The 288358-nt window shown below is 42.8% G+C and overlaps 2 protein-coding genes across 2 annotated transcripts; one reads left to right on the top strand and one right to left on the bottom strand.

Annotated features, from left to right (window-relative positions):
- Positions 1-41542: 41542 nt before the first annotated feature.
- On the bottom strand, positions 41543-51122 carry LOC120025509 (endoplasmic reticulum mannosyl-oligosaccharide 1,2-alpha-mannosidase-like). The gene is made up of 8 exons (XM_038970077.1): positions 51066-51122; positions 50604-50750; positions 50136-50324; positions 49598-49788; positions 49253-49373; positions 45710-45904; positions 44990-45121; positions 41543-41752 (listed from the first exon to the last, which is right to left on the bottom strand). The coding sequence occupies exons 1-8, from the start codon at positions 51120-51122 to the stop codon at positions 41543-41545; spliced, it is 1242 nt and encodes a 413-aa protein (XP_038826005.1).
- A 39851-nt stretch (positions 51123-90973) lies between these two features.
- LOC120025508 (whirlin-like) lies at positions 90974-269576 on the top strand. Its single transcript, XM_038970076.1, has 13 exons — positions 90974-91330; positions 91493-91711; positions 175706-175924; positions 176370-176495; positions 212396-212604; positions 215992-216031; positions 238028-238240; positions 238826-239047; positions 256504-256575; positions 257423-257966; positions 258163-258320; positions 258853-258975; positions 269394-269576. The coding sequence occupies exons 1-13, from the start codon at positions 90974-90976 to the stop codon at positions 269574-269576; spliced, it is 2685 nt and encodes an 894-aa protein (XP_038826004.1).
- The last annotated feature ends 18782 nt before the right edge of the window (positions 269577-288358 follow it).

Raw genomic sequence — 288358 nt, 5'->3', positions numbered from 1 at the left:
AAATAACCATTGAACGGCTCAAAGTATTCTTTGAGTCATTATGGTTCCACATAAAACCATCTCCCTTACCAAAGAACCCTTGAAGAACCCTCTTTTCTAAGTGTGTAGAACCTCTATAGAACCTCCTAAACTCCTAGACTATGGGACATTACGTCTCTGATGCCTGTTGGAAGCATTTTATGTCAGGGTTCAGTGGGTGAATTCAATCAATTTATTTGTAATTTATTACATGGCTTATGAATCGTAGCCCTTTGGATGCTTATTTGGCATGGCTTGGGATGCCAAGCACAGCCCTTTAGCTTGGACATTTATATTCATCATTGTCACAGTTGTAAACATGTATACAGTACCAGTTAAAAGTTTGGACACACCTACTCATTCCAGGGTTTTTCTTTATTTGTACTATTTTCTACATTGTAGAATAATAGTGAAGACATCAAAACCACAAAATAATACATATGGAATCATGTAATAACCAAAATATATATTTTATATTTGAGTGCAACTACATCTGCGACCCTGTGCATGTGGCTAAATAAAAATGTAATCTGTGTTCCATTGTGATGCTTTGTTGTCCTCCTTTTTAAACCTTATGTGGTCCATCCCCAGGGAATGACAGGTGCTGGTGGACTAATTGGACCAGCGGGGGAAAGAGGAGAAATGGTAAGTACAGCAATTGTAATAGATGATAATGATATGTCTAGGGTTGCAAAATTCTGGTAACTTTCCCAAAATGTTCCAGGTTTTCAAGAAATCCTGGTTAATCCTGGTTCCTGCTTATTCCCTACTGATTTGGGAATGTTACCACAATTTTGCACCCCTAAATACAGTTGAAGTCGGAAGTTTACATACACCTTAGCCAAATTTAATCCTAGTAAAAAGTCAATGTCTTAGGTCAGTTAGGATCACCACTTTATTTTAAGAATGTGAAATGTCAGAATAATAGTGGAGAGAATGATTTATTTCAACTTTAATTTATTTAATCACATTCCCAATGGGTCAGAAGTTTACATACACTCAATTAGTATTCGGTAGCATTGCCTTTAAATTGTTTAACTTGGGTCAAAAGTTTTGGGTAGCCTTCCACAAGCTTCCCACAATAAGTTGGGTGAATTTTGGCCCATTCCTCCTGACAGAGCTGGTGTAACTGAGTCAGGTTTGTAGGCCTCCTTGCTCGAACATGCTTTTTCAGTTCTGCCCACAAATTTTCTATAGGATCGAGGTCAGGGCTTTGTGATGGCCACTCCAGTACCTTGACTTTGTTGTCCTTAAGCCATTTTGCCACAACTTTGGAAGCATGCTTGGGGTCATTGTTCATTTAGAAGACCCATTTGCGACCAAGCTTTAACTTCCTGACTGATGTCTTGAGATGTTGCTTCAATATATCCACATAATTTTCCCACCTCATGATGCCATTTATTTTGTAAAGTGTACCAGTCCCTCCTGCAGCAAAGCACCCCCACAACATGATGCTGGCACCCTCGTGCTTCACGGTTGGGATGGTGTTCTTCGGCTTGAAAGCCTCCCTGTCACGCCCTGACCATAGAGAGCCTTTTTATTCTCTATTTTGGTTAGGTCGGGGTGTGACTAGGGTGGGTGATCTAGTGCATTTATTTTTATGTTGGCCTGGTATGGTTCCCAATCAGAGGCAGCTGTTTATCGTTGTCTCTAATTGGGGATCATATTTAGGCAGCCATTTCCCCACTGGTTTTTGTGGGATCTTGTTTCTGTGTAGTTGCCTGTGAGCACTGCCTAGCTTCACGTATTGTTTTTTTCTTCTTTGTTGTTTTTGTGAGTTTCATTTGATTAAACATGTGGAACTCTACGTACGCTGCGCCTTGGTCCGTTCATTCATTAGACGAGTGTGACACTCCCCCTTTTTCCTCCAAGCATAACGATGGTCATTATGGCCAAACAGTTCTATTTTTGTTTCATCAGACCAGAGGACATTTCTCCAAAAAGTACGATCTTTGTCCCCATGTGCAGTTGCAAACCGTAGTCTGGCTTTTTTATGGCGGTTTTGGAGCACTGGCTTCTTCCTTACTGAGCTGCCTTTCAGGTTATGTCGATATAGGACTCATTTTACTGTGGATATAGATACTTTTGTACCTGTTTCCTCCAGCATCTTCACAAGGTCCTTTGCTGTTGTTCTGGGATTGATTTGCACTTTTCGCACCAAAGTACGTTAATTTCTAGGAGACAGAACGCGTCTCCTTCATGAGCGGTATGACAGCTGCGTGGTCCCATGGTGTTTATACTTGCGTACTATTGTTTGTACAGATGAACGTGGTACCTTCAGGCATTAAGAAATTGCTCCCAAGGATGAACCAGACTTGTGGAGGTCTACAGTTTTCTTTCTGTCTTGGCTGATTTCTTTTGATTTTCCCATGATGACAAGCAAAGAGGCACTGAGTTTGAAGGTAGGCCTTGAAATACATCCACAGGTACACCTCCAATTGACTCAAATTTTGTCAATTACCCTATCAGAAGCTTCTAAAGCCATGACATCATTTTCTGGAATTTTCCAAGCTGTTTAAAGGCACAGTCGACTTAGTGTATGTAAACTTCTGACCCACTGGAGTTGTGATACAGTGAAATAATCTGTCTGTAAACAATTGTTGGAAAAATGACCGACTTGCCAAAACTATAGTTTGTTAACAAGAAACTTGTGGAGTGGTTGAAAAACTAGTTTTAATGACTCCAACCTAAGTGTATGTAAACTTCCTACTTCAACTGTATGTGTAATCTAGCAATTTGTGATGTGTGTTAAACCACACTTTTTTGGAAACTCACAGGGTATGCTGGGACCTTCTGGTGATCTAGGTCCTCCTGGACTGGATGGCGAACAGGTTTGTAGGACACACTCCGAACAGGAACTCTGTGGTCTCAGCCAGGTGAGTTTTCTGACAGTTCTCTTCCATTTCCTGTTTCCAGGGCACTCCTGGCCAATCGGGGTTGGAGGGGCAAACAGGAACGAATGGGGAAAAGGTTGGTGATAGTGACACTATGATGCCTAAACAAACACCTAGAGATATATTTCACCATCTTTCACTTCTCACTACTTCTTCTTCTTCATGTGTATTCCAGGGAGACCTAGGGCCTTGTGGGAAACTTGGTCCTCCAGGGCAGCCTGGAGCTCGAGGTCTACAAGGGCTCAAAGGGTTACAAGGCTCTCCTGGACCAATGGGAAAAGAGGTGAGCACCGTCACCTGCCTATGGCATTGGACATCTACTGTACATACCTGAACCATCACCTGTAGATTCTCACATGTGTACCTAGTACACATCCATTTACCCAGGCATCATACACACAACCAGACCATACACATACAGTATACTCAGCAGTGTACAGTAATTCAAGAGATGTCTCCTTTGGTTCTCAGGGTGATGTTGGACCTCTTGGCGATGCTGGTGGTCCAGGTTCCAAAGGGGAGAAGGTTAACAAACACTGACTTTTCAGCACCCAGTGATTTACATATTTAAGCCATCAATATAAATGTGCTGTGTGTACAGTATATTGCATATCTATTCATTGATTAACATTTGTGCGTTTGACACAAATTATTGACAGGGCCATATAAGTGGTGGTTGTGGTTACAAACAAGTTGAAATCTGGTTGAAATAAAGTAATTACAAACAGGTTAAAATCTTGTTGAAATAATGAAATTACAAATAGGTTGAGATCTGGTTGAAATAGTCATTACAAACAGGTTGAAATGTGGTTGAAATAGCATCATTACAAATAGGTTGAATTGTGGTTGAAATAACCTCATTACAAACAGTTTAAAATTTGGTTGAAATTACGTCATGGTGATGTCTGACTGACATTGCTGTTATTTGCAGGGTGATGTGGGGTCTCTGGGGCCCACAGGGTGGGAGGGTCCATGGGGGACCTTGGGGGAAAATGGGGAGAAGGGACCAAAAGGAGAGAAGGGCCACATCGGACTTATGGTGAGTGCCCAGATGCCAATACATAATGAGCTGCACATTCTAGTTTGTTTTGAAACCATGAAACGGAATCAACTGAAGTGATTTTCAATATGATTTTTGAGACATGGCTTTGGGTGATCAATTTGATGACTGGTACATCACCTCTGTTCTGTATCCACCAGAGTCAGTCAGGATTCATGGGAGAAATAGGACCTGCAGGCTTGTCAGGGCTACAGGTGAGTCAGGAAGTGACGTGTTTTTTTGACCAGCATCCGTTACTATATATGTCACTCAAAGTTTAAAAAAATTGTTGACATTAACTGGCATTGATCAATGTCCAGTTTTGCACATATTTTTTCCCAATAGGTTAGACTTCTCTGCTCTGTTAGGCCCTTTCTCGATTCATTTTTCCTCGACTCCTCACACCCACTTTTCTTGCTTCTTTCTCAAAACCCATTGGAGAAGAAGGCCTGAAGTGAGGGACCTTGAATCTTCTCCTCCAGAATGGTTGAGAAGGAAGCAAGGAGATAGGATGCAAGGAATCGGGGAAAGCAGGTTTGAGATGAGTGTTGTCAGGATGTACAGTGATCCGTTGGTCTCTTCTATTTCTTCCCAGGGTATTATGGGCCCTAGGGGGCCTCCAGGGCCAGATGGACCTCAAGGAGAGAAGGTAGTATCTTGATTCCCTGGCCTGCACACCAAATGGAGGAGCAATTCAGGATAGGGAAATTATAAATGCTTCCATCTATAATTCCAATTTGTTTTCTCTGTCTCTTTCTCCCCAGGGGGAGTCTGGGCCTAGCAGAGCCATCGGACCTCAAGGCAAAACAGGACCTCCGGTAAGAGTCGCTTCATAACCTAATTACTATAGTACTGATACTGTGTCCATGGTGAATGGCATTATCCATTTGTCCTTTTGGTCTGATTTCATGTTGTCTTGTTGTTGTATTCTAAGGGGGTGGCTGGAGTTCAAGGAGTCAGAGGTGAGACAGGGAAGCCAGGACCACAGGTCAGTGTCTCACTGTCTCTTAGACGGTCTAGTCAAGTCAGCCATGTTCCCAGTGATTCTCCTACGAATAACATTCCATGTACTGGTGTGGTATCTATTGCAGGGTCCAGTAGGGAAGGTTGGGCCTGAGGGAGACTTGGGCCATAAAGGTAAGCCAGGACTAGATGGAGAGAAAGGGGAGCCAGGGGGACCAGGCGAGCCAGGAGAACAGGTGAGCCCATTCAGTGTTGCAGTCAGTTTGGCCCCTAAAGCAAGTCCAATGTTCAGGGGAAATAGACAGTACCCCATTTCACCCCAATTTAATGTTTGGTTTTATTATGAATATCATTTTCAAAATATACTGTACCAAATTAAAAATAGTCTACAATGTATGTTTTGATTTTGTAATTGTCTCTCTAGGGGGTTGACGGTCTGCCAGGCATCAGAGGGCCCCCAGCGCTTCTTGGTTTGGAGGTAAAGAACAGCAACATCTTAGCTTGGTCCCAGATCTGCTTGTGTACTTGCCAACTCCATTGCTCATTATCAAGTCAAACATGTCCGGCACTCAGGCTAGCAAAATATTTCCTCATACACATATCTACCATTAACTCCGTATTATATTTTACTCTTTGCTTCTACTTCATTCTTCCTTGTTTGTTGTTGTCTCCTCTCCCACCACAGGGGCCACAGGGTGAGGTGGGAGCCCAGGGGCCAGAAGGTCCCCTAGGGGCATTGGTGAGTTCACAAACACAGGGGTGGGGCAAAGGGATGCCACAGATTATGTAAGTAGTTCATTATGCTCTTATAGCAACGGGTTTCCGTCTAAGTTTATTATTTAGCCGATATTGATGACCTCAAGCAGTGTCAAATGGGAATATTGTGATGTTGAAAAACTAGCAGCACTACCAGAAGGTCACTGATATTTTCTACCCTATTATCTTTCTCTGACATCTGGAAGTTTCTTTAAGTCATTCTACTGAGTTGAATGTTTCAGGGTGTCAGGGGAAGCCCAGGACCTGAGGGAAAACAGGGACTGAAAGGAGAGAAGGTGAGATCAGGATTCTCTATTGCTCTCTTCTCTTCTTTGTGCTGTGAAACCCAGTCTCAGGTCCTATATTCTCCTCGCCTCTCTGGGGACACTCATCATACAGAGAGGCTAGATTAGGTCCCCCTGTTTGTTGATGCTGTGTTTTCTCTACAGGGAGATGACGGCAGAGATGGATCACCTGGAAAGACAGGTTACATCGGAAGGAGTGTAAGAGCTCCCTCCTTCAATCAATTCAATGTAACAGTGTAAATAAAAGGGGTTTATTCTAGAAAAAGAACAAATATTATTCAGGTTCATGAATGGAAGATGAGGGATGCATCCCAAATGGCACCCTGTTCCATATATACATGACACCCTGTTCCCTTTATAGTGCATTACTTTTGAGTGCACTATAAAGGGAATAGGGTGTAATTTAGGACACGACTGAGATGTGTCAGTGTGTTTTACCCTGTGTGTATTGCCTCTGCCTCTCATCCACAGGGGAAAAGAGGCAAGGCTGGAATCAGGGGTACAAGAGGAGAGAGAGGACCAAAGGTCAGAGGTTGGGTGATGTGAAGGGTCACACACATACACAACAATCTCTTAACCATGCTATATACTGTACTATTTCATGGCGTGCACCAACGTTCCTGTCATTCCTACAGGGAGAGAGGGGAAATGTGGGATTGATTGGTGTTCCAGGATGGGTGGGGTCTATAGTAAGTCCAACAGATTTATACTCTCATCAATTAGGACTGTCGTCATCTATTTCACCATTTCATAATTCAATCCCAGGCAGGATAGTCTCTTACGTACTTCTCCTTTGTCAGAAGTATTATTTGATTAGAGAAAAGGATGTTGGAAGCAATGCATTGCTACATGATAATGCTTTAGATCAGCTGATGATTGATACACAACTGATGGATGTTTATTCTCTCTCAGGGAATCCCAGGCTTGCGAGGAGACAGGGGGGATCAGGGTGAAAAAGGGAGTGAGGTATGAATAGATCAGGCTGAATTATTGATACTAGTGAATTTAGAGAGAAATGCACTGTGAAGACTTCCCCCTCTGTGTTCCTCTCCCCACAGGGAGAAAAGGGGAACATAGGGCCGCTCGGTCCGCCAGGGCGTGATGGCCTCAAGGTACTTCTGGTTCTGACTTCTGTGTGAAAAACTTCTGCCGTTCATAAAACGTCTCTAGATCAGCACTCTTACTCTGAGACACTACAAACGAGCCCTGGTGTCAGTTTTAACACCATAGAAAAACAACATACTGACAGGTTTAGCAACATTCTAGAAATATGACGTTGCCTAAAATACTCTGCTGTAAATAGTAGATGGGCTGTGACAGACGTATGTTTTACAAGGTAATCAGGGTTCTTTTGGGGTGCCAGGACAGACAGACTGACTAACTTTATGTTTTACAGGGTAGCCTGGGTCCTGTTGGGGTGCCAGGACAGACAGACTAACTTTATGTTTTACAGGGTAGTCTGGGTCCTGTTGGGGTGCCAGGACAGACAGACTAACTTTATGTTTTACAGGGTAGTCTGGGTCCTGTTGGGGTGCCAGGACAGACAGACTAACTTTATGTTTTACAGGGTAGTCTGGGTCCTGTTGGGGTGCCAGGACAAACAGACTAACTTTATGTTTTACAGGATAGTCTGGGTCCTGTTGGGGTGCCAGGACAGACAGACTAACTTTATGTTTTACAGGATAGTCTGGGTCCTGTTGGGGTGCCAGGACAAACAGACTAACTTTATGTTTTACAGGGTAGTCTGGGTCCTGTTGGGGTGCCAGGACAAACAGACTAACTTTATGTTTTACAGGGTAGTCTGGGTCCTGTTGGGGTGCCAGGACAAACAGACTAACTTTATGTTTTACAGGGTAGTCTGGGTCCTGTTGGGGTGCCAGGACAAACAGACTAACTTTATGTTTTACAGGATAGTCTGGGTCCTGTTGGGGTGCCAGGACAGACAGACTAACTTTATGTTTTACAGGGTAGTCTGGGTCCTGTTGGGGTGCCAGGACAGACTGACTAACTTTATGTTTTACAGGGTAGTCTGGGTCCTGTTGGGGTGCCAGGACAAACAGACTAACTTTATGTTTTACAGGATAGTCTGGGTCCTGTTGGGGTGCCAGGACAAACAGACTAACTTTATGTTTTACAGGATAGTCTGGGTCCTGTTGGGGTGCCAGGACAAACAGACTAACTTTATGTTTTACAGGATAGTCTGGGTCCTGTTGGGGTGCCAGGACAAACAGACTAACTTTATGTTTTACAGGATAGTCTGGGTCCTGTTGGGGTGCCAGGACAAACAGACTAACTTTATGTTTTACAGGGTAGTCTGGGTCCTGTTGGGGTGCTAGGACAGACAGACTAACTTTATGTTTTACAGGGTAGTCTGGGTCCTGTTGGGGTGCCAGGACAAACAGACTAACTTTATGTTTTACAGGGTAGTCTGGGTTCTGTTGGGGTGCCAGGACAAACAGACTAACTTTATGTTTTACAGGATAGTCTGGGTCCTGTTGGGGTGCCAGGACAGACAGACTAACTTTATGTTTTACAGGGTAGTCTGGGTCCTGTTGGGGTGCCAGGACAAACAGACTAACTTTATGTTTTACAGGATAGTCTGGGTCCTGTTGGGGTGCCAGGACAGGCGGGCCCAAAGGGAGATCAGGTAAAACAACACTATCTGAATACACTGTTCCTCTCAAAACATCTATAGCAAGAACTCTCTATGATAACAGCATATCCAATTGTAACAATTGCCAAAAGCCATGGTGAGGCTCATTCAATCTAAAGCGATCTATCAGAGTTTTGGTTCCTTTTACTTTCTGAAAAGATTGATTGATAACTTTTCATTGACGTTTCATTATCTATTATTTCCCACCAGGGGAATATTGGACCGTCTGGGCCAAGAGGAACACCTGGGATGCCAGGACTACCTGTAAGTCCCCTTTCTGGATCATCTCAGAAATATTTTCTCAAGCCCTTTTAAATCTTCCCACATTTAACATTTCAGTCATTTAGCAGACACACTTATCCAGAGCGACTTACAGGAGCAAATAGGGTTAAGTGCCTTGCTCAAGGGCACATCAACAGATTTTTCACCTAGTTGGCTCGGGGATTCGAACCGGTGACATTTCGATTACTAGCACAGCGCTCACTGCCGCCCAAATGGCCCTCTATTCCTTATGTAATGCAGTATGGAATAGGGTGCCATTTGGGGCACAGACAACGGGAAATGGTAGTTCTTGAGAGGAAAACGAGCACTAGACCACTAAGTCCATCTTTCAGCCACGTAGCTTAACAACCCCCCTGTCTTTTAACCATCAAGACGAAGACTATGAATGCTTCATCGAGGCGTTATTATGATGATTAGGATAATGTCTCGAATTCCTTTTTAATTGCAGACTGTCTTAAGCAAGACTCTGTGATCTCAAGTCCATTTCCTTATTATCACCAGACTGCCATTCTCTCCGGGTTTAGCTGTAGAATATTACTCTCTTCAACTCGTGGCCATTGAAGACGCCATTGCCTCTAAAAGCAGTGAAGCTGTAGCTAATGTGATCGTAATGCAGTGAATAAGAGAGCATTGAAAGATTGAAACAGCTGTTAGTGCAGAGCAGTGCGCTTCAGAACTGATATTCAAACTCATCTCCTTTTATTGTCTCTTCATTTGTAGGGTTTGTTTGGAGAGAAGGTATGATATAACATCTTATTTTCTCGTCTTTTCAAATCATACACACATTATCTTCTTTCAAAACCAAACCCCATGTAGAGCTTTGTCTCACAGTGTCTAGATTAAAAGCAAACATTCACAACCACATCATGTCATCACACTGGAATATACAAAGGAAAGTAATAGGATAGTGCTTCAGTGTGCATTTCCTTATCAAATTACATTTGAATATGCCATTGCAAGTATGGAATCGTATAAATCCACTCATCGCACTATGGCCTGTATTTCCATAGGGTTTGAAAGGCTTTGAGGGATTTCCTGGGCAACCTGGGACAAGGGGCCTGCCGGTAAGTGACACTGATTTCATACGCATCGGTCCATTGACCACAGAGACTCAATACCATTTCATCCATTACACAGCACTTAAGGTTGCAAAATTCCGGTTACTTTCCCAAAATTGCCAGGTTTTCCAGAAGTCCTGCTTGGAAGATTCCCCGATTTCCTGCATATTACCACCTGATTGTTGCATTATTCCAACCAGGATATCTGGAAAACCTGGGAATTTTGGGAAAGTTACTGGAATCTTCCAACCCTAGTCCCACTCTTTTGTTGCGTTTGTTTCAGGGGGCACCTGGACTCCCAGGACTTCCAGGTCCCTCAGTAAACATGACCCTTACTCAACTCAAGGCAAGTCATTTATGATCAGCAAGTAGGTCTGTGTCCCAAATTGTATTCCCTACCTAGTGCAATACTTTTGGGATGCAGATGTAATAGGCCATTAGATGAACTGATGGAAGGAATAACTCCATAATGATCATATCATTCTCATCACCATTGTAGGACCTTCAGTACCTGTCAGATAAGCCCAACTACCCCCTGATCCAGACCCTGCTGGACTCTCTGCACCAGGACCTGAGGCTGCTGGTAGACCCCCCTGATGGCAGCAAGGAGCACCCTGCCACCACCTGCATGGAGCTGTGGCTCTGCCACCCCGACTACGCCAGCGGTCAGAAACCCTTTGTCTATACCTGTACTGTATATCTATAACCCAAAGCCGTTTGTGCTAATTTAAAGGCACATAAGAATGGCCACAGCATCCTAATCTCAGGACTCTCACGTTTTCAATGCAAATTAGAAGCTCCGTTCTCAAATAGCCCATATTGTGAAGTAGATAAAGACAATGTTATGGCTAGTTCTCAGCGAAAGATCTCGTAGCTCTTAACACTAGATATATATAATGGCGCAGAAGGGAATGGCTGCCGTTTTACGGGCTCCTAACCAATTGTGCTATTTTGTGTGTTTTTTTGCATTGTTTGTTACTTGTTCTGTACATAATGTTGCTGCTACGGTCTCTTATGACTGAAAACAGCTTCTGGATATCAGAACACCGATTACTCACCTTGAACTGGACAAATATATTTTCTTTAATGAGTCTGATGCAAAGAATAAACTGTTTCTCCCAGACCAGGCCCAAATCCTCGTCATTCGCATGAAGAAAAGACGGAGATACAGGGGGCGCAGATCCGGGTGACTTGTGAAACTTCGTCGGCGAGTGTGTAACCTGCCTCTACTATCCGTTCTATTGGCCAACGTGCAATCACTAGAGAATAAACTGGATGAGCTCCCTTGGAGACTATCCTACCAACGGAACATTAAAAACTGTAATATATTGTGTTGAGTCGTGGCTGAACAACAACACAGATAATATACAGTTGGCTGCGTTTTCCGTGCATCGGCAGGACAGAACTGCTACATCCGGTAAGACGAGGGGTGGTGGTGTGTGTCTATTTGTCAATAACAGCTGGTGTGCGATGTCTAATATTAAGGAAGTCTCGAGGTATTGCTCGCCGACGTATTGCTCGCCTCATGATAAGCTGTAGATCACACTATCTACCACAAGATTTTTCGGTCTATTTACCACCACAAACCAGTGCTAGCACTAAGACCGCACTCAACGAGCTGTATAAGGCCATAAGCAAACAAGAAAATGTTCATCCAGAAGCGACGCTCCTAGTGGCCGCGGACTTTAATGCATGCAACTTAAATCCATTTCACCTCATTTCTACCAGCATGTCACATGTGCAACCAGAGGAAAAAACACTCTAGACCGCCTTTACTCCACACACAGAGATGCATAGAAAGCTCTCCCTTGCCCTCCATTTGGCAAATTTGACCATAATTCTATCCTGCTGATTCCTGCTAAAACGAAAGCAGAATGTACCGGTGACTCGCTCAATACGGAAGTGGTCAGTTGACGCGGATGCTACGCTACAGGACTGTTTTGCTAGCACAGACTGGAATATGTTTCCGGGATTCATCCAATGGCATTGAGGTGTATACCACCTCAGTCACCGGCTTCATCAATAAGTGCATCGAAGACGTCGTCCCCACAGTGACCAAACGTACATATCCCAACCAGAAGCCATGGATTCCAGGCAACGTCCGCACCGAGCTAAATGCTAGAGCTGCCGCTTTCAAGGAGCACGACACTAATCCGGACGCTGATAAGAAATCCCGTTATACCCTCAGACGAACCATCAAACAGGCAAAGCGTCAATACAGGACTAAGATTGAATCATACTACACTGGCTCTGACGCTCGTCGGATGTGGCAGGGCTTGCAAACTATTATGGACTACAAAGAGAAACCTAGCCGTGAGCTAACCAGTAATGCAAGCCTACCAGACTGGCTAAATTAATTTTATGCTCGCTTCGAGGCAAGCAACACTGAAGCATGCATGAGAGCACCAGCTGTTAGCGTCGCTAGCGTCCCACCTCGCCAACAGCCAGTGAAATTGCAGGGCGCCAAATTCAAAACAACAGAAATCTCATAATTAAAATTCCTCAAACATACAAGTATTATACACCATTTTAAAGATAAACGTCTTGTTAATCCAGCCACAGTGTCTGATTTCAAAAAGGCTTTACGGCGAAAGCACACCTTGCGATTATGTTAGGTCAGCGCCTAGCCATAGAAAACCATACAGCCATTTTCCAAAGAAGGAGAGGTGTCACAAAAGACAGAAATAGCGTTAAAATTAATCACTTACCTTTGATGATCTTCATCTGATGGCACTCCCAGGTCTCCATGTTAGACAATAAATGTTTGTTTTGTTCGATAAAGTTCATATTTATGTCCAAATACCTCCTTTTTGTTTGCGTTTAGTCCAGTAATCCAAAATACACAAGGCGCGGGCACTAAGTCCAGACGAAAAGTCAAAAAACTTTCCATTACAGTTCGTAGTAACATGTCAAACGATGTATATAATCAATCTTTAGGATGTTTTTATCATAAATCTTCAATAATATTCCAACCGGACACGTCCTTTGTCTTTAGAAATGAAAAGGAACGGAGCTCGCGTGACTAAACTAAAGGCTTTCAGCCAGACCCCTGATTCAAACAGCTCTTATTCTCTTCCCCTTCACAGTAGAAGCCTGAAATAACGTTCCAAAGACTGTTGACATCTAGTGGAAGCCTTAGGAAGTGCAATCTGACCCCATAGACACAGTATATTGGATAGGCAATCACTTGAAAAACTACAAACCTTAGATTTCCCACTTCCTGGTTGGATGTTTCTCAGGTTTTTGCCTGCCATATGAGTTATGTTATACTCACAGACATCATTCAAACAGTTAGAAACTTCAGAGTGTTTTCTATCCAAATCTACTAATACTATGCATATCCTAGCCTCTGGGCCTGAGTAGCAGGCAGTTTACTCAGGGCACGCTTTTCATCCAGATGTGAAAATACTGCCCCCTACACCAGTGAGGTTAAACAGGTCAACATTCACAAGACCGCAAGGCCAGACGGATTACCAGGACGTGTACTCAGAGCATGCGCGGACCAACTGGCAAGTGTCTTCACTGACATTTTCAACCTCTCCCTGACCGAGTCTGTAATACCTACATGTTTCAAGCAGACCGCCATAGTCTCTGTGCCCAAGAAAGTGAAGTTAACCTGCCTAAATGACTCACGTCGGTAGCCATGAAGTGCTTTGAAAGGCTGGTCATGGCTCACATCAACACCAATCATCCCGGAAACGCTAGACCCACTCCAATTGCTTACCGCCCCAACAGATCCACAGATGACACAATCTCAATCGCACTCCACACTTCCCTTTCCCACCTGGACAAAAGGAACACCTATGAGAATGCTGTTCAATGACTACAGCTCGTCATTCAACACCATAGTGCCCACAAAGCTCATCACTAAGCTAAGGACCCTGGGACTAAACACCTTTCTCTGCAACTGGATCTTGCGTGCTTAGTTCCCTCCTGTACTCCCTGTTCACCCACGACTGCGTGGCCAAGCATGACTCCAGCACCATCATTAAGTTTGCTGACGACACAACAGTGGTAGGCCTGATCACCGACAATGATGAGATAGTCTACAGGGAGGAGGTCAGAGACCTGGCAGTGTGGTGCCAGTACAACAACCTCTCCCTCAACGTGAGAAAAACAAAGGAGCTGGTGGACTACAGGAAAACGAGGGTCGAGCGTGCCCCCATTCACATCGACGGGTTTGTAGTGGAGCAGATCGAGAGTTTCAATTTCCTTGGTGTCCACATTCCCAACAAACTATCATGGTCCAAACACACCAAGACAGTCTTGAAGAGGGTACGACAACGCCTTTTCCCCCTCAGGAGACTGAAAAGATTTGGCATGGGTCCCCACTTCCTCCAAGTTCTACAGCTGCACCATCGAGAGCATCCTGGCGGGTTGCATCACCTGGTAAGGCAACTGCTCGGCATCCGACCATAAGGTGCTACAGAGGGTAGTGCGTACGGCCCATGTACATCGCTGGGGCCAAGCTTCCTGCCATCCAGGACCTATATAATAGGCGGTGTCAGAGAAAGGCCCAAAAAATTGTCAAAGACTCCAGTCACCCAGGTCATAGACTGTTCTCTCTGCTACCGCACAGCAAGCTGTACCGGAGTGCCAAGTCTAGGTCCAAAAGGCTCCTTACCCGCATCTACCCCCAAGCCATAAGAACGCTGAACAATTAATTAAATGGCCACCCGGGCTTTTTGCATTAACCCCCCCCCCCCCCCCTTTGTTTTTTACACTGCTGCTACTCAGTAACTTTACCCCTGCTTACATGTGCAAATTACCTTGACTAACCTGTACCCCCTGTATATAGCCTCGTTATTGTTATTGTATTGTGTTACTTTTTTATTTTATTTTTTATTTAGTTTATTTAATAAAATGTTTCTTAACTATATTTTCTTAACTGCATTGTTGGTTAAGGGCTTGTAAGTAAGCATTTCACAGTACGTTCTATCTATACCTGTTGTATTCGGTGCATATGACAAATACAATTTGATTTGATTTAGAACCGCTGGGCCTTTCAACCTATAAGTAATCACTAGAGAATGTGTCCCTAAAGAATGTGTCCCTAGAGAAGTACCTGCTAGAGAATGTGTCCCTTGAGAATATGTCCCTAGAGAAGTACCCGCTAGAGAATGTATCCCTATTCACAAATTTTCATATGAAAACTAGCGAATATACAGGAGTGTTTCAGGTCAGGATGAGGGTACACTAACTCTGAGGTTATGGTTGTTGTCTGTCTGTACAGGGATGTATTACATTGACCCCAACCAGGGCAGCCCCAACGATGCTCTCCTAGTCTACTGCAACTTCTCTGGCACAGCCGCACAGACCTGCCTTCACCCCCGAGATGAACAGGTAGACAACAACATCATCAGTACCCCACACACCTCACCTCTCACCCTCACACCTCTCTATTTATCCCTCAGTGGGGATGCTCCTACAATACCAAATGCAGCAGGTGGCTACAGAATATTGAGATACTGTCTGGACTAGCGGAGAACAAATCCATTTATGACAGGAATCCAATAGATTTTTTTGCCTTTGAGCTAAATGCTAATATCAAGGACTGTGAACAGACACATTTTTAAGTGATTTGCCTCCAGATATCAGTGTCAACTTTTTAGAATTCAAGACATCAAGCATTGTGTGTCTGACAATTGAAACCTAATGTCCACATTCATATTCATACTTAATACCCATACTCATACATAATCATAATTGTTTATACCTGTAGATGACCATGAAGGCCTGGCTAAAGGATTCCGAGACAAACAGCTCGTTCCAATGGCTCAGCAAGCAGGAACAAGGATTTCAGGTTTACTGTTTTCTCTTTCAGGATTCATTCTCGATCACTCTCTCATTCTCCTCTTTGATGCGCGCTCTTCCTTAGCCTGTCATGCTCTCTGTCCTCTGTCAACTATTCTCTGAACATCCCAATTCATAGTTCCTTCAATTCAATAAAAAATGCATCAATTGGTTGTTTTCAATTTGTACTGGTGTCTCTCAGACTGTCATAGCAGAGGTATAAAGCATAATTGTTCACAAACAACCCCTCCGTCTCCCCTGGCCACTGGCAGTTCTATTACCTAGGGGCCAATGTGGTTCAGATGCGTTTCCTGAGGTTGCAGAGTTGGAAAGCCGTGCAAAGGATCATCTACTCATGCCACCCGGGACACAGGCTGGGCCACACAGACAGAGAGGTCAAGTTCCTGGCAGACACAAGGAGGCAGAGTTTCTTGGGAGCACTTAAAGACTGCATGGTACATTGATTTTGATGCAATAGACAAACATTTATTTAAATATTTAACCCATTGTTAAAAGTAACTGTATCATCAAAGAGATACAATATCTGCATATCAAGCATGAAAGACACCTGTTTGCAGGATTGCTCATGCTTATCCCAGGCCAACTGTGTTACTGATTCAACTGTGTTACTGATTCAACTGTGTTACTGATTCAACTGTGTTACTGATTCACTGTGTTTCTGTGTTTATGCTGGGACAGCCTGGAGAAGAGGTGGCTTCGCTGGAGCCGCGGGAGTCTGTGTTTGAGTTTGAGGACATCAACCTGCTTCCTGTGAGAGATGTGGCTGTCTTCGGGGGTGGAAACGTCACACATGAATTTGGCTTCACCATCGGGCCCATCTGTTTCAGCTAGAGAGGGAGAGAGGGGGCCCTTATGCTCCTTTTCCACTTGCTTGGACTCACAGAGCCAGGATAAGAGCCTGTGTTCAGGACCCCAATACAACTAGAGAACAAGAGGACAAAGGGAATCGCTCCACCATTTTGTGAGGGCATCACTCCTCTTTCCATGTGATATTTTTGTTGGAGAACATCGATCAATTCTCTTGTCGACTGGCTCCACATAAATTACTCTTTGAGAGGGCATCAACTTCCACAGGCTCAAATTCTTTCGGACAATTGTATATTTGTTGTGTAATGAATAATTTATATAATGTTGTTTTGACTTCTATATGTAATGGTTATTTAGAATATTTTTCAAAAACATTTTAGAACAGCAGTTTATGATGCTGTAAAGCCTTCCATTATAGCCAACAACTTATTTTGTATACAGATATTTGATCACTCTTTTGCTACTGATAATTTTCCTGCACTGCCGGACATGCAAACTTGTAGTGTATTCAATGTTAAAGGTTTCTAAAGTTTGTAATTTCCATTTGAAAATGTCAGACTTTATTTGCTGTAACAAAAAAAATGTATTCACATTTCCTGTTGATGCAGGATTATTTTCCTGCTCTAGCAAACTGGCTCAAATTAGATCCTACATCTGTACGAACAGTCCTATGCCAGAATGGTCTGTTTTTTATCTGATGCAGTGGATTCAAGCTGTCAACAATGTGTTCCATTTGGACACGACTAATGTTGTCTTATGGGTCATCACTGACCCTTCAAAAGGTGCTTACTGAGAAACCACTGCTTGTACTTGAGGAGGCCAAAAGACTTGCTGTTGATCTTGTTTCTTTAGATGAGATAAGAACCAATAGGTTCTAAAACCCTGATCTCTTGTAATTAACCTATTCCCTCCCTTTTGGCAGTGATCGGGGCAAGAAACCTTATTTCATTCATGCTTGACATTTGTTCTGTTACTGGCCTATTTCTTATTTGTAAAGAATTATGTACCGCATACTGTCAGTGCTTGTTTCAGCTCATTCTTATGGTACAGTCTCAGGTACAGTCTTGATATTCAACACAGACACTGATGTGCACACTACGTGATGTGTATTATTAAAAACATAACTCATTTGATGTGTTTTAAATCTGTTTCAGGTGTTCTAATAAAGGGGCATTATGTTGGGCTGCTGGCTCTCCTGCTTTAGCACTGAGGAATCGCTTTCCGAGTCCTCTCTTTGTTCAATAAATTAAGTGCTGAGGCTCAAAGAAAAGCAGCATACACTGTAGCTGCTTAGCAAAGCTAGGATTGCTGAAGAGGTGGTTTCATTGGCCTGTGTTCACAAAACATTTCAGAGTAGGAGTGCTGATCAAGGATCAGTTTTGCCTATTCGATCATAATTACGTATATGGATTTGGGGACCTGATCCTCGATCATCCCTCCTACTCTGAGACTGTGAATATGGGCCATTGAGAGCAGTGCATTTATTTTTTTCAGTCACAACAATTCAGTACTGTAGTGGTCTGTCTCTATGCGTAACGGCCAACCAACGAACAGGGAATTCAGGAAGGTCTCAGGGAGCGTTCAGTCTTAGCACGCAGTAGCTTGCATAAAGGAATATGTATTATGTTAAGTCTTATAAGTACTCAACCCCCAATCAGAAGCCACCTCCCATTACCAGCTCCAGAAAGAACTTTCCAAGCATTGCTGATATAAATGTTTGGTAAACGGGTAGACAGTGTCCTTTGTAGTAGAAGGCTTATTCTCTAAATGTTGTCACCGAACACACTTGGATCACTGATAGGTAGGGGGGATAGGTAGGTGTAAATATTTCACCGTAAGGTTGTATTCGATGCATGTGACATAACATTTTATTTGATTTCTCAGGAACAATGTTCAGTTTTTTTTTAGAAAGTCAATGTATTATTCATTTATCCAATTTTTTTGGTATCCTAAACACATGCAATTAGTAGCCTAACATCAACATGATTGCCTTAGCTGGTTGAGACTGATCATTGGTGCTTTTTTAGTTCTTTTTTTGTACAAATTCTCATCATTTGATATTCTGTTATTATTGTCAGGAAATTATATATTGGACATGTTTATACCTGTGTATAATTCAGCATCTCATTCAGAGAAATGTATTAGCTAAATAAAAAAATCACAACAGTATTCTGTACTTTCATATTGTATCAACTATAGCCCAACAGACCATGGGTTTATTTAAAAGCAACGGTTTCTTGATGTAAAAAGGTTAATGATGCTTAATCTCCATAGGTAGACCGGTTGCCTCCCACAATGTAAACAATGTTTCAGTTGCTCTAGGTCTAGGATTTCCAAGACTAGCTTGTCCTTTGTTCAATCTCAGAATGTATGGGCATATGTTAGTATGGGTTAACGCATGCGTAACCAATGATGACGCGGCCTATAGTCATGTGACCCGCACTGAACTGTCACTGGTGAGTTGTGTTTATGAGGATGCAACTGCTGCTAAACTACCATTTTCAACAGTTGAGGTTTGTAAAAATCTATTACACTGGGCACCCGAATGTAGCTAAACGTTGGTCTTCGCAAAACCGTCCACTGTTTGGAAGCAAATGAAAAGGAAAAAAGAGAACGTTAGCTAACAAGCTAGCTTGCCATGTTACTTGGGAAAATGAAAGGTATTCTCTCTTCACTTGCGAGAAATGTGGATAAATTCTCAACAGTAACGTAACAAGTCAACAATTGGATAGTGTGGTGGAAAATCGTCTTACAAATATAACACTTACAAGAACTTGTGAATTCAATAAAGGCTTTTAATACAAGATATCTGTCACGTCCTGACCATAGTTCTTATGTGTTTTGCTTGTTTAGTGTTGGTCAGGACGTGAGCTGGGTGGGAATTCTATGTTGTGTGTCTAGTTTACGGGAGTACGGGCAGACACCGTGTTATGCGGAAGAGCGCACGGTGTCTCCTGTACGTGTGCATAGCCCGGTGCGGGTTATTCCACCTCCCCGCACTGGCCGGGCTAGATTGAGCGTTGAGCCAAGTGCCATGAAGCCGGCTCAACATATCTGGCCTCCAGTACGTCTCCTCGGGCCGGTGTACATGGCACCAACCTTACGCATGGTGTCCCCGGTTCGCCTACACAGCCCAGTGCGGGTTATTCCACCTCCCCGCATTGGTCGGGCTACGGGGAGCATGCAACCAGGTAAGGTTGGGCAGGCTCAGTGCTCAAGGGAGCCAGTACGCCTGCACGGTCCGGTATATCCGGCGCCACCTTCCCGCCCCAGCCCAGTACCTCCAGTTCCAGCACCCCGCACTCACATTATGGTGCGTGGCCCCAGCCCAGTACCACCAGTGCCTACACCACGCACCAGGCTTCCAGTGCGTCTCCAGAGCCCTGTTCCTCCTCCACGCACTCTCCCTATGGTGCGTGTCTCCAGCCCAGTACCTCCAGTTCCGGCACCACGCACCAAGCCTCCTGTGCGTCTCCAGAGCCCTGTACGCACTGTTCCTTCTCCCCGCACTCGCCCTGAGGTGCGTGCCCTCAGCCCGGTACCTCCAGTTCCGGTACCACGCACCAGGCCTATAGTGCGCCTCGAGAGTCCAGTGTGCCCTGTTCCTGTTCCCCGCACTAGCCTTGAGGTGCGTGTCTCCAGTCCGGTACCACCAGTTCTGGCACCACGCACTAGGCCTACAGTGCGCCTCAGCAGGTCAGAGTCGGCCGTCTGCCCAACGCCGCCTGCACTGCTCGTCTGCCCAGCGCCGTCTGAGCCATCTGCCTGCCCAGCGCCGTCTGAGCCATCTGCCTGCCCAGCGCCGTCTGAGCCATCTGCCTGCCCAGCGCCGTCTGAGCCATCTGCCTGCCCAACGCCGTCTGAGCCATCCGTCTGCCCAGCGCCGTCAGAGCCGCCCGTCTGCCCAGCGCCGTTAGAGCCGCCCGTCTGTCCCGAGCCGCTAGAGCCGTCCGTCAGTCAGGAGCCGCTAGAGCCGTCCGTCAGTCAGAAGCCGCCAGAGCCGTCCGTCAGTCAGGAGCCGCCAGAGCCGTCCGTCAGTCAGGAGCCGCCAGAGCCGCCAGCCAGTCAGGAGCCGCCAGAGCCGCCAGCCAGTCAGGAGCCGCCAGAGCCGCCAGCCAGTCAGGAGCCGCCAGAGCCGCCTGCCAGTCATGAGCTGCCTGCCAGTCATGAGCTGCCTGCCAGTCATGAGCTGCCCTCCAGTCATGAGCTGCCCTCCAGTCATGAGCTGCCTGCCAGTCATGAGCTGCCTGCCAGTCATGAGCTGCCTGCCAGTCATGAGCTGCCCTACAGTCATGAGCTGCCCTACAGCCAGTTAGGTCAGCCAGTTAGGAGCCGCCAGAGCCGCCAGCCAGTCAGGAGCCGCCAGAGCCGCCAGCCAGTCAGGAGCCGCCAGAGCCGCCAGCCAGTCAGGAGCCGCCAGAGCCGCCAGCCAGTCAGGAGCCGCCAGAGCCGCCAGCCAGTCAGGAGCCGCCAGAGCCGCCAGCCAGTCAGGAGCCGCCAGAGCCGCCTGCCAGTCATGAGCTGCCTGCCAGTCATGAGCTGCCTGCCAGTCATGAGCTGCCCTCCAGTCATGAGCTGCCTGCCAGTCATGAGCTGCCCTCCAGTCATGAGCTGCCTGCCAGTCATGAGCTGCCTGCCAGTCATGAGCTGCCTGCCAGTCATGAGCTGCCCTACAGTCATGAGCTGCCCTACAGTCATGAGCTGCCCTACAGTCATGAGCTGCCCTACAGTCATGAGCTGCCCTCCAGTCATGAGCTGCCACTCAGTCCGGAGCTGCCCTTCAGTCCGGAGCTGCCTCTCTGTCCGGAGCTACCTCTCTGTCGTGAGCTACCTCTCTGTCGTGAGCTACCTCTCTGTCGTGAGCTACCTCTCTGTCTTGAGCTACCTCTCTGTCTTGAGCTACCTCTCTGTCTTGAGCTACCTCTCTGTCTTGAGCTACCTCTCTGTCTTGAGCTACCTCTCTGTCTTGAGCTACCTCTCTGTCTTGAGCTACCTCCCTGTCTTGAGCTAACTCCCTGTCTTGAGCTACCTCCCTGTCTTGAGCTACCTCTCTGTCCTGAGCTACCTCTCTGTCCTGAGCTATCTCCTCTATCTAGGGGGGGCCTTGGTGAAGGTTCCTAGACCAAGGTTGGGGGCGAGGGTCGCCACTCAAAGGACGCTAAGGAGGGGGACAAAGACAGTGGTAGAGTGGTGTCCTCGTCCTGCGCCGGAGCCGCCACCGCGGACAGATGCCCACCCAGACCCTCCTCTTGAGTTTTAGGGGTGCGTTCGGAGTCCGCACCTCAGGAGGGGGGTACTGTAACGTCCTGACCAGAGTTCTTATGTGTTTTGCTTGTTTAGTGTTGGTCAGGACGTGAGCTGGATGGGAATTCTATGTTGTGTGTCTAGTTTGTCTGTTTCTGTGTCCAGCCTAATATGGTTCTCAATCAGAGGCAGCTGTCAATCGTTGTCCCTGATTGAGAATCATATATAGGAGGCTTGTTTTGTGTTGGGATTTTGTGGGTGATTGTTTCCTGTCTCTGTGTTTGTGTTCTGCACCAGATAGGTCTGTCTCGGTTTTCACATTTATTGTTTTGTTGTTTGTAGTGTTCACATATTCTTTATTAAATTATGTTGAACACTAGCCGCGCTGCGTTTTGGTCCTCTCCTTCATCCCAGGAAGAAAACCGTTACAATATCAGAAGCCGTGCTTGTCCGCGGAACAACCCACTTCCCTAAGCACTGGCTCTGTTCTTATACACATACAGCATATGAGTCCACCCTATATGCAAATGAAGTTACTTCCCTCAGTCCATCTGCCACCATTATCTTTTAGTTTACGCTTCCTGCTTGTTCACGCCCAATAACGCCCATATCTGCTTTCAGTTAGGTTATAATGGTGGCAGGACCCCTTCATGTCCTAAAAATAATATATGTCCATCTATCCTATGGGCCTATGTCTTTGGCCTTCGTACTTATGTTTAGCTTGGTGTGATCTTCGGTATGTTTGCCCTTATTAGGACTAGTAGACTTTGTGTCCCTCTAACATTAGTATGTCCAGCTGTCCTATGCACTTAAGTGTCGCCTTCTCCTCCTGTGGTCGGATGTACACATGTTTTTGCTCTATAGTATTAGATCTGTCCCTATATGTGACAATAACTACCACAATAGCTAGCAAGGAGCAAATATATTATGTTGTAGGTAGGCTTGCCAACTTTCTCACTACCAAATAAGGGACAAAAGGTCACGTGCCAGTGCACGGTGCCACCGGGGTATGGTGTTGTGTAATCTTATTCAATTGGAAAGGCAAAACATTTGTATATTCCATTTAGCCTATAGCTTTACTTAAACTGTGTCATTATGTAAACGTATGTAAATAAACCTCAAAATAAATGATCAAAGAAATCACAATTTTGACCTTTTACAGCAAAACTTTTCAAATGCTAAAGAGGAAAAGAGGGGCATGAGTCACTCACCAAGTCTACATATTTTTTGCTGCTCCTGACTGATTCAAGCAGTCCTTTCCTTTCTCCTCTTGCATAGCCAGAGAGTCACAGTTCCCAGATATTTGAAGTTAATATTTGATCAGCTCTGTGCTACATCGGTTTCTTGAGTCTGACCATTTAATGGTCATCAGACAGAAAATCCTCTACAAAGGCATTTGAGTCTGGCACACTGAGGATAAATGAGACAATCCTGAACATGTTGATCAACTTGGCTTTCCCTAGGTTTTGGAAAACTGCCACCTACTTCTCACTGGTGGAATTTGTGGTATCCTGCCTGGCTTTTTGTATGTCCTCCTGGCTAGCACAAAACTCTTCATGGAGTTGGTCCATACTGACTGTCTCTGTCATTTTGAGGGCAACCACCACCTGCTCCAGGTCAGTGAAGGAGAGCTCCTCATAGAGGCCGATCAGTTTCAGCATTACATTTTCTGGTGAGAAATCAAACCACTTGTCAATGCATGTAATGACAGTGTCATAGAACTTCAAAGTCCTGTTGCTGCTTGGACCTTTGTGCTGACAATTGTTTGTCAATCAGCTGCTTGGTCTGGTATCAGAAAAAACTGTCCTGTTTCAGCTGAAGCATCTTAAGTGTTGGACTTCCTCGTAAACATCTGTGATGCAGAGCGTTGTTCGTCCAGCTGTTTTACAAGTTGGTCAAAAACACACCCACTTTGTGGGAAAAGCACAGATAAATCTCAGCAGCTTCTGTTTTTTTCTTCAAACTCAAAAATACTTTTCAGTGCCACAGGACAGGTGGCACTGAATAGGGACCTGAAGTATGATGTAAGAGCTGGCCAGATTTGCTGGAGACGATCGACAGCTGGATGAAGAGAGAGCCATCGTGTGCAATGTCGCAGAATTTCACGCCACTCAATGTCGCAGAATTTCACGCCACTCAATGTCAACAAAGGCAAAAAAATGCACGCAGTTCCTCTCTTTGGGAAGCAGATACTGATAAGTGGCTGCAGATCTGTAAAACAATTGTCTCAATATCCACTGACAGCTGATCGCAGGCGTGCTTGCAGGCATTATGAGCAATGTGAGCTGTGCAATTAGCTTTCAGAATGCGATTGTTGGCACTGCTGAGTTAGGTCATTCTCCCCTTCATGGCCAATTGAGAATTCCCGACGCATAAAGTACAGAAAGCTTTCGTCGAGTCACCACTGACGGGCTTAACCCACATCTGTTTTGCTTCACATTGTTTGTTGTAGCTGCAGAGTCTTTTTTTGCATGTTTATCCATATTTCCTTGATATGCCAAACCGACCAAACAATAACAGAAATTACTTTTCAGGAAATGGCGTGTTTACACTATAATGTGATTGGATGAATATACGGGACAAATCAATTTAGCACAATATAAGGGACATCCCGGCTAATACTGGACAGTTGGCAACCCTAGTTGTAGGTTATAGCATTGCCAGATAGTTATTAGTGACAAGGATGGAGACTATCTACTAGCTACAACGGGAAAGGGTAAGCTTATGGGGGACTTTGAGGGACGTACTGTACAGTGCTTTCAGAAAGTATTCATACCCCTTTACTAATTCCACATTTTTGGTTCCAACCTGAATTCAAAAGGGATTCAGATGATTGTCTCTCACACATCTACACACAATATCCCATAATGACAAAGTGAAAACATGTTTTTAGAAATGTTAGCACATTTATTGAAAATGAAATACAGAAATATCGCATTTACATAAGTATTCACACCCCTAAGTCAATACTTTGTCTTTGTAGAGGCACCTTTGTCAGTGATTACAGCTGTTAGAGACTTACTGTATAGTACCCAGAAAGACTAAGAGCTTTCCACACCTGTATTGTGCAACATTTGCCCATTTATTATTTTCAAAATTCTTCAAGCTTTGTCAAATTGGTTGTTGATCATTGCTAGACAACCATTGTCAGGTCTTGCCATAGATTGTTAAGTAGATTTTAGGTATAAACTGTAACACGGCCACTCAGGAACATTCACTGTCTTCGTGGTAAGCAACTCCAGTGTAGATTTGGACTTGTGTTTTAGGTTATTTCCCTGCTTAAAAGTGAGTACATCTACCAGATTTTCCTCTAGGATTTTGCCTGTGCTTAGCTCCATTCCATTTTTTTTATCCTGAAAAACTCCCCAGTCCATAACGAGCATACCCATAACATGATGCAACCAGCACTATGCTTGAACATATGGAGAGTGGTACTCAGTAATGTGTTGTATTGGATTTGTCCCAAACAAAACACTTTGTATTCAAGACAAAAAGTTAATTGCTTTGCCACATTTTTTAATGTTACTTTAGTGCCTTGTTGCAAACAGGATGCATTTTTTGTAATATTTTTATTCTGTACAAGCTTCCTTCTTTTCACTCTGTCAATTAGGTTAGTATTGTGGAGTAATTACAATGTACGAACATCCTCAGTTTTCTCCTATCGCAGCCATTAAACTTTTTTAAAGTCACCATTGGCCTCATTGTGAAATCCCTGAGCGGTTTCCTTCCTATCCTGCAACTGAGTTAGGAAGGACGCCTGTACCTTTGTAGTGACTGGGTTTATTGATACACCGTCCAAAGTTTGGATGCAGGCCCATAGAGAAAATCTAGTGCACCAAAAAAGTATTCCGCTGGACAATCAGATAGCTTAGATCACCGTGTCTGCACAGTTTCCTCAAGCCATAGTATAAGGGCACAAGGCGAGACCCAAATGCAGACACAGGAGGCAGATGGTGGAGCTCCAATATTTATTATGACAAAAGGGGTAGGCAAAAGGCAGTCCGGGTACAGGCGAGAGTTCATAAACCAGGTCAGAGTCCAAAGAGTACCAGGCGATAGGTAGGCTCGAGGTCAGGACAGACAGGGGTTCAGTAACCAGGTCAGAGTCCAAACGGTACTAGACGATAGGCAGGCTCAAGGTCAGGGGCAGGCAGAGAGGTCAGGCAGGCGGGCTCAGAGTCAGGACAGGCAAGGTTCAAAACCAGGAGGACGAGAAAAGAGAGACTGGAAAAGCAGGAGCTGAGAAACAAAAACACTGGTGGACTTTACAAAGAAGACGAACTGGCACAGAGAGACAGGAAACACGGGTAAATACACTGGGGAAAATAAGCGACACCTGGAGGGGGTGGAGACAAGCACAAGGACAGGTGAAACAGATCAGGGCGTGACAAATAGACTGTAAAAAGAAGCCTCAGACTGTAAAATGCACAGAAAGTTGATACTGTGAGATGTAAAAACGTTTAAAACCATGACAACACTTTTATAAGCCATAAAATGTTCGTTCTCCCTACTTCCACACGCTACAACCAGCGCTGCAGCTGCAATGAATGAGTATAGAGAAGTGTTACAATAAGCTTGTGTTGTTGTTATTCGTGGCTTGTGGCTTTTTTCATATCGAGGAATATTTCACTTTCTCTGGTCATAAGAGTAACAAGAGGGAAGGAGGGAAGGTGAGTTGGGTGAGAGGCAGCCTCACTGCTGCTACCTCCCTCCCCTCAGATTGACCATCAAATGCAGGTCATCAGTCCAGTAAACAAAAATAATGATTATGCTCACTCAACTATGCCTCACAAGTAATACAACACATGATCATATACCTAAAATATATTTTTTAAATAATTTCTAAATGGTCTGAGAACAACATTGGCAGGGCAATTCAAGCATAGCCAATATGCAGTGATAAGGTATTGGGCCTATAGCCTACTGCACAAACCTCATTGCTACAGAATTGTTTTTAATTGTTGAATGTTGCAAAGACTTAATTTTTTACTTCTTGGTGCACAATCTCTCCCGATTAAGGGATCATTTTCGTAAACAACCGCTGAATTGGCAGCGCGCCAAACTCAAAAATAATACTAAAAATATTTATAATCATGGAACCACAAGTGAAATATACCAAAACACAGCGTAGCTTGTTGTTAATCCACCTATCGTGTCAGATTTTGAAAATATGCTTTACAGCGAAAGCAATCCAAGCGTTTGTGAGTTTATCAATCACTAGACAAAACAATAAGAACAGCTAGCCCCAAATTGGCATGGTCACGAAAGTCAGAAAAGCAATAAAATTAATCGCTTACCTTTGATAATCTTCGGATGTTTGCACTCACGAGACTCCCAGTTACACAATAAATGTTATTTTTGCTCGATAAATATTATTTTTATAACCAAAATCCGCCATTTTGTTTGAGCGTTATGTTCAGAAAACCATATGCTCGTTCCGGCCCTGAAAGACAGACACAAATTCCAAAAAGTATCAAGTTCAAAAATAATACTAAAAATATTTATAATCATGAAATCACAAGTGAAATATACCAAAACACAGCTTAGCTAGTTGTTAATCCACCTATGGTGTGAGATTTTGAAAATATGCTTTACAGCGAAAGCAATCCAAGCGTTTGTGAGTTTATCATTCACTAGACAAAGAACAAAGAATAGCTAGAACAGTTAGCCTTAAATTAGCTTGGTCACGAAAGTCAGAAAAGCAATACAATTAATCGCTTACCTTTGATAATCTTCGGATGTTTGTACTCACGAGACTCCCAGTTACACAATAAATGTTCTTTTTGTTCGATAAAGATTAGCTTTATGACCAAAAATCGCTATTTGGTTTGCGCGTTATGTTCAGAAAACCACAAGCTCGTTATGGTACTGAAGGGCAGACGAAAATTCCAAAAAGTATCCGTAATGTTCGTAGAAACATGTCAAAGGTTTTTTATAATCAATCCTCAGGTTGTTTTTAACATACATAATCGATCATATTTCAACCAGACGGTAAACTGTTCAATTCTACAGAGATAGAAAATGTCGAGCAAAATCCCTCTTGCGCAGGAACCAATCAAAGGACACCTGGTCATCCACTGACGAGTTTTGATAAATCTCGCTCATTTTTCAAAATAAAAGCCTGAAACTATGTCTAAAGCCTGGTCACAGCCTGAGGAACCCATTGGAAAAGAAATCTGGTTGATACACCTTTAAATGGAGGACGGGCAAGCAATGTAACAAGGATTTTTTTTAAAAAGCACTTCCGGGTTGGAGTTCCTCAGGTTATCGCCTGCAAATTCAGTTCTGTTATACTCACAGACAATATTTTGACAGTTTTCGAAACTTTAGAGTGTTTTCTATCCTAATCTGTCAATTATATGCATATTCTAATATCTGAGCCTGAGAAATAGTCAGTTTACCTTGGGAACATTATATTTCCAAATATAAAAATTCTGCCCCCTAGCTTCAAGAGGTTTAAGTCGTGTAAAAATAAAATATTAGTGGTAGAGAGAAAAAGACAAAAAACTGAGCGGTATATCTCAGAAAAAAAGGACATGTTTAATAACTTCAAACCACCCTTTATGCGACTAAAACTGGAGAAAGAACGATCCATCTGTTACGTTCTGTGCCTATGTTATGCTGGCCTCCGTGCCCTCTCCTTCATTTTCATCCTGGGGTGTTATCGCAAAACATAGATTATGAGCTTTGTGTGCAATTAATTGTACACTATCATCCAGCCATCTCTATGTATCAGTGCGATTTAACATTACATTTCTGATGACATGGTAAAACAAAATAGAACAAAAACCTTCATGGTTGACCCAAGCTATCATCCAGTGAGTTCTCTAACAACCTCCCTGTCGGAGGATACTTAGATAAGGTTTCTAGAGCCTCCCTAGGCCTAATAGATTTAAGCAGTAGCCTCACCCCTCCAGTTTGAGAGCAACTCTCTCTCGCTGTAGCCGAATCATACTAAAACATTTTCGAAATTATCCAACCCAAATTCAGAATGACAGTCCTTAGTGCTTCCTTTGAGTCTATGACTCGAATTCACCCTTCTCAACACATCATCCCGGTTGGAATGTACATTTATAAATGGAACCTTTTATTGCAGGTAATAACTCTTCTCATTACAGCCCCCCTTTGTCCCTGTTTTCCTGTTGCAGGTGGCCTGGTAATGAAAGATCAGTATCTCAATGCATTCTTAGTTCAAATTGTTCACAGTGTGTGTAGACCTTCCTCAATACCATCCCCCCCCCCCTCCTCCCGGCACTTCCTCCTTCCCAACAGCACATATGTAACTCTTGTCTGTCACATCTGATGGCCCTTGGTAATGTCCTGATTTCAATATAAAGTAATCCGTTTTTCACACGTACAGTACACTAGTCTCTCACCTGTGCTGTTCTCTTTCTCCACACTCACTCCACACGCGCTCTCAGCACTCTTGCCATCCATACCCCGGTTTATGGCTCAGATTCAGATAGAAGTGTTAAAAGTCACTGTCACATTGCACGTCTTTGTCGCTCTTTCTTCAGCCGGTTAGGGAGGGTTTTGAGGTTCACACACAGTTTGTGGTCAAATTATTCCTACCATGCATTAACTTCTTGAGAATACAGGGGGTGCTATTTTCCCATTAGCATAATTTGCTCAACAGATTAAACTGCCTCTTATTCAATTATTGCTCTTACTACATGCATATAAATAATACCATTGGAAAGAAAACAATCTCTAGTTTCTAAAACCGTTTCAATTTTGTCTCTGAGTGATACAGAAGTCATTTCACAGCACTTTCCATGACCAAGAACATAAAATCAAGATGTGTTATGCTGGCTTCAAAGCTCTGCCTATATATGGTCGTGCCCCCTATGACCCGAAACACACCTCATTCGCCTTCCTCTGGGTGTCAAGAAGACGTCAGAGGAGAAATTCTTTGTTTATCTGGTACTGACGTGAAATAAGACCTATTTCTTTGGCGTGACCGACAACTTCCGGTTTGCTGATTCGCACGAGTTGGAGCTGCGATTGTGTACTGTTTTGCTGGCGTTATGGATGAAAACTATCTCCGTGTCGAATTTTGTTTGATACATGTGACCATATCATCGTAATGTATGTTTTTTCAATATAGTTTAATCAGATTATTTGAATTTTTTTGGGAGTTTTGCGGTGTTCCGTTGTCACAATTTATTTACATTTGAGAGATCTGTGCCACTCGACCGGTACCTGTGCTAAATGGAGTGGGAAAGGAAGATTTCTGAACGGAACCAACGACTCATCTTGACAAAGGACACTTTGATCAACATTCTGATGAAAGATCAGCCATAGTAAGACCCAATTTACGATGTTATATCATATCTGTTGTGCATGTGAACTGACCGTGGGCGCCTAGCCGAATCTGCCTTGTATAGCTATGCTAATTTAGCGCTACATTTTGTTTTCGTTATAAAACATTTAATAAATCTGAAATATTGTTTGGATTCACCAGATGTTGGGCTTTCAATATCTGTACGCTGTGTATTTTTCTGAAATGTTTTAAGATGAGTAATTCGTTATATGACGTTGGTCTCTGTAATTGTTCTGGCTGGGTCAGCACTATTTCAGATTGCAGCTGCAATGTAGAACTGTGATTTATACCTGAAAAATGCACATTTTTCCCCAAAAAAACTATGCTATACCATAAATATGTTATCAGACTGTCATATTATGAAGTTGTTTCTTGGTTAGTGGCTATATATATTTTTATCTAGTCGAATTAGTGATAGCTACTGACGCAGGAAAAAGCTGTTGGGAGTAAAAAAATCGTGTCCTTTGCTAACGTGGTTAGCTAATAGATTTACATATTGTGTCTTCCCTGTAAAACATTTTAAAAATCTGAAATGGTGGCTTTATTCACAAGATCTGTATCTTTCATTAGGTGGCTTGGACTTGTGATTTAATGATATTTAGATGCTACTATTTAATTGTGACGCTATGCTAGCGATGCTAATCAGTGTGGGGGGGGTGGGGGGTGATCCCGGATCCGGGGTTGAGGCTCGTTAGAGGTTAAGATTATCCTACCAACAGGACATTAAAAACTGCAACATCTTATGTTTCACCGAGACGTGGCTGAATGAAGATACGGACAATATAGAGCTAGGGGATTTTCCATGCACCGGCAGAACAGAGACGCTACCTCAGGTAAGACGAGGGGTGGGGGTGTGTGTCTTTTTGTCAGTAACAGCTGGTGCGCAATGTCTAATATTAAAGAAGTCTCGAGGTATTGCTCACCTGAGGTAGAGTACCTTTTGATAAACTGCAGACCACTATATCTACCAAGAGAGTTCTCATCTGTATTATTCGTAGCCGTCTATTTACCACCACAAAACAAAGCTGGCACTAAGAGCGCTCTCAAACAACTCTATAAGGCCATAAGCAAAGAGGAAAATGCTCACCCAGAAGCGGCGCTCCTAGTGGCCATGGACTTTAATGCAGGCAAACTTAAATCAGTTTTACCCAATTTTTACCAGCATGTCACATGTGCAACCAAGGGGGAAAAAATCCTTGACCACCTTTACCCCACACACAGAGATGCATACAAAGCTCTCCCCCGCCCTTCATTTGACAAATCTGACCATAATTCTATCCTCCTGATTCCTACTTACAAGCAAAAACTAAGGCAAGAAGTACCAGTGACTCGCTCAAAATGGAAGTGGTCAGATGACGCGGATGTTACGCTACAGGACTGTTTTGCTAGCACAGACTGGAATATGTTCCGGGATTCATCCAATGGCATTGAGGAATACACCACCTCAGTCATCGGCTTCATCAATAAGTGCATCGATGACATCGTCCCCACAGTGACTGTACGTACATATCCCAACCAGAAGCCATGGATCACAGGCAACATCCGCATCGAGCTAAAGGCTGGAGCTGCCGCTTTCAGGGAGCGGGAGACTAATCCGGACGCTTATAAGAAATCCCGCTATGCCCTCAGACGAACCATCAAACAAGCAAAGCGTCAATACAAGGATTAAGATTGAATCCTACTACACCGACTCTGACGCTCGTCGGATGTGGCAGGGCTTGAAAACTATTACGGACTACAAAGGGAAATCCAGACGCGAGCTGCCCAGTGACACGAGCCTACCAGATGAGCTAAATGCATTTTATGCTTGCTTCTAGGCAAGCAACACTGAAGCATGCATGAGAGCACCAGCTGTTCTGGATGACTGTGTGATAACGCTGTTGGTAGCCGACGTGAACAAAACTTTTAAGAGGTCAACATTCACAAAGCCGCTGGGCCAGACGGATTACCAGGACGTGTACTCAAAGCATGCGCGGACCAACTGTCAAGTGTCTTCACTGACATTTTCAACTTCTCCATGACCAAGTCTGTAATACTTACATATTTCGCGCAGACCACCATAGTCCCTGTGCCCAAGGAAGTGAAGGAAACCTGCCTAAATGATTACCGCCGCGTAGCACTCACGTTTGTAGACATGAAGTGCTTTGAAAGGCTGGTCATGGCTCACATCAACAGCATCCTCCCGGACACCTTAGACCCACTCCAATTCGCATACCGCCCCAACAGATGATGCAATCTCAATCGCACTCCACACTGCCCTTTTTCACCTGGACAAAAGGAACACCTTTGTGAGAATGCTGTTCATTGACTACAGCTCAGCGTTCAACACCATAGTGCCCACGAAAATCATCACTAAGCTACGGACTCTGGGACTAAACCACCCCCTCTGCAACTGAATCCTGGACTTCCTGACGGGCCGCCCCTAGGTGGTAAGAGTAGGCAACAACGTCTGCCACGCTGATCCTCAACACTGGGACCCCTCAGGGGTGTGTACTTTGTCCCCTCCTGTATTCCCTGTTCATCCACAACTGCGTGGCCAAAAACAACTCCAACAGCATCATTAAGTTTGCTGACGACAGATCACCGACAACAATGAGACAGTCTATAGGGAGGAGGTCAGAGAACTGGCAGTGTGGTGCCAGGACAACAACTTCTCCCTCAATGTGAGCAAGACAAAGTAGCTGATCGTGGACTACAGGAAAAGGCGGCCCGAACAGGTCCCCATTAACATCGACTGGGCTGCAGTGGAGCGGGTCGAGAGTTTCAAGTTCCTTGGTGTCCACATCACCAACAACCTATCATGGTCCAAACATACCAAGACTTTTCCCCCTCAGGAGACTGAAAATATTTGGCATCGGTCCCCAGATCCTCAAAAGGTTCTACAGCTGCACCATCGAGAGCATCATGACCCGTTGCATCACCGCCTGGTATGGCAACTGCTCGGTATCCGACCGTAAGTCGCTACAGAGGGTAGTGCGAATGGCCCAGTACATCACTGGAGCCAAGCTTCCTGCCATCCAGGACCTATATAATAGGCGTGTATCAGAGGAAAGCCCATAAAATTGTCAGAGACTCCAGTCACCCAAGTTATAGACTGTTTTCGCTGCTACCGCACAGCAAGCGTTACCGGAGCGCCATGCCTAGGACCAAAAGGCTCCTCAACAGCTTCTACCCCCAAGCCATTAGACTGCTGAATAATTCATAAAAATCGCCACTGGACAATTTACATTGACCCCCCCCCCTTTTGTACACTGCTGCTACTCGCTGTTTGTTTGTTACCTATGCATAGTCACTTTTCCCCCACCTACATGTACAGATTACCTCAACTAGCCTGACTCGGTACCGGTGCTGCCTGTATATAGCCTCGTTATTGTTATTCTTTTTGTGTTACTTTTATTTTATAACTTTTTATTTTAGACTACTTGGCAAATATTTTCTTCTTCTTGAACTGCACTGTTGGTTAAGGGCTTGTAAGTAAGCATTTCACGGTAAAGTCTACACTTGTTTTCGGTGCATGTAGCAAATAAAGTTTGATTTGATTTGTTGGGGACAATAAAAGACCACTCAAACATGCAGTTTCGTCACACAACACAATGCCACAGATGTCTCAAGTTTTGAGGGAGCATGCAATTGGCATGCTGACTAAAGGAATGTCCACCAGAGCTGTTGCCAGATAATTTCATGTTAATTTTTACCATAAGCCACCTCCAACATCGTTTTAGAGAAATTGGCAGTACGTCCAACCGGCTTCACAACCGCAGACCACATGTATGGCATCGTGTGGGCAAGCGGTTTGCTGATGTCAATGTTGTGAACAGAATACCCCATGGTGGCATTGGGGTAATGGTATGGGCAAGCACAAGCTACGGACAATGAACACAATTGCATTTTATCTATGGCAATTTGAACGCACAGAGATACCGTGACGAGATCCTGAGGCCCATTGTCGTGCCATTCATCCGCCGCCATCACCTCATGTTTCAGCATGATAATGCACAGCCCCATGTCGCAAGGATCTGTTCACAATTACTGGAAGCTGAAAATGTCCCAGTTCTTCCATGGTCACCAGACATGTCACCCATTGAGCATGTTTGGGATGCTCTGGATCAACGTGTACGACAGCGTGTTCCAGTTCCCACCAATATCCAGCAACTAGGTACAGCCATTGAAGAGAAGCGGGACAACATTCCAAATGTCAACAGCCTGATCAACTTTATGTGAAGGAGATGTGTCGCGCTGCATGAGGCAAATGTCCACACCAGATACTGACTGGTTTTCTGTTCCACGCCCCTACCTTTTTTAAAAGATATCTGTGACCAACAGATGCATATCTGTATTCCCAGTCCTGTGAAATCCATAGATTAGGGCCAAATATGTACCGGTACCGAAACCACAGATGCTGGGAGACGGGAAGCCAGTACAGGGTGAGTATTTAATAATAAATAGACACGAAACTTAACAGGAACAGCGTCTGGACAAGAAAAACAAAACAATATCAATGCAGACACGGGAATGAAACTGAGGAGGTGACAGATATAGGGGAGGCAATCAATGACATGATGGAGTCCAGGTGAGTCCGATGAAGCGTGCGTAACGATGGTGACAGGTGTGCACAATGATGAGCAGCCTGGCGATCTCGGACGCCAGAGGGTAAGTGGGAGCAGACGTGACAGTACCCCCCTCTAGGGGCGGCACCTGGCGTCCTACCTGGGAGAGCCTGAAGGGCCGGCCGAGGCGCCAGAGCCCGACGAGCCGGCCGAGGTGCGGGAGCCCGACGAGCCAGCTGAGGCATGGCATGGGGGAGCCTGTCGAGCCAACCGAGGCTTGTGAACCTCTTAAGCCAGCTGATGCATGGGAGCCTGACGAGGCAGCTGAGGCATCCCCGGTTGCTTCGGCAGCGGCACCTGGACCCAAAGTCACCAACAAAAAAACACAAAAAAACGAATTGATGCTTCCAAATTGTGGTGTCTGCATTCTGTAACGGTTCCGTAACCAGACGCTGGGAGACGGGAAGCAAGTACAGGGTGAGGATTTAATAATAAATAGACATGAAACTAAACAAGAACAGCGCCTGGACAAGAGAAACAAAACAACATCAATGCAGACACGGGAATGAAACTGAGGAAGTGACAGACATATGGGAGGCAATCAATAACAAGTCCAGGTGAGTCCGATGAAGTGCTGGTGCACGTAACCAGTGGCGGATTTAGGTATAGGCGACATGGGCAGCCACCCAGGGCGGCATCTTGCCAAAATTGTTTGGAATGGTGACATTTGTGCGATCGGTTTTCTATCGCTCATTTGCACGTCACTGCAATGGTATCATGTCACATCATGTGGGACTGTGGATCAATTAACCTTGTCGGATAGGGTACCCTAATTCTAGTTTGTGAGCTAGGGAGGCTACTGCTGGGAAGGTCTCCCACTCAGAAGTACGAGATGGGGAGGGGGGCGGGGGTAGGTTGACCTCAGGTCTCCCCATTGGAAGCCCGAGGTAGGTGGAGCGGGGGAATCCACCAAATAGCGCAACTCTAACTTTGTACAGTACTAATGTAATTAGTAAAATCATCTAACTACGAAATGCTACCAAATAAACCACAATTCATTCATAATACTGTGAAAATATAGTTTCACAGACATACTGTTGCATTTTTTTCTGGTTTGTGTGAAATCGTTAAGAATAATATAAAACCAGTCTGCACACCAGCAAGGTGAATTGGTTTAGTCTTGACTCTTGGTTGACAGTGTTGGGGGATGGGTAATGTATTGATGCTCGAGTGCCAAATCAACACACATTTGTTTCTGTCTTTGTTACTTCTTTTTGATATTTATGAGCCTTATTTTTGTTTATATTTTAATATTTATAGAGTTTTAAATGTTATGATTATTTATTTGTGTTGTTCCAAATGTCTGAATAAAAATTACAGTTTGTGCAGGGATGAGCAGCCTGGCGACCTCGAGCGCCAGGGAGGGGGAGCAGACGTGACATAATTAATTTATTACAATTGACTGACTTCCTTATATGAACTGTAACAGAGTAAAATCTTTGAAATTGTTGCATGTTACATTTATATTTTTGTTCAGTATACTATAGCCCATAGAAACACATTGAATAACACATTCATAAATGGCAAAAAATACAGTCAAACATTAAATCATAGGAAATAAGGTTTTGAAGTGTCTGTCCTACATCTAGGAGATATAAGAAAGCTCAGGATATATTTTAGTTTTTTGGACACATATTTAACCCCATATTTCTGTTGGCATAAAACCGCTATCTTCATGGAGAAATTTCTGGGCTTAATAGTCTTTGGGGAAAATGGGCCCTTCTCTAATGACGCTATTCCTTAAACAGCTCAATCTATTGGTCTTGGATGCAACGGTCACATTTGCAATCTCCACGAACAGATTGCTACATGGAAGAGCAATGTTATCAATCTATAAATCAGTATTGAATGGATTACTTTTAAAACACACATCACTTCAGTGAGAGGGCTATTACCTAACTGTGAATAATTTCTTTAAATTTTTATATTTCATTTCCAATCCAATAAAAGTACTATTGGCAGATCTTAATACAATCTTTGGACACTTTTCATTATAGTCATGTAGCAGAATCAAAAGGAAAAATGATTATGTGTTAAATATTAAAGGACCTTTCTGAAACTTTCTGAATAGCGTAATGAAGTGTTTGCCATGGTGACAAATGACTCGGTTCCTTTTTCCATCTCTATGTCTTTAATCTCCTCCAATCTTTAAACCTCACACCAACTAAGCCTACATGGCGATCATGAATATTTGAGTTTAGAGCCCGGCTGGGGCCAAAGCTGAGAGAAGCAATTATAGGAACAGCACACTGAGTGCTTATCTGAGGAAGCTGCCACTCGCTAGTCACTATGGATTGGAAGGCACAACATTAGAGAGACATTAGAAAAACTCCCAACACACCACAAAGGTGGTAGGGAAGGTAAGCTGTGCAGTGGATGATGGAGGAGGATGCCGCCAAGCACTGGTGCAGGGCCAGTTCTGCCTGTTCAAGTCCTGATGGTTGAGGTCAGGATTGGGGCACAGAAAAATCTGATCCTAGTGCAGCGTTTAAAGGGATACTTCAGGACTTTGGCAATGAGGCACTTTATGTACTTCATCAGTCAGAAGAACTCGTGGACACCATTTTCATGTCTCGGCGTGCAGTTTGAAGGAAGTTGCTAACTAGCACTAGCATAATTGCTAACTAGCGGTAGCACAGTGAGATACCATAGACCTCCAGTTATTGTGCTAACGCTAGTTAGCATTAGCTCACGAAACTACCTCAAACTTCCTTCTTACTGGGCAAGGACATAAAAATGGTATCCACGAGTTCATCTGACTCTGGGGAAGTAGATAAAGGGCCTCCTTGCCAAAATCCTGAAGTGTCCCTTTAAGGACAATGTTTGCCTGGAGTATGAAAGAGAAGCCAATGCAATATAGCCTACTGTAGCTAGTTATCTTAGGTTGTGCTTGGCTAAATTATGTATTTTGAAATATACAGCAGTTGATCCACTAGAATAATTCTAGTGAAACACGAACAGAAGCACAATATGAGCCATGTCTTAGGCCAATTAAATTGAGCAATTAATGTCAGACAACTAGTGTGACTTCAGGGCAAACTATGCGTGCATCTGAAATGGAAACCTATTTCCTATATCGTGCACTACTTTTGACCAGGGCTCTGGTAATGTAGTGCACCATTTAGGGAATAGGATGCCATTTGGGACACACACCATCTCTCCACCTCACGGTTTACATATTGCATACTGGGAGAAGCACAAGGAAGCAGAAGTGACACCATTGCTTAACACATCAGTAGGGGAGCACAATCACAACATTCAGTAGACAATTGAAAAACAATGCCCACAAAATATTTACACATAATCCCACTCAATATTTTACTTGAATCCCCAAAATTGGGACCTATAAGGAGACATCTCCCTGGCCAAAGTGCTCTACAAAAATAACTAATGACTTAACATCGCTTCAGCAGGCACAGCATAAAATTGGGGGAAACAACCATTTCATGATTGGGCGTACTGTATGCCTAACTAACTATGTTCCCACCCATCCAGGACATATACATGAAAAGGTGGCTGAGGAAGTCCCGCAGCATCACCAAGGACCCCACACACCCCAGCCACGAACTGTTCACAATTTAAAACACTTTGTAACGTCTGCATCCAACTTACACTCCCAAACACTTAGATCCCCGGAACGCAGCCCACTTTCCAGCTCACTCTACAGATCCCAATCACTGGAATTCTAACCACCTGTTCACACACCTGCATGTCATCATCCCACACTATTTAGTTCAGTTCCTTGCACCCCATCACTGTGAGGAATTGTTTGTTTTGAGACACACTTTTACTGAGTTCTGTTTTTTCCCATCCTTCCTCTATTATACTTATGCTAAAATGTTTATTGTATTCTACTGAGCCATGAACTTTATGTGTATTATTTCATTATTTGTTATTGTTGTTGCATTCTCGAGAAGGAACCTGCAAGTAAGTGTTTTGTTGCCTTCAGAAACTATTCACACCCCTTTACTTTTTACACATTTTGTTGTTACAGCCTGAATTTAAAATAGATTAAATTTAGATTTTTTTTGTCACTGGCCTATACACAATAGCCCATATTGTCAAAGTGGAATTATGTTTTTTGACATTTTTACAAATTAATAAAAAATGTAAAGCTGAAATGTCTTGAGTCAATAAGTATTCAACAACTTTGTTATGGCAAGCCTAAATAAGTTCAGGCGTAAAAATGTGCTAAACAAGTCACATAAGTTGCATGGATAATAGTGTGCAATAATAGTGTAAGATTTTTTTATTAAAAAATATAGAAATAAAATGAATGACTACCTCATCTCTATATCCCACACATATAATTATCTGTAAAGTCCTTCAGTCAAGCAGTGCATTTCAAACACAGATTAAACCATAAAGACCAGGGAGGTTTTCCAATTCCTCGCAAAGAAGGGCATCTATTGGTAGATAAAAAACAAACAACATACATTGAATATCCCGTTGAGCATGGTGAAGTTATTAATTACACTTTAGATGGTGTATCAATATACCCAGTCACTACAAAGATACAGTTCTCCCTAACTCTGGAAGGAAACCGCTCTGGGATTTCACCACGAGGCCAATGGTGAATTTAAGTACAGAGTTTAATGACTGTGATAGGAAAAAAATGATGCACAAAATGTCCTGAATACAAAGTGCTATGTTTGCAGCAAATCTAATACAACACATTACTGAGTACCACTCTCCATATTTTCAAGCATAGTGGTGGCTTCGTGTTATGGGTATGTTTGTAATTGTTAAGGCCTGGGGAGTGTTGCAGGATAAAAAAAGAAAAGGAATGGAGCTAAGCTCAGGCAAAATCCTGGTTCAGTCTGCTTTCCAACAGACGCAGGGAGATAAATTCACCTTTCAGTAGGTCAATAACCAAAAACACAAGGCCAAATCTGTTGCTTACCAAGAAGACAGTGAATGTTCCTAAGTGGCCGAGTTATAGTATTGACTTAAATCTACTTGAACATCTATGGAAAGAACTGAAAATGGTTGTCTAGCAATGATCACCAATCAATTTGACAGAGCTTGAAGAATTTTCTTAATTTAATAAATGGGCAAATGTTGCACAATCCAGGTGTGGAAAGCTCTTCAAGACTTACCCAGAAAGACACGAAGCTCTAATCGCTGCCAAAGGCACTTCTAAAAAGTATTGACTCAGGGGTGTGAACTTATGTACATTTGATATTTCTGTATTTCAAACACAATAAATGTGAAAAAAATATATAAAACATGTTTTCACTTTGTCATTATGGGGTATTGTGTGTAGATGGGTGAGAAAAAACAAATATTTAATTCATTTTGAATTCAGGCTGTAATGTAGAATAAGTCAAGTGGTATGAATACTTTCTGAAGGCACTAATAAAACCTGAAACTTGTAAGGAAAACATTAACCATTATCACCCACACCTCAAGAAAATAAGTACCCTTCTCATAGGGACTGACTAGTCTATATTAATTCTGGTAGTTCATTAGCCTAATTCTGGTAATACTTCTGTCTGATGAGGAGTCTGGGTTTGTAGATTTAATTCAAGCAACAAGAAAACATTCTACCCAGAAGCGAAAAATCTAAAACATGAGAATGCTGTGTGGCAGCACATCACTTTAATTAGGCAGTGGCATGTCGATTCATCTCGGAACCCAGAACCCAAATCTCACAGTTCAGTCACGAGACACTAGCCTACAAGTCGATTGCATAAACTTGAACTCCCTCATGATGAGACGGATACAGACATATTGGCCCAAATAAAATATGCATTAAATTCTCATCACATAAAAATATTGAGTTATTTACCTACACAAATGTCTGCATTGGATAAATCACATTATCCAAACTGACCATTACTTCATTGCCTAGAAGACATTACACTCTCAATTACCCTTCATACAATCCCATGATACGGGACAGTTAGACTTCTCATGAGTGCTCACAAAAAACACATAAAAAAACAAATATCAATAAAAAGGACACATTCACCATAAGTACATAATAAACAGCTGTCATTGTGCGCTGTGGCCCCAAGTGTAACAATGATCAAGGACATTACATGTGCAGGCCATCAGTGTTAAATGGGCACAAGGTCCACCCATTACGGCATCATTGATTTGAATGGAGACCATTCTACTCATTCTATTTATGTGGTAATGCCTATCAAGGAGAGGGACTAGTGAAAGAGCCTTGAGATAGGAGCGTTCCCTCTCAACATGCCAACCGATGTATTCAGTATTCACTTCTTCAAGGTGACTCATGCTTGAACATAAATGTACAGGAACAATCTGTGCAAAACCATGACCAACTTTAGGTATTTCCACCATATTTCATATTCTTTGTCAGCCCGTCAGGGACGGGAAGGGAGAGGATGATATTACTGTCTGTCCAGTGTTAGAAAATAATCAAACAGACACCTGGGGAGGCTTAGTCTAATTTCTCTCCTAGTCATCCCACCTCTGCAATAAACCTACATGTAGTTCATTTTAAGTTAATTTCGTAGACCTGTCGTCTTGTTTCTTTTGAACTGAACAGCAAGCCACCCATCTTCTCAAATTACAAATCCTTAGTAGAACAGAGACCAGCTCTATGGCATCGCCCCGATCCCAGGATAAACCCAAAGTTCTCCACTTGAAAGCCTATTGAAGAGTCTTTGACTGTGCACCGGCACACCACAGTGAGTCAAGCCGGATCCCCTGAGAAGAAGGCAGCCGTTTGGCTTCTAAACCCTAGAAAGGAGGTTCAAACCAGGATCTTGGTGGTAAGCTACTCCTCTATGACATCACGTCCTGTCTCAGACCGGAGGAGATTGCCAGATGGGTAGTGGGTGGGCCTCGGTGTTGAACACATACTTGTCCAGGCTGAGCAGCTCCAGGTCGTCTGAGAACAACAGGTAGAAGTACTTGAGTGTCTCCCCCAGGAAGAAGCTCTCCATCTTGTCCCTGGGACCAGGGTTCACAGGGTCATGCACGTTACTGATGGAGGTATAGCCTCCACTTGGCACCTGAAGAGGAAGCAGAGCATGAGGAGACAGGAAACCCAAACTCCTCCACATGAAACCCAATCTACAAGTATTGGTCTTTGACTGTTCGCCACCACACCACAGGGTCGTTCCACCTTAAAAAGCACAAGAGGATTTCGACACCCACCATCTCAGACTGTTCTGAAATTGTTTCTGTTGTTACAAACAGATACTATTAGCATTCCTGCTAATTGATTGCACCCAAAATTGCCATTTTAATTGATAGGATTCATATACAGTATCAGTCAAAAGTTTGGACACACCTACTCATTCAAGGGTTTTTCTTTATTTTTTACTATTTTCTACATTGTAGAATAATAGCGAAGACATCAAAACTATGAAATAACAAATATGGAATCATGTAGTAACCAAACAAGTGTTAATCAAATGAAAATATATTTTATATTTCAGATTCTTAAAACTAGCCACCCTTTGCCTTGATGACAGCTTTACACACTCTTGGCATTCTCTCAACCAGATTCACCTGGAATGTTTTTCCAGCAGTCTTGAAGGAGTTCCCACATATACTGAGCACTTGTCTGCTGCTTTTCCTTCACTCTGTGGTCCAACTCATCCCAAACCATCTCAATTGGGTTGAGGTCGGGTGATTGTGGAGGCCAGGTCACCTGATGCAGCACTCCATCACTCTCCTCCTTGGTCAAATAGCCCTTACACAGCCTGGTGGTGTCCTGTTGAAAAACAAATTATAGTCCAACTAAGCGACAACCAGATGGGATGGCGTATCACTGCAGAATGCTGTGGTAGCCATGATGGTTAAGTGTGCCTTGAATTCTAAATAAATAACTGACAGTGTCACCAGCAAAGCACCCCCACACCATCACATCTCCTCCTCCATGCTTCATGGTGGGAACAAAACCTGCTCTGCGTCTCACAAAGACACGGCAGTTGGAAATAAAAATCTCAAATTTGGACTCATCAGACCAAAGGACAGATTTTCACTGGTCTAATGTCCATTGCTCGTGTTTCTTGGCCGAAGCAATTCTCTTCTTATTGGTGTCCTTTAGTAGTGGTTTCTTTGCAGCAATTAGTCCATGAAGGCCTGATTCACTCAGTCTCCTCTGAACAGTTGATGTTGAGATGTGTCTGTTACTTGAACTCTGTGAAGCATTTATTTGGGCTGCAATCTGAGGTGCAGTTACCTCTAATGAGCTTATCATCTGCAGCAGAGGTAACTCTGGGTCTTCCTTTACTGTGGCGGTCCTCATGAGAGCCAGTTTCATCATAGTGCTTGATGGTTTTTGCGACTGCACTTGAAGAAACGTTTTTCTAACGAATGAGTTAGACAGGAGGAAATCAAAGAAATGGTCAAAAGCCACATACGGACCCTCCACACCAATCCCACCCCAATAACTAGTATATAGTATCAGTTCTCTATGTCTGACAAGTATTATGAAGCTGCAGCTTTAAGTATTGTTTCTTCATCCTTTGTAATGTATTCCCAGAGGATTTTGGTGCTGTTTTTTTACCCTGTTCAGCTAAATGAATTATTGAAGTTGTTAAGTTGATGTCCCATCCTACCTCCTGATATTACCAGGTTCAGACCAATAGATAATGCTGTTCCAGGTGATTTTTTCTTTAAATGGATAGTTCACCCAAATTACAAAAATACATATTTGTTTGTTTATCCTGTAAGCAGTCTAAGGATAAGGCATGACAGCAATCCATGCGTTGGTTTTGGTGTCCTCTGTTTCCACTGTTTTTAGCATTTGAGGCACAAATCCCATGCAGGTCAATGGTACCTATATTAGCATGTTCACGCTTCATGTCCAAATCATCCTGAAGTTAAAAAAAATGGATGTATAACTCAATGAATTTATAGATTATTTGAATATAAAAATGTAGCATTTGAAACATGGTCCAGGTAAACAAAACCAAAGCATGGGTTGCCTTCATACCTTGTCCATAAACTGCTTACAGGGTAAGGAAACCAATCTGTCTTTCTGTAATTTGGGTGAACTATCCCTTTAATAATGAGACGTTCTTAAAATAAATATCACCTAAGTAGGAACAGCAGCATTCAGAACTTGGTAATATCAGGATGTAGGATGGGATATAAATCTAACCTTAATGACTAACGGGACATAGATAACGGATACTGTATACTCGTTTTTAGGGTGGGATTGGAGTGGGGTGGCTTTTGATTTTTTGGGGGAAATTCCTTGTTAGAAAAAAGTTTGGTCCAAATCGAATGTTAAGTACCCTATTTATTGAATGTTTTAGAATCCTATAAATTAAAATGGCCAATTTGGGTGCAATCAATTTGCTCAATTTCTCAGAGATCAAATTAGATTTCAAAAATAATAATGTTGCAGGAATGCTAATCTTATCTTTTCTTAAATATATAAATGATTTCAGAACAATCTGAAATGGTGGGTGTCATGGCTTGCTGAAATGACATGGAACAACTCCACAGTGAGTCATGCAGGATCCCTTGAGAAGGTGGCATTGGTATCACAGCTCAGATGATTATGTTCATTGTGAATTTCAAGTAGACTCACCCTATTGTCTTCCGACAGATGGCGTCTTTCTAACGAGACTGCATTGCCATGAGCCATCTATCATGCAAATCGTAGCGCTAATCTTTAACAATAAAGATTCCTCTGCATCCGCGTGAAAGTAGGATCTGGCTTTTAGAAATGACTGCATTCTCGCATCGACACGCTTTGAACCAGCTGGCAGATTCAATGGCTATCTGAAACCATGCACAAGTCTGTCAGCTGATCAAACTTGTTGTATTTAGCAGTACACAGCTTACTGACATAAATGTGCTAGCTTGTTTAAATGGCCCTTAAGGTAGCTAGTTAGCCAGCATGCTAATAAAGTTGACCTGCACAAAATTACGGGACTGTTCTCAGAATTTAGCTTCTTAATTCAGACAGTGAGACTAGCTCAGCTAACAAGCTAGCTAGCATTTCATATGTAATAAATACTGCTTCCTCAACTACAAAACTCGTTAGCTTGATGTAGAATTTGGTAGTTAAGAAAACGTCAAAATTGCCTACAGATTTATAGTTTTGTTAAGATTAATTCTGACTGTCGGGGTTTGTTAGACGAAGTCACTTTAGTAACATTTTCTAATGTTATGCAGCATATTGTTGCCAAATGACTTTTGATCTATCCAATAAAAGTTTGCAAGTTATCAGACAGATCAGTCCAGAGAGAACTGTTGCGCTATCTGGCGTAAGACATTGGACTCACCCTGGTGTATCTGTTGAAGCTCTCTAGAATGTCCCAGCCACAGTCTCTGTATTTAGTTTCCTGAGTGAATCTGTACAGGTAGAACAGACTATCCACTGTCTCTGGTCTCAGGAAATTGCGTCTGTCTGCAGGCTGCGCGAGAAAAGACATGCAAACACACATAGTGTCTCCCCGAAATTTCACCCTATTGTCTATATAGTGCACTACTTTTAAGCAATAGGGTGCCATTTAAGAATCAACAATACACATTGACAGTAAAGTGGATGCAAATATACATCTTTCTATGCTTTGACTGATGATGTTTGTATGCTGTAGCAGCTCTTCCTAAACCAAATATAACAAATAAAATAAAGATCTTGTGAACTGACGAGAAGTATTTGGGAAGCAAGTTTGAGAGGAATAATTCCAGCAGTGAGGGAGGGAAAAAAATCCAGTGTATCTGATATATTTTCAGCTTTATTACACCCTGGAGCCACACATGACTCCTTTTACTCTGCCACTCCAAATCTCTAGACAGGGATTAGTGCAAGACACAGAAATAAAATGAGCAGCAAAGTAAACAAAGATTGAAAGAAACACAGTAGAAACTAAATACCTCTCTATATCTCACAGATACATATTGTCTGCATCCCAAACTGCACCATATTCTCTATGTGGTGCACTAAATAAAGAATAGGGTGCCCATTTGGGATGCCCAAATATTCTCCCAGTAGAACCCACCTTGACGTCGATGTCTCGCCACTCGTAAGGCTGCAGGTTGAAATGGGTGATCTCGGGGCTCAGGCCCGTCTCCATCTGGACGTACATCTGGTGGCACGTCTCCATCAGCTGCAGGGATAGCTCCATGTGGTCCTCTGGCAGCCCATTGTGGGCACCCAGCGCCAGAGTGCCAGGCAGGAAGCACACCAGGTGGTCCTGAAAAGGAGGGTAGAGAGAGGGGAGGACATAGAAAGAGAGAGGGGGGTGAACACAGAGAAAGAGAGAGAAAGAGAGAGAGAGGGGAAGACAGAGAGTGAGAGACAGAGAGAGGGGGAGGACAAAGAGGGAGGTGGAGGAAGACAGAGAGAGGTGGTGAGTATTTATTGTACACACATAGTACATGCATGGTAAGGCTGTTTTGGGGGGACGGGGTACGAACTCAATATACTTTAACCCGGCTTAATATCTTTTTGCTGTATTGATCCCCCCAAAATTGTTATCATCTAATATTCCAGGAATTCCTTAAATAATGTGTCTTCAATGTTCTAACATCCTAGTTTGTTTTTTAATTTCTGATTTTTTAAGTAAAAATAGTTTTTCCATCACTACCCCAAGTTTTCATATGTGAGTCAAATTCTAATGGAATTCACTGCATTGCAGTCGTCAAACTGACCTTTCTTTTTGCTACAATAATAAAATCTAAGTATATCTTGTTTTTAATGTTCATTAATCACCGTTTTCATTTCTCCTTTTTAACTCATTGAGCAAAATGAGTTTCATAAGGAGGCTCATAAGAATGTTGCCAGATATACAACCAAAATGGTTTTACAGATGCTGGATGAGGAAGCCATTGGTGCCTCTGACTCAGAATCTGAGCTATCCAATTCAGATGACACAGACTATGTGCCGATGGGTCAAACTGGAGTTTTGGATGCACCTGGTAGTCCAGCTGTACTAGATGATTCTATAGATGGGGAGGACTCCTCTGAGGAGAGTGAAAACCAGTCAAATAGACTGAGTAAAAAGGGGTATTACTGGACAAACTCCAAGCGGGCTGTCATGTGGCCTCCGTCTGGCCACTCTACCATAAAGGCCTGATTGTTGGAGTGCTGCAGAGACGGTTGTCCTTCTGGAAGGTTCTCCCATCTCCACAGAAGAACTGAGGCAATGGAAAGATGTGGGGTGATGAAAAGGGAGCCATGCCACCACCACCATTTAGATCAGCCAGAAGAGGAAGAGGTGCCAGCTCTGCCCAAGCACAAAGGATAGAAAAGTCAGCTGCTGGTGTTCTCAGTACAACACACCCGTCTGCAAAGAGCACAGTCACATAACAAATGCATGGACTAAGACAGCACAAGTAAGTATCACACACACACACTCTGTTCCTTTTAGTGTTCATGTTTTCTAAATTCACAATCGTTAGTGTTGTCGTCTATATTGATGATGAACTTGTATTTTCAAATAAATATGTTGAAATATTATAAAACATGGTGGTTTTATTTTGTTCTTCACACTAAAAGGTTTAATGTGAAACATTGATTGTAAGAAAAATATGCTAATATTTTCAATAGCTGTTATGAATTTTCATAATATGTTATCATTGAACTTTTGAAGAGCGACTAAAAACATTTCAAACAATAAAATAATTATTGAAAGTCCAAATCATCAATCAAAATAATTATGTTCGACAAAATGCATGATATTTTAGACCCATATAAATAAAACACAGATATTACATTATCGGGTCATTTTGACCCGGTATATGCATTCTTGAGGCGCCATGTGTACTACAGTATGTATCCTAAGGTTAAGATGACTAAAACCAAATCAAAACTGTGTAGAAATAATAATTGACCAACATTCATACTGTTTCTTGACTGTGTCCAGCTCGCTAATAATCACCGAAATGAACGCTAGACAGTTGAGTAGCATCGCAAATTCCAAAAACAATCGATAGAGGACTATTTTTTGCACATTTTGACAGCAAGAAAATAATACATTTTCAGTGCGGCGCACCGCACCTCATTGAAGAACATTTGTGTTAAGTACTTAAGTAGTACTTTAAAGTATTTTTACCTAAGTCATTTTTGGGGGTATCTGTACTGTACAACTTTTACTTCACTACATTCCTAAAGAAAATAATGTACCTTTTGCTCCATACATTTTCCCTGACACTCAAAAGTACTTGTTACATTTTCAATCCCTAAATCAAGAACAGACTATGGGAGACGCACAGTACTGCATAGAGCCATGGCTCCCAAGTGGCACAGCGGTCTAAGGCACTTCATCTCAGTACTAGAAGTGTCACTACAGACCTGGTTCAATTCCAGGCTGTATCTCAACCAGCTGTGATTGGGAGTCCCATAGGCAGCGCACAATTGGTCCAGCATTGTCTGGGTAAGGCGTGGCCGGGGTAGGCCGTCATTGTAAATAAGATTTTGTTTTTAACCGACTTGCCTAGTTAAATAAAGGTAACTGATGCAAGCAGTAGAATCAGATTTAAAAAACTGATAAAAATACACCTTATGGAACAGCGGGGACTGTGAAGAAACACACAGACACACATACAAATGGATTTTATATTGTAACACACTTATTGTGTTGTGAAAAGTGTTATGAAATGTAATGTCATGTAATATTTTAAGTTGCATTTAATTGTCTTAATGTTGCTGGACCCCCAGGAAGAGTAGCTTCTGCCTTGGAAGCAGCTAATGAGGATCCTTAATAAATACAAATACAAATGCTTATCAGGAGGACAGACAAGCAGAAAAAGCAGCATACCACCCTGTATCCCACTGCTGGCTTGCTGCTGAAGCTAAGCAGGGCTGGTCCCTGGATGGGAGACCAGATGCTACTGGAAGGGGTGTTGTAGGGCCAGTAGGAGGCACCCTTTCCTCTGGTATAAAAAAATTATACCCCAGGGCAGTGATTGGGGCATTCATTTAAGGCACTGCATCTCAGTGCTAGAGGTGACTTTCGGGTGGGATGTTAAATGGGTGTCCTGACTCTCTGTGCTCCCATGGCACTTATTGTAAGAGCAGGGGTGTTAACCTCAGCGTCCTGGCTAAATTCCCAATCTGGCCCTCATACCATCACGGTCTCCTAATCATCCCCAGCTTACAATTGGCTCATTTATTCCCTGTGTCATTGCTGTAAATGACCATGTGTTTTCAGTCAACTTACCTGGTAAAATGGTCCAATTCACACTTATCAAGGGAACATCCCTGGTTATGCCTCTGATCTAGGAGACACACTTGCTTTGTTTGTAAATGGTATTGGAGTGTGCCCCTGGCTATCCGTACATAAAACATTTAATGGTACCGTCTGGTTTGCTTAATATAAGGAATTTGAAATGATTTATACTTTTTTAAATACTTTATGATTTATTAGATTTACTTTTGATACTTAAGTATATATAAAAACAAATACTTTTACTGGAAGACTTTCACTTGTATTAAGGTATCTTTACTTTTACTCAAGTACGACAATTGGGTACTTTTCCCACCACTGTTGAAGAACTCTTTGTTGAAGAGTTTGACACCCCTGATATAGTCTCTCACTCACCATTTTAGTGTTGAAGCGGTTGTGGTTGAGCTCCCCTATGAAGGTCAGCTTGCTGGGGCCCGTGGTTCTCAGGAGGTGCTTCTTTACCCCCTCCACTGCCTCTAGGTAGTCCTCCAACAGACTGAGTATAACACACCCATACATCTCTATTAGTTTATCTGTAATGCTGTAAGACAAGTCTCCTCAACGCGAATGTGATCATGTGATCTGATTGAACCAAATATACAGTAGAATGCAACATTTCTTTAACTCCCAGGTTCAAGAAATCAAGGGAATAAGCAAGAAATCTGGAATCCTCCAACCAGGATATCCAGGAATTTGCAAACAGTATAGAAAGGTGCTTACTCTGGTTCAGTCTTGCCTCTCTGTATCCACTGTTTGAGCAGGTACTCGTAGTAGCTGTCTGCCCAGGCCCCCAGGGTGAACACTCCTTTGTGGGTGAACTGGCCGCTGTTGGTGTTGATGACTATGGGCACCAGGCCGTCATGTTTCCCTGGCAGCTTATGGATCAGCCTCATCACCTCATTCACCACCTCCTAGGGAGGCATTTGCGGGTTGATAAAGACTTTATTTTTAGGGCACACGGTAGAATGACATTTTGCAAAAGAAAACCTTCTCAAGTTCAAAACTATGCAATAATGAGTTAAACTCCTCTAACTTCAATCTATGCGGTCAGACAGATATTTTGTGTCCAGAAATTACGGATTGAACCAAGGTTGGTTTTTCAATGGGGGTCATCCGTTGACAGATAATGGAGATCATTGTCTGTCAAAAAAACACAATATGTCTTCCTAGTTGACTTGAATTGTTGACAGACTTAGCCTACACCCAGACAACACAACATGACCCACAGGAGGCACAGAGCACCTCTCTCTGGCCTCACCTGGTACTGAGGGTCGTGGGTAAGACGCCTGAGCTCTCTGAACTCCAGCTGGACACTGGTGACCTCGGCCAGGGTGCTGTCGGACGTCCAGCGAGGTGTGTGGGCCGTGCCCTTCCCAATGTTCACCTCAGAGAAGGGGATCTTGGAGGGGGTTTTGAAGGCAGGGATTAACCTCAACCCAATATCTTTCTACAGGAGCAGAAGGGAAGAAAAGACGAGAAAATACGTATCAATCACCATCAACAGTCATTAGTAAATTAGCTAATTGAATTAAGTACTTGTCTGACTTATTCATTCTTAAAGGGAAGAGAAGAGAATTTTTCCTGCTTTGATAATAGTGTCAGTCCCAAGGAACAGGGGAATTAAAGTGTGAAACAAGAGACGGAGGTATAGTCAGAAGTAAAGACCGTACTCTTGTCTAGTTGCCCTGTGACAATCTGTCCTAGCCTTCCTTCCCATGTCACTCACAGCCTTCTCCAGGAACATCTCATCCCCAGTCAGGTGGTAGGTGCTCAGCATGACTCCCACAATCCGGATGGTGCTCTCAAACAGGTTCACGTCCATATTCTTAGAGATCAACAACTCAGTCTCCACCCACTTCCTCGCCTCCTTAAACTTTGCATATGAGAGAGAAACAGACATTTTCTATGGAATATATAGATATTACATAGAAAATCTGGCCTTTCCAGCTACAATGGTCATTTACAACATTAGCAATGTCTACACTGTATTTCTGATCAATTTGATGTTATTTTAATGGACGAAAAATGTGCTTTTCTTTCAAAAACAAGGACATTTCTAAGTGACCCCAAACTTTTGAACGGTAGTGCATATTTGTGAAGCCAAAAACACAACTGTTCAAGCTGTGGAGTGGGTAAGGATGTACATTATGGTTGAGGGTATGAGATGGTGCGTGTGGCAGAGACTTACCTCGTGCCAGTGGGGCAGCGTCCTCAGGGTTGATTGGTACAGCGGGCACAGCTGCATCCTTCTCATGTGCAGAGGGTGGGCGTTCTGTAGCCTGGTCAGCCTCGATCATGGCCCCTCGCCAGCTACATGCATGAAACAAACAACACACAAATTATAAAGGATATCAAACTGTAAACAAATAGTAAGAACAGTATTACAGCAGAATGACCCTGATTGGTCAATAGATATTAATTCAATATCAAATGTGGTTATCCATGACAATATGTGATGTAAACAGAGAGGTCTACTTTCTTGGGGACCAGAAACTGGTTTTTCATCAAGCTGTCCGCTCAAGAGGAAGCTTCTTACTGTAACCAGTGCCTGTAATCTGGTTCAGGTTACTAATCAACCTACCAGGGTGTTTACAAACACTACAGCAACAAGATCATCCACATGTATCGATCACATGTTTACTATTACTGTAGAACTTTGTTCTAAAGCTGTATTCGTACCCACTGGATGCAGTGATCACAATATAGTGGATATATCCAGGAAAGCCAAAGTTCCAACAGCTGGGCCTAAAATAGTATGTTAGAGATCATACAAAAGATCTTTTTTGGTCTGATGTCTTTAATAAGGAGCATGCAGACACTGCTTCTTCCAATTATTGATAAACATGCCTCTGTTAAGAAACTGACTGTTAGAACTGTTAAGGCTCCATGGATTGATGAGGAAATGAAAAACTGTATGGTTGAAAGAGATGGGGAAAAAGGAGTGGTTTATAAATCTGGCTGCACATCTGACTGGCTGATTCACTGCAAATTGAGAAATGATGTGACTAACCTCAACAACAACAAGAAGAAACTGTATTATGAAGGCAAGATCAATGATATAAAGAATGATGGAAAAAACACTTTGGATGAAATTATGGGCAGAAAGACAAATTCAACTCCTTTCATCGAATCAGATGGCTTATTCATCACAAAACCGTTTAATGTTAATGATTACTTAATGGGCAAAGGGGGCAAATTTAGGCAGAAAATGCCAACAATGAACATTGAGCCATCGTACTCAATCATAAAAAATCTAATAATGAAAGAAAAGCATTGCAAGTTTGAATTTTGTAAAGTTAGTGTGGGAGAGTTGGGGAAATTATTGTTATCGATCAATAATGACAAACCTCCTGACATTGACAACTTAAATTGAAAGCTCCTGAGGATGGTAGCTGACTCTATAGACACTCCTATCTGTCATATCTTTAATCTGAGCCTAGAGGAAAGTCTTTGTCCTCGAGCCTGGAGGAAAGCCAAAGTCATTCCGCTACCCAAGAGAGTGGTAAAGCGGCCTTTACTGGTTCTAACAGAAAACCTATCAGCTTGCTGCCAGCTCTTAGCAACCTGTTGGAAAACATTGTGTTTGACCAAATACAATGCTATTTCTCTGTACACAAATTAACAACAGACTGCTTACAGAGAAGGGCACTCAACATGTATTGCACTGACACAAATGACTGATGATTGGTTGAAATAAATTGATAATAAGAACATTGTGGGAGCTTTCAGTGCATCCTTTGATATTATTGACCATAACCTGTTGTTGAGAAAACTTATGTCTTATGGTTTTTAAACCTCTGGATTAAGAGCTATCTATCTAATAGAACTCAAAGAGTTTTCTTTAATGTGTTAGATTATGGGTTGAACTTGGAACATCGTTATACTTAGAAATATCATATCTAAGGATTGATAGAGACTGGTTTTTATATCAGAAGTTAATGGTTATCTCTAGGAGCCAGATGGCTTTGTAATGTGTTGGATGGACAAGAGGAAGTCACAGGATTGCTATAGGGGATACGGATGGACATCTGTGGATTAGGCAAATGAGGGGTTGAGGTCAGGTCAGATCCCCTTAAGGGAGAAATTATGATTTATTACCCTATTACCCTCGTCCTGTCGAACCATAATTGATGTAAAGATTGGAGAGGGGGAGTGCCTAAATTGGTGGTGGAAACATGTTTTGTCTGAATGCAGCTGTATTGACCCTCTGGGAAGAAATACACTTGGTTAAGCTTTCATAATGTCCGTTGAGTGTTTTACTCTGAGAATTATAACCTAACAGATGGCGCTGCGAGCAGGGTTCACCACGGTTTGCAGTCGAAGTAGAGATTCCGAATCAGTGAAACAGGAGCCGGCACCAGAAATAAGGTAGGGACAGTTCCTACACCTGTTATCACTAATTCTGACATCTTGGGGAGGCTGAACCAATTATAGGATACGGACCTCGAAAGCCTGAGTTTATTTAGTAGGCCCATTGTGTTACGACCGGTCGTAGCTTTGTGGTATATAGTAGGTTGGTTCCTGCTAGTACTATAAATATAGATTAAGTCCCGGAAGGCAAGCTCGAGCAGGCTGGTACCTATAGGGTAAGTCCCAGGGGGTAAATCCCTAGTAGGTTGGTTCCTGCTAGTACTATAAAGTCAATGGTAAATCCATAGTAGGTTGGTTCCTGCCAATACTATAAAGTCAATGGTAAATCCATAGTAGGTTGGTTCCTGCCAGTACTATAAGTATAGAGTAAGTCCCGGAAGGTAAACTCGAGCAGGCTGGTACCTATAGGGTAAGTCCTAGGGGGTAAATCCCAGGTGGGTTAGTTCCTGTGACTACTATAAGAATAGGGTGAGTCCTAGAAGGTAAGCCTGAGCAGTTTAGAATCTGCAAAAGGTAAGTCCTAGGGGGTAAATCCTGGGTGAGGTTGGTTCCCTGCTAAACCTGTAACGAGAGGGTGAAAGGCCCAGTCGCAGTGGCCGTGAGAGCACAGGGTGTGAGTGGGTGTGTATGAAGGTTTGAACAAGCTCTATTATAGGGGTTCGAGTCCGCTATTTAAAGGTTTGAGGCCTCTATTTTTGTGCTAGAAGAGGTTTGTCCTCAAAAGGGATTAGCAATAAAAAGAGGTTGGTTTTATGCCCTGTTGGGGTTAGAGGTCGACCGATTATGATTAATCGGCCGATTTTTATTTGTTTATTTGTAATAATGACAATTACAACAATACTGAATGAACACTTTTATTTTAACTTAATATAATACATCAATAAAATCAATTTAGCCTCAAATAAATAATGAAACATGTTCAATTTGGTTTAAATAATGCAAAAACAAAGTGTTGGAGAAGAAAGTAAAAGTGCAATATGTGCCATGTAAGAAAGCTAACGTTTAAGTTCCTTGCTCAGAACATGAGAACATATGAAAGCTGGTGGTTCCTTTTAACATGAATCTTCAATATTCCCAGGTAAGAAGTTTTAGGTTGTAGTTATTATAGGAATTATAGGACTATTTCTCTCTATACCATTTGTATTTCATATACCTTTGACTATTGGATGTTCTTATAGGCACTTTAGTATTGCCAGTGTAACAGTATAGCTTCCATTTCTCTCCTCACCTCTACCTGGGCTCGAACCAGGAACACATCGACAACAGCCACCCTCGAAGCAGTGTTACCCATGCAGAGCAAGGGGAACAGCTACTCCAAGTCTCAGAGCTAGCCATTTCACAGCCTAATCTCGGGAGTTGATAGGCTTGAAGTCATAAACAGCGCAATGCTTGAAGTACAACGAAGAGCTGCTGGCAAAACGGTTACGAATATGCGTTAGTGGTGTTGATACTGTGGGATTTATTTTGGATGGGGTCTTTTCAAATCAGTTTTAAAATTGGGTATGCAGAAAGATGGAAATGTTTGGAAGGTTTTGAAATGGTTTCTGAAGGACAGGGAAAGAAAAGGGAGAGGAAATATTTAATGGTGTCGAATGCCCTGTATCCTGACTTTCTGGTGAGGCCTGATCAATCTCACTAGAAATGATAGAAACAGGTGGGATTTAATTATAAAATGAATGAGAAACACCAGTTTGTGTTCTATTTTTCCATTACTTTGTGAGATATTATTATTTCCTTATGGAGTTATCAAGAATTCTAAGTTCATTGGTTATTTGAATTTGTATATTTTTGATTTAACATGTTGTTTTTTAATCACGATGTGAATCATGTGTTCAAAGGGAAAATTACCAATTCCCTGGGGTCTTGTTCTTTGGGTAAATATACAAATGCACTTTGTTCAGTCTGCATATAGAAGGAAAAATATATGTTAACTTCTCTAGGGTAGGGGGCAGCATTTTCACGTTTGGATGAAAAACATACCCAAATTCAACTGCCAGTTACTCATCGCCAGGAGATAAGATATGCATATTATTTGGATAGAAAACACTCTGAAGTTTCTAAAACTGTTTGAATCATGTCTGTGAGTATAACAGAACTTATTTAGCAGGCGAAACCCCGAGAACAAACCATTCAGATGTTTTTTTTTTTGAGGTCACTGTCTTTTCAATGAGGTTTCATTGGGAAACCAGATTTCTAAGCAACTTGCTTGCAGTTCCTACGGCTTCCAATGGATGTCAACAGTCGTGAGAAATAGGTTGAGGTTATTCCTTTGTGTAATGAAGAAATACGGCCATCTTGAAGTCGAGGCACTCCTGGTGTCCTAGACATGCGTTTCAATCAAACAGAAGGCATGCTACATATCGTTTTAATCCTGTATTGAACACATATCACCCCGTCTTCAATTTTATCGACTATTAACGTTAAAAAATACCTAAAGTTGTATTACATAAGTAGTTTGACATTTTTTGGCAAAGTTTACAGGTAACCTTTGACATATTTTTTTTCGTCATGTTTGAGCAAGTTGGAACCGGTGTTTTCTGGATCAAACGCGCCAAATGAATGGACATTTTGTACATATATCGACGGAATTAATCGAACAAAAGGACCATTTGTGATGTTTATGGGACATATTGGAGTGCCAACAACAGAAGCTCGTCTGTCACGTTCCTGACCTGTTTTCCTTTTTCTTGTATTTATTTACTTGGTCAGGGCGTGAGTTGGGTGGGTTTGTCTATGTTTGATTTTCTATGTTGGGATGTTTGTGTTCGGCCGGGTATGATTCTCAATCAGAGACAGCTGTCAATCGTTGTCCCTGATTGAGAATCATACTTAGGCAGCCTGGGTTTCACGTGTGTTTTGTGGGTGTTTGTCTTCCGTGTAGTCGTTGTGCCACACGGGACTGTTTGTCGGTTTGATTTTCTATTTGTTATCTTGCTTCATATAGTGTTCAGTTCGATGCTAATAAATTATGGACACTAACCACTCCGCGTATTGGTCCGATCCTTCTCGCCTCTCCTCGTCCGAGGAGGAGGAATATGAAAGCCGTAACATCGTCAAAGGTAAGGCATGAATTATATTTTTATTCTGAGTTTTGTGTCGCTCCTGCAGGGTTGAAATGTTTTCACTCTTTTGTTTACAATGGTGCTATGCTCAGATAATAGCATCGTATGCTTTCACTGAAAAGCCTATTTGAATTCTGACATGTTGGCTGGATTCACAACCAGTGTAGCTTTAATTTGATATCTTTCATGTGTGATTTAATGAAAGTTTGATTTTATAGTAATTTTCATAGTCATTAATTTTAATGTGGCGCTATGCATTTTCTCAGGCTTTTTGCCAAGTGATACAGTAGCGTCTTGCCTAAACTCAGATTTTTGGATATAAATATGAACTTTACCGAACATAAAATACATGTATTGTGTAACATGAAGTCCTATGAGTGTCATCTGATGAAGATTATCAAAGGTTAGTGATTAATTTTATCTCTATTTCTGCTTTTTGTTAATGCTCTCTTTAGCTGGAAAAATGGCTGTCTTTTTCTGTGACTTGGCTCATACCTTACATAATCGTTTGGTGTGCTTTCATCGTAAAACCTTTTTGAAATCGGACACTTTGGCTGGATTTACAACAAGTGTAGCTTTAAAATGGTGTAAAATACTTGTATGTTTGAGGAATTTAAATTATGGGATTTCTGTTGTTTTGAATATGGCGCCCTGCAGTATCACTGGCTGTTGATGAGGTGGGACGCTAACGTCCCACATACCCTAGAGAGGTTAAATAGGGATGACAGTTACTCCAAATGGATTGTGATGTGAATTGCTGATTTCCATTTGTGTTTTTGTTTCGATACAAATTTCACCAGATTGGGATACTGGAGTGTGGGATTCTGCGAGGGGTTAGGGTGCTAACTTCCTGATCTGGTAACTCTTCCGAGAGGTCGACAGTAAAATAAGGGAGTATGAATTAATTTTGAAAATGATTTTAGCAGTAACAGTACGTTGCTATGCTCTTTGACATTTGTCATAGAGATAATGGTATTAAGAAAAGGTTCATGTAATAATTTGTCAAATAGTCAATGCTTGTCTGGATTTCCTGAAACAGAAATTAATTAAACTAAACTGTTGTTCTGATCTGTGCTTTTTTGAGGTTATCATGGAAGGTGACGTCAGATCATGTCTTAATAGTAGGTCATCAATTTTTCAATGATTGCACTTTAGCAAGAAGAATGGAAGGCATTGGGAGTTTACTTGCTCGCCTCCGGATTCTCAGAAGGATCCCCGACCTGCGTCCCCTTTTCCAGCGTCTTTTCTTCACGCAAAAGGCGTGGATCTGGGCCTGTTCCAGTGAAAGCAGGATATCCTTCTCGTCGGACTTGTTAAAGGAAAAAGTTTCTTCCAGTCCGCGGTGAGTAATCGCTTTTCTGATGTCCAGAAGTTATTTTCGGTCATAAGAGACGGTTGCAACAACATTATGTACACAATAAGTTAAAAAATAAGTTAAAAACAAAACACAATAAAAATGAAAAAAAGATAGCACAATTGTTTGGGAGAATGTTAAACGTCAGCCATGTCCTTCGGCACCATCTTTTTTTTCAGAAGGTGCACCTGTGTAATGATCATGCTGTTTAATCAGCTTCTTGATATGTCACACTTGTCAGGTGGCTGGATTATATTGGCAAGAGTGAAATGCTCACAAACAGGGATGTAAACACATTTGTGCACAAAATTTGAGATAAGCTTTTAGTGCATATGTAACATTTCTGGGATCTTTTATTTCAGCTCATAAAACATGGGACCAACATTTAACATATTGCGTTTATATTTTTGTTCAGTGTAGTAAAGGCTAAAGGGATCCTAAAATTGTTTTCTTTGGGCTAGGTGTCCCGCTAGCGGGATAATTCCGACAACATCCCGTGAAATTGGAGAGTGCCAAATTCAAATGACAAAATCGTAATATTAAACATTCATGAACATACAAGTGTCTTACATCATTTAAAAGCTTAACTTTTTGTTAATCCAACTGCGTTGTCAGATTTCAAAAATACTTTATGGCGAAAGCATACCATGCAATTATCTGAGGACAGTGCCCCATATCAAAATACTTTTTCAACCAGCACCGGCTTCACAAAAACCACAAATAGCGATAAAATAAATCACTTACCTTTGACGATCTTCCTCTGTTTGCAATCCCAAGGGTCCCAGCTACACAATGAATGTTTGTTTTGTTCAATAAAGTCCTTCTTTATACGCAAAAAAAGTCTGTTTAGTTGGCGCCATTGATTTCAGTAATCCACTCCTTCAACATGCATACAAAGGAATCCAAAAAGCTACCGGTAAACTTTGTCCAAACAAGTGAAACAATGTTTCTATCCAATCCTCAGGTACCCTAATATGTAAATAAACGATAATAGTTCAGACTGAAAGAACGGTGTTCAATAGGAAAGGAAAATAACGAAGAGCGCGCCCTCATTCACGGGCGCCAAAAGCCTAACTTTCCTGATGACAACACCTTGGATAAACTACAACTACTCGTTAGTTTTTCAAGAAACAAGCCTGAAACCCTGTATAAAGACTGTTGACATCTAGTGAAAGCCATAGCTCCTGCAATCTGGGAGGAATTTTGATATATAGACCCATAGACTTCCATTGGAACGGCCTGTGACCTCCAAAGAAAATCAATTCTGGATGGATTCCTCAGGTTTTTGCCTGCCATATCAGTTCTGTTATACTCAGACATTATTTTAACAGTTTTAGAAACTTCAAGGTGTTTTCTATCTAATTCTACCAATTATATGCATATCCTAGCCTCTGGGCCTGAGTAACAGGCAGTTTACTTTGGGCATGTCAGTCAGGCAGAGATTCAGTATACTGCCCCCTAGCCTGAAGAAGTTTTATAACTATAATCTGGGTTTTATATCCATAAGTGTCTATTCGGTGTGCAAATTATGACTCAGTCCCGGCTTTTAAAGTAAACTTTTACTTTCAAATTGTTCCTGTTAAAAAAGCTAAGTATGGCTAACTGCAAACTTGAAGTGTGTCTGAAAGTGGGCGTGGGGAAAGATGTGGGTGGATCAACAGCGATGTGTCAGGATGTAACACCAGCGCTCCATTATTGGACGGTTTTGATTGAGCGGTGTTGTTTTTCATTACTTACCATGCAACTGCCGTACTGCGAGAGTTTGGACTTCTGTTTTGAAGACAGAGGATGAGTCTGAGTTGTATTTCCCTGTAACAAATAATTTTTCATTTTTAGTTATTAAAACTGATGATTGTTTATTTTCCATTAAAAGTACTGATGATGGGTGTATTGTTGCTTGTATGTGTTGTATGCGTGTGCTTACTGTAACTGTCACTCTGATATTGGCTGTCACTACTTTCCACGCCGTTGCGGGACAACAGTGCTTGCCAGGCGGCAGCGAAGCACACTGTCCCGGTGTTGTTGCCGTTTATGACCTCCCCATTGAGTACACAGGTGATCTACATGGTTATCAATATTAGTTATTACTTGTTTAGGAGATTCTTTGTTGACCAGGGGAGTGCTGAGGAGTATTTTTCTCCGCTCTGCTGACGAGAATTTTTGCTCAGCTGATACAGAAGAAATAAAGGCCTAGTGTACTAATTTGGTGGCAAACCTTTTTATTTATATATACAGTACCAGTCAAAAGTTTGGACACACCTACTCATTCTAGGATTTTTCTTTATTTTTTACTATTTTCTACATTGTAGAATAATAGTGAAGACATCAAAACTATGAAATAACACATATGGAATCATGTAGTAAACCAAAAAAAGTGTTAAACAAATCAAAATATATTTGAGTTTCTTCAAAGTAGCAACCCTTTGCCTTGGTGACAGCTTTGCAAACTCTTGGCATTCTCTCAACCAGCTTCATGAGGAATGCTTTTCCAACAGTCTTGAAGGAGTTCCCACATATGCTGGGCAGTTGTTGGCTGCTTTTCCTTCACGCTGCTGTCCAACTCATTCCAAATAAAGAAAAACCCTTAAATGAGTAGGTGTGTCCAAACTTTTGACTGGTCCTATATATAGTACCAGTCAAACATTTGGGCACACCTAATCATTCAAGGGTTTTTCTTTATATATATAATTATTTTTCCATTTATCAGGGGGTCCTGCATCATCCCTACTTCCTGCGGCTATGGGCAGCTAGCCTACTGTAAATAATATAATGGGAGGGGGATACAGCTGCCTAATGGGAGGCACTTCTGGTTGGCAGGCACCTCGATACAACACCGGTGCACTGGTCACCATGTTAGCTACCACCGGCGACACCGTGAAACAGATGCCCAGTGAGAAACACCTCAGGTCAGCAAGCACCTACATACAACACTGTTGCACTGTTGGCCACGATGGCTACCTGCGGTGACAGCATGATACAGCATCCCAGTGGGAAACACCTCAGGTCGACAGATACTGCCATACAACACCCAAGCCTGACCTATGTTAGCTAACGCAACCGCCACTAGTCTACGGTCATGGTTAGAAGGGATCCAGCTTTTGTCAAAAGTTTTAAAAAAATGAATTTTTAGTAAACCCTAACGCTTTTCCTAACCTTAACCTAATTCTCATGACCTGCTACGTTAACTTTTCGTAGCAGTTTAGAATAATTAAATCAAAGTAAAATCTGACGTTAATTTGACAAAAGCTGGATCCCTTCTTATAGACTTGTCGTGCAGCCCAATCAGTCATGCAAAACGGTTGAGTGGCAACATCTGCTCAATTTAGCTGTTTCGCTTTCCATACATGTATATGTATGTATGTATATATTTTTTACAGCTCTAGGGATATAATTATTGTTTGGACAACCTTATTTTACTGTTAGGTATAGATTTCTTTTTCACTCTTATGCAATGCGCATTGCAGAGAACACCGGAAGAAGAATGATCACTGAATTATCACAGTGAATTATTGTAATGTTTGTTTATGTGTCAATTAATCCCATAAGGGATGGGTTGCCAACTGGTGATTTGACACGAAAATGTTATGTAATTCATAACATTTAATTCATACACCCACGTGTTTATTTATACCGTACATAGTTGTAACACCAGGGAGCAGCAAAAACAGGATTAATGCTTACCGTTGGTGTGTTATCTTGAAGCTTGAAGTTTTGCTTGAAGGCTGAAGCTTAGATTTTATAACCAAAGCATGAGGCTTGTCAATGTCAAGCTTTTGATTGTGCATGTGTGTGTTCTAATTTAGATTGACACTTTTTTAGATCGGATCAGAAAGATGGTCTCATTAGGTCACCCTTTACTCTGTAATTGGCGTTTGTGAAATAACGATTCTGTGTATTTAAGTTTGGACACTGCTATCATCTGTCATTTGTGCTTCTGCCTTCAATTAAGTGTCAGTCAGCAAATTGGAATGGGGCTCATTTATATCAGTTGCTCACGATGACAAGGTAAGACTGCATCTGATCTGAGGACGAATGGAAAGATCTCACTGTTACTGTGTCCCAAATGTCATCTTACTCCCTATATAGTGCACTACTTTTAACCAGGGCCCAAGGCCAGCAGCATTACCACCCTCTATCCCACTGTTGGCTTGCTTCTGAAGCTAAGCAGGGTTGGTCCTGGTCAGTCACTAGATGGGAGACCAGATGCTGCTGGAAGTTGTGTTGGAGGGCCAGTAGGAGGCACTCTTTCCTCTGGTCTAAAATAAAATATCCCAATGCCTCAGGGCAGTGATTGGGGACATTGCCATGTGTAGGGTGGAATGTTATAACGGTGTCCTGACTCTCTGTGGTCACTAAAGATCTCATGGCACTTATTGTAAGAGTAGGGGTGTTAACCCTGATGTCCTGGCTAAATTCCCAATTTGTCCCTCACCATCATGGTCACCTAATCATCCCCAGCTTACATTTGGCTCATTCATCCCCTGTAACTATTCCCCGTGTCGTTGCTGTAAATGAGAATGTGTTCTTAGTCAGCTTACCTGGTAAAATAAGGGTTAAATAAATAGGGGGTGGATTGGTGTGTGTCTCCTGGGCACTCAGCTGTTTGTCTGTAAGTGCAGAGTTATGTTGTGTTGTGAGCAGGCTCTGTAGATATGATGCCATGTGGCACATCTCTCTGTCCCACTCCCTAGTCAATTCCTATAGGATTAGTGATTTTTCCAATAGGATTTTGTTTCACCTCTATTGGAATCCTATATTTTTTCCTATTGTAAATCAAAAGTAATCCTATTGGAATCCTATCGGACTACTTGTTTTGCTATTGTAAATCAAAAGTAATTTGATTGGATCCTATACATTTTTGATTTATTGCAGCATTTTGTCAACCCAATCAGAATTCTATTATAACTTTTTTCTTAATTGAATCCATTAAATTATATTTTGTTGTCATTAGTTCCAGCACAATACAACAACATTATTTACAACATTTTCAGTGATCGAAAACAACAGCTCTATATTCATTTCTGTTTTATTCACCTGTTAGAAAGCCTGTCCCTTTAAGAGTGACTGATGTCACAGCTAACGCGAGCTTGCAGTGTTAATAAGCCTAACTATATAGTTCAGCTTGCAACCTGTGGCTGTGCAGAGAGTCTCCGGTAAGTGTTTACAGTATTTGTTTCCTGACGAAGTTGTCAATGCTACCATACCCCGGTCAAAGGCATTTCAATCTTTTGTCTTGCCCATTCACCCTCTGAAAGGCACACACAATCCATGTCTCAATTGTCTCAAGGCTTACAAATCCTTTAACCTGTCTCCTCTCCATCTAAACCAGGGATGGGCAACTTTGATGGGGGTGGGGGCCCAAAAAATTGGAACTCATCATGAGGGGCCACAATGGTTTTGCGTACCCCTTTTGTTTACCTCTATAAACCTTTCCAATTCAACGTTATCACTTTGGCCTGTAAAAGTGACGTTATTTTTATCTGAGCACTGATACAGTACATTCCATGTCAAGTGTTTAGCATACAGTTGCAGTTGGAAGTTTACATACACCTTAGCCAAATGCATTTAAACTCAGTTTTTCAAAATCCCTGACATTTAATCCTAGTAAAAATGTCCCTGTCTTAGGTCAGTTAGGATCACCACTTTATTTTAAGAATGTGAAATGTCAGAATAATAGTAGAAAAAATGATTTATTTCAGCTTTTATTTCTTTCATCACATTCCCAGTGGGTCACAAGTTTACATACTCTCAATTAGTATTTGGTAGCATTGCCTTTAAATTGTTTAACTTGGGTCAAACGTTTTGGGCAGCCTTCCACAAGCTTCCCACAATAAGTTGGGTGAATTTTGGCCCATTCCTCCTGACAGAGCTGGTGTAACTGAGTCATGTTTGTAGGCCTCCATGCTCGGACACACTTTTTCAGTTCTGCCCACACATTTTCTATGGGATTGAGGTCAGGGCTTTGTGATGGCCACTCCAATACCTTGACTTGGTTGTCCTTAAGCCATTTTGCCACAACATTGGAATTATGCTTGGGGTCATTGTCCATTTGGAAGACCCATTTGCGACCAAGCTTTAACTTCCTGACTGATGTCTTGAGATGTTGCTTCAACATATCCACATAATGTTCCTTTCTCATGAAGCCATCTATTTTGTGAAGTGCACCAGTCCCTCATGCAGCAAAGCACCCCCACAACACGATGCTGCCACCTCCGTGCTTCACGGTTGGGATGGTGTTCTTCGGCTTGCAAGCATCCCCCTTTTTCCTCCAAATATAACGATGGTCATTATGGCCAGTTATATATTACAGTTATATTTTTGTTTCATCAGACCAGAGGACATTTCTCCAAAAAGTATGATCTTTGTCCCCATGTGCAGTTGCAAACCGTAGTCTGGCTTTTTTATTTCGGTTTTGGACCAGTAGCTTCTTCCTTGCTGAGCGGCCTTTCAGGTTATGTCGATATAGGACTCGTTTTACTATAGATATAGATACTTTTGTACCTGTTCCCTCCAGCATCTTCACAAGATCCTTTGCTGTTTTTCTGGGATTGATTTGCACTTTTCGCACCAAAGTACATTCATCTCTAGGAGACAGAACGCGTCTCCTTCCTGAGCGGTATGACGGCTGCGTGGACCCATGGTGTGTATACTTGATGAACGTGTTACCTTCAGGCATTTGGAAATTGCTCCCAAGGATGAACCGGACTTGTGGAGGTCTCCAATTTTTTTCTGACTTCTTGGCTGATTTCTTTTGATTTTCCCATGATGTCAAGCAAAGAGGCACTGAGTTTGAAGGTAGGCCTTGAAATACATCCACAGGTACACCTCCAATTGACTCAAATTATGTCAATTAGCTTATCAGAAGCTTCTAAAGCCATGACATAATTTTCTGGAATTTTCCAAGCTATTTAAAGGCACAGTCAACTTAGTGTATGTATACTTCTGACCCACTGGAATTGTGATACAGTGAGTTATAAGTTAAATAATCTGTCTGTAAACAATTGTTGGAAAAATGGCTTGTGTCATACACAAAGTAGATGTCCTAACCGACTTGCCAAAACTATAGTTTGTTAACAAGAAATTTGTGGAGTGGTTGAAAAACGAGTTTTAATGACTCCAAGCTAAGTGTATGTAAACTTTTGACTTCAACTGTATGTTGTATGTATTTGGATTGCATCAGAACAGAAGAGTAGGAATGTCAGTCAGATCACCCATGATACAAGTCAGTATTTGACGTTCATCCATGTCTGAGGACTTTGGGAGATGACGTGGAAACCGGCCACTAGGGTCAACAGTGATAGCTGTTACCTTCAAGTAGACTTTGGTTTTGCGATGCCGGTGTGGACGTAAGCATCTACCTCTGGTTCCAAAGGTTGCATGTTCAAATCCAGCAATACAAGTGTCTATTTGAATTAGATTATTTTTCTGCCTATCCCAAACGTTAACTCTTACCTTAAGAATTCTGAGTTAATGCCTAAACTTAACCATAACCTTAAAAATGTGTAGTTAATGACTAAACTTAACATTAAACACTTCTAAACTTGACATTTGTAACAACTTTGAAATTTGACGTTTAAGAAACATGGACGAACATCTCATTCCGACGTGAGACTGTGAGAGCTTGTAGGGAATGTAACATTAAGCATTAAGGCCTGGCAGCATTTCTGGAGTCACTAAACCCCCAGGTGTGGATTTAATCTGGTGTAAACACAGCCCCTCGTCTGTCTCAGCATTTCTTCATCTGCCAAAACAGAAACCTTCTGCCTGGAGGGTAATCTCATATCAGTTATTGATGGGATGGACAGCAGCACAGGGCAATGTGAGAACATACTGTACTGTACAACTCTACTAGCATTAACTTTCCTCATGGAGGTTTTCGGATTCCTATTTGTGTTATTATTAGCAGGAAAGATGATATCTGAGAGCCGAGGATTATGGGTACTAGGCCCAGGGGAGCCACCTCGGGGCTTGCTGCTGTATGTCTTGTTGTGCATCTCTCGGTGGTACTCTAGCAGGCAGAGGCTTCTAATTGTTGCCTGGAAGGGAATTTGGGAGTTTCCACAAGCTGTCAATAAGCCCCTTGCTAGGAAATTGGGCTCTGAAAGATCTATGAAGACACCCACAGAAATAAGTTACCCTCCAAGAATATCCAGCCCCTTTTCCACATACCCACTGAAATTCAAACGCTTCCCCTTGCTAAAAGTGGTGCTCTGAGTTTCAAAGTGCAAGTACAGTTGAGCTGAAATAAAATAAATATTCCCAGAAATATTCCATATGCACAAAAATATTATTTCTCTGAAATTTGGTGCACAAATGTGTTTACTTCCCTGTTAGTGAGCATTTTTCACTTGCCAAGATAATCCATCTACCTGACAGGTGTGGCATATCAAGAACCTGATTAAACAGCATGATCATTACTCGTGATGCACCGATATGACATTTTTGGCCGATACCGATATCTCAATATTTTCCTTGCCAAATAAAAAACGATACATATAACCGATATTTAAAATGTTAGCGGCCTTTTAAGCATTCTAGTACAGTTAAATAGTTACACACATGGACACAGCGGTCTATGGCACAGTTCATGAGGCGTCACTACAGTCCCTGGTTCGAATCCAGGCTGTATCACATCCGGCCGTGATTGGGAGTCCCATAGGGCGGCGCACAATTGGCCCAGCATCGTCCGGGTTTGGCCGGGGTAGGCCGTCATTGTAAGTAAGAATTTGTTCTTAACTGACTTGCCTAGTTAAATAAAGGTCACACACACACACACACACACACACACACACACACACACACACACACACACACACACACACACACACACACACACACACACACACACACACACACACACACACACACCACATCAAATCAAATGTATTTATATAGCCCTTCTTACATCAGCTGATATATCAAAGTGCTGTACAGAAACCCAGCCTAAAACCCAAACAGCAAGAAATGCAGGTGTAGAAGCACGGTGGCTAGGAAAAACTCCCTAGAAAGGCCAAAACCTAGGAAGAAACCTAGAGAGCAACCAGGCTATGAGGGGTGGCCAGTCCTCTTCTGGCTGTGCCGGGTGGAGATTATAACAGAACATGGCCAAGATGTTCAAATGTTCATAAATGACCAGCATGGTCAAATAATAATAATCACAATAGTTATCGAGGGTGCAACAAGTCAGCACCTCAGGAGTAAACGTCAGTTGGCTTATCATAGCCGATCATTGAGAGTATCTCTACCGCTCCTGCTGTCTCTAGAGAGTTGAAAACAGCAGGTCTGGGACAGGTAGCATGTCCGGTGAACAGTTCAGGGTTCCATAGCCGCAGGCAGAACAGTTGAAACTGGAGCATCAGCACGGCCAGGTGGACTGGGGACAGCAAGAAGTTATCATGCCAGGTAGTCCTGAGGCATGGTCCTAGGGCTCAAGTCCCCCGAGAGAGAGAAAGAGAGAATTAGAGAGAGCATACTTAAATTCACACAGGACACCGGATAAGACAGGAGAAATACTCCAGATATAACAGACTGACCCTAGCCCCCTACACATAAACTACTGCAGCATAAATACTGGAGGCTGAGACAGGAGGGGTCAGGAGACACTGTGGCCCCATCCGATGATACCCCCGGACAGGGCCAAACAGGCAGGATATGACCTCACACTACACTGACCAAAAAGTTATTTTGTTGGCATTTACGTATCAAATCAAAGTTTATTTGTCACGTGCGCCGAATACAACAGGTGTAGACCTTACAGTGAAATGCTTACTTACAGGCTCTAACCAATAGTGCGAAAAAAAGGTGTGTGTGTGTGTGTGTGTGTGTGTGGGGGGGGGGGGGGGGGTTAGTAAAGAAGTAAAAAGATATTTGAAATAACAGTAGCAAGGCTATATACAGACACCGGTTAGTCAGGCTTATTGAGGTAGTATGTACATGTAGGTATAGTTAAAGTGACTATGCATATATGATAAACAGAGAGTAGCAGCAGCGTAAAAGAGGGGTTGGGGGGGGGGGGGCGCACAATGCAAATAGTCCGGGTAACCATTTGGTTACCTGTTCAGGAGTCTTATGGCTTGGGGGTAAAAACTGTTGAGAAGCCTTTTTGTCCTAGACTTGGCACTCCGGTACCGCTTGCCATGCGGTAGTAGAGAGAACAGTCTAGGACTGGGGTGGCTGGGGTCTTTGACAATTATTAGGGCCTTCCTCTGACACCGCCTGGTGTAGAGGTCCTGGATGGCAGGCAGCTTAGCCCCAGTGATGTGCTGGGCCGTACGCACTACCATATGAAGTGCCTTGCGGTCGGAGGCCGAGCAATTGCCGTACCAGGCAGTGATGCAACCTGTCAGGATACTCTCGATGTTGCAGCTGTAGAAACTTTTGAGGATCTCAGGACCCATGCCAAATCTTTTTAGTTTCCTGAGGGGGAATAGGCTTTGTCGTGCACTCTTCACGACTGTCTTGGTGTGTTTGGATCATTCTAGTTTGTTGTTGATGTGGACACCAAGGAACTTGAAGCTCTCAACCTGCTCCACTACAGCCCCGTCGATGAGAATGGGGGCGTGCTCGGTGCTCCTTTTCCTGTAGTCTATAATCATCTCCTTAGTCTTGGTTACGTTGAGGGATAGGTTGTTATTCTGGCACCACCCGGCCAGGTCTCTGACCTCCTCCCTATAGGCTGTCTCGTCGCTGTTGGTGATCAGGCCTACCACTGTTGTGTCGTCTGCAAACTTAACTTCTTTTGGGCAAGTGCGAAATTCAAACTACAGAATTATAAATATTTAACTTTCATAAAATCACAAGTGTAATACATTAAAAAAAAGCGTATCTTCTTGTTAATCCAGCCGCTGTGTCAGATTGCAAAACGGCTTTACGACGAAAGCACACCATTCGATTATCTGAGGACAGCGCCCCGCATACAAAAGCATGAAAAACATATTTCAACCAGGCAGGTTCGACACGAAAATCAGAAATAGCAATATAATAAATGCCTTACCTTTGATGATCTTCTTCTGTTGGCACTCCAAAAGGTCCCAGATACATCACAAATGGTCCTTTTGTTCGATAATGTCCTTCTTTATATCCATAAAAACTCTGTTTAGCTGGCGCGCTTAAGTCAATAATCCACCCAGTTTCCCTCCATCAAATTGCATACAAAATGAATCCCAAACGTTACTAATAAACTTTTCCAAACAAGTCAAACAACGTTTATAATCAAACCTTAGTTACCCTAATACGTAAATAAACGATAAAATTAAAGACGGAGTATTGTTATTGTCTTTACCGGAGAAAAATACCAAAGAACACGCTCTCTTCGATGCGCTTGGAAACATTACAGCCAAAATGGGAGCCACCTAGAAAAACTTACATTTCTGGCTCATTTTTCCAAAAACCAGCATGAAACTCATTTTAAAGACTGTTGAAATCTAGTGGAAGCCTTAGGAATTGCAATCTAGGAGGATTTCGCCTTATAATAAAAGTGACAGCCATTGAAAACAGCTAATTATAAAATTAGCCACTAGGTTGAAAATGCCTTCAATGAAGCATGAAGATAAAAGATAAGCATGTCTCAGCCTCCAGTATTTATGCTGCAGTAGTTTATGTGTCGGGGGCTAGGGTCAGTCTGTCATATCTGGAGTACTTCTCCTGTCTTATCCGGTGTCCTGTGTGAATTTAAGTATGCTCTCTCTAATTCTCTCTCTAATCCTCTCTTTCTCTCTCTCGGAGGACCTGAGCCCTAGGACCATGCCTCAGGACTACCTGGCATGATGACTCCTTGCTGTCCCCAGTCCACCTGGCCGTGCTGCTGCTCCAGTTTCAACTGTTCTGCCTGCGGCTATGGAACCCTGACCTGTTCACCGGACGTGCTACCTGTTCCAGACCTGCTGTTTTCAACTCTCTAGAGACAGCAGGAGCGGTAGAGATACTCTCAATGATCGGCTATGAAAAGCCGATCACTCCTGAGGTGCTGACTTGTTGCACCCTCGACAACTACTGTGATTATTATTATTTGACCATGCTGGTCATTTATGAACATTTGAACATCTTGGCCATGTTCTGTTATAATCTCCACCCGGCACAGCCAGAAGAGGACTGGCCACCCCTCATAGCCTGGTTGCTCTCTAGGTTTCTTCCTAGGTTTTGGCCTTTCTAGGGAGTTTTTCCTTGCCACCGTGCTTCTACACCTGCATTGCTTGCTGTTTGGGGTTTTAGGCTGGGTTTCTGTACAGCACTTTGATATATCAGCTGATGTAAGAAGGGCTATATAAATACATTTGATTTGATTTGGTCTAGGGTTTCTGGGATAATGGTGTTGATGTGAGCCATTACCAGCCTTTCAAAGCACTTCATGGCTACGGACGTGAGTGCTACGGGTCTGTAGTCATTTAGGCAGGTTGCCTTTCTTGGGCACAGGGACTATGGGGGTCTGCTTGAAACATGTTGGTATTACAGACTCAATCAGGGACATGTTGAAAATGTCAGTGAAGACACCTGCCAGTTGGTCAGCACATGCCCGGAGCACACGTCCTGGTAATCCATCTGGCCCCGCAGCCTTGTGTATGTTGACCTGTTTAAAGGTCTTACTCACGTCTGCTACGGATGGCTATGTCCCCGTTACCAGTAAAACATAATCAAGACCTATTTCTTTCACTTACTTGCTGTGCTGTTTCGTTGTTCATTTGTTCAGTCGTTTCATTCTCAACCAGGATTTCATCATACATGTCAAGCAGTGAAGTTTCAGCTCTTTCTGTCCGTGGCCTCTCTTCCTCGGTGCGCACTGTCACTGTGTCCGTTTCCATCTTGTCCAGCTGTGTATGTAACATTTCACGTAAACCCTGTTTCTTGTCTGCATCAAAGTAGCGGTCCTTGTACATAGCATCGAGCATGGTAGCGACACAGTCAAGAGAGAATGCCACCCAATTGCTTGTTCACAGCCTGTGTCGGCAGTTCTGTTGAGCAGGCGTTTCAATGCCATGACAGAGGGTATCACGTCTGCTGCAGACGCAGTTGATGAGCTTATTTCTCGAGTCAGTTGTTCAAATTGAGCTAGGAGTGTATTCATGTTTCCAAGTGTTTCCACGCAATACGTCTTTCCTCGGTACAAAATCCTTGACGACCCACTGTGCTGTCAGACACAGCATACTCATGGGGCTGATATCGCTGGTCCAAATGTCAGTCGTGAAGCTGATAGCAGTGACGCAATTGTTATTTTTGTATTAATTTTTTTAGCAGTGAAGTTATTACTGTGTAACTCCGGTAGGGCAACATCTGAAAAATAGCGCGCTTGGTAGTGTGTACCGGTGCGTGCTCGACCAGTCGGCGAAAGCCAACATCACCCACGACAGAGAACGGTTGATTGTCAAGGGCAATGAATTCCATTATCTTGGTGTTTAATGGATTTTGCCTTTGAGTTGTCTAGCTGAAATGTTCTTACTTTTTCAAATGATTGCTTGACTTGTTGATTGTTCAATCCACACAGCAGACATTGTGGGCTAGGTTAGGAATGCTGTGTTGCACGTGTAGCGCAAAACTTTATGTGGCGTCATTACGTCATGTATTTACGTTATATAGGTATGCTCGTCAGGTTTGACATCAGTTTTGCACATCGGCGTTAAACTAGACATTGGGCAGATGCCGATGTTGACATTTTTAGCTAATATCTTCTGATTCCGATAAGTTCACCGATATATCGTGCATCCTTAATCATTACACAGCTGCACCTTGTGTTGGGGACAATAAAAAGCCATTCTAAAATGTGCAGTTTTGTCACACAACATAATGCCACAGACGTCTCAAGTTTTGAGGGAGTGTGCAATTGGCATGCTGACTGCAGGAATGTCCACCAGAGATGTTGCCAGAGAAATAAATGTTAATTTCTCTACCATAAGCCCCTCCAACGTCGTTTTAGAGAATTTGGCAGTACGTCCAACCAGTCTCACAACCGCAGACCACGTGTAACCACGCCAGACGAGGACATCCACATTAGAGGTCGACCGATTATGATTTTTCAATGCCAATACCGATACCGATTATTGGAGGACAAAAAAAGCCGATACCGATTAATCGGCCGATTTATTTTAAAAAAAATGTTTTTTTAAATATATATATATATCATACACACACACACATTTTTGTAATAATGACAATTGCAACAATACTGAATGAACAATGAACACTTTTATTTTAACTTAATATAATACATAAATACACACACACGCACACAGCTCTGAAGTGACAATGATACTGAAGAGTCTGCTTAGGAGACAAATACTCTCAACTGTTTGAATAAAAATAGAGTTAAGTTACCTGTGATGAATGTTGAAAACAAAAACTTTAATTTCTATATGCAGGAAATCCTATTTTAATAATGGGCATGGTAAGAATTGACAACCAAAGTGCGAGTCATAATTCCCATGACACCTTCTAGCAAAATCTGAAAAGCGGTTCCTTCATATATTCCATAGGATATTTTTTAGATTCACTTAAAATAAGGTCTGTGTTTCGTGTAGGCTTACATCACCGTGCCAATTTTATAACTGTGTAGATATCCATAGGACAAGGTAACTCTGATCAATATTGGCTAAATATAAGCGAAGATAAAAAAATTTGTAGAGTGGATTTATGAAAATATGTTGACAAACGTTACCTTATCCTAGTGAGATTTACACGGGTATCAAAACGTCGAGGCGGTTTAAGCCTGCACGAAACACAGACCTTATTTGAAGTAGATCAAGACATTCTCTATGGAAGACATGAACAGTAAAATAACGAAGGATCCCTTTCAAATTCAGCCGCAAGTTATTACAGGAATTATAACGCGTCGACTATTTCTCTCTAAACCATATACCTTTGACTAATCCGGAAACTATCACCTCGAAAACAAAACGTTTATTCCGTTCCGTATTTTATCTAACGGGTGGCATCCATGAGTCTAAATATTCCTGTTACATTGTACAACCTTCAATGTTGTCATAATTACGTAAAATTCTGGCAAATTAGTTCGCAAAGAGCCAGGCGGCCCAAACTGTTGCATATACCCTGACTCTGCGTGCAATGAACGCAAGAGAAATGACACAATTTCACCTGGTTAATATTGCCTGCTAACCTGGATTTCTTTTAGCTAAATATGCAGGTTTAAAATATATACTTATGTATTGATTTTAAGAAAGGCATTGATGTTTATGGTTAAGTACACATTGGAGCAATGACAGTCATTGATTGATTGTTTTTTTATAAGATAAGTTTAATGCTAGCTAGCAACTTACCTTAGCTTACTGCATTCGCTAACAGGCAGGCTCCTCGTGGAGTGCAATGTAATCAGGTGTTAGAGCATTGGACTAGTTAACTGTAAGGTTGCAAGATTGGATCCCCCGAGCTGACAAGGTTAAAAATCTGACGTTCTGCCCCTGAACGAGGCAGAACGTTCCTAGGCCGTCATTGAAAATAAGAATGTGTTCTTAACTGACTTGCTTAGTTAAATAAAGATTAAATAAAGGTGTAAAAAAAAAAAAAAAAAAAAATACCGATTTCCGATTATTATGAAAACTTGAAATCGGAATGAACGATTAATCGGTCGACCTCTAATCCACATCCACTTTCTTCACCTGCGGGATCATCTGAGACCAGCCACTCGGACAGCTGATGAAACTGTGGATTTGCACAACCAAAGAATTTCTGCCCAAACTGTTAGAAACAGTCTCAGGGAAGCTCATCTGCGTGCTCGTCGTCCTCACCAGGGTGACCTGACTGCAGTTCTGCGTAACCAACTTCAGTGGGCAAATGCTCACCTTCAATGGCCACGGGCATGCTGGAGAACTGTGCTCTTCACTGATGAATCCCACTTTCAAATGTATCAGGCAGATGGCAGATAACGTGTATGGCGTCATGTGGGCGAGTGGTTTGCTGATGTCAACGTTGTGAATGGAGTGCCCCATGGTGGCAGTGGGGTTATGGTATGGGCAGGCATAAGCTACAGACAACGAACACAATTGCATTTTATCGATGGCAATTTGATACCGTGCCGAAATCCTGAGGCCCATTGTCGTGCCATTCATCCGCCGCCATCACCTCATGTTTCAGCATGATAATTCACGACACCATGTCACATGGATTTGTACACAATTCCTGAAAGCTGAACATTTTCCAGTTCTTCCATGGCCTGCTTACTCACCAGACATGTCACCAATTGAGAATGTCTGGAATGATCTGGATCAACGTGTACAACAGGGTGTTCCTGTGTTTTTTCTCATATTTTGTATGTTTTTCGTATGTAACTTATTTTGTAAATAATGTTTCTGCTACCGTCTCTTATGACCAAAAATATCTTCTGGATATGAGAACAGCGATTACTCACCTCAAACTGAACAAAGATTTTTCTTTAATGAGTCTGATACGAAGGATATACTGTTGGTCCCGGACCAGGCCCAAATCCCTGTCATTCGCATAAAGAAAAGATGAGGTACAGGGGGCGCAGATCCGGGTGCCTTGTGAGAATTAGTGGGCGAGTCGGTAACCAGCCTCTACCATCCGTTCTATTGGCCAACGTGCAATCACTGGAGAATAAACTGAATGAGCTCCGTTCAAGACTATCCTACCAACGGGATATTATAAACTGTAATATCTTATGTTTCACTGAGTCGTGGCTGAACAATGACATGGATAATATACAGTTGGCTGGGTTTTCCGTGCATCGGCAAGACTACCTCCGGTAAGACGAGGGGTGGTGGTGTGTGTCTATTTGTCAATAACAGCTGGTGCACAATGTCTAATATTAAGGAAGTCTCGAGGTATTGCTCACCTGAGGTAGAGTACCTCATGACAAGCTGTAGACCACACTGCCTACCAAGAGAGTTTTCATCTATATTTTTCATAGCTGTCTATTTACCACCACAAACCGATGCGGGCACTAAGCCCACACTCAACGAGCTGTATAAGGACATAAGCAAACAAGTAAATGCTCATCCAGAGGCGGCGCTCCTAGTGGCTTTAATGCATGCAAACTTAAATTTGTTTAACCTGTTGTTTAATTTTTACCGGCATGTCACATGTGCAGCCAGAGGGAATAAAACTCTAGACCACCTTTACTCCACACACAGACACGTACAAAGCTCTCCCTCGCTCTCCATTTGGCAAATCTGACCATAATTCTATCCTTCTGATTCCTGCGTACAAGCAAAAACTAAAGCAGAAAGTACCAATGACTCGCTCAATACGAAGTGGTCAGATGATGCGGATGCTACGCTACTGGACTGTTTGCTAGCACAGACTGGAATATGTTCCAGGATTCTTTTTATTTTATTTTTTATTTCACCTTTATTTAACCAGGTAGGCTAGTTGAGAACAAGTTCTCATTTGCAACTGCGAACCTGGCCAAGATAAAGCATAGCAGTGTGAACAGACAACAACACAGAGTTACACATGGAGTAAACAATAAACAAGTCAATAACATGGTAGAAAAAAAGAGAATCTATATACAATGTGTGCAAAAGGCATGAGGAGGTAGGCAATAAATCGAATAATTACAATTTAGCAGATTAACACTGGAGTGATAAATCATCAGATGATCATGTGCAAGTAGAGATACTGGTGTGCAAAAGAGCAGAAAAGTAAATAAATAAAAGCAGTATGGGGGTGAGGTAGGTAAATTGGGTGGGCTATATACCGATAGACTATGTACAGCTGCAGCGATCGGTTAGCTGCTCAGATAGCAGATGTTTAAAGTTGTTGAGGGTGATAAAAGTCTCCAACTTCAGAGATTTTTGCAATTCGTTCCAGTCGCAGGCAGCAGAGAACTGGAAGAAAAGGCGGCCAAATTAGGTTTTGGCTTTAGGAATGATCAGTGAGATACACCTGCTGGAGCGCGTGCTACGGGTGGGTGTAGCCATCGTGACCAGTGAACTGAGATAAGGTGGCACTTTACCTAGCATAGTCTTGTAGATGACCTGGAGCCAGTGGGTCTGACGACGAACATGTAGCGAGGGCCAGCCGACTAGGGCATACAGGTCGCAGTGGTGGGTCGTATAAGGTGCTTTAGTAACAAAACGGATGGCACTGTGATAAACTGCATCCAGTTTGCTGAGTAGAGTATTGGAAGCTATTTTGTAGATGACATCGCCGAAGTCGAGGATCGGTAGGATAGTCAGTTTTACTAGGGTAAGTTTGGCGGCGTGAGTGAAGGAGGCTTTGTTGCGAAATAGAAAGCCGACTCTAGATTTGATTTTGGATTGGAGATGTTTGATATGAGTCTGGAAGGAGAGTTTGCAGTCTAGCCAGACACCTAGGTACTTATAGATGTCCACATATTCTAGGTCGGAACCGTCCAGGGGGGTGATGCTAGTCGGGCGTGCGGGTGCAGGCAGCGAACGGTTGAAAAGCATGCATTTGGTTTTACTAGCGTTTAAGAGCAGTTGGAGGCCACGGAAGGAGTGTTGTATGGCATTGAAGCTCATTTGGAGGTTAGATAGCACAGTGTCCAAGGAAGGGCCAGAAGTATACAGAATGGTGTCGTCTGCGTAGAGGTGGATCAGGGAATCGCCCGCAGCAAGAGCAACATCATTGATATATACAGAGAAAAGAGCCGGCCCGAGAATTGAACCCTGTGGTACCCCCATAGAGACTGCCAGAGGACCGGACAACATGCCCTCCAATTTGACACACTGAACTCTGTCTGCAAAGTAGTTGGTGAACCAGGCAAGGCAGTCATTAGAAAAACCGAGGCTACTGAGTCTGCCGATAAGAATATGGTGATTGACAGAGTCGAAAGCCTTGGCCAGGTCGATGAAGACGGCTGCACAGTACTGTCTTTTATCGATGGCGGTTATGATATCGTTTAGTACCTTGAGCGTGGCTGAGGTGCACCCGTGACCGGCTCGGAAACCGGATTGCACAGCGGAGAAGGTACGGTGGGATTCAAGATGGTCAGTGATCTGTTTGTTGACTTGGCTTTCGAAGACCTTAGATAGGCAGGGCAGGATGGATATAGGTCTGTAACAGTTTGGGTCCAGGGTGTCTCCCCCTTTGAAGAGGGGGATGACCGCGGCAGCTTTCCAATCCTTGGGGATCTCAGATGATACGAAGGAGAGGTTGAACAGGCTGGTAATAGGGGGTGCGACAATGGCGGCGGACAGTTTCAGAAATAGGGGGTCCAGATTGTCAAGCCCAGCTGATTTGTATGGGTCCAGGTTTTGCAGCTCTTTCAGAACATCTGCTATCTGGATTTGGGTAAAGGAGAAGCTGGGGAGGCTTGGGCGAGTAGCAGCGGCGGGGGGGGGGGCGGAGCTGTTGGCCAAGGTTGGAGTCGCCAGGAGGAAAGCATGGCCAGCCGTTGAGAAATGCTTGTTGAAGTTTTCGATTATCACGGATTTATCGGTGGTGACCGTGTTACCTAGCCTCAGTGCAGTGGGCAGCTGGGAGGAGGTGCTCTTGTTCTCCATGGACTTTACAGTATCCCAGAACTTTTTGGAGTTAGAGCTACAGGATGCAAATTTCTGCTTGAAAAAGCTGGCCTTTGCTTTCCTGACTGACTGCGTGTATTGGTTCCTGACTTCCCTGAACAGTTGCATATCGCGGGGACTCTTCGATGCTATTGCAGTTCGCCACAGGATGTTTTTGTGCTGGTCGAGGGCAGTCAGGTCTGGAGTGAACCAAGGGCTATATCTGTTCTTAGTTCTGCATTTTTTGAACGGAGCATGCTTGTCTAATATGGTGAGGAAGTAACTTTTAAAGAATGACCAGGCATCCTCAACTGACGGGATGAGGTCAATATCCTTCCAGGGTACCCGGGCCAGGTCGATTAGAAAGGCCTGCTCGCAGAAGTGTTTTAGGGAGCGTTTGACAGTGATGAGGGGTGGTCGTTTGACCGCGGACCCGTAGCGGATGCAGGCAATGAGGCAGTGATCGCTGAGATCTTGATTGAAGACAGCAGAGGTGTATTTGGAGGGCAAGTTGGTCAGGATAATGTCTATTAGGGTGCCCATGTTTACGGATTTAGGGTTGTACCTGGTGGGTTCCTTGATGATTTGTGTGAGATTGAGGGCATCTAGCTTAGATTGTAGGACTGCCGGGGTGTTAAGCATATCCCAGTTTAGGTCACCTAACAGAACAAACTCTGAAGCTAGATGGGGGGCGATCAATTCACAGATGGTGTCCAGGGCACAGCTGGGAGCTGAGGGGGGTCGGTAGCAGGCGGCAACAGTGAGAGACTTATTTCTGGACTGTTTGAACTGTTTGGGCATAGACCTGGAAAGTATGACAGAACTTAGCAGGCTATCTCTGCAGTAGATTGCAACTCCTCCCCCTTTGGCAGTTCTATCTTGACGGAAAGTGTTATAGTTGGGTATGGAAATCTCAGAATTTTTGGTGGCCTTCCTAAGCCAGGATTCAGACACGGCAAGGACATCAGGGTTGGCAGAGTGTGCTAAAGCAGTGAGTAAAACAATCTTAGGGAGGAGGCTTCTGATGTTGACATGCATGAAACCAAGGCTTTTTCGATCACAGAAGTCAACAAATGAGGGTGCCTGGGGACATGCAGGGCCTGGGTTTACCTCCACATCACCCGAGGAACAGAGGAGTAGTAGGATGAGGGTGCGGCTAAAGGCTATCAAAACTGGTCGCCTAGAGCGTTGGGGACAAGGAATAAAAGGAGCAGATTTATGGGCGTGGTAGAATAGATTCTGGGCATAATGTGCAGACAGGGGTATGGTGGGGCACGGGTACAGCGGAGGCAAGCCCAGGCACTGGGTGATGATAAGAGAGGTTGTATCTCTGGACATGCTGGTCACAATGGGTGAGGTCACCGCATGTGTGGGAGGTGGGACAAAGGAGGTATCAGAGGTACGGGGAGTGGAACTACGGGCTCCATTGCAAACCAAAACAATGATAACTAGCCTGAACAACAGTATACAAGGCATATTGATATTTGAGAGAGACATACAGTAAGGCATAAAGTAATTGCAGGTCTTGATTGGGAGAGCTAGCTAAAACAACAGGTGAGATAACAGCAGCTAGTCAGCTAACACAGCAACAGCAGGTAAAATGGCGATGACTAGGCAGAGAGGGTCGGATTAACTACACACAGAGCCTGAGTTAAAACACAGAGCCGACAGATAAAACACAAATAAACAGAATGGAGTACCGTGAATTAATGGACAGTCCAGCAGGCATCAGCTATGTAGCCAAGTGATCATAGTGTCCAGGGGGCAGCCGTAGATGGAGCAGCCGTAGATGGATTCATCCAATGGCATTGAGGATTTTACCACCTCAGTCACCGGCTTCATCAATAAGTGCATCGACAACGTCATCCACACAGTGATCGCACATACATATCCCAACCAGAAGCCATAAAGGCTAGAGCTGCCGCTTTCAAGGAGCGGATGCTTATAAGAAATCCCGCTATGCCCTCAGACGAACCAACAAACAGGAAAAGCGTCAATAAGGGACTAAGATTGAATCCTAATAGACCGGGTCTGACTCTCGTCAGATGTGGCAGGGCTTGCAAACTATTACTGACTACAAAGGGGAACCCAGCCACCAGTTGCCCAGTGACGCGAGCCTAACAGACGGGCTAAATGCCTTTTATGCCCGCTTCGAGGCAAGCAACTCTGAAGCATGCATGAGAGCACCAGCTGTGTAATCACGTTCTCTGTAACCGATGTGAGCAAGACCTTCAAACAGGTCAACACTCACAAGGTCGCAATGCCCAGACGCATTACCAGGACGTATACGCCAATCATGCACGGACAAACTGGCAAGTGTCTTCACTGACATTTTCAACCTCTCCATGACCGAGTCTGTAATACGTTCTGTTTTAAGCAGACCACCATAGGCCCTGTACCCAAGAATGTGAAGGTAACATGCCTAAATGACTACCGTCCCGTAGCACTCATGTCGGTAGCCATGAAGTGCTTTGAAAGACTGATCGTGGCTCACATCAACACCATCATCCCGGAAACGCTAGGCTCACTCTAATTCGCATACCTCCCCAAAAGATCCATCCTGACCGGTTGCATCACCGCCTGGTATGGCAACTGCTCGGCATTCGACCGTAAGGCACTAAAGAGGATAGTGTGTAAGGCCCAGTACAATACTGGGGCCAAGCTTCCTGCCATCGAGGACCTCTATACTAGGCGGTGTCAGAGGATGGCCCAAAAAAGTGTCAAAGACTGTTCTTTCTGCTACCGCACGGCAAGCGGTACCAGAGCACCAAATCTAGGTCCAAAGGCTCCTTAACAGGTTCTACCCCCAAGCCATAAGACTGCTGAACAATTAATCAAATGGCCACCTTTGTTTTTACATTGCTGCTACTCACTGTTTATTATCTATTCATAGTCACTTTACCCCTACCTACATGTACAAATTACCTCGACTAACCTGTACCCCCTGTATATAGCCTTGTTATTGTTATTTAATTGTGGTACTTTTTTTAAACTTTAGTTTAATTAGTAAATATTTTCTTAACTCTATTCTCTTAAAACCTCTACTTAATCACCCTCCCGGATCCGGGATCATCCTCATCAAAAAAGCTGACTAGCATAGCCTAGCCTAACGGGACAGGGATATCATATAATATAATTTTCATGAAATCACAAGTCCAATACAGCAAATGAAAGATAAACATCTTGTGAATCCAGCCATCATTTCCGATTTTTAAAATGTTTTACAGCGAAAACACAATATGTATTTCTATTAGCTAACACAACCGCATATTTTCACCATGTTTTACCCGCATAGGTAGCTTTCACAAAACCGACAAAATAGACATAGAATTAGTCACTAACCAAGAAACAACTTCATCAGATGACAGTCTTATAACATGTTATACAATACATTTATGTTTTGTTCGAAAATGTGCATATTTGAGGTATAAATCATAGTTTTACATTGCAGCTACCATCAAAAATATCACCAAAGCAGCCAGAATAATTACAGAGAGCAACGTGATATACCTAAATACTCATCATAAAACATTTATGAAAAATACATGATGTACAGCAACTGAAAGATAAACATCTTGTGAATCCAGCCAATATTTCCGATTTTTTAAGTGTTTTACAGCGAAAACACAATATAGAATTATATTAGCTTACCACAATAGCCAAACACACAAACGCATTTATTCACCGCAGAGGTAGCTTTCGCAAAAACCAGCAAAAGATATAAAATTAATCACTAACCTTGAACAACTTCATCAGATGACAGTCTTATAACATCAGGTTATACAATACACTTATGTTTTGTTCGAAAATGTGCATATTTAGAGCTGCAAACCGTGGTTATACATTGTGAATATGTAGCAACATTTTCCCAGAATGTCCGGAGATTTTTTGGACACTCACCTAATCTGACCAAAGAACTCATCATAAACTTTACATAAAAATACTTGTTGTATGGCAAATGAAAGATACACTGGTTTTTAATGCAACCGCCGTGTTAGATTTTTAAAAATAACTTTACCACAACATACAGCTTGCGTTATTGCGAGACAGCGCTCACCAAAACGGCGGAGAATAGGAATCAACATTTTCCACAGAAATACGAAATAACATCATAAATTGTTCTTACTTTTGCTGAGCTTCCATCAGAATGTTGTACAAGGAGTCCTTGGTCCAGAATAAATCGTTGTTTGGTTTTAGAATGTCCTTTTCTTCTGTCGAATTCGCGCCACAATGCTAGCCAAGGTTGATAACGTTCCCACCCTCTCTTGACGCAAAGAATGGAAAACTCCAAAAGTCCCAATAAACGTTGAATAAACTGATAAAACTCGGTTGAAAAAACCTACTTTACGATGTTATTATCACATGTATCAAATAAAATCAGAGCCGGAGATATTCGCCGTGTAAACTGAAAGCTTTTCAGAAGCTAATGTCGAGCTCCGCCTCGCGCCTTGGTAGACAAAGGAAATTCCTGACCTGCCACTCCAAAAGCTCTCATTCGACCTCAGATCAAGCTAGACACCCCATTCCACCTTCCACTGCCTGTTGACATCTAGTGGAAGGCGTATGAAGTGCATGTATATCGATAAATATAAGCCAGTTGAATAGGCAGGCCCTGAAACAGAGACCCATTTTCAGAATTTTCACTTCCTGTCTGGAAGTTTGCTGCCAAATTAGTTCTGTTTTACTCACAGATATAATTCAAACCGTTTTAGAAACTTGAGAGTGTTTTCTATCCAATAGTAATACTAATATGCATATTGTATGATCTAGAATAGAGTACGAGGCCGTTTAAATTGGGCACGATTTTTTCCAAAGTGAAAACAGCGCCCCCCTATTGATAAGAAGTTTTAAGCACATTTTTACCCCTGAATTTATTTAGGCTTACCATAACAAAGGGGTTGAATACTTATTGACTCAAATTTTTCAGCTTTATATTTTTTATTAATTTGTAAAAATATCAAAAAACATAATTATACTTTGACATTATGTGGCATTGTGTGTAGGCCAATGACCAAAAAAAACATTTTATCAATTTTAAATTCAGCCTGTAACACAAGAAAATGTGGAAAAAGTCAAGAGGTGTGAATACTTTCTGAAGGCACTGTATATTAATCTAGGTGACATACAGCTCTGTGCTGAATTAAGTCAGACAAATTAGACAAAAACAAGTCCAATCATAGGAACAATACGCTGAATACATTGAAATGTGACACATTGATATTGGGTAAACAATGGAACATTTGCCAAAGGACTTGTTTTTGTTACTCCTCGTATCCCCACTAATGCGGTGAAAGCAGTTTCCTAATGAGTTTTACCAGACTGTTCGTGTTTCTTCAGAAGAAAGTAGATCCATTAATGTCAATTATGCATTGGAAATGCAACGTTCTATTGTCTTCTTCTGCATTAATAGGGCCACCACGAGCCAAAACAGCGTCAATGCACCTGGGCATAGATTCTACAAGTGTCTGGAACTCTATTGGAGGGATGCGACATCATTCTATCACGAGAAATTCCATAATTTGGTCTTTTGTTGATAGTGCTGTGGAAAACACTGTCTCTGGTGTCGCTCCAGAATGTCCCATAAGTATTCAATTGGGCTGAGATCTGGTGATGCGCGCACATGCGTACGCAGACACACACGCCCTTCTTTCAAAGTCACTGAGATCTCTTCTAGCCATGGTAGCCATGGGCATTTTTATACATGACCCTAAGCATGATGGGATGTTAATTGCTTAATTAACTCAGGAACTACACCTGTGTGGAAGCACCTGCTTTCAATATACTTGGTATCCCTCAAGTGTTTCCTTTATTTTGATAGTTACCTGTACATAACAGGGGAGCTACCATAGACTGTGAGCTAATCAGCTGGAAAATTGCTTACTTTGTGCAGTGGACGCTGTAGAATTACCTTTTTCATCACACTGATATGTTTAGAGAAATCAACTGGATAAGGGTAGAAACCTGCAATATGCACCACAGTCTTCTGCATAGAGTCTCACCTTGGATTTACCCGTTATCGTTATGCTGTGAGCATGATCGAGCACATTGGGCAAACCCAGTTCATGTTACATTTTCTTGCTGGCTACTGTACTTGCATTGGGTTGTTTGTGTTAAGTGTACATGGTTAAGTATGTTAAATTAAAATGTTGACAATTTGGTGGGGATACAGTCTCTGTGTCTCCCAACTTTTGCTCCTGCTGCCTCATCGAACAACTCTCATAGTAAATAGTAGAGCTTGTTCAAAAACACCTATTGATTGTTTGAGAGGGTTGTGTCTCTCCCTGTAGTCTGAGGATGAAACAATCCATTAAAAACTAAATTAAATTTAGTCCCAAGTTGTTTTGTCATTTGTAAGTAAATGGCCTCACATAGGCCTATGATGGGAAATAATGATGGGATACAACATGACCAGGACCCATATTTGTATCATAGGGACTGAGCTATCTTTATTTAAACATCCCGCAGCCGAGAGTGTACCATTTATAGTAAAACTAGCATAGTAGCAAACTACCATGACAGCCTTGGTCGGTTTCCATCTTCATACAGCCTTGGTCGGTTTCCATCTTCATACAGCCTTGGTCGGTTTCCATCTTCATACAGCCTTAGAGGAATGGGAGTGGAGAGCTGAAGTAAATTATTCCTGCAATTCAATGGTGTAGCGAGCATTACCTGACAAGTGCTTGGCTTTAACAGGGATACAGATCAAAATAGAGAATGTTCGGGAATGGGGAGGGCTAGAGATATATATTTAAGCAATATTACCAGAGGAGGTGTGGTATATCAATCAGCATTCAGGCCTCAAACCACCCAGTTGAATTATATTTTTTAACAGGGTGGTTCGAGCCCTGAATGCTGATTGGCTGTATAATTATATTTATAAACTGGGTGGTTCGAGCCCTGAATGCTGATTGGCTGACAGCCATGGTATATCAGATGTATACCATGGGTATGTTCTAATTACATTGGTAACCGGTTTATATTAGCAATAAGGCACCTCAGAGGTTTGTGGTATATGGCCAATATACCATGGCTAAGGGCTGTATGCAGGCACTCCGCTTTAAGAACAGCCCTTAGCTGTGGTATATTGGCAATATACCACATCTCCTTGGGCATTATTGCCTAAGTATGTATATTAATCTAGGGACAGATCACCTTTACTCATTCTGGATAACACGCAATACAAATTAACTTCCTGCTGCTGTGCAATGGACCAAAATAAATAAATGCATGCATGAAATATAGGGTAAGCATTGTTGCTAATCCCCAAGGAACTCTTTCTTCCAGTTCAACAGCCTTTTTTACTCCATTTAAACTCAATTAATGCACTAAGCTCTCAGTCAAATTGCTTACCAAAGTCACTATCTCAGTTCAGGGATATCATACTGTTATCTGTATCAGAAGGTTTGTTATTACAGTGTTTGTTATTAACTGTTATTAACCCATCTATGACTACAGCATATTTTTCTGTAATGAGCTAACTACAAAAATGGTTCTTTCTACTAGGAGTGGCAATAGGACATTGTAATTATGGTACACCAAACAACATGACATGTGAAGTGTTGGTTTCATGAGCTGAAATAAAAGATCCCAGAAATGTTCAATTTTATTTATATAACCTTTATTTAACAAAAATATATAATTTCTCTCTCAAATTTTGGGCACAAATTTGTTTATATCCCTGTTAGTGAGCATTTCTCCTTTGCCCAAAAAATCCATCCACCTGACAGGTGTGGCATATCAAGAAGCTGATTAAACAGCATGGTGATTACATAGGTGCACCTTGTGCTGGGGAAAATAAAAGGCCACTCTAAAATGTGCAGTTTTGTCACACAACACAATGCCACAGATGTCTCAAGTTTTGAGGGAATGTGCAATTGGCATGCTGACTGAAGGAATCTCCACCAGAGCTGTTGCCAGATAATGTTAATTTCTCTACCATAAGCTGCCTCCAATGTCGTTTTAGAAAATTTGGCAGTACATCCAACCGGCCTTAAAACTGCAGACCATGTGTAACCACGCCAGCCCAGCTCAGGACATCCACATCCGGCTTCTTCACCTGCGGGATCGTCAGTCACCTGCTCAGTCATATGAAATCCATAGATTAGGGCTTAATGAATTTATTTCAATTGACTGATTTCGTTATATGAGCTGTAACTCAGTAAAATATTTGAAATAGTTTTATGTTGTGTTTTGATTTTTGTTCAGTTTATATGGATTTTGTTTTGTTTTTCAAGTTTCTGATGTTTGATTGAGTCCATTCCAGCAGTGTGGAGGGCATAAACAGTTTCCATTTGCACAAAACTGATGACGGGATAGGACTGAGTCATATTCAGCTAAGCCTTTTATATAAAGCGCTTAAGTCTCTTTCTCTGTACAAAATGATTAAAATAATCGGGAACAGTTCAAGTGATAATTCAGATGTGTTTACTATTCATATAATTTTTGATTATGTCATTCACGACCGCTGATAGGTAAAACACTTGAAACATACACACAAACACTGTTCACGGTGCTGAATGTTATCTCCTTTACTGCAGCTCACACACACACACACACACACACACACACACACACACACACACACACACACACACACACACACACACACACACACACACACACACACACACACACACACACACACCATCCATTCAGATGGCTCTGTTGGTGATGGCATATAGTGGTCGGTGCCTCAATTATACTTTAATTGTCTGCCACTATGAACTATAAGGATTAGGATTTGTCTGTTTCTGCAATCGCAATGAGGAGCTGCAACAGTCTGCAGTAGAAATTGAAAATCAAGCTGATAGCCTAAGCTGTGCCGGTGCTGTGAGGGAAGAGAGTCAGTTAATTGCCTGTCTCTCTTTGCTGTGCATATTGTAGTGGAATGGAGCTTTTTTGTCACTCTATCTCCGTCTGATTGGGGATGCTCTGCTTTATAATAGTGTTTACTTTTGCTTTCCCTTGGCGATTGCCCACTAACTCCTTTAATTAGTCCTATAAATCACTCCCTCATCTCTCTCTCTCTCCCTCCCTCCCTCCCTCTCTCTCCCTCTCCTTTTCTCCTATACCCACAGATCAGCTCACTGAAGACAAGGACTCCATTCCTCATTATTCTTCAGAGGTTAACCTTTGCAGAGACGATTGGACCGCATCTCCAGAGCCCCTGGACGTCTCTCAGATTAGCATAATTGAACATGCCTGTGCTTCTGTGTCATAAACAGATATCATAGGGAACCTTTGGAAAGGGGGGGGGTGTACTATTAAGCTAACATATGTAATTGTTTTAAGATGGTCATACCAAGGATCAATTAGCTATTTGATTTAGAATTTTAGGATATCTCTAGCTTAAACAGACATATTTTGATGGGGATTTTTGAATTATTCTGATTAGATTTCCACAGTGGTGCTTACATCGACTCTAGGAGGTTTAACATGCTAATGGCGTGATGCATTGTGCATGGTGTAAAGCACAGTTCTATTGACATTGTTTTAAAAAGATTCCTCTGGGAAACTGGGAAACCGGGACACATTCAGCAGGGTACAGCATTGTGGAACATTCAAAAAGGAATAATGATTTAGAACAAACATGCCTCTCTGAGTCTGACATGGAGAATCACGTCAGCTCTTTGCAGGGTTGAGTAGGTTACTTTCTAAAAGTAATCTGTTACAGTTACTAGTTCCCTGTCCAAAATTGTAATCAGTAACATAACTTTTGGATTACCCAAACTCAGTAACAGAATCTGATTACATTCCATTAATTTTAGATGACTTTCCCCTTAAGAGGCATTAGAAAAAGACAAACATGTATGTAACCATTTGAACAACATCTATTGCAGGATAAAACAATGTTGAAGTTTACATAGCTGGTCATATATGGATGTTAAATTTTACTTTATCGGTTGGTTATGTAGGCTTCTTCTAACCCATCGCTTTCTACTACATATAATAATACAATTCAATTATGTCTTTACATTAAAAACCAAAGTCTATCAGAATTCCAGTCATTCCAATAAATGTTATACCCCTTGATCTTCAAGAATAGGACTCGGAAATATGGACGTATAAATTAGCCAAATTGTTTTACGTGAGCATGACCCCAAAACGAAAGACTTATTAGCCAGCCCTACTCTTGTTTATGGAGGACTGAATGGGCTTATTGATTGGAGATGAAAAATAAATGCTGCGCTCATGGAATGGCATGCTTTGAGCACTACTGAAAAGCTACATTTACAGTACATGTGAAAAAGGAATGCCATATGCTGCATTTTCTATAGGCCTATTGTCTACCTTTTTGTTGGTGACACTTTGACATCTTGATCATATGCAGCTGATTAAAGGGCAAATCCACAGATGAAACAATAACAAAATGGGCACCCCGCCGCTGTTTTGGTAAAAAGCTGAGGGATGGGCCTGGAGAAATGTAACCACTCTCAGATTAATAGACAGAGCTATGGATGCAATGATTGACCATCCATGATAAAAAAAAGTATTGTCTTAACCACGTTATGAGGCTATACAGTGTTTGTTTACATTTACAATGTTTACAAACATTGGAGTAAAACAAGCTTATATTTAGGGTTCTCATGGAGTGTGACAGTTGAACTAAGCTCATGAGGCATTTACAAGTTATATTCTTCAAGAATCAATGCATATATATATATAATATATATAGTTGAAGTCGGAAGTTTACATACACTTAGGTTGGCGTCATTAAAATAGGTTTTTCAACCACTCCACAAATGTCTTGTTAACAAACTATAGTTTTGGCAAGTCGGTTAGGACATCTACTTTGTGCATGACAAGTAATTTTTCCAACAATTGTTTACAGACAAATTATTTCACTTATGATTCCCTGTATCACAATTCCAGTGGGTCAGAAGTTTACATACACTAAGTTGACTGTGCCTTTAAACAGCTTGGAAAAATCCAGAAAATTATATAATGGCTTTAGAAGCTTCTGATAAGCTAATTGACATAATGTGAGTCAATTGGAGGTGTACCTGTAGATGTATTTCAAGGCCTACCCTCAAACTCAGTGCTTCTTTGCTTGGCATCATTGTAAAATCAAAAGAAATCAGCCAAGACCTCAGAAAGAAAATTGTAAACCTCCACAAGTCTGGTTCATCCTTGGGAGCAATTTCCAAATGCCTGAAGGTACCACGTTCATCCGTACAAACAATAGTACACAAGTATAAACACCATGGGACCAGGCAGCCTTCATACCGCTCAGGAAGGAGACGTGTTCTGTCTCCTAGAAATGAACGTACTTTGGTGCGAAAAGTGCAAATCAATCCCAGAACAACAGCAAAGGACCTTGTGAAGATGCTGGAGGAAACAGGTACAAAAGTATCTATATCCACAGTGAAACAAGTCTTATATCGACAAAACCTAAAAAGCCGCTCAGCAAGGAAGAAGCCACTGCTCCAAAACCGCCATAAAAAAGCCAGACTACGGTTTGCAACTGCTCATGGGGACAAAGATCGTACTTTTTGGAGAAATGTCCTCTGGTCTGATGAAACAAAAATATAACTGTTTGGCCATAATGACCATTGTTATGTTTGGAGGAAAAAGTGGGAGGCTTGCAAGCCGAAGAAGACCATCCCAACCGTGAAGCACGGAGGTGGCAGCATCATGATGTGGGGGTGCTTGCTGCAGGAGGGACTAGTGCACTTCACAAAATAGATGGCATCATGAGGGAGGAAAATTATGTGGATATATTGAAGCAACATCTCAAGACATCAGTCAGGAAGTTAAAGCTTGGTCGCAAATGGGTCTTCCAAATGGAAAATGACCCCAAGCATACTTCCAAAGTTGTGGCAAAATGGCTTAAGGACAACAAAGTCAAGGTATTGGAGTGGCCATCACAAAGCCCTGACCTCAATCCTATAGAAAATTTATGGGCAGAACTGAAAAAGCGTGTGCAAGCAAGAAGGCCTACAAACCTGCTTCAGTTACACCTCCTCTGTCAGGAGGAATGGGCCAAAATTCACCCAACTTATTGTGGGAAGCTTGTGGAAGGCTGCCCGAAACGTTTGACCCAAGTTAAACAATTTAAAGGCAATGCTACCAAATACTAATTAAGTGTATGTAAACTTTTGAGAAGTGTCAAAGATTTTGTTTTCGCAAACACACTTTCTGAATTTAAAAGTAATCCTCGAAGTAATCCTCTAGTTTTTCAAAAGTATCGGTAATTTGATTACAATATTTTTGCTGGTAAAGTAAGGGATACATTTTTTTTTTATCAATTACTCCCCAACCTTGGCTCTTTGTGATATTTCTATCTGCACCGCTTGCCTCCTGAACATTGCCCTGCTCTTCTGTCATGTGGTTTACTTCTGTGTTTTTTTACTGTTTAACTCCCATCCATCAATCGGTCAGTGGACACGGTGGACTGGCAGGATAATTCTGGCCAATGATAATCCAGTATCACAGATAGCCTACAAGTAGACTGCTAGATGTGATATCAAGTTCCCAGTGAGATAAGTCATGTGTAGATGTCTGCCACCTGCCATGCTACCCACTCAATGATAACAATCTCTGACTATAATTAGTTATATTGTTATCTCTCTACTATCACAGTTTTTTGGGGTTCTTGGTTAAAATGTTTACCTTGGCAATTCTTAGACTTTTAGAATAGATCTATTCACAGGGAATGGAAAACATTGTCTGTGTACTAAAGGCTATATAATTACATATGATCTCTGTGGTAAAGCAAATTGAAGCAGTATTTTCTCACTCACTGGATATTGATGCCATGTATATGTTCGTCCTTATTATTATGCATGCACCTGAGAGTGCGTGCATAACGGTTGCGTGATTCTGTAGTGAGCTTCGAATGTTAACATTTTCAATCAAACTAAAAATAACCCCACGTAGGTTTTGCAAATTAGAGTTATTTCTGCACTTGGTGGTTCCCACGGGGGTGTGTTGTTGGTTACCAAGCAACGTATTCGTTCCACACGATCGGCTGCGTCATTTCCTCCTGACAAGCGATTGGAGGGAGGGAGGGAGCGAGACCCCAGACAGTACAGCAGCATATAGCAGCTGGTCTGGAATCTTGCGGAGACAACTGCCGACTATGTCAACGCAAGGCTGGAACCAAGTAAATAGTTATATAAACCAAAAACTACCGGGGGAAACATTAACTTTACTTGAAAATGGCTTAATTGTCTTTGCGCTATTTGGAACAAAGCTCCGGCTGGATATATTTGCAAGGGATAAAACAACTCCACAATATGAACTTCGGTCTCCGGTAAAGGAACCAAGCAAAAGACCAACTTCTATCTAGAACGTCTTGGGTATTATTTTCCGAATCTTGTGTTCATATAGTAAGTAGTACGTTTATCACTTGATATTAATTTGTAGTAGACCTATTATTTTGGCGCTCGAGCTTCTTGTGCCTGTTGACGATGTGATATATGTGGATACCTGAGAAGCAGCTCGCGAGCTACCTGACCTTAATGCACGAAAACAAGACCAAGGCTATGAAATGTTTCTTCTATGTGCATTTGTCTATTTCATGTGCCTTTTTGACGGTTGATTAGCCAAACGGAGTACTGAAGTTCATATCTTAGGCTATTATTAAACTGAAAATCGGATGAAAATGTTATATAATTTGTGTTTGAAATTATAACATTGAACTTGAGTTGTTTCAGTTATTGCTCGAGGATGCGTTCAAAGACTGTTGTAATTCAGCCGGTTGTGTAAGACAGCCCTCAGCCTCAGACCTAGCCAATATGTATATTAGTGGAGTGGACGTCCTGCACAAAACGCTATGCCACGCTCCGTTTTAAAGGAGCCCAGTCCAGCGCTCTCGGCCTAATGACTAATGTCCCCCTGCTCCAGTGTGGCTCTGTGACCCAGTCACACGTCTAGGATGAGCACGGATCTAGAGCGCATGTCGCTCAACTCCTCCTCGGCCAACTCTGTGGCCTCGAGTGCCCGCACGCTGTCAGCCAACGTCAAGAAGCTGCACAACGCCCTCAACCTGCTGCTTAACGACTTGGAGCGGGAGCAGTTCATTCACTGCCTCAACGTGTACCACTCCAAGCGTAATGTCTACGACCTGGTTCAAACCCTCAAAGTCATTCTCAATGCGCCCAGCAAACGCCAACTTCTGCCCATGCTACGGCTGGTCATTCCCCGCTCCGACCAGCTTTTGTTTGACCAGTACACCTCGGAGGGCCTTTACTTGAAATCTGATTTACTTGCCAGGAATGGGAGCGCCGAAGCGGTGGGCGAAGGTTCCAGTGCGAGTCCAACTCCTCCCGGGCATTTCTCGCCAACTCCCCCCGGATCTCAGGTTGCGCTGCGCGGCTCTCCGGATAGTTTCAGCACCTGCAGTGATGGGACAGTTCTCCTCGTGCCGCTGCTTGGGAGAAGCTTCCTGCACGAGCCTCCAGGAGAGGTCCGACAGGTGACCCTGAAACGGCACAAGAGCAACGAGGGCTTGGGTTTCAGTATCCGCGGCGGCTCAGAGCACGGGGTCGGAATCTATGTGTCTCTGGTGGAGCCAGGATCCCTGGCCGAGAAAGAGGGACTGAGGATTGGGGATCAGATTATGAAAGTCAACAGCACAGTGTTCGATAAAGTCACTCACGCTGAAGCGGTGAAGGTAAGTGTGTGTGTGTGTGTGTGTGTGTGTGTGTGTGTGTGTGTGTGTGTGTGTGTGTGTGTGTGTGTGTGTGTGTGTGTGTGTGTGTGTGTGTCTGTGTGTGTGTGTCTGTGTCACGTTTCAGCCAAGCAATGTATGGCACGTAAGATAGCACAGTATAGAGTTAATACACAGGCCTACAAGAGGTAACTGCCCTCGCCAGTCGCCAGGGTCACTAGCCTACATGTAGAGAAATATAATGCGCCCATGGGCAAGCCAAGGCCATGCAACCAACGCATGGATCCGGGGCCAGTGGCTTCAAATGTGCCAATGGCAGAATGATGTTCGTCGTTTACACTGGCCTGCGCCTTTGACCCCAAATCCCCATCTCCCTGGTGTAATCAGGCCCCCTGTCCGTGGTTAATCATGTATTTGGCCACGGTGGCTGAAATTGACCCCTGGAGCAAACAGGCGATGATTTATAACTTTCGTTATCGAGAGGAATTGGTTCATGTAGGCCCTGTAGCGGTTGACTTGTAGTCACAGGCTGGTTATTGTGCCGCCTGGTGTAGCACCGGAACCTTGTAATTGAAAACTGTCAACTAGGCTGTCCATGGTCGACTCATGTCTCCCATAATCAGTAGTATTTTTTTTGTGTCAATTGAAATCGTACCGAAAAGGTTGTTGGTAAACAAATGTCTTTGAATCTTTGCCTCAACCGGCTATATAGTTGACTTATTAACTAATAAGATAAGAGCATATTTATGTAATAATTTATCCATTAGATAGGTCTGATAAAACAAGAGTACCGTGTTGATGAGGTATTGAGCGCTGTCCATGGTGTTGAGTAGTATGGATCGCATCTACCGCGACTAGTGGTGCTAGTTGTGCTGTCCATGGTGCTGAATCGTAAGCCCTCTATGGTAACTCTCTCTCGGTCTCTCTCTCTGTCTCGGTCTCCAATTCAAATGGCGTTATTGGCATGGGAAACATATGTTTACATTGCCAAAGCAAGTGAAATAGATAATAAACAAAACTGAAATAAACAATCAAAAATAAACGGTAAACATTACACAAACAAAAGTTGTAAAGGAATAGAGACATTTTAAATGTTATATTATGGCCATGTACAGTGTTTTTAATGATATGCAAATGGTTAAAGTACAAAAGTGAAAATAAATAAACATAAATATGGGTTGTATTTACAATGGTGTTTGTTCTTCACTGGTTGCCATTTTCTTGTGGGTGGCAACAGGTCACACATCTTGCTGCTGTGTTGACACACTGTGGTATTTCACCCAATATATATGGGAGTTTAACAAAATTGGATTTGTTTTTAATTTTCTTTGTGGGTCTGTGTAATCTGAGGCAAATATATGTCTCTAATATGGTCATACATTTGGCAGGAGGTTAGGAAGTGCAACTCAGTTTCCACCTCATTTTGTGGGCAGTGTGCACATTGCCTGTCTTCTCTTGAGAGCCAGGTCTGCCTACGGCGGCCTCTTTCTCCCTCTCGCTCTCTCTCTCCCTCTCCTCTCTTTGACAGACAGACAGACAGACAGACAGACAGACAGACAGACAGACAGAGAGACAGAGAGACAGAGAGACAGAGAGAGAGAGAGAGAGAGAGAGAGAGAGAGAGACAGAGAGAATACTTTCAAGCAGAACTTCATAGATTTACAGCAGCACTGCTCGTTTACAATATGTTTACTCCCACTGTACATCCTACCTCTACCAGCTCTCCCCTGCTCCACTTTGTTAGAAACTTCCCCTGAAGCTCTTTAGCTGACCAGTCTGTCTCCTAAGAGCCTGTCTTGGCTGTGCTTCCTGGATCCTGTGCCAGGGTGTGCCCCACAGTCAGCGCTTAGAGCTTTTTTAGGATAATCTTTTCCATGGCATGCTTGGCAGCGAGGACCAGCACCGTGACGGGAACAGGGTCATAAATCCTGCCCTCCTGGGGCCATTTCCAATCGGTTGCAGCAGGAGAGATGCAGAGGGAGACGTCTGTCTACCTACCGCTTAATCAGATTGATCTGAGTCTCTGAGTCTGTGAAACAGAGGAGGCAGGAGATTAAATTACCATCCCTTTGGTTTTGCTAGTCTCTCTCTCTCTCTCTCTCTCTCTCTCTCTTTCTCTCTCTCTCTCTCTCTCTCTCTCTCTCGGTGCCAACACAGCTTGTGATGGGCAGCTGGTCCCTGCTAGGCTGACAGCTCCTTGAGGATTACAATATGGAGAGAATTGAGTGCAGGCTCTCTGGGTTGGGCTGAGGTGGTGTGGTGCCCATCAGAGGAATGGCCAGAAGGAGAGAGATTGGGAAGAGGCCTAGGCAGAGGGTCCCAAGGCAGCTCACTCTTTTGCTGTTTAGGAATGAACAGATAGCTATCTGACTCGGTAAATTGAGTTCATACCAGTCACGGAGCATAATATGCTATTGGGATCTTGCAGCTGAAAAACAAACTCCACTAGGACTTGTGCTGCTGTCTGAGCTGCCTGTGTGTGGATGGCTGGGGGAAGCACTCCTGTATTTCTCTTCCATCTTCTTTCTGTGTCCAGAGGTTCAAATAGCAAAATGTTGACTATGTATTTCTTATGAGACATTTAGAGTGCTTCTGTTGACTATTCCTTATAGCTCAGGCTACACTATAGGGTCATACTTTTTCTCCACTTCCTGCCTGAATGACGTGCCCAAAGTAAACTGCCTGTTGCTTAGGCCCTGAAGCCAGGATATTCATATAATTGGTACCATTGGAAAGAAAACACTTTGAAGTTTGTAGAAATGTTCAAATAATGTAGGATAATATAACACAATAGATATGGTAGGAGAAAATCCAAAGAAAGACCAACCAGAATTTTTTGGAGAGAGAGAGATCATCCTCTTAGAAAGGCAAGAGAAAGGTCATATTGAAAATTAGCTCCCTGGATTAGCCCCCGGGAATTCCTATGGCTTCCACAGGGTGTCAGCAGTCTATGTTCAAGGTTTCAGGCTTGTAACTTCAAAAACGAATAAGAAATACCAGTTTTACGCACCTGCTAAAATCGGTTTCCTATTGAACATACTTCTTTCCGAAATAAATATTATTGTTTGATTACATTTAGGGTATCTGAGGAGTAAATAGAAATGGATTTCGACTTGTTGAAACAAAGTTAAGGGGTAGATTTTCGGATTCCTTTCTCTGTAAGTTGAACAAGTGGATTACTCAAATCGATGGCGCCAACTAAACAGACTTTTTGGGGATATAAAGAAGGATTTTATCTAACAAAACAACACAACATGTTATAGCTGGGACCCTTTGGATGACAAATCAGAGGAAGATTCTCAAAAAGTAAGTGAATATTTTATCATTATATGTGAATGTATGAAACCTGTGCCGGTGGAAAAATATTTTGATGTGGGGCGCCGTCGTCAAACAATCGCATGGCATTTTTCGCTGTAATAGCTCCTGTAAATCGTATAGTGCAGTTAGGTTAACAGGATTTTAAGCTTTCCGATATAAGACACTTATATGTACCTAAAAGTTTAAAATCCATAATATTTATGATTATTTATTTGAATTGCGCGCCCTCCAGTTTCACGCGGGACTCCTATCCCTGATTAACAGAGCTCAGTGCTGTTTATGTTTACACTTCTGCTAAATGTATTCTCTACAAGGGAGAGGGGAGTTTTAGACGGGTAACTTAAACATTTTAAGGACTTTAAAAGGTGGACCTTTGCTACAAATTGCAGTCTCTTGGGCAACAGATAATGATTTACCAAAATAAACTTTGGCTGTAGCTCAACAACCCCTATGTTTTCTGCCCGAAAGAGTTGTGGTCCGGGCCAGGGTTGTTTGGCTCACCATTTGTTGTTTAAATAGGGCCAACCCACATTTGTAATGACAAGGGGGTCTGATTTGTGTCGTCCTCTCCACACAGATGGCTCAGGAAGAAAACAGAGGCCTGTACTATGTGCCGAGGCCAGGTGGGGTCTGCTGTGTTCTCTTGATTCCATTCCCTTTTTTAATTATGAAGTGAATTATTTATCAAATGCTTTAATTACGCAAGCGGAGACTAATTCCTCTTGCCCCAGTATGACTGTGCTCCGGTGTGATTAATATTGAAATGTTTACCGGCGTAGATGACGAACAAGGAGAGTAGAATGAAGATTTCATCCCAAATGGTACCCTATTGCCTATGTACTGCACTACTTCTGACCATGGCTCTATTGGGAATATGGTGGCATTTGGGACGCAGACACAGTCACATCCGTCTCACTGACCACAATGTATGCCTTGACAGCCAGGGGAGAAGATGAGGCTATCCTTCACACAATCTTTAAGCCATCATCTTTCCACTCTTTCTCATGTTTTCATTGGCGCTCATACTCAAACTCATCTGTCTATATTTCATTATCATAAACAGAAAACACAGTGTCTCTTTCTGGCACTGGCAATGTCTCTGTTGAGATGTGATATGTTTTCCCCCTTTTATGCTGCTGCGTTATACTTAGTATACATTCTCCCTGGGCATATATCGGTCACGCACGCACACTCACCCACACACACACAAAAAGAACACTGTCAGACTGAGCTTTCTCTCTGTCAACTTTCTTCACTCCCTTTCTGTCTCAAAGCACTGTTTGTGTTCACCCCCAGTCTCTCCTGGGGTCTTCCACACCCGCCCTGCTAAAGTGACTCCATTGTGTCTGGGAAATTGTTTTCCAATGGACTGCAGGGATGGTTTGGTTCACGACCAACGCGTCCCTAATCCATCACCTGTTCTCACTTGTTCTCTGCTGGCAGTGTCGCTCAACTAGCCAATAATATCCTATATTCACTGCCCAGAGCTGTGGTTAGATATGTGCAGAAATATCACTCATTCTATTAGTATCCGGGTCGGTTCACTTATACAGTACTGACATTGATTTCAATGGAGACTGTATTAGGAGCACGATTAAAGTGACAGTTAAGTTGTCTGGGTGGTACATGGTTTAGTTGACACCATGAGAATTTAGGGCTAAACTCAGACAAAGGAAACGCGGGTCTGGGACTTGCAGCTTTATTACTTCGTCAGCATCCCAAATGGCACCCTATTTCCTATTTAGTGCACTACATTTGACCAAGGCCCATTTTTGTTCAGTGGCTTTTGGCAGGTATTTGTTTGATATAGGATTGGGATTTACACAGGCGTGCTGACACAGGTTGTGTACACGCACTCACGCACGCACGTGCACGTGCACACACACACACACACACACACACACACACACACACACACACACACACACACACACACACACACACACACACACACACACACACACACACACACACACACACACCTGTGCCTTAGTTATCCTGCAGAGGAAAGGAAGACCACCTTGGCTGGTGTGTTGATAATCCGTTTTTTCTCTCTGAGGATGAGAGAGGAAGAAAGAGGAGCGCATCAGGGGCTTTTCAGGAGTATCACACTGAAACATGATGAGAGGAAATCCTTTTGGTTTGAGAAGTTCAAACAAACATACACTATCTCCCTCTTTCTCTCTCTCCCTCTCATTCTCTCACACACACAGTCACTGCTGCTGCTCACAGCCTGATGTGTGCCGCCAGCTAACAATTTTCTCTCCAGAGTAGGAAGAGAGGGAGAGAGATAGAAAGAGGGGGGGATTTGATAGAGTTGCAGAATGGTATAGGAATGGAAGAATGTCAAGGGATATGACTTCCTGGAAAGTTCTCTGATGTTTCACTGTGGTATACTCATGTTCAGGACCAGAAGTGTTCCTAACCACATGACATGAACAGAAAAAGCCCCCGGGCCCTAGTTACAGGACCCAGGTCTATATTTTCGGCTGGCGTTAATGCAGTGCTAGTGTCGAATGCACACTCTTTGGCAAATTCGACTTGTAAAAGCCAGCGCTCTGTTATTTTCCAACTCTGGGTGTGTCCTTAAAACACGAGTGCTAATGTGCCAATTTCAAGCAGCGCTACTGGTGATATTTAAGACTCACAGAAAGCTGGTTATAGCGGTAATGCAATTGGTTATGGCATCGAGTTTGCCAGTGGAGGCGCATAGTAGCCTAATCAGTAGCCTAACCAATATTTTATTAAAATATCACGAGCAGCAGTTTTTTCTTTACATTGGACATTATTTTTGTCCATGCAGCTTCTCTGAAACGTTTGGACTCATTAAGCCTATGTGCGATGCCCATTGAATGAAAGGTGTCAGTGACTGTAGGAAGTCCATTTAGGATCATCAAGTTATTACAATATATTGCTTATTATTTTTCCTTTATTCCACGTCAGGAAGTTGGAGAATTTAGAATTTTTCAAACACTTGCAAAAATAAATTTCCTGCAATCTCGAGCCATTATGCTTAATTCTATTCTATGTAAAAAAGTGTTTATTTTTCTGCATACCTCTTGAGGTGCCTGTATCCATCTTTTTTTAAGGAAACTAAATATGCTTCTCTGCATCTCTGCTAAAATCGATGTAAAAGATGGAAATTAATGTCTTATTCAGTACATTAGTAATTGTTGCTTTTCTAAAGTCTACCAACATTGCCAGCAGGCCAGCTAAGGTAGTGAGATAGTTATCAATAAGTGCATCGAGGACGTCGTCCCCACAGTGACTGTACGTACATACCCAACAAGTAACATTCGCTGAGCTAAAGGGTAGAGCTGCCACTTTCAAGGAGCGGGCCTCTAACCCCGGAAGCTTATAAGAAATCCCACTATGCCCTCCGACGAACCATCAAACAGGCAACGCGTCAATACAGGACTAAGATCTAATCATACTATACCGGCTCTGACGCTTGTAGGATGTGGCAGGGCTTGCAACCTATTACAGACTACAAAGGGAAGCACAGCAGAGAGCTGCCCAGTGAAACAATCCTACCAGACAAGTTAAATAACTTCTATGCTCGCTTCGAGACAAGTAACACTGAAACATGCATGAGAGCATCAGCTGTTTCGGATGACTGTGTGATCACGCTCTCCGCAGCCGATGTGAGTAAGACCTATGAGCAGGTCAACATTCACAAGGCCGCAGGGCCAGACGGATTACCAGGACGTGTACAGCGAGCATGCGCGGACCAACTGTCAAGTGTCTTCACTGACATTTTCAACCTCTCCCTGTCTGAGTCTGTAATACCAACATATTTCAAGCAGACCACCATAGTCCCTGTGCCCAAGAACACTAAGGTAACCTGCCTAAATGACTACCGACCTGTAGCACTCATGTCTGTAGCCATGAAGTGCTTTGAAAGGCTCGCTCTCATCAACAACATTCTCCCATTCTCCCATAAACCCTAGACCCACTCCAATTTGCAAACCGCACCAACAGATCCACAAATGATGCAATTTCTATTGCACTCCACACTGCCCTTTCCCACCTGGACAAAAGGAACACTTATGTTCAACTGCATGCATTGTCGAGTCTGGTACGACATAGTGTGCTAATTGGTCTAGTCAATTCTACTAATCCAGTCATCAAACTGTGTCATGGGGTCAATAGATAATGATTGGTCCTATAGCTACAACAAGGATCTATCTACAGAGCATGATAGTATGAACACTTTCTCTTTGTATACATCCCAAGTGGCACCCTATTCCCTATATAGTGCACTACTTTTGACCAGGGCCCATAGGTCAGTGCTCTACAGATGTAGGATCTTAATTTGATCACCCTGTTGTTTCAGGAAATGTCCTGCACAGCAGGAAATGCAAACTTGTATTTAAGGTTTAAAAAACGCTTCTAAAGTTATTAATTTCCACTTTCAAATTTTAGACTTGATTTGCCCCTAACTAAAAATGGATCAACCCCTACAAAAATGTCAATTTATTATAATCCACACAATAATTTACATTTCCTGTTGCTGCAGGGTTATTTTCTTGCTGTCAAATTAAGATCCTACATCTGTATGTAGGGAATATGGTGCTGGGACACAACTTATATCTAGGAGATCCAGATATCTTCATTATCTCCAAGTTCCCCTGGGAGGAGCTCTGTCTCTCTCTGGGTCATCTGATACACGTCAGCCTCGAGCCTCCTCTCTCCCACATCACATGACCCTGGACACTCAGTCTGACAACACACACACACACACACACACACACACACACACACACACACACACACACACACACACACACACACACACACACACACACACACACACACACACATATTTGAGAAGGCAAGGAGACAGAGTGAACGTGTGCCCCTCTTGTCCTGTGCAGACGAGCTCTGTGTACCACTGCTAGTTGTTTGCATCTGCATTGATAATGAGTGATCTGGGAAAGTATCAATTTAAAGCAAATGGGAGAGCCTGGGTGCCCAGTCCCCTCTCCTTGGAGGTCTGATTGGCTGTGTCCTCTGCTCAGGGTTACCTAAGTCTGAATTATTGAACAAGAGCTTACCCTTACCTCATTATCTGTGTCTATAAAAGAGGGAAAGAGAAAGAGAGCGATAGAGAGAGTACAAACCATTAAGCTTTGGGGGTCATTGAATGAATTTGTCCTCTATGATTTGTATTTTTCATATTGCTCCTGGAACAGTGTCAGCTCTTAACCACACAACACTCCCAGCCAGAACCTCAGCTCTATACTGTATTAGAGACTGCCAATAGCTGCTGGCTTGCTCTAGTATTGATAATTGATCCAGTGGGTTTGTCTCTGTGTACTCTGGGTGTGTATTCCCCACACAGCATTTAATAGCATCTGTTGTCATTTGTGCTACATTTCCCTTCCGGTTTTGAGTCTGTGTCGTTGTTGTCACACACTCTAATCAATGCTCTGGCACGGGACAAGCGCTACAGGGCCAATCCATAATGTGCAAACCAGTCTGGTGTGGGGTCACAGAAATTCCAGTGGGAACACTTCTGGAATACCTAGGAATTTTGGGAAAGTTACTGTACTTTTGCAACCTTTGTCTAGCTGCACATAGCTTACCATGGCCATAGACCTTCACACCAGGGTTGAGGTCAATTCAAATGGAAGAAAAAAGATTTGAAATAAGTAGCTTCCACTTCTCAGTTTATTGAGAAGTCAATGAAGATAGTTTCCATTTGATTAGTTATTGGAATTTTAGTTTACTTCCCGGAATTGACTAACTTCAATTCAAATTGACCCCCACCCTGCTTCACACACATATCGGTGACCCGAACTCTGCATGGCCACTGGAGAGTCAGATCGGATCTGGACTGTGGGCATGCGTTTACATCTGGGCGTGCAATGCCGTGCATGTTTGCATGTATGTGGGGAATCTGTGTTAGATCATGACAGTCACACAACTGACCCAGGTGTCATTCAGAGTACCGGGTCACAGCCACAGCATAGCCATAAAAGCCAGATATATGGTCCCTCTGTTGGCTTCCGAACTGGCACCCTAGTCCATATAATGCACTACTTTTGACAAGAACCTTATGCTCCATTACATAAGGAATAGGGTGACATTTTGGACACAATGATACAGTATATACTGCGCGTTGGGAAAGTATTCATACCCCTTCCATTTTCCCACAGGTGTAGACCTTACCGTGAAATGCTTACTTAGAAGCCCTTAATCAACAATACAGTATTAAGAAAATAGAGTAAAAAAAAGATTTACTAAATAAACTAAAGTAAAAAAATGTAAATAAACACAATAAAATAACAATGAGGCTATATACAGGGGGTACCGGTACCGAGTCAATGTGCGGGGGTAGAGGTTAGTCGAAGACATTTTGTACATGTAGGGGTAAAGTGACTATGCATAGATAATAAACAGTGAGTAGCAGCAATGCAAAAACAAAGGAGGGAGGGGGGGCAATGCAAATTGTCCGTGTGGCCATTTGATTAGTTGTTCAGCAGTCTTATGACTTGGGGTAGAAGCTGTTAAGGAGCCATTTGCACCTAGACTTGGCGCTCCAGTACCACATGCCGTGCAGTAGCAGAGAGAACCGTCTATGACAAGGGTGACTGGAGTCTTTGACAACCTTTTGGGCCTTCCTCTGACACGCCTAGTATATAGGTCCTGAATGGCAGGAAGCTTGGCCCCAGTGATGTACTGGGCTGTACGCACTATCCTCTGTAGCGCCTTACGGTCAGATGCCAAGCAGTTGCAAAACCAGGCGGTGATGCAACCGGTCAGGATGCCCCTGATGGTGCAGCTGTAGAACCTTTTGACGATCTGGGGACCCATGCCAAATCTTTTCAGTGTCCTGAGGGGAAAAGGTGTTGTCCTGCCCTCTTCACGACTTTCTTGATGTGTTTGGACCATGATAGTTTGTTGGTGATGTGGACACCAAGGAACTTGAAACTCTCGACCCACTCCACTACAGCACCGTCGATGTTAATGGGGTCATTTTCGGCCCTCCTTTTCCTGTAGTCCACAATCATCTCCTTTGTCTTGATCACGTTGAGGGAGAGGTTGTTGTACTGGCACCACACTGCCAGGTCCTGAGCTCCTCCCTGTAGACTATCTCATCATTGTCGGTGATCAGGCCTACCACTGTTGTGTCGTCAGCAAACTTAATGATGGTGCTGGAGTCATGCTTGGCCACGCAGTCGTGGGTGAACAGGGAGTACAGGAGGGAACTAAGCACGCAAGATCCAGTTGCAGAGAGAGGTGTTTAGTCCCAGGGTCCTTAGCTTAGTGATGAGCTTTGTGGGCACTATGGTGTTGAACGCTGAGCTATAGTCAATGAATAGCATTCTCACGTAGGTGTTCCTTTTGTCCAGGTGGGAAAGGGCAGTGTGGAGTGCGATTGAGATTGCGTCATCTCTGGATCTGTTGGGGCGGTATGCGAATTGGAGTGGGTCTAGGGTTTCCGGGATGATGGTGTTGATGTGAGCCATGACCAGCCTTTCAATGCACTTTATGGCTACCGATGTAATTGCTACGGGGCGGTAGTCATTTAGGCAGCTTACCTTCGCTTCCTTGGGCACAGTGACTATGATGGTCTGCTTGAAACATGTAGGTATTACAGACTCGGTCAGGGAGAGGTTGAAAATGTCAGTGAAGACACTTGCCAGTTGGTCCGCGCATGCTCTGAGTACACATCATAGTAATCCGTCCTGTGGCCTTTTGAATGTTGACCTGTTTAATGGTCTTTCTCACATTGGCTACAGAGAGCGTGATCACACAATCGTCTCGAACAGCAGTTACTCTCATGCATGCTTCAGTGTTGCTTGCCTCGAAGCGAGCATAAAAGGCATTTAGCCCATCTGGTAGGCTCGCGTCACTGGGCAGCCTGCGGCTGGGTTTCCCTTTGCATCCTGTTTCTATTGCATCCCGCTTCCATTAATCATTCTTGAGATGTTTCTACAATTTGATTGGTGTCCACCTGTGGTAAATTCATTTGATTGGACATGATTTGGAAAGGCACACACCTGTCTATATAAGGTCCCACAGATGACAATGCATGTCAGAGAAAAAACCAAGCCATGAGGTCGAAGGAATTTTCCATAGAGCCCCGAGACCGGATTGTTTTGAGGCCAAGATCTGGGCAAGGGTACCAATACATTTCTGCAGCATTGAAGGCCCCAAGAACACAGTGGCCTACATCATTCTTAAAAGAAAGAAGTTTGGAACCACCAAGACCTTTCCTAGAGCTGGCCACCCGGCCAAATTGAGGAATCGGGGGAGGGCCAGGGAAGTGACGAAGAACCCAATGGTCACTCTGACAGAGCTCTAGAGTTCCTCTGTGGAGATGGGAGAACCTTTCAGAAGGACAACCAATTCTGCAGCACTCCACCAATCTTTATGTTAGAGTGGCCAGACGGAAGCGACTCCTCAGTAAAAGGCACATGACAGTCCCCATGGCGTCATTATGTCTTCTACCTACGTTATATAGGTAGAGGACGTAATGACATCGGTTTTGCACATCGGCTTTGACATCGGTTTTGCACATCGGCATTAAACTAGACATCGGGCCGATGCCAATGTTGGCATTTTAAGCTAATATCGGCCAATTCCGATATGCTCACCGATATATCGTGCATCCCTAATCAAAATGTGGAAAAAGTCAAGGGGTCTGAATACTTTCCGTATGCACTGAAACGTTGTTGGCTTCTTATGTTTCATTGTCCTCCAAATGCACTTATCTATTTTGCTGTAAGGGAAATGTTTATGTTTGTGCTATTCTTATGACAAATTTCTGTGTTCTGTTCATGTGCGGTTCTAATAACCAAATTCTGTGTCCATGCAAGTGGCTGACTGTACAAATCCCACCTATCAGTAGCTGCAATTTGGCAGTATGGAGAGATCGTGTTTTGAGAACAAATTACCGTGTTTTGTGAACAAACGAAAGATATCTCAGTTTCAAGGTCTCAGCTTAGAGAGGAGAAACCTTGTGAGGTGTTGGTCTGTCACACGTTATGAAACAGTATTGGTCGTCACATGAATAGAACAAACTGGTAATGATGAATTAATTATGCTAAATCATGCAAATATAACTTGTCTGAGTATAGCCATATATAAGACAACTGGTGGGTCTCCCCAGGGAGAGCTCCTGATTGACATGTGTGCTATGGTGCATTGAGTTGGTTGGACCCTCTCCAGCGCGCTGCCAAATAAATAATGATTCATTTAAGATTGACTATGAGTGTCCCTGTGTAAGAATTTCCACGACAATGCCATTCTGGTAACCTGAAGTAATGGTCGCCTATTGGGGCCAATACTGGGCACATTATTTTCCTCCTTCTGTTTTGAATTCCTAATTTTATTACATCAGGGAAGCACATTTACAGTTACGGTTTTCCTATCACCAATTCTTGTCCAATGAAAAAGCAATTTCCTTTTAAAATTAGAACATACAGTAATGCCCGGTATTACAAAAAAGCACTGGAGAGCGATGGGAAACTGAAGGATGATCGGGACGCCATAGACACTGATTAAAATCTCCTTCTCCTAATAGGTTCTGAAGTGGACTGGATCCAATATTACTAACATGCCCCCTATCTGTTACTATCAGCCAATCAGACACTAGAGGACCGAGTCAGAGAGATTGGTACACAAGAGTAGGGCTGCATCCTAAATAGCACCACATTCCCTATATAGTGAACTACTTTTGACCAGAGCCCTGGTCGAGCTCTGATCAAACATAGTGTACTATATAGGGAATAGGGTGCCGTTTAGGATATCTCCTAGGAGAAATATGGGGAGAGTAATTCACCAGAGATACAGGACAGGTCAGCATAGGGCATAGTGTTTCATTATGAGTTGTAGCAGAGCTAGATGGGTGGATTAGAATAGTTTGAGGTGATATGAGGAGCCATGTTCTTAGACTTAACCAGCAGCCAACCCCACCACCATGCTGGATAATTGAATCTGTTTCAAGACAGATTATTTTTCATTGCGATTGTTTCCTGAATCTGCATGTACTTGATTATGAAACAGATGGTTCCACAGAGACCGGTGAACACAGAGATTGGGAGGGACAGTTAGATGAGTGATTGAGCTGGCTTTATCCCACTGCTATTCCTATTATTATCTATTCCTCACTGCTGCTGCATCAAAGCAGATCATCTGTAACATTATTTCTTTATGAAAGACTCTCGATCAATCACAGACATGACGACTACGCTCTTAGAAAAAAATCTAGAACCTAAAAGGTTTCTTTGGCTGTCCCCATAGGAGAATCCTTTGAAGAATCCTTTTTGGGTTCCATGTAGAACCCTTTTGGGTTCCATGTTGAACCCTCTGTGGAAAGGGTTCTACATGGAACCCAACATGGTTCTACCTGGACCCAAAAGGGCTCTACCTGGAACCGAAAAGAGTTATCCTATGGGGACAGTGGAAGAACCCTTTTGGAACCCTATTTTCTAAGAGTGTATGTGCCCTCTAGATTCTAATAGTTTCTGGGTGTGATCCAATGGAGGGTAGGTGGGGTGAGAATATAGTCACTCTTCGTGTGTGTGCCGGCGTGTGGGCGTGTGGTGACTATACTGTAGGCCTGAGGGGCTTAGTGACTGGAGGATGTAGAGGTGTTTTGTTTCTTGCACAGCTGTGTTCTAACTTAGCAGAGGTAGAAAAAATACCCAATTGTCATACTTGAGTAAAAGTAAATATACCTTAATAGAAAATGAAAAGTAAAAGTGAAAGTCACCCAGTAAAGTACTAATTGAGTAAAAGTCTAATAGTATTTGGTTTTAAATATACTTATGTATCAAAAGTAAATGCAATTGCTAAAATATACTTAGGTATCAAAATTAAAGTATAAATAATATCTTAATCCTTTTGTTTTTGTTATTTACGGATTGCCAGGGGCACACTCCAACACTCAGACATAATTGACAAATGACGCATGTGTGTTTAGTGAATCTGCCAGATCAGAGGCAGTAGGGATGACCAGGGATGCTATCTTGACAAGTGTGTGAATTGGACCATTTTCCTGTCCTGCTAAGCATTCAAATTCTAACCAGTACTTTTTGGTGTCAGGGAAAATGTATGGAGTAAAAAGTACATTATTTTAATTAGGAATGTAGTGAAGTAATCTCCCGGGTGGCGCAGTGGTCTAGGGCACTGCATCGCAGCGCGAGCTGCGCCACCAGAGATTCTGGGTTCGCACACAGGCTCTGTCGCAGCCGGCCGCGACCGGGAGGTCCGTGGGGCGACGCACAATTGGCCTAGCGTCATCCGGGTTAGGGAGGGTTTGGCCGGTAGGGATATCCCTGTCTCATCGCGCACTAGCGACTCCTGTGGCAGGCCGGGCGCAGTGCACGCTGACCAGGTCACTAGGTGTAGGGTGTTTCCTCCGACACATTGGTGTGGCTGGCTTCCGGGTTGGAGGCGCGCTGTGTTAAGAAGCAGTGCGGCTTGGTTGGGTTGTGTTTCGGAGGACGCATGGCTTTCGACCTTCGTCTCTCCCGAGCCCGTACGGGAGTTGTAGCGATGAGACAAGATAGTAATTACTAGCAATTGGATACCACAAAAATTGGGGAGAAAAAAAAAAGGAATGTAGTGAAGTAAAAGTAAAAGTCTAAAATATAGATAGTAAAGTACAGATACCCCAAAAAGTTTTTTTACTTAAGTACTTTACATCACTGTAACTTAGGTAATGCCTGTGTGAATGTGTGCACATAGGTCTGTGTGGGTGTGTTTGTGTGTGTATGGGTGTTTTGCTTAGTCAGCAGTGTATGACATGTTCTGAAGTTCAGTGTGGACAGGCAGGTTCAGGACAGGTTGAGCATTGGGGAGACAAAGCGCTCCCTAGAGGCCCCACGTCACAAAAGGGGAGTTGCCAGCACTTTCAGAGAAACCAGATATAAAGTATGTAGACAAGAACAGGGAGCTATATATTTTTAAATAAGATAATCTTTGAGAACTAACAATCACCTAAATAAAAACTAAAGTTCCAAAAATGTCATGGGGCTCCAAATTATTTTGTTATAATGTTTGAGTCACTCAGATAGCATGAAAACACAGCATAAGCCATGTGAAGATGTGGCTAATATCAAGATATTAGCTTTAAAACAGCAAAATGTTGTCTCTGTGGCCAAGAGTAGGTCCTCTAAAATGGGTTGTCAGAGATGGTGCCGATGGCCACGCCCACTACCACACCCCCGCCCCCCAGACACTAACTTTGTGCCCGCTGCTGAAAAAAGTCCTAGGGGAAAAACTGGACCCTATAGCACAGACCTGACATAGACTGCATCTTAACGGCACACTATTCTCTATATAGTGCACTAGGGATCTGGTCAAAAGTAGTGCACTATAAAGGGAATAGGGTACATTTTGGGCCAGAGTTCACATACAACCCACACCCCCAATGTGGGGCTAGAAGGAATCTGTCTTCTCTCAATCTAGTCATTATTCTTTTTGGAGCAGAAAAATTATCTCTCTAATCTCTACCACTTAGTTTGAGTAACTTCCGTCTGAACTGCCCACTGTGGAGACTCCAGCTGTGAGTGAGGCTGAACCTCCGTGGCAGTTTTTTCACTTTCTGTCTGCGCCCCAAATGACACCCTAGCCACACTTGGGCTCTGGTCAAAACTAGTGAACTATATAGGGAATAGGGTGTCATTTGGGGCGCATTCTTTCTGTCTCTAAGGGGGAGTGGAGGCGTGGAGGAAGTAATTGCTCCCATAGGGCTCTATGATAAGTGCTCAGTTTGCCTCATTCCATTCATTGGCTTCTCCCATGATGCAATTAAACCCATCACCGCCCCCCACCCCCTTAACCATAGCCCGCCACACACACACACACACACACACACACACACACACACACACACACACACACACACACACACACACACACACACACACACACACACACACACACACACACTTCCCCAGAATCACAGTACTTGTTATTTAATGATAGAAGCCGTGGATCAATATAGACATAAGGCTGCTCACCTCTCTGTGTCAGTCTTCCTCTCAGCTCAGAACCACTCTGTAGAAGGTAAGAGAAACGCTTGTGAACTGTTGTTTCAACTCAAGGTGAAATAGGGACTCTCCATTGAGTGGCACTTTGACCAAATGCCAAATAGAGGAGTTGGATCTATCCCAAATGTTCCTCCATTCCCTATGTGTGTGTGCCCATAGGGCTCTGGTGAAAAGTAGTGCACTGTATAGGGAATAGGGTGCCATTTGGGATGCATCCTATGACATTTCTCTAAGTTGTAAAAGGCTGAAAAACATATCTCAGTATTTCTCAGTTATGCCTACTATACCTCAGGCATATTATTTCATCCAAATGCTTTTCTCTAACTTGGTCCGATGTACGCAGCTAACCTTTAGAATGTTCTGGAGAGGTTGTTATCTGTCATAGAGTTTGCTTCCATTGAGAAGGATCCTGGGGGACCGCAGACAGCTGGAGAGCAGGGGAGGAGGCGGTCGGCGTGTGTGTGTGTGTGTATGTGCTTGTGTGGGCGGTCGTACCGGCTTCTGGGGTCCTGTAAATGATGCCTCAGGGAGAAAGATGGAATGACGAACACGACACATAGCAGATACATTAGTCTGGGAGGCTGTATGGCATTTTGCATTTTTACCTCGACAGATGTTGATCTCTCCATCTGACTTCTGTAACACTGTTGCCTGGATGGCCCTGAACACAATATGTTTTTCTTATAGAGAAGATATGAGGGAAAATTAGAATTAGAATTTCAGTTTACTTCCTGATATGACTGAATTACTGTATCCCCAAACCTGGCACGACACAGACAGACAAATAAACACACTCACATAAGCATACACACGCTCCTAATCACTTGTAAGAGGGGATAGACACGTGACTCACAGACACACCTCTCACATGTAAACCTTACAAGGCCGACAACACGCTAAGGAGGAAGTGATAGATGAGATGCAAAGGGAGAAAGGGGGTGTGGAGAAAGGGAGGGAGCATACACACACTCGATGGGAGGAGAGGAGGATGATTCAGAAGGAGGGTTGCAGGCGGTGTGACAGAGTGCTGACAAGAGTGGGATGAATGATGAGAGCAGATTGATGGAAAGGGGTAAGGTAGGTAATGGGAGAGGGGTGTTGGAGTTGGCCAGGAGATTAGTGGTGACAGTTAATTTAGGGAGCCACTCCTGAATCTATTTCTCACAGACAAGTGACCTCCCTCCCTCTCTCCATTCCTCTCCCCCTCCCTCTGAGATCCCAGCCACTGGTTTGGCCCTGAGCCTACTTAACCACACACCAACATTGCCTAATCTTAGAAGAATTAAAATGTTAATTTGGAAAGCATCTGTCAAAATGTCAGTTGGCAATTTCAGTGACTATATTTATCTAGTATAGTCTAGCTTCTCTGCACAGCTCACACATACAGTGGCAAGAACAAGTATGTGAACCCTTTGGAATTATCTGGATTTCTGCATAAATTGGAACCCTTGGATTTAATAACTGGTTGACCCTCCTTTGGCAGCAATTACCTCAACCAAATGTTTTCTGTAGTTGCGTATCAGACCTGCACAACGTTCAGGAGGAAGTTTGGAACATTCCTCTTTACAAACTGTTTCAGTTCAGCAATATTCTTGGGATGTCTGGTGTGAACTGCTCTCGAGGTCATGCCACAGCATCTCAATTGGGTTGAGGTCAGGACTCTGACGGGGCCACTCCAGAAAGCGTATTTTATTCTGTTAAAGCCATCCTGTTGTTGATTTACTTCTGTGTTTTGGGTCGTTCTCTTGTTGCATCACCAAACTTCTGTTGAGATTAAATTGGCGGACAGATAGCCTTACATTCTTCTGCAAATAAACTTGGGAATTCATTTTTCCGTTGATGATAGCAAGCTGTCCAGGCCCTGAGGCAGCAAAGCAGCTCCAAACCATGACGCTTCCTCCACCATACTTTACAGTTGGGATGAGGTTTTGATGTTGGTGTGCTGTGCTGTGCCTTTTTTCTCCACACTTAGTGTTGTGTGTTCCTTCCAAACAACTCAACTTTAGTTTAATCTGTACACACAATATTTTGCCAGTAGCGCTGTGGAACATCCAGGTGCTCTTTTGCGATCTTCAGACATGCAGCAATGTTTTTTTTGGACAGCAGTGGCTTCTTCCGTAGTGTCCTCCCATGAACACCATTCTTGTTTAGTGTTTTATGTATCGTAGACTCGTCAACAGAGATGTTACCATATTCCAGAGACTTCTGCAAGTATTTAGCTGACACTCTAGGATTCTTCTTAACCTCATTGAGAATTCTGCGCTGTGCTCTTGCAGTCATCTTTGCAGGATGGCCACTCCTAGGGAGAGCAGCAACAGTGCTGAACTTTCTCCATTTATAGACTATTTGTCTTACCGTGGACTGATGAACTTCAAGGCTTTTAGAGATACTTTTGTAACCCTTTCCAGCTTTATGCAAGTCAACAATTCTTAATCTTAGGTCTTCTGAGATCTCTTATGTTGGAGGCATGGTTCACATCAGGCAATGCTTCATGTGAATAACAAACTCACATTTTGCGAGTGTTTATTACAGGGCACATCAGCTCTAACCAACATCTCCAATCTCATCTCATTGATTGGACTCCAGGTTAGCTGACGCCTGACTCCAATTAGCTTTTGGAGATGTCATTAGCCTAGGGGTTCACATACTATTTCCAACCTACACTGTGAATGTCTAAATGATGTACTCAATATAGACAAGAGAAATACCATAATTTGTCTGTTATTAGTTTAAGCACACTGTGTTTGTCTTTTGTTGTGACTTAGATGAAGGTCAGATCAAATTTTATGACCAATTTATGCAGAAATCCAGCTAATTCCAAAGGGTTCACATACTTTTTCTTGCCACTGTATAGACTAGAGAAACTGTCTTTGAGTGACAGCACATCTCCATGTAAACCAAGCTGTCACAATACTGTTTATTTGTAGGCAGTGGCACTGAGAAAATCAACTCCTAAGTGGACTCTGTAAGTGGACATACAACATAGGCGGGAGTGTCTCTCTGGTTGCTAGGACAACGGAGCTTGCCATGACAAAAGCTGTGCCCCAGTGCATGCTGGGAGGGCTTGGCTGGCCGTGTGGCATGTCTTGGCGTCGGGTTAATAGGCACTCAGAGCAGCGTAGCGGAAACACTGAAGGACCTGTGGAACAATCAGACACACACACACACACACACACACACACACACACACACACACACACACACACACACACACACACACACACACACACACACACACACACACACACTCACATAGTGGGGGAGGAGATGGAGAAGAGGAGGGAGGATTTTAAAATGACATCCCACGCAATCTGTAATATTTTCTCTTCCCCCTGGCTGGCTTTGATGAAACGGCCGAGGATTTTGGAGTTAATGAAAGGGAATTAGGAGTTACTCGGATCAGCCTGTTAATTTGTACCTTCATCTCTTCCACCTTTCTACCTCTCCATCTCTCTCTTTATCCGGCTCCACAACTCCCTTACGTACATTTTAGTCATTTAGCAGATGCTCTTAACCAGAGCGACTTACAGTTAGTGCATTCATCTTAAGATAACTAGGTGGGAGAACCACATATCTCAGTCATAGTAAGTACATTTTTCCTCAATAAAGTAGCTATCAGCAGTCAGAGCTAGTAAGTGTGTGGGGGGGGGGGGGGGGGGGTCAAGTGTGAGTGTTAGTGCTGTGGGAATATTTAAGATACTCTTTAAAGAGGTAGGGTTTCAGATGTTTTCGTAAGATGGGCAGGGACTCTGTTTTCCTAGCTTCAGGACAGAGAAGAGCTTGGACTGGGCTGAGTGGGAGCTGCCCTCCTGTAGGGCTGGACGTGCCAAGAGACTAGAGTGCTCGGGTTGGGGCGTAGAGCCCTCTCTTCTTTCTCTCTATTTTTCTTGAGCTTTTTCTGGCTCCACAACTCCACAGCCAGGTTCTATTAGTGTATGAAAAGATACGTTCAGCTTTAATTCATGATGCTAGCTCAATGGTAAGTCTGAGACTAGTTATAAAAGCCCAGAGGTGTTGTGCAGGTCAGGTCGGGGCAGGGCAGGGCAGGGCAGGGCTGCATTAAAGAGTCATGTGATGTAGACTAGATACACAGACACTTCACCGCCTCCACAATATTCTCAGGCTAATCAGCTTAACCCTTTGTTAGGAGGCACGCATAGTGTTCATTTGTTCAGTGCCACAGTGTTCAGTGTACAGAAGTCCACTATTAGGTTTAAAGAATCAGTTGTTCAAGTGAACTGACAGATTTTAGTCAATACTGATGGCTTTTGAGGGCAATGCTGTTTGTTGTCATTTGATTTAGTTGATGTGATGTAAAAGTAGATTGAGCTGATTGAGTTACAATATGCTGTTGGAGTTTACGGGGAGGGGGCCACGGTGTAAGTTGCCACAAGATTTAAGCAGAGGGAGGTGGTGAAGGGAATGAGGCTTTTCCTCTCAGGCCCTGTTCGAATACTTCAGAAATCCTTCCTTCCTTGAATTGGTTGGATTGGTGAAAGTATCAGGGTGGTAACCATGCTTACACCTATCCAATCATGTATAAATAAAATAAAATACACATTTTGCAGAGGTGCAGAGAAATGCTTATGTTTCTAGCACCAACAGTGCAGTAATACCCAACCTAACAATACAAATATAAAAATGTTTTATTAGGAAATATCAGAATGAGCGATGTCAGAGTCCAGAATATATATATATATGTGTGTGTATATGATAATGTATATAGACAGTATGGACAGTATATGAATAGAAAAGGTGTGTACAGCAGTAGCAATATAGGACAAGCCTTGACTAGAATACAGTATATACATATGATATGGGTAAATCAGTATGTAAACATTATTAAAATGACATGTGTTCAATGACTATGTACATAGGGCAGCAGCCTCTAAGGTCCAGGGTAGAGTACCGGGTGGTAGCCGTCTAATAACAGTGTTTAAGTTCAGGGCAGGGTGGTGACTATTTAACAGTCTGATGACCTGGAGATGGAAGTCTCTCGGTCCCAGCTTTGGTGCACCTGTACTGTCTCTGCCTTCTAGGTGGTAGCGGGGTGAACAGGCCGTGGCATTGGGTTGCTGAGGTCCTTGATGATCTTTACCTTCCTGTGACACTGAGTGCTGTAGATGTCCTGGAGGGCAGGCAGTGTGCCTCCGATGATGCGTTGGGCTGACCGCACCACCCTCTGGAGAGCACCGCCGGTTGCGGACAGTGCAATTGCCGTACCAGGGGTGGTGATACAGCCCAACAGGATGCTCTCAATGGTGCATCTGTAGAAGTTTGTGAGGGTCAGTTGCTAGATGCACAAAGGGTCAGATGCGCAATTAAAGGGAAATTACACCCTAATATATATTTTTTTCTTCCAGACCTAAAAAAATGGTCTTCTGATGAGTTTTAAGCACTGACATGGACTCAGAACATCCAATGAATGTTTTTCTCAATCAACAATTGAAATGTTGAGAGTAAAAAATAACAATCTAAAACCAGAAATACTACATCTAAGAAAACAGAATCAGGAAACATTTTGGGGGAAAAAATCTCCGATTTTATCGGGCCCCCATTAGAGTTGTTTATGAACCATTATTTTAGCAGGTATATTGACAGAAAACATAATGCATTACTTTCTCTTGTACACCAAGGACCTGGGGAAGAGTTGCAGGGGAGAGGAGAAGAATGTGCCTATTTGAATGATAGAAAAAAATGAGTAGGTCACGTTTCATTTTTTAAAGGTGGTTCTCATGCTAGAAAAGGTTGGAGACCCCTGCTGTAGACTGTCTCGTCGTTGTTGTTGTTGGTAATCAGGCCTACAAATGTTGTGTCGTCTGCAAACTTGATGACTGAGTTGGAGACGTGCGTGGCCACGCAGTCACTGGTGAACAGGGAGTACAGGAGGGGGCACACACCCTTGTGGGCCCCCATGTTAAGGATCAGCATAGCGGTGGTGTTGTTGCCTACCTTCGCCACCTAGGGTCAGCCCATCAGGAAGTCTAGGACCCAGTTGCACAGAGCGGGGTTCAGACCCAGGGCCCCGAGCTTAGTGATGAGCTTGGAGGGTACTATGGTGTTGAAGGCTGAGCTGTAGTCAATGAACAACATTCCTACATAGGTATTCCTCTTGTCCAGATGGGATAGGGCTGTGTGCAGTGATGGCGATTACATAATCCGTGGACCAGTTCCTTTTTTTATTTAACCTTTATTTAACTAGGCAAGTCAGTTAAGAACAAATTCTTATTTTACAATGAAATCCTACCCCGGCCAAACCTTCCCCTAATCCGGACAACGCTGTTCCAATTGTGCGCCGCCCTATGGGACTCACGATCACAGCCGGTTGTGATACAGCCCGGGATCGAACCAGGGTCTGTAGTGATGCCTCTAGCACTGAGATGGAGTGACTTAGACCGCTGCGCCACTCGGAAATCCCGGGGCAGTTTGCAAATTGTTGTGGGTCTAGGGTGTCGGGAAAGGTGGAGGTGATATGATCCTTAACTAGCCTCTCAAAGCTATAAATCATATATAGATCTGTGCTTACTGTACCTCAAGGAAAGGATGCATTTCCATAGTATTCGAACAGGGCCTAAGTCTTTGGTCCTCTTTAATACTCTACTTGCTTTCATTGTGGGACAAGGTGAGAAGAGAACCTGGTCTGACGTCAGTAGTGGTGTTCTCTCTCTGCTTTCACCCTCTTCCTCTCCCTATAAATATCCACTTCTGTCGTCTACTGTACATGGCACACACACACCCACGCGCGCTCACACAAACAAACATGTACACACACCATGTAGGAGATTGCAAATTTCAACCCACGCCACTTCAGTGTGCCTGCATGATGAGAGCCGTGTGCTGCTGTTGGAGGACATTGGCCCTTGAAACCCATGCTTCATTCTAGCTGTTGTCAGAGTGGTCTATTTTCTCACTGGCTCTGCACTGTGGACCAGCGTTGACTAATTCTCTATAGGACAGAGTGGGAGACAACCAGAGAAATAGAACAACCATAGGACAGAGTGGGAGACAACCAGAGAAATAGAACAAACGTAGGATAAAGTGGGAGACAACCAGAGAAATAGAACAAACGTAGGATAAAGTGGGAGACAACCAGAGAAATAGAACAAACGTAGGATAAAGTGGGAGACAACCAGAGAAATAGAACAACCGTAGGATAAAGTGGGAGACAACCAGAGAAATAGAACAAACGTAGGATAAAGTGGGAGACAACCAGAGAAATAGAACAAACGTAGGATAAAGTGGGAGACAACCAGAGAAATAGAACAAACGTAGGATAAAGTGGGAGACAACCAGAGAAATAGAACAAACGTAGGATAAAGTGGGAGACAACCAGAGAAATAGAACAACCGTAGGATAAAGTGGGAGACAACCAGAGAAATAGAACAACCGTAGGATAAAGTGGGAGACAACCAGAGAAATAGAACAACCGTAGGATAAAGTGGGAGACAACCAGAGAAATAGAACAAACGTAGGATAAAGTGGGAGACAACCAGAGAAATAGAACAAACGTAGGATAAAGTGGGAGACAACCAGAGAAATAGAACAACCGTAGGATAAAGTGGGAGACAACCAGAGAAATAGAACAAACGTAGGATAAAGTGGGAGACAACCAGAGAAATAGAACAACCGTAGGATAAAGTGGGAGACAACCAGAGAAATAGAACAAACGTAGGTTAAAGTGGGAGACAACCAGAGAAATAGAACAACCGTAGGATAAAGTGGGAGACAACCAGAGAAATAGAACAAATGTAGGATAAAGTGGGAGACAACCAGAGAAATAGAACAACCATAGGATAAAGTGGGAGACAACCAGAGAAATAGAACAACCGTAGGAAAGAGTGGGTGACAACCAGAGAAATAGAACAACCGTAGGATAAAGTGGGAGACAACCAGAGAAATAGAACAACCGTAGGATAAAGTGGGAGACAACCAGAGAAATAGAACAAACGTAGGAAAGAGTGGGTGACAACAACCATAGAATAGAGTCGGCGGCAGCAACCAGAAAGTCTTTGACGCATGGCAGCTGGAGTGGATGTTAGTGTTTTGTTGTTATTTTTTTACTTTTACCTATTTTTCGTGATATCCAAATTGGTAGTTACAGTCTTGTCCCATCGTTGCAACTCCCATACGGACTCATGAGAGGCAAAGGTTGATAATCATGCGTCCTCCGAAATACGACCCTGCCAAGCTGCACTGCTTCTTGACACACTGCTCGCTTAACCCGGAAGCCAGCCGCACCAATGTATCAGAGGAAACACCGTACAACTGGCGACCGAAGTCAGCTTGCAGGTGACCGGTGCACCAAAGGAGTCGCTAGAGTGCGATGGGACAATGATATCCCGGCCGGCCAAACCCTCCCCTAACTCGGACGACCCTGGGACAATTGTGCGCTGCCTCATGGGTCTCCCGGTCACGGCCAGCTGTGACACAGCCTGGAATCGAACCCGGGTCTGTAGTGAAACGTCTAGCACTGCGATACAGTGCCTTAGACTGCTGCCCCACTCGGGAGGCCACAACTCTGTGCTTTTGTCTTGAAGTTAAAATGTAATGAGTGTAGCCTACAGACAAGAAACTAACCCTTTAATTGTCTGCACATACTGTACATGCTTGCGAATTGTTGCATTATTCAAGAGTGTAATATGGTTTGGTTGCATTATGCAATAGTCTAATATGTTTTAGAAGAAAAGTTTGTCATTGTTGAATAGTTTGCTTACTGGCTAGGGGCTACTATGATATTTACGGTCAATTTTAGCTGCAGGCCAAGAATGTCGCGTTGCCAGCCACAGCAAAAGGGAAACCAAGAACGTAATGTGAATTGAAAAGTAGAATTCTCTTTTCCCACCCCTCTCCTCAGACTATCCTTCATATCTCGTAGTTGGAATAGACTCTAACATGCTGGTGGCTCTTAATAGCTCAACATGGGGGCAGGAGACAACAGAGGGCAGGGAGGGGTTTGTTTCTCCTACTACGATATTGACTGTATTGACTATCAGTGACCTAAACCCTGAACCCTGGCCCACACCTCAGGGGATTGTTTACAGAGAGATACTCCACATCCTGGACTGACTGATACACATCAGGCAGACAGGATTTGTTCCAAATGGCACCCTATTCCCTACTGCACTACTTTTAACCAGGGATCTTCTACACTCATAGGGTGCCATTTGGGAGGAACTCACAGATCTCTAATGAAAGTAACATTAAGTTGTTGAGAACATATTATATACTGTTATTTCTCTATGATAGAGATTGTATGGTTGTTTGACAATAAGCCTGTGAGCCATTGTCACATGCAACATATCCCTCCATTTCTCCCCACATGGACTTATTCATTGTTGGCTATATAAACTTGGTTGCTAACATGTTTAATAATCTAACCATGCTATCGTGACTAACCTGTACCCCCACACATTGACTCGGTACCGGTACCCCCTGTATATAGCCTCGTTATTGTTATTTTATTCTGTTACGTTTTTATTTTATTTTTTACTTTAGTTTACTTAATAAATATTTTCTTAACTCTATTTTCTTAAAACTGCAGTGTTAGTTAAGTGCTTGTAAGTAAGCATTTCACGGTAAGGTCACCTGTTGTATTCGGCGCATGTGACAAATAAGATTTGATTTGATTTGACAGTATGATGTAGAATTAGAATTAGGAGAAGAAACAAAAACAGAGTTCAAGACCCAGGCGTTCACATTGTTACTGTACCTTGTTACAGTTACATTACAGTCTCTCTATCTCTCTGTCTGACTCTCTATTTCAAACCTTTACACACACACTCCTACACACACCAACCCAAAACAAAGAGAGTCAGCATGCCGACATGTTCTGTATTTAACTGTACTAATCATCACTCAAAAGAGTCTATTCTTCATTTTTTTATTTTGTAATTCTGATTCTCATAGTTAATACTTGCTGTCCGTTTTGTTTTCCAATGTTGACCTGGCTAGGTTCTAGGTAACGCGGAGCTTTCAAATGAACCTTCTGCTGCAGAGGTTTAACAGTAGGCTAGCATCAGGTTATTGCATGATTATGCAGGTTATGGGCATACCTGATCGATTTAGCTAACTTAATTTGGTCGTTTGTTTTCATGACAAGCTGTGATAGGATGATGGCATTATTTTAGGACCATTTCATGCCCAAAAAAGGATTTATATACAATGTACCCAAGAAAGAGGCAAGTGAAGTGAACTCAAAAACTTTCATTACAGTGAAAGGATTTGGATTGTGGGTTCCAGTCTAGTGCACTGAGCTGAACCAAGGGCTATCCAAACTTTAGGGAGTAACCTCAGGCTGAATGCCACAGCATCCTGGTTTGGACAAGGAGGCATGTGTCGGAGTGGTGTCCTTCCAACATTCCGAAGGCAGTTCCTACAACAGCCTGCTCCTGACATCCTGGTCGCGCATGCAGGGGGCAGTGATTTAGGAACGTTTAAAAGTGTGGAGCTGGTTAGAAGAGACGTGCAGAGTTCCCCTCGAGGAAGGTCCTCTACTCCTGTATCATTCAACGCGTGCATTGGAGGAATGGTCATCCAGTGAAGATCAACAAGGCACGGATCTGGGTGAGCAACGTGATGACAGTCTGTTTCAGGGGATTGGGGGGAGCAGGAATAAAGCACACAGACATTAAACACAGTCCCCCACGACCATTTCTGAGGGATGGTGTTCATCTCACTGCCTCTGCAATCTTTCTGAATGCCATCCACCTGGGACTGAAAAGATACTGTTCTCTGGCCACCTTCTCAGCTGTAACACACATGCTCTCTCTCTCTTGCACACACACTCTCACACACACTCTGCCACACATCATTTTAAATAGGCAAACATTGTCAATACAATAATGTAACCCCCCCCCCCCACACACACACACACACACAGACACACAGACACACAGACAGACACACACATCTGCTGTGAAATGAGGGCGGCAGGGTAGCCTAGTGGTTAGAGCGTTGGGCTAGTAACCGAAAGGTTGCAAGTTCAAATCCCCGAGCTGACAAGGTACAAATCTGTCGTTCTGCCCCTGAACAAGGCAGTTAACCCACTGTTCCTAGGCCGTCATTGAAAATAAGAGTTTGTTCTTAACTGACTTGCCTAGTTAAATAAAGGTTAAAAATGTAAGTCGCTCTGGATAAGAGCGTCTGCTAAATGACTTAAATGTAAATTATTTTTATTGTAACCTTTCGTTACAGACGGGATATTGTAATAAAGACTATTGAATTATTCATATGCCGGTGTTCTTCGTATCAATCTTTTATCATCCAATTTTGCGTGGTTATAGCACTGTTGTCTATTAGCTCTATACTCTACATTGCATGGCATTGCACGAACCCTGTTGTAGACATGTTATTTGCTGAGTATTGGTCTTTTCAAAAGTGTTTACTGTATAAATAGATCAAATGAAAATGATGCATTAAGTTAGCTGAGTAGACAAATGGTCTATGAAGGTACTAGACAAAACTGGACCAAATTGCTATTACATTTTATCCAAATGATCTATACAGCAACAATTTGCAGGAAAGAGCCATTGGAGTTCTAAACAATAAGGAATTAGGTACATAAGAGTATTATGACTAGTTTAACATTAGAGGATGCATGTGTCACGCCCTGGCCATAGAGAGGCTTTTATTCTCTATTTTGGTTAGGCCAGGGTGTGACTAGGGTGGGCATTCTAGTTTCTTTATTTCTATGTTTTCTGTTTCTATGTTTTGGCAGGGTATGGTTCTCAATCAGGGACAGCTGTCTATCGTTGTCTCTGATTGGGAATCATACTTAGGCAGCTTGTTTTTCCACCTTAGTTGTGGGTAGTTGTCTGTGTTAGTGGCCTGTTTAGCCCTAGTCAGCGTCACGGTCGGTTTTGTTGTTTCTTGTTTTTGTTGGCGACATTCAAAATAAAAATAAATGTACACACACCACGCTGCACCTTGGTCCGGTCATTTCCACCCTGACGACGTTCATGACAGCATGAGAACACAGCATGAGAACCCCGTTCCGAAATTGCAGGGCGCCAAATACAAATCAACAGAAATTTCATAAATCTAATTTCTCAAACATACAAGTATTAGGCACCATTTTAAAGATACAATTCTCGTTAATCCAGCCACAGTGTCTGATTTCAAAAATGCTTTACAGCGAAAGCTCCACAAACGATTATGTTAGGTCACCACTAAGTCACAGAAAAACCCTGCCATTTTTCCTGCCAAAGAGAGGAGTCACAAAAAGCACAAATAGAGATAAAATTAATCACTAACCTTTGATGATCTTCATCAGATGACACTCATAGGACTTCATGTTACACAATACATGTATGTTTTGTTCGATAAAGTGCATATTTCTATCCAAAAATCTCATTTTACATTGGTGTGTTATGTTCAGTAGTTCAAAAACATGCTGTGATTTTGCAGAGAGCCACATCTATTCACAGAAATAGTCATTATAAATGTTGATGAAAATTCAAGTGTTATGCATGGAACTTTAGATACACTTCTCCTTAATGCAACCGCTGTGTCAGATTTAAAAAATAAACTTTACGGAAAAAGCATCATCTGAGTACGGCGCTCAGAGCCCAAACCAGCCAAAAGAAATATCCGCCATGTTGCGCAGTCAACATTAGTCAGAAATAGCATTATAAATATTCACTTACCTTTGATGATCTTCATCAGAATGCACTCCCAGGAATCCCAGAACAAATGTTTGATTTGTTCGATAATGTCCATCATTTATGTCCAAATAGCTTCTTTTGTTAGGTCCTATACACAAATAAACAAAAACACGAGAGACAATATAGGATGTAGCTAGATGTTTTTATTAATGTTAATGCAGGTAACATCTGTTTGCGTTTTCTCAACATAGAAGGTGGGTTCTCGACTGTTTATGTCCAAGGCTTCCGGTATTGACGCCGAAGTCATCTAGCAGCGCTGGGTTCTCTCTCTCAGCAGGATGAAGACGACAAGATCGACCATGTTCCTTTGCTAGTTATGGCCACTTGATCCTTAGTGAGTTTTTTTGGAGCCATCAGTCCCATTCAGCAATATGGCGCTCTTTAAATGTAAATGCTTCCGGCTTTATGCGCCATCAGGAGTTTTCCATAGGAATACGTGACATTCCATAGGAATACGTGACATTCCATAGGAATACGTGATATTCCATAGGAATACGTGACATTCCATAGGAATACGTGCGCTCTCTCTATCTACTGGTTGTAGCCCTTTCCTGCAGTCAAATGAGGTAGTGGCCACATGCGTTTTTTTAACGCAGAAGATCGGGTGTTTCAGTCATCTGAAACACCCGATCTTCTGCGTTAAAAAAACGCATATAAAGTATATAAAGTGTAATATTGGGATGCAAACTCAAAATGTAATTTTTTGTAAGCCCATAACCTTGTGTGTGAGGTGTATTCTTTTGTTTCAAAGTAGATTTGTTTAAGATGAACTAGAATCACTCTGTGTGACCCTGATTTAGCCCACTGCAGTAAAAGGTTAATGTCTACGCTCCAGAGGCAGCGGTCGAGACCTAGCAAGTACGCAAGTTTACATTTGAGTAATATGTGTATCCGACGATATTTTGACAAAAGGTATAGTAGTAGGCATTTAGGTAATGGATAAGGAGGGGCGATAGGGGCTATAAAATCCTCCCTCGCCCTCTCCTCTCAACCCTGCTCTCTAAATAACCCAACACTGAGCCCCTGTAGTCCCTGTAGAGCTCAACCTAACAAGGTTTTTTATTGGTTCCTCTTCAGGCACCAGTCACTGGAGCATGGTAAACACATCATTAATTGATGATCACTGGTAGTAGGCACACACAAAGAGACCTCGCTGTCATATAGTCAATCAAACATCATGTGGAGCATTGTCTGTGGCATGATGATGCCAGCACTTGTTTTTCCACACTTTGCAAGTTAGATCAATGCCTGAGTCCCAAATGGCACCCTATTCCCAATGGGCCCTGGTCAAAAGTAGTGCACTCTATAGAGAATAGGCTGCATTTTGGAACATAACCACAGCGTTTCCTTTCCCTCTCTATAAACACTGTGTCGTGCCTCCACAATCTGCCTCCATTTACCTCTATTCAGCTGAAGAGGGGCTAAGCTGGGAGGTCTTGAGTAATGGTACCGCCTCAACTCTCCCTGAGTCCATGTGTCAGCAAAACAGCAGAGAGAGAGAGAGAGAGAGAGAAATGGCCTCTAAACTGATATTGATTTACTTACTGAAAGGGCCAGTGGTCTCCACATTTGTAGTTATAGCAACGAAGTAGTCTTCAAGTAATGTTGAGGTTCAGCAGAAGTGAGCAGAGTTCCTCTCTAGTGGCTGTTGGGTGAAGTGGCTCTGTGACTGTCAGGTGATCTCAAGTTTCAAGTTTTTATTGAACCAGGATCTCTAGTGGCACAGCTAGCAACTGTGATGCAGTGCCTTAGACCACTGAGCCACTCTGGAGGCCATGAGCGTATCCTTCTTTTGAAACGCATTAATTGAAAAGAGACAAATGTTGAAAGGGATGAAAAATCCTTGTAGATCCCAGGGATCTAACATTTTGTAGTCCTCTGATGTGCAGCTGTGTGTGTTTTGTTTCCTCTGCTTCCTCATCACCCTAGAAAGGCAGTTTAATGCAGATCAACGCTCCTTTAAATGCTGCAGACGGCTGCCTCGTCTCCCAGACCTCCCATCACACACCATAAACCTGTCTGTCCGTTCGTTTGTCTGCCCGTCTGTCTCTTGCGCTCCCTCTTTTTCTCTCACTCCTCTATCTCCAACTATGCATGACTCTTCCTCTCCCAGTCCATGTCTGGTAGCTAGCAGCCCGACTCCATTCAGTAACCTGTACAGTAACAGCAGGTCCATATACAGCCCAGTGCACCAGAACGGAACAGACCAGCTAATCACTGCACTCTGGGACCAGGAACAGAGAAAGCCTATAGCTGCGTGAAAGAGGAAATGTAATTTGTTTCGATTTAACAATGCAGAGAGAGAAGGCAATGAGAAATACTGCAGCAACTCTGCTGATAGACTGTGATCAAACGGAGCAGCCTGCTTCATCTGGGTTGTCATGTTAGTTTGTGTTCTGGCTGTTGAGATGCTGTGTCTGTGCCAGGGTTCACAGGAGGAGAAATATCATCTCCCATTTGAGATTTTTCTCCTGTATTGTTTTGTAAACAGCAGTCTATTTGAAGCAATAACAAATATACTGCTGTGAAATTCAATTTAGAATATAAATGTTTTGGCAGTGTAGGAAAGGGTAGTGCATTTGTTTGCTTGCTGTTGTTTTGTGCATGTGGGTGTGTGTATGCTGCGTAATTAAAATCAGCTTCAGATATACAGGAAAACTGTGCGTGAGCCTGTGTGCATGCGTGCATGTGTGCGGACGAGCTTCCGGTGTGAATGTGACAAGCATGATGTGTGTGTGTGGCTAAGCAGGTAAGGGCAGTGCCTCTGTAGCTACTATACCTATCATGAAGGCCAATATGATGCTAGTCTCAGGACCAGAGCCTTCAATACAGAAAACAGCCAGTACTGCCTGTCTGCTGCCAGGGGAAGGAGAGGTGTAATAGTGGGGCTAAGACGACAAAAAAGTCAATTTTCAGTTTTTTAAACCCCTCTTCTGTGAGGATTGAGAGGAACACGTTTAGAGCTGGATTGATCTAGAGGTGACTCACCTCAATTAGCTTTTGTGATGCTGGGAGTAGCTTGTGGGGTGTGTGTGTATTTTGTGTGTGTGCGTGTGTGTGTGTGCTTCTGGGTGTTGGGGTGGTGGGGGGGGTGTATGTGTGTGAGTGTGAGTGTTAAACACAAATTTAAGATATTACCTTGTGTAACTGAATGTAGATGTTAAAATGCTACTGATTAAACTTTGGAGGAAAGTGGATTGTAGTGTGTGTTCTTTGTATGTGTATTGGCTTTGGGGTTGTTTTTGTGTATGAGTACATGTCCAAGTATGTGTTTCTTTGTGCGTGTGTGTGTGTGTGTGTGTGTGTGTGTGTGTGTGTGTGTGTGTGTGTGTGTGTGTGTGTGTGTGTGTGTGTGTGTGTGTTCAGACTTAACTTTAGCAGATTACTTGCAGTGTAATTGAGTTGCGCTGATGTTGCAGACAGTATCAGTGATTTGGTTGGGTGTGACGTGGGGATATTGTGACACACAGGGTGACATGTTCACATGTCTGTTTGGGTCTCGTCACCAGGCTGGTCACCAGGTACACCGGGTCTCGTCTCCTTTACAAAGGCCACCAGTGACAGTGAGGCCTGTTTAATGAATGGTCTTTGTATAGAAGTGAGTATTGGTACGTCCCAGATGGCAATCTATTCCCTAATAGTGCAGTACTTTTGACCAGAATTAGTGCTTTATGTAGGGAATAGGGTGCAATTTGGGACATAACTAGTCTGTTTCCTAGTGCAATGAGTTGGTGTAGACAGGGGATGTTTGGGTTCTGCAATGTCTCATTATATGAGGCAGTCTGGACTCAAAAGTGCACCGCAAGGTATAATAATTGAACACATTATTTTGCACACTCAGTCATGCAAGCTCATTATCATGAATAGCTATCACATACACAATTAATTGTATTTCAATTATAGATTATATATGCATTTGACGTATGTCGTTAGTACATTGGAAGAAATAGCTTGTGGCAATCCCAACGTCTACAAAATGGTTTGATTCAACAGACCTGTTAATGAACTTTAATGAACGCTATTAGCGTATGCTACCTGAGAATAATGAAGGACTTGGACTCTTCATGGTCATTATGATCTAGCTACTGACAGAATCAATGTACGAAATGTTTTCTGAGTGTGCTCCACTCCTAAGTGAAATCGTTGTTTATTAGCCTTCTCTCTAAGTGAGATTTGAACCAAAAACAAGCATGTGGACAAAATGATTTCTGTGTGTAAGGCTTGAAGCTGGGCTAATTCAAATAGACGATCAAGAGTGTATACCAACTACAGGGATGTACGGTATAGTGTATACCAACTACAGGGATGTAGAATTGTATACCAACTACAGAGATGTACAGTGTAGAGTGTATACCAACTACAGGGATGTACAGTGTAGAGTGTATACCAACTAGAGGGATGTACAGTGTAGAGTGTATACCAACTAGAGGGATGTACAGTGTAGAGTGTATACCAACTACAGGGATGTACAGTGTAGAGTGTATACCAACTACAGGGATGTACAGTGTAGAGTGTATACCAACTACAGGGATGTACAGTGTAGAGTGTATACCAACTAGAGGGATGTACAGTGTAGAGTGTATACCAACTACAGGGATGTACAGTGTAGAGTGTATACCAACTAGAGGGATGTACAGTGTAGAGTGTATACCAACTAGAGGGATGTACAGTGTAGATTGTATACCAACTACATGGATGTACAGTGTAGAGTGTATACCAACTAGAGGGATGTACAGTGTAGAGTGTATACCAACTACATGGATGTATAGTGTAGAGTGTATACCAACTAGAGGGATGTACAGTGTAGAGTGTATACCAACTACAGGGATGTACAGTGTAGAGTGTATACCAACTACATGGATGTATAGTGTAGAGTGTATACCAACTACATGGATGTACAGTGTAGAGTGTATACCAACTACATGGATGTATAGTGTAGAGTGTATACCAACTACAGGGATGTACAGTGTAGAGTGTATGCCAACTACAGGGATGTACAGTGTAGAGTGTATACCAACTACATGGATGTATAGTGTAGAGTGTATACCAACTACAGGGATGTACAGTGTAGAGTGTATACCAACTAGAGGGATGTACAGTGTAGAGTGTATACCAACTACAGGGATGTACAGTGTAGAGTGTATACCAACTACATGGATGTACAGTGTAGAGTGTATACCAACTACAGGGATGTACAGTGTAGAGTGTATACCAACTACATGGATGTACAGTGTAGAGTGTATACCAACTAGAGGGATGTACAGTGTAGAGTGTATACCAACTAGAGGGATGTACAGTGTAGAGTGTATAGCAACTAGAGGGATGTACAGTGTAGAGTGTATACCAACTACAGGGATGTACGGTATAGTGTATACCAACTACAGGGATGTAGAATTGTATACCAACTACAGAGATGTACAGTGTAGAGTGTATACCAACTACAGGGATGTACAGTGTAGAGTGTATACCAACTAGAGGGATGTACAGTGTAGAGTGTATACCAACTAGAGGGATGTACAGTGTAGAGTGTATACCAACTACAGGGATGTACAGTGTAGAGTGTATACCAACTACAGGGATGTACAGTGTAGAGTGTATACCAACTACAGGGATGTACAGTGTAGAGTGTATACCAACTAGAGGGATGTACAGTGTAGAGTGTATACCAACTACAGGGATGTACAGTGTAGAGTGTATACCAACTACAGGGATGTACAGTGTAGAGTGTATACCAACTAGAGGGATGTACAGTGTAGATTGTATACCAACTACATGGATGTACAGTGTAGAGTGTATACCAACTAGAGGGATGTACAGTGTAGAGTGTATACCAACTACATGGATGTATAGTGTAGAGTGTATACCAACTACAGGGATGTACAGTGTAGAGTGTATACCAACTACATGGATGTATAGTGTAGAGTGTATACCAACTACATGGATGTATAGTGTAGAGTGTATACCAACTACATGGATGTATAGTGTAGAGTGTATACCAACTACATGGATGTATAGTGTAGAGTGTATACCAACTACAGGGATGTACAGTGTAGAGTGTATGCCAACTACAGGGATGTACAGTGTAGAGTGTATACCAACTACATGGATGTATAGTGTAGAGTGTATACCAACTACAGGGATGTACAGTGTAGAGTGTATACCAACTAGAGGGATGTACAGTGTAGAGTGTATACCAACTACATGGATGTACAGTGTAGAGTGTATACCAACTAGAGGGATGTACAGTGTAGAGTGTATACCAACTAGAGGGATGTACAGTGTAGAGTGTATACCAACTAGAGGGATGTACAGTGTAGAGTGTATACCAACTAGAGGGATGTACAGTGTAGAGTGTATACCAACTACATGGATGTACAGTGTAGAGTGTATACCAACTAGAGGGATGTACAGTGTAGAGTGTATACCAACTACAGGGATGTACAGTGTAGAGTGTATACCAACTAGAGGGATGTACAGTGTAGAGTGTATACCAACTACATGGATGTACAGTGTAGAGTGTATACCAACTAGAGGGATGTACAGTGTAGAGTGTATACCAACTACAGGGATGTACAGTGTAGAGTGTATACCAACTACAGGGATGTACAGTGTAGAGTGTATACCAACTACATGGATGTACAGTGTAGAGTGTATACCAACTAGAGGTATGTACAGTGTAGAGTGTATACCAACTACAGGGATGTACAGTGTAGAGTGTATACCAACTACAGGGATGTACAGTGTAGAGTGTATACCAACTACATGGATGTACAGTGTAGAGTGTATACCAACTAGAGGGATGTACAGTGTAGAGTGTATACCAACTACATGGATGTACAGTGTAGAGTGTATACCAACTAGAGGGATGTTAAGTGTAGAGTGTATACCAACTAGAGGGATGTACAGTGTAGAGTGTATACCAACTAGAGGGATGTACAGCGTAGAGTGTATACCAACTACATGGATGTACAGTGTAGAGTGTATACCAACTACATGGATGTACAGTGTAGAGTGTATACCAACTACATGGATGTACAGTGTAGAGTGTATACCAACTAGAGGGATGTACAGTGTAGAGTGTATACCAACTAGAGGGATGTACAGTGTAGAGTGTATACCAACTACATGGATGTACAGTGTAGAGTGTATACCAACTAGAGGGATGTACAGTGTAGAGTGTATACCAACTAGAGGGATGTACAGTGTAGAGTGTATACCAACTACATGGATGTACAGTGTAGAGTGTATACCAACTACATGGATGTACAGTGTAGAGTGTATACCAACTACAGGGATGTACAGTGTAGAGTGTATACCAACTACAGGGATGTACAGTGTAGAGTGTATACCAACTACATGGATGTACAGTGTAGAGTGTATACCAACTAGAGGGATGTACAGTGTAGAGTGTATACCAACTACAGGGATGTACAGTGTAGAGTGTATACCAACTACATGGATGTACAGTGTAGAGTGTATACCAACTAGAGGGATGTACAGTGTAGAGTGTATACCAACTACATGGATGTACAGTGTAGAGTGTATACCAACTAGAGGGATGTAAAGTGTAGAGTGTATACCAACTACAGGGATGTACAGTGTAGAGTGTATACCAACTAGAGGGATGTACAGTGTAGAGTGTATACCAACTAGAGGGATGTACAGTGTAGATTGTATACCAACTACATGGATGTACATTGTAGAGTGTATACCAACTACATGGATGTACAGTGTAGAGTGTATACCAACTACATGGATGTACAGTGTAGAGTGTATACCAACTACATGGATGTACAGTGTAGAGTGTATACCAACTAGAGGGATGTACAGTGTAGAGTGTATACCAACTACATGGATGTACAGTGTAGAGTGTATCAACTAGATGGATGTAAAGTGTAGAGTGTATACCAACTACAGGGATGTACAGTGTAGAGTGTATACCAACTACATGGATGTACAGTGTAGAGTGTATACCAACTAGAGGGATGTACAGTGTAGAGTGTATACCAACTAGAGGGATGTACAGTGTAGAGTGTATACCAACTAGAGGGATGTACAGTGTAGAGTGTATACCAACTAGAGGGATGTACAGTGTAGAGTGTATACCAACTACATGGATGTACAGTGTAGAGTGTATACCACTAGAGGGATGTACAGTGTAGAGTGTATACCAACTACAGGATGTACAGTGTAGGAGTGTAACCAACTACATGGATGTACGTGTAGAGTGTATACCAACTACATGGATGTACAGTGTAGAGTGTATACCAACTAATGGATGTACAGTGTAGAGTGTATACCAACTAGAGGGATGTACAGTGTAGAGTGTATACCAACTACATGGATGTACAGTGTAGAGTGTATACCAACTACATGGATGTACAGTGTAGAGTGTATACCAACTAGAGGGATGTACAGTGTAGAGTGTATACCAACTAGAGGATGTACAGTGTAGATTGTATACCAACTACATGGATGTACAGTGTAGAGTGTATACCAACTAGAGGGATGTACAGTGTAGAGTGTATACCAACTAGAGGATGTACAGTGTAGAGTGTATACCAACTACATGGATGTACAGTGTAGAGTGTATACCAACTAGAGGGATGTACAGTGTAGAGTGTATACCAACTAGAGGATGTACAGTGTAGAGTGTATACCAACTAGAGGGATGTACAGTGTTAGAGTGTATACCAACTAGAGGATGGGATGTACAGTGTAGAGTGTATACCAACTACATGGATGTACAGTGTAGAGTGTATACCAACTACATGGATGTACAGTGTAGAGTGTATACCAACTACATGGATGTACAGTGTAGAGTGTATACCAACTACATGGATGTACAGTGTAGAGTGTATACCAACTAGAGGGATGTACAGTGTAGAGTGTATACCAACTAGAGGGATGTACAGTGTAGAGTGTATACCAACTAGAGGGATGTACAGTGTAGAGTGTATACCAACTACATGGATGTACAGTGTAGAGTGTATACCAACTACATGGATGTACAGTGTAGAGTGTATACCAACTAGAGGGATGTACAGTGTAGAGTGTATACCAACTACATGGACGTACAGTGTAGAGTGTATACCAACTACATGGACGTACAGTGTAGAGTGTATACCAACTAGAGGGATGTACAGTGTAGAGTGTATACCAACTAGAGGGATGTACAGTGTAGAGTGTATACCAACTAGAGGGATGTACAGTGTAGAGTGTATACCAACTAGAGGGATGTACAGTGTAGAGTGTATACCAACTAGAGGGATGTACAGTGTAGAGTGTATACCAACTAGAGGGATGTACAGTGTAGAGTGTATACCAACTAGAGGGATGTACAGTGTAGAGTGTATACCAACTAGAGGGATGTACAGTGTAGAGTGTATACCAACTACATGGATGTAAAGTGTAGAGTGTATATACCAACTACATGGATGTACAGTGTAGAGTGTATACCAACTAGAGGGATGTACAGTGTAGAGTGTATACCAACTAGAGGGATGTACAGTGTAGAGTGTATACAAACTAGAGGGATGTACAGTGTAGATTGTATACCAACTACATGGATGTACAGTGTAGAGTGTATACCAACTACATGGATGTACAGTCTAGAGTGTATACCAACTAGAGGGATGTACAGTGTAGAGTGTATACCAACTACATGGATGTGCAGTGTAGAGTGTATACCAACTAGAGGGATGTACAGTGTAGAGTGTATACCAACTAGAGGGATGTACAGTGTAGAGTGTATACCAACTAGAGGGATGTACAGTGTAGAGTGTATACCAACTAGAGGGATGTACAGTGTAGAGTGTATACCAACTAGAGGGATGTACAGTGTAGAGTGTATACCAACTAGAGGGATGTACAGTGTAGAGTGTATACCAACTACATGGATGTACAGTGTAGAGTGTATACCAACTACATGGATGTACAGTGTAGAGTGTATACCAACTAGAGGGATGCACAGTGTAGAGTGTATACCAACTACATGGATGTACAGTGTAGAGTGTATACCAACTACATGGATGTACAGTGTAGAGTGTATACCAACTAGAGGGATGTACAGTGTAGAGTGTATACCAACTAGAGGGATGTACAGTGTAGATTGTATACCAACTACATGGATGTACGGTGTAGAGTGTATACCAACTACATGGATGTACAGTGTAGAGTGTATACCAACTACATGGATGTACAGTGTAGAGTGTATACCAACTAGAGGGATGCACAGTGTAGAGTGTATACCAACTACATGGATGTACAGTGTAGAGTGTATACCAACTACATGGATGTACAGTGTAGAGTGTATACCAACTAGAGGGATGTACAGTGTAGAGTGTATACCAACTAGAGGGATGTACAGTGTAGATTGTATACCAACTACATGGATGTACGGTGTAGAGTGTATACCAACTACATGGATGTACAGTGTAGAGTGTATACCAACTACATGGATGTACAGTGTAGAGTGTATACCAACTAGAGGGATGTACAGTGTAGAGTGTATACCAACTAGAGGGATGTACAGTGTACAGTGTATACCAACTACATGGATGTACAGTGTAGAGTGTATACCAACTAGAGGGATGTACAGTGTAGAGTGTATACCAACTACATGGATGTACAGTGTAGAGTGTATACCAACTACATGGATGTACAGTGTAGAGTGTATACCAACTAGAGGGATGTACAGTGTAGAGTGTATACCAACTAGAGGGATGTACAGTGTAGATTGTATACCAACTACATGGATGTACAGTGTAGAGTGTATACCAACTACATGGATGTACAGTGTAGAGTGTATACCAACTAGAGGGATGTACAGTGTAGAGTGTATACCAACTACATGGATGTACAGTGTAGAGTGTATACCAACTACATGGATGTACAGTGTAGAGTGTATACCAACTAGAGGGATGTACAGTGTAGAGTGTATACCAACTAGAGGGATGTACAGTGTAGAGTGTATACCAACTAGAGGGATGTACAGTGTAGAGTGTATACCAACTACATGGATGTACAGTGTAGAGTGTATACCAACTACATGGATGTACAGTGTAGAGTGTATACCAACTAGAGGGATGTACAGTGTAGAGTGTATACCAACTACATGGATGTACAGTGTAGAGTGTATACCAACTAGAGGGATGTACAGTGTAGAGTGTATACCAACTAGAGGGATGTACAGTGTAGAGTGTATACCAACTAGAGGGATGTACAGTGTAGAGTGTATACCAACTAGAGGGATGTACAGTGTAGAGTGTATACCAACTAGAGGGATGTACAGTGTAGAGTGTATACCAACTAGAGGGATGTACAGTGTAGAGTGTATACCAACTACATGGATGTAAAGTGTAGAGTGTATACCAACTACATGGATGTACAGTGTAGAGTGTATACCAACTAGAGGGATGTACAGTGTAGAGTGTATACCAACTAGAGGGATGTACAGTGTAGAGTGTATACCAACTAGAGGGATGTACAGTGTAGAGTGTATACCAACTAGAGGGATGTACAGTGTAGAGTGTATACCAACTACATGGATGTACAGTGTAGAGTGTATACCAACTACATGGATGTACAGTGTAGAGTGTATACCAACTAGAGGGATGTACAGTGTAGAGTGTATACCAACTACATGGACGTACAGTGTAGAGTGTATACCAACTACATGGACGTACAGTGTAGAGTGTATACCAACTAGAGGGATGTACAGTGTAGAGTGTATACCAACTAGAGGGATGTACAGTGTAGAGTGTATACCAACTAGAGGGATGTACAGTGTAGAGTGTATACCAACTAGAGGGATGTACAGTGTAGAGTGTATACCAACTAGAGGGATGTACAGTGTAGAGTGTATACCAACTAGAGGGATGTACAGTGTAGAGTGTATACCAACTAGAGGGATGTACAGTGTAGAGTGTATACCAACTAGAGGGATGTACAGTGTAGAGTGTATACCAACTACATGGATGTAAAGTGTAGAGTGTATATACCAACTACATGGATGTACAGTGTAGAGTGTATACCAACTAGAGGGATGTACAGTGTAGAGTGTATACAAACTAGAGGGATGTACAGTGTAGATTGTATACCAACTACATGGATGTACAGTGTAGAGTGTATACCAACTACATGGATGTACAGTCTAGAGTGTATACCAACTAGAGGGATGTACAGTGTAGAGTGTATACCAACTACATGGATGTGCAGTGTAGAGTGTATACCAACTAGAGGGATGTACAGTGTAGAGTGTATACCAACTAGAGGGATGTACAGTGTAGAGTGTATACCAACTAGAGGGATGTACAGTGTAGAGTGTATACCAACTAGAGGGATGTACAGTGTAGAGTGTATACCAACTAGAGGGATGTACAGTGTAGAGTGTATACCAACTAGAGGGATGTACAGTGTAGAGTGTATACCAACTACATGGATGTACAGTGTAGAGTGTATACCAACTACATGGATGTACAGTGTAGAGTGTATACCAACTAGAGGGATGCACAGTGTAGAGTGTATACCAACTACATGGATGTACAGTGTAGAGTGTATACCAACTACATGGATGTACAGTGTAGAGTGTATACCAACTAGAGGGATGTACAGTGTAGAGTGTATACCAACTAGAGGGATGTACAGTGTAGATTGTATACCAACTACATGGATGTACGGTGTAGAGTGTATACCAACTACATGGATGTACAGTGTAGAGTGTATACCAACTACATGGATGTACAGTGTAGAGTGTATACCAACTAGAGGGATGCACAGTGTAGAGTGTATACCAACTACATGGATGTACAGTGTAGAGTGTATACCAACTACATGGATGTACAGTGTAGAGTGTATACCAACTAGAGGGATGTACAGTGTAGAGTGTATACCAACTAGAGGGATGTACAGTGTAGATTGTATACCAACTACATGGATGTACGGTGTAGAGTGTATACCAACTACATGGATGTACAGTGTAGAGTGTATACCAACTACATGGATGTACAGTGTAGAGTGTATACCAACTAGAGGGATGTACAGTGTAGAGTGTATACCAACTAGAGGGATGTACAGTGTACAGTGTATACCAACTACATGGATGTACAGTGTAGAGTGTATACCAACTAGAGGGATGTACAGTGTAGAGTGTATACCAACTACATGGATGTACAGTGTAGAGTGTATACCAACTACATGGATGTACAGTGTAGAGTGTATACCAACTAGAGGGATGTACAGTGTAGAGTGTATACCAACTAGAGGGATGTACAGTGTAGATTGTATACCAACTACATGGATGTACAGTGTAGAGTGTATACCAACTACATGGATGTACAGTGTAGAGTGTATACCAACTAGAGGGATGTACAGTGTAGAGTGTATACCAACTACATGGATGTACAGTGTAGAGTGTATACCAACTACATGGATGTACAGTGTAGAGTGTATACCAACTAGAGGGATGTACAGTGTAGAGTGTATACCAACTAGAGGGATGTACAGTGTAGAGTGTATACCAACTAGAGGGATGTACAGTGTAGAGTGTATACCAACTACATGGATGTACAGTGTAGAGTGTATACCAACTACATGGATGTACAGTGTAGAGTGTATACCAACTAGAGGGATGTACAGTGTAGAGTGTATACCAACTACATGGATGTACAGTGTAGAGTGTATACCAACTAGAGGGATGTACAGTGTAGAGTGTATACCAACTAGAGGGATGTACAGTGTAGAGTGTATACCAACTAGAGGGATGTACAGTGTAGAGTGTATACCAACTAGAGGGATGTACAGTGTAGAGTGTATACCAACTAGAGGGATGTACAGTGTAGAGTGTATACCAACTAGAGGGATGTACAGTGTAGAGTGTATACCAACTACATGGATGTAAAGTGTAGAGTGTATACCAACTACATGGATGTACAGTGTAGAGTGTATACCAACTAGAGGGATGTACAGTGTAGAGTGTATACAAACTAGAGGGATGTGCAGTGTAGAGTGTATACCAACTAGAGGGATGTACAGTGTAGAGTGTATACCAACTAGAGGGATGTACAGTGTAGAGTGTATACCAACTAGAGGGATGTACAGTGTAGAGTGTATACCAACTAGAGGGATGTACAGTGTAGAGTGTATACCAACTAGAGGGATGTACAGTGTAGAGTGTATACCAACTAGAGGGATGTACAGTGTAGAGTGTATACCAACTAGAGGGATGTACAGTGTAGAGTGTATACCAACTAGAGGGATGTACAGTGTAGAGTGTATACCAACTAGAGGGATGTACAGTGTAGAGTGTATACTAACTACATGGATGTACAGTGTAGAGTGTATACCAACTACATGGATGTACAGTGTAGAGTGTATACCAACTAGAGGGATGCACAGTGTAGAGTGTATACCAACTACATGGATGTACAGTGTAGAGTGTATACCAACTACATGGATGTGCAGTGTAGAGTGTATACCAACTAGAGGGATGTACAGTGTAGAGTGTATACCAACTACATGGATGTACAGTATAGAGTGTATACCAACTAGAGGGATGTACAGTGTAGAGTGTATACCAACTACATGGATGTACAGTGTAGCGTGTATACCAACTATAGGGATGTACAGTGTAGAGTGTATACCAACTAGAGGGATGTACAGTGTAGAGTGTATACCAACTACATGGATGTACAGTGTAGAGTGTATACCAACTACATGGATGTACAGTGTAGAGTGTATACCAACTAGAGGGATGTACAGTGTAGAGTGTATACAAACTAGAGGGATGTACAGTGTAGATTGTATACCAACTACATGGATGTACAGTGTAGAGTGTATACCAACTACATGGATGTACAGTGTAGAGTGTATACCAACTAGAGGGATGTACAGTGTAGAGTGTATACCAACTACATGGATGTACAGTGTAGAGTGTATACCAACTAGAGGGATGTACAGTGTAGAGTGTATACCAACTAGAGGGATGTACAGTGTAGAGTGTATACCAACTAGAGGGATGTACAGTGTAGAGTGTATACCAACTAGAGGGATGTACAGTGTAGAGTGTATACCAACTAGAGGGATGTACAGTGTAGAGTGTATACCAACTACATGGATGTACAGTGTAGAGTGTATACCAACTACATGGATGTACAGTGTAGAGTGTATACCAACTACATGGATGTACAGTGTAGAGTGTATACCAACTAGAGGGATGTACAGTGTAGAGTGTATACCAACTACATGGATGTACAGTGTAGAGTGTATACCAACTAGAGGGATGTACAGTGTAGAGTGTATACCAACTAGAGGGATGTACAGTGTAGAGTGTATACCAACTAGAGGGATGTACAGTGTAGAGTGTATACCAACTAGAGGGATGTACAGTGTAGAGTGTATACCAACTAGAGGGATGTACAGTGTAGAGTGTATACCAACTAGAGGGATGTACAGTGTAGAGTGTATACCAACTAGAGGGATGTACAGTGTAGAGTGTATACCAACTAGAGGGATGTACAGTGTAGAGTGTATACCAACTACATGGATGTAAAGTGTAGAGTGTATACCAACTACATGGATGTACAGTGTAGAGTGTATACCAACTAGAGGGATGTACAGTGTAGAGTGTATACAAACTAGAGGGATGTACAGTGTAGAGTGTATACCAACTACATGGATGTACAGTGTAGAGTGTATACCAACTACATGGATGTACAGTCTAGAGTGTATACCAACTAGAGGGATGTACAGTGTAGAGTGTATACCAACTACATGGATGTGCAGTGTAGAGTGTATACCAACTAGAGGGATGTACAGTGTAGAGTGTATACCAACTAGAGGGATGTACAGTGTAGAGTGTATACCAACTAGAGGGATGTACAGTGTAGAGTGTATACCAACTAGAGGGATGTACAGTGTAGAGTGTATACCAACTAGAGGGATGTACAGTGTAGAGTGTATACCAACTAGAGGGATGTACAGTGTAGAGTGTATACCAACTAGAGGGATGTACAGTGTAGAGTGTATACCAACTAGAGGGATGTACAGTGTAGAGTGTATACCAACTAGAGGGATGTACAGTGTAGAGTGTATACCAACTAGAGGGATGTACAGTGTAGAGTGTATACTAACTACATGGATGTACAGTGTAGAGTGTATACCAACTACATGGATGTACAGTGTAGAGTGTATACCAACTAGAGGGATGCACAGTGTAGAGTGTATACCAACTACATGGATGTACAGTGTAGAGTGTATACCAACTACATGGATGTGCAGTGTAGAGTGTATACCAACTAGAGGGATGTACAGTGTAGAGTGTATACCAACTACATGGATGTACAGTATAGAGTGTATACCAACTAGAGGGATGTACAGTGTAGAGTGTATACCAACTACATGGATGTACAGTGTAGCGTGTATACCAACTATAGGGATGTACAGTGTAGAGTGTATACCAACTAGAGGGATGTACAGTGTAGAGTGTATACCAACTACATGGATGTACAGTGTAGAGTGTATACCAACTACATGGATGTACAGTGTAGAGTGTATACCAACTAGAGGGATGTACAGTGTAGAGTGTATACAAACTAGAGGGAGGTACAGTGTAGATTGTATACCAACTACATGGATGTACAGTGTAGAGTGTATACCAACTACATGGATGTACAGTGTAGAGTGTATACCAACTAGAGGGATGTACAGTGTAGAGTGTATACCAACTACATGGATGTACAGTGTAGAGTGTATACCAACTAGAGGGATGTACAGTGTAGAGTGTATACCAACTAGAGGGATGTACAGTGTAGAGTGTATACCAACTAGAGGGATGTACAGTGTAGAGTGTATACCAACTAGAGGGATGTACAGTGTAGAGTGTATACCAACTAGAGGGATGTACAGTGTAGAGTGTATACCAACTACATGGATGTACAGTGTAGAGTGTATACCAACTACATGGATGTACAGTGTAGAGTGTATACCAACTACATGGATGTACAGTGTAGAGTGTATACCAACTACATGGATGTACAGTGTAGAGTGTATACCAACTAGAGGGATGTACAGTGTAGAGTGTATACCAACTAGAGGGATGTACAGTGTAGAGTGTATACCAACTAGAGGGATGTACAGTGTAGAGTGTATACCAACTACATGGATGTACAGTGTAGAGTGTATACCAACTACATGGATGTACAGTGTAGAGTGTATACCAACTAGAGGGATGTACAGTGTAGAGTGTATACCAACTACATGGATGTACAGTGTAGAGTGTATACCAACTAGAGGGATGTACAGTGTAGAGTGTATACCAACTAGAGGGATGTACAGTGTAGAGTGTATACCAACTAGAGGGATGTACAGTGTAGAGTGTATACCAACTACATGGATGTACAGTGTAGAGTGTATACCAACTAGAGGGATGTACAGTGTAGAGTGTATACCAACTAGAGGGATGTACAGTGTAGAGTGTATACCAACTACATGGATGTACAGTGTAGAGTGTATACCAACTACATGGATGTACAGTGTAGAGTGTATACCAACTAGAGGGATGTACAGTGTAGAGTGTATACCAACTACATGGATGTACAGTGTAGAGTGTATACCAACTAGAGGGATGTACAGTGTAGAGTGTATACCAACTAGAGGGATGTACAGTGTAGAGTGTATACCAACTAGAGGGATGTACAGTGTAGAGTGTATACCAACTAGGGGGATGTACAGTGTAGAGTGTATACCAACTAGAGGGATGTACAGTGTAGAGTGTATACCAACTAGAGGGATGTACAGTGTAGAGTGTATACCAACTACATGGATGTAAAGTGTACAGTGTATATACCAACTACATGGATGTACAGTGTAGAGTGTATACCAACTAGAGGGATGTACAGTGTAGAGTGTATACAAACTAGAGGGATGTACAGTGTAGAGTGTATACCAACTAGAGGGATGTACAGTGTAGAGTGTATACCAACTAGAGGGATGTACAGTGTAGAGTGTATACCAACTAGAGGGATGTACAGTGTAGAGTGTATACCAACTAGAGGGATGTACAGTGTAGAGTGTATACCAACTACATGGATGTACAGTGTAGAGTGTATACCAACTACATGGATGTACAGTGTAGAGTGTATACCAACTAGAGGGATGCACAGTGTAGAGTGTATACCAACTACATGGATGTACAGTGTAGAGTGTATACCAACTACATGGATGTACAGTGTAGAGTGTATACCAACTAGAGGGATGTACAGTGTAGAGTGTATACCAACTAGAGGGATGTACAGTGTAGATTGTATACCAACTACATGGATGTACGGTGTAGAGTGTATACCAACTACATGGATGTACAGTGTAGAGTGTATACCAACTACATGGATGTACAGTGTAGAGTGTATACCAACTAGAGGGATGTACAGTGTAGAGTGTATACCAACTAGAGGGATGTACAGTGTAGAGTGTATACCAACTACATGGATGTACAGTGTAGAGTGTATACCAACTAGAGGGATGTACAGTGTAGAGTGTATACCAACTAGAGGGATGTACAGTGTAGAGTGTATACCAACTACATGGATGTACAGTGTAGAGTGTATACCAACTACATGGATGTACAGTGTAGAGTGTATACCAACTAGAGGGATGTACAGTGTAGAGTGTATACCAACTACATGGATGTACAGTGTAGAGTGTATACCAACTAGAGGGATGTACAGTGTAGAGTGTATACCAACTAGGGGGATGTACAGTGTAGAGTGTATACCAACTACAGGGGCTGTATGTATCAAGCATCTCAGAGTAGGAGTGCTGATTTAGAATCAGTTGTCTTTTCAATCACAATGAATAACATTTCATGGAGAGGGGAAACCTGAACCTAGATCAGCAATCCTACTCTGAGATGCTTGATACATGGTCGCTGGTGTTCGTAGTACATAACAATGAACCAGTTTGGTTTTAGCGTAAAATCTCTTCTTCTGTGCCTCTATTTATCAGGTAAGATGTTTCTGTATTCTTCTTGTCCCCTCCTTGCCAAAGGACTGCTGGCACTGGCAGCCCCAGATGTGCCCGTCTCCCCTGTTCCTGGTTCTGACCTGGTGGGTGGAGGAGTGTCTGGTGACAGCATCATGGTACATTCTGTCCACCTCTGTCACACCCTTATCACTGACACACAATGTCTGGCACAGGAATCAGATCTTGACACAACCCTTCCTGAATGCTGGGCCAGTGAAGTAATGATTGAGATGATTGGAATTGATACACTGTTATATGAGAGGTACATACGATGTCATAAGGTATGTAATGAAAAGCTTCCCAGTTCAGGTTCACTGCTGATGTGAGATCAGGTGTGTGTGTGTGTGTGTGTGTGTGTGTGTGTGTGTGTGTGTGTGTGTGTGTGTGTGTGTGTGTGTGTGTGTGTGTGTGTGTGTGTGTGTGTGTGTGTGTGTGTGTGTGTGTGTGTGTGTGTGTGTGTGTGTGTGTGCTTGTTTGGCTAAAAGTGTGTGTATTTGAAGCAATGTCAGTGAATGTATGAATTAGTGTGTGTTGATACTTCCCCTTTGGAAGTGGACTCACCCTGGCTCTTGGGAGTACATTTTCCGCATAACTGAGCACTGAAACTATGAAAAACAGTTGCTTGTGGCAGCGAAGAGCCGCTCATGAGACAATGCATCATCTCAGTGCGCCAGCAGCACTGTCTGACAGCACCATGGCAGCCCACAAGACTCTGATGCAACACCAGCCTGATGGGCCAAATGGAAACACTGTAACATACAGCAGCAAACTATCGAAACCAATAATCTTCAGGCTATAGTTCAGAGGTCAGGACAAAGAGTGTCTCATCACAGACCGGCCTGTCTAGTTTGAGGGAGTAAGTCCTATCCTTCTCCAGTACTACAGTAACTTCAGTTCTGTTCTGAGATGCTGTGATTTATTTAATTGCTGACTGCAGAATTCTGAGTGAAGCACTGCTGGGCCAGCAAGCCCATGAAAACCCCATCAATATCTTCAATATATTCATAAATGGACAGGAAATAAAAGCCGTAAATGGCTTTTAACTGGCAGGGTGAAGGGGCGATATCGAGCCCATGAAGTGTGTGCCTTTTAAGAGTTCCCTATAGCACAGTTCACATCCCACTGTATTCTATATGGAAGCCTCAGAGCTATGTTCGTAGCCTCAGCTCTTTCTCCTGTGTAATAGTTTTCTCAGCGGAGAATATCGTCTAAGGCCTCAATTTGACTTGTTTGTCGTTTTCCCGTGGTTTTCTGTGGAATGTTATCTGTTGTTCATTACCTGCATGTCAAGCCAACGTTCACCTGCCTCTCATCTCTTCTCCCTGCAGGGATGTGGTTTGGACTGAACACTGAACGCTCACTCTTTAATCACAAAAGCACTCTCCATTCTCTGGGAGTCTGGCGGGAGATAGATATGTGGGAAAAGATGGATGAGTCTGGGGATGAGGCCGAGGCTTTCAATATCCCGTCAGTCAACCGTGTGGATTCACTTATTATGTGGCCTTTGGTATACCTGTCTGTCTGTCTGTCTGTCTGTCTGTCTGTCTGTCTGTCTGTCTGTCTGTCTGTCTGTCTGTCTGTCTGTCTGTCTGTCTGTCTGTCTGTCTGTCTGTCTGTCTGTCTGTCTGTCTGTCTGTCTGTCTGTCTGTCTGTCTGTCTGTCTGTCTGTCTGTCTGTCTGTCTGTCTGTCTGTCTGTCTGTCTGTCTGTCTGTCTGTCTGTCTGTCTGTCTGTCTGTCTGTCTGTCTGTCTGTCTGTCTGTCTGTCTGTCTGTCTGGGTAAATATCAAGTGTATGTGGGTCTCAGTGAAATCATTTTATTGGACTTGGTACAACTCATAAATGTAACTCATAAACTGGGACCGTCCATGTGAAAATGTATGCCCACGCTACAGTAAGTGGCTTTGGATTAAACCGTCTGCTATTAGTATATAGGCTATAAGTAAGGACTAAAATGAAGGAAACTAAGGAAGTTTATTACATCCTCATATCCTAAAGCTAATGCAGTTCTCCAGTATGAGAGGCAAGTATTTTCCCATCAATAGAAAGAGCATTTGTGTAAAACACAGCTTGTCACATAGATTTTACACCGATAGCACTGTCCTGATTAAAGAGAATAAGCAATCATCATCACTTAATATTGTTCCTTCCCTCCCTATCCAGCCTCCTCCCTCCCTGCATCCCTAGTGCAACAGTATCTGAATGCAATGACACCCGTATGACATTTACATTATCGTACAGATTCAGTAGTGCTTTACCAGCATGTGTAAATATAGAGTTATTTGAATAGGTATTTGGTTATTTAATTGTTCAGCGGCTTGGATTAGGCCATAATGGAAATTGTTTGTTGTGCTATTGGTTTATGTGTATCATGTGATTACAGTTTTTTACGATTGCTTACACACTAAAATGTACCTTTTCCCACAATTAAAAAAACCTTACACTCAAGGAGCAAAACACAAGGCTAGATTTGCACAACTCTAAGCACATTGTCAGCTTCACACTATTTGCAAAACATTACACACAGTGATTTGCAAAAAACTAAACACACTTGTATACACCAGACACAGAAGTATATCATGATGTCACTTCCTTGCAATTCCAAAGCACTGACTGTCAAATTACCACACCTATGAGCCAATCTGTTAAACACAGCCATCAGTTGCACAAACACATGATTGCTAAATTGTAGACACACCAATCAGGTTTAAGCACTATAAAATGCAGCAGGTAGGTTCAACCAAAATGGAAGGAGTCAGAAGAAGAGTGAGGGTGAGAGGAGGAGTACACAGAGGAGGAGAAGGAGATAGAGGAAGAGGCAGAGCCCGAGCCAGAGGTCAAGGAAGACCTGAAGCAGGAGGAGAACGTGCACAAAGAAGAAGAGGACCAAACTTATCAAATGACATTCGTGCAACACTAGTGGACCATGTTGTGAACCACGGATTGACGCTGAGGGAGGCTGGACTGAGAGTTCAGCCAAATCTTAGCAGATATACAGTGGCATCTGTCATAAGGACTTTTCGACAGGAAAACAGGTAAAAGAAGATCTGTCTACAGTTACAGTAATCAGCCGCTTATTGTATGCACCATATCAGCACTTGTGATACCCCTTCCTGTGACATTGTCCAGTAAGTTACATGTATTATTCTCTACATAGGATTGAGGGTCGGGAACGGGGGTAACATCACCCTTTGCGCTGCCATTTCACAGCATGGGGTTGTCCTCCGTCATGCCAAAATGGGCCCTTACAACACACCTCATATTCTCACATTTTTGGACCGATTGCACCACATCGTCACAGCAGGAAATGAAATGCACCAGATGCAATACACGGTCATCTGGGACAATGTGTCATTCCACCGCTCTGCTTTGGTCCAGAACTGGTTTCAACACCATCCACAGTTGACAGTACTATACCTTCCACCATACTCTCCGTTTCTAAACCCTATCGAAGAGTTTTTCTCTGCATGGCGGTGGAAGGTTTACGATCTCCAGCCCCAGGCTCAGGTACCCCTCATTCAGGCCATGGAGGACGCCTGTGACCAAGTCGACGCCGCAGCTGTGCAAGGATGGATTCGACATTCAAGACGGTTCTTCCCGCGTTGTCTGGCTAATGACGATGTTGCTTGTGATGTTGATGAAATTCTCTGGCCAGATCCAACTAGGCGAAGAGATAATGTATAGTATGTTTACTGTAGTATTTTTTTGTTATTTACTGTAATTGTAACCTGTACTGGATACAGTATTTTACGTTTGTCTGTTTGCTGAGCTAACAGTGTTATGCACACTACTGTAGTAGCATGAAAACTGGGACATGTTTTGTTGTGATTCTCCATGTTGACATGTTGACTGATTTGGGTATATGGAGAGAAATAAATGATATTTTCCTCAGTCTGCAGCGTTGGTCTTGTGTAGTGTTTGTATAGTTGCACTTTCTCTGTGTACTTCATTTACACTACTCTAATCACTGACAATTAGACTTGCTAAAAGTGTTTTAGGTTAGCAACAGCAGTGTGTAACTGGTTCAAAAAGATTGAAGTCATATGAAATGTGTGTGTTTCGTATGGTAACAAAATATTCTTTTTATGAAGTCGTGTATAGTTTTGACAAAAGTGTTCCATTTTGCAAATGATCTGAAGTGTTGTGCTACTTTGGTGTAGGGTTGTGCTAATTGTGTGTAGTGTTTTGACAAACCGGGCCCTGTTTTCAAAATTGTGCTTAAACAATTGAAAAAAACTGTAAGACAATATTACAGTTCAGCTCAAAGTGATCTTGTGAAAAGTGTGTGTGTGTGTGTGTGTGTGTGTGTGTGACTGTGTGTGTATGACTGTGTGTGTATGACTGTGTGTGTATGACTGTGTGTGTGTGTGTGTGTTGTATTAATATCTTTCAGTGCGTTTTGATCCGGGGAAGCCCTACAGGCTGTGGTCGGCCTGAATAGATGGTTGATGGTTAGCAGGTTGCTAAACAAGCAGAGGGTGTGTTTCCTATGTTCTCTCTGTATGGCTGGCAGGCAGGCAGGCAGGCAGCTACACGATATCAACATCACACTGACTTTACCTGATGGAAGCACTTTACTTTCTGAACAGCATTTTCAACTGTCTATTCTAAGATATCCATACATTAGCATTGTCGTGAAGTTGCTACCATTAATGTGATGAATGCTATTTATCTAATAATTACATACCACGTTCAATTATTACGCAATTAAATTAAACATATAACAATTAATTAAGTAGTAATCTGGGGAACCACGGGACAAGTTTATTTAATGAGTTACCGTTTCCCGAATTAATAAAAAAAATATCAGAATATCTCGAGATACTATCCGTCATCCATCAATCATGTGCTCCTATTCCAGTCTCATTCTGAACGTCGTAATATCCTATAAATCTGCACGAACTCGGGTCTCCATGATGAATCAGCTTACACCAATTGTCTTAATTATTTATTTACTAACCAACTAAATAATCACACAGAAATACATAAACACACACAAAGGATAGATTATACATTGATTACTACATAATGCAATGAAAGTCCCTAGTGGACTAACCCGATATGACGGCAGGTTACACAATGAAAGGGGGGGGGGGGGGGGGGGGGGAAAGAGCGGGAGGAGGAGAGACAAAGGAATTCAAATATCGTACATACAGTTGAGTAATACGCTCATCGTAAATGTGGATATTTAGCACCCTAACAACCGCTCATTCGGATTTTGAAACGCAAAGTACATATTTACGCTTGTATGTCTTTGTCGTCTCGCTCTGTTGAAATCACTCGATCAGTCTGTGGAATAGTTCCACAGAAAGTCTCTGGTTGTGTAAGTCTCTGGTTGTCCACCAGAGGTCACCATGTCCTTAGTAGTCGTAGCTTCTTGGTCTCGGAGTGTCTGTTAGAACAGATCTTCCAGAGGTGTACCACGCGGTGTTCAGTGGCCCTTGTCCGTCGCTCTGTTTGTTTAGAATAGATAGAGAAACCTACAGTCATGGCGAAAAGTTTTGAGAATGACACAAATATTAATTTCCAAAGTTTGCTGCTTCAGTGTCTTTAGATATTTTTGTCAGATGTTACTATGGAATACTGAAGTATAATTACAAGCATTTCATAAGTGTCAAAGGCTTTTATTGACAATTACATTGATGCAAAGAGTCATTATTTGCAGTGTTGACCCTTCTTTTTCAAGACCTCTGCAATCCGCCCTGGCATGCTGTCAATTAACTTCTGGGCCACATCCTGACTGATGGCAGCCCATTCTTGCATAATCAATGCTTGGAGTTTGTCAGAATTTGTGGGGTTTTGTTTGTCCACCTGCCTCTTGAGGATTGACCACAAGTTCTCAATGGGATTAAGGTCTGGGGAGTTTCCTGGCCATGGACCCAAAATATAGATGTTTTGTTCCCCGAGCCACATAGTTATCACTTTTGCCTTATGGCAAGGTGCTCCATCATGCTGAAAAAGGCATTGTTCGTCACCAAACTGTTCCTGGATGGTTGGGAGAAGTTGCTCTCGGAGGATGTGTTGGTACCATTCTTTATTCATGGCTGTGTTCTTAGGCAAAATTGTGAGTGAGCCCACTCCCTTGGCTGAGAAGCAACCCCACATATGAATGGTCTCAGGATGCTTTACTGTTGGCATCATACAGGACTGATGGTAGCGCTCACCTTGTCTTCTCTGGAGAAGCTTTTTTTCGGATGCCCCAAACAATCGGAAAGGGGATTCATTTGCATTGCAAAGAGGGACTTTGCAATTAATTGCAATTCATCTGATCACTCTTCATAACATTCTGGAGTATATGCAAATTGCCATCATACAAGCTGAGGCAGCAGACTTTGTGAAAATTAATATTTGTGTCATTCTCAAAACTTTTGGCCACGACTGTATAGTGGTGAGAGGAAACTGTTCTTTGTCTCTCGTCTTCGGTCGAGTTTCCTAGCCTGTTACGGCTAGACGTGCTGCTAGCGGGACACCTCGACAACATCCAGTGAAATTGCAGAGCGCGGAATTCAAACTACAGTATTATAAATATTTAACATTCATGAAAATTGTCACACCCTGAACTTAGAGATCCTTTTTATGTCTCTATTTTGGTTGGTCCGGGCATGAGTTTGGGTGGGCATTCTATGTCTGGTGTTCTATGTTGTCCTTGTTTTGTATTTCTATGTGTTTGGCCTGGTATGGTTCCCAATCAGAGGCAGCTGTCTATCGTTGTCTCTGATTGAGAACCATACTTAGGTACCCTGTTCCCACCTGTGTTTGTGGGTGGTTGTTTGCTGTTTTGTATGTCGTCACCTTACAGAACTGTTGTTTGTCGTTTTTGTTGTTTTGTCAAGTGTTTCGTATTTTTATTAAAAGTAATATGAACACTTACCACGCTGCACCTTGGTCCTCTTCTCCTTCTCCCGACGACAGTTGTTACAAAAATATACGTGTAATACATCAAAATAAATCTGAACTTCTTGTTAATCCAGCCACAGTGTCAGATTGCAAAAAGGCTTTACGGCGAAAGCACACCATCCGATTATCTGAGGACAGCGCCCCACATACAAATGCATGAAAATAATTTTTCAACCAGGCAGTCGCGACACGAAAGTCAGAAATAGCGATATAATAAATGCCTTATCTTTGAAGATCTTCTTCTGTTGGCACTCCAAAAGGTCCCAGTTACATCACAAATTATCCTTTTGTTCGATAAAGTCCTTCTTTATATCCATAAAAACTCAGTTTAGCTGGCGCGCTTCAGTCAATAATCCACCGGTTTCCCCCCATCAAAATGCATACAAAATTAATCCCAAACGTTACTAACAAACTTATCTAAACAAGTCAAACAACGTTTATAATCAAACCTTAGGTACCCTAATACGTAAATAAATGATAAAATTAAAGACGGAGAATCGTTATTGTCTTTACCAGAGATAAACAAAAAGAAGCTCTCGTCCATGCGCATGGAAACACTACAGCCAAAATGGGAGCCACTTAGAAGAACTACAACTTCTACCTCATTTTTACAAAAACCAGCCTGAAACTCTTTCTAAAGACCGTTGACATCTAGTGGAAGCCCTAGGAACTGCAATCTGGGAGGATTTCACCTTATAATAAAAGTGACAGTCATTGAAAATAGTGGTAGGCTGAAAATGTTTTTTTTTTTTAAAGGTTTGTCCTCTGGGTTTCGCCTGCCATTTCAGTTCTGTTATACTCACAGACATTATTTTAACAGTTTTAGAAACTTTAGAAACTCTACCAATTATATGCATATCCTAGCTTCTGGGCCTGAGTAACAGGCAGTTTACTTTGGGCACGCTTTTAATTCAGACGTCAAAATACTGCCCCCTAGCCCAAAGAGGCTAGGCTAACAGTACATAAACAGCTGTAGACTGAATGTTCCTGGGTAGTCTTCTTCTTCGAGAGGAATGAGTTTCAGAGGGTCTCACCATTTTCTGGTATTGTAGTCTTCAAACCATTTCGTAATGTATTCAGCTCGCGCTGCACGTATATTGGTCTTTAGTTTTAAACCATTTCTCAGCCGTGTAGCCACCGCTCCACGCTGTCTGGTCTGTAGAGATTCCAACCATTTCAACATGTGGATGATCCTCACGTTCTCTGGTCTAATATATTAATTCATCAGCAAGTCCTTTAACTTCTTTGGGCTGCAAGCCCGAAGCCGGGCACAATATGACAACAGCCACTTCAAGTGCAGGGCGCGAAATTCAAAATATATTTTTTAGAAATATTTAACTTTCACACATTAACAAGTCCAATACAGCATATGAAAGATAAACATCTTGTGAATCCAGCCAACATGTCCGATTTTTAAAATGTTTTACAGCGAAAACACCACGTATATTTATGTTAGCTCACCACCAAATACAAAAAAGGACAGACATTTTTCACAGCACAGGTAGCATGCACAAAACCAACCTAACTAACCAAGAACCAACCAAACTAACCAAGAAACAACTTCATCAGATGACAGTCTTATAACATGTTATTCAATAAATCTATGTTTTGTTCGAAAAATGTGCATATTTGAGCTATAAATCAGTTTTACATTGCAGCTACCATCACAGCTACCGTCAGAAATAGCACCGAAGCAGCCAGAGTAATTACAGACACCAACGTCAAATACCTAAATACTCATCATAAAACATTTCTGAAAAATACATGGTGTACAGCAAATGAAAGACAGGCATCTTGTGATTCCAGCCAATATTTCCGATTTCTTAAGTGTTTTACAGCGAAAACACAATATAGCATTATATTAGCTTACCACAATAGCCAGAAACACAAGCCATTTACCAGCAGCAAAAGTTAGCGATCGTAACAAACCAGCAAAAGATATATAATTTTTGACTAACCTTGATAAGCTTCATCAGATGACAGTCCTATAACATCAGGTTATACATACACTTATGTTTTGTTCGAAAATGTGCATATTTAGAGCTGAAATCAGTGGTTATACATTGTGTTAACGTAGCATCTTTTTCCCAGAATGTGCGGATATTTTTATGACACTCAACTATTCTGACCAAATAACTATACATTGTCACGTTCCTGACCTGTTTTCTGTTGTTTTGTATGTGTTTAGTTGGTCAGGACGTGAGCTGGGTGGGAATTCTATGTTGTGTGTCTAGTTTGTCTGTTTCTATGTCAGCCTAGTGTGGGTTCTCAATCAGAGACAGATGGTAGTCGTTGTCTCTGATTGAGACTCATATATAGGAGGCTTGTTTTGTGTTGGGATTTTGTGGGTGTTTGTTACCTGTCTCAGTGTTTGTGTTCTGCACCAGATAGGTCTGTATCGGTTTTGCACATTTGTTATTTTGTAGGTTGTTTGTAGTGTTTCTCTTGTGTTTGTATTAAACATGTTTAACACTAGCCGCGCTGCATGTTGGTCCTCTCCTTCACCCCTGGAAGAGAACCTTTACAGAAACACCCACCAAACCCGGACCAAGCAGCGTGGCAACGGGCAGCAGCAACAGCAGCAGCGGTACCAGGAGGAATGGTCATGGGAGGAAATCATAAACGGAAAAGGACCCTGGGCAAAGGTGGGAGAGAATCGCCACTCTTGGGAGGAGAAGGAGGCAGCCACAGCCCAGGAGCGCTGGATTGAGGAGGCAGCACGTAAGAGAGGCTGGAAGCCCGAGAGGCTCACCCAAAAATTTCTTGGGGGGGGGGCTAAAGGGGAGTGTGGCGAAGCCGGGTTGGATACCTGAGCCAACTCCCCGGGCTTACCGTGGAGTGAGAGGGCGTCGTACTGGTCAGACACCGTGTTATGCGGTAAAGCGCACGGTGTCCCCAGTACGCGTGCTTAGCCCAGTGCGGGCTATTCCACCTTGCCGCACTGGGAGGGCTAGGTTGGGCATCGAGCTGGATGTCATGAAGCCGGCCCAACGTTTCTGGCCTCCAGTACGTCTCCTCGGGCCGGCGTACATGGCACCAGCCTTACAGGTGGTGTCCCCGGTTCGCCTGCATAGCCCAGTGCGGGTTGTTCCACCTCGCCGCACTGGCAGGGCTACGGGGACCATTCAACCTGGTAAGGTTGGAGAGGCTCGGTGCTCAAGAGCGCGTGTCCTCCTTCACGGTCCGGTATATCCGGCGCCACCTTCCCGCCCCAGACCAGTACCACCAGTGCCTACACCACGCACCAGGCTTCCAGTGCATCTCCAGAGCCCTGTTCCTCCTCCCCGCACTCGCCCTGAGGTGCGTGCCCTCAGCCCGGTACCTCCAGTTCCGGCACCACGCATCAGGCCTATAGTGCGTCTCAGCCGGCCAGAGTCTGCCGTCTGCCCAGCGGTGCCTGAACTGCCCGTCTGCCCAGCGGCGCCTGAACTGCCCGTCTGCCCAACGCCGTCTGAACTGTCCGTCTGCCCAGCGCCGTCTGAGCCATCCGTCTGCCCAGCGCCGTCTGAGCCATCCGTCTGCCCAGCGCCGTCTGAGCCATCCGTCTGCCCAGCGCCGTCTGAGCCATCCGTCTGCCCAGCGCCGTCTGAGCCATCCGTCTGCCCAGCGCCGTCTGAGCCATCCGTCTGCCCAGCGCCATCTGAGCCATCCGTCTGCCCAGCGCCGTCTGAGCCATCCGTCTGCCCAGCGCCGTCTGAGCCATCCGTCTGCCCAGCGCCGTCTGAGCCATCCGTCTGCCCAGCGCCGTCTGAGCCATCCGTCTGCCCAGCGCCATCTGAGTCATCCGTCTGTCCCGAGCCATTAGAGCCGTCCGTCAGTCAGGAGCCGCTAGAGCCGTCCGTCAGTCAGGAGCTGCCAGAGCCGCCAGCCAGTCAGGAGCTGCCAGAGCCGCCAGCCAGTCAGGAGCTGCCAGAGCCGCCAGCCAGTCAGGAGCTGCCAGAGCCGCCAGCCAGTCAGGAGCTGCCAGAGCCGCCAGCCAGTCAGGAGCTGCCAGAGACGCCAGCCAGTCAGGAGCTGCCAGAGACGCCAGCCAGTCAGGAGCTGCCAGAGACGCCAGCCAGTCAGGAGCTGCCAGAGCTGCCCTACAGTCATGAGCTGCCCTACAGTCATGAGCTGCCCTTCAGTCATGAGCTGCCCTCCAGTCATGAGCTGCCCTCCAGTCATGAGCTGCCCTCCAGTCATGAGCTGCCCTCCAGTCATGAGCTGCCCTCCAGTCATGAGCTGCCCTCCAGTCATGAGCTGCCACTCAGTCCGGAGCTGCCACTCAGTCCGGAGCTGCCACTCAGTCCGGAGCTGCCACTAGTCCGGAGTTGTCCCTCTGTCCTGAGCTACCTCTCTGTCCTGGGCTACCTCTCTGTCCTGAGCTACCTCTTTGTCCTGAACTACCTCTCTGTCCTGAGTTGTCTCCTCTATTGTAGAGGGGAGTTGGTGAAGGTTCCTGGACCATGGTCAGGGGCGAGGGTCGCCACTCAAGGGACGCTAAGGAGGTGGACAAAGACAATGGTGGAGTGGTGCCCTCGTCCACCGCCGGAGCCGCCACCGCGGAATGATGCCCACCCAGACCCTCCCCTTGAGTTTTAGGGGTGCGCCCGGAGTTCGCACCTTGAGGGGGGGGTTCTGTCACGTTCCTGACCTGTTTTCTGTTGTTTTGTATGTGTTTAGTTGGTCAGGACGTGAGCTGGGTGGGAATTCTATGTTGTGTGTCTAGTTTGTCTGTTTCTATGTCAGCCTAGTGTGGGTTCTCAATCAGAGACAGATGGTAGTCGTTGTCTCTGATTGAGACTCATATATAGGAGGCTTGTTTTGTGTTGGGATTTTGTGGGTGTTTGTTACCTGTCTCTGTGTTTGTGTTCTGCACCAGATAGGTCTGTATCGGTTTTGCACATTTGTTATTTTGTAGGTTGTTTGTAGTGTTTCTCTTGTGTTTGTATTAAACATGTTTAACACTAGCCGCGCTGCATGTTGGTCCTCTCCTTCACCCCTGGAAGAGAACCTTTACATACAGAAACGTTACTAAAAAATACATGTTGTATAGGAAATGATAGAGACACTAGTTCTTAATGCAATCGCCGTGTTAGAATTCTAAAAATTACGACATCCAGCTTAGTTATAGCGAGAGAGTGCCCAAAATCTGGGCGCAAACTACTAGTTCACATGTTCGACAGATATATGAAATAGCATCATAAAATGGGTCCTACTTTTGATGATCTTCCATCAGAATGTTGTACAAGGGGTCCTTTGTCCAGAACAATCGTTGTTTGGATTTAGAATGTCCTCTTCTCCAGTCAATTAGCACGGAAAGCTAGCAAAGTAGCGCGAAGCTCTCCTTCCTGAACAAAGGCAGACAAAGCAACACGCCTAACGTCCCGAAAAATTTTCAATAATCTAATAAAACTATATTGAAAAAACATACTTTACGATGATATTGTCACATTTATCAAATAAAATCAAAGCCGGAGATATTAGTCGTCTATAACGACAGCTTTACAGAAGGCAATACCAGGTCCCTTCTCGCGCGTTCCAGGAAACAGGAAATTGGGGTCACGTCATGCCAAGAGCTTTTATTCGACCTCAGATCATGTTATACACTCCATTTCTTCTCTCACTGCCTGTTGACATCTAGTGGAAGGTGTATGAAGTGCATGTATACTAATATATATGAAGCCCATTTATAGGCAGGCCCTAGAACAGAGCATCGATTTCAGATTTTCCACTTCCTGTCAGGAAGTTTGCTGCAAAATGAGTTCTGTTTTACTCACAGATATAATTCAAACGGTTTTAGAAACTAGAGAGTGTAATAATATGCATATTGTACGAGCAAGAATTGAGTACGAGGCCGTTTGAAATGGGCACCTTTATCCAAGTTACTCAATACTGCCCCTGCAGCCATAAGAAGTTAAGCCCTTGCCTTGGAAGGCGGTTCCATCCCGTTGCCACAATGTCTGTGCTCACGTGGACGTGGTTACTGACTTGGCAAAAGTCTATGAGAAAAACCATTATCTCATTTAGAGGCTAAAATCACATTTAATCTTCTCACAAATAGTTTCATATTTACTGATATAAGTTTTACAACATTTAGATGTAAACCTGACACCTTGAATACATACACTTTCAGAGATACAGTTATTTAGTTATACCGTCCTTAATGATATCACATAACAACAACTGATTTGATATGATGTCCCACCAACCATTTCCCATATTATTTACTTTAGAAATATTGTTTCAATGTCCAACCTTTTGATGTTACAGTACTGCAACATCTCTCTCTGTTGTAACAAAGGGATTTTTAACTTCCATTTCTGCAGAGTGGGAGAGAGTTCCTGCAAGGTATTTATGACCGTAATAAAACTGTCCGAATCCCCCAGGAGTGGGGGGGTCTTGAAACCTTTGGTTAGCCAGCACCTTTGGTCTCCATCCAGGAGGGCAAGTCATGACAGCATTTAGCACTGTATGAAAATGGCATGTATTATACCATTCATACACCATTAATATACCTTTGATATGTCATTCATATACTGTACCATTCATACATGGTAAGTTAAACACCAGCAATGGATCATACAATATTCTGTCTTTTCCAGAAATGCCAATTCTTGCAATGAGGGAGGAGAAATGATAAATACATGATAGTGTCCAGGTTAAGTATGTACTGTATGTCTAATGAGAGAATAGACTGGCCCTCATCAACATTTCACCTCATAAGCAGCTTATTTGTAAAAATTGTAGATCTGCATTTCCTGGAATGAGACAATTATAGGGTGGAACCAATGGCAGAATGAATCAAATTGTTCTTACTTCCCTGTGTTTGGAGCAAAGCGCTGATAATTACTCTGAAAGCATTGCATTTTATATTTCAGACGCCTTTCCAATGCCGGCGGGGGGAGGTGGAGAGCGAATTGTTAAAGTGTGGCAGTACATTATTGTGTCTGTGAGCATATGGACTGTAATTGATCCGCTGTTGCTGATGATAGGAGAAACCGCCAGGCACCAGGCCCACCTGAGGCCCCAAATCTGCACTCACATTTCTAAGAAAAGGAGCTCATTCATTTGGCTAGTGTTTAATTAATAGTTTTTGGGATCCATGGCAAAACAGATTGCTGTGGTAGTTTTTACGCTGCGGTGAAGGTGATTCATAGCACTTCAGGGGTGACTCCCAAATGGTAGCCTATTCACTATCGTGCCCTGGCCAATACTATGTGGGACGCAGCCCAGCAGTTCTCCTTTAGTTCACTACATTCTGTCTCATTGGCCTTTAAAGTGCCACTTAAGCAGCCTTGGAGTCTCATAACAACTGATGTAGCCCGGCTCATTAAGCTAGCTGCTCCCCAGTAGTCCTGATGTCGGCCATCTACAGTTGAAGTTGGAAGTTTACATACACTTAGGTTGGAGTTATCAAAACTTGCTTTTCAACCACTCCACACATTTCTTGTTAACAAACTATAGTTTTGGCAAGTTGGTTAGGACATCTACTTTGTGCATGACACAAGTAATTTTTCCAACAATTGTTTACAGACAGATTATTTCACTTATAATTCACGGTATCACAATTCCAATGGGTCAGAGGTTTACATACACTAAGTTGACTGTGCCTTTAAATAGCTTGGAATATTCCAGAAAATTATATAATGGCTTTAGAAGCTTCTGATAAGCTAATTGACATCATTTGAGTCAATTGTAGGTGTACCTGTGGTTGTATTTCAAGGCCTATCTCCAAACTCTGTGCTTCTTTGCTTGACATCATGGGAAAATCAAAAGAAATCAGCCAAGACCACAGAAAGACAATTGTAGACCTCCACATGTCTGGTTCATCCTTGGGAGCAATTTTCAAACCCCTGAAGGTACGACGTTCATCTGTACAAACAATAGAACGCAAGTATAAACACCATGGGACCAGGCAGCCGTCATACCGCTCAGGAAGGAGACGCGTTCTGTCTCCTAGAGATGAACGTACTTTGGTGCAAAGTGAAAATCAATCCCAGAACAACAGCAAAGGACCTTGTGAAGATGCTGGAGGAAACAGGTACAAAAGTATCTATATCCACAGTAAAACGAGTCCTATATCAACATAACCCGAAAGGCCGCTCAGCAAGGAAGAAGCCAGTGCTCCAAAACCGCCATAAAAAAGCCAGACTGGTTTGCAACTGCACATGGGGACAAAGATCATACTTTTTGGAGAAATGTCCTCTGGTCTGATGAAACAAAAATAGAACTGTTTGGCCATAATGACCATTGTTATGTTAGGAGGAAAAAGGGGGGGGCTTGCAAGCCGAAGAACACCATTCCAACCGTGAAGCACGGGGGTGGCAGCATCATGTTGTGGGGGTGCTTTGCTGCAGGAGGGACTGGTGCACTTCACAAAATAGATGGCATCATGAGGGAGGAAAATTATGTGGATATTTTGAAGCAACATCTCAAGACATCAGTCAGGAAGTTAAAGCTTGGTCGCAAATGGGTCTTCCAAATGGACAATGACCCCAAGCATACTTCCAAAGTTGTGGCAAAATGGCTTAACCTGTTTGGGGTGCAGCCCGACACCGGTACACTTATGACAACATCCAGCTCAAGTGCAGGGCGCGAAATTCAAAAGATATTTTTTTAAAATATTTAACTTTCACACATTAACAAGTCCAATACAGCATATGAAAGGTACACATCTTGTGAATCAAGCCAACATGTCCAAGCCAACAAGCCAAAATGTTTTACAGGGAAGACAAAATATGTAAATCTATTAGCTAACCACGTTAGCAAAGGACACCACTTTTCTTACTCCATCAGTTTTTTACTCCATCAGTAGCTATCACAAATTCGACCAAATAAAGATATAAATAGCCACTAACCAAGAAACAACTTCATCAGATGACAGTCTGATAACATATTTATTGTATAGCATATGTTTTGTTCGAAAAATTTGCATATTTCAGGTATAAATCATAGTTTATATTTCAGCTACAATCAGAAATTGCACCGAAAGCAGCCATAATATTTACAGACACCAACGTCAAATACCTAATTACTCATCATAAAACATTTCTGAAAAATACATAGTGTACAGCAATTGAAAGACAGGCATCTTGTGATTCCAGACAATATTTCCGATTTATTAAATGTTTTACAGCGAAAACAAAATGTAGCGTTATATTAGCATAGCCACAATAGCCAGAAACACTTGGGCGCCGACGACCAGTTCACATGCATGACAGATATTAGAAATAGCATCATAAAATGTTTCTTACTTTTGGTGATCTTCCGTCAGAATGTTGGACAAGGTGTCCTTTGTCCAGAACAGTCGTTGTTTGGATCTGGAACGGCAAATTTCCCTCTTCATTTAGCATGGGCACTTGCCAAGTGCTACGGATCTCTCCAACGTCAACAAAGTCAGAGAACGGAACACGGCAAAACTCCCGAAAAAATTTAAATAATCTGATTAAACTATATTGAAAAAACATACTTTACGATGATATGGTCACATGTATCAAATAAAATCTAAGACGGAGATGTTAGTCGTCCATAACGAGAGCAAAACAGAAGGCAAATCCATGTCCTCTTTCGCGCGCTCCAGAAACAGGAAGTGGACGGTCACGTCAAACAAAGAGCTTTAATTCCACCTCAGACCAAGATAAACACGAAAATTTTTCTCTCACCGCCTCTTGACAACCAGGGGAAGGTGTATGAAGTGTATGTAGACTCTTACGTATCATGCCCATGTATAGGCAGGAAGTTGAACAGAGCATCGATTTCTGACATTCCACTTCCTGGTCAGGAAGTGTGCTGCAGAATGACTTCTGTTTCACTCAGAGAAATAATTCAAACGGTTTTAGAAACTAGAGAGTGTTTTCTATCCAATAGTAATAATAATATGCATATTGTACGAGCAAGAATTGAGTACGAGGCCGTTTGAAATGGGCACGATTTAACTGGCTACTCAATACTGCCCCTTGCAGCCATAACAGGTTAAGGACAACAAAGTCAAGGTATTGGAGTGGCCATCTCAAAGCCCTGACCTCAATCCCATAGAACATTTGTGGGCAGAAAAGAAAAAGTGTGTGCGAGCAAGGAGGCCTACAAACCTGACTCAGTTACACCAGCTCTGTCAGGAGGAATGAGCCAAAATTCACCCAACTTATTGTGAGAGGCTTGTGGAAGGCTACCCGAAACGTTTGACCCAAGTTAAACAATTTAAACCCAATGCTACCAAATACTAATTGAGTGTATGTAAACTTCTGACCCACTGGGAATGTGATGAAAGAAATAAAATCTGAAATAACTATTATTCTGACATTTCACATTCTTAAAATAAAGTGGTGATCCTAACTGACCTAAGACAGGGAATTTTTACTAGGATTAAATGTCAGGAATTGTGAAAAACAGAGTAAATATATTTGGCTAAGGTGTATGTAAACTTACGACTTCAACTGAAAGTATTCACACCCCTGAGTAAATACTTTGTAGGAGCACCTTTGGCAGCAATTACAGCTGTGAGTCTTTCTGGGTAAATTGCTAAGAACTACCACACCAGGATTGTGCAACATTTGCAACATTCTTCAAACTCTGTCAAATTGGTTGTTGATCATTGCTAGACAACCGTTGTCAGGTCTTGCCATAGATTTTCAAGTAGATTTGAGTCAAAGCTGTAACTCTGTCAGGAGGAATGGGCCAAAATTCACCCAACGTATTGTGGGAAGCTTGTGGAAGGCTACCCGAAACGTTTGACCCAAGTTAAACAATTTAAAGGCAATGCTACCAAATACTAATTGAGTGTATGTAAACTTCTGCCCCACTGGGAATGTGATGAAATAAATAAAAGCTGAAATAAATCATTATCTCTACTATTATTCTGACATTTCACATTCTTAAAATAAAGTGGTGATCCTAACTGATCTAAGACAGGGAATTTTAATTGGGATTAAATGTCAGGATTTGTGAAAAACTGAGTTTAAATGTATTTGGCTAAGGTGTATGCAAACTTCCGGTTTCGACTGTAGGTCTGTTGAACACATTAGATGAGGTTGGTTATTGTCAGTTACCATGGCTGTTTATTACTCATTGATTTAAAAGGGGTTTATCAATAAATGTAGCTTCAGAGGTGGGATCTTGCTATCAGCCGGTGTGTTCATGTTCAGATAGAGTACAAAAGGGCCAATAGTGAAGGAATCTGTAGATCCAGACAGAGAAATTTCTCTCTCTCTCTTTCGGAGTAAATATATGTGACCACTAGGATGCATTGTAAATAACCACAGCTGAGAGATGCGACTCTCGATAGAGGAGAGATGGAGCGAGGGAGGAGTAGAGGTATGGGAGGAGAGGTTGATTAATGAGGGAAGAATTCGTGGAAGGGGGTAACGGGGCCCCTCTGTCCTGCCACTCAGGGGCCAGATCAATATATCCCAGGCCCCTTAAATCTCTCACATATGGGTCCATGTGACTCAGACTCATTCCCCGACTATCAAACAGTTAATCAAATGGAATGGTTGCTGTAGTGAGTCTGAAGGACTGAGGCCCAGTACACACTCAGGTTGTACAGCTGATGTACAATGCATTTGACACAACGATTGTGATACAACTAATAGTTTTTTGTTACAACAAAGAGTTTGTCTGTGCAAAGATATTGACACAACCATTGTGTTCTGTCTCCACAACGTTTGTGTGTAAATATTTTTCTGCCGAAAAACTCTACGTTGTATCACAACCGATCTGTGCCAAATGGGTTGTAGGCCTACATCAATTGTAGAACAAGAGAATCACTGGAATGGGAAGAAAGTTGAGATAAGAGAGAGTGGCAGAGAGAGAGAGAGAGAGAGAGAGAGAGAGAGAGTGAGAGAGCGAGAGAGATTGATTGGGGGATGGATGGATTGGCTGAGAGAGTGATGGGAGCTGAGGAGGCTGGAAGCTACTTGCATTGTAGATATCTCCTTGTGATTGATGCCTCCAGTCTATTAAGTCTGTGAATGGCCTTGTCAATTAGTCATTCATCCATCTAAGTGTTTACATCAGTCCATCTAGCATTAGCATGAAACAATCAGCTCCTGTATACACTAAATATGTGCACACACATGTGCAAGCACACGCAGGCACAAGCAAGCACACACAGGCACACACATCAAAGATATCTACACATTGTACTAGAATGTGCACAGACTCACGGGGAAAAGCTGGCGCTGTATACTGTCAAAAATATTTTATACATGTGTGCTCATAGCCACATGCAAAAAAGAACGTGCTTGATTGACTCACTGACAATCAAATAAAACTAATTTGAGAGTTTAAATCTGGACAAAAAGGTAATGTTCATTTGAGAATAGAACACAGAAACACAGACAAATTAGAGACAGATTCCTTTCCCCTCTTTATTGCAGGATTGTGATCTGTGATTTATCAACATTGACCCCAGTTCATCTTGAATAATAGTTTTAAGTTAACAATGAAATCAAGTTTAAACACTTCACTTGAAAGAATCAAAACTATTTCATATAAGTGTACAATTAAGCTAACTCATATGTGAAGGTTAGACATATTAGTAACACGTAGGCTATTAATAATAAAGCATCATTTCAGGTGAACAAAAAAAAAGTCAACACCAGAGGTGTCTAACCTCACTCCACTGATCTCTGATCTACTGGGGGAGCAGACTTCTGTTCCAGCCCAGCGATAGCACACTTGATTATCAACTAATTAGGTTTTATAAGTTGAATCAGGTGTGTTAGTGCTAGGCTGGAACAGAAGCCTGCACACCCAGCAGGGTTGGCCTGCTACAGTTGTAATATGTTTATATATTGTATGTGACTTTTATTTTTCTTTACCAAATTTGCTAACATGGGTACACATACTGTTGCTTTGGTCATCATGCCAGCACTTGATTGATCCATGTAGATGGCAGATCAACTGGACTGCCTGCCGACCTGCACTTGAACTAATTCAAAGGGAAGAGGACAGTTATCTCTGGCCCCCTGTCATGCTATAGAAGGGGTTCGGAACATTACAGAAGCCACACTGCCGTAAATTAGTTCCTGGAGAAACTCTGCAAAGACAGGAACGTCTCCTTTTGTGACAATTTTGATTTGCTGTGGGAGCAACCAACACTCTTTAAAAGAGATTGGATTCACCCTAAACGCAGGGGTTCCAGGATTATCTCCATCAATATAGTGAACTGTTTAAGAGACTGACGGTCTGGGTTTGGTAGGGCTCCAGTCCTCCCTGTCATAATAAGCAACAGAGGACATGGAAATCAGATTATATCCCAGAGAAATAGAAGTGTAGTAAATGTAATTAACCTCATCTATGTTCCTTTAACTGTCAGCTCCGGAAGTATTGTCTGCAATAAATCTAATGCACATAGAATTTCATTCCACTGTAACTGTCTGCCTTAGGAAGAAGCCCACTGTGGGCAGCCCACTCAGTACCATTGACTCAAATATAAAGGTCTCTGACATGTCTACTTCGGATCAGCCTCTCAGAATAGCACTAAAAACAAACAAGCAACCCAGAAAAACAACTTATTAACATCAGAAAACATTCATATTCTGGCCATCTCTGAAACACACTTACACATTCGGAAAGAATTCAGACCCCGTTACAGTCTTATTCTAAAATAGATTACATTGTATTTTCCATCATCAATGTACACACAATACCCCATAATGACAAAGCAAAAAACAGTTTTCAGAATTTTTTGCTAATAAAAAAAACTAAAAACTGATATCACATTTACATACAGTTGAAGTTGGAAGTTTACATACACCTTAGCCAAATACAGTTTTTCACAATTCCTGACATTTAATCTTAGTAAAAAATTCCCTCTCTTAGGTCAGTTAGGATCACCACTTTTTTATAAGAATGTGAAATATCAGAATAATACCAGAGAGAATTATTTATTTCAGCTTTTATTTCTTTCATCATATTCCCAGTGGGTCAGAAGTTTACATACTTTCAATTAGTATTTGGTAGCATTGCCTTTAAATTGTTTAACTTGGGTCAAACGTTTCGGGTAGCCTTCCACAAGCTTCCCACAATAAGTTGGGTGAATTTTGGCCCATTCCTCCTGACAGAGCTGGTGTAACTGAGTCAGGTTTGTAGGCCTCCTTGCTCGCACACACGTTTTCAGTTCTGCCCACACATTTTCTATGGGATTGAGGTCAGGGCTTTGTGATGGCCACTCCAATACCTTGACTTTGTTGTCCTTAAGCCATTTTGCCACAACTTTGGAAGTATGCTTGGGGTCATTGTCCACTTGGAAGACCTATTTGCGACCAAGCTTTAACTTCCTGACTGATGTCTTGAGTTGTTGATTCAATATATCCACATAACTTTCCTCCCTCATGATGCCATCTATTTTGTGAAGTGCACCAGTCCCTCCTGCAGCAAAGCACCCCCACAACATGATGCTGCCACCCCCGTGCTTCACGGTTGGGATGGTGTTCTTCGGCTTGCAAGCCTCCCCCTTTTTCCTCCAAACATAACAATGGTCATTATGGCCAAACAGTTCTATTTTTGTTTCATCAGACCAGAGGACATTTCTCCAAAATGTACAATCTTTGTCCCCATGTGCAGTTGCAAACCATAGTCTGGCTTCTCTATGACAGTTTTGGAGCACTGGCTTCTTCCTTGCAGAGCGGCCTTTCAGGTTATGTCGATATAGGACTCGTTTTACTGTGGATATAGATACTATTGTATCTGTTTCCTCCAAAATCTTCACGTCCTTTGCTGTTGTTCTGGGATTGATTTGCACTTTTCGCACCAAAGTACGTTCATCTCTAGGAGGCAGAACGTGTCTCCTTCCTGATCGGTATGACGGCTGCCTGGTCCCATTGTGTTTATACTTGTGTACTATTGTTTGAAAAGATGACCCTGGTACCTTCAGGGGTTTGAAAATTGCTCCCAAGGATGAACCAGACTTGTGGAGGTCTACATTTTTTTTTTCTGTGGTCTTGGCTGATGTCTTTTGATTTTCCCATGATGTCAAGCAATGAGGCACTGAGTTTGAAGGTAGGCCTTGAAATACATCCACAGGTACACCTCCAATTGACTCAGATGATGTCAATTAGCCTATCAGAAGCTTCTAAAGCCATAACATAATTTTCTGGAATTTTACAAGCTGTTTAAAGGCACAGTCAACTTAGTGTATGTAAACTTCTGACCCACTGGAATTGTGATACAGTGAATTATAAGTGAAATAATCTGTCTGGAAACAATTACTGTAAAAATCACTTGTGTCATGCACAAAGTAGATGTCCTAACTGACTTGCCAAAACTATAGTTTGTTAACAAGAAATTTGTGGAGTGGTTGAAAAACCGAGTTTTAATGACTCCAACCTAAGTGTATGTAAACTTCTGACTTCAACTGTATGTATTCAGACCCTTTACTCATCATCTTTGGCAGCTATTACAGCCTTGAGTCTTCTTGGGTATGACGCTACAAGCTTGACACACCTCTATTTTTGGAGTTTCTCCCATTCTTCTCTGCAGATCCTCTCAAGTTCTGTCAGGTTGGATGGTGTGCATTGCTGCACAGCTATATTTAGGTCTCTCCAGAGATGTTCGGTTGGGTTCATGTTGATCCATTCATCTTTGCCTCGATCCAGACTAGTCTCCTTGTCCCTGCTGCTGAAAAACATCCTCACAGCATGATGCTGCCACCACCATGCTTCACCTTAAGGATGGTGCCAGGTTTCCTCCATATGTGACGCTCTGGCATTCAGGCCAAAGAGTTCAATCTTGGTTTCATCAGACCAGCGAATCTTGTTTCTCATGGTCTGAGAGTATTTAGGTGCCTTTTGGCAAACTCCAAGAGGGCTTTTATGTGCCTTTTACTGAGGAGTAGCTTCCGTCTGGAAACTACCAGAAAGGCCTGATTGGTGGAGTGCTGCAGAGATGGTTGTCCTTCTGGAAGGTTCTCCCATCTCCACCGAGGAACTCTGGAGCTCTGTCAGGTGACCATCGGGTTCTTGGTCAACTTCCTGACCAAGGCCCTTCTCACCTGATTGCTCAGTTTGGCCAGGCGGCTGGCTCTCGGAAGAGTCTTGGTGGTTCCAAACTTATTCCATTTAAGAATGATGTGTGTTCTTAGGGACCTTCAAAGCTGCAGAAATGTTATGGTACCCTTCCCCAGATCTGTGCCTCGACACAATCCTGTCTCGGAGCGGATACTGCTTTCGCTTTGTCATTATGGGGCATTGTGTGTAGATTGTAAGGCTTTAACTTAACAAAATGTGGGAAAAGTGTAGGGGTCGGAATACTTTCCAAAGGCACTGTAGATAATTTGATGCAATAGTAACTATACAAGGTTATAGAATATATAGGAAATATAGAAATGCAAATGGAGGAGGTGTTGCCATGCATCTCCAGAGTCATATTCCTGTTAAGCTGAGAGAGGATCTCATGTCAGATGATGTGGAACTAATATGGCTACAGGTTCATCTGCCTCACCTGAAGCTTATTCTTGTAGGAAGTTGCTATAGACCACCAAGTGCTAAAAGTCAGTATTTGGACTATATGTGTGAAATGTTGAAAAATGTATGCGATATCAATAGAGAGGTATATTTTCTGGGTGACCTAAATATTGACTGGTTGTCATCAAACTGCCCACTGAAAAAGAAGCTCCAAGCTGTAACCAGTGACTGCGATCTGGTTCAAGTCATTAGTTAACCTACCAGGGTATTTACAAACAGAACTGGAAATAAATCATCCACGTTTATTGATCAAAACTTTACTAATGTTGGAGAAATCTGCTCTAAAGCAGTATCCACACCCATCGGATGTAGTGATCATAATTGAATAGTTCCAAAAATTGCACCTAAAATTGTGTATAAATGCTCATACAAGAGGTTTTGCAATGATTCCTATGTCGAAGATGTGAAATATCTGCACTTGAAGCATTTATGAAACTGCTTCTTCTGGTTACTGATAGGCATGCACCCATCAAGAAACTAGCAATAGTAACTAGTAATAGGCTGGTGCTAAATATCTCAACTTAAAAGCATAATTTTTCTGACAAATCCCTCTCTCAACGCTAAACCTCATTTAGATCTATTATTGAATTATGTGGCTATTGAGCAAGTTGAGGAGACTAAACTGCTCGGTGTAACCCTAGATAGCAAGCTTTCATGATCAAAACATATATAGACTCAATGGTTACTAAAATGGGAAGAGGTCTGTCCATGATAGGGCGTTGCTCTGCCTTCTTGACATCTCAGTCGACCAGATTCTACAGGCCCTAGTTTTGTCACACTACTGCCCAGCTGTGTGGTCATGTGCGGCAAAGAAGGATAGTTGGTCTAGAACAAAGCAGCACGTTTCGCACTTAGATGTACACGGATGGAAAGTGTCAGTACCATGCATGTCAATCTATCCTGGCTCAAAGTTGAGGAGGATTGATTGCATCACTATTGGTCTTTGTGTGAGGTATTGATGTGTTGAAGGTACCGAACTGTCTGATCAAGCAGCTGGCACAGTTCGGACACTCATCGGTATGCAAAGACATGCAACCAGAGTTGTCTTCAGTTCCCAGGTCCAGAACAGAGGCTGGAAAACGCACAGTATTAAATAGAACCATGACTACATTGAACTCTCTGCCACCCCAGGTAACTCAAGCTAGCAATAAAACCAGTTAAAAAAAACAGATAAAAGAACACCTTATGTATTAGACCTAAATATAATGTGAATGTACTGATATGTAGGCTATGTGTGACGTTGTAAATGTATGTAGTTCAGTCCTTGACTAATAATGTTCTGTACTATGTATTATGTCATGTTTCATGTGGACCCCATGAAGAGTAGCTGCTGCTTTTAAATAAATACAACATACCAAACCAATGCAAATGTCCTTTCTGGCCCAACTGTATCCCCCCCCTCTCATTTGTTGACTTTGTAATCATATAATCACATTCTGAACATTCTAAACACATGCCACTGCCAGCAAAGACCCAAATACTTCTTATGATCCTCTAATTGGCCCTCTTTTGTTAAGCTAATGTTTACACATGCTCTGTTTAGTACATCTGTGTTTCTGTTCCCCTGTCGATGCTAACGCTAACGTTAACACACACACACACACACACACACACACACACACACACACACACACACACACACACACACACACACACACACACACACACACACACACACACACACACACACACACACACACACACACACACACACACACACACCTCTCTTTCTCACGGAGCACTGAGCTGTTTCCCCCGTTCCTGTTCATCTCTCAGATGTTTTATAAGTCCCTTCGGACACAGCGGTAAATACACAGGGAGTGGCAGTGTGTGCGTGTGTGTGCATTCATGTGTGCATGCCGGTTAAACGAACCTGCCAAGCGCCGCCAATTACCGGGAACAATTAGCCTTGAGTGTTCCACTATAGGAGCCAAGACGTCCCTGTAGCCCCCTAAAAACAGTTTTACCAGGATACAAGGGAAGAGCCTTTTCTCTGGGTGGCATAAATCCAATGGTCCTTCTAGAGGCTGTCCCTACCACAACCCTTTTATCTGAGACACACACACACACGCACACGCACACGCACACGCACACACGCGCATAGTACTGGTCCTGTAGAATATATGGGTGTGTCTGGATTTTCATTAGGGAACTTGTTTTTTACAGTCTTCCCTGATTGCCACTGTATATTACTTGGCTTTACCATTTCTTCTTATTTCCCTTTATTTCCCATTACCACCCATTATGTGTCGTTGGTGTGGGCCTTACCGATGCACTCCATCAGGCACCGTCCCAGGCCGTACTTTCCTGCTGGGACACACCACATTAGGACCGCTGCTGCTGCCACTGTAGAGAAGCTCTGCTCTAAATTACTGTTACCCCCCTCTTCTCTTTTTCCCTCTCTCTCCCTTCCCTTCTTCGACCTTCCCCCCCTTCTGCCTCTCCTCACATCCCCCCTTCCTAATTGCTACTCTACCAAACTGTATCTGCCCTTTCAGTTTCCATTTAATCTAAACAGTTAATTTTCCGGCTTCCTATTCTCTTTCCCCTAAATGCAAAGGAACGTTTCTGGTCCCAGCAAGGCGGCACGTACCAGAGAGAGAGAGCCTGTTGGATCACATAAATCATAGCAGTACAGACTCAGAGGCTGCTTGGCAAAGACACACATCTACTCCCTTACTGTCAGACTCACTAGAATATGAAGTCTGTTCCTTTATCTGCATCTCCTCCTCTAGAATACTGATGATGTTAGTGCCACAATAGGCTTTTCAGGTGTAATCTCCGGTGACAGAATGGATGTAGCCAGCTAGCTGACACAAGATTTGGGTCCCAAGATTATTAGGTGAGATTGATCAATTTAGAAGTGTTTGTAATGGCACATTCATAATGCATCTGTGATTGTAATGTGAACTGTAACTGTAACTAGTGTAACTAGTGCTCTGAGCCAGGTGCCAAACCCTGATGAAGGCTGTGTCTGAAATGTGTTGGTTTTAACAATAAAGAAACTTTTATTTGTTATGGCATTTTTTTGTCGGGGTGGGTAACAGGTCCAGTATTCATTTAAATTCATATATTCAGTTTACATAACATGTACCTGTGGGCTGACACTCAAAAGAAAAACAAAAGAAATACATACAAAGAAATGATCATATTGATCGCACAGGATTTTGTAATAATAAAATTGGCATTTAAAGAAAAATAAACAAATGTTTTCCACCCCTTCCCACCCCGCCTATCAACACAGGTAGTTGTCAGTCCCCCCATATCTCTATCTGCCCACCCCACCACTTATCTCGTAAGCCCCCCACCCTCCTAAACAATCGAGATGCTTTTACATGCACCCTCCTGCCCCGCCTCTCGGCGACCAGAGCAAAACCTCGCCATACCACCCTTTCCCCATAGGCTTAGATTATTTGTACAGTATGTGTTGGGCTTTATAGGTTGTTTATAATATTTGTACAGTTTGTGTTGGGCTTTATAGGTTGTTTATATTATTTGTACAGTATGTGTTGTGCTTTATAGGTTGTTTATATTATTTGTACAGTATGTGTTGGGCTTTATAGGTTGTTTATATTATTTATACAGTATCTGTTGTGCTTTATAGGTTGTTTATATGATTTGTACAGTATGTGTTGGGCTTTATAGGTTGTTTATATTATTTATACAGTATCTGTTGGCTTTTATAGGTTGTTTATATTATTTGTACAGTATGTGTTGGGCTTTATAGGTTGTTTATATTATTTGTACAGTATGTGTTGTGCTTTATAGGTTGTTTATATTATTTGTACAGTATGTGTTGGCTTTTATAGGTTGTTTATATTATTTGTACAGTATGTGTTGGGCTTTATAGGTTGTTTATATTATTTGTACAGTATGTGTTGGGCTTTATAGGTTGTTTATATTATTTGTACAGTATGTGTTGGGCTTTATAGGTTGTTTATATTATTTATACAGTATGTGTTGTGCTTTATAGGTTGTTTATATTATTTGTACAGTATGTGTTGGGCTTTATAGGTTGTTTATATTATTTATACAGTATGTGTTGGGCTTTATAGGTTGTTTATATTATTTGTACAGTATGTGTTGGGCTTTATAGGTTGTTTATATTAATTTATACAGTATGTGTTGTGCTTTATAGGTTGTTTATATTATTTGTATGTGTTGGGCTTTATAGGTTGTTTATATTATTTGTACAGTATGTGTTGGGCTTTATAGGTTGTTTATATTATTTGTACAGTATGTGTTGGGCTTTATAGGTTGTTTATATTATTTGTATGTGTTGGGCTTTATAGGTTGTTTATATTAATTTATACAGTATGTGTTGGGCTTTATAGGTTGTTTATATTATTTGTACAGTATGTGTTGGGCTTTATAGGTTGTTTATATTATTTGTATGTGTTGGGCTTTATAGGTTGTTTATATTATTTGTATGTGTTGGGCTTTATAGGTTGTTTATATTATTTGTACAGTATGTGTTGGGCTTTATAGGTTGTTTATATTATTTGTACAGTATGTGTTGGGCTTTATAGGTTGTTTATATTATTTGTATGTGTTGGGCTTTATAGGTTGTTTATATTATTTGTACAGTATGTGTTGGGCTTTATAGGTTGTTTATATTATTTGTATGTGTTGGGCTTTATAGGTTGTTTATATTATTTGTATGTGTTGGGCTTTATAGGTTGTTTATATTATTTGTACAGTATGTGTTGGGCTTTATAGGTTGTTTATATTATTTGTATGTGTTGGGCTTTATAGGTTGTTTATATTATTTGTATGTGTTGGGCTTTATAGGTTGTTTATATTATTTGTATGTGTTGGGCTTTATAGGTTGTTTATATTATTTGTATGTGTTGGGCTTTATAGGTTGTTTATATTATTTGTACAGTATGTGTTGGGCTTTATAGGTTGTTTATATTATTTGTATGTGTTGGGCTTTATAGGTTGTTTATATTATTTGTACAGTATGTGTTGGGCTTTATAGGTTGTTTATATTATTTATACAGTATGTGTTGGGCTTTATAGGTTGTTTAAATTAATTTATACAGTATGTGTTGGGCTTTATAGGTTGTTTATATTATTTGTATGTGTTGGGCTTTATAGGTTGTTTATATTATTTGTATGTGTTGGGCTTTATAGGTTGTTTATATTATTTGTACAGTATGTGTTGGGCTTTATAGGTTGTTTAAATTAATTTATACAGTATGTGTTGGGCTTTATAGGTTGTTTATATTATTTGTACAGTATGTGTTGAGCTTTATAGGTTGTTTATATTAATTTATACAGTATGTGTTGGGCTTTATAGGTTGTTTATATTATTTGTATGTGTTGGGCTTTATAGGTTGTTTATATTATTTGTACAGTATGTGTTGGGCTTTATAGGTTGTTTAAATTAATTTATACAGTATGTGTTGGGCTTTATAGGTTGTTTATATTATTTGTACAGTATGTGTTGAGCTTTATAGGTTGTTTATATTAATTTATACAGTATGTGTTGTGCTTTATAGGTTGTTTATATTATTTGTATGTGTTGGGCTTTATAGGTTGTTTATATTATTTGTATGTGTTGGGCTTTATAGGTTGTTTATATTATTTGTACAGTATGTGTTGGGCTTTATAGGTTGTTTATATTATTTATACAGTATGTGTTGGGCTTTATAGGTTGTTTAAATTAATTTATACAGTATGTGTTGTGCTTTATAGGTTGTTTATATTATTTGTACAGTATGTGTTGTGCTTTATAGGTTGTTTATATTATTTATACAGTATGTGTTGGGCTTTATAGGTTGTTTAAATTAATTTATACAGTATGTGTTGTGCTTTATAGGTTGTTTATATTATTTGTACAGTATGTGTTGTGCTTTATAGGTTGTTTATATTATTTATACAGTATGTGTTGGGCTTTATAGGTTGTTTAAATTAATTTATACAGTATGTGTTGTGCTTTACAGGTTGTTTATATTATTTGTACAGTATGTGTTGTGCTTTATAGGTTGTTTATATTATTTGTATGTTTTGGGCTTTATAGGTTGTTTATATTATTTGTATGTGTTGGGCTTTATAGGTTGTTTATATTATTTGTATGTGTTGGGCTTTATAGGTTGTTTATATTATTTGTATGTGTTGGGCTTTATAGGTTGTTTATATTATTTGTATGTGTTGGGCTTTATAGGTTGTTTATATTATTTGTATGTGTTGGGCTTTATAGGTTGTTTATATTATTTGTACAGTATGTGTTGGGCTTTATAGGTTGTTTATATTATTTGTATGTGTTGGGCTTTATAGGTTGTTTATATTATTTGTACAGTATGTGTTGGGCTTTATAGGTTGTTTATATTATTTATACAGTATGTGTTGGGCTTTATAGGTTGTTTAAATTAATTTATACAGTATGTGTTGGGCTTTATAGGTTGTTTATATTAATTTATACAGTATGTGTTGGGCTTTATAGGTTGTTTATATTATTTGTATGTGTTGGGCTTTATAGGTTGTTTATATTATTTGTACAGTATGTGTTGGGCTTTATAGGTTGTTTAAATTAATTTATACAGTATGTGTTGGGCTTTATAGGTTGTTTATATTATTTGTACAGTATGTGTTGAGCTTTATAGGTTGTTTATATTAATTTATACAGTATGTGTTGTGCTTTATAGGTTGTTTATATTATTTGTATGTGTTGGGCTTTATAGGTTGTTTATATTATTTGTATGTGTTGGGCTTTATAGGTTGTTTATATTATTTGTACAGTATGTGTTGGGCTTTATAGGTTGTTTATATTATTTATACAGTATGTGTTGGGCTTTATAGGTTGTTTAAATTAATTTATACAGTATGTGTTGTGCTTTATAGGTTGTTTATATTATTTGTACAGTATGTGTTGTGCTTTATAGGTTGTTTATATTATTTATACAGTATGTGTTGGGCTTTATAGGTTGTTTAAATTAATTTATACAGTATGTGTTGTGCTTTATAGGTTGTTTATATTATTTGTACAGTATGTGTTGTGCTTTATAGGTTGTTTATATTATTTATACAGTATGTGTTGGGCTTTATAGGTTGTTTAAATTAATTTATACAGTATGTGTTGTGCTTTACAGGTTGTTTATATTATTTGTACAGTATGTGTTGTGCTTTATAGGTTGTTTATATTATTTGTATGTTTTGGGCTTTATAGGTTGTTTATATTATTTGTATGTGTTGGGCTTTATAGGTTGTTTATATTATTTGTACAGTATGTGTTGGGCTTTATAGGTTGTTTATATTATTTGTACAGTATGTGTTGGGCTTTATAGGTTGTTTATATTATTTGTACAGTATGTGTTGGGCTTTATAGGTTGTTTATATTATTTGTACAGTATGTGTTGGGCTTTATAGGTTGTTTATATTATTTGTATGAGTTGGGCTTTATAGGTTGTTTATATTATTTGTACAGTATGTGTTGGGCTTTATAGGTTGTTTATATTATTTGTACAGTATGTGTTGGGCTTTATAGGTTGTTTATATTATTTGTACAGTATGTGTTGGGCTTTATAGGTTGTTTATATTATTTGTATGTGTTGGGCTTTATAGGTTGTTTATATTATTTATACAGTATGTGTTGGGCTTTATAGGTTGTTTATATTATTTGTACAGTATGTGTTGGGCTTTATAGGTTGTTTATATTAATTTATACAGTATGTGTTGGGCTTTATAGGTTGTTTATATTAATTTATATAGTATGTGTTGTGCTTTATAGGTTGTTTATATTATTTGTATGTGTTGTGCTTTATAGGTTGTTTATATTATTTGTATGTTTTGGGCTTTATAGGTTGTTTATATTATTTGTATGTGTTGGGCTTTATAGGTTGTTTATATTATTTGTATGTGTTGGGCTTTATAGGTTGTTTATATTATTTGTACAGTATGTGTTGGGCTTTATAGGTTGTTTATATTATTTGTACAGTATGTGTTGGGCTTTATAGGTTGTTTATATTATTTGTACAGTATGTGTTGGGCTTTATAGGTTGTTTATATTATTTGTATGTGTTGGGCTTTATAGGTTGTTTATATTATTTGTACAGTATGTGTTGGGCTTTATAGGTTGTTTATATTATTTGTACAGTATGTGTTGGGCTTTATAGGTTGTTTATATTATTTGTGCAGTATGTGTTGGGCTTTATAGGTTGTTTATATTATTTGTATGTGTTGTGCTTTATAGGTTGTTTATATTATTTGTACAGTATGTGTTGGGCTTTATAGGTTGTTTATATTATTTGTACAGTATGTGTTGGGCTTTATAGGTTGTTTATATTATTTGTACAGTATGTGTTGGGCTTTATAGGTTGTTTATATTATTTGTATGTGTTGTGCTTTATAGGTTGTTTATATTATTTGTACAGTATGTGTTGGGCTTTATAGGTTGTTTATATTATTTATACAGTATGTGTTGGGCTTTATAGGTTGTTTATATTATTTGTACAGTATGTGTTGGGCTTTATAGGTTGTTTATATTAATTTATACAGTATGTGTTGGGCTTTATAGGTTGTTTATATTATTTGTACAGTATGTGTTGGGCTTTATAGGTTGTTTATATTATTTGTACAGTATGTGTTGGGCTTTATAGGTTGTTTATATTATTTGTATGTGTTGTGCTTTATAGGTTGTTTATATTATTTGTACAGTATGTGTTGGGCTTTATAGGTTGTTTATATTATTTGTACAGTATGTGTTGGGCTTTATAGGTTGTTTATATTATTTGTATGTGTTGGGCTTTATAGGTTGTTTATATTATTTGTACAGTATGTGTTGGGCTTTATAGGTTGTTTATATTATTTGTACAGTATGTGTTGGGCTTTATAGGTTGTTTATATTATTTGTATGTGTTGTGCTTTATAGGTTGTTTATATTATTTGTACAGTATGTGTTGGGCTTTATAGGTTGTTTATATTATTTGTACAGTATGTGTTGGGCTTTATAGGTTGTTTATATTATTTGTACAGTATGTGTTGGGCTTTATAGGTTGTTTATATTATTTGTATGTGTTGTGCTTTATAGGTTGTTTATATTATTTGTACAGTATGTGTTGGGCTTTATAGGTTGTTTATATTATTTGTACAGTATGTGTTGGGCTTTATAGGTTGTTTATATTATTTGTATGTGTTGTGCTTTATAGGTTGTTTATATTATTTGTACAGTATGTGTTGGGCTTTATAGGTTGTTTATATTATTTATACAGTATGTGTTGGGCTTTATAGGTTGTTTATATTATTTGTACAGTATGTGTTGGGCTTTATAGGTTGTTTATATTAATTTATACAGTATGTGTTGGGCTTTATAGGTTGTTTATATTATTTGTACAGTATGTGTTGGGCTTTATAGGTTGTTTATATTATTTGTACAGTATGTGTTGGGCTTTATAGGTTGTTTATATTATTTGTATGTGTTGTGCTTTATAGGTTGTTTATATTATTTGTACAGTATGTGTTGGGCTTTATAGGTTGTTTATATTATTTGTACAGTATGTGTTGGGCTTTATAGGTTGTTTATATTATTTGTATGTGTTGGGCTTTATAGGTTGTTTATATTATTTGTACAGTATGTGTTGGGCTTTATAGGTTGTTTATATTATTTGTACAGTATGTGTTGAGCTTTTTAGGTTGTTTATATTATTTGTACAGTATGTGTTGGGCTTTATAGGTTGTTTATATTATTTGTATGTGTTGGGCTTTATAGGTTGTTTATATTATTTGTACAGTATGTGTTGGGCTTTATAGGTTGTTTATATTATTTGTACAGTATGTGTTGGCTTTTATAGGTTGTTTAAATTAATTTATACAGAATGTGTTGGGCTTTATAGGTTGTTTATATTATTTGTACAGTATGTGTTGAGCTTTATAGGTTGTTTATATTAATTTATACAGTATGTGTTGTGCTTTATAGGTTGTTTATATTATTTGTATGTGTTGTGCTTTATAGGTTGTTTATATTATTTGTACAGTATGTGTTGGGCTTTATAGGTTGTTTATATTATTTGTACAGTATGTGTTGGGCTTTATAGGTTGTTTATATTATTTGTACAGTATGTGTTGGGCTTTATAGGTTGTTTATATTATTTGTACAGTATGTGTTGGGCTTTATAGGTTGTTTATATTATTTGTACAGTATGTGTTGGGCTTTATAGGTTGTTTATATTATTTGTATGTGTTGTGCTTTATAGGTTGTTTATATTATTTGTACAGTATGTGTTGGGCTTTATAGGTTGTTTATATTATTTGTACAGTATGTGTTGGGCTTTATAGGTTGTTTATATTAATTTATACAGTATGTGTTGGGCTTTATAGGTTGTTTATATTATTTGTACAGTATGTGTTGGGCTTTATAGGTTGTTTATATTATTTGTACAGTATGTGTTGGGCTTTATAGGTTGTTTATATTATTTGTATGTGTTGTGCTTTATAGGTTGTTTATATTATTTGTACAGTATGTGTTGGGCTTTATAGGTTGTTTATATTATTTGTACAGTATGTGTTGGGCTTTATAGGTTGTTTATATTATTTGTATGTGTTGGGCTTTATAGGTTGTTTATATTATTTGTACAGTATGTGTTGGGCTTTATAGGTTGTTTATATTATTTGTACAGTATGTGTTGAGCTTTTTAGGTTGTTTATATTATTTGTACAGTATGTGTTGGGCTTTATAGGTTGTTTATATTATTTGTATGTGTTGGGCTTTATAGGTTGTTTATATTATTTGTACAGTATGTGTTGGGCTTTATAGGTTGTTTATATTATTTGTACAGTATGTGTTGGCTTTTATAGGTTGTTTAAATTAATTTATACAGAATGTGTTGGGCTTTATAGGTTGTTTATATTATTTGTACAGTATGTGTTGAGCTTTATAGGTTGTTTATATTAATTTATACAGTATGTGTTGTGCTTTATAGGTTGTTTATATTATTTGTATGTGTTGGGCTTTATAGGTTGTTTATATTATTTGTATGTGTTGGGCTTTATAGGTTGTTTATATTATTTGTACAGTATGTGTTGGGCTTTATAGGTTGTTTATATTATTTATACAGTATGTGTTGGGCTTTATAGGTTGTTTATATTATTTGTACAGTATGTGTTGGGCTTTATAGGTTGTTTATATTATTTGTACAGCATGTGTTGGGCTTTATAGGTTGTTTATATTATTTGTACAGTATGTGTTGGGCTTTATAGGTTGTTTATATTATTTGTACAGTATGTGTTGGGCTTCATACGTTGTTTATATTATTTGTATGTGTTGGGCTTTGGCTGAGATGATTCTTTACACAGTCAAGTATTTTTGTCCAGGCCTCAGATGTTCCTGGACTAGCACCATTCATTCTCTCTGTGGATAATTCAGATGTTAGAGATTCTATTGGTGACTGACTGATTGAGCGATTCAAGGAGCCATCATCGTTAAGTAACATAGTAGATGCAAAGCATTGAATATTTACATTCATGCACTAAATTCATTTTGTAATTTTGTCCCAGAAGCATTTAACTGCAGAGCACTACAACATCATATGAAGAAATGTGCCTACCTGATTTATGGTACACAGTGAACAGTTTGGAGTTGGGGCTACTTTCATCGTAAAACGTTTCCTTGGTGTTAAATACAGTCTGTGAACAAATTTAAAATGTCTAAGTTGAAGGTTCAGATTACATAATGCCAAGATCATATTTTTCCATATTCTGTTCCAGTTAAAGGGTATAGAGAAGCATTTTTATCAACTCCCACTGTCCTACAAGAGTTTCTGAATTTCCTCAACACTTCAGTTTGCATCTCAATTCATGCTCCTTGGTTGGAGAGTGAGCCAGCGGCAGTGTTTCTTTACCAGGTGCTCAGGGGGAAGCACAGGATCAACTAAGTGGACTCTGTAGATGTTGTTTCTGTCTAAGTATTTTTCAGAGGAGAACAGAAGCCTATCTGCATAACTCACAGTGCATTAGGAGCTATGTACTGTAGCACTATTTGTACTCCAACTCCCAATTGATTCTCTGTAAAGTAGGGGCTGTATTCATAAAGCGTCTCAGAGTAGGAATGCCTTTTAGATCACAATGAATAAGATTACATGGACAGTGGGGACCTGATCCTAGATCAGCACTCCTACTTTTAGACGCTTGATTAATACAGCCCTAGGAGAACAGTCTGGAAGACAGGCTTTTTTAGAATCTGACTGTTTGACTGTACAACAAAGGAATAGTATGATTTTTTCACACACTGATACATTCAACGCAACACATTGCACAAACATGATTGCAGTTACAGCAGACTATCAGAAATCAATGAGGCACAACCCAGAGTGTTTTGTCTCAGCATATCAAGTGTGTGTGTGTGTGTGTGTGTGTGTGTGTGTGTGTGTGTGTGTGTGTGTGTGTGTGTGTGTGTGTGTGTGTACAGGTGCATGCTTGCATGTGTGAATGTATGATTGATTGCCAGAATGATCTGTATGTACTCCGTGCTTTGAAGTGCTTGCTCATGTATGAATAGATTATTTGGATGATTTGTGAAATATTGACTCTCATCTCTTTCCCCTGCTCTCTTCTCCTCCCCTACTCCCCCCTCTCCTCTCATCCACCCTCTCTTCTCCTCCCCTACTCCCCCCTCTCCTCTCCCCTCCCCTCCACCCCTCCTCTCCTCTCTCTAGGTGTTGAAGGGCAGTAAGAAGCTGTCCCTGTCGGTGCAGTCGGTGGGGCGTATCCCGGGGGGTTATGTCACTAACCATGTGTACACCTGGGTGGACCCTCAGGGTCACAGTGTCCCCCCTCCCCCTGACCTCCCAGAGCACCGCAGTGCCACCCTGAGACGCACCGACAGCCAACGACGCAGCACCATGCAGATACTGCAGGAGGGAGATGAGAAGAAGGTGAGCCTGTTTACATACAAATGTAGACACACACGCCCACACACACAAATACACATATACCAGCTCTCTAGATCTGTAGGGTCTGCTGTGACATGCATGGTTTGATCCTACAGTTGGTTGGTTGTTAGGGTGACAGGTCACTGAACACACACACAGGTGCCCACTCAGACTGAGCATTCACATTACCACTGGCCTCTGAAATGGCTTAGTTTAGCATTTAAGAGTGTAATTTAGTGTTGGGCGTTTCCAGATGTCAGCTGTTCATGTTTTATTGTCTCGACAAATTAGTCCACTTCACTCTTCTTAGCCAACAATAACTCACTTACAAATAGCTGCTCAATTTGTTGTAAAAAAAGACACGGCATTCAGAATCTTAGACAATGCTGGATTTTTTTTCTGTCAAATCTCTCTCTCCTCCTCCCTCCTCCCCCCACTTCTCTGTCAGGTGAACCTGGTATTGGACGATGGCCGTTCACTAGGTCTCATGATCCGGGGTGGGGCAGAGTATGCCTTGGGGATCTACATCACCGGAGTGGACCGGGGTTCTGCTGCAGAGTGTAGTGGACTTAAGGTAACCACCGACATGGCCTGCGTCCCAAATGGCACCTTTTCCCTACATAGTGCACTTCCTTTGAACCTCTTGTGACATATTTACATAGCTAGCGCGAGCTTCTGAGAATACCACCAACCAAGCTAGCACTCACACACACATACAAACATTCATAATACGTTTGATAAGACAGGCATGTTAAGGAGGTCACCAGAACTGTCCATAATGCTGAATGTCATCTGGGGCAGTTCTCCTCCTCTCTCTCCCTCCCTCTGCAGTTTATCACACATTAGGTCATTAAGGGACAGGAAAGACAGTTGGAGTGTGGGCACTGCTGAAGGATCAGACTCCCATCAATGGCTCACACTCATGGCAGGATATTGATCCTCCGTGTTAGTAGCGACTGACAAGACCTCCAAAGGGAAATTTAGGGTGAGAGAAAGAGAGAGAAAGCAGGAGAGAGAGAGAGCAGGAAAGAGGGTGGGAGGGAGGGCGAGATAGAGAGACAGAGGTAGACAAAGATGGAGAAGGAGGCTCAAAGGCTCAACATCATCATTACATTCGAGAGGGGCTTCAAGGGAAAATGTGTCTGTTTCTTTCTCTCCATCCAACTCTCTTTGCTGTGTTCCAGACTCTTGTCTTTTTACCTCTGTCTCTCCCTCACTCCATCTCTCTCTTGCTTTCTCCTTATGCTTCATTGTCATCTTAAAGACAATTTGCCTGTGTGTGCTTGTTGAGTGGAGGGGATTGTTTTGGTTCTGTTTTTTCAGAAATCTTCAACTAGTAATTGTTTTTTACATCTCTGAGTTTTGATGCATGGTGGTTTGATGTGATTTGATAGGGAAGGCAATGTTGTCATCTGAATATATTGAAATGGGGACATGGCTATGGACCAGTTATGTCCTCTGTTCTAGTGAGCAGTATGTAGACATTTCACTTTAGGCCACGAGGAAAAAGAAAGGGGAGGCATTGGAGCAGGATCTAAATATAGCCCAGTCTCTGATGTGTTGGGCCCATACCTTTTCTTGACAGAGGGGAGAATGAACAACGCTTCAATGGACACCTGGTATCCTGGTGCCGAGACACACGCTTTTGACGACTTTCAGGGAGCATGAGTCAAAACACGGACACACACACACTCCCACACACAATGGATTCAACATGAATCCATAAAGTATGCTGCAACCTTAATGTGCGTTATTACCGTAAAACTTCAATTAAATGCTGAGTCTCAAATATCCGCCTGTCCCTTTTAATAGCTGGCCAATGGCACACATTTCAGCAAATAAAAGCCCATGCTATTGTTTAAAGTTTTACAATAGTCTATTCCGGTGTACAGTTTTGTGAATTGTGGTGTTTTTCTATAATGTTCCAGCCCTGTGCTCTGTAATGGCCCCCTGTGTACTGTTATGAGGGCCAGTGGGGCGGGAGACCCAGCTTTCTGGGGGGGGGGGGGGGGGGAGAGAGAAACCTGCTGGAGCCAGAAACCTGCTGGAGCCAGCTGGGCTGCCACTTTGACTGATGGGGTTATTACAGGCGTAGCAGGCCAGGGGGCCGTCCATCTCCTCCCTTGCCCCTCTATGGGACGGACCTGGCCCTCCAGACCTGTCCCTCCGGACCTCGTTGAAGACCTTTTTGCGGCACCCGGGGTAAAGAGAGCCCTATAGGCCCTGGTAAAGGTAGTGTACTACATAGGGAAAAGGGTACCATGTGGGATGCAGGCTAGGGGCTCTATTTTAACAAATCTAACAGAATGGGTAAACTAAGTGAATAGCGGTAGCTCTGTAGCTCTGTGTGTCAGAAATATTTTTGCTACCACAATTATTGTTTGCAGTTGCTGGCGGTGGCGTGAAAGGGCTGGGTTTTTCTGAATAAACAAGTTGTGGGTGTGTCGAGGCTTGGTCCCTCACTGGCCAATCAGAATGTACTCCATGGTTAAATATGTGGTTGCTTCAAGTTGTGTATTTAAGGCATTTTATGTATTGCGTTGTCATCAACTCCAATTAGAATGTTAGTCCATTATAGCCTAGTCTGTTAATTAGCCTGCCCCATTTGCAAAATATGTTGAACATGTTTGCAGTCCATATTATTCTAATTGCATTGCTTCAATATGGAAATACATAGTTAACCTACGGCATTCACATTGATATAGAGGCTAGGGATAGACATGGACATGCCAAACATAGTTAATAAGCAAGATACAATTTAGTAGGCTATTGATAAGGTCTTAAAAGTCAGTGTATAATTCTAATCAAATCTGAATACAAACGAAACAACAACTTACAGACTTTGGCAAAAGGTAAAGTCAACAAAACACAGTTCAAACGGTTTGTTACAGATTCTATATAGTTTTGGAAACAGAAAACTGTATGGAAATAAAATGTTTCATCGATGAGAAAATTTGCAGAATGTCGGCCAAAATCCATCTCGCACCATCTTCTCCCACTGGGCTTCCTCTCATCACCATAGTTGGTATGAGTGGAAACGCCAACCGGATGCTTCACATTTATACAGCCATATATTTTCTAGCTGTGTGTTAGCGCTCTATAGAGTGGTGAGGAAAAGGAGGAGCTCCGCAGACTCTTATACCCCTTTCAGATATATGGAATGTGGCGCCTTGAAAGCGCCTCGGCTACGGCATGTTTGTTTGTCTGAAAGGATACACTACGGCTTTTTAAATGGCACCACAACACCTTCTCTAAAGATCGTTTTGAAGCGCCACTGAACTGGCATTTAACTTCTCTGTAAAGTAATGCCACTTCTGAAGCAGGACTAAAAAAACATCATACCTTTCGCCATAGCGGAACAAGAAAGCAAGAAAGAGGGTGATGGCAAAAGCAAGCCAGTATGACAGTATGAATTGCTATGGTGATTTCAGTAAACAATCAGTGAAAATCAACATCCGGTAGAAAAACAACAGCACGGCAGATGGCAAAAGTTTAATTAATTTAACTCTGGCAACAAGTCCTGTCTACTGTGGCAGCTGACGGCATTCAAACGCCAACCTCAATGGCATTTGTGCTCTCATTGAAAACATCGAAACACATCACAAGGCAACCAGAACTGTCAATCAAATGATCTCGAGCTGCCTGCGTGCAGTCTGCCTTCCTGCTGCCTGCAGACAGACCATTCGCTCCTAAGAAAAGCACTTTGAGGTTTGTTAAATACATGACTTACCAATACATTTAGTAGAAAGCAAACACATCTATCTTCCCTACCATAAAAAACTGCAAATACAAAATGTGTGTTATTGAGCCAACAATAATGGGCGATGCACACTTAAGCAGACCAGGATCCAATTGGTCGGCCCCTGTGGATTTCATGTTGTTTATTGCTAGCAAAGCATCCAGGTCTTAATTTTCTGTAAATAGCCTAAAATAAAATCTTTGACTATCATTTCTCTGATCATTCAGTAAGTTTCCCCTATCAGGGTCGAGCCCAATATCATTGTGAAGAGGCTTAGAAGTTATTTCAAAGAGAGAGCCCGCTGATATAAAATGGTGATTAAATGCATCAATAATGTCATTTTTTCCCGTAATGAAGCTAGTGTCTGAATTAATTTGTTGTGGTAGAGGAGGAAGTAGAACCCTTCAGGGATTTGACAGTTTTCCAGAATTTAGCCGGGTTCCCATTACAATCCGAAAAGCGGTTACATAATAATCAGATCTAGCTTTTCTGATTTGTTTTACACAACGTTTCTTCAGTTGCTTAAAATCTTGCCAGTCCGGGCCTAACCCTGTGTTCCTGGCCTTGACCCAAACATCCTCTTTTTTTATGAATGACTTCTGATAATTCCAGAGTGTACCAGGCATTCGATCTACCTATTAACCCTTCATTTTTTAATGGAGCATGATTATCCACAATAGTATTGAAGACATCATCAAAAGGCTCAAAGCTATATCAGGTTCAGGGATAGCTGAAATACAGTCAAGGTCACTAAAATAAAGATCATGAAAAAAAACCTGTTCACTGAAGTTTTTAAAGTTCCTCTTTGTGATGATACAAGGCTTCAACTTTTGTATTCTCACATCTCTACCACAAACAACTGGGCAAAGGTCACTAATGTCTTGGGCAAAGACACCAGTAGAAGCATATTTCTTTGGTGTATTCGGTAAAATGAGATCAATCAGAGTTAACTTTGAAGGATCTTTGGGGTTGACCTGTGTAGGCTTAGTCACCAGCTGAGTTAGGTTGAGATCATTACACGCCTTTTAGATTGTCTAAAGCCTGCAATTCCCAATTATAATTTAGGTCACCCAGGATAATCATTTCTGATTTAGTAAAATAAGACAACAAACTAGTTAACTCCTTGAGTGCACAACGGTTAGCTGAGGGAGGACAATATACCCCTATAACAGTTATGGAAACATTTTTCCCCAGACAAAGGCATAAAGATAGCAGCTAAAGTTATTTGGCAAGAAAAATGGATTTCAGTAAAGAGACAGAGAAAGGACTTTAATAAGAATGGCTACTCCACCATTTCGACCCTGTTTGTCAGCTCTGAACACATTATAACCCTCAATATTAGTCCAGAATTGTCTGCCCGACAGTAAAGGAGAGAACAGCTCATGGCTGGGGTGTGTGGGGTCCTTGATGATGCCGCATGCTCAGGCCCTGTTTTGAGTAAATGTCCTGGTTGGATGGAAGCATGGTTCCAGTGATCTTCACCACCCGCTGCAGGGCCTTGCGGTCGTGGATGGAGCCATTTCCGTATCACGCCATGATGCAACCGGTCAGGACGCTCTAAATGGTGCAGCGGTAGTTTAGGGAGAGGCGTGCCACATTTCTTCAGCCACCTTAGGAAGTAAAGACACTGTTGCATCCTCTTGACAAGAGTGGTGGTGTTGTTGGTCCATGGTCCTCGGTGATGTGGACGCCGAAGAACTTAAAACTCACCACTCTCTCGACTGCAGCCCCATTGATGTGGATCAGGGCATGTTCCCTCCTCTGCTTCCTGAAGTCAACAATTAACTCCTTTGTTTTGCTGATATTGTGGGAGAGGTTGTTGTCATGACACCACAATGCCAGTTCACTTCCTCGCTATAAGCTGACTTGTCGTTGTTGGTTATCAGGCCTACAACCGTGGTATCGACAGCAAACATGATGATGGAGTTGGTGTCTTGCAAAGCCATGCAGTCGTGGGTAAACAGGGAGTACAGCAGAGGACTGGGGTGCCCTGTGTTAAGAGTCAGTGTGGAGGAGGTGTCTGCCCGTCAGGAAGTCCAGGATCCATTTTCAGAGGGTGGTGTGGAACTGTAGTCAATGAACAGCATTCTCACATAGGTAATCCTCTTGTCCAGATGTGTTACGGCCGTGTGAATAGCGATGGAAATTGCATCTTCCATGAATCTGTTGTGTTGGAGCAGTAAGCACATTGGAGTGGGACCAGTGTGCCTGGCATGCCAGCCTTGATGTGGGCCATGATCAGCCTCTCAAAGCACTTCATGATGACTGAAGTGAGCGTGACGGGACAATGGTCATTTGGGCATGTCATTCAAACAAAGAGATGCCTCTCTGGCTACCAGTGCATATTTCCAAACTATGCATATAATGACACTTTCTAAAAACTATGCTGGTATTCTTTTGTCCATAACTTAACTGTTTATTAAATAATTCATAAATGGCACCATACAGAGTTCTATATGGAACCATTTTGGTTCAGTGAAGAAGAACCTCATGGGTTCTGTTCAAATCCTATAAAAGGGTTCTGCATATAGCTTTTTGAGGTACCATATATGAAGCAAGCAATAGAACCCTTTTTGGTTCTATAAGGGAGAAAACAATTCTAAGAGTGTGGATAGCCTACTCGAACAATCGAAATGAATCGTATGCAGGTATGTGAATTGTGATGGATGGTTAGTTGCAGCATGGAGGGCCACAGATCAAAGCCCAGGCCCAACTGATAGTTGACTCGATGGACACCAGGGTTTCCTCATTTTAATTTAAGGGCCACCGGGGCGCTCACAGGACAGACAGGAGTAAATAATCATGAGGGCAAAAACCTCCAAATTATTTCGAAGCACTCTCAGTAGACCATTTAAAACCCCTTTATGCTAAACCAGCATTGATTAAGTGGAGAGTAGGCTATGCTTGGTTTTTAATAAAATTAAACGAAATGGGGGGAAACCCAAAGTTTTTTATGTTTCTAAATACGAGATTCACGAACAGAAAATGCACATTTCTCATCCATGGACACTGTGTTAATGGTGTGCGTACTGGGAGCGGAGTCAGGTGTAGGAGAGCAGAGAGTTGTGAACAGGCGCACACTTTATTTAGGCAGGAGAAACCAACAGACGGACGCCACTGCGTCAAACTCCAGCCAATATGGCAAAAGTGCAAACACGCAAACAGTCACAATAATATGTACAAACAAATAAACATACCTTGTGAAATAAAACACGGAATAAACTCATACCAGTATAGCGCGTCAAAATAGACACGTAACACAAAACAATCTCACACAAAGACATGAGGGGGAACAGAGGAATAAATACATGTAGTGTGATTGGGGAATGAAAAGCAGGTGTGCCGGGAACAAGCGAAAACAAATGGATAAAGGAAAAATGGAGCGGCGATGGCTAGAAAGCCGGTGACATCGACCACCGTACGCCACCCGAACAAGGAGAGTAGCCGACTTCGGCGGAAGTCGTGACAGTACCCCCCCCTGACTCCAGCGGCGCGCCAACACCGGCCTCGGGGACGACCCGGAGGGCGAGGCGCAGGTCGATCCGGCCGGCGACGGTGGAACTCCCGCAGCAGTTCAGGGTCCAACACATCCGCCACCGGAACCCAGCACCTCTCCTCCGGACCGTAACCCTCCCACTCCACGAGGTATTGAAGGCCCCTCGCTCGACGCCTCGAATCCAGGATGGAACGGACGGAGTACGCCGGGGCCCCCTCGATGTCCAGAGGGGGCGGAGAAACCTCCCGCACCTCAGACTCCTGGAGCGGACCAACCACCACCGGCCTGAGGAGAGATCCACGGAACGAGGGGTTAATATGGTAATCGGGGGGAAGCTGTAACCTGTAACATACCTCGTTCACTCTCCTCAGGACTTTAAATGGCCCCACAAACCACGGGCCCAGCTTCCGGCAGGGTAGGCGGAGGGGCAGGTTTCGGGTCGAGAGCCAGACCCGGTCCCCCGGTGCGAACACCGGGGCCTCACTGCGGTGACGGTCCGCGCTGGTCTTTTGGTGCAGCGCGGCCTGCTGGAGGTGACCATGGGCGGCTTCCCATGTCTCCTCCGCGCGCCTGAACCAATCGTCCACCGCAGGAGCCTCGGTCTGATTCTGATGCCACGGTGCCAGAACCGGCTGGTACCCCAATACACACTGAAAGGGGGAGAGGTTAGTGGAGGAGTGGCGGAGCGAGTTCTGCGCCATCTCTGCCCAGGGCACGGACGCCGCCCACTCCCCCGGCTGGTCCTGGCAATAGGGCCGCAGAAACCTGCCCACATCCTGGTTCACTCTTTCCACCTGCCCATTACTCTCTGGGTGGAAACCCAAGGTGAGGCTGATCGAGACCCCCAGACGTTCCATAAACGCCCTCCAGACTCTTGAAGTAAACTGGGGACCTCGATCAGACACTATATCCTCAGGCACCCCGTAGTGCCGGAAGACGTGTGTAAACAGGGCCTCCGCAGTTTGTAGGGCCGTAGGGAGGCCGGGCAGAGGGAGGAGATGACAGGACTTAGAGAAACGATCCACAACGACCAGGATCGTGGTGTTTCCCTGTGAGAGAGGAAGATCCGTCAGAAAATCCACCGACAGGTGTGACCAAGGCCGTTGTGGAACGGGTAAGGGATGTAGCTTACCTCTGGGCAGGTGTCTAGAAGCCTTACACTGGGTGCACACCGAGCAGGAGGAAACATAACCCTCACGTCCTTAGCCAAGGTGGGCCACCAGTACTTCCCAGTCAGACAGCGCACCGTCCGACCAATCCCCGGATGACCGGAGGAGGGTGATGTGTGGGCCCAATAGGTCAACTGGTCACGGACAGCAGATGGAACGTACTGACGCCTGACGGGACACTGGAGTGGAGCGGGCTCTGTACACAAATCCTGCTCAATGTCCGCGTCCAGCTCCCACATGACCGGCGCTACCAGGCAGGAGGCCGGGAAAATGGGAGTCTGATCCATGGGCCGCTCCTCTGTGTTATACAGCCGGGACAGTGCGTCTGCCTTCACATTCTGGCTGCATGAAATTGTCACCTTTGCGCGTGTTTTTAAGGACACACCTCAAATATAGCCACCCCTCCAACCTCAGCTGATGTTGGACAAGTAAATTGCCGAACCTGGCGTTAGGGCTAGAAAATGCCAGTGCACCAGTTTTCACACAATGACATTGCAAACGAACGTGCTTTTGACACTTGTGCCTCCTTACCACCAGCCGAAAATAGAGCCCTAGGACAGTGGGATAGCATGGAAGGAGAGGGTAACACTAACAGGGTAACACATAGCTACGACCCACTGGTCATGTTCAGAAGTAGCACCTCATTCACCAAGATGGGGTCAGTCAGAGATGCTTACAGCTAGCAATGATGGTTGTTATTTGTTATGAAGCTTATGGGGCGAACTAGTCAACTGTGAACAGAGGCACTTTTAAATAATGATACATTAACCTTCACAATGCTATGGGCCCTGGTCAAAAGTAGTGCACCAAATAGGGAATAGGGTGCCATTTGGGACACATGGGGTGTCTTTAAATCCCTGTTGGGATGTGACTCTGCATCATTGAGTATGTAAGTCATCTTGTGGGTTTATTCCTGTTGTTATCCCTCTGTAAATGAATGGCATGTTGATTATAGCTCTGTAATTCACTCTGGAGGGGGCCTTCAATCCATTTATGTCTAAATTCTAAAATATACTTCGGAATATTATTGTACACAGTGTCCACAGCCCCCGACAGGAATGAAAGTCCTTCTAACTGTAGTCATATTAACCAGGGGATGTCTGTACGGTTACTGTGTGGAGGTATTCATCTAGCATTGGGATGATGGATTTGCTCAGTTCAATCCCTGCCAGGCTTGTATAAAAACATCCAACCAGCCATGGTGGCAGCACTGTCTCGGTCTGTCTGTCTCTCTCTCTCCCTTTCTCTCTGCACACCAAATTACTTTGTGTTTGTAAAAGCTTCCTTATGGCTTTACTCTCCAGCCTTATGGCTCTACTCTCCAGAGGCCTTGTAAAAGTGTTGTTGTAAAGTGTTGGGGTGTTTATAACAGCTAGCTAGTTTCCCAAATGGCACCCGATTCCCCATGGGCTCTGGTTTAAAGTAGTGCACTAAATAGGGAATAGGATTCCATTTGGGACACAGCATGGGTCTTTTCTGGTAAAGTGCTCTGCCCAGAGACAGCTTTCTCCACGGTGGAAAAGGCTACTGACAGTCGTTTGCCCTTTTCATGACACCTGGCTGCTTCAGTCTAATTGAATTCAATGTCTTGAGAAAGGTCACGTCAAGCGCACCAGCATCAATACAATAACACAGTGTCAGAGCTATGGATGAAACAACTCCTGCTGAGATGAAGGCTGTCCTATAATGAACTCCAGGGGCATCAAACACCCCAAAACTCTGAGGAGGCACAAAGTATGTGAGGATGGCTGGGAGGTGGTTCACATTTTTCGAACACCTGAAACAGCTTTTTCTGCATACCGAAGCTGTCTGCATACCTCTTGAGCTGTCTGTATCCTCCTGATTGGTGATTCTTTTTTTAAAGAAACTAAATATGCTTCTCTGCAAAAATCTGGGTAAAAGATTGAAAGGAATGTGAGTCTTATTCAGTACATTTAGTTTTTGCTTGCTTTTTTAAAGTCTACCAACATTGCCAGCAGGCATGCCAGCTAAGGTAGTTAGACAAACCAGCTACTCTGAACCTATCTGGTCAAGCTAAAGCCAACTTCATAAAACTGCTATGTGGCTAGAGGTAACACAGAGAAACAACAACATACCTTTTTTTTAACATGACATATGGGTTTGACGCCTCTGATGAACACTGTATGTGCAGACAAACTATTATGGACAACAATGTCTCAGTGCAGTTGACTACTAACACCAACCAGAGTGGAGACTAGAGTGCCTTCAGAAAGTATTCATACCCCTCGACTTATTCCACATTGTGTTACAGCCTGAATTCAAAATGGATTAAATATATTTTTTCCTCACCCATTTACACACAATACCCCATAATGCAAACATGTTTAAAAAAATATATATATATTTGGAAATGAAATACAGAAATATCTCCTTTACATACAGTTGAAGTCGAAAGTTAACATACACTTAGGTTGGAGTCAAAAAGAATGTTTTTCAACCACTCCACAAATTTATTGTTAACAAACTATAGTTTTGGCAAGTCGGTTAGAACATCTACTTTGTGCATGACACAAGTAATTTTTCCAACAATTGTTTACAGACAGATTATTTCACTTATAATTCCCTGTATCACAATTCCAGCGGGTCAGAAATGTACATACACTAAGTTGACTGTGCCTTTAAATAGCTTGGAAAATTCCAGAAAATTATATAATGGCTTTAGAAGCTTCTGATAGGCTAATTGACATAATTTGAGTCAATTGGAGGTGTACCTGTGGATCTATTTCAAGGCCTACCTTCAAACTCTGTGCTTCTTTGCTTGACATCATGGGAAAATCAAAAGAAATCAGCCAAGACGTCAGAAGGAAAATTGTAGACCTCCACAAGTCTGGTTCATCCTTGGGAGCAATTTCCAAACCCCTGAAGGTACGACGTTCATCTGTAAAAAAGGACAACAAAGTCAAGGTATTGGAGTGGCCATCACAAAGCCCTGACCTCAATCCCATAGAAAATATGTGGGCAGAACTGAAAAAGCATGTGCGAGCAAGGAGGCCTACAAACCTGACTCAGTTACACCAGCTATGTTCGGAGGAATGGGCCAAAATTCCCCCAAATTATTGTGGGAAGCTTGTGGAAGGCCACCCGAAACGTTTGACGCAAGTTAAACAATTTAAAGGCATGCTACCAAATATTAATTGAGTGTATGTAAACTTCTGACACACTGGGAATGTGATGAAAGAAATAAAAGCTGAAATAAATCATTCTCTCTACTATTATTCTGAAATTTCACATTCTTAATATAAAGTGGTGATCCTAACTGACCTAAAACAGGGAATTTTAATTAGGATTAAATGTTGGGAATTGTGAAACTGAGATTAAATGTATTTGGCTAAGGTGTATGTAAACTTCCGACTTCAACTGTATGCCTAGTCATTTCGCCCCCACCTACATTTACAGAGTATCTCAATTAGCCTGTACCCCTATACGCTGACCCGGTACCAGTGCCCCCTGTATGTAGCCTCGTTATTGTTACTTTTATTGTGTTACTTTTTATTCTTAATTTTTATTTTAGCCTACTTGGTAAGTATTTTCTTCTTCTTGAACTACACTGTTGGTTAAGGCCTTGTAAGTAAACATTTCACAGTGGCAAATAAAGTTTGATTTCATTTTGAACACATCCACAAGAAAGCAACAAATCACCCTCACTGGAATCACAACTACAGACACAGACTTGGAATCCCAACCAGATCTACAGTGAATGGAATGAAGCTTGTAAAGTTCTTGGGCTACTGCATTGGTAGCTGGTGAGTGAAGATATAGGAGGACAACTCATTTTAATGGCTGGAATGGACTGAATGGAAAGGTATCAAACGCATACCATTCCTTTATTCCATTCCAGCCATGAAATTTGATTTTACTTCTATATCTCCACCCACCACGAGATAACTGGTATATCACAGTGGCTCTCTGACCAATACACAAACTGTATGAACTAAATCAGGATTTTGATGAAGGCACGGCATGTTAAGTGAATCAGATGGGAGAGAGAGTTGAAAGCTGACCAGAGCTGATCTCATAGCAGTAAGAAAAGGTTGAGCTACAATATAAAAAACACACCCAGCACAGTGACTCTATGGGGTTAGAGAGCACTTGTCTCAGGTGAGGAGAGCTGAACAGACATCCTATTAGATCCCCATTGAAGTGTCTTTCTTCCCTACACTGTGCGTATATCCCAAACGGCACCCTATTCCCTATATAGTGCACTACTTTTGACCAGTGCTGACCAGGGACGATAGGGCTTTGGTCAAAAGTAGTGCACTATAATAGTAGTAGTGCACTATATAGGGAATAGTGTGCCATTTTGGGACGCATCCTGTATTTGTTTGATCTGCCCACTGTCATGAATCCCATTGACATTACAGTGGTGGAAGTGGGACAGTGATGTACTGTACGGTGTAGGTTTACTCATTGCTTTACTGTGAGAGGGGGATGAGGAGATGTAAGATGAAATGATCCCAAGACAGTGATCCCTATACAGTCAGACACTCTCTATTCCCATCTTGTGAATTGAAGTGTCTTCACTTCGTTGTGCCTCTCTGGGCCTCAGTGTTGCTGTCTTTTTCGGTATCCACTCGCTCTTTTTATGTCTCTCTTACTGTATCTCTCTCTCATTGCCTTCATCTGTCTCTCCCTCTCTATCTCCCTCTCTCATCCCTCTACAGTACAGTACAAGGGTCCAGGCTGTGACAGAGCAGCGTTTGGCATTTGGCCACCCACCTCTGTTCCTCTACACTCGGGCAGCCGTGACATTTCGCTCTCGTCTGTTCTCCAGTGAAGGGAAAAGAAGAACAGGGAAAAGATTAGATATAGACTGGCGCCGTGCCCATTTGTCCAACTCTGCTCTATGAAATGCAGCATTTTTCTTTTAAAACAGGATTCCCTAAATGAAGGAAGGCAGCAGGGGGGTTGGGGAAATAGGGAGGTGTATGTTTGTTCCAAAAAGAGAGAGAGAGGGATGCCTAGATCGTGCCAGACTCCTGAGAAAAGACAACTGAGATGTCAGACTTTAACTGGATGGTGTTAAACTGAATTGAACAAATGCACTGCCGATCATACAAAGGAGATCACCACTACTTAACAAATTAGACAAAAGAGATTCAACATGATCAACAAAGGCTGACCCAATACAAACGACTAAATTAAACCTTTCCTTAGATGAATCACACAAACAATGCTATGGACTTCCACAGAGGCCATTTAAGAGGAACTAGTGTACTAAAACAGAGTGCGGAGTCGGACTGAGAGCCAAGCTGAACACACTAATTTGTTTTCCCACCATTCAGCAGAACGATCTATTATCACGACGGATGGAAAGCCTCCCAACAACCAAATTGAAATTGTTACTTAATCCATCCAAATATAAAGCACTGTGTGCAAGGGAGCAAAAGCCCTGTTGGAACCATTTTAGTTTGTCGAACGCCACTTTATCACTAGCAGTAATCAATCAAAACACTTTTGTTCATCTGTGAGTCAACAAGAATACATACACAGAATGTCATTTGTGGTCCTTTGTAGCTCAGTTGGTAGAGCATGGCTCTTGTAACGTCAGGGTATTGGGTTCGATTCCCAGGACCACCCATATATAAAGTGTATGCACGCATGACTAAGTTGCTTTGAATAAAAATGTATGCTAACTGGCGTATGTTATATGTAAATACAATTTTGCTGATAGTGCCTTCAATTCAGACCCCTTGACTTTTTCCACATTTTGTTGGGTTACAGCCTTATTTTAAAATGGATTACATGGAGATGTTTTGTCACTGGCCTACACACAATACCCCATAATGTCAGAGTGGAATTATGTTGTTTTTTTGAAATGTCTGAAATGTCTTGAGTCAATAAGTATTCAACCCCTTTGTTATGGCAAGCCTACTGTAAATATGTTTAGGAGTAAAAATGTGCTTAACAAGTCACATACTAAGTTGCATGGACTCACTATGTGTGCAATAACAGTGTTTAACATTATCTTTTAACGACTACCTCATCTTTGTACCCCACACATACAATTATATGTACTGCAAGGTCCCTCAGTCGAGCAGTGAATTTCAAACACAGATTCAACCACAAAGACCATGGAGGTTTTCCAATGCCTCGCAAAGAAGGGCACCTATTGGTAGATGGGTAAAAATAAAAAAAGCTAGTTATTCATTACACTTTGGATGGTGTATCAATATACCCAGTCACTACAGAGATACAGTCTTCCTTCCTAACTCAGTTGCTGGAGAGGAAGGAAATCACTCAGGGATTTCACCATGAGGCCATTAGTGACTTTAAAACAGTTAGAGTTTAAAGGCCTGTAATAGGACAAAACTGAGGATGGATCAACAAAATTGTATTTACTCCACAATATTAACCTAATTGACAGAGTGAAAAGAAGGAAGCTTGTACAGAATACAAATATTCCAAAACATGCATACTGTTTGCAAAAAGGCAATAAAGTAATACTGCAAAACATTTGGCAAAGCAATTACCTTTCTGTCCTGAATACAAAGTGTTATGTTTGGGGCAAGTCCATAACAAATGGATATAATATAACAAATTACTGAGTACCACTCTCCATATTTTCAAGCATAGTGGTGGCTGCATCATGTTATGTGTATGCCTGTTATCGGATTGGAGTATTTTTCAGGATGAAAAAGAAACATAATGGAGCTAAGCACAGACAAAATCTTAGAGGAACATTTGGTGCAGTCTGCTTTCCACCAGACAAGGAGATTAATTCACCTTTCAGCAGGACAATAACCTAAAACACAAGGCACACTGAAGTTGCTTACCAAGAACACAGTGAATGTTCCTGAATGGCCGAGTTACAGCTTTGACTCAAATCTACTTGAAAATCTATGGCAAGACCTAAAAACGGTTGTCTAGCAATGATCAACAATCAATTTGACAGAGTTTGAAGAATGTTGCAAATGTTGCACAATCCTGGTGTGTTAAATCTTAGCAATTTACCCAGAAAGACTCACAGCTGTAATTGCTGCCAAAGGTGCTCCTACAAAGTATTTACTCAGGGGTGTGAAAACTTTCAGTTGAAGTCGTAAGTTTACATACACCTTAGCCAAATATATTTACTCTGTTTTTCACAATTCCTGACATTTAATCCTAGTAAAAATTCCCTGTCTTAGGTCAGTTAGGATCACCACTTTATTTTAAGAATGTGAAATGTCAGAATAATAGTTATTTCAGCTTTTATTTCTTTCATCACATTCCCAGTGGGTCAGAAGTTTACACACACTCAATTAGTATTTGGTAGCATTGCGTTTAAATTGTTTAACTTGGGTCAAACGTTTCGGGTAGCCTTCCACAAGCCTCCCACAATAAGTTGGGTGAATTTTGGCTCATTCCTCCTGACAGAGCTGGTGTAACTGAGTACGGTTTGTAGGCCTCCTTGCTCGCACACACTTTTTCATTTCTGCCCACAAATGTTCTATGGGATTGAGGTCAGGGCTTTGTGATGGCCAAACCAATACCTTGACTTTGTTGTCCTTAAGCCATTTTGCCACAACTTTGGAAGTATGCTTGGGGTCATTTTCCATTTGGAAGACCCATTTGCGACCAAGCTTCAACTTCCTGACTGATGTCTTGAGATGTTGCTTTAATATATCCACATAATTTTCCTCCCTCATGATGCCATCTATTTTGTGAAGTGCACCAGTCCCTCCTACAGCAAAGCACCCCCACAACATGATGCTGCCACCCCCGTGCTTCACGGTTGGGATGGTCTTCTTCGGCTTGCAAGCCTCCCCTTTTTCCTCCAAACATAACAATGGTCATTATGGCCAAACAGTTCTATTTTTGTTTCATCAGACCAGAGAACATTTCTCCAAAAAGTACGATCTTTGTCCCCATGAGCAGTTGCAAACCGTAGTCTGGCTTTTTTATGGCGGTTTTGGAGCAGTGGCTTCTTCCTTGCTGAGCAGCCTTTCAGGTTATGTCGATATAGAACTTGTTTTACTGTGGATATAGATACTTTTGTACCTGTTTCCTCCAGCATCTTCACAAGGTCCTTTGCTGTTGTTCTGGGATTGATTTGCACTTTTCGCACTAAAGTATGTTCATCTCTAGGAGACAGAATGCGTCTCCTTCCTGAGCGGTATGACAGCTGCGTGGTCCCATGGTGTTTATACTTGTGTACTATTGTTTGTACAGATGACCTTCAGGGGTTTGGAAATTGCTCCCAAGGATCAACTAGACTTGTGGAGATTTAAAAAAAAAAAAAAAAAAAAGGTCTTGGCTGATTTCTTTTGATTTTCCCGTGATGTCAAGCAAAGTGAGCAAAGTGAGTTCGAAGGTAGGCCTTGAAATACATCCATAGGTACACCTCCAATTGACTCAAATGATGTCAATTAGCCTATCAGAAGCTTCTAAAGCCATGACATCATTTTCTGGAATTTTCCAAGCTGTTTAAAGGCACAGTCAACTTAGTGTATGTAAACTTCTGACCCACTGGAATTGTGATACAGTGAATTATAAGTGAAATAATCTGTCTGTAAACAATTGTTGGAAAAATGTATTGTGTCATGCACAAAGTAGATGTCCTAACCGACTTGCCAAAACTATAGTTTGTAAACAAGAAATTTGTGGAGTGGTTGAAAAACAACTTCCGACTTCAACTGTAGGTAACAAACAAATAGCAAGTAGACATGCTGGTAAAAATTGAGTAAAACTGATTTAAGTTTGCCTGCATTAAAGTCCCCGGCCACTAGGAGAGCCGCGTCAGGGTGAGCATTTTCTTCTTTGCTTATGACCTTATAGAGTTGGTTGAGATTGGTCTTAGTGCCAGCTTCGCTTTGTGGTGGTAAATAGACGGCTACGAATAATACAGATGAGAACTCGCTTTGTAGATAGTGTGGACGACAGCTTATCGTAAGGTTCTCTACCTCAGGCGAGCAATACCTCAAGACTTGTTTAATATTAGACATTGCACACCAGCTGTTATTGAGAAAAATACACATACCCCCACCCCTCGTCTTACTAGAGGCAGTGTCTCTGTTCTGCCGGTGCATGGAAGCTCTATATTCTCTGTTTCTTCGTTCAGCCACGTCTCGGTGAAACAGAAGATGTTACAGTTTTTAATGTCCTGTTGGTAGGATAATCTTCATAGTAGGTCAACAATTTTTTTTCTAACGATTGCACGTTAGCAAGAAGAATGGAAGGCATTGGGAGTTTACTCGCTTGTGTTTTCACACAAGCTGAGAAAGTGAGACAGAGAGAAAGAAAGAGAACAAGAAAGACATGGAGAGAGATGAGGAATCGATGGCAATGTGAGACTTGCGATAGAGAGGTGTGTGGGGAAAACAATGGGCTGTGTTTCATGGCTATCGATCCAGTTGTACTCATCTGTACTCATCTGTACAACTGTACAACTTATTTCCAGAAAACACAGTTGCTTATTATTCATCTCCACATTGATTGGCTGAAAGATGGCGCCGTACTGGATTAATATTTTGTGATTCTTTTATCGTTTATTTTACCTTTTTTTCTCAATATATCCGCTATCAAGAACTTTTGAACATCAGATCGGCAGTTACCTCAATTCCGTCTTCGACTCATCTTCCCTGGGATCTTTTTGTAATTTCAACCCAATTTTTGGGCTACCCAAGTGGAAACACTGACATTACAGAGGCAAGAGGGGAGATCCTGGTAAGACTAAGGCGAAGGGAGAACCGGACACCTCTTTCCTCCATTCTACTGGCCACTTGATAATAAGATGGATGACCTCCGATCGCAGATTTGCTACCAATGGGACTGTCGAAACTGCAATATTCTCTGCTTTTCTGAAACATGGCTCTCGGACAAGATACCCCCCATGGCTGTCCAACTCGATGGATTCTCCATTCACTGTGCCAACAGTGGAGTCAAGGAAATAGAGGGGGGGAGAGGTTTGCCTCTTCATCAACAATAACTGGTGTGCTGACTTGAGCGTGGTGGAAGTGTCGGAATACCTGATGGTTAAATGTCAACTCTTACCTCCCGAGTGAGTTTTCAGCTATTATAGTGACTGTTCTATACATTCAACCCCAGGACAAGAAAAATAACAGGCTGGCACTTAACAAACTGTACAAGATAACCAAGCAGGAAAACTTACATCCAGACGCTGCTTTTCTGGTTGCCGGCGATTTTAATTCCGTGTTATTAAGACACGTGATGACCAACTTCCATCAACACGTCTCCCTCGCCGCTAGTGCCGATAAAGTCCTAGACCACTGTTATTCTACCCACAAGCAAGCATACCATTTTTATTTATTTACATTTTATATAACCCTCATTTTACCAGGTAAATTGACCGAGAACACATTTTCAATTACAGCAACGACCTAGGGAATAGTTACAGGGGGAGGAGAGGGGATGAAGGAGCCAATTGGAATACAAGGCCCTCCCTCATCCTCCATTCGGCAAATCAAGTCATGACTCTGTACGCCTGCTTCCTGTTTACAAGCAGAAGCTCAAACAGGAAGTACCAGTGACTCGCTCCGTTGAGAAATGGTCTCCAGAATCAGAGATTATGCTACAGGACAGCTTTGCTAGCGCTGATTGGAATATGTTTCAGGACTCCGCAGATAACATCGACGAGCTAACCACCACCGTCACAGGCTTCATTAGGAAATGCATCGGGGACATTGTCCCCACGGTGAAGGTTCTCTGCTTCCCCAATCAAAAGCCCTGGATTAACACTGAGGTTGGTGCTAAACTAAAGGACAGGGCTACCGCACACAGAGCTATTGCAAACAATCCTGATGCTACGGCTGAGGACAGGAACACGTACAATAAGTCCTGCTATGACCTCCACAGAGTCATCAAATGACAATATAGGAATAAGGTGGAATCATATTACACAGACTCCGACACCCGGCGCATGTGGCAGGGGCTACAGTCCATTACGGATTACAAAGGAAGAGCCAGCCAAAGACCCAACGATGTCTCTCTACCAGACGAAATCACTGCATTTTCGGCACGCTTTGACAATAACAACATTGTGCCGGGTGTGAGGTTCGCTGCAGACCCAGAAGATTTGGCAATCTCGCTCTCCAAGGCCGACGTGAGTGAAGTCTTTAATCAGGTCAATACCACAAGGCCGCGGGGCCCAATGGTATTTCAGGGTGCATTCTCAGAGCATGCGCAGAACAGCTGGCAGGTATATTCACGGTAATTTTCAACCTCTCCTTGTCCCAGTCTGTAATCCCCACATGTTTTAACCTCTAATTCCTCCCAAACCCGGATCCGGGAGCACCCCCATCAGTAAAAAAGCTGACTAGCATAGCCTAGCATAGCGTCACAAGTAAATACTAGCATCTAAATATCATTAAATCACAAGTCCAAGACACCAGATGAAAGATACACATCTTGTGAATCCAGCCATCATTTCTGATTTTTAAAATGTTTTACAGGGAAGACACAATATGTAAATCTATTAGCTAACCACGTTAGCAAAAGACACCACTTTTTTTACTCCACCATTTTTTTACTGCATCAGTAGCTATCACAAATTCGACCAAATAAAGATATAAATAGCCACTAACCAAGAAACAACTTCATCAGATGACAGTCTGATAACATATTTATTGTATAGCATATGTTTTGTTAGAAAAATGTGCATATTTCAGGTATAAATCATAGTTTACCATTGCAGCCACCATCACAACTCTCACCAAAGCAACTAGAATAACTACAGAGACCATCGTGTATTACCTAAATACTCGTCATAAAACATTTATGAAAAATACACAGCGTACAGCAAACTTGACTAAAAAAATACAGGTTGGACAGCAAATGAAAGATAAATTAGTTCTTAATGCAATCGCTGTGTTACATTTTTAAAATTAACGTTACTACAACATACAGCGTGCGTTAAAGCGAGGCTGCACTGAAATTAATGGCGGCTTATGCATTTTACATTTTTCAACAGAACAACGAATTAACAGCATAAATAGTTCTTACTTTTTGATGAACTAGCATCAGAATCTTGGGAAAGGTGTCCTTTGTCCAAAAGAATCGTTGCTCGGTTGTAGAATGTCGTCTTCAACGTTGCAATTAGCAGTAAACATTAGCATGTAAGCCAGAGATACCCAACTCCCTAGAACGCCACAAAAATAAATACCCGAAAATCGCAATATACTGACATAAACTGATATAATTCGGTTTAAAATAACAACATTATGATGTCTTTAAAGCCTATATCGAATAAAAACACAGCCGGATATTTCTAAGAGCTATAACCGAAGGTTCTAGTACGATATGCCAAGGTCCTCCGTGCGTCAGAGCGAAGAGGGAAAAGACCAGACACTTCCTTGCCAAGCTATTTATAACCTTTCAGATCTACGTAGAGACTCCATTTCAAGTCTCACTATTCGCTAACATCCAGGGGAAGGCGTATGCAGTGCATCTCAACCAATAGAAGACAGGCAGATTTATAAACAGATCTCAGAGCAGCTTGCAGAATTCTGCATTCTCACATCCACATAGGAAAATTGCTCTAAGTCCAGTTCTGTTTCACTCACAGATATAATTCAAACGGTTTTAGAAACTAGAGAGTGTTTTCTATCCAATAGTAATAATAATATGCATATTGTACGAGCAAGAATTGAGTACGAGGCAGTTTAACTTGGGAACGTAATTATTACAAAGTGCTAACAGCACCCCTATTTTAAGATGACCACCATCACCCCTGTTCCCAGGAACTCTAACATGATGACCAAACCTGCTCCACACGTGCGTCCATGTGTGCCATCATGCACATGTTGAGTTTGTCTATCCCCACCAGACGCGATCAGGACACACAGGTTGAAATATCAAAACGAACTCTGAACCAACTATATTAATTTGGGGACAGGTTGAAACACACATGACACATTTATGGACATTTAGCTAGCTAGCTTGTTGTTGCTAGCTAATTTGTCCTGGGATATAAACATTAGGTTGTTATTTTACCTGAAACGCACAAGGTCCTTTATTCTTGGATCTTTGTAGAACCCATTTTACAAAATCATGTGTTCTCTACTCCAACAATTAATCCACAGATTAAAAGGGAAAACCTTGTTTCTTTCTAGTGATCTCTCCTCCTTCAATCTGCTTCTTCTTCTTCTTCTTCTGTGGACTTAATATTGGCAACCAACTGTAAGGTGCATTACCGCCACCAACTGGACTGGAGTGTGGACCTCAGTTTATCTTTCATCACCCACCTGGGTACAGTAATTGCTCCTAAAAACCAATGAGGAGATGGGAGAGGAGGGACTTGCAGCGAGTCACGCATCTAAAATAGAACCAAGTTATGTTTTAGAGCCTGGCTATGCAGACACTCTCGAGTAGTTTGGATAAAATGTATGTGGACACCTGCTCGTTGAACATCTCATTCCAAAATCATGGGCATTAATATGGAGTTGGTCCCTCCTTTGCTTCTATAACAGCATCCACTCTTCTGGGAAGACTAAGGGTCCTAGGCCGAACCATGAAATACAGCCTCAGACATTATTCCTCCTCCACCAAACTTTACAGTTGCCACTATGCATTGGGTTAAATAGCGTTCCCCTGGCACCCACCAAACCCCGATTTGTCCCTCAGATTGCCAGTTGGTGAAGCTTGAGTCATCACTCCAAAGAACGCATTTCCACTGCTCCAGAGTCCAATGGCGGCAAGCTTTACACCACTCCAGCCGACGCTTGGCATTGCGCATGGTGATCTAGGCTTGTGTGTGGCTGCTCAGCCATGAAAACCCATTTCATGAAGCTCCCGACGAACAGTTCTTGTGCTGATGTTGCTTCCAGAGGCAGTTTGGAACTCGGTAGTGAGTGTTGCAACCGAGGACAGACGATTTCAGCACTCGGCAGTCCCGTTCTGTGAGCTTGTGTGGCCTACCACTTCACGGCTGAGCCTTTGTTGCTCCTAGACGTTTCCACTTCACAATTCACACTTCACACTTCACACTTCCACTCTTATGGTTGACCGGGACAGCTCTAGCAGGGCAGAAATTTGACGAACTGACTTGTTGGAAAGGTGGCATCCTATGACGGTGCCACGTTGAAAGTCACTGAGCTCTTCAAAAAAGCCATTCTACTGCCAATGTATGTCTATGTAGATTGTATGGCTGTGTGCTCAATTGTAAACACCTGTTGCTGAAATAGCCGAATCCACTAATTTGAAGGGGTGGCCACATACTTTTGTGTATATATATAGTGTATGTAAATGTATTTTGCAACGCTCAATCACACAACCCGGGTGGTATGGTCAGCATGTATGGCTTCATATCACAATGACTACCAGACTGTAGCACTCACATCTGCGGTAATCATTAAGTGCTTTGAGAGGCTGATTATGGGACACATCAACTCCATCATCCCAGACACCCACTCCAATTTGCATACCACCACAACAGATCCAAAGATGACACAATCTGAATTGCACTCCACACTGCCCTCACCCACCCAAATAAGAGGAATACCTGTGTAAGAATGCTGTTCATTGACTACAGCTCAGCTTTCAACACCATCGTTCCCTCCAAGCTCGTCACCAAGCTTAGGAGCCTTGGTCTGAACACCTCCCTCTGCAACTGGATCCTGGACTTCCTGATGGGCCGACCCCAGGTGGTGAGGGTAGGCAACATCACCTCCGCCATGCTGACCCTCAACACAGGGGCCCCACAGGGGTGTGTGCTTAGTCCCCTCCTGCAGGGACGAGATCAGTGACATGGCATTGTGGGACGGAACAACAACTTCTCCTTCAACGTCAGTAAGACCAAGGAGCTGATCGCGGACTGCAGGAAATGGGGGGGGGGGGGCGAACACTCCCCCATCCACATCGACGGGGCTGCAATGGAGCGGGTCGAGAGCTTCAAGTTCCTCGGTGTCCAAATCACTAAGAATTGAAATGGTCCACACACCTCCACACAATTGTGAAGAAGGCGCTATAGTGCCTCTTCCCCCTCAGGAGGTTGAAAAGGTTTGGCATCGGCCTTCAAATCCTCAAAAAGTTATACAGCTGTACTATTGAGAGCATCTTGACTGGCTGCATCACTTCTTGGTATGGCAATAGCACTGCCCTCGATCGCATGGTGCTACAGATGGTGGGGCGGACAGCCCAGTACATCACTGGGGCCGAGCTCCCTGCCATCCAGTACCTCTATATCAAGCAGTGTGAAAGGAAGGCCCGGAAAATTGTTAAAGACTCCAATCACCCAAGCCATTGAATGTTTTCTCTGCTTCCGCAAGGCAAGCGGTACTGGTGCATCAAGTCTGACACCAACAGGCTCCTGAATAGCTTATATCTCCATGCCATAAGACTACTAAATGGCTAACAAAATGGTTACAGGACTATCTGAGTTGACCTTTCTATTTTATTCTTATTTTTTCACTGTCTCTAGGCACACTTACAGGGCCCTTCACATTATGCACACTGACACTCCAACACACAAACACTCCATCACATCACTTTATCACACACACATATGCACATAAATGTATACTAACTCTGCACACACCCACTCACATTCAATCATCAGATACGCTGCTGCTACTCTGTTTATCATATCCTGATGCCTAGTCACCTTACCCCTGTACATATCTACCTCTATCGATCCAGTATTCCTGCACATTGTATATATGGTACTGGAACTGACCCTGTATATAGTATGCCCACTTACTTTGTGTTGTTCTTATTTTTATATCTTGTGTGTTTTTGTTCTACCTTGTTATTTTTAGTATTACATTGTTATTGATTACTGCATTGTTGAGGTTAGAGCTTGCAAGAAAGGCATTTCACTGTACTTGTGCTTGTGACATTGAAACTTGGCCTCTCGTTTGTAAATAACAGTGTCATTGGTCCAGCGTCGCTGCTGGTTAATTACTCAGGATGCTCCCTGACGGCCTGGCCACGCTCTGATCAAACGCAGCACATTGATCTTTTTGTGTGTGTGTGTGTGTGTGTGTCTGTGTCTGTGTCTGTGTCTGTGTCTGTGTCTGTGTCTGTGTCTGTGTCTGTGTCTGTGTGTCTGTGTGTCTGTGTGTCTGTGTGTCTGTGTGTCTGTGTCTGTGTCTGTGTCTGTGTGTGTGTGTGTGTGTGTGTGTGTGTGCGCGCGCAAAGCAGTACTTACTTCCCATGCCAGCTTCTCTGAGCGCTAGTGCTCAATAGTTAACAGAAATTTGTTAGTTATTTCCGTTTTTTAAACAACTAATTGACTGATAAATCTCTATAGATAAATCAGATCAAGCCTGAACTGTGCGATGTAGTAAGGAGTTGTAGTTTCCAACAGGCCAATATTCTACATAATTTAGCGCAGAAAACATAGTAATTAACTACAATTACCATAATCCAATGCACTCATATTTGTCCATTCTGAGACCGAGAGAAGAGGCAGAAGAACGCGCGATCGAGAGGGATAGAGAGCAGTTGCTTCGTGAAAATACATGGTCAAAGATTGATAATTGGTATTCAGCAGCCATAAAAGTATGCCTTATTTACTTTCAAGAATGACTAAAATAGTGATTTTGTCAGAAAGCAAAGGCAGCAGCTCTATAGAGATGAGTTGACTTGGAGTGAAATAATAGTCATGCAATAGGCGTAAAACAAATGTAACATACACAATAACAGAAATAGTGTATTAAAGTAAAGTCATGTGAATAAATGATGGTAAGTTAGTGATAAGCAGTAATGGGCAGTCACTACTATCATGGAAGTTGTATTAATTGTTTGATTCTGTGTTGTTACAGCATTCAAACCACATAATGCATAGTGCATTTAATGTAAAAATATTTTATCAAAATCGAAATCGAAAACCGTGATTATTTTGTAATACTTCAAAAAGCAGTAATCGCTCAGCACTACTGAGCCCCCAAATGGAATTATAATGAGGGAGGAAGGGAGGGATAGAAGATAGAGGGGGGAGAGTGGTGTCAGTGCCAACTTGATGACAACAGCAGGAGATGCAGCACACCATCACAGTTAGGTGACATCTCTGTGGTGACTCAGAATGATCGAAGACTCTTCTCTAAGCTCTGATCGGAGAGAGAGCGAGAGACAGCGAGAGAGAGAGAGAGAGTGAGAGACAGCGAGAGAGAGAGAGAGAGAGAGAGAGAGAGAGAGAGAGAGAGAGAGAGAGAGAGAGAGAGGTGTAAAGAAGACAGAGACTTTATAAAAGTTTAACACCATCCAGTTAAAGTCTGACATCTCAGTTGTCTTTTCTCAGGAGTCTGGCACGATCTAGGCATCCCTCTCTCTCTCTTTTTGGAACAAACATACACCTCCCTATTTCCCCAACCCCCCTGCTGCCTTCCTTCACTTAGGGAATCCTGTTTTAAAAGAAAAATGCTGCATTTCATAGAGCAGAGTTGGACAAATGGGCACGGCGCCAGTCTATATCTAATCTTTTCCCTGTTCTTCTTTTCCCTTCACTGGAGAACAGACGAGAGCGAAATGTCACGGCTGCCCGAGTGTAGAGGAACAGAGGTGGGTGGCCAAATGCCAAACGCTGCTCTGTCACAGCCTGGACCCTTGTACTGTAGAGGGATGAGAGAGGGAGAGACAGATGAAGGCAATGAGAGAGAGAGATACATTAAAAGAGACATAAAAAGAGTGAGTGGATACCGAAAAAGACAGCAACACTGAGGCCCAAAGAGGCACAACGAAGTGAAGACACTTCAATCCACAAGATGGGAATAGAGAGTGTCTGACTGTATAGGGATCACTGTCTTGAGATAATTTCATCTCACATCTCCTCATCCCCTTCTCCCATCTCACAGTAAAGCAATCTTCCCTTTACACCAGTGGTATTCAAAGTCGGGGTCACGACCCGGATGTCAATGGCGTGCATACTGAGAGCGGAGTCAGGTGCAGGAGAGCAGAGAGTTGTGAACAGGCGCACACTTTATTGAGGCAGGAGAAACCAACAGACCAACGCACTGCGTCGAAACCTCCAGCCAATACAAAAGTGCAAACGCGCAAACAGTCACAATAATATTGTATAAACACAATAACATACCTCGTTAAATAAAACACGGCATAAACACATACCATTAAAGCGCGTCAACATAGACACGTAACACAAAACAATCTCACACAAAGACATGAGTGGGAACAGAGGAATAAATACATGTAGTGTGATTGGGGAATGAAAACCAGGTGTGCAGGGAACAAGACAAAACAAATGGATAAATAAAAAATGGAGCGGCGATGGCTAGAAAGCCGGTGACGTCGACCGTCGAACGCCGCCCGAACAAGGAGAGGGGTCGACTTCAGCGGAAGTCGTGGCACCGGAACTACAGTGGGCTCGCCAAAATGTTAAATATACCATGCCTTCAGAAAGTATTCACACCCCTTGACTTTTTCCACATTTTGTTGTAATTTAGAGCCTGAATTTAAAATGGATTAAATTGAGATTTTCTGTCACTGGCCTACACACAATATCCCGTAATGTCAAAGTGGAATTGTGTTTTTTCAAAATATTTATAAATTAATACACAATGAAAAGCTGAAATATCTTGAGTCAATGGCAAGTTCAGCAGTAAAAATGTGTCACATAATAAGTTGCATGGACTCACTTTGTTTGTAATAATACTGCGTAACGATTATAAACATACCCATAACATGATGCAGCCACCACTATGCTTGAAAATATGTAAAGTGGTACTCAGTAATGTATTGGATTGGATTTTCTCCAAACATAACACTTTGTATTCAGGACAAAAAGGTAATTTCTTGACCACATTTTTTGCAGAATTACTTTATTGCCTTGTTGCAAACAGGATGCATGTTTTGGAATATGTTATATTCTGTACAGGCTTCCTTCTTTTCACTTTGTAATTTAGGTAAGTATTGTGGACTAACTACAATGTTTTTCTTTTTCTTTTTTTTTCTTTTTTTATCCCATTTTCTCCCCAATTTTCGTGGTATCCAATCGCTAGTAATTACTATCTTGTCTCATCGCTACAACTCCCGTACGGGCTCGGGAGAGACGAAGGTTGAAAGCCATGCGTCCTCCGAAGCACAACCCAACCAAGCCGCACTGCTTCTTAACACAGCGCGCCTCCAACCCGGAAGCCAGCCGAACCAATGTGTCGGAGGAAACACCGTGTACCTGGCCCCCTTGGTTAGCGCGCACTGCGCCCGGCCCGCCACAGGAGTCGCTGGAGCGCGATGAGACAAGGATATCCCTACCGGCCAAACCCTCCCTAACCTGGACGACGCTATGCCAATTGTGCGTCGCCCCACGGACCTCCCGGTCGCGGCCGGCTGCGACAGAGCCTGGGCGCGAACCCAGAGACTCTGGTGGCGCAGTTAGCACTGCGATGCAGTGCCCTAGACCACTGCGCCACCCGGGAGGCCAACTACAATGTTGTTGATCCATCCTCAGTTTGCCCCTATCAAAGCCATTAACCTGTTTAGGCCAGGGGTGCCGCTAGCGGCACTCCTCCCACATTCCATTGAAAAGGCAGAGCGGCAAATTCAAAAAAAAAATTCTTTGAAATATTTAACTTTCACACATTAACAAGTCCAATACAGCTAATGAAAGATACAGATCGTGTGAATCCAGCCAACATGTCCGATTTTTTAAATGTTTTACAGGGAAGACACAATATGTAAATCTATTAGCTAAACACCTTAGCAAAAGACACCATTTTTTCTTTGTCCACCAACACCACTAGCTATCACCAATTCGGCCAAATAAAGATATTGATAGCCACTAACCAAGAAAAAACCTCATCAGATGACAGTCTGATAACATATTTATGGTATAGGATAGGTTTTGTTAGAAAAATGTGCATATTTCAGGTATAAATCATAGTTTACAATTGCACCCACCGTCACAACTCGACTAGAATAAATACATAGAGCAACGTGTATTACCTAATTACTAATCATAAAACATTTCGTAAAAATACACAGCATACACTAATCGAAAGAGACAGATCCTGTGAATACAGACAATATTTCAGATTTTCTAAGTGTCTTACAGCGAAAACACAATAAATCGTTATATTAGCATAGCACATGTGCAAACATTACCAGAGCATTGATTCTAGCCAAAGAGAGCGATAACGTCAACATCGCCAAAATATATACATTTTTTCACTAACCTTCTCAGAATTCTTCAGATGACACTCCTGTAACATCATATTACAACATACATATAGAGTTTGTTCGAAAATGTGCATATTTAGCCACCAAAATCATGGTTAGACAATGACAAAAGTTGCCCAGCTGGTCAGAAAATGTCGTGCGACATATTAGACAGTGATCTAGTCGTATACATAAATACTCATAAACGTGACTAAAAAATATAGGGTGGACAGCGATTGATAGACAATTTAATTCTTAATACAATCGCTGATTTACATTTTTTAAATTATCCTTACTTTTCAATACAGTTTGCGCCAAGCGAAGCTACATCTAACAAAATGGCGGCATAAGCGATTAACATTTTTCGACAGAAACACGATTTATCATAATAAATTGTTCTTACTTTGAGCTGTTCTTCCATCAGAATCTTGGGCAAAGAATCCTTTCTTGGGTCTAATCGTCTTTTGGTCGAAAGCTGTCCTCTTGCTATGTGGAAATGCCCACTGCGTTCGGCATGAACTGGAAACGTGCCCAGAAGTTCAAAGTGTCTCAGAAATAAATGTCCCAAAATCGCACTAAACGGATATAAATTGCTATAAAACGGTTTAAATTAACTACCTTATGATGTCTTTAACACCTATTACAAGTAAAAACATGACCGGAGAAATATTACTGGCTACACTAAAGCTTGGAAAAAGAGCAGGTCGGTGTCCACCGTGCGTCCGGCGCAGCTGGAAAAGGGAAACTACCTACACGTTGTTCTGTTTTATAGAGGCTGTGATTGCGCAATCGACTCCATTCAAAGCGTCATCACGTAAAGACATCCAGGGGAAGACGTAAGCAGTGTTTGTATCCTCATAGCATTCACAGGGACCTTTAAACTGACTCCAGATCAGGGGCCAAGATGTGTGAAATCTGACTCCATGTCAGGGAAAGTGCTGTAGAATGAGTTCTGTTCCACTCAGAGACAAAATTTCAACGGCTATAGAAACTAGAGAGTGTTTTCTATCCAATAATAATAATAATATGCATATTGTACGAGCAAGAATTGAGTAGGAAGCCGTTTAAAAATTACACGATTTCCAGAAAAAGTGACAACAGCACCCCCTATCCCAATGAAGTTAAACTCTAACTGTTTTAAAGCCACCATTGGCCTCAAGGGGAAACGTTCCTTCCTCCCCGGCAACTTTATCTTTGTAGTGACGGAGTGTATTGATACACCATCCAAAGTGTAATTAATAACTTCACCATTGTAACGTTCGTCTTGTGGTGCATGAACGGACCAAGGCGCAGCGGGTGATGAATACATAACGATTTATTTAAATGACAGACGAAACACGAAAACACTAGAACAAACTACAAAACAATAAACGAAGGCAACAGACCTGAAACAAACGAACTTACATATAGACGAAGAACGCACGAACAGGAACAGACTACCTAAAACGAACGAACAAACGAAACAGTCCCATGTGGTATACACTGACACAGGAACAATCACCCACAAACAAACAGTGAGAACCTCCTACCTTAATATGGTTCTCAATCAGAGGAAACGTCAAACACCTGCCTCTAATTGAGAACCATACCAGGCCACACATTAACCCAACATAGAAAACACATAACATAGACTACCCACCCCAACTCACGCCCTGACCAACTAAACACATACAAAACAACAGAAAACAGGTCAGGAACGTGACAACCATGCTTCAAGGGATATTCAATGTCTTCTAATTCATTTTTTACCCATCTACCAATAGGTGCCCTTCCTTGCAAGGCATTGGAAAACCTCCCTGGTCTTTATGGTTGAATCTGTAGTTGAAATTCACTGCTCGACTGAGGGACCTTACAGATAATTGCATGTGTGGGGTACAGAGATGAGGTACACCACCGGTCAAAAGTTTTAGAACAAGGGTTTTTCTTCATTTTTACTATTTTCTACATTGTAGAATAATAGTGAAGACATCAACACTATGAAATAACACATTAGGAATAATGTACTAACCAAAAAAGTGTTAAACAAATTAAAATATATTTTATATTTGAGATTCTTCAAATAGCCACCCTTTGCCTTGATGACAGCTTTGCACACTCTTGTCATTCTCTCAACCAGCATCATGAGGTAGTCACCTGGAATGCATTTCAATTAACAGGTGTGCCTTCTTAAAAGTTCATTTGTGGAATTTCTGTCCTTCTTTATGCGCTTGAGCCAATCAGTTGTGTTGTGACAAGGTAGGGGGGTATACAGAAGATAGCCCTATTTGGTAAAGACCAAGTCCATATTATGGCAAGAACAGCTCAAATAAGCAAAGAGAAACGACTGTCCATCATTACTTCAAGACATGAAGGTCAGTCAATACGGAACATTTCAAGAACTTTGTACGTTTCTTCAAGTGAAGTCTTTTTAAAAGGCACACCTGTTAATTGAAATGCATTCTAGGTGACTACCTCATGAAGCTGGTTGAGAGAATGCCAAGGTTGTGCAAAGCTGTCATCAAGGCAAAGGGTGGCTATTTGAAAAATCTTCAATATAAAATATATTTTGATTTGTTTAACACTTTTTTGGTTACTTCATGATTACATATGTGTTATTTCATCGTTTTGATGTATTCACTATTATTCTACAATGTAGAAAATAGTCAAATAAAGAAAAACTCTTGAATGAGTAGGTGTTCTAAAGTTACATTTTTTTCTTAAATCTACTTGAAAATCTATGGCAAGACCTGAAACTGGTTGTCTAGCAATGATCAACAACCAATTTGACTGAGCTTGAAGAATTCTGAAGAGAATAATTGGCAAATGTTGCACAATCCAGGTGTGGAATGTTCTTAGAGACCCAGAAAGACTCACAGCTGCAATCGCTGCCAAAGGTGCTTCTATAAAGTATTGACTCACGGGTGTGAATACTTCTGTAAATGAGTTATTTCGGTATTTCATTTTCAATAAATTAGCTAAAATGTCTACAAACATGTTTTCTCTTTGTCATTAGGGGGTATTGTATGTAGATGGGTGAGAAAAATAATGTATTTAATCCTTTTTGAATTCAAGCTGTAACACAATAAAATGTGGAATAAATCAAAGAGGTATGAATACTTTCTGAAGGCACTGTACACCTACAGTTGAAGTCGGAAGTTTACATACACTTAGGTTGGAGTTATTAAAACTCATTTTTCAGCCACTTCACAAATTTCTTGTTAACAAACTATAGTTTGGGCAAGTCGGTTAGGACATCTACTTTGTGCATGACACAATACATTTTTCCAACAATTGTTTACAGACAGATTATTTCACTTATAATTCACTGTATCACAATTCCAGCGGGTCAGATGTTTACATACACTAAGATGACTGTGCCTTTAAACTTCTTGGAAAATTCCAGAAAATTCCGTAATGGCTTTAGAAGCTTCTGATAGGCTAATTTGAGTCAATTGGAGGTGTACCTGTGGATGTATTTCAAGGCCTACCTTCAAACTCAGTGCCTCTTTGCTTGACATCGTGGGAAAATCAATCGAAATCAGCCAAGACCCCCAATTTCCAAATGCCTGAAGGTACCATGTTCATCTGTACAAACAATAGTACACAAGTATAAACACTATAGGACCACACAGCCGTCATACCGCTCAGGGTGGAGACGCGTTCTGTCTCCTAGAGATGAACGTTCTTTTGTGCGAAAAGTGAAAATCAATCCCAGAACAACAGCAAAGGACCTTGTGAAGATGCTGGAGGAAACAGGTACAAAAGTATCTATATCCACAGTAAAACGAGTCTTATATCGACAAAACCTGAAAAGCCGCTCAGCAAGGAAGAAGCCACTGCTCCAAAACCGCCATAAAAAAGCCAGACTACGGTTTGCAACTGCACATGGGGACAAAGATCATACTTTTTGGAGAAATGTCCTCTGGTCTGATGAAACAAAAATAGAACTGTTTGGCCATAATGACCATTGTTATGTTTGGAGGAAAAAGGGGGAGGCTGCAAAGCCGAAGAACACCATCCCAACTGTGAAGCACAGGGGTGGCAGCATCATGTTGTGGGGTTTCTTTGCTGCAGGAGGGACTGGTGCACTTCACAAAATAGATGGCATCATGAGGGAGGAAATGGATGTGGATATATTGAAGCAACATCTCAAGACATCAGTCAGGAAGTTAAAGCTTGGTCGCAAATGGGTCTTCCAAATAGACAATGACCCCAAGCATACTTCCAAAGTTGTGGCAAAATGGCTTAAGGACAACAAAGTCAAAGTATTGGAGTGGCCATCACAACGCCCTGCCCTCAATCCTATAGAACATTTGTGGGCAGAAATGAAAAAGCGTGTGCGAGCAAGGAGGCCTACAAACCTGACTCAGTTACACCAGCTCTGTCAGGAGGAATGGGTCAAAATTCACTCAATGTTTGTGGAAGGCTACCCGAAACGTTTGACCCAAGTTAAACAATGTAAAGGCAATGCTACCAAATACTAATTGAGTGTATGTGAACTTGTGACCCACTGGGAATGTGATGAAAGAAATAAAAGCTGAAATAAATCATTCTCTCTGCTATTATTCTGACATTTCACATTCTTAAAACAAAGTGGTGATCCTAACTGACCTAAGACAGGGAATTTTTACTAGGATTAAATGTCAGGAATTGTGAAAAACTGAGTTTAACTGTATATACAGTACGTATATACTGTATATATTCTTAATTTTTACCATTTTTTTTTTTTAATGGGGTCCCCAGAAGATCTGGCGGAAGAAATTGGGTCACTGCTGAAAATGTTTGAATACCTCTGCCCTACGCCACATAGTACATTACTGTCCCACCCCAACCACTGTAATGTCAATGGGATTCAAGACAGTGGGCAAGATTAAACAGATACAGGATGCTCTCCAAAAGTAACACTATTGCCTATATAGTGCACTACTGGTCAGCACTGGTCAAAGTAGTGCACTATATAGGGAATAGGGTGCCGTTTGGGACATACGCACAGTGTAGGGAAGAAAGACACTTCAAAGGGGATCTAATAGGATGTCTGTTCAGCTCTCCTCACCTGAGACAAGTGCTCTCTAACCCCATAGAGTCACTGTGCTGGGTGTGTTTTTTATATTGTAGCTCAACCTTTTCTTACTGCTATGAGATCAGCTCTGGTCAGCTTTCAACTCTCTCTCCCATCTGATTCACTTAACATGCCATGCCTTCATCAAAATCCTGATTTAGTTCATACAGTTTGTGTATTGGTCAGAGAGCCACTGTGATATACCAGTTATCTCGTGGTGGATGGTGGGTGGAGATATAGGAGGAACATTTCATTGTAGTGGCTACAATGGAATAAAGAAATGGTATGTGTTTGATACCTTTCCATTCAGTCCATTCAAGCCATCCTCCTATATCTCCACCCAAAAGCCACCACTGCAGTACCCCAAGAGCTTTACAGGCTCCATTCCCCCTGACTGTAGATCTGGTTGGGATCTGATTGGCTTCCAAGGCTGTTTCTGTAGTTGTGATTCCAGTTGTTGCTTTCTTGTGGAGGTGTTGGCACACAAGCTTAGAAAGTGAGACAGAGAGAAAGAAAGAGAACAATGAAGACATAGAGAGAGATGAGGAATCAATGGCAATGTGAGACTTGCGATAGAGAGGTGTGTGGGGAAAACAATGGGCTGTGTTTCATGGCCATCGATCCAGTTGTACTCATCTGTAGCCTGAGTCGAATTTCCAGAAAACACAGTCGCTTATTATTCATCTCCACATTGATTGGCCTCTCATTTGTAAATATAATTATCATTGGTCCAGCCAGCGTCGCTGCTGGTTATTTACCCAGGATGCTCCCTGGCGGCTTGCCCACACTTTGATTTGACGCAGCGCATTGATCTGTGTGTGTGCGTGTGTGTGCGCTCGCGGGCATGTGCTATGAGGAAGCAGTACTTTCCGTGCCAGCTTCTCTAAGCCCCCTAATGAAATTGTAATAAGGAGGGAGGGATGGAGGAGAGGAGGGGTGGGGGGAGTGGCGTCAATGCCAACTTGATGACAACAGCAGGAGATGCAGCACACCATCACAGTTAGGTGACATCTCTGTGGTGACTCAGCCTGATCAGAGACTCTTCTGGGTGTGTGTGCGTGTGAGTGTATGAGAGAAATAGAGAGAGAGAGAGAGAACAAATGTCAAGGGACTCTCACGCCCATAATACCTCAATACCAGTCACTGAATATACTAAATATCTTTTGAGGGACTACTGAAGTTGTTGTTGGTGAGATTTGGTTGACTAAGCTCAGTGAAATAAAATATAACAACCCATATGAGAACAGCTGACATCTGGAAATAATGATTAATTGCTAAATACCAAAATAAACTCTAAATGCAAAACTAATGGTGAAGGAGGGTGTGAGGGGGTGTGGGGGTGCACAAGTGCCTGATTTAATGTGTGAGGGCATCACAGTATTTTTCAGTCTTTGATTTTACCACACCGCTCCCTTTACTGACCCCATCGGCATGCTTTGAAAGAATAGGGATGAAATTGGCTTAATCTCTGGCAGGAACAGTACTGGGCCCGTATTCATAAAGCGTCTCAGAGTAGAAGTGCCCATCTAGGATCAGGTTCCCCTGTCCATATAATCTTATGCATTATGATCTTAAAGGCTAAGCTGATCCTAGATCAGCGCTCCTTCTCAAATAAAATAAAATGTTATTGGTCACGTACACATGGTTAGCAGATGTTATTGCGAGTGTAGCAAAATGCTTGTGCTTCTAGTTCTGACAGTGCAGCAATATCAACAAGTAATCTAACAATTCCACAACAACTACCTTCATACAAATAGTAAAGGGATAGAATAAGAATATGTACATATTATCAGGTTTGAAGGTAAGACCCAGGTGCAGACAATGTCGATGTAACAAAAGTTTATTAAATCGAACACGGGCATGCAAAGGTACAGGACGACAGGCAGGCTCAGGGTCAGGTTAGGCAGAAAGGTCAAAACTCGGAAAACTAGGAAACAGGCACTATAGACAGGACAGGAGCAAGGGGGAAACCACTGGTCGGTCTGAATGAACAAAACGAACTGAAAACAGACAAACAGAGAACACAGGTATAAATACACATGGGATAATGGGGAAGATGGGCGACACCTGGAGGGGGGTGAAGACAATCAGAAAGGCAGGTGAAACAGATCAGGGTGTGACACATAAATATATGGATGAGCAGTTACCGAGCGGCATAGGCAAGATGCAATAGATGGTATAAAATACAGTATATGGGATGAGTAATGCAAGATATGTAAACATCATTATTAAAGTGGCATTAATAAAGTGACTAGTGATCCATTTATTAGAGTGGCCAATGATTTCAAGTCTGTATGTAGGCAGCAGCCTCTCTGTGTTAGTGATACATTTAATGAATACAGTCCCTGGTCTTGTTGCAGCTAGCTAACTTTATAAAGGTCAGTGTTAGCCATCCCTGAAAGGCCAGTCTGTCTGGTCTTTGTTTAATGTAGTCTGTCACTAGCTGCTGCATATGTGATTTATCTATACAGTTCACAGTGCTATATCAGTTAACACATAATAATATTGTAGATGATCAGAGGCCAGCCTAGTGATCCATGTTGCTAAGGTCCGAGGTAATATACTGTAAGAGTCCACAAGGGGACTGCAGAAAGACCTAGGGTTATGGTTATGGAGCCCTACAGATGGAGATACACATATGTAGACAGAGTTGTCTGCATTAGCGTCTAGAAGCCCTCTCAATAGAGGGAGTACCTCTCAGTCTTACCAGGAGTAAGGAATACCTCTGACCCTGTGACCTCACATCTAAACAGGATCTACCTCCCACTGGAACTCAGCACTGATCAATCTACCAATCTAACCTCAACTGTGTTTGTTACCTACCACTCTCGTCTGTACTCTACCTCGGCTCTACCTCTCTGACCCCTACTGTGTGACCTCTGACTTATGTACTGTGACCCAGTGTCTGCCCATGCCCATGCCAGTCCGCCCACCATTCCTTCCTCTCTGTGCCCTCCCCGCACCCCAGGTGGGCGACCAGATCCTGGAGGTGAACGGGTGCAGCTTCCTGGGCATCCCCCATGACGAGGCGGTGCGCGTGCTAAAGTCATCGCGCCACCTGATAATGACTGTGAAGGACGTGGGGCGCTTGCCACATGCCAGGACAGTAGTGGGGGAGACCAAGTGGATTGCCAGCTCCCAAATCGCTGAGAGCTCCGCCAGCAGCAGTGTGGCTGGGTAAGAGAGAGAGAGGGGGTAGGGAGAGGGAAGGGGTGGGAGAGGGTGAGGGAGAGTAAGGGTTGGGGTGAGGGAGGTGACGAGGGAGGGGGTGGGAGAGGATGAGGGAGGGGTGAGAGATGGTGAGGGAGGGAATGAGGGAGATGGTGAGAGAGGGGGTGGGAGATGGTGATGGTGTTTAAAAGTAAAGCTTGCTAATTGAATTTGCACCTGATTTAATGTGTCATTTCAAGAGGGCATCTTTGATTTTACCACACCTCTCCCTTTACTGACCCCAACGGCATGCTTTGAATCAGTAATTATGTTGTTGGCTGCTTAGATTGCTATGAGAAGCTAGAATTACTCTCATAAAGACAGAGATATTGTCCTTCTCCCCATTGTGACGATAGATACCTCTTCATCTGTTCTGCCTGCTCTGTAGATGTAATCTGTATGCATGTGTGCAGTTGAATAGATGAATGACCCACATACAAGGTTTCCATACATTTCCATTTCAAATGCTTTTCCATGCGTACCAGTTTATTTAGTGTCACTCCGGGCAATGAGATGTATATGTGTGTGTGTGTGTGTGTGTGTGTGTGTGTGTGTGTGTGTGTGTGTGTGTGTGTGTGTGTGTGTGTGTGTGTGTGTGTGTGTGTGTGTGTGTGTGTGTGTGTGTGTGTGTGTGGGGTGCTCTGCTCCAGCTCAGTGTCATTAGCTGTAATGCAGTACGCCTGATTAAGAGAGCTTTGGAGAGCTGGTCACACACCACAGAGAGAAAAAAATAACTGCAAGGTAGCTGTTTTTATATCAGGGCAGTACATCACTCTAACGTCTGGCGGTCTGCCTGCCTGCCTGTGTGTGTGTGTGTGTCTACATATTGTCAGAGCGGAGAGGTAATGACAACATGCTACCAGTGATACCTGTGTGTCTGGAGTGAGCTGTCATGAGGACAGCGTAATAATGTGTTCTGTTTATCTGTGTATCCTGCAGCTTGTCCGTGGACCAAGGAGCATCAGGAAAGGTAAGGCCAACCTACACACAGAGATCTGTCTATGACATCATCAGTCTTATACGTGTCTCCCTGGCCTGCCAGTGGACATGTTTAACTATTCTTGTGGTGACCAGAAGTCCCCACAAGAACAGTAAATGAACAAAAAGTTGACCAACTGGGGACATTTTGTTAGTCCCCACAAGGTAAAATGCTATTTCGAGGTGGTTTAGGGTTAAAGTTAGAATTAGTGTAAGAGTATAATATATTATACCCTATTTAGTGGTCATCATCAAGAAAAATTAGGGCATTTTACTTCACTCACTTGAGAAAAAAAGAAGGAACCCGCACAAGATAGCATAACAGTGCGGACGTGTTTGTTGTTGTCCCGTGTAAATTTTATGGTTTTTTTTGTATATACTTAAATTGATTTAAATATCATTTTTCATTTTTAAATTAAATATACCTTCCGGCAACCCGCCTCACCTAATGTGATACGGATCTACTATTTTTAGACCTTATAGCTAGAACCCCCAGCAGAAGCTAGCTATCAGCAGCTAACCAGCTAATTAGCTACTAGCTATTTAGTCATTGTTAGCCACTGCTAGCGGCCTTTACCTTTAGCTCAGACACCAGCCACTTTTAGCCTGGATAATACCTGCCAGTCTGCACAGCGCGATATCAACCCTGAGCATATCGGACTGCTTTTCTCCACTACATCACCGGATTCCTGCCGTAAGCTCTGGACCATTACTCCGGATCATCGCAGCTAGCTAGCTGCTACCGAGTGGCCCAGCCCCGAAGCTAGTCTTGAGCCAGGCCAATCTCCCGGCCTGCTCAGTGGACCCTATGATCACTTAGCAACACAGCTGATGCCTCCCGGACTCTTCACTAACACGACTAGAAGCCACTACATCACTGGATTCCTGCCATAACCTCTGGACCTTTGCACCGGACGCACCGGAGTGGCTATAGTGGCTAAAGCCCTTGTCCCGAAGCTAGCACCAGTTAGCCTCGAGCCAGGTGCATCTCCCGGCTAGCAAACAAAATTACTCCAGCTACAATACATCTTTTGCCAATTTGGCCTGGACCCTTTGTCGACACGGAGCCCCGCCTATCCATCACGACTGGTCTGCCGACGGTGACGCCCTTGTTCCAAAGCTAGCACCAGTTAGCCTCGAGCCAGGCGCATCTCCCGGCTAGCGTAGTAATGACTATCTAACGGCTTCCCTGTTTCATCTATTGCTGTTCACTGGACCCTATGATCACTTTGCTACATAGCTGATGCCTGCTGGACTGTTTATTAATCACAATACTCCATTTTGTTTATTTTGTTTATCTGTCGGCCCCAGCCTCGAACTCAGGCCCTGTGTGTAGTTAACTGACCCGCTCTGCCCATTCATCGCCATTTTACCTGTTGTTGTTGTCTTAGCTGATTAGCTGTTGTTGTCTTACCCGTTGTTGTCTTAGCTAGCTCTCCCAATCAACACCTATGATTGCTTTCTGCCTCGCTTTATGTCTCTCTCTAATGTCAATATGCCTTGTATACTGTTGTTAAGGGTAGTCATCATTGTTTTATTTTACTGCGGTGCCCCTAGTCCCACTCAAAATGCCTCAGATAGCTATTTTGTCCCACCTCCCACACATGCGGTGACCTCGCCTAGCATAACTAGTGCATCCAGCGATGCAACCTCTCTTATCGTCACTCAATGCCTAGGTTTACCTCCACTGTACCCACACCCTACCATACCCATTGTCTGTACATTATGACCTGAATCTATCCTACCACGCCCAGAAATCTGCTCCTTTTAGTCTCTGTTCCCAACGCACTAGATGACCAGTTCAGATAGCCTTTAGCTGTACCCTCATCCTACTCCTCTTCATAGGGTGATGTAGAGGTTAACCCAGGCCCTGTGTGTCCCCAGGCGCTCTCATTTGTTGACTTCTGCAACCGTAAAAGCCTTGGGTTCATGCATGTTAACATCAGAAGCCTCCTCCCTAAGTTTGTTTTACTCACTGCTTTAGCACACTCCACCAACCCTGATGTCCTTGCCATGTCTGAATCCTGTCTTAGGAAGGCCACCAAAAAATCTGAAATTTTCGTCCCCAACTTCAACATTTTCCTTCAAGATAGAACTGCCAAAGGGGGAGGAGTTGCAATCTACTGCAGAGATAGCCTGGAAAAGTTCTGTCATACTTTCCAGGTCTATCTTCAAACAGTTCGAGCTTCTAATTTAAAAACTTAATCTCTCCAGAAATAAGTCTCTCTCTGTTGCCACCTCTTACAGATCCCCCTCAGCTCCCAGCTGTGCCCTGGACACAATTGATTGCCCCCCATCTATCTTCAGAGTTTGTTTTGTTAGGTGACCTAAACTGGGATATGCTTAACACCCCGGCCGTCCTACAATCTAAGCTAGATGCCCTCAATCTCACACAAATTATCAAGGAACCCACCAGGTACAACCCCAAATCCGTAAACATGGGCACCCTCATAGATATTATCATGACCAACTTGCCTTCCAAATAAACCTCTGCTCTTTTCAATCAGGATCTCAGCAATCACTGCCTCATTGCCTGCATCCGTTATGGGTCCGCGGTCAAACGACCACCCCTCATCACTGTCAAACACTCCCTAATACACTTCTGGAAGGATATTCTGGAAGGATATTGACCTCATCCCGTCAGTAGAGGATGCCTGGTTGTTCTTTAAAAGTAATTTCCTCACCATATTAAATAAGCATGCCCATTTAAAAAAATGTAGAACTAAGAACAGATATAGCCCTTGGTTCACTCCAGACCTGACTGCCGTCGACCAGCACAAAAACTTCCTGTGGCGTACTGCACTAGCATCGAATAGTCCCCGTGATATGCGACTTTTCAGGGAAGTCAGGAACCAATACACACTGCCAGTTAGGAAAGAAAAGGCTAGCTTTTTCAAACAGAAAAAGCATCCTGTAGCTCTAACTCCAAAAAGTTCTGGGACACTGTAAAGCCCATGGAGAATAATAGCACCTCCTCCCAGCTGCCCACTGTACTGAGGCTAGGAAACACTGTCACCACCGATAAATCCATGATAATCGAGAATTTCAATAAGCATTTCTCTATGGCTGGCCATGCTTTCCTCCTGGCTACCCCAACCCCGGCCAACACCCCCGCAGCTACTTGACGAAGCCTCCCCAGCTTCTCCTTCACCCAAATCCAGATAGCTGATGTTCTGAAAGAGCTGCAAATCCTGGACCCGTACAAATTAGCTGGGCTAGATAATCTGGACCCTCTCTTTCTAAAATTATCCGCCGCCATTGTTGCAACCCCTATTACTAGTCTGTTCAACCTCTCTTTCGTATGGTCCGAGATTCCTAAAGATTGGACAGCTGCCGCGGTCATCCCCCTCTTCAAAGGGGGTGACACTCTCGACCCAAACTGTTACAGACCTATATCCATCCTGCTCTGCCTTTCTAAAGACTTCGAAAGCCAAGTTAACCTGTCTGGCACCGGGGTTCCGCTAGCGGAACTCCTCCCACATTCCACTGAAAAGGCAGAGCGCGAAATTCACACATTAACAAGTCCAATACAGCAAATGAAAGATACACATCTTGTGAATCCAGTCAACATGTCCGATTTTTAAAATGTTTTACAGCGAAAACACCACATATATTTATGTTAGCTCACCACCAAATACAAAAAAGGACAGACATTTTTCACAGCACAGGTAGCATGCACAAAGCCAACCTAACTAACCAAGAACCAACCAAACTAACCAAGAAACAACTTCATCAGATGACAGTCTTATAACATGTTATACAATAAATCTATGTTTTGTTCGAAAAATGTGCATATTTGAGGTATAAATCAGTTTTACATTGCAGCTACCATCACAGCTACCGTCAGAAATAGCACCGAAGCAGCCAGAGTAATTACAGACACCAACGTCAAATACCTAAATACTCATCATAAAATATTTCTGAAAAATCGATGGTGTACAGCAAATTAAAGACAAACATCTTGTGAATCCAGCCAATATTTCCGATTTTTTAAGTGTTTTACAGCGAAAACACAATATAGCATTATATTAGCTTACTACAATAGCCTACCACACTACCGCATTCATTCATCAAGGCACGTTAGCGATAGCAATAGGCACGTTAGCGATAGCGAATAAACCAGCAAAAGATATTAATTTTCACTAACCTTCATAAACCTTCATCAGATGACAGTCCTATAACATCAGGTTATACATACACTTGTGTTTTGTTCGAAAATGTGCATATTTAGAGCTGAAATCAGTGGTTATACATTGTGCTAACGTAGCATCTTTTTCCCAGAATGTGCGGATATTTTTATGACACTCAACTATTCTGACCAAATAACTATTCATAAACGTTACTAGAAAATACATGTTGTATAGGAAATGATAGATACACTAGTTCTTAATGCAATCGCCGTGTTAGAATTCTAAAAATAACTTCATTACGACATCCAGCTTAGTTATAGCGAGAGCGTGCCCAAAATCTGGGCGCAAACTACTATTTCACATGTTCGACAGATATATGAAATAGCATCATAAAATGGGTCCTACTTTTGATGATCTTCCATCAGAATGTTGTACAAGGGGTCCTTTGTCCAGAACAATCGTTGTTTGGTTTTAGAATGTCCTCTTCTCCAGTCAATTAGCACGGAAAGCTAGCAAAGTAGCGCGAAGCTCTCCTTCCTGAACAAAGGCACACAACGCAACACGCCTAACGTCCCGAATAAATTTCAATAATCTAATAAAACTATATTGAAAAAACATACTTTACGATGATATTGTCACATTTATCAAATAAAATCAAAGCCGGAGATATTAGTCGTCTATAACGACAGCTTTTCAGAAGGCAATACCAGGTCCCTTCTCGCGCTCTCCAGAAAACAGGAAACTGGTGACACGTCATACAAAGAGCTTTTATTCGACCCCAGATCAAGTTATACACTCCATTTCTTCTCTCACTGCCTGTCGACATCTAGTGGAAGACGTATGAAGTGCATGTATACTAATAAATATCAAGGACATTTATAGGCAGGCCCTAGAACAGAGCATCGATTTCAGATTTTCCACTTCCTGTCAGGAAGTTTGCTGCAAAATGAGTTCTGTTTTACTCACAGATATAATTCAAACGGTTTTAGAAACTAGAGAGTGTTTTATATCCAATAGTAATAATAATATGCATATTGTACGAGCAAGAATTGAGTACGAGGCCGTTTAAATTGGGCACGATTTTCTCCCAAAGTGAAAACAGCGCCCTCTGTCCTCAACAGGTTAACAAAGATCACTGACCATTTCGAATCCCACCGTACCTTCTCCGCTGTGCAATCCGGTTTCCGAGCTGGTCACGGGTGCACCTCAGCCATGCCCAAGGTACTAAACGATATCATAACCGTCATCGATAAAAGACAGTACTGTGCAGCCGTCTTCATCGATCTGGCCAAGGCTTTCGACTCTGTTTATCACCGTATTCTTATCGGCAGACTCAACAGCTTTGGTTTATTAAATTACTGAAATGACTGCCATGCCTGGTTCACCAACAACTTCTCAGACAGAGTTCCTGTGTGTCAAATCGGAGGGCCTGTTGTCCGGACCTCTGGCAGTCTCTATGGGGGTACCACAGGGTTCAATTCTCGGGCCGACTCTTTTCTCTGTATATATCAATGATGTCGCTCTTGCTGCGGGTGATTCCTTGATCCACCTCTATGCAAACAACACCATTCTGTATATATCTGCCCCTTCTTTGGACGCTGTGTTAACAAACCTCCAAACGAGCTTCAATGCCATACAACACTCCTTCCATGGCCTCCAACTGCTCTTAAATGCAAGTAAAACTAAATGCATGCTCTTCAACCGATCGCTGCCCGCACCCGCCCACCCGATTAGCATCACTACTCTGGACGGTTCTGATTTAGAATATGTGGACAACTACAAATACCTAGGTGTCTGGTTAGACTGTAAACTGTCCTTCCAGACTCATATTAAGCATCTCCAATCCAAAATTAAATATAGAATTGGCTTCCTATTTCTCAACAAAGCCTAATTCACTCACGCTGCCAAACATACCCTCGTAAAACTGACTATCCTACCGATCCTCGACTTCGGCGATGTAATTTACAAAATAGCCTCCAACACTCTACTCAGCAAACTGGATGCAGTCTATCACAGTGCCATCCGTTTTGTCAGCAAAGCCCCATATACCACCCACCACTGCGACCTGTATGCACTCGTCGACTGGCCCTTGCTACATATTCATCGCCAAACCCACTGGCTCCAGGTCATCTATAAGTCTTTGCTAGGTAAAGCTCCGCCTTATCTCAGCTCACTGGTCAGCATAGCAACACCCACCCATAGCACGCGCTCCACCAGGTATATCTCACTGGTCATCCCCAAAGCCAACACCTACTTTGGCCGCCTTTCTTTCCAGTTCTCTGCTGACAATGACTGGAACGAATTGCAAAAATCGTTGAAGTTGGAGACTTATATCTCCCTCACTAACTTTAAGCATCAGCTATCTGAGCAGCTTACCGATCGCTGCAGCTGTACACTGCCCATCTGTAAATAGCCCATCCAACTACCTACCTCATCCCCATATTGCTTTTATTTACTTTTTTTTGCTCTTTTGCACACCAGTATTTCTACTTGCACATCATCATCTCCACGTCTATCACCCCAGTGTTAATTTGCTAAATTGTAAATACTTCGCTACTATGGCCTATTTATTGCCTTACATCCTTACTCCATTTGCACACACTGTATATAGATTTTTCTATTGTGTTATTGACTGTACTTTTGTTTATCCCACGTGTAACTCTGTGTTGTTGTTTGTGTCGCACTGCTTTGCTTTATCTTGGCCAGGTCGCAGTTGTAAATGAGAACTTGTTCTCAACTGGCCTACCTGGTTAAATAAAGGTGAAATATCTATTTTTTTAAACACTGCTCTTGATAGTATTACTGCTCTTTAATAAGCTTTTATGTATCGTTCAGAGCTCTTGTGAGTTTTTTAAATTAGCACCCTTATGTAGACCTAGCCCACACTGCTTTATCTGAACATGATGTCCCAGTATGCTTGTACTGTAGAGAGAGTCTTTAGTTACAAGGTCTTCTCTCACTGATGCTCATTTTGTCTTTGGTTTTGACTTTGGCCCTGTCTTCAGTGCAGCGGAAGTTTTTTTTTAGATGGAAAGGAGACAGGTGGAGAGTTGGGAGAGACAAAATCTGCCAAAAAGAAGGACAGCAAGGAAAGAAGAGGGGTGGAAGAGACAGGTAGAGATCACCGTCGATTACACATCTCTTGAAGTGCTGCTCCTCGCCATTGACATAGCTAGGTCGTGTCCTTGGGTCCAGAGGGAGATGTAGAGGAGCGGGGCATTGGGTAGACTTCCAAAAAGGTGTTACTGTGTCTACACTGATAAAGCATGACACAATCCTTGTGTGTGCAAAGTCAGTCATCTCACCTTGTAGAGCTCCTGTACAGCTATCTTTGTAGAGAACTATGTGTCTTTAGCCCCAAATTGTGTGTGTGTGTGTGTGTGTGTGTGTGGTTTAGGGCAAGGGTACAGGTTAGGGGTTAGCTAAAATAGGATTTTGAATGGGACTGAATTGTGTGTGTATATGTGTGTGCGCACCCGAGTGCTTGTGCCAGAGTGATCTTGTAGGACGAACACGTTCCTTCACAAGGTGACTTAGCGGATGAATGAGCTTTATGAGCTGCTGTGCAATCCCTTTATGTTAATATGCACAAAAAGATCCTTCCATTAAAGTGATACCCTGCATGAGCAGCCAGATACTGGGACAGGACAGTCCTTTATAATCGCTTAGAAGAGGAGAAAGGAAAAGAGAGGAGAGAAGAGGAGAGGAGAGCCTACTATCTCTTGAAAAAGGCATCACTGGATCTATTTCCTTTGATTTCCTAGATCCCTATAAACAATCCAAACGAAATACTCATCAACCTGATGAGATTTTGTGAGGATTACTGGATTGGTTTATAAAACAATAATTCTTTAACTTTAAAAAAATGTTTTATCCAAAGTAAACTGACATTCACAAACAGAAACAATAAAACACAGAAACAAGACATGTATACAACTATACAGCACATACAATAACATGCCGAACTTGGTCACAATCATACAGTATACATTCTTTGAGATGGTCCACATACTGTATGGTTTCCAAATTCTGTCAAAAAAGTATTACATGCATTCTGACAGGAGTGTAGTAAGTCCTATGAATTATCTTAAATTGCAGTAGTTTAAGTTGTAGAAGCAGGTATAAACATTTTTCACATATCTGTGACCAATGGTTCTCCTTTAGAGAAGAATTTCTTCCTTTAGATCTGTTTCCTATCTTTTCCTCATAGGTTCTGAACTATCAGGTACTTTCAATCAGCCCTTGATATAACTTGGCAATTAACTTCTTTGGTGTAGCAGCTTCTTTCAGTATTTGTTCTATGCTAGATGCCTTTGATTCATCTAGATTCTGTTGAAGCGATTGAATATGATTGAATTTCTGAGTTGTAAGATCTTAAAGAAATCGGCCTTGGATAATCCAAATCTTTCTTGTAATTGATTGAATGACAGTAGAGAGCCATCATAGTACACGTGCTCAAAATTCATGCTGCTACTTTGGAACCAGGACTTGGAGGTAAGATGGGGTTATTCCAAATAGGGGTGCGATAATGGTACTTTCCACCTCGTGAATTGATGTACATTTTCCCAAATATGAAAGTAATTGAGAATTAATGGATTGTCTGTTCTGTAACTCAACACCTTGGACCCGAAGTAGTGAATATATTTGAGATCATAAGGTATCATAAGGTGTTACATTTCTGGCTTTGATACTCCTCGATGCACAAGGATAGTCTGCTGTCCATTGTTAAAGTGAATGCAGTTTTGCAGCCCAGTAATACATCTTCATATGAGGTAGTCCAACACCTCCAGCTTTATAGGGGAAGTGTAAAACAGTCAATTAGATTATTGAGATATTTCCATTCCAAATAAAGTTGGAGAGCAGGCCATTTATTTTATTAAAAAGTTAGATGGAATTTAAACTGGCAAGGCCTGGAATAAATACACTACATGACCAAAAGTATGTGGACACCTGTTCGTCGAACATCTTATTCCAAAATCATGGGCATTAATATGGAGTTGGTCCCCTCCTTTGCTGCTGTAACAGCCTCCACTCTTCTGGGAAGACGTTTCACTAACGTAGGTGTTGGAACATGCAGGGACTTGCTTCCATTCAGCCACAAGAGCATTAGTGAGGTCGAGAACTGATTTTGGGCGATTAGGCCTGGCTTACAGTCTGCGTTCCAATTCATCTCAAAGGTGTTCGATGGGGTTGAGGTCAGGGCTCTGTGCAGACCAGTCAAGTTCATCCACAACGATCTTGACAAACCATTTCTTTATGGACTTCGCTTTGTGAATGGGGACATTGTCATGCTGAAGCAGGAAAAGCCTTCTCCAAACTGTTGCCACAAAGTTGGAAGCACAGAATCGTCTAGAATGTCATTGTATGCTGTAGCATTAAGATTTCCCTTCACTGGAAATAAGGGGCCTAGCCTGAAAAATGAAAAAAAAAGCCCCAGACAATTATTCCTCCTCCACCAAACTTGACAGTTGGCACTATGTATTGGGGCAGGTAGCGTTTTCCGGGCATCCGCCAAACCCAGATTCGGACTGCTAGCTTCACCAGCTGTCCAGAGAATGCGTTTCCACTGCTCTAGACTCTAATGTCGCCGAGCTTCACACCACTCCAGCCGAAGCTTGGCAATATGCATGGTGATCTTAGGCTTGTGTGTGGCTTCCATGGCCGAGTCACACACCTGTCTATATAAGGTCCCACAGTTGACAGTGCATGTCAGAGCAAAAACCAAGCCATGAGGTCGAAGGAATTGAGACAGGATTGTGTCGAGACACAGATCTGGGGAAGGGTACCAAAACATTTCTGCAGCATTGAAGGTCCGCAAGAACACAGTGGCCTCCATTATTCTTAAATGGAAGAAGTTTGGAACCACCAAGACTGGCCGCCTGGCCAAACTGAGCAATCAGGGGAGAAGGGCACGTCTCTGAAAGTCCTTGAGTGGCCCAGCCAGAGCCCAGACCTGAACCCGATCGTACATGTCTGGAGATAGCTGTGCAGTGACACTCCACATCCAACCTGACAGAGCCTGAGAGGATCTGCAGAGAAGAATGGGAGAAACTCCCCTAATACAAGTGTGTCAAGATTGTAGCGTCATACCCAAGAAGACTCAAGCCTGTTATAGCTGCCAGAGGTGCTTCAACAAAGTACTGAGTAAATGCTTATGTAAATGTGATATTTCATTTTATAATTTTTTTTATACATTTGCAAAAATGTCTAAAAAACAGTTTTTGATTTGTCATTATGGGGTATTGTGTGTAGATTGATTAGGGGGGAAAACGATTTAATCAATTTTAGGATAAGGCTGTAATGTAAGAAAATGTGGAAAAAGTCAAGGGGTCTGAATACTTTCCCGAATGCACTGTATATCACCATTAGTACATTTACCGGAAATTCCTATAATCTCCAATCTACAATGTTTGTTACTTTGGTTACGGTAATTTATTTTAATGCATTCAATAGCATTATTCCAGTCTTCCTGTTCTCATTGTTGGAGTGGACACATTGTTTGCAGAGTGCACAGCCTATGCTACACTTGTGAGAAACAAGTTTTGGTTTATTTCCTTCCATTTACGAGTTTTGTCAATTTAATCGTTGTCTTTTGTTTGGAGTGCTCCTGTCAATGTTGAGAAAGGACCCGCATGCATAGAAGTAGTCCTATAGCCTACCTGGCCTGTGCAAATGTAGGCATATAAATGTGCCCACTTGGAGATCTGATAGTATTTATGATTGGCTTAACGCACCACCACTAATGACCTGTGGAGCTTCTCAAAGTAATTGTTTCTTCACCTCGAACAGCAAGCAAACAAAGTCTGTTTTTACATCCATTGAGAATTACAATAGTTCCTCAATGCATTTGAAAAATATTTATTTTGAAGTTAACAAAAACAGGGAACTCTCTACAGAGAGAGGGGGGAGAGGGAGAGAGAGGGAGGGAAGGAGAGAAAGAGAAAAAAAGGTTAGTAGCAATTCTGGCGAAGGAAGAGTTTCAAAAAGTCTTCAAAGTTTACCCAAGCGAGCTGCCAAGCCCCAGAGCTGGCTGTAATAGATGCAAGGCAGAATAAAGCTGTAGACTGAGAGCTGTTGGCCGAGTCAGCTGGGAAGGCGCTCTTAATACACTGTGCAACAGCTTCAAAAATGTTCAATATGAACAGAGAGGAACACTCGCACAGTATCATCTGTTCTCAGCTCCCAACTCATTTCAGCTGTGAAGATACAGCCAGATGATGATATTTAACAAGACCCTGCTGCTAGCCATTCTCTGTCCTTCATCTTGATTTAGTCCATCACAGCAGTCATACTCTTTTTAATTACAGCCAAAGGCCAGAATGGGCCGATAAGCTAATTAATTAAGAGTTGGTCGCACGGCAGAACGAAATAGTTTGTGACGTGACCCCACTTGCACCATGACATCGAGTAAAAATGTATGTGTTCAGCACTGGTTCAGCACAACAAACGTCTCATAGCAAAGGATCTGGCATACCACTACTTTCATTTTAATGGTGAATGGAAGAGATAGCCCAATCAGTGGCTATGCATAGACTCTAATTGATTTTGACAGGGCTATTATTGGCTAATAGCTTTCCCCCCAAAGACACCTTGTCTAAAGAATAACAAATAAATATGGTTTCACAATGAGGTTATAGAGGTGGATACACATTTAAACGCTATTCTCTCCGTTTCCATCGATTCGGAGAACCTCACACAATCAGTGGAGAGGAGGGCTCAATGGATTGTTCCATTTTCATGGAATAGTGGGACACACGCACACACAAACACACAAACACACACCCACCCCCAGACCCCCCCACCCCACCCCCACCATCCCCCAGGATTCAATAGCTGTCACAAGTCCCTGTGTGTTTAGTACCAGGATGTAAACATTGTGTGGCTCCAGGGGCTCCAGCCTCTGATGGCCCTTTCCCTCACTGCTCCTCCACAGACAGTCACACAGATAAGTTGCCTCTCTATATAGAGCTAGGTGGCTAATGTTAGCTAGGGCTAGGGGTTAGGGTTATAGGTTAAGGTTAGGGTAAAGGTTAAAGGGTTAGGGTTAGGGGAGGGCGTTTGGCCTGTAACCAAAAGGTCACTGGTTTGAATACCCAAGCCAACAAGGTGAAAAACCTGCTAATGTGCCCTTGAGCAAGGCACTTAACCCTCATTTGCTCCAGGAGTGCTCTACTACTATGGCTACCCTTTCACTGCACCTATCCAGCGTATGTGACAATATAATTTGTATTTTTTTTGCAAAGTAGCTCAAACGTAGTAAGTAGGTGCAAAGTAACAAATTAGCTAAAATCAAATCAAATGTATTTATATAGCCCTTCTTACATCAGCTGATATCTCAAAGTGCTGTACAGAAACCCAGCCTAAAACCCCAAACAGCAAGCAATGCAGGTGTAGAAGCACAGTGGCTGGGAAAAACTCCCTAGAAAGGCCAAAACCTAGGAAGAAACCTAGAGAGGAACCAGGCTATGAGGGGTGGCCAGTCCTCTTCTGGCTGTGCTGGGTGGAGATTATAACAGAACATGGCCAAGATGTTCAAATGTTCATAAATGACCAGCATGGTCAAATAATAATAATAACAGTAGTTGTCGAGGGTGCAGCAAGTCAGCACCTCAGGAGTAAATGTCAGTTGGCTTTTCATAGCCGATCATTGAGAGTATCTCTACCGCTCCTGCTGTCTCTAGAGAGTTGAAAACAAAAGGTCTGGGACAGGTAGCACATCTGGTGAACAGGTCAGGGTTCCATAGACGCAGGCAGAACAGTTGAAACTGGAGCAGCAGCCCGGCCAGGTGGACTGGGGACAGCAAGGAGTCATCATGCCAGGTAGTCCTGAGGCATGGTCCTAGGGCTCAGGTCCTCCGAGAGAGAGAAAGAAAGAGAGAAAGAGAGAATTAGAGAGAGCATATTTAAATTCACACAGGACACCGGATAAGACAGGAGAAGTACTCCAGATATAACAAACTGACCCTAGCCCCCCGACACATAAACTACTGCAACATAAATACTGGAGGCTGAGACAGGAGGGGTCACTGTGGCCCCATCCGATGATACCCCCGGACAGGGCCAAACAGGCAGGATATAACCCCACCCACTTTGCCAAAGCATAGCCCCCACACCACTAGAGGGATACCTTCAACCACCAACTTACCATCCTGAGACAAGGCCGAGTATAGCCCACAAAGATCTCCGCCATGGCACAACCCAAAGGGGGGGGGGGGCGCCAACCCAGACAGGAAGATCACATCAGTGACTCAACCTACTCAAGTGACGCACCCCTCCTAAGGACGGCAAATCAAATCAAATTTTATTTGTCACATACACATGGTTAGCAGATGTTAATGCGAGTGTAGTGAAATGCTTGTGCTTCTAGTTCCGACAATGCAGTGATAACCAACAAGTAATCTAACCTAACAATTCCACAACTACTACCTTATACACACAAGTGTAAAGGGATAAAGCATATGTACATAAAGATATATGAATGAGTGATGGTACAGAACGGCATAGGCAAGATGCAGTAGATGGTATAGTGTACAGTTTATACATATGAGATGAGTAATGTAGGGTATGTAAACATTATATTAAGTGGTGTTGTTTAAAGTGGCTAGTGATACATTTTTACATAATTTCCATCAATTCCCATTATTAAAGTGGCTGGAGTTGAGTCAGTATGTTGGCAGCGGCCACTAAATGTTAGTGGTGGCTGTTTAACAGTCTGATGGCCTTGAGATAGAAGCTGTTTTTCAGTCTCTCGGCCCCTGCTTTGATGCACCTGTACTGACCTCGCCTTCTGGATGATAGCGGGGTGAACAGGCAGTGGCTCGGGTGGTTGTTGTCCTTGATGATCTTTATGGCCTTCCTGTGACATCGGGTGGTGTAGGTGTCCTGGAGGGCAGGTAGTTTGCCCCCGGTGATGCGTTGTGCAGACCTCACTACCATCTGGAGAGCCTTACGGTTGTGGGCGGAGCAGTTGGCGTACCAGGCGGTGATGCAGCCCGACAGGATGCTCTCGATTGTGCATCTGTAGAAGTTTGTGAGTGCTTTTGGTGATTTCCTCAGCCTCCTGAGGTTGAAGAGGCGCTGCTGCGCCTTCTTCACAACGCTGTCTGTGTGGGTGGACCAATTCAGTTTGTCCGTGATGTGTACACCGAGGAACTTAAAACTTTCCACCTTCTCCACTACTGTCCCGTCGATGTGGATAGGGGGGTGCTCCCTCTGCTGTTTCCTGAAGTCCACAATCATCTCCTTTGTTTTGTTTTGTTGAGTGTGAGGTTATTTTCCTGACACCACACTCCGAGGGCCCTCACCTCCTCCCTGTAGGCCGTCTCGTCGTTGTTGGTAATCAAGCCTACCACTGTAGTGTCGTCCGCAAACTTGATGATTGAGTTGGAGGCGTGCATGGCCACCCAGTCGTGGGTGAACAGGGAGTACAGGAGAGGGCTCAGAACGCACCCTTGTGGGGCCCCAGTGTTGAGGATCAGCGGGGTGGAGATGTTGTTACCTACCCTCACCACCTGGGGGCGGCCCGTCAGGAAGTCCAGGACCCAGTTGCACAGGGCGGGGTCGAGACCCAGGGTCTCGAGCTTGATGACGAGTTTGGAGGGTACTATGGTGTTAAATGCTGAGCTGTAGTCGATGAACAGCATTCTCACATAGGTATTCCTCTTGTCCAGATGGGTTAGCGCAGTGTGCAGTGTGGTTGCGATTGCGTCGTCTGTGGACCTATTGGGTCGGTAAGCAAATTGGAGTGGGTCTAGGGTGTCAGGTAGGGTGGAGGTGATATGGTCCTTGACTAGTCTCTCAAAGCACTTCATGATGACGGAAGTGAGTGCTACGGGGCGGTAGTCATTTAGCTCAGTTACCTTAGCTTTCTTGGGAACAGGAACAATGGTGGCCCTCTTGAAGCATGTGGGAACAGCAGACTGGGATAAGGATTGATTGAATATGTCCTTAAACACACCAGCCAGCTGGTCTGCGCATGCTCTGAGGACGCGGCTGGGAATGCCGTCTGGGCCTGCAGCCTTGCGAGGGTTAACACGTTGTTTTACTCACCTCGGCTGCAGTGAAGGAGAGCCCGCAGGTTTTGGTAGCGGGCCGTGTCAGTGGCACTGTATTGTCCTCAAAGCGAGCAAAAAAGTTATTTAGTCTGTCTGGGAGCAAGACATCCTGGTCCGCGACGGGGCTGGTTTTCTTTTTGTAATCCGTGATTGACTGTAGACCCTGCCACATACCTCTTGTGTCTGAGCTGTTGAATTGCGACTCTACTTTGTCTCTATACTGGGACTTAGCTTGTTTGATTGCCTTGCGGAGGGAATAGCTACACTCTTTGTATTCGGTCATGTTTCCGGTCACCTTGCCCTGGTTAAAAGCAGTGGTTCGCGCTTTCAGTTTCACACGAATGCTGCCATCAATCCACGGTTTCTGGTTTGGGAATGTTTTAATCGTTGCTGTGGGTACGACATCGTCAATGCACTTTCTAATGAACTCGCTCACAAAATCAGCGTATTCGCCAATATTGTTGTTGGACGCAATGCGGAACATATCCCAATCCACGTGATCGAAGCAGTCTTGAAGCGTGGAATCAGATTGGTCGGACCAGCGTTGAACAGACCTGAGCGCAGGAGCTTGCTGTTTTAGTTTCTGTTTGTAGGCTGGAAGCAACAAAATGGAGTCGTGGTCAGCTTTTCCGAAAGGAGGGCGGGGGAGGGCCTTATATGCGTCGCGGAAGTTAGTATAACAATGATCCAAGGTTTTACCAGCCCTGGTAGCACAATCGATATGCTAATAGAATTTAGGGAGTTTTGTTTTCAGATTAGCCTTGTTAAAATCCCCAGCTACGATGAATGCAGCCTCAGGGTGTGTGGTTTCCAGTTTACAAAGAGTCAGATAAAGTTCGTTCAGGGCCATCGATGTGTCTGCTTGGGGGGGAATATATACGGCTGTGATTATAATCGAAGAGAATTCCCTTGGTAGATAATGCGGTCGACATTTGATTGTGAGGAATTCTAAATCAGGTGAACAGAATGACTTGAGTTCCTGTATGTTGTTATGATCACACCACGTCTCGTTAATCATAAGGCATACACCCCCACCCCTCTTCTTACCAGAAAGATGTTTGTTTCTGTCGGCGCGATGCGTGAAGAAACCAGCTGGCTGCACCGACTCCGTTAGCGTCTCTCGAGTGAGCCATGTTTCCGTGAAGCAAAGAACGTTACAATCTCTGATGTCGCTCTGGAATGTTACCCTTGCTCGGATTTCATCAACCTTATTGTCAAGAGACTGGACATTGGCGAGTAGTATGCTAGGGAGTGGAGCGCGATGTGCCCGTCTCCGAAGCCTGACCAGGAGACCGTTTCGTTTGCCCCTTTTACGGCGTCGTTGTTTAGGGTCGCCGGCTGGGATCAGATCCATTGTATTGGGTGGAAGGCAAAACACAGGATCCGCTTCGGGAGAGTCATATTCCTGGTTGTAACGATGGTGAGTTGACGTTGCTCTTATATTCAGTAGTTCCTCCCGACTGTATGTAATGAAACCTAAGATTACCTGGGGTACCAATGTAAGGAATAACACAAAATACTGCATATTTTCCTAGGAACGCGAAGCGAGGCGGCCATCTCGGTCGGCGCCGGAAGTAGCCAGTGACTCAGCCCCTGTAATAGGGTTAGAGGCAGAGAATCCCAGTGGAGAGAGGGGAACCGGCCAGGCAGAGACAGCAAGGGCGGTTCGTTGCTCCAGAGCCTTTCCCTTCACCTTCACACTCCTGGGCCAGACTACACTCAATCATAGGACCTACTGAAGAGATGAGTCTTCAGTAAAGACTTAAAAGTTGAGACCGAGTCTGCGTCTCTCACATGGGTAGGCAGACCATTCCATAAAAATTGAGCTCTATAGGAGAAAGCCCTGCCTCCAGCTGTTTGCTTAGAAATTCTAGGGACAATTAGGAGGCCTGCGTCTTGTGACCGTAGCGTACGTGTAGGACCAAATGTAATGCTTTGTAGGTCAGCAGTAAAACCTTTAAATCAGCCCTTTAAATCAGCCCCTACTTAACAGGATGCCAGTGTAGGGAGGCTAACACTGGTGTAATATGATTTAAAAAAATTGGTTCTAGTCAGGATTCTAGCAGCCGTATTTAGCACTAACTGAAGATTATTTAGTGCTTTATCCGGGTAGCCAGAAACTAGAGCTTTGCAGTAGTCTAACCTAGAAGTAACAAAAGCATGGATTAATTTTTCTGCATCATTTTTGGACAGAAAGTTTCAGATTTTTGCAATGTTACGTAGATGGAAAAAAAGCTGTCCTTGAAACAGTCTTTATATGTTCGTCAAAAGAGAGATCAGGGTCCAGAGTAACGCCGAGGTCCTTCACAGTTTTATTTGAGATGACTTTACAACCATCAAGATTAATTGTCAGATTCAACAGAAGATCTCTTTGTTTCTTGGGACCTAGAACAAGCATCTCTGTTTTGTCCGAGTTTAAAAGTAGGAAGTTTGCAGCCATCCACTTCCTTATGTCTGAAACACAGGCTTCAAGCGAGGGCAATTTTGGGGCTTCACCATGTTTCATTGAAATGTACAGCTGTGTGTCATCCGCATAGCAGTGAAAGTTAACATTATGTTTTCGAATGACATCCCCAAGAGGTAAAATATATAGTGAAAACAGTAGTGGTCCTAAAACGGAAACTTGAGGAACACCGAAATGTACAGTTGATTTGTCAGAGGACAAACCATTCACAGAGACAAACTGATATCTTTCCGACAGATAAGATCTAAACCAGGCCAGAACTTGTCCGTGTAGACCAATTTGGGTTTCCAATCTCTCCAAAAGAATGTGGTGATCGATGGTATCAAAGGCAGCACTAAGGTCTAGGAGCACGAGGACAGATGCAGAGCCTCGGTCTGACGCCATTAATAGGTCATTTACCACGTTCACAAGTGCAGTCTCAGTGCTATGAATGGGTCTAAAACCAGACTGAAGCATTTCGTATACATTGTTTGTCTTCAGGAAGGCAGTGAGTTGCTCGCAACAGCTTTTTCTAACATTTTTGAGAGGAATGGGAGATTCGATATAGGCCGATAGTTTTTTATATTTTCTGGGTCAAGGTTTGGCTTTTTCAAGAGGCTTTATTACTGCCACTTTTAGTGAGTTTGGTACACATCCGGTGGATAGAGAGCCGTTTATTATGTTCAACATAGGAGGGCCAAGCACAGGAAGCAGCTCTTTCAGTAGTTTAGTTGGAATAAGGTCTTGAAGGTTTAGAGGCGATGATTATTTTCATCATTGTGTCAAGAGATATAGTACTAAAACACTTAATTGTCTCTCTTGATCCTAGGTCCTGGCAGAGTTGTGTAGACTCAGGACAGCTGAGCTTTGGAGGAATACGCAGGTTTAAAGAGGAGTCCGTAATTTGCTTTCTAATGATCATGATATTTTCTTCAAAGAAGTTCATGAATGTATTACTACTGAAGTGAAAGCCATCCTCACTTGGGGAATGCTGCTTTTTAGTTAGCTTTGCGACAGTATCAAAAATAAATTTCGGATTGTTCTTATTTTCCTCAATTAAGTTGGAAAAATAGGATGATCGAGCAGCAGTGAGGGCTCTTCGATACTGCACGGTACTGTCTTTCCAAGCTAGTCGGAAGACTTCCAGTTTGGTGTGGCGCCATTTCCGTTCCAATTTTCTGGAAGTTTGCTTCAGAGCTCGGGTATTTTCTGTATACCAGGGAGCTAGTTTCTTATGACAAATGTTTTTAGTTTTTAGGGGTGCAACTGCATCTAGGGTATTGAGCAAGGTTAAATTGAGTTCCTCAGTTAGGTGTTTACCTGATTTTTGTCCTCTGACGTCCTTGGGTAGGTGGAGGGAGTCTGGAAGGGCATCAAGAAATCTTTGTGTTGTCTGAGAATTTATAGCACGACTTTTGATGCTCCTTGGTTGGGGTCTGAGCAGATTATTTGTTGCGATTGCAAACGTAATAAAATGGTGGTCCGATAGTCCAGGATTATGGGGAAAAACATTAAGATCTACAACATTTATTCCATGGGACAAAACTAGGTCCAGAGTATGACTGTGACAGTGAGTAGGTCCAGAGACATGTTGGACAAAACCCACTGAGTCGATGATGGCTCCAAAAGCTTTTTGGAGTGGGTCTGTGGACTTTTCCATGTGAATATTAAAATCACCAAAAATTAGAATATTATCTGCTATGACTACAAGGTCCGATAGGTATTCAGGGACCTCAGTGAGGAACGCTGTATATGGCCCAGGAGGCCTGTAAACAGTAGCTATAAAAAAGTGATTAAGTAGGCTGCATAGATTTCATGACTAGAAGCTCAAAAGACGAAAATTTCATAATCTTTTTTGTAAATTGAAATTTGCTATCGTAAATGTTAGCAACACCCCCGCATTTGCGGGATGCACGGGGGATATGGCCACTAGTGTAACCAGGAGGTGAAGCCTCATTTAACACAGTAAATTCATCATGCTTAAGCCATGTTTCAGTCAGGCCAATCACATCAAGATTATAATCAGTGATTAGTTCATTGACTATAACTGCCTTTGAAGTGAGGGATCTAACATTAAGTAGCCCTATTTTGAGATGTGAGGTATCACGATCTCTTTCAATAATGGCAGGAATGGAGGAGGTCTTTATCCTAGTGAGATTGCTAAGGCGAACACCGCCATGTTTAGTTTTGCCCAACCTAGGTCGAGGCACAGACACGGTCTCAATGGGGATAGCTGAGCTGACTACACTGACTGTGCTAGTGGCAGACTCCACTAAGCTGGCAGGCTGGCTGACAGCCTGATGCCTGGCCTGCACCCTATTTCATTGTGGAGCTAGAGGAGTTAGAGCCCTTTCTATGTTGGTAGATAAGATGAGAGCACCCCTCCAGCTAGGATGGAGTCCGTCACTCCTCAGCAGGCCAGGCTTGGTCCTGTTTGTGGGTGAGTCCCAGAAAGAGGGCCAATTATCTACAAATTCTATCTTTTGGGAGGGGCGGAAAACAGTTTTTAACCAGTGATAGAGTTGTGAGACTCTGCTGTAGAGCTCATCACTCCCCCTAACTGGGAGGGGGCCAGAGACAATTACTCGACGCCGACACATCTTTCTAGCTGATTTACACGCTGAAGCTATGTTGCGCCTGGTGACCTCTGACTGTTTCATCCTAACATCGTTGGTGCCGACCTGGATAACAATATCTCTGTACTCTCTACACAAAATGCTAAAGTTGTCTGTGATGAGATTCAAATGCGCAACCTTTGGGTTGCTAGATGTTTGCGTTATATGCCTACCCATCCACCCCGACTAACCACCCTACATTTTTGCCATAAGTAACCTTCTGTCTTATGTAACCATACCAAATGTAACATATCATACTAATTTGAGCATCCCAAATTTACATTTACTATGTTACGTCTAGTCTATGAGACCAGGCTGTCTGTGGTGGTCAGTGATGTGTGTAGGTGGATGAAGAGTGAGATGGGATGTGTTCCAAGTAACACCTTATTCACTAAATAGTGCACTACTTTTGAACAGAGCCCCATGGCCCCTGATCAAAAGTAGTGTTCTACATAAGGAATAGGGTGCCATTTGGGATGCAGACAGAGTTTGCTTCTGCATGCTTTAGCAGAGAGTCCGAGACGCTCCAGTCCAGTACATTAGCTCGATGGTTATTGTTATGAAACTATTGTTCATTCATTTCTCCATCTGATTAAGGAGCATTGCGGTCTGGTAATGTGATTCAATCAGCAGGCAGCATGCTGTGGGAAAGATGGATGTCAATCAATCCACTAATGGCCTCCTACCAGCTAAAATGCCTAGTGTTATGAATGTGATAACTGCCTAGCTCTAGCTGTAGACTATCAGCCGCAATAAAAAAAAATATCATTTTCAGAGGCTTTTACTGTACATCAACTGTTTCGGCTTCTCATCGACATTTGGTGAAATTGGAAGAGGTGGAAATATATAGTGTGGTTTAACGGGGCTAGACTAAGGAATATGTTTCCCTGGGCCTGATGCCATTCCACTACATACGTGTCTGCTGGGTCCCACTCTCTGTAGGGATGGGTTTAATACCTGGATATAGGTCTTCCAAGGTCACTCACAACCAATCTTGCCCACCTTATCTGTCTTACGCTGGTGAAATCACTCTACTACTCTTCCTCCTCATCCTCTACCTCTGTCTTTCTCGATACCCGAGCTGCGGCCTTGTCTTGTTTTCTTTCCCCTGTGGAAGATAGTGTTATCATTTTCTCTAAAAACAAAGAGAAAGAGAGAGAGGGGAAACAGAGAGATTTGTAATTCTCACTAGGGACTGGTGGCAGGGTGGTGGCTGTGTGTGCCCTCACACACTTCGTACTGTGACAGACTGGCTAGTGGCTAGGCTAGGACAGGCAGAAAAATACACCAAGCACACTGGTTTCCTAATGATGCATCCTTCACACTGGTTTTTTAATGATGCATCCTTCACACTGGTTTCTTAATGATGCATCCTTCACACTGGTTTCTTAATGATGCATCCTTCACACTGGTTTCTTAATGATGCATCCTTCACACTGGTTTCCTAATGATGAATCATTCACACTGGTTTCCTAATGATGAATCATTCCCGTGTTCTAATCTTAAACTTTTAGAAAAAAAGGTGAAATCTATAACCTTAAAGGGTTCTTCGGCTGTCCCCATAGGCGAACCCTTTGAAGAACCCATTTTTGTTCCACGTAGAACCCTATTGGGTTCCATGTAGAACCCTTTCCCCAGAGGATCCAAAAAGGGTTCTACCTGGAACCAAAAAGGATTCTACTATGGGGACAGCCGAAGAACCCGTTTGGATTCCTTTTTTCTAAGTCCATTTCTTTGTTCTCACTGATCTGCCAAGTGAAAGGTCAAATTAATTTGGTGGACACAGGACTCCACTATGGGCTTTCCCCCATCCAGTACTTTTAGTAGAAGTGTCATGAAGTTTTAGTATATAAGAACTTTGATCCTACTATCAAAGTGGATTGATCTACATTGATTTTTAACATTGATTTACAACAGAGTGCCAGACAGTGCAGTGTGGTGTGAATTTGACCTGTAAGCAGTGAGGAGATGAGAGCATATCTCTCTTGTCTTGTGTGGTGTCCATCTCTTTGTATTGTCTTGTTTTGTTTTGTTTTAGTCCCATCCCTTTCTCTGTGTATTGATTGGAATGTGGTCAGTGGTGCTTGTAGTTGGTGCCTTTGATAAAGTGTACAGTCATCTTATCTGGCAGAGTGCACACATAGAATTGCCAAAGACCCAGTCTGTGTCCCATTTAAGATGCAGGCACAGACAGCAGCACACTGGCCATTGTAATAGTTGATAGGACTATTAATGGGTCTTAGTTTAAATAAGACTCTATTGACGCACCCATGCGTCTATCTAATTAACATCATAAAAAATCCTCATAAAAAAATGGCAGTTTAAGTTAGAGATATCTTTTTGCATGGGCTGCGTCTCCACCCACCACATCTGCCTATGTCGGCCTTCTGCATTTGCAGAGGAAAGTGGTAGAGCTACAGCGGTGTTTGTCAGACCAGGAGACATCCCGAAAATTGGTCTTCTCATGAAAACGTTTGGCCTACTAACTAATATAACCATGCTATGAAAAGATGAGACTCTCACAAACATGCTACGACCCCCACAAGTGTCATTGGACTCGTCTAAAGGTAACCTGGTACGGGTTAAAAAAAAATGAATGGAGGTAAGATGGTAGTTTTGTGCCAACAAAAAAAAGGGGTTAAATACGTGTGCCAAAACAATCTCCTAGATATAGGACAGCGACAGACAGTTCCAAACCTTATTCCTTATAATACATTTATGAGGGGGATACCTACAGGGGTCCGAAAATTCAAAATCAAATAGCTAAATGATCTAGACTTTTAGAGATTTTAACATGAGCTACAGGCTAGACCCCGGCTCTCAGAAGCTAATCTCTAGAGAGCATACTTTAGTGCTGTAATTCATTTATTTGAATTAAGTAATTAAATTATCTTTGGCACCAGCAGTGTCCTAACGACTATCACATGGATTGGCAATGGGGATTGGTTTTTCTTACACCTTGTAGTTTTGAACTATACTCTCAGACAGCGTCTCAAATGACACCCTATTCCCTATATAGTGCACTACTTTTGACCAAGGCTCTATAGGGAATAGGGTGCCATTTGGGATACAGATTGTGCCCTTGTCCGTAGGATTCTTCATCTAAATGCATGTTGTAGGTACTGTATAGAGTTGATTAGTGTGCAGATTCACCTTGGGGTAGGGACTTATGTTTGGCGCAGGCTGCAGCACCTCGTTCCCCAGACCTGATGGCTAACACAGACTAATGAGAGTGTTTAAGAGTTTAGGATGAGTAGGATGAGGTGAGGAGGTTGTGGTGCCCCTCTCTCTCTCCTTCCCTCCTCTCTCTTTCTTTCTGTCGTTCTCTTTCCTTCCGTACCACCTCTCTCTGTCTCTTTCTCTTTCTTTACTTCTCTCTATCTCTCTCTCTTTTTCTCCTTCTCTCTTAAACAGCCTTGCGGCTGGTGACTTTGAAGTGTCTTTAAATATGGAGTTAATTCAAGGAAAGCTGCTAGCGAGGAGATAAAGAGAGAAAGAAAGAGAGGAGCACAGAGCGGGAGAAAGAGAGGGCAAGGAAGAGTGAGGAGAGGAGAGAGCGCTTGTGTGTGTGTGTGTGTGTGTGTGCGTGCATGTTTGGTGTGTGCTATGTGTCTGTGTGTGTGTGTGTGTGTGTGTGTGTGTGTGTGTGTGTGTGTGTGTGTGTGTGTGTGTGTGTGTGTGTGTGTGAATGCAGAGTACAATTCTCATCTGTTTCTCAAGTGCCGTGATGCCATCACTCTGTGAATTGTTTGGATTGGCTGAGCTGGCACAGAAAAGGGCTGTCACACTGTGGGCCGTGTGTTTGTGTTTGTGATGAGAGCCAAGAGCCTTAGGGCCAGTGTTAGAGTGAGGAACTCTGGCCCCTCCATGCCAGCTGGGGGTTGGATGGATGAATGATGAGGAATGGCTAATGCATGGGCATGTACATATGATTTCTCTCTCTCTCTGTTCTTTTTCTGTCCCTTTGTTTCTCATTTATAATTTCCTTCCTGACACACTCCTCCCCCTCACCTCTGTGTCACCAACTTCTCACCACCTTCTGACCATCCTCCTTACACACACACACACACACACACACACTAATATTTTCCTTTTTCCTCTTGCTTTTTCAACCCTCCTCCTTACCCCCTTTCCCTTATCCCTTCTTTCTCCCCCCCTCTCCCCCTCTAGCCGGTGTTCTATAAGGGTATGGCTGGCTCCCAGGTGACCCTGTCCAGCCTGGTGAACCAGAGCAGAGCCGTGCTGGAGGAACAGGCCCGCCACCTGCTGACTGAGACAGAGAGGCAGACCATGGGCTACTACGTGGAGGAGTACCGAGACGGACACATAGAGGTGGAGCAGCTGGTCTTGGCCCTGTTTGAACTGCTCAACACACATGCCAAGGTGAGGAGTGAAAGTGTGTGTATTGGGAGATGTGTGTGCGTGCGTGCGTGTGTGCGTGCGTGCGTGTGTGCGTGTGTGCTGCTCAACACACATGCCAAGGTGAGGAGTGAAAGTGTGTGTATTGGGAGATGTGAGAGGATGATGTGTGTGTGTGTGTGTGCGTGCGTGCGTGCGTGCGTGCGTGCGTATTAGTTGGTGTGAGGTGCATTATGTATTGGGTTCTTGTGTTCTCTCACTTCGTAATGCTTATGGTGATTATTTGCCTTTTCTCTGTACATCCATCACTTGGATGACAAGTTTTGTGAGACTTTCGATGATTTATGTTAAGGCTTTTGTGGATGTTCAGACTTCTGTTTTTACCCATTATATTATAAAGCTGCTTGGCTTTCTGTCTATGCCCTAGCCCTCCACCTCATATAAAGCAATGATTTATCAAATATATTGAATTCACAATTCACAAAGTGCTTTACAGTGTTCTTCAGTTGCATTCTGCATTCCCCATAGTCTCCTAATGCATGTTTTAGACTGATGCCTGTTATAGCTCCATATAACTCTTGAACCCTGTCTCCCTCCCCTTCCTCTCAGTTCGCCCTGCTATCAGAGGTGCGTGGCCTGGTAACTCCCCAGGATCTGGAGCGTTTCGATGGGATGGTGCTGCGCCGCGGGATCCAGGCTTTGGAGGCTCGGCAGGGGTGTGCCAGTGCAGCCGCCCTCCACTCTGACTCCATCTCTATGGTCTCCTATCCAGATACCCTGGCCTCCTCGTCAGCCAGCTACATGACCTCCACCACCCTCAGCTCTGCACGGGTAGGCGGCTGGGTTGGAGTGGACCCACTCTCTGTCTGTCTGTCTGTCTCTCTCGCTCGCTCTCTCTCTATGTCTGTCTGTCTGTCTGTCTTGTCTGTCTACCTGTCTGTATCACTTTCTGTGAAAGTCTGAGTCATTCATCTTTCCCAGTTGTCACTGATGCCTCGAAGCAGACCTCTTGGAAGTTGTCCCTGTTTGATGAGTTGTAGAGGATAGAGCCGTTACGGACGATGTTCCTCAGAATGACCAGCCCTGCATGGGGCAAGGACAGGGGATTGGGAGGACAGAGGGGCTACGTCCCAAATACCACTCTATTCCCTATATAGCGCACTACTTTTGACCAGAGCCCTAAGGATCCTGGTCAAAAGTAGTGCACTAAATAGGGAATAGAGTGCCATTTGGGACGTAGCCAGGGATAAGAGCGTTGTGTCCCTGCTGAGTTGGAAAGAGCCTAAATCCTCCACTACAGATGAAAGAGACTTATTTATCTAGGAACTTCTTCTGTTTAACCCCGACTTCCCCTCCCTTTTCAACACCACAGGAAAGACTGCTGTGGTTGATAGATATGATGGAGGTAGGAGTTGTTGCCAATACTCTTCTTTTGCATCAGTTTGCAGTGATGTTCTGCCTTTATGTTTGAAGTAAATACTGTTTGGAGTGCTTTAGTCTGCATTCACTTATCAGGTTGCATAAAGCAAGTAATTTCCTCTGTTGGTTTGTGTCTTGTACTTACAGTATATCCAAGTGTGACTGTCTTTTTGAACATTTCTATGTATTTGTGTATGTGTATATATGTGTGTGTATGTGTGTGTGTGTGTGTGTGTGTGTGTGTGTATTCGGTGTACATGAGCCTGCATGTGGGTGTGTGCTTGCATGCATGTGTGTGTGTTTCCCTATTCACAGTGCATACACACACATTGTCATGCAGTGTGTGTGTGCTAGTGGCCTGGTGACTCTCCTATTCCCGACCTTAATTTGTTAGTCACATTGTCTATAATTAGATACATGAAGCTTATAGGCTGTATGTTGCCCTGGAAGACTAAACAAACCCTTGTTCACCAGAATAATGTCATAAATGGCTAGAATGAAATAAATGAAATGAAATAAATGAAATAAATGCTTCAATATAGTTGACATCTGTAAAGTTGTCTCTGTCATCTCTGCTTCCTTCATGCAGTTAAGACCTTTAGGGACCAAAAAAAAGGGAAAGAATGTTTGACCGGTTGTAAGGAAATAGAAAGCTGTGAAAATGATCCAATATGTTTCTGATATGATTTCAGTTCAGCTTGGATGCATATTTTATATGGTTGAAATACTATCAGCTTTTATGATGCTGATAAAGATAGAACCTCTACAGACTGGTCCGTAACTGCGCATTCGTATTTGCTCAAGATGCTGAAAGAAATGAATCCTATTTCTCCACTCCTGTTTCAGAAGCAAAATTTACTTTTGCATCCACCGGACGGAGGCTCAGTTCAAGAACAAGCAAACGTATTAACCCCTGGCATGTCATGCAAAATTCAAAGCTGGGCTGTACAACATGAAAAAATGCAGGGAGCTTGGGTCTAGAAAAGACTGGATGGATTAAACTAGCAAAAGAGTGGGTGAAATGTACAGTAACATCCTCTGCCTCCGACATAAAAAACAACAACAAAGAGCCCCCCGAAAAAAGGTTTTTGAAGATGCCCGAACCAAAGCACATTTAGTGGCAGTAAGCATTGTAGACAAGGGTAAAGAGGACACCCAGGTTATAGTTAACACTCAAAATGAAAAAATAGACACTACTGTACAGCCAGAGTCTTCAGAACAGCTTTTCAAGGAGGCTAAACATCACAGCCACAGGCCCGCTCATGGCTTTGAGCAAGACATTTACTGTCAGGAGTTAAATGGACGAGACATGGGGAGAGTGATTGTGGGAGGTTTTGAAAGCTAAGTTAGGAACTTATTTTTCCTTTAACTTCACAGTACAGAACAAGTTTGTAATCTGAATATGTGCTTCATAATATCACATAGGCAGGGAGACTATATATTCTCATATGTGTTCTGCTTTAGCCTACCTTGATTTATTTTAGTAGAGGTTGTAGCGGTATTAATTAGAGAAAGGTAAAGAAGATTTTGTTCGGGCGCCAGGCAGGTATTAACCCTGCCGAAAGGAAAATAGTAGAACAGCGAGAGTACCACTACCAGACCCACACACATCAACAGAAGAGACTGCCTAGAGTGTAGCCTGTTGACCAGATAGCCAGCGGAGACAAAAAAGAATACACACCCTATAGATCCCACATCACATCAGTCCTTCCACAATTCTTGGTAACCCCCACCAAACATACCTCATATAACAATAATGGCAGAGCAAATAAACAGCAACTTCATACAATAATGAATGAACCCAGTCATCACACAGAGGATTTGCAATAGTTTGTATTTTCTTCCTGGGAAGGAGTGCAGAGGGTATGAATGTGTGGTGTTCATATACACACTAGTCCAGCTCCAATGAAACTTCAATGTACTTAGGAAATAGAGTCGGTTGCAGTGTAAAGCACTGGAACATAGCGTGAAGAGAAAGAGAGAAAGAGAACAAGAGAGGGCTTAGCTGTGGTCTTGAGGGTGCAGGTATCCGGTCTGACTGTCCGATGGTATGTTGGGTTGTAGTTGAATGCTTCGCAACAAATGTTGCTACTAATCCATTTGATCCATAACCATCGCGGTCCCAAATGAGAACAACCACGTCGTCGAGCGATCACACCGAGGATTGATCCAAACACTGTACAACCACATACGGTGAAGACAAACAAAAAAACCTCTGCAGCATAGCACACACAAACCAAACTGTCGCGCCAACAAGAGCTCTCTCCAATAGAGCTTAACGAGCTCTTTTATCTCCTCCTTCCTACTGCTCATGCGCTCTTAAAGTGGCAGCGCACTTAAGTGCAGGATTTCGCCACAAGGTTATCTTCCCAAATTGTGATATTTGTTCTACTGCTACATTGATGTCTTGAATATTATATGAAATTCAGGTCTTGTAAGAACTCAGCTGAGTATGTGTGCATATGCATGTGGCGGGTATTCTGCAGTGACGTCTAAAAATGTAGCTGTACATTGATGTCTTGAAAATTAGCCTATAAGAAATTCGGACTTGTGTAAGCCCTAATTTTCTTAATTAGTTTGTTTCGTGCATTACTACACACACACGGGTAGAACTTTTGGAATACGAATCGCTGGGTACTCACCATCCATCCTACCTTCCCGAATTCCCTGAAAAGCAGAACAATGGACTAGCTTCTTCGGCGAGTAGCCGATCTGCTTGGGAGTCCTACCGGAGAGTAGGCTGGGCAGGGTCTTAGTGAGTGACACTGGGCATCCCGCCCTCCATTACCCAGCATACTACTCGCTAATGTTCAATCATTAATGAACAAACTTGATGAACTCAGAGCGATGATCCCCTTCAAGAGGGACATCAGGTCCTGCAACATACTCTGATGTTGGCTTTCCTCCGACATCCAGACGGATTATATACAACCAGTGGGTTGTATATATAATCTCAGTTTTTCAAGCAGATAGGAAGCGGGATCTCTCTGGCAAGAGCAAGGGTGGGGGGCTCTGATTTATGACCAACAACACATGGTGCGACAGGGGAAACGTACAGGAACTTACAAGTTTCTGCTCCGCGAACTTGGAATACTTGGTCATAAAATATCATCCTTTTCACCTTCCGAGAGAGTTCACTGGGATTATCGCTGTGTACATCCCACCCCAAGCCGACACCAAAAAGGTTCTCAAAGATCTTCATTGGACACTGAACAAACTGGAGACCGCATTCCCGGGGTACTTTAAGAAAAGTAATTTGAGAACAGTGCTCCCAAATTATTACCAACACATTGACTGTCTAACTTGCGGAAATTCAACTCTTGACAACTGCTATACACCTTTTCGATATGGGTATAAGGCCCACTCCCGTCCTCCTTTTGGAAAATCCAACCATGACTCCATCTTGCTTCTCCCCACCTACAAACAAAGACTCGAGGGAAGTTCCGGTGGTTAGGTCTGTACAGCATTGGTCCAACCAATCGGAATTCACGCTCTAAGACTGCTTTGATCAGGTGGACTGGAATATGTTCCAGGTTGCCTCTGGAGATAATCTCAATGAATACGCCGTCAGTCACCGGATTCATAACAAAATGCATAGATGACGTGATAAAGATAGTATCTTTCAAAGCGTACCCAAATCAAAAACCGTGGACTGATAGCTGCCTTGTAGGACAACTGAAAGAGAGAGATGCTGCTTATGAACAGGGCAAGGTGAACAGGGACAATCATTTGGTTAAACAGTACAAATATGACTTACGCAGATCAATCAAGATGTCGAAACACAAGTATAGAGACAAAGTGGAGGAGCAATTCAGCAGGTCAGACAAAAGGCATGTGTGGCAGGGGCTCCTAACGATCACGGATTACAAAAAGAAAGCCAGCCACATCACTGTCACCAATTCCACCATACCGGACGAGCTAAATACCTTTTTCTCAAGATTCGAGAACAATGACCCTGCGCTGCAGAGGAAAGCCCCATGACAACGTGAGCTACACACTCACAGTCTCCACTGAGGACATATATAAGTCATTCAAACGTGTTAACCCTTGCAAGGCTGCCGGCCCAAGTGGCATCTTGAACTGTACCCTCAGAGCATGTGCAGACCAGCTGGCTGTTGTGTTCTCTAACGTTTTTAATCTCTCCCTAGCTCAGGCCTCTACACCCACCTGCTTGAAGTTGTCCACTATCATCCCTGTACCCAAGAAAGGGAAATAACTGAACTGAATGACTACCGACCAGTAGCACTCACTTCCGTCATCATGAAGTACTTCGAGAGGCTAGTCAAAGACCATATCACCTCCTCCCCCCCGACACACTCGACATTCCAATTCGCCTACCACCCAGACAGATCCACAGACGACGCAATCGCCATTGCACTGCACACTGTCCTTAACCACCTGGACAAAATAAATGCATATGTGAGGATACTGTTCATTGACTACAGCTCAGCCTTCAATACCATAGTGCCCTACAAGCTCATTACAAAGCTCACAGCCCTGAGTCAGAACTTCTCCCTATGCAACTGGGTCCTGAACTTCCTGACGGGCAGCACCCAGGTGGTGAAGGTAGGCAACATTACCTCCTCGACACGAATCATCAACACAGGGGCCCCACAAGGGTGCGCCTCAGTCCTTTCCTGTATTTCCTATATACCCACGACTGCGTGGCCTCATACAGTTCCAACTCCATCATCAAGTTCGCTGACGACACGCCAATAGTAGGTCTGATCACCAACAATGACGAGACAGCCTACAAGGAGGAGGTAGGCACTCTGACGGCCTGATGCCAGGTAAACAACCTGTTCCTCAACGTTAGCAAAACAAAAGAGCTGATTGTGGACTTCAGGAGGAACCAGGCTGGACAAGCCTCCATCCTCATCAATGGGGCTGCCGTGGAGATGGTCAATAACTTCAAATTCCTCAGCGTGCACATCTCAGAGAATCTGAAATGGTCTAACCACACGGACACCGTAGTGAAGAAGGCACGACAGTGACTCTTCAACCTCAGGAGGCTGAAGAAATGCGGCCTGTCCCCAGGGGCCCTCACAGTGTTCTACAGGCGCACCATTGAGAGCGTACTGTCAGGCTGCATCACTGTCTGGTACGGCAACTCCACCGCCGCGGACCGCAAGGCTCTTCAGAGTGTGATATGTGCAGCCGAACGCACCATTGGTTGCACACTGTCTGCCGGGTGTTGCAGGAAGGCCAAGAAGATCATCAGGGACCCCAGCCACCCAAACTATGTCCTGTTCTCCCCGCTTCAATCACTCAGACGCGGGCAGTACAGGAGCATCATCGCAAAAACTGAAAGACTAGCCCCTCACCCTCAAATCTAATTTACCTCACCTGCTACTTCCCCTATGGTCATTCTGTCTCCTGCTCCTTTCGGCCTGAATTCTAGCTACATTTGAAGAGGACAGTAGGCCAAACAGTGGCCGCGAGTGGCGGAGCAGTCTAAGGCACAGCATCGCAGAACTAGCGGGGTCACTACAGACCCGGTTTCAATCACAGGCTGAGTCGCAGCCGGCCGCGACCGGGAGACGCATGAGGCGTCGCACAATTGGCCCAGCGTCATCCGGGGTAGGGGAGAGTTTGGCCGGCCGGGATGTCCATGTCCCATCGCGCTCTAGCGGCTCATGCCCGCTGACTTCTGTCGGCAGTTGTTACGGTGTTTCTTCCGACACATTGGTGCGGCTGACTTTTGGGTTAAGCGAGCAGTGTGTCAAGAAGCAGTGCGGCTTGGCAGGGTCGTGTTTCGGAGGACGCATGGCTCTCGACCTTCGCCTCTCCCAAGTCCATACGGGAGTTGCAGTGATGGGACAAGACTAACTTCCAATTGGATATCACAAAATTGGGGGGGGGAAAGGGGGAAAAATTAAAAATGTGCTCCTGATGAAGAGCTAGAAAAGTAAGTAAATAGACTGAAAGATAAACACAGACTGAAAGATAATTTTGTCAAACTTGTGGGGCTCTCCATGTTCATCAGGTGCTCATTTAAAATATTTGCTGCTACTTCACTCAATCCCGTTTGAAAAGTATCCCTTCCTAGCTGTTTTTACATTCCCTGAGACCACCCAGAATATTCCCAGATTTTCATAAAATGGTCACACGTCTCTCGTTTCTGCATCACCAACTTGTGTGTGAGGCAAAAAGAGTATGCTGACTGCGGTTCAATTCGGTGCAGCCAACAGCAGAAGTCCGGAGCACCATCTCACAATGGTGCTCCTTTAGCAGGCTAAAGTTAGATCAAAGATGAGTCAAAGTCTTGGAAGATCACATAATGATTAAATAGTATTCTACATAACATAACCAAATGTTATGCCAAATGATTTTATTCATGTAGGCTACACTGTCCCGCAAATGTTACGCAAAATCATCCTGTTGTCCCACAATTGGGTATTTTAAATGTGGTTACCCTAATCACAAATAACATAACCAGCACTGCCATCACCCTCTTTTAACACTTCACTAAATCTTTCCCAAACATTACTTCTCTGGCCTTCCCTTTTCTTTATTTTCAACTCTCCATTTTGCAGCTTTTCTCTTATTGAGTTAAACTAACAGATTGTCCTTATTGTTTCTGCCCATTCCCTAAAGCCTTTGACTATTGGCGTGTAGACTTGGTGCACATACAGTTCCGCACTAATAATGCCAGATAGCTTAGAAATAATGAAAGGTAAACCTCAACGTAGCCTATAAATTGGACAAGAATGATAAGCCACCCACCTGCCCTTCATCCACACAATATATCATGACACTAAACCCGCCCGCCCCGCAGATACAGTGCCTTGCAAAAGTGTTCATCCCCCTTGGCATTTATCCTATTTTGTTGCATTACAACCTGTAATTTATTTTTTATTTTTTTATATATTTTTTTTAAAAAATTATCCCATTTTCTCCCCAATTTTCGTGGTATCCAATCGCTAGTAATTACTATCTTGTCTCATCGCTACAACTCCCGTACGGGCTCGGGAGAGACGAAGGTCGAAAGCCATGCGTCCTCCGAAGCACAACCCAACCAAGCCGCACTGCTTCTTAACACAGCGCGCCTCCAACCCGGAAGCCAGCCGCACCAATGTGTCAGAGGAAACACCGTGTACCTGGCCCCCTTGGTTAGCGCGCACTGCGCCCGGCCCGCCACAGGAGTCGCTGGAGTGCGATGAGACAAGGATATCCCTACCGGCCAAACCCTCCCTAACCCGGACGACGCTATGCCAATTGTGCGTCGCCCCACGGACCTCCCGGTCGCGGCCGGCTGCGACAGAGCCTGGGCGCGAACCCAGAGACTCTGGTGGCGCAGTTAGCACTGCGATGCAGTGCCCTAGACCACTGCGCCACCCGGGAGGCCACAACCTGTAATTTAATGGATTTCTATTCGGATTTCATGTAATGGACATACACAAAATTGTCCAAATTAGTGAAGTGAAATGAAAATAATTACTTGTTTCAAAAAAAGACAAATATTAAAACGGAAAAGTTGTGCGTGAATATGTATTTACCCCTTTTGCTATGAAGCCCCTAAATAATATCTGGTGCAACCAATTACCTTCAGAAGTCACATAATTAGTTAAATAAAGTCCACCTGTGTGCAATCTGTCACATGATCTCAGTATATATACACCTGTTCTGAAAGGCCCCATAGTCTGCAATGCCACTAAGCAAGTGGCACCACCAAGGAAGCGACACCATGAAAACCAAGGAGCTCTCCATACAGGTCAGGGACAAAGTTCTGGAGAAGTACAGATCAGGGTTGGGTTATAAAAAAATATCTGAAACTTTGAACATCCCACGGAGCACCATTAAATCCATTATTAAAAAATGGAAAGAATATGGCACCACAACAAACCTGCCAAGAGAGGGCCACCCACCAAAACTCACAGACCAGGCAAGGAGGGCAGTAATCAGAGAGGCAAAAAAGAGACCAAAGATAACCCTAAAGGGTCTTGCAAAGCTCCAAAGCGGAGAGGGGAGTATATGTCCATAGGACCACTTTAAGCCGTACACTCCACAGAGCTGGGCTTTACAGAAGAGTGTCCAAAAAAATGCCATTGCTTAAAGAAAAAAATAAGCAAACATGTTTGGTGTTCGCCAAAAGGCATGTGGGAGACTCCCCAAACATATGGAAGAAAGTACTCTGGTCAGATGAGACTAAAATTGAGCTTTTTGGCCATCAAGGAAAATGCTATATCTGGCAAAAACCCAACACCTCTCACCACCCCAAGAATACAATCCCCACAGTGAAGCATGGTGGTGGCAGCATCATGCTGTTGGGATGTTTTTCCATCGGCAGGTACTGGGAAACTGGTCAGAATTAAAGGAATGATGGATGGCGCTAAATACAGGGAAATTCTTGAGGGAAACCTGTTTCAATCTTCCAGAGATTTGGGACGGAGGTTCACCTTCCAGCAAGACAATGAGCCTAAGCATACTGCTAAAGCAACACTTGAGTGGTTTAAGGGGAAACATTTAAATGTCTTGGAATGGCCTAGTCAAAGCCCAGACCTCAATCTAATTGAGAATCTGTGGTATGACTTAAAGAATGCTGTACACCAGCGGAACCCATCCAACTTGAAGGGGCTGGAGCAGTGTTGCCTTGAAGAATGGGCAAAAATCCCAGTGGCTAGATGTGCCATGCTGATAGAGACATACCCCAAGAGACTTGCAACTGTAATTGCTGAAAAAGGTGGCTCTACAAAGTATTGACTTTGGGAGGGTGAATAGTTATGCATGCTCAAGTTCTGTTTTTTTGTCTTATTTCTTGTCTGTTTCATAATAAAAAATATTTTGCATCTTAAAAGTGGTAGGCATGTTGTGTAAATCAAATGATACACACCCTCGAAAAAATATATTTTAATTCCAGGTTGTAAGGCAACAAAATAGGAAAAATGCCAAGGGGGTGAATACTTTCGCCAGCCACTGTATAAGTGAGGGTACTGCGGGTTATGAGTCAACCTGTGCATCACTAGTGTGTTCTGTCCTAATATGTGTGCTGGTGCTTGGTAGTGGCTGTTGTTTCAACAGGAGTCATTTCAGACAGACAGACTAAGCTGCTGCTGTCCTGTCCACTATTGATGTGTCTCCTCCTGGAGAAGGAGACTTAAGAACACTTACGTTCACGTAACACACACACTCAGAGGCACACGTAAACACATGCGCACACACACACTCAATACTCTCTGGACTCAGAGAACAAGCTGACAGTTGAGAAAAGCTGCAGCAGGCTTACCATACATAGGACACGATGGACCATGCCAGACCTTCACAAGTCACTTCTGTCTCAGCATGGCCCCTGGATGGTATGACCAGGTGTATGTGTATGTGTATGTGTGTGTGTGTGTGTGTGTGTGTGTGTGTGGTCTGGGCTGTGCCCCTGCTTATAGTTGTTGTTGTTTGCGAGTCACAGTTGAATGCCACTGTTTTGGAGAGATTAGCGAGGTGGGATGGTTTTAGTGGGGGATCAGAAAATGTGGATTAATCAACTAGACACAGTATGGTGTACAGTCACACACCCAAACACATGCAAACACAGACACACTTACAGCTGATTACGTGTGCACACACAAACACTCTCTCTCCCTCTCTCTCTCTGTCACACATGTACACACAAACACTCACTCTCTACCTCTCTCTCTCTGTCACACATGTAGACACAAACACTCACTCTCTACCTCTCTCTGTCACACATGTAGACACAAACACTCACTCTCTACCTCTCTCTCTCTGTCACACATGTAGACACAAACACTCACTCTCTACCTCTCTCTGTCACACATGCACACACAAACACTCACTCTCTACCTCTCTCTCTCTGTCACACATGTACACACAAACACTCACTCTCTACCTCTCTCTCTCTGTCACACATGTACACACAAACACTCACTCTCTACCTCTGTCACACATGCACACACAAACACTCACTCTCTACCTCTCTCTCTCTGTCACACATGTACACACAAACACTCACTCTCTACCTCTCTCTCTCTGTCACACATGTACACACAAACACTCACTCTCTACCTCTCTGTCACACATGCACACACAAACACTCACTCTCTACCTCTCTTGCTCTGTCACACACACACACACACACACACGTGTACTAAGTAACAACTATTGCAGCTGGGGCGCAACTTTGGTTTCAGAAGTGGGGGGGACATAATCTGGTGGTGGGTCTGGGGGTCCCTCAGAATTTTTTGGGCCCATTTAAAGCCAATTTCCTGCATTTCTACTAGGGCTGTCGACGACATAAAAAAACATCTTGGTCGACCAAGAGTAGTCTTTTCTTTCGAACAATCAATCAGTCAAAATTTGAAAACTTGTATTTTTCTATATATATAGACACACCCTATGTGTTTTAATAAAATCATCTTGAGTATATGTACTGAACTTGTCATGCTTTGAGCATGCTGTTTTATTAAATAATTAAGACACACAAATGACTCAAGAGGGAGCCAGAGAGCAAGATAGCCTGACCAGAAGAAAAAAACCTGTTCCTGATGCTGCTGCTGGCCTTTGCAGATTCTGCCTTTACGTTCCTGAAGTTGCCGGTAATCTGCAATCTTTTTTATTTGGAGTGCCAATTTAGCTTACCATTTCTAACAATCTGCTTGCCAGTTATGATTTTCATATGCACATTTCTGTAGAACAGTTTCATTTTTGTATCTCAAAATCATTGTCTGTGGTTAATCTACATTCTAAAAGTAACTTTTATTGCCAACTATGTAAAAATAGCCTACATAAAGCCAAAAACATTACAGCTTGCAGGTAGAAAATATTCTATAAATCCCATTGGCTATGCATGGCCTGTCTGCAATGAACTTGAAATATTGTATCAACTGGGTTGCCCAAAACAATATATAAAATAGTCGGCATCCTCAGAGTTTTGCGCACCAGTGAGCTCAGGACAGACACAGCTGTAGGCTATTTGTGCAAGGGATAAGAAGTAATCAGGTATTTTATGACGTTTCCATTTGATCAGAGCATTACATTTTTCCCTTTCATGCCAAGTGGTTATCAAAAAGGAGAGAGCTGGAAATATTGTTCTAATACTTTGAGGAACTATTGTCATTCTCAGTTGATTCTAAAACCATACTTTGCTTGTTTGTGGTGAAGAAAAAATACTTTGAGAAGCTCCACAGCTCATTAGTGGTGGTGAGTTAAGACAATCAGAAATACTATCAGACATCCCAAAATGGGCACATCTATAGGCCTACATTTGCGTGCAGGCCAGGTAGACTAGTTCTACTACTAAATGCGTCATCAGGTGTGCGTCCTTGCTCAACGTTGACAGGAGCATTTCAAACAAAAGACGACCAATAAATTGACAAACCTATAAATGGAATGAAATAAACAAAAATGTATTTCTCAAGTGTAGCATAGATTGTGAGTTCTGCTAAACACATGTCCAATTCGACAAGGAGAACAGTAAATAACTAATAATATATTGAATGCATTAACAGAAAATACCGTAACACACATTTCAGATGAGAAATGAGAATTCATGTTAAATTTAGGCTACTACTCGTGATTGTCTGATTTATTTAGAATTCAAGGCATATTTAACCAGCATGGCTACTACAGCATTCTGCAGCGATATGACATCCCATCTGGTTTGCGCTTAGTGGGCCTATCATTTGTTTTTCAACAGGACATTGACTCAACACACCTCCAGGCTGTGTAAGGGCTATTTGACCAAGAAGGAGAGTGATGGAGTGCTGCATCAGATGACCTGGCCTCCACAATCACCCGACCTCAACCCAATTGAGATGGTTTGGGATGAGTTGAACCGCAGAGTGAAGGAAAAGCAGCAGACAAGTGCTCAGTATATGTGGGAACTCCTTCAAGACTGCTGGAAAAGCATTCCAGGTGAAGCTGGTTGAGAGAATGCCAAGAGTGTGCAAAGCTGTAAAGGCAAAGGGTTGCTACATTGAAGAATCTCAAATATTTTTTGATTTGTTTAACACCTTTTTGGTTATTACATGATGCCATGTGTTATTTTATGTCTTCACTGTTATACAATGTAGAAAATAGTAAAAATAAAATAAAAACCCTTGAATGAGTAGGTGTCCAAACTGGTACTGTAATTAATAGTCACAGCAAACAATGCACACAAAGTTATGAAACAATGAATACCCACGAAATGGCGGGAGATGTCTCTCTCCAGAATGTGTTGTGTCTTGTGCATCTGAGCCACAATCCCCATATTCTTAGACCATGTCATCCCTGCGGCCTCATTCGATTAGTCCACTGAGACAGGCATAAAATCAGACAGGTGTCTCGTGTGCCATGAAGAAGAAAAAAACATATTTGCAGCTGCTAGACTAAAGAAATGTTGTTTTCAAGACAGACCCCTTTTGTCATACAGTATTCCATATAAGGCACGCAGACCTTATGAAAGTTGTACAGTATACCTTTAATCTCGTAATAAACCAAATCTAGTGATACATAACTTGATATTTCTGTCATCCATTGAGACATTGAGGGAGGATAATTAATGGCAATGCATTTCTTAGCTGCTAAGTTAGTTTCTTCTGAAAACGTTATTCAGTATCAACATTTCCAAGCAAACAAAAACAAGGAGAAGGGAGAATATATAGACATGCTGAGAGACAGAATTCAGCCAGCCTTTACAAAATCATAACATGCAAATACAGTTGAAGTCGGAAGACTACATACACTTAGGTTGGAGTCATTAAAATGTATTTTTCAACCACTCCAAACTTCTTGTTAACAAACTAGTTTTGGCAAATCGGTTTGGACATCTACTTTATGCATGACACAAGTAAGTTTTCCAACAATTGTTTACAGACAGATTATTTCACTGTGTCACAGTTCCAGTGGGTCAGAAGTTTACATACACTAAGTTAACTGTGCCTTTAAACAGCTTGGAAAATTCCAGAAAATGATGTCATGGCTTTAGAAGCTTCTGATAGGTTAATTGACATCATTTGAGTCATTTGGAGGTGTACCTGTGGATCTATTTCAAGGCATACCTTCAAACAATGCCTCTGCTTGAAATCATGGGAAAATCAAAAGATATCAGCAAAGAACTTAGAAAAAAAAATTGTAGACCTCCACAAGTCTGGTTCATCCTTGGGAGCAATTTCCAAACACCTGAAAGTACCATGTTCATCTGTACAAACAATAGTACTGTTACGAATCCCTTTGGCCCGGCAGTCTAGGTGGGATGGTAACGAGACCCGTAACAACTCATGCAAATTATAATAGTGTAAACGTAACAGTGAGAACAAACAAACTACAGACAACTAAATTACCGTCAAACACTCATAGTTTATTTGGTAAACACACAGTAAAGAGGGGGGGGGCAGGAAAAGGGGCTGAGCTGGACCCAAGGAAAGAAACAAATATCCAAAACCACCCCTAAGCTAGATTAGCCTATTTCAATACAGCTAACTAACTAACCAAAAATACAGTGGGTGGTCCACCCAGTTCTAACTAGTGTTCTTAGACAAAGTATACCTACAGGTAGTGTATGCCCATGGGCGACATGTCTTGGTACCTCCTTTTCCCACCATCAAACAAACAGTCAAACACCATAACAAAACCATACTCACAGGGTAATGGACAAAGTGACATGTAGTTGCAAAAACACAAGAGATCTAGAGCGAAACTGCATGACAGAGAGATTGAGCTTCAGAGAGAACAGCTGCCAGGGTTTTTAAACCAAGGGAAAGGGGTTGTGATAGGGTAATGGAAACTGGAGGAGGTGTGTCTTCTGATTAATGACTGATTGGTGACTGATTAGGGAATGATGATTGCCACCTGTGAGGGGAGAAGGAGAGAAAGGAAATACACACACAGGAAACACACACACACACAGGATACCTGTATCCATAACAAGTACGCAAGTATAAACACCATAGGACCACGCAGCCGTCATTCTGCTCAGGAAGGAGACGCGTTCTGTCTCCTAGAGATGAACGTACTTTGGTGCAAAAACTGCAAATCTATCCTAGAACAACAGCAAAGGACCTTGTGAAGATGCTGGAGGACACAGGTACAAAAGTATCTATATCCACAGTAAAACGAGTGCTATATCGACATAACCTGAAAGGCCGCTCAGCAAGGAAGAAGCCACTGCTCCAAAGCCACAATAAAAAAGCCAGACTACGGTTTGCAACTGCACATGGAGACAAAGATCGTACATTTTGGAGAAATGTCCTCTGGTCTGATGAAACAAAAAATAGAACTGTTTGGCCATAATGACCATTGTTATGTTTGGAGGAAAAAGGGGGAGGCTTGCAAGCCGAAGAACACCATCCCAACCATGAAGCAGCATCATGTTGTGAGGGTGCTTTGCTGTACGACGGACTGGTGCACTTCACAAAATAGATGGCATCATGAGGGAGGAAAAGGATGTGGATATATTGAAGCAACATCTCAAGACATCAGTCAGGAAGTTTAAGCTTGGTCACAAATGGGTCTTCCAAATGGACAATGACCCCAAGCATGCTTCCAAAGTTGTGGCAAAATGCCTTAAGGACAACAAAGTCAAGGTATTGGAGTGGCCATCACAAAGCCCTGACCTCAATCCCATAGAAAATGTGTGGGCAGAAATGAAAAAGTGTGTGCGAGCAAGGAGGCCTACAAACCTGACTCAGTTACACCAGCTCTGTCCGGAGGAATGGGCCCAAATTCCCCCAACTTATTGTGGGAAGCTTGTGGAAGGCTACCCAAAATATTTGACTCAAGTCAAACAATTTAATGGCAATGCTACCAATTACTAATTGAGTGTATGTAAACTTCTGACCCACTGGGAATGTGATGAAAGAAATTAACGCTGAAATAAATCATTCTCCCTACTATTATTCTGACATTTCGCATTCTTAAAATAAAGTGGTGATCCTAACTGACCTAAGACAGGACATTTTTACTGGGATTAAATTTATCAACCTTTGATACCGTTTGGAAATCAATTTGAGGTATGTCAGACTGTCTTAAAATAGTTTCAATCTTTGAAGCTTCTGGCTTGTCCAGTGTTTGCTGCACAGAGAGAATAAAGTGTTGCATCTGCAAAATTTCACCTCAGCACCGTCACAGACTGGTCTTCCCTGGCTGTCTGAACCTGTCACCATCTGATCCTGCTAAGACATGATGAGCATAGTATTATACCAACTTCTTATACCATGTCAGTGTGAAAAGTAGAGAATTAGCTAGGGAAACTGGCAGATCAATAACCTTACATTGCTAAACTGACTCTAATAAAAACTCACATTGTGCTGTCAAAAAACTTCAGAATATCGGACTTTAATCATTTGGCCGCTGGGGTCATCGTTGAGTTAGCTAGTTAACGTTAACCAACTTTTGGCAAGCTCTAGTAGTAATGGTACATCAACTGATGAAAACTAGCCAAGTTAATTTACTTCTGTTGAAACTGGACAAAAAGTCTATAAAACATTTCATACACACAACAGCTGTTAGATACAGCTACCTGACAGATAGCAGATAGAGCTACCTGACAGATAGCAGATAGAGCTACCTGACAGATACAGCTACCTGACAGATAGCAGATAGAGCTACCTGACAGATAGCAGATAGAGCTACCTGACAGATACAGCTACCTGACAGATAGCAGCTGCAGACAGCAGCACTGTGCCTTTCAGAAGCTTTGCCTTCACACAGCCTGTCTGCACGCTCTGTGGTGTCCACGCGGTCCTAAATCCAGCTGGCTGAAATTGCCAAATAGCCTACCCGACCACTCTGAGGCGTCCGCATGGTCCTAAAGCACACCAATGCCGCTTTTGGTATCACAGTGCAATGATGAAACCAGGGGGGACAAAAATGCAATTTTAGAATGTGGGAGGTCATGTCCCCGCCATCCCCAGTGAAAGTTGTGCCCCTGTATTGCAGTAAATTAATTGCCGGTAAGTACTCCCTATGCCGGCAGTGAGCGTTTAATTAGACTGAAATGATGGGGCTTTTGTTTTGGTACAGGCAGAGTTTAATGAAGGGGTATGCTCTGAACTCACTAAACAATCAACAGTGAACAACAGTTCATCCTCCACCATGCAGATATCTTGGGTTTCTGTCTTTGTGTTTGTGCTGTGGGATGTGCGCCTTATGTGAGTGCTGAGTACCCACTGTAGTATTGCATTCCAAACTTTGAGATTCAAAGGTGTAATGTAGACATTTAGAGGTGTGTGTTCAAGTTTCAGATTTTAAGTTTTGATGTCAAATGCACAAGTACAGTGAAATGCCTTTCTTGCAAACTCAAAACCCAACAATGCAATAATCAATAACAATGTATTACTAGAAAAAACACACAAGAAATAAGAATAAGAAATATGAAATACACAATAAAGTAAGTAAGTAAGTAAGTAAGTAAGCATACTATATGCAGGAAATATTTAAAAAGTCAGTTCCAATACAGAGGTGTGTAGAGTCACTATAAATGTATGTGCATTATGTGTGAGTGGTGAGAAAATTATGGAGTGAGTGCTTGTGTGTGTGTTGGAGTGAGAGTGAAAGTGTGTGTGTGTGTGCATAGAGACAGTGCAAATACTGAAATATTTGTGTGTGCATGTGCGTTTGTGTGTGTGTGTGACGAGTACCCACCTGTAGTATTGCATTCTAAACGTTGAGATTAGAATGTAGATTTACATTTATTTAGAATGATTAGTATATTTTAGAACGATATTGAGTTATTTTTCCTCCCTCTTAGAGATGACACAACTCCTAAGAAATGCGATTTGGACTAAACATTTGCTTTAGGATAAATAAGCAGCTGTTCCTTGTAACCTCCCTCTCTCTCTCACTCTCTCCCTCCTCTCTCTTCTCTTTCTACCCTCGTCTCCCCCCTATTTTTCCCTCCTCTCTCTCTCTCTCTCTCTCTCTCTCTCTCTCAGAATGACAGTATGGTGGACAGTAATGGGGAGGAGTCTCAAGAGAGTCTGGATGTACTGCCTGACGTCTCTCTGGTGAGCCCCGCAGTCAGACCCAGAACCATAACCTCATAAAGATGGACAGAGCAGAGGTTGGAGGGAGGGAGGGATGGAGGGAGAGGGAAAAAACAACACGGCTGGAAATGAAAGAGCGACAAGAAGAGGAAGCAACGGATATGCAGTTTGAACTCTTATAGCCTTCATCCCTTATTTATTTCTTTCCTGTGGAGGAGTCTGTTTAGAGTTAGAGGATATTAGTGCATACATTTTTCCTCCGCTTCCTCTTCCTCCTCCTCCCTCCTTACTAAGGAGGAACTTGCGCTCTGTCTGACACCTGAGGTAAAAGCTCTAATCAGAAACACACAAACACAAACAAGAATACCTACCACAGTTACCAGAGCAACGGTAACCGATGTCGACAGGAGGCTGTGTTGGTTCCAAGGCGATGTAATGTGGGACACAGAAAGCAAAGACCTGACGAGTCTTAAAATCACCTCAACTCCATTCAGCCAGAACATATTTGTGTTGGTTTTGATTGCTTTCTCTTGCTTTTTTTAAACCCATGAATCACTTCATTCATTCTCTCCCCGCTCCTGTTGCTGTTTGCATTGTTCATTTCTCAGTTGGTTTTGGTTGGAGGGGAGAGCTTGTTGCCGGGGACACAGCGGACTGGGAAGGTGTAACCTGTGGTTACACAAAGACCATGTTTAGCTGTGGGGCTCAACTGAATCCTGGCCTAACTGAATGAGTTGTGTTGAATTCTGAGGCGTGACAATTGGTAGTGTGTGTGTGTGGAATGATGAGATTCCAGATATGTGCTGTAGTATATGAGTGTTTTGTGGGATGAAAGGAATGTGATCTGTTTGTTCTCCTCTTACCTTAGGATGAGGTGCATTCCACATCCGAATCTCCCCCCACCTTCAAACCCCCATCCCCTCCAGGGCTGCAGAGGCATCCCAGCAGACGAGACCAGGTCAAAAAACGCCCTTCCTCCAAATCCTCCTATTCTGGACTCTACTTCACCGCCCCTGCCCATAACCCACCCAAGGACCAGAGGGGGGACCGAGGGTCCCCCTCCTCACCCAAGGTCCCCCTCCAAAAGGATTTCTCCGTCCCCCATAAGAGGGACCCCTCTGTCCCCCATAAGAAGGAGATGGCAACTGCCAAGTTTTCCATGGTCAACAAGCACGCCATAGGCCCCTTCCCTAGAGTCCAGTCCCCTACTAAGACCACCAAACCTGCCGCCCCCTCCCCATATCTACCACCTCCCCATCCACTCCCTGCCCCATCCACACCCCCTCCCCTTCCACACAGCCCGGACAAGGCCTCCTCTGGCTTCAACAAACAGCACTTTGTCATGGTGGAGGTCCACAGACCCAATGCAGAGTCTGGCGTCAACGAGGTGCGGTCCCTGCCCCAGTCACGAGGTAAGAGGCATGGAGGGAGTAGGTTGGAGGAAAAGCTAGAGTTGGACTCCGAAAACATGAGACCAGATTTGGACGCGAAGGATTGGTTCCACAAATAAGAGGAAGTGCATGTTTATGTGTAATCATGGGTGTATGTATTTCTGCCTGACTGTGTCCCTGTGCCGGTCTCTAACCTTCTGCACCCATCCCCTCCAAGGTTCCACCCTGTCCCAGCTGTCAGACAGTGGACAGACACTGAGCGAGGACAGCGGGGTGGACATTAGCGAGTCGGGGCGAGTCAGCAGGGAAAGCAGTCCCCACATACGCCCCCCACGAGACCCCCAGGGGGCAGGAGGGGACAGCACCTCCAAACCGGTGAGGAGGACACACCAGCGGGAAGAAAGACGACACAGAAAGAGAAAGAGGGAGATGTATGGATGGATGAATGGATGGATGGAGCTGAAAGTGAGGGATGACAAGAAGAGAAACAGACAATCAGAGCTGGGTTGTCCTCTGTCACTGCTCACTCTATCTGAAGCTTGTTCTCAATCCTAACTGTCCTAACTTCTTTCTGTTTTATTCTTTCTTTATGCACATACAGTTTTTCTTTCTTTGCTCATTGATACATTTTTGTCCTTTCAATGATTTCTCATCTATTCAATCACTTCCATCTCATCTCATACTGCGCTAGAGGTCTCTTGTTTCCTCTGCCTGTCCCTTTATGCTTATTGCTGATTAGTGGTTAGGTGGTGGGAAAATTGTTGATTGGTTCCAACCTTTATGGGTGGACCAATGTCTAACAAAGGTGCAAAAGAAAAGAGTTCATGGGTCTCCAGGGTGAATATTTGAGTAAAAAGCTAAGTTATATTATGCCCCCTCTCTTCTCTCTCTCTCTCTCTCTCTGCAGCCGGGTCTCTTGGAGCCCACCTCCACACTGGTGAGGGTGGCAAAGAGTGCCAGCACCCTGGGCATCGCCATCGAAGGGGGTGCCAACACTCGCCAGCCCCTGCCACGCATCGTCACCATACAGGTGGGTCTCAAACAGCCTAAAATACCCTTCATGCCCCTCACCCCTCTCACCCCTCCCTTTTCAAGTAATCTCTGAAATGACAGCTTGCCAGACAATCTCCTGCACCTGTCAGAATTGATCTAGCCATGGTATTCTGTGTTCTGCAACTCTGCACAGTCATTGGCCCGTGCCGCCTCCTCTTCCACACATGGCTACACAACACAGCCTCTGTCAGATCAGTCTGTGGTTTCACACTGGAAGAGAACTCAAACTGAGATCCCTGGCTGCCATGCCATTGTTCCTCCACTCCAGAGGACTGGCAGATTTACCAGGGATGATTATAACCTTTAGAATAGACTCTATCGCAGGGCTCTGACGCCCAGAGGGCCTGAGACAATGCGACAATGCTAGGCAATTATACATTTTATTTGTCACATGCGCCGAATACATCCGCCATACTAGGCGGTGATGCAACCAGTCAAGATGCTCTCAATGGTGCAGCTGTAGAACCTTTTGAGGGTCTGAGGACCCATGCCAAATCTTTTCAGTCTCCTGAGGGGGAAAAGGCGTTGTCGTACCCTCTTCAAGACTGTCTTGGTGTGTTTGGACCATGATAGTTCGTTGGTGATGTGGACACCAAGGAACTTGAAGCTCTCAACCTGATCCACTACAGCCCCGTTGATGTAGTCCACGATCATCTCCTTTGTATTGATCACGTTGATGGAGAGGTTGCTGTCCTGGCACCACACTGCCAAGTCTCTGACCTCCTCTCTATAGGCTGTGTCATCATTGCCGGTGATCAGGCCTACCACTGTTGTGTCATCGGCAAACTTAAGGAAGGTGTTGGAGTCATGCATGGCAATGCAGTCATGGGTGAACAGGGAATACAGGAGGGGACTGAGCATGCACCCTGAGGGGCCCCCGTGTTGAGGATCAGTGTGGCAGATGTGTTGTTACCTACCCTTACCATCAAGAGGTTTCTGGGATAATGGTGTTGATGTGAGCCATGACCAGCCTTTCAAACCACTTCATGGCTACAGACGTGAGTGCTACGGGTCGGTAGTCATTTAGGCAGGTTACCTTGGTGTTCTTGGGCACAGGGACTATGGTGGCCTGCTTGAAACATGTTGGTATTACAGACTCGGTCAGGGACAGGTTGAAAATGTCAGTGAAGACACTTGCCAGTTGGTCAGCGCATGCCCAGAGTGCATGTCCTGGTAATCCGTTTGGCCCTGCGGCTTTGTGAATGTTGACCTGTTTAAAGGTCTTACTCACATTGTCTACGGAGAGCGTGATCACACAGTCATCCAGAACAGCTGGTGCTCTCATGCATGCTTCAGTGTTGCTTGCCTAGAAGCGTGCATAGAAGTAATTTAGCTCATCTGGTAGGTTTGTGTCACTGGTCAGCTCGCGGCTGTGCTTCCCTTTGTAGTCTGTAATAGTTTGCAAGCCCTGCCACATCCGGCAAACGTAGGATTCAATCTTTATATTGACTCTTTATCTGTTTAATGCTTTGTCTGATTGCATAGCGGGATTTCTTAAAAGCGTCCTGATTGGAGTCCCGCTCCTTGAAAGCGGCAGCTCTACCATTTAGCTCTGTGCGGATGTTGCCTGTAATCCATGGCTTCTGGTTGAGGTGTGTATGTACGGTCACTATGGGGACGACATCATCGATGCAATTATTGATGAAACCAGTGACGGATGTGGTGTATTTGTAACAGGGTTATATTGGTGATTCCCCTTGCCACTTTATTGTTAAGCCAATGGCTTTTTGGTTTTAGTTTTGGCTTGCCTTCACCTACTCAACATGGCATCTTATTGGCTGGTTTTTGTAGCTTGCTTACGAGGGAGGATGTTTCAGTTAGAATCGTCCCAGTGAACAAGCACCAAACCAGCGGTAAGTTGTTGGTTGCAAAGCACTGTACGTCAAAAGTGATTTTTATACTCCCAAGTGATGATTTAAATCTACAATTTATATAAATTTGCTTGTAAATGTTATTCGAACCTCACACATAAGATGCAGCGTTTTTTGGTGAATATGTATTGTGCATTTTGTTGTAGAGAATTCCCGCCAATACTAGCTAGCAACCTACTGTGTCTGGTGGGGGGGTTCGTATATTTTGTACAGTGCGTGAGTGCAGAGTTGGATGGTGAGCCGTGCATTGCATGACGTGCAATTTTGTGCTGTTTCTATCGGGTACATTGTTCAAAATATTATATTGTAATTGTTGTATTATTTTGGTAACTACATTGCCCAGTGAACAAGCACCAAACCAGCGTGCGTGAGTGCAGAGTTGGATGGTAAGCCGTGCATTGCATGACGTGCAATTTTGTGCTGTTTCTATCAGAATAAAGCTCCATGACTGGTGCTACAAGTTGGAGTTCGTGTCGATGATTGATTGTACACAACGCAAGAAGAGTACTGTTACATATTCCTCAATGCCATCGGAAGAATCGCGGAACATATTCCAGTCTGTGCTAGCAAAACAGTCATGTAGCTTAGCATCTGCGTAATCTGACCACTTCCGATATGAACGAGTCACTGGTACTTCCTGCTTTCGTTTTTGCTTGTAAGCAGGAATCAGGAGGATATAGTTATGGTCAGATTTGCCAAATGGAGGGTGAGGGAGAGCTTTGTACTCGTGTCTGTGTATGGAGTAAAGGTGGTCTAGAGTTTTTTTCCCTCTGGTTGCACATGCTGGTAGAAATGAGGTAAAACAGATTTAAGTTTCCTTGCATTAAAGTCCCCGGTCACTAGGAGCGCCACCTCTGGATGAGCATTTTCTTGTTTGCTTATGGCCTTATACAGCTCGTTGAGTGCAGTTTTAATGCCAGCATCGGTTTGTGGTGGTAAATAGACAGCTACGAAAAATATAGATGAAAACTCTCTTGGTAAATAGTGTGGTCTACAGCTTATCATGAGATTCTCAGACGAGCAAAACCTTGAGACTTCCTTAATATTAGAGTTCGTGCACCAGCTGTTTTTAACAAATAGACACAGACTTACCAGAGGCAGCTGTTCTATCTTGTCGATGCACAGAAAACCCAGCCAGCTGTATGTTATCCATGTCGTCGTTCAGCCACAACTCTGTGAAACATAAGATATTACAGTTTTTAATGTCCCGTTGGTAGATTAGTCTTGATCAGAGCTCATCCATTTTATTATCCAATGATTGCACGTTGGCTAATAGGACTGATGGTAGAGATGGATTACCCACTCGCCGTCGGATTCTTGCAAGGCACACCGATCCCCTATATCGCTGTCTCTTCTTCATGCGAATGACATCGCGTCCGACTTGTTAAATAAAAAATCTTTGTCCAGTATGAGGTGAGCAATCGCTGTTCTGATATTCAGAGGCTATTTTCTGTCAAAAGAGACAGTGGCAGCAACATTAGGTACAAAATAATTTACAAATAATGCAGAAAAACACACCTAATAGCAGAGTTGGTTAGGAGCCCGTAAAACGGCAGCCATCTCCTCCGGCGCCATTATTTATGCGGCATGTCCGTATTTTAATGGTATGCTTGCGAAAAACCCCTGCAAAGAGGTAAGGGTTTACATTAAAATATTACAGTAGCCATAGCAACAGGGTCAAAGATCCACCCTGTGATGTTGTGACTAAAGTTAGATGTCCGTGGGTGTGGCTAGTTCAAGTCCAGCTCAGGTAAATATTGCCCTTTACCCTTGCCAGGTGCTTTACATGAATGTCTAACTGTAAGAGTACATTAAATGTGTTTTTTGGGTTCCAAGCATCCTTTCATTTGTTTAATCAAGAGGATAAGAGTTGATCCTGTTCTATCCCTTTACCTGAAGGAGTACATCCACTGAGAGCAGTGACTGTTATGTGAAATAAAGGGTTGGCTGAAGGCCACATCTAAGTAAGAACTGAGGATAATACCACCGTACGTGGCTGTAGCTCTGCTCTGTTCAGGTCTGTCTGTGTCTCTTTTGATTAACCTAAAGAGTGAGGAGAGAGGAGGGCTGGGGAGGGAGCTGTGCTGTTCTGTGGAGTTCAGAGAACCACTGAAAGCCCTCCCGCTCAAAAGATGCTTTGGTGAGAGGCTAATGAAAAATAAAAGAGCCGCTGATTGCGAGGGGAGCGACAAAGGCTCTGACCGGGAAATCAGCATATTCAAAATCAAAGAGAGCAACGGAGGGAGGGAGAGAGGGAGCTAGGGAGGGGAGAGAGATATACAGAAAGATGGAAGAGAAGATGGTACATTGTGTTAATAATAAAGGGGATTCAGACTGAGAATGTTTGCAGAGAAGGGGAGGTAGGGGAGGAAGAGAGAGAGAGGGAGGCAATCGAGCGAGTGACAGACAGGCCTGAGAGGTTTTAATTCCATTGCTATAGCTCTCCTCATCAACGGGTGGAAATGCACAGACAAAAGGCATGAGCCATGAGATATGGACGTGCTCTTTTCTCTCATCCCCCTTTCTCTTTATTCATCTGTTTTCGCTTTCCGCTATCTTAGGAGAGACAGGAACAAGGTATCCGAGCGCGCTCGCCAACCAGGCTGATTTTCATATCAATGTAGCGTTGCCACGTACTGTAACCCTGCCAATAACATCACAGTGTCTCCAATCAGTCACAGGTGATAGGGCCTCGTCAGCATCCTAATTGGTTGGGGGGTCGGATGGTCCTGGCCCAATCACAACCTCTTCCGTTCCACTGTATGTTCCAATGTACCTCTAATAGTTGTCTTATATCAGCTCGCTTGCGCTCAGATGAGCGGGGTGGAAATAATTGAGGTGTGTCCTTTAAAACATTATCCAAAGTTCTAATTTCAGGCAGTGCTGATAGGGACATTTAAGACCAACCAAAAGCTGGTTTTAGTGGTAACGCAGTTGGTAATGGCATGAATTTAGACAGTGGAAGCGCAGCCTATCCAGCCGTGAGGCACAATGCCCATATGCGCATAGAACAAGAGTAGCCTAATGTGCTTTTGGTGCCTGTATACTTTGTATTTAGAAACATAAAAACGTATATTTTTTCCCATTTTGTTTTATTTTATTAAAAACCAAGCATGGCCTCCCCTCATTTCAATGAAGGCTTTTGATGCCCGATGCAATTGCGAAGTAGTCAAGACTGTCGATAAAGGGTTTGCCTCCTGAGACCTCTTGGAAGTAAATCTTAATCACCAAAGCTTTATTAAAATATCCTCACCAAAGCTTTATTAAAATATCATCACCAAAGCTTTATTAAAATGTCATCACCAAAGCGTTTTTTAAATATCATCACCAAAGCTATATGAAAATATCATCACCAAAGCTTTATTAAAATATCATCACCAAAGCTTTATTAAAATATCATCACCAAAGCGTTTTTTAAATATCATCACCAAAGCTTTATTAAAACATCCTCACCAAAGCTTTATTAAAATATCATCACCAAAGCTTTATTAAAATATCATCACCAAAGCTTTATTAAAATATCACCACCAAAACTTTATTAAAATATCATCACCAAAGCTTTATTAAAATATCATCACCAAAGCGTTTTTTAAATATCATCACCAAAGCTTTATTAAAATATCATCACCAAAGCTTTATTAAAATATCATCACCAAAGCTTTATTAAAATATCATCACCAAAGCTTTATTAAAATATCATCACCAAAGCGTTTTTTAAATATCATCACCAAAACTTTATTAAAACATCCTCACCAAAGCTTTATTAAAATATCATCACCAAAGCTTTATTAAAATATCATCACCAAAGCTGTATTAAAATATCATCACCAAAGCTTTATTAAAATATCATCACCAAAGCTTTATTAAATATCATCACCAAAGCTTTATTAAAATATCATCACCAAAGCTTGATTAAAATATCAGGTTTGAGAGGAATAACACAGTGAGCTGACGTTCCCTTTTTTATCTATGCATTGTAGGCAGGCCCACATTATTTTAGCCATACAGGTCCCGTTTTTGATGTACGTTAAACCCCCGCCATGATGTGGGCTACATGTCCATGCCCATCATGAAACGAGAGATACCAGTGAACCTCGTAATTAGAAGTTATCTGCAACCTGTAAAAATCGCTAGTTTTCCGTTTCCTATGTTGAAAACCTAAGCCTTCCCTTAGGCCTACTATAATGAAGGTTGGTTCAACAGCAATGTGTGTCTTTTTTATCTTGGCGATTTTATGATATCATTCATTACATTTTACCTTTATTTATTGTTGTTGTTTTTTTTTAACAGATTGCTTATTTTTCGTTTAATTGTATTATAACCAAACATAGAATGATTCACCTTCTTGGTTTTATCGTGACAACGTCTGTGGTGCGCTTGCAATGCAACTTCGGAAAATGTGTGAATACGATCTGATCTATTAAATAGTTCTGATTATGTTCAGAAAACACAGGCCTATTTGGGAGCAGTATGACAGTGAGTGGACATTCTCCCTTTCTCTTTATAGTGGATCTTTATCCAGCTACTGTGAAAAGTTTGGATGTGCGTAAAACCCTCCGTAGTCTACATTGTTTTAATATTAGATGCCCACGGGGAGAAATTATGGTGCCAGTAAGTGTGACATAGCCTATTTAAAACAAGTTGTTTCGTTTTGTTTAGTATTTGATTAGAATTATTATTATTACTATTTTTACACCTTATCAATAATTCATTTAATCTTGCTTATTTACAATATTTGCCATGTCCATGCTCAGCCATGATACAATTTACATTAGGCCTAGCCCCTGTATCAGTGTGAATGCTATTAAAGCCATACAATTAGTTAAAACAATGTGTACTGCAAATGGGTCAACAAATTTAGCAAAGACAGGTCTACATTTTGTTATTACGTTTCAGTAAGCCATTTAACAAACTCTAATGAACTAACATTGGAATTGGAGTTGATTCCAAGGCAACACATAAAAGACATAAATACACAACTTGAAGCAACCACATATTTTGCCATTGAGCATGTTCTGATTGGCTAATGAGGGGACAAGCCTCAACACACCCACAACATTTTTAATAATCAAAACCCTGACCTTACGCTCAATACCAACAAGTTTGCCGATAATTGTGATAGTGAAAATAGCACAAATATTTCTGACATGACCCTGAACCTATAACGCTACCGCCTGCGCTTAGATTTACCATTGCGTTAGGTTTGTTAAAATAGAGCCCTCTGTTTCTGGCTCTTCTTGAATGATTACTTACTCACACCATACTCACACTAATACACAAATAAAGTATTCACAGCCATCCACAATTCCTAACAGATTAATTTAATTCAGGATTATATACTTTTGAATCAAATCTTCAATAGATGCTCCCTGGCCCTAAACAGCACCAACATAGTCTTATAGTAAGTAGTAGCTTTAGTTTAGCCTGATGTCTTACAAGATGTAGAAATCTGAAGCATCCGTTTAGAACCAAATGTAGTGCATCAACAACATAGCTCGGGCAATAGGAAGCTCTCTCATCCATTTATTTGCAGAGTATACAGTCTTATACTCAGCTGGCCCATTTGTGTTAAATGCTCTACAACAAAGCTTTCTTAGTGTCCAACAAGCTTTCTCTACCCTTAACCTTGTTCTGAATACCTCCAAAAACAAAGGTCATGTGGTTTGTTAAGAAGAATGTGTGATTACTACCTCTGAGGGTTTAACACATACAAGTACTTGGGAATATGGCTAGACGGTACACTGTCCTTCTCTCAGCACATATCAAAGCTGAAGACTAAAGTTAAATCTAGATATGGTTTCCTCTTTCACCCCAGCTGCCAACTAACCCTGATTCAGATGACCATCCTACCCATGCTAGATTACGGAGACATAATTTATAGACCGGCAGGTAAGGGTGCTCTTAAGCGGCTAGATGTTCTTTACCATTCGGCCATCAGATTTTCCACCAATGCTCCTTATAGGACACATCACTGCACTCTATACTCCTCTGTAAACTGCCCATCTCTGTATACCCGTCGCAAGACCCACTGGTTGATGCTTATTTAGAAAACCCTCTTAGGCCTCACTCCCCCCTATCTGAGATATCTACTGCAGCCCTCATCCTCCACATACAGCACCCGTTCTGCCAGTCACATTCTGTTATAGGTCTCCAAAGCACACACATCCCTGGGTCTCTCCTCTTTTCAGTTTGCTGCAGCTAGCGACTGGAATGAGCTGCCACAAACACTCAAACTGGACAACACTCAATCTCTTCATTCAAAGACTCAATCATGGACTCTTACTGACAGTTGTGGCTGCTTTGCGTGATGTATTGTTGTTTCTACCTTCTTTTCCTTTGTGCTGTTGTCTGTGCCCAATAATGTTTGTACCATGTTTTGTGCTGCTACCATGTTGTGTTGCTACCATGTTGTTGTTATGTTGTGTTGCTACCATGTTGTTGTTATGTTGTGTTGCTACCATGCTGTGTTGTCATGTGTTGCTGCCTTGCTATGTTGCTGTCTTAGGTCTCTCTTTATGTAGTGTTGTCTCTCTTGTCGTGATGTATGTTGTGTCCTATATTTAATTAATCCCAGCCCCGTCCCCGCAGGAGGCCTTTTGACTTTTGATATAAAAATAAATAAAATAAAGTGGGAGAAGATGGAGCTAGATGAAACTTGGCCGACATTCTGCTAATTGTCTCATCAATGAAACATTCGATCTCAATACAGTTTTCTGTTCCCAAAACTACAGTCTGTTACGAACAGAGTCACAGTTTTGTAGACTTGACCCTTTGCCAAAATTGCAAAAAATTGTGTTGTTAACCTCTCTGGGGCAGGTGGGATGCAAACGGCCAATAGCCAGGAAAAATACAGCGCGCCATATTCAAATAACATGATATAAAAATCAAACTTTCATTAAATCACACATGTAAGATACCAAATTAAAGCTACACTCGTTGTGAATCCAGCCAACATGTCAGATTTCAAAAAGGCTTTTCGGCGAAAGCATAAGATGCTATTATCTGATGACAGCACAACAGTAAACAAACAGAGTAGCATATTTCAACACTGCAAGCACAACACAAAACACAGAAATAAAATATAAATCATGCCTTACCTTTGACGAAATTCTTTTGTTGGCACTCCAATATGTCCCATAAACATCACAAATGGTCCTTTTGTTCGATTAATTCCGTCGATATATATCCAAAATGTCAATTTATTTGGACCGTTTCATCCAGAAAAACACAGCTTCCAACTATCGCCACTTCTCTACAAAATATATCAAAAGTTACATGTAAACTTGACCAAAACATTTCAAACTCATTTTGTAATACAACGTTAGGTATTTTTAAACGTTGATAATCGATCAATTTGAAGACGGGATGATCTGTGTCCAATACAAAAGAAAACAAACTGACGCAACTTTTTTCGTAACGTGGCTCTCTCAAAAAATTTACTTCATGTGACCCTCATTTACGATTCTTCAGTACACAAATAACCTCAACCAATTTCCAAGGACTGGTGACATCCAGTGGAAGCGGTAGGAACTGCAAGCAAATCCATTAGAAATCTGGTGTCTCTAAGATAACTCATTGAAAAGACAGTGACATCAAAAAAAAAAAAATTCTGAATGGTTTGTCCTCAGGGTTTTGCCTGCTACATAAGTTCTGTTATTCTCACAGACATGATTCAAACAGAAACTTCAGAGTGTTTACTACTAATAATATGCATATCTTATATTCTGGGGATGAGTAGCAGGCAGTTGAATTTTTGCATGCTATTTTTCCGAAAGTGAAAATGCTGGCCCCTGCCCACAGGAAGTTTAAGAAGGAGAAGGCCTTCACAGACAAGGCGTTCCCTAACGGAAATATGCAAATACATGCTAAATTAAGGGAATAGGATCTTGCTAGCTCGTGCTTGGCTTTGCCCACCTGCTCGCTTGTTAATTTGCTCCCATTGGAAACGATGCCGGTGATATATCTTGGGTTAGTTACCAGTATCTTTGGTTTTACTCTTGTAGTTTCTTTAGTCTCTCAGGTCATCACAGTCCATGTGAACGGTCCAAATGAGATGGCTACCTATATGTATATATCTACCTCCATTCATTCGTACCCCTGCACATCAACACAGTACTGGTACCCCGTGTATATAGCCAAGTTATTGTTACTCATTGTGTATTTATTCATCGTGTTATCATTTTTTCTTGTTTCTTTCTTCTATTTTTCTCTCTGCATTGTTGGGAAGGACCCGTAAGTAAGCATTTCACTGTTAGTCTACACCTGTTGTTTACAAAACATGTGACAAATAAAATTTGATTTGATTTGAGCTGAGGGACGTGAACAGGGGTGAGAGATGAGATCACAAAGGTCCTTTTGCTTCCTGGTTTATTAGTAATTGTAACGGTGACGATGCGCCAACGAGTGTTTGTCGTCTGTTTTTGCTCTCTTTATCACAAATAAATGTTCTAGGTCTTGCTGTCTCTCTCTGTCTCTCTGTCTCTCTCTCTCTCTCTCTCTCTCTCTCTCTCTCTCTCTCTCTCAGAGGGGCGGTTCGGCACACAACTGCGGGCAGCTGCAGGTGGGTCAGGTAATCCTGGAGGTAAACGGGGTTTCCCTGAGGGGCCGGGAGCACAGGGACGCAGCGCGCCTCATCGCTGAGGCTTTCAAGACCAAAGAGAGAGAACACGTGGACTTCCTGGTCACGGAGTTCAACGTGGCACTGTAGGAGGAAGTAAAGGAAGAAGAGAAGGAGAGAGAGAGTTATCATGGAGGAAGGAGGGAGGAGGGACAGGGGCTACAGAGCTAGAGAGGATAGGGGGTGGCTGTTGGGGCAAAGCGGCATAGTCCTACACACTGTTCTGTACATGGGTTCATCTACCAACCTTTATCTGGTCACTTGGCCTCACCATCCTCAACATCCTCCAGCTTTAGCTCCAAAACAAGACACGGACACAGTTGCACTCTAAGTTGAGAAGTTGCCATGATTTCTGATTTTCATGGACTTCCACCATCCTTGTGACCTTGGTTTTCAGGATACTCCCTGCAGCAGTCACCTCTCTGGACACATTATTGTATGTGTTTATGGCAATCTCATGTACTATCACTCTATCTGTGTTGGCTAGTGGCTTCATCCTGTGGATCTCAAATGGATTCTTGGACAATGACGCCATCAGCACTAGAGCTCTGGCAGAAGATATGCTCCTGAAGCGGTCAGTTAGTGGTCAGTTAGCGGTCAGTGTCTACTAACCTGCGTCAGTCTGAGAGACTAACAGCACACGCAAGAGACACAGGCTGTGTCGCAAATAGCACCCTATTCCAATAATGCGCACTACCTTTGACCAGAACCCTATGGGCCCTGGTCAAAAGTAGTGCACTAAATAGGGAATACGGTGGGACGCAAGCCAGCCTTCCATACAGCAGATGGAAGAGGCAGGAGGAAACACCATTTTCCAATGATAGTTTGTTTTTGTAAATGTACAAATGTAGATACTATACAATATATACATAAAGATAATCTATGAAATATAGAAACCTACTATATTACATGTTTAAAAAGTAGAATTCTTCAAAGTGTACTGTTAAGTCCCTTAATTGCTCCACTTTTCTGCAAATGTGTCCCCAAGTGAAGAGTAATGGAGATGATTGTGTTTTAATTGCCCTCTCTGGCAGTGCTAGTCAGCCGTACTGTTTGTGTTTACACAAGGGGCTTGCAGGGGCCTGCGTCACATAGTAATTACTATGCCTAAGAGGTAGTAATGAGGCATTTGGAAAAAGAAACTGCTGCAGAAGCTCTCTCCGATATACACTGCCAGAACACACACGTGGCCCAGCATACACACACTCAGGCATGCCATCTTACCACACAAACACACAAGCACACAAACAGGCAGAAGTCACTGCGGATTGATGGAGAGCTGATGCTAAGAACTTGAAGAAGCACTTTATCCAATAATTGAACAGGTATGAGGAGCAAGTCATGGCAATCAGGAAAAAGAAAAGAGAAACAGAGAGAGAGAGAGAGAGAGAGAGAGAGAGACACAGAGAGAAAGACAGACAGAGAGAGACAGACAGAGAGAGACAGAAAGAGAGAGACAGAGAGACAGGGCGAGAGAGAGAGAGAGACAGACAGAGAGAGAAAGACAGACAGAGAGAGACAGAGAGAGACAGAGAGACAGACAGAGAGAGACAGACAGAGAGAGACAGACAGAGAGACACAGAGAGAGAGAGACAGAGAGAGAGAGAGAGAGAGAGAGAGAGAGAGAGAGAGAGAGAGAGAGAGAGAGAGAGAGAGAGAGAGAGAGAGAGAGAGAGAGAGAAAGAAAGACAGACAGACAGACAGACAGACAGACAGACAGACAGACAGACAGACAGACAGACAGACAGACAGACAGACAGACAGACAGACAGACAGACAGACAGACAGACAGACAGACAGACAGACAGACAGACAGACAGACAGACAGACAGACAGACAGAGAGAGACAGAGAGAGACAGACAGAGAGAGACAGAGAGAGACAGACAGAGAGAGACAGAGAGACACAGAGAGAGACAGACAGAGAGAGAGAGAGAGCGAGCGAGAGAGAGACCAATGAAAGAACTGAGAAGTGCAGTAGTTGTTGTGGAGGATTATTTGTTTCCTCTCTGGGAGGGAGAGTGGGTGTGCGAGGGAGGGGGAGAGAGGGGTTGAGTGAGGGAGGGGGAGAGAGGAGAGAGAGTGAGAGTGAAGCGGTACATGTGCCATTCAGGGGAGTTTTAGCATTATAGCGGACAGAGAGAGAGGGATAGATAAAGAGAACGACAGACAGAGAAAGGGACAGATAGAAGTTATTGATGTAGCAACAATAACCATCAAGTTTAAGTCAGGTTTCTCTTGATGCCCATTTACATACAAGTGCTTTGTTCACCCCATTCAGATTATAGAGATTTTCCATCATTTCAATCATTGTATATTTATGCAGCATCCCAAATGACACCCTTTTCCTATAGTGCACTACTTTTGACCAGGACCGATAGGGCTCTGGTATATAGAGAATAGGGTGCCATTTGGGATGCAATATTATTCTGTATGCATACTTAGGATATGAGACACAATCATGAGAAGACTGCCCTATTCCCTGCCAATGCCACCTCATATGCTTAACATTCAGCGTGTGTGTGTGGGAGTGTGTGAGTGTGTCCTACTCCTATCCACAAGGCAGTCACTATTAAACACTGCTATCTGGGAGGAATTACTTAGCTTCAGAAATGGTGGCTTTGTTCTCTGAGCCGTGTCTTTACACTGTGCATATGACACAGACAGCCCTTCAGAGAGAGGGATGAGAGGAAGGTGTACTGTGTCTAACGCTGTTTCTACGTTGTTGCACTGGAGATGGGCAGAGAATGCAGAGCAAGGATCAGAGAGCGAAAGAGGTTGACCTGATGAAGGAGGGAGGGAAAGGCACACACACACACACATTACACAGGTTGACCTGATGCAGGAGGAAGGGAAAGGCACACACACACACACACACATTACACAGGTTGACCTGATGCAGGAGGGAGGGAAAGGCACACACACACACACACACATTACACAGGTTGACCTGATGCAGGAGGGAGGGAAAGGCACACACACACACACACACACATTACACAGGTTGACCTGATGCAGGAGGGAGGGAAAGGCACACACACATACACACACACATTACACAAAAACAAATACTCACACACTGGTCAATCCACATTCTGCTTCTAACATGCTCTGAGACATTGCGTAATGTCTTCAGTGCACTTTCTTTTTGCACACACTGACTCAGGCATGACTCCACACACAGGGACTCTTTCAAACACCGATATCATGTCTTGAAATGTCCCAAACAATCTTAGTAACACATTAACTACACCACATAAATGTGATTATATTATAGACATACAATCAGTTGTCTACTCTGATGCCAAGCCATTCAACCATGCCCAAGCATCCAACGTAATTGTCTCCCCACGTCATATCAGGCTTTGAGGAATTCAATAAAGTAAAAAAAAAAAAAATTGGGATTAATTATTATTACTGACCCTGGATCTGATGTTAATAACAGTCTGGCTTTCTCTTTAACCCATATTACAGAGTAATTCAGAGGGGAAGAGATGATGAAAGGAATCAGTCCAATCCAATGACAGGGTGATTAATCAGCGAATATGATGGAGAGGCAGGTGTCCTGTCTTGTGGCATAGACTTGGAAACAACACAGATGTGGGCTCTGTCCCAAATGGCACCCTGCTCACTATATAGTACACTACTTCTGACCAGAGCCTGTAAGGTGCTGATTAAAATCAGTGCACTATATACAGCGCATTCGGAAAGTATTCAGACCCCTTGACTTTTTCCACATTTTGTTACGCTACAGCCTTATTCTAAAATTGATTAAATCGTTTTTTCCTCTCATCAATCTACACACAATAACACATAATGACAAAACATAAACAGGTTTTTAGACATTTTTGCAAATTGGAAATATTACATTTACATAAGTATTCAGACCCTTTACTCAATACTTTGTTGAGGCACCTTTGGCAGCGATTACAGCCTTGAGTCTTCTTGGGTATGATGCTACAAGCTTGGCACACCTGTATTTAGGGAGTTTCTCCCACTCTTCTCTGCAGATCCTCTCAAGCTCTGTCAGGTTGGATGAGGAGCGTCGCTGCAAAGCTATTTTCAGATGTTCGATCTGTTTCTAGTCCTGGCTCTGGCTGGGCCAACAAGGACATTCAGAGACTTGTCCCAAAGCCACTCCTGCGTTGTCTTGGCTGTGTGCTTAGGGTCATTGTCCTGTTGGAAGGTGAACCTTCACCCAAGTCTGAGGTCCTGAGGTCCTGAGCGCTCTGGAGCAGGTTTTCATCAAGGATCTCTCTGTACTTTGCTCCATTCATCTTTCCCTCGATCCTGACTAGTCTCCCAGTCTCTGCCGCTGAAAAACATCCCTGCAGCATGATGCTGCCAACACCATGCCTCACCATGCCTCACTGTTGTCACAAAGTTGGAAGCACAGAATTGTCTAGAATGTCATTGTATACTGCAGCGTTAAGGTTTTCCCTTCACTGGAACTAAGGGGCCTAGCCCGAACCATGAAAACAGCCCCAGACCATTATTCCTCCTCCACAAAACTTTACAGTTGCCACTATGCATTCGGCCAGGTAGCGTTCTCCTAGCATCCGCAAAACCCAGATTTGTCCGTCAGACTGCCAGATGGTGAAGTGTGATTTATCACTCCAGAGAACGGCGAGCTTTACACCACTCCAGCTGACACTTGGCATTGCGCATGGTGATCTTAGACTTGTGTGCGGCTGCTTGGCCATGGAAACGTATTTCATGAAGCACCCAACGAATAGTTATTGTGCTGACGTTGTGTCCAGAGGCAGTTTAGAACTCGGTAGAGTGTTGCAACTGAGGACAGATGATTTTTACATGCTACGCGCTTCAGCACTTGGCGGTCCCGGTCTCTGAGCTTGTGTGGCCTACCACTTCGCGGCTGACCTGTTGATGCTGCTAGACGTTTCCACTTCACAATAACACTTACAGTTGACCTGGGCAGCTCTAACTGGGCAGGAATTTGACGAACTGACTTGTTGGAAAGGTGGCATCCTATGGCGGTTCCACGTTGAAAGTCACTGAGCTCTTCAGTACGGGCCATTCTACTAACAATGTTAGTCTATGGAGAATGCATGGCTGTGTGCTCAATTTTATACACCTGTCAGCAACAGGTGTGGCTGAAATAGCCGAATACACTAATTTTAAGGGGTGTCCACATACTTTTGGCCATGTAGTAAACACATGAACCTGTGCTACTTACAGGTTGTTATCAATAAAACGGCACAATAGCGTTCAATTTGGCTGCTGGGGGGCAAGGAGACCCCCAGCTCCCCTTAATTAGACCATTGACAACTGCGTGCGGTTTTCAAGGGATTGTTAAATACATTTGATAACTATTTGGTTGTAATATCATCACCTCTTGAAGAGCATATAGTCAGAACTACACATTTCTCATTATTTCACATTTAACTCCATCATCAGAGTTATTTAAGCAATAAGGTCCGAGGGGGTGTGGTATATGGCCAATATACCACGTCTAAGGGCTGTTCTTACGCACAACGCAACGCTGAGTATACAGCCCTTAGCCGTGGTATATTTGTGTTCCACAATCCCCTGAGGTGCCTTATTGCTATTAAAATGGGAAATGTGTAGGTCTGACCATGCTCATCAAGAAGTGATAATATTACAGCCAAGTATTTTACATTTATTTAACAATCCCTTGAAAACGGCACACAGTTGTCAATGGTTTTAGCGGAGCTGCGGGTCTCCTTGCCCCCAGCAGGAAAACTGTACACTCTGCATCTTACGTTATATTGATAACAACCTATTGGAGTCTATTGATAATCACTGCTGTTTATTTCTGTCTCACTGAGTGTGCCTCCCTATTAGCTGCACAAGTTGTTTTTCGTGTTATTGTTTTCTTCCCTTCAACGTTCTTGATTTGCCTGCCTCTTGTACAGTTTAATGACAAGTGTTGAACACAGCCATGCTATTAATACAGAAAGTGTGTTTCATTTTACAGTAAAGATAACTGCACAAGAACTGCCTGGCTGTCTGTGCCTTTTTTTGCTAAGCCTTTGTGCTCAGGCAGTGCAGAGTTTATGACAATACAGTGAGCTAATAACATAGAAATAGAAAGACAGTCATACACACACAGGTTACTAATGTTCCATACTAAAACAATACACAAACAAGTGATACAGACATATGACATGAACATCAATACCTTTGGTTGCAAAATTCCAGTGACTTTCCCAAAATTCCCATTTCTTCAGAAATCTTGATTGGAAGATTCCCGAAATCAGAGAATTAACAAGCAAGAAATCCAGAATCCTTCAAACTGGATGTCTTGAAAATCTGAGATTTTTTGGAAAGTAACAAGAATTTTGCAACATTTACCCTATGATTAAATCTCTGTATCTGTTTTCTTGTCTGTTTACTCTCTCTCTATCTCTCTATTGCTCTATCTCTCTCTCTCCCTACCTCTCCCTCTCATCTATCTATCTATCTATCTATCTATCTATCTATCTATCTATCTATCTATCTATCTATCTATCTATCTATCTATCTATCTATCTATCTATCTATCTATCTATCTATCTATCTATCTATCTATCTATCTATCTATCTATCTATCTATCTATCTATCTATCTATCTCTATCTCTGTCTCTGTCTTTCTCGTCATTCTTTTTCTGCCAGATTAGCTTTCTCTCTTGTTCAATACACACACTCACTCACAAAAACACAAACGGCATCCCCACTCTCTCTCTGACACAGGCACACACGCACACACACACACTTCCCTTTAGAGGAGATACATGCTCTTTGAGTAATTGTCGTGTCAAAGTTGTGTCAGCCGACCAGCCATAGAAGGGTTTGTCATCGTTCTGCCTCTTAAGTGTGGAGGATGGAGACACCAGGGCATGATGTTACTGGCACCAGGCACACCTTTCCCACTAGCCACAGACACCCCATCACCGGCTGTAGACTGCATCATTATTCGGATCCTCTACCTCAGCCCTTCCTGGGGAGGACCATAGCAGCACCATTGACACCCAGTGGAAAATGCCGGTCTGGGGCCTCAGCTTTATTCTTATATTCTTGGGGCCGTATGTATCAAGTGTCTCAGAGTAGGAATGCTAATCTAGGAGCAGTTTTGCCTTTTAGATCACCATGAACAAGATTACATATTCATAAAATGTCTCAGAGTTTTAGTGCTGATTTAGGATCAGTTTCTATATTATAATAACTAAGATTACATGGACATGAATGACCTGATCCAGGATCAGCACTCCTACTCTGAAATGCTTTATGAGTACGGGTCCTGATCTTAGATCAGCTCTCCAACTCTGTGACAGACGCTTTATGAATATGGGCCCACACCTTGATCCCAGATCAGCACTCCCACTCTGAGATGCTTTATGAGTACGGGTCCTGATCTTAGATCAGCACTCCCACTCTGAGACGCATTATGAGTACGGGTCCTGATCTTAGATCAGCTCTCCAACTCTGAGACAGACGCTTTATGAGTACGGGTCCTGATCTTAGATCAGCAGTCTTAGATGCGACTGTACAGCTTTTGGAGTCAAACTTTATTAATAAACATAATATGTGGGAATAATGGGTGTTTTCATTAATGTGGAAAATAATTGCTATTATATTATATTATATGTAGAATTAGAGACACAACAGACGCATAAAGGTTCTGCTGTAATTCATCTAATGGTGCCATCTAGAGGAACAATAATACATGGCATTGAAAATATAAGAAAATGCCGATCTCATGTTGATGAAGTGATATTAAACAGTTTTATTTCCCCCTTTATCATTTGAGTCATAATCAATGAATGATATGTATTAACCCATACACATCATTGGTGTTGATACATAATTCTGATAATTATTATAATATAATGATTATATCTATCTGGGAGGCTATAGAGAGAAGCATTTGATCTCTGACACACTGGAGGAGCACTTATATTATTATGTCTACATTTTCATATGCATTTACTGCACTTTTTTATTTTTGGAAACATCAGTCAGAAAGTCCTGCCCCCTAGCGAACCAATCAGTACTTCGCTCTATTGTTTGATTTCTTGATAACATTTAGCTTTGAAAATCTGTGCCATGCCCCGAGAACGGAAGAATTATCCAACAATACTCTTTCACCTTTTTCCTGCTAGATTTACATTATTGTCCACGATCAGGTATAAGCTATAATCTACTTTTAATAAGTTATGACTATAAATTTAAAATAGAAAGTGATGGGAATTCAAATAGTGATTTTTCGGGACTTGGAGCGACTTGGAGAGTGCGTTCACGCCCGAGAAAGAATAGATAAATACGCCAAATAGATGTAGATATTATAGCACAGGTTTTAAGATCAAGATGTATACGTTTTGCTACGGTCAGTGACTGAATTGAAACTGAACCTAGCTATAGCTCAGTCTTTTTGTTTACTCAGGTGGCATTGAGTGAAGTCGTGTTTTGCCATGCATCGCATGGTCGCTTGGTGACATTGGGGTGAGTCTTTTTTTTGTATGCAGTTCTCAAGGCAACCAAGGCCTGCTACTTTTAAGTCTGCCAATGCTGCAATTTCGCTGTCTCTCTGAATTCCTGCTACGACTGCCTTGGATGATATAACCTATGAAGCACAAGGTAAGTTTAGAATCTGTAGTGTTCTTGTGTGTGTGTGTGTGTTTGTGTGATAAAACCTCCCAACTCCATTGTGCTATGCAAAGCTATTCCTAAATTATTATGTAAAAATGTCATACTGTACATTAGTAGTATCTATGTATTACTTTGTTGTTACATAGTCATTTTACAATGTCACTACACAAGAATGAACAATTGACAAGTCTGATGGGCTCTCTTGGGCGGCCTCTGTGTGCTTTACCCAGTGGACTCAAGGAACCACTGACGCCCTGTAATGTTTCTCTTAATTTCACTGCATTAGTGGGACTGTTGTCCTCGGCTCACTAAACATTGATCAACCTTGACTAACTGATATAGCATGTTGTCAGGATGGAAAATCTTGTGGGTAGGCAGTTTGGAGACTTGGGAATTCTGTAATAAGTTGACCTGGTATTAGTCACCTAAACTACTGTGGTCCCCTAACTTTGGTTTTGCGAAGTTAAAACTTTGAGCATTATTCACAGCACTAGGCCCAGGCCTGTTTGTCATTCTCCTAACATGAGCACCCAACAAACTCTGCTCTGTGACTGTCTGCACATCCTTATCTCTCCCCCTTGCCTCGTAAGAAGATTAGCCTATGTTGCTTAGATATTTAGCAGGTCATCTTAGCTAATATTCACTGGACTGGGCTCTCTCTCAGCTTGAGTGATATCCTGAGGCTTCAAATAGATTCATAGAATCATCAGAATTCTCGTCTTCAGCCTAACAAAACTGAAATGTGTTGCTTTTGGCTCCGTTGATGTCTGTCCTGACAGCTTTGGGAGGGAGGGCTGGGAGTCTGTCGTCGTCGGAGGAGGAGAGCCTAGCTGGCAGGGGCGTTAATTAGCCTAGCCTGGCAGCTCCCGTCATCCCAGTCTCGAAGAGAGACAGCTCAACTGGCACCCCAAGGAGTGGCCTAGATGTCAGTGTGGCTCTGTGGGGCTCCTGTGGAGATGTACTAGTGGGTGTGCTCAACAGATCAGCCCTGTCTGTCTGTGAGCTGTAGGTAAACCCCGCACGGTTTGATACCCCAGACGGACCACATAACAAAACCTTGGAGTACCTCAGGGCTGTATGGACACGTCGCTTGGATTTAAGCAACAGGTGAGTCCACATTCTTTATGCTTTACAATCAACAGAATGGCTATATTGCTGTATTGACGAGTGAAGATGTGCATACTAGCCTAATCAATGTATCAAAGATATGATCTTACAGTTTCAATTTATAGTCCTACTTAAGATAAATTGTTTATTTTGTATGCATCCTATCTAGGCTACATCAAAATAAGTCTGATATTCACTAATGAACTATGTCCCAGATCTGAAATTAGCATTGAAAAATGCCCTGAAGTTGTTTATCTGCCTGAAGTGCTTGTGTTTTTCCAGTTGTCTCAGTTTAGATGCATGCTGCGTCAGCCCAGCTGCCTCTTCTCCTCTATGGAGAGAGATTCTCCATACATTTGCGTATGAAATGAGGACAGAGGGGCTATATGAGCCTGTTGGCGTCTCAGATTGTTCTGGCAAATCTCACATAGCAACTTCCTTGAGAGGAAGGATGCTTAACATGCTTTTTACATTGGTATCACAACCCATTTTTTTGAAAATCATGATGAAATTGGCCATTTTAGGCCCCTTTTAGACCTATACATACCTCCTGTAAGACCCTATTATAGTGTTTTCTCAAATATGGAATATGTCTAGATTCTGAAATACACATTTTCACATTCATTTATTCAACATACAAAATCTGAATATTCATATCTCAAAACTACACTTTTGGATGTTGCTTATTGTTAGACATATTGTTTGTAACAATATATTCTTCAAACACTTCTGGGTCTTTGTGTCTTGCAAAACTGATTTGTTATCCTAATAGACTCTGTTCCATTCTTCGTCCTACAACACATTCACAGGTAGAATGTCTGAATGCTTGTGTGAGGTATTTTGAAGTGCATGAAAGTGCACTCCAGTATGGTGAGGAGGTACGTGTCACTCATACAGATGAGGCTATAGCTGCTTCCCACTCAAACCCCCAGAAACTTCTCTCATTTGTCTTCTCTCCCTGATTTTTTTGTTGTCCATGAGTCAATGCTGTGTGAATAATGATTGGCTGAAGGTAGAGATAAGAAGTGCATCTTTGAGGCCTGTTGTTCTCCGAGCTCAGTAAGGCAGGGTTTGGTGTTGTCTGTTGCTATGGTGACAGTCAAAGACTCCATGACATCAAAAAATCATTTTATCTTGATATGAACCCCAGATGTGTTCCCATTGCTAGCCTAAATAGCTATATACAATCTCTCAAAACTGAGCAATTACATTTGATAAGTCAATTGATCTTCATAATATGCATATTTAACTGAAACTGAAACATGTATGTTTATTTCTTCTAAGATTACTTTAGGAATTAATATCCCTCTTCCCCTCTCCTGTATGAAAGCCCTTCTTTTGTGCAGGCCACGTGGTCTGGGGGTCTAAACACAGACCTGGGAGACCAGGGTTCAATCCCTGTTCCCACCCTTTGTCTCTCTCTAATCTGTCTCCCCATATTATAGTCTGTCTATGAATAAAGCAAACATTCCCCCCCCAAAAAAATGTAAAGAGAGAGAGAAAAAGCCCTTCTACGTAAGCATGAAATATTGGGCATACTGAAGGAGTGACACATGATTATCTGTTTATTAAGATGCTTCCATGTTAACAGTAGGGAGCAGCTGTGTATGAGGATGAAGACAGACTGTTCATTGCTCTTTAATCACAGTTCATTAGCTCTGTGTTCTGCATCAAATTATTGAATGACGGCCTTACTACCTTAAAGATGGCCTGCAGTTTTCAGTGTAGTGAAGTCACATCTGTCTTCAGAGAAGTAGGGATGCAGTGGTATAGTGCTGCATTTGACTTTCCCCAGATGTTAGTGCGTACGCAACATTACCGTGTGTGCTTGTCTGTGGGAGCATCCCAAATGGCACCCTATTCCCTAAGGTCCTTGGTCAAAAGTAGTGCCCAATGTAGGGGAAAGGGTGACATTTATAATGCAACCTGTGAATATGTGTGTGTGTTGCATTTGAAATTTGTTGTACCAAAAACTGGGCAAAGTGAGTTATGCTTCCCTCACTAATCCTGTAATATTACTGCATTTGGTTTCAGGGTATCCAGTGCCCCCATGACAAAGCTTTCCATAAGAATGACAGACCTATAGCCAGGTCCAGAAGGCTAGATTCTGAGCCATGGCTGTGGGAGGTGGGCTTCAGAGGAGCACCAGAGCAGACTATCAGGATGCTGGGTGTCACCACACCTGGCTAGAGGTCAGAGGTCAGACTTGAGAGAGAGAAGCAGAGAGAGAGGATGGAGACCAGAGGGCGCAGTACCAGGGCAGGGGTTCTGTTCTGGACCCCTGCTCCTCAACACCCCTCTCCCTCCAGCTCCATAGACTCAGACGTGGACTGGTGGGATGAGGATGAGGAGGAAGGTGGGGACAGGAAAGAAGAGGAAGAAAAGGACTTCCACAGCCAGATGGATGAGAATGGGATTATAGGACTGGAGAACGCCTTGCAGAATGTGGGTCTGGGAGAAGAGGAGGAGGAGGGAGAGGAGGAGGGAGTGGAGAATGGAGAGGATGATCTGCCCTGGTACTCTGGAGCCTTGGACCCAGAGGGACCCAGGGAGGGGTTCCTGTCCTCCAGTAGGGCAGCTGGGATGGGGCTGGACTAGAGGTTGGAGCAGGTAGACCCGTTGGAGGAGCTGAGTTATAACCTGAGTGACCTGCAGAGCTCTGAGCCTCTGTCTCAGTCTAAGCCACCTGGAGAGGACACGCAACCCTGTCATTCGGTGAGTCACACACTAACAAACACTACAAACATTGTCATCACTTCTTTAGTCAAATAATAACACATTTCAGCAAAGCCAAAAGCATCAAAGCCTCAGGCCTAAGTCCCCTAAGATCTGCAAGCAGGGGTGACAATTGCAAGGGAAACTGCTACATTTATCTTGATATTTGACCTAGGTGAGTGTATAAAGACAAATCTGAACTGACTCTTTCTCCCTTTCTCTGCTAGATGTCCTGGAGTCCAACGACAGTGTGGAGATCTGGAGTGAGGATGAGGAGCAGCAGCAAAAGTATGATGAGGTGCAGAGCTGGTGGTCCACAGGCAGCGGATGGAGCATCTCCCAGAGAGAGACAGACAGCTGGACACGACAGAGGATGAAAGGAAAGTAGAGGAGGATGGAGAGGAGGAGGACAGCGAGCCTCATGCACACACTGATATTATGTCATGTCCTGTCATAGCGGAGGCTGGGTCATGCTGGCATCAGGGCCATAGTGTCAGAGGAGAAGAGAGAGAGGTCAATGCCATAAGAAGTTACAGCGCCAACCTACAAATAGAAGAGACTAGTGAACTCTCTGACAGTGACAACAGAGGGGGGACACGGTTTGTAGAGAGTGACAACAGAGGGGGGACATGGTTGGTAGAGAGTGTCACCTGACAATCCACGAGCCATGGCTCGTTCCCCTCAGAAAGGCTGGCATGCACCCTCACAGTCCCCTCCTCGCAGCAGCACCCAGGACAGGAGCCTCCGGACCCACAGGGAGAGTCCCCCCAAACCCTAACCCAGGAGTCATGACCCTGACATGGACAAGGGCTGGAGAGGGCCACTGACCTACCCCACCCCAGACTTCTCTGTTGTCACTCTACGGTTGGTAGAGAGTGACAACAGAGGGGTGACACTGTTGGTAGAGAGTGACAACAAAGGGAGGACATGGTTGGTAGAGAGTGACAACAGAAGGGGGACACGGTTGGTAGAGAGTGACAACAGAGGGGGGACACGGTTGGTAGAGAGTGACAACAGAGGGAGGACACGGTTGGTAGAGAGTGACAACAGAGGGGGGACACGGTTGGTAGAGAGTGTGTCTGAAGACCTCTCCTCCCTTTTCCCTCCTGACCTGCTCAGTCCACCCCCCACGTGTCCCTTCTCCCCTCCCAGAGGTTGTACCTTTCTTTACCTCCTCGACTTCTCCTCCGAGGAGTTGGCTAATGCTCCCGGGATTGAAGCTGAGACATTCCCGGAGGAACCCACCTTTACAGAGAGCCTTCCGGAATCCCGCAGCAGCCAAATGAGCCATGCCCCCAGGCCTCATTGGCAGCCTGAGTCAGGGGGGGAGGAGCTCAAGACTAGGACCTCCCCTTACCCAGCAGCCATCTTTCCTGAGCGTGGGATATCTTACCGACTCAGAGAGAGAAACAAGGGGGGTGAAGAGAGCCTACAGGATGAGTCAGGCACTAACTACTGGCAACACGCCTCTCACTCTCCGAGGAAGATGAGACAGCACTCACCTGACACTCCACGAGCCATGACTCGTTCCCCTCAGAAAGGCTGGCATGCACCCCCACAGTCCCCTCCTCGCAGCAGCACCCAGGACAGGAGCCTCCGCACCCACAGGGAGGGTCCCCCCAAGCCAGGAGCCATGACCCTGACATTGACGAGGGCTGGAGAGGGCCCCACCCCAGACTTCTCCAAGGTAGAGCCCAGGGTCCGCTTCCCCATGAACGGCTACACCCTTGACCCCCCCAAGAGCAAAGGCTCCCCCAGAAAGAGGTCTCTGTCAGTGGAGCCCACCCTGGTGTTCAAGTCCCCTGCTGACATAGTGAGAGAGGTGCTGCTGAGCAGTACAGACGGACCCCCTCACCCCCCAATGGGCCCCACAGGCCCCTAAACTCCACGGTGCCAGAGGACTTCAGATGCCCACGACAGGCCAGCACTCTGGTACAGCAGCTGCAGGTACATACACAGAGAGTAGGACCACACCACAGGCACACGCTCAGACTAACTCTGATTCCTTAGCATTCTGACATACTCAGACTAACTCTGATTCCTTAGCATTCTGACAGACACAGACTAATTCTGATTCCTTAGCATTCTGACAGACTCAGACTAACTCTGATTCCTTAGCATTCTGACAGACTCAGACTAACTCTGATTCCTTAGCATTCTGACAGACACAGACTAATTCTGATTCCTTAGCATTCTGACAGACTCAGACTAACTCTGATTCCTTAGCATTCTGACAGACTCAGACTAACTCTGATTCCTTAGCATTCTGACAGACTCAGACTAACTCTGATTCCTTAGCATTCTGACAGACTCAGACTAACTCTGATTCCTTAGAATTCTGACAGACTCAGACTAACTCTGATTCCTTAGCATTCTGACAGACTCAGACTAACTCTGATTCCTTAGCATTCTGACAGACTCAGACTAACTCTGATTCCTTAGCATTCTGACAGACTCAGACTAACTCTGATTCCTTAGCATTCTGACATACTCAGACTAACTCTGATTCCTTAGCATTCTGACAGACACAGACTAATTCTGATTCCTTAGCATTCTGACAGACTCAGACTAACTCTGATTCCTTAGCATTCTGACAGACTCAGACTAACTCTGATTCCTTAGCATTCTGACAGACTCAGACTAACTCTGATTCCTTAGCATTCTGACAGACTCAGACTAACTCTGATTCCTTAGCATTCTGACAGACACAGACTAACTCTGATTCCTTAGCATTCTGACAGACTCAGACTAACTCTGATTCCTTAGCATTCTGACAGACTCAGACTAACTCTGATTCCTTAGCATTCTGACAGACTCAGACTAACTCTGATTCCTTAGCATTCTGACAGACACAGACTAACTCTGATTCCTTAGCATTCTGACAGACTCAGACTAACTCTGATTCCTTAGCATTCTGACAGACTCAGACTAACTCTGATTCCTTAGCATTCTGACAGACTCAGACTAACTCTGATTCCTTAGCATTCTGACAGACTCAGACTAACTCTGATTCCTTAGCATTCTGACAGACTCAGACTAACTCTGATTCCTTAGCATTCTGACAGACTCAGACTAACTCTGATTCCTTAGCATTCTGACAGACTCAGACTAACTCTGATTCCATAGCATTCTGACAGACTCAGACTAACTCTGATTCCTTAGCATTCTGACAGACTCAGACTAACTCTGATTCCTTAGCATTCTGACAGACTCAGACTAACTCTGATTCCTTAGCATTCTGACAGACTCAGACTAACTCTGATTCCTTAGCATTCTGACAGACTCAGACTAACTCTGATTCCTTAGCATTCTGACAGACTCAGACTAACTCTGATTCCATAGCATTCTGACAGACTCAGACTAACTCTGATTCCTTAGCATTCTGACAGACTCAGACTAACTCTGATTCCTTAGCATTCTGACAGACTCAGACTAACTCTGATTCCTTAGCATTCTGACAGACTCAGACTAACTCTGATTCCATAGCATTCTGGCAGACTCAGACTAACTCTGATTCCTTAGCATTCTGACAGACTCAGACTAACTCTGATTCCTTAGCATTCTGACAGACTCAGACTAACTCTGATTCCTTAGCATTCTGACAGACTCAGACTAACTCTGATTCCTTAGCATTCTGACAGACTCAGACTAACTCTGATTCCTTAGCATTCTGACAGACTCAGACTAACTCTGATTCCTTAGCATTCTGACAGACTCAGGCGCAAAGGCTAAACAACTTTCCGTGTCTTCCTTACACTGACACTAATTCACTGAATGATGCTCCAATTGTCTAGCTCAGAATAGTGCTTCTCTACTTCCTATCCAGCTCACGGCCTTGACTATTATCCTCCCTCCTCTCTCTTTCCTTCCCCCTCTTTTCTCTAGGAGGACTACAACAGGCTGCTGACCAAGTATGCTGAGGCAGAGAACACTATTGATCAGATGCGTCTGAAAGCCAAGGCAGTCTATAAAAGTGTGTGTGTGTATGTCAATCAATCAATCAATCAAATGTATTTATAAAGCCCTTCTTACATCAGCTGATGTCACAAGTTGCTGTACAGAAAACCAGCCTAAAACCCCAAACAGCAAGCAATGCAGGTGTAGAAGCACGGTGGCTGGGAAAAACTCCCTAGAAATGCCAGAACCTAGGAAGAAACCTAGAGAGGAACCAGGCTATGAGGGGTGTCCAGTCCTCTTCTGGCTGTGCCGGGTGGAGATTATAACAGAACATGGCCAAGATGTTCAAATGTTCATAGATGACCAGCAGGGTCAAATAATAATAATCACATAGGTTGTCAAGGGTGCAACAGGTCAGCACCTCAGGAGTACATGTCAGTTGGCTTTTCATAGCCGATCATTCAGAGTATCTCTACCACTCCTGCTGTCTCTAGAGAGTTGAAAACAGCAGGTCTGGGACAGGTAGCACGTCCGGTGAACAGGTCAGGGTTCCATAGCCACAGGCAGAACAGTTGAAACTGGAGCAGCAGCATGGCCAGGTGGACTGGGGACAGCAAGGAGTCCTGAGGCATGGTCCTAGGGAGAGAGAAAGAAAGAGAGAAAAAGAGAGAAAGAGAGAGAGAACTAGAGAGAGCATACTTAAATTCACACAGGACACCGGATAAGACAGGAGACATACTCCAGATATAGCAGACTGACCCTAGCCCTCCGACACATAAACTACTGCAGCATAAATACTGGAGGCTGAGACAGGTGGGGTCGGGAGACACTGTGGCCCCGTCCGATGATACGCCCGGACAGGGCCAAACAGGCAGGATATAGCCCCACCCACTTTGCCAAAGCACAGCCCCCACACCACTAGAGGGATATCTTAAACCACCAACTTACCATCCTGAGACAAGGCAGAGTATAGCCCACAAAGATCTCCGCCACGGCACAACCCAAGGCGGGGTGCCAACCCAGACAGGAAGATCCCGTCAGTGACTCAACCCACTCAAGTGACGCACCCCTCCTAGGGACGGCATGGAAGAGCACCAGTAAGCCAGCGACTCAGCCCCTGTAATAGGGTTAGAGGCAGAGAATCCCAGTGGAGAGAGGGGAACCGGCCAGGCAGAGACAGCAAGGGCGGTTCGTTGCTCCAGTGCCTTTCCCTTCACCTTCACACTCCTGGGCCAGACTACACTCAATCATAGGACCTACTGAAGAGATGAGTCTTCAATAAAGACTTAAAGGTTGAGACCGAGTCTGTGTCTCTCACATTGGTAGGCAGACCATTCCATAAAAATGGAGCTCTATAGGAGAAAGCCCTGCCTCCAGCTGTTTGCTTAGAAATTCTAGGGACAGTAAGGAGGCCTGCATCTTGTGACCATAGCGTATGTGTAGGTATGTACTGCAGGACCAAATCGGAAAGATAGCTAGGAGCAAGCCCATGTAATGCTTTGTAGGTTAGCAGTAAAACCTTGAAATCAGCCCTTGCCTTAACAGGAAGCCAGTGTAGAGAGGTTAGCACTGGAGTAATATGATACATTTTTTTGGTTCTAGTCAAGATTCTAGCAGCCGTGTTTAGCACTAACTGAAGTTTATTTAATGCTTTTTCCAGGTAGCCGGAAAGTAGAGCATTGCAGTAGTCTAACCTAAAAGCCCGGATTAATTTTTCTGCATAATTTTTGGACAGAAAGTTTCTGATTTTTGCATTGTTACGTAGACGGAAAAAACCTGTCCTTGAAACAGTCTTGATACTGTATGTTCGTCAAAAGAGAGATCGGGGTCCAGAGTAACGCAGAGGTCCTTCACAGTTTTATTTGAGACGACTGTACAACCATCAAGATTAATTGTCATATTCAACAGAAGATCTCTTTGTTTCTTGGGAACTAGAACAAGCATCTCTGTTTTGTCTGAAACACAGGCTTCCAGGGAGGGCAATTTTGGGGCTTCACCATGTTTCATCGAAATGTACAGCTGTGTGTCATCCGCATAGCAGTGAAAGTTAACATTATGTTTTCGAATGACATCCCCAAGAGGTAAAATATATAGTGAAAACAATAGTTGTCCTAAAACAGAGCCTTGAGGAACACCGAAATGTACAGTTGATTTGTCAGAGGACAAACCATCCATAGAGACAAACTGATATCTTTCCAACAGATAAGATCTAAATCAGGCCAGAACTTGTCCATGTAGACCAATTTGGGTTTCCAATCTCTCCAAAAGAATGTGGTGATCGATGGTATAAAAAGCAGCACTAAGTTCTAGGAGCACGAGGACAGATGCAGAGCCTCGGTCTGACGCCATCAAAAGGTAATTTACCACCTTCACAAGTGCAGTCTCGGTGCTATGATGGGGTCTAAAACCAGACTGATGCCAGACTGACAGCTTTTTCAAAAAAAATTGAGAGGAATGGTAGATTCGATATAGGCCGATAGTTTTTTATATTTTCTGGGTCATGGTTTGGCTTTTTCAAGAGAGACTTTATTACTGCCACTTTTA

This window comes from Salvelinus namaycush, chromosome 31 (assembly GCF_016432855.1).
Source record: "Salvelinus namaycush isolate Seneca chromosome 31, SaNama_1.0, whole genome shotgun sequence".
Lineage (NCBI taxonomy): Eukaryota > Metazoa > Chordata > Actinopteri > Salmoniformes > Salmonidae > Salvelinus > Salvelinus namaycush.
Note: the sequence above shows the minus strand (reverse complement) of the source record. Positions and strands in the feature narration are given on the sequence as shown.

What these genes read in the sequence shown, in the direction of transcription:
- LOC120025509 (XM_038970077.1), bottom strand. Translation starts at nt 51,122, where the DNA reads ATGCAGCTGTGCCCGCTGTACCAATCAACCCTGAGGACGCTGCCCCAC. An exon ending in AGATGTTCCTGGAGAAGGCT is followed by an intron (nt 50,325 to 50,603) that starts GTGAGTGACATG and finishes CTGCTCCTGTAG; the next exon opens with AAAGATATTGGGTTGAGGTT. An exon ending in ACCGCTTCAACACTAAAATG is followed by an intron (nt 45,905 to 49,252) that starts GTGAGTGAGAGA and finishes CCTCCTTTTCAG; the next exon opens with GACCACCTGGTGTGCTTCCT.
- LOC120025508 (XM_038970076.1), top strand. Translation starts at nt 90,974, where the DNA reads ATGAGCACGGATCTAGAGCGCATGTCGCTCAACTCCTCCTCGGCCAAC. An exon ending in CCACCCTCAGCTCTGCACGG is followed by an intron (nt 239,048 to 256,503) that starts GTAGGCGGCTGG and finishes TCTCTCTCTCAG; the next exon opens with AATGACAGTATGGTGGACAG. An exon ending in GTCCCTGCCCCAGTCACGAG is followed by an intron (nt 257,967 to 258,162) that starts GTAAGAGGCATG and finishes ATCCCCTCCAAG; the next exon opens with GTTCCACCCTGTCCCAGCTG.